General features: G+C 46.7%; 4 protein-coding genes across 14 annotated transcripts; 2 read left to right on the forward strand and 2 right to left on the reverse strand.

Annotated features, from left to right (window-relative positions):
* Nucleotides 1–858: 858 nt before the first annotated feature.
* On the reverse strand, nucleotides 859–69,322 carry BFSP1 (beaded filament structural protein 1). 2 transcript variants are annotated; one of them, XM_072736462.1, is made up of 8 exons: nucleotides 69,033–69,322; nucleotides 32,214–32,274; nucleotides 22,416–22,511; nucleotides 19,851–19,943; nucleotides 15,363–15,470; nucleotides 6,010–6,230; nucleotides 3,983–4,068; nucleotides 859–1,991 (listed from the first exon to the last, which is right to left on the reverse strand). In XM_072736462.1, the coding sequence occupies exons 2-8, from the start codon at nucleotides 32,232–32,234 to the stop codon at nucleotides 1,036–1,038; spliced, it is 1,581 nt and encodes a 526-aa protein (XP_072592563.1). In that variant the 5' UTR covers nucleotides 32,235–32,274; nucleotides 69,033–69,322; the 3' UTR covers nucleotides 859–1,035. The 2 variants fall into 2 exon arrangements, with proteins under 2 accessions (XP_072592563.1, XP_072592562.1); XM_072736461.1 differs by lacking the exon at nucleotides 69,033–69,322 and adding an exon at nucleotides 37,202–37,575.
* Nucleotides 68,634–106,075, forward strand: DSTN (destrin, actin depolymerizing factor). 3 transcript variants are annotated; one of them, XM_072736463.1, is made up of 4 exons: nucleotides 68,634–68,850; nucleotides 98,515–98,822; nucleotides 102,363–102,439; nucleotides 104,830–106,075. In XM_072736463.1, exons 1-4 carry the CDS (start codon nucleotides 68,770–68,772, stop codon nucleotides 104,937–104,939), a joined length of 576 nt encoding a protein of 191 aa, XP_072592564.1. In that variant the 5' UTR covers nucleotides 68,634–68,769; the 3' UTR covers nucleotides 104,940–106,075. The 3 variants fall into 3 exon arrangements, with proteins under 3 accessions (XP_072592564.1, XP_025858162.1, XP_072592565.1); XM_026002377.2 differs by lacking the exon at nucleotides 68,634–68,850 and adding an exon at nucleotides 69,404–69,565; XM_072736464.1 differs by lacking the exon at nucleotides 68,634–68,850 and adding an exon at nucleotides 69,857–70,126.
* A 4,295-nt stretch (nucleotides 106,076–110,370) lies between these two features.
* On the reverse strand, nucleotides 110,371–174,723 carry RRBP1 (ribosome binding protein 1). Of its 8 annotated transcripts, none has more exons than XM_072736459.1 (24): nucleotides 174,464–174,695; nucleotides 148,505–150,534; nucleotides 135,134–135,282; nucleotides 133,895–134,017; nucleotides 130,179–130,331; nucleotides 129,222–129,340; nucleotides 126,626–126,779; nucleotides 124,757–124,895; nucleotides 122,694–122,872; nucleotides 122,524–122,549; nucleotides 119,458–119,548; nucleotides 118,555–118,647; nucleotides 116,563–116,655; nucleotides 116,399–116,482; nucleotides 116,151–116,240; nucleotides 115,422–115,514; nucleotides 114,952–115,023; nucleotides 114,283–114,378; nucleotides 113,612–113,695; nucleotides 113,017–113,124; nucleotides 112,252–112,359; nucleotides 111,951–112,049; nucleotides 111,363–111,506; nucleotides 110,371–110,934 (listed from the first exon to the last, which is right to left on the reverse strand). In XM_072736459.1, the coding sequence occupies exons 2-24, from the start codon at nucleotides 150,510–150,512 to the stop codon at nucleotides 110,899–110,901; spliced, it is 4,341 nt and encodes a 1,446-aa protein (XP_072592560.1). In that variant the 5' UTR covers nucleotides 150,513–150,534; nucleotides 174,464–174,695; the 3' UTR covers nucleotides 110,371–110,898. The 8 variants fall into 8 exon arrangements, with proteins under 8 accessions (XP_072592560.1, XP_072592557.1, XP_072592554.1 ...); XM_072736456.1 differs by having other exon boundaries at nucleotides 111,363–111,443; nucleotides 112,252–112,335; nucleotides 174,464–174,679; XM_072736453.1 differs by having other exon boundaries at nucleotides 112,252–112,335; nucleotides 174,464–174,679.
* A 47,626-nt stretch (nucleotides 174,724–222,349) lies between these two features.
* Nucleotides 222,350–231,413, forward strand: BANF2 (BANF family member 2). The gene is made up of 2 exons (XM_026002291.2): nucleotides 222,350–222,475; nucleotides 230,527–231,413. The coding sequence occupies exons 1-2, from the start codon at nucleotides 222,350–222,352 to the stop codon at nucleotides 230,671–230,673; spliced, it is 273 nt and encodes a 90-aa protein (XP_025858076.1). The 3' UTR covers nucleotides 230,674–231,413.
* The last annotated feature ends 56,945 nt before the right edge of the window (nucleotides 231,414–288,358 follow it).

Raw genomic sequence — 288,358 nt, forward strand, 5'->3', positions numbered from 1 at the left:
TAAATGCTGGCTGGACTAATCAATTGAATAACTCCTGTATTAGGAACCACGCAGTGACATTTGATTTTGCTTTTTGAAACCTGACCAAGGATTTGGCAATTTCTGAGTGATACCATTTTCAGTAACTCAGACAAAAGGACGCTGGGGACATATGCTGTGGCAGATGGCACTGGCGGCCCCACTTAGATCCTCACGACCCTTTACCATTGCCAAGTATCTCCATGCCTAAGGTCCAAACACCTGCACCTGTACTTCTGCGCCACAGGTTTTCTTCACCCCCAAAATTAGCACCCTGGGCACAGTCCTCCCCACTGGCTGACAGGAGTTGGTAGATGGACACCCCAGCTCCCTCACCAACTCTGAGGCCCGTGTTCTACTCTGTCTCCCAGGATCCCTTGGGGTGACTGAGCTGCAAGTGTCCTCCATGCTGAGACGGTAGCACACCTCTTGTTGGCTGCCTTGCCATCCCTACCTCCCTGTTGCGTCCCCTCCTGGCACCTCCTGGGATCACACCCCAAATAAACTACATTTGGATCCTTGCTTTGGGATCACCTTCTCAGCAAACCTGAACTAAGGCAGATGCTTTCATCACATACCTCTAGCAAAACACTCCTGCACATGAGCAGGTGTTCATGCCTGAAATGCAATAAAAAGGCACTGATGCATCAACTAGCACACTTCTGGGTGAAGTCCACCCACTCCCTGACTCTCTACCTAGTCTCTCAATGACCCATGATGACAAGCTTGTCTCTTTCCTTAAAGGAGCAGGGCTTGATGGCCCTTGAACATGGCATCCCTGTCCTAAGCGTGGCTGACCCATCTACACTCCCAAGGCCCCTGTTAATTAGACAAAGGGTGTGCGAGCAAAGAAAACTTTTTAATGAAGGCTTCATTGGCAATGTCAGACGAGCCAGCTATGGTCTAATCCAAACAAGGAACCCTCACCTCACTCTTTTTTATCATTTGTTCTAAAATATCAAAGCACTTCTCCTGCAGGGGCCCCAAAGACATTGTAGCCCATTGAGCCCGGACACTTTAAGAGCTCTTTTCTCCCGATTTCTTCTTGTTTGCCTTTGTCTTCCCAATCATGGTCTCTACAATGACAGCTGTTTCTTCATATGTCTGAATGCTCTCAGTTGAAAATTTCTCAATGGACTCCATCACTTCCACCTTCTCATATGCCAAAGTCCTGGGGGGACTTCTCTCCTGTGGGCTGCTGCTCCTAACCCCGTGCCCCTCAGATCCACTTGGACTGACCCCAGATCTTTGAGATTGCGGTGTAGACGGTCCCTCCGGACCAGGGGTGACCACGGGACAGGGTCCCCTGGACTCCTCATCCTCCTTCTGGTCATCCTGTTTCTCCCCGGGCCCTTTTAATGCTTCAGCATTAATCCCATTCTCCTTGTCAGCAGTATGCTGGTTGGATGGGTGTCCACCTTCTTTCCCCTGAAGATCTTCCTGTCCATTCTCCAGTGGCGGCCCGGGCTGCTCAGGAGAGGGCTCGGCAGGGCTGTCACGATGCAGAGAGTCCTCCTCAATGGAAATAATCACTCCCCCTTTGGCTGGGATGGAGGATGAGCAGAACCCAGGATCCACATAACTGGCATCCCCAGAGACCAGCACGTACCGCCCTTTGGTGTAGAGGTCAGCGGGGGGCTCGGGTTCTTTGGGGCTTTTCACTTTTTCCTTGACCTTCTTAAATAGTTTCCCAAAGGCTTTGCTTATCTGCCCTCCATCTGGCACGTCCTCTGGAGCCCCTTCTGGGGTTAGGGGACTTGCTTCATCACCTCGTGAGTCAAGCTTAGATTCACCTTCTTCTTTAGGTACCACCTGCACCAGCTTTGTGTCTTCTGGACCTTGCAGGGGTATGTCTTCCAGATTCTCATCAGCTTTGTCTTTAGCTATAATCTCCTTTTTCCTTGGAATGTTCTTGGGGACACCTTTTTGTCTTGGTTTTGCTGTTGTTATATCCTGCACAGCCCTAGCGAGATCTAAAAAGAAAAAAAGCAGGGGGAGGTAGGGAGGCAGTATAAGTCAAGTCTGTCAATGAAAGAGGAAGAGAATGTATTTGTTGGAAAACAAGCTGTCTTGGAGACCAGTGCCTAGCAGTGGGGTAGAGTTTACCATACCTAGGGAAAAAGGAAACCGGAAAGATGCCTGGGTCTGACCTATAGCACCCATGACCCACATTAAGTTCCTAATGCAACCAGCTGTGTGACTTTGCACAGGTTGCTTGATGCCTCTGGGCTTACAGAGGGGAGGGAAGGTGCCGCCTGTTCTGACATTCACAGTTCCCATCACACTGGGTACAACTTACTGAGACATTCTAAGCCAATAACACTCGGTGTCCCCACCCCAACCTCTGCTCAGCTCATGATGAGTACTTGGAGCCACAGACTAGTCAATGGAATTCATTCCAGAGTAGTCCTCACCTTGGACTTTTCTAAAGAGAGACAACAGAGCTGCCTGGGTGTCCAATGTGTTCTGAATGGCTTTGGGTGAGGGAATCAAATTGACCTCCCTTACTCCATGTGCATTGCAACCTAAATAAATAAAACACCCCTCAAGCAGCATCCCCTTCCCTGTGGGCAAAAAGAGGAGGCAATTATTAAATTCAGAAATAACAGGAATCTTGAGATGCCTGGGTGGCTCACATCACGAAATCAGGGTCATGGTATGGAGCCCTGCATTAGGCTCAGTGCAGAGTCTGCTTGAAGATTCTCCCTCTGTCCCTACCCTCACTGTCTCTCTCCCTTTCTCTTTCTTTCTCTCTAAAATAAATAAATAAAATATTTAAAAAGAAAGAAAAAAAGAACAAACAAACAGGAATCCCCTGTTCCCAAAGCCATCGGCATTTCTTCAGACTAGCCAAAAGAAAAAACGGAAAGTTCAAGAAAACATACATAATCTCACCTCACCTTGTCCATGAGGCTTTTCAACCTAACCCAAATGTTGATTTTTCTGTTGTTGTTGATTTTTTTTTAACTTTTACATCTCAAGGGTCTTCTCCATGCCCTCACTCCATGAACGAGAGGAGTGACAGACAAAACAAAGGCATCTAGCATGGGTTGACTCAGAGAGCTGAGTGAACAGGGAGTGGCAGAAATGAGCCATGAAGCCATAAGGAAGGAAGGGTTGCAGAGAGGGTCATGTCCAAGCCTGCTGGGGGCAGGTATGAGGACAGGGGTTGCTTGAAGGAGCTGCTATGGAATTTCAGGGACCAGTGCAAGAAGAAAAGGCAGGGCCCCTATTCAGAATCATTAAGGATTTCAAGACAGGGACAGCAGAGCACTAAGGCAAGTGTGGGGACCCTTGTGCATACAGGGCCCTGGGTGTGGCTACATGCTTCTAGAGCCAGCTCTGAGACTGCTGCCCTTTCTACCACGTTCTAACTTGGAAACCCCATATCGACAAACCCCTCTGAGATTTCTGAAGGACATGGATTTGAAGGCACTATAGGTATGAGCAATCAACAATAGCATCTTCTCTTCTCCCAAACACTGCAGTGCATCTCACAGGTATGTGAAACCATCCCCAGAGGCCCAAATGTTGACGGAAGCCATGCTTGCCAACCAAGCTAGTTCTACTCTGTTTTGAATGGAAGAGAAATGAGCAGAGCAGTAAATTAACGTCTACTCTGCCCCTAGACACTAGATTAAGCACTTTTGCCCAGCAGAGCTCACTTCATTTGCTGAAGTGAATACTGAATTTACTGAATTATATTTTCTCCACAATTAAATGCTTCAAGTCTGAGGATGACATCCCCAAGGTGGGAATGTCTGATTTTTCTCCTTGTAAACTTTCTGGCTTAGTCACTCAGCACCTGTGGGGGTGGATCAGAGAGGAACAGAGGATCTCACATAAAAGCATTTAATTTCCAGATGGATCAGAAGGAAGTATGAATGCTAAGTTCAGGAAGAAAGCCATTTGATTTTTTTTCCTGCTTTTCCATGACGGAAAATAGCAGAAGCCAGGGCATTACCTTTCCCACCAAGCCGAGAGCTGATAGAGGTTCCATGGCTTGGGGTGAACAGAGTAACAGGAGTTTCAATGAAGGCAGAGCTAAGCCTGGAGAAAGAACCAGAAAGAGGATGGTCACCATCTTTAATTCATCAAACCACACAGACAGTCAGGGGTAAGAATGACTCTCTAATGTGAGCAAAAATGAGGAAAGCTTTCTGTAGATCAGACTATTCATGAATCATGTATATACTTATGCACTAGATGAGGATAGGAAGGATTTCTTTGAGCTCAAGTCATAAACTGTGAAACACATACTAATGCTAAACATTTGAGCACTTGCAGCCAAGACAGAGCATTCAGAGAGAAGGAAAGAACTACTTCTGGTGGGGTAATCCTGAGTGCTTCTCTTTTATTAAACCCCCCAAATCAGTAAGACTAAATAAAAAATCACAACTTAGTAGAGAGTGAGAGTCCTTCTATGAGGTTAATTTCTACAAGTCCCCAAACTGTTCTCTGGATGATATCTACAGATATGGACATGAACATAGACACGAATATACACGATGTAGCAGTAGATATATGTAATACAGATGCAGAGAGAGATAGAGATGCACATGTACATGACACAGGCGTGCATGAAGATGACGTCAGTGCAGGTGTAAGTGTGCACATACTTAAAGATGATGTAGATCTAGATGATATAGGTATAGATGAGGTTTAGAAGTAGTTCTAGATGATAAAGATGTAGATTATGTAGATGTAGATGGTGTAGATATAGATGATGTAGATGATAATGATATAGATGGAGGTAGAGATGGTGTAGATGTAGGTGTAGACGGTGTAGATGTAGGTGTCGATGGCGTAGACATAGGTACAGATGGTGTAGATGATGTAGATGATGATGATGTAGATGATGATGATGTAGATGTAGGTAGAGATGGTGTAGATGTAGGTGTAGATGGTGTAGACATAGGTATGAATGGTGTAGATGAGGTAGATGTAGATGATGTAGATGGTGTACATACAGATGATGTATCTGTAGATGATGTAGGTGGAAGTGTGCATGGTGTACATAAGTGATGTAAGTGTAGGGATAGGTGTAGATGTAGAAGTTATAGGTATAGATGTAGTTAATGATGGCATAGATGCGGAAGATATAGAAGTAGATGACATAGATAATGTAGCTTTAAGTGTAGAAGTACATGTTCATACGGATGATGTAGATGCAGATGTAAGTGTAGGTGTCAGTACATACAGATGATGTAGAGTAATGATGAAGACTGTAGGTGTAAATGATGTAGAGATAGAGAGACTGAGATAGGGATAGAGGATAGGGTTAGGGAATAGGGGATAGGGAGAGGGGGATAGGAGATAGGGATATGAGTCAGGGGTCAGAAATAAGGATAGGGGTGGGGGCCAGGGATATGGGATAGGGGATGGGGATAGGGATAGAGATAACTTCCCAGTTCTCCTGAAGTTAACAGAGCTCAAGTCACAGCTTCATTATGAACAAGACCACTCAGTACATCAACAACCACACTACTGACCCAACCAGGCAATAAAAACAATGACAGTAGCAGCAATAATAGTAACAACACTTCCAAGCACTTGTTGAGTGCCAGGCACTGTGACAGGCACTTCACCTGCAGCATTTCATTAAATACTCCTGGTCATCTTACCTGCTAAGACATTTATATCCCTAGAAGCTTGCAGAGTCAAATGCAACTTTCTCTGTGAGGTCTTCTGTGACCACCCTACTTAAAATTTCAAACACCCCCACCACGGCCCTGCTGCCATTCCATCTCTCCCATCACAACTGACTCCATGGTGCTTGTTATCTGTTATACAGTCATCCATTAGCTGCCTCCCTGACTAGGATTCCAGCTCCACAAGGTCATGGAGTTGTGTTTCCTCCCTGCCTCATCCCCACTGCCTAAAACTGTGCCTGGCACACAGGAAGCACTCAACAAGGATCCGTGGAATAGGCAAGTGGGCAGGTTGGGGAGAAAAGGGCAGTCCCTGGGCCGTGCCCGTGTGTGACCACACCTGTTGCCTTCATTCTCAATGATCCGATGGTACCGCTCCAGCTCATTCTTCAGCGTTTGCTGGGCAACCACCAGCTGCCGGCAGTCATAGGAAGACCTCTCTAGGCTCCTCTCGGCCTCCTCAATCTCCTTCCGCAGGTTTTCAATCTGTTCGTTATAGAGCTGAATCTCATCATCATAACACTCGTGGGCATCTTTAATACTCTGCTCCAGGGCTGCTGTCTGGAGGCAAAGAAACAGCTGTAAGGAAACCTATCCCTATCCTCTCCCTAAGACACAGGCGTGGCAGGGTACCTAGGCTCAGGTACCCAGTTTTATTTGCCTTGCTTATTTGTTTCTCTGCCAGTTTCCGTGTCAGCAATGAATCACTTGGGAATCCTGGAGCCAGAAAGGAACCTATGCACTAGTACCAGGCCCCTCTGAAATCAGCCCTTAACGGAGCCCTCCCCAAAGACAGTCTGAGGATGGTAAACCCAGAAAACAATAAAACTGCTGTCCATGGACTAAAATGTACAATTTGAATAAAGTATGCTATTCATATTCTGAGTTAGCATAAATCTGACAGCCAAAAAAAAAAAAAAAGATAAAAAGAAGCAAGCACAGCAGGGATCAGATATTAGTTTTACCAAAATAATGAAGTGTGTGGGAGGGTGTTCCCCGTTCTTATTTAATCACAATGACACTTTAAGTTTTTCCTGATTTCTGATTAGTAGAGTTACATATATGTTTTGGTAGCTAAAGTGTGAGTGTGTGCTTGGTATATACACAAAACAACTTCAGGATCACACTCTTTACCCTAATGCAGGGCAAGTCAAAATTAAGGTAGGAAAATAAAAATATGATAGAATATAAAGTGGACTTATATTCACTTTAAGAGCTTCTAATAATGCACAAAGAGCCATCTGTGTACCTATTTACAAGCTTAGTATTTGTGTAGTCATGACTGTTTTGCAATCTCATTTTTCCAAGTAGGAGAGAATTCACCATGCATTATCAGTCCTCAAACATAAATGGAACAAACCAAAAAAAACCCACTGCTACCTAGAACAGCACATCCCAAAATTCAATGTGAACCACCTAAGGATGTTGTTGAGCTGCAGGTCCTGACTCAGCAGGTCTGGGTGAGGCCAGAGGTTGTATAATTCTAACCATTTCCCACATGATGCTAATAGTGCAAGTCTCTGGACCATATGGGAGTCATGGGGGGGCTAGACAATATTTGAGCTCAACTTCACATATGTCTGCTTCTAGGCATTTCATGCGTGTAGCTGAGTGTGCATACTGGACAATCCAGAGGATGCTTATTCCCAGGACACCTGATTCCTCACTTTATATACAGATGTGGCCTTGGAATAGTGAGGTTTCCTATGTGATGACACTTGAAAACAGCTAACAAAGGTTTTCGGGAAGGTGTTTATAGTATCAGGAAGGAAGGAAGGAGGGTGAGACAGAAGGAAGGAAGAAAGGATGGTGAGGGAGGGGAGGAAGATGGGAAGGACAGCGGGAGAGAAGGGGTACGTACACTCAACACTTTGGGAAGTTGTCTGTCAGCCCACGTCATCCCCCTTGTCTGCTGCCTGTGCCACCTCACTCAGAGAGCGGTCCCAGCAGCAGTGTGACCCCACTCTCCCGACCAGAGCTACAGAACCAGGGCTGGGGCAGACACAGACGGGCCTATCACATGCTTCCTCTCCGGGGAATCTGGAAAAGGATCTCAGAAACAGCAGCAAACTGGTGGCAGGCTCACAGAACCCTGGGGCCGCCATCTTGGAGCGGCCATCTTTCATAATATGCATGAAGAAATTGAGAAAGGCGATTCTTCAGAGAGGCAGAGAGATGAAGCCAAATGGCAAAGACAAACAGAAATGAGAGCGTTTGTGGGAGAGGAAAGAGACAGAGAGTGAGCAGCTGCCTCAGATCCAAGTTCCTGGTTCCTGCCCCATACTCTGCTCTCAAATCTCATAAACTACCTTTTATATCTTGCTCCTTTTGGGGGGTGGAGGGGATAGTATCTTTCCAGTGAAGAAACCCGATTGACACCACCTTAACCAAGTTACATCATCAATGGGAAGAGATGCCCACATGACACTCCCCTGATGAGAAGCCAGAGAAGGACATTCGCTTCTGTGGGTTCCAGCCACCAACGCACGGTCTCATCCTAATCCTGAAAAAACATCTGGGAGCCCAAAAGGAGGGACATTCCACAAAATAACTGGCCATTAAGGTTATGAAAGACAAAGAAAGGCAGGAACTGTCCCAGAGAGGAGTAGACGGAGACACAATGCCTAAATGCAAGGACAATCCAGGACCAGAAAAAAATGTTGATGGGGTAATGTGTGAAATTTTTGTCAAGTCCATTCCAAGAATGGTATCATGGTTAATTTCCAGGTTTCAATCACTACACTCTGGTTATTAACTAAGGGGGTGATAACATTTGGGGAAGCTGGGTGAAGAGTATAGGAGAAAGCCGTGTGCTATTTTTGCAGCTTTTGAGAAGTCTAAAATTATTTCAAAATAAAATTAAAGTTTACCCTTTCTTGCTTATGCTTGTTTGATCAAGTTTCTGTTCCTCCTAAAAAAATGAGTGTTTTAAATTCAGTTCCCTGTAATGTCAAATACCAAAGCATGCCACTAATTCCTGGTGCAGCCACATGCTCCTACCTACACCTAGAGTGTTCACACACTCTAGGAAAATGCTTCCAAGAAATAAGGAATTTAGAAGACCCTTTGAGGCTCGAATCTCAGAGACAAGAAGCCATCCAGGAATGGAAGAATCCAGAAGTCAAACGTTCCTTTTCTACACAGCAGTCCTGAGAACAAGCCTGGGGGACTCTGGCCTCGAAGGCCAGAGATCCTGGTTCAGCTGGGTAGCAGGGAGGGGGTGGCAGGTAAACACACTGCGTTTTATCAAAGCTTACTTTTCTCCCATGGACACAGGAAAGAGCTGGTGCCCACAGCCCCCAGACTGTAAAAGTATGCATATTCCACAAACAAATATCAAGGGGAAAAAAAGAGATGACAGGGAACTGACAGGATAAAAGACATAGAAACCAACTATGATGTGTGGACCTTATTTGGATCCCAATCCAAGCAAATGCTGAAGAATGAATTGTGGGAAAGACTCCCTACTGGCTGATTCCATTTATAGGACAATCTGGCAAAGACAAAACCAGATGGACAGAAAACCATTCAGTCGTTGCCAGGGGTTGTAGGGTGAGGTGGGGAGAGGCTGACCACAGAGGGGCAACTCCAGGGAATTTCAGGGCAAGAGGACTTTCCTATATCTTGACTGTGGGTGTGGGTACAGCACTGCATGCATTTGCCAAACAGATGTAACTGAAAAGGGTGTACTGAAAAGGGTGACATTTGCTGTATGCAGACAGCACCTCAGTTAATTATGAGACAATCAAATCTGATCCCTAACTGGACATTTGGTGAAACTAAAGAATTATTGTTAATTATTAAAAGTGGACTCACATTCTATTAAAAAAAAAAAGCCCTCATCTTTTGGAGACACCTGTTCAAACACTGCTGGATCAGATGATTTGGTGCCAGGAACTCCTTCAGAAACACCTGGGGGTGTGTAAGGGTGTAGGTGACATAAGAGGAACTCATGAGACTATTCTTTCGCTTTTATGTATGTTTGAAGTGTTCCAAAATAGAGTAAAAACAAGCAAAGATTATGTGTAAAGCAAATCTGTACAGCCTTTGGGTATGGATTCCCCAGCCCAGGGCAGGAAATACGATTTGTGAGGACAAGTTCTCACTTGGAGCAAGCCGTTGGCCTCGCCACAACCTCCTGGGGGAGGGGCCATTATTACTCCCAATTTAGAGATGAGGAAACAGACACAGAGGCAAAATGACTTGCCAATAAATACAGGATTCAGAGCCACCTGTGCAGGTCCTGAAGCCATGCGTCCTCCCATGTCAGCCTCCCCTCACCTACAGGAGAGCAGTATACACACGCACACACGCACACACACACACTCCAGGTCCTCGGAAAAACCCCCATTCCCACATATCTGCAGGTAAACAGGACCAGTGTGTTCTCACTGGAGACCTATAGGGGGATTCAGGGTGATCCACACACAGACCTCTCCTTCCCTGAACACAACCACTTGGCAAACTTTTAAATGGTAATTAGGACAGCAAGCATTGGCACAAACTGGGAAATTAGACACGAGACGCTTTCGACCTCACAGGGCAAGTATGATTTTTTTTACAACTCATGAGTTAGTTGGCGTTTGCTGGTGGGAGTGGTCCGGTGGTTGGTTGGTGGCTGTCCCCGGATGGAAGCCGTGGGAGGAAGGCCTGGCCCGGGAGGAGGCTCCAGGGGCAACCGAAAGGTGGCTTCCGATCTCTGACAGGCACCGGTGGCCCTCAGGATTCTGCCTCCATCAACCAAGAATCCATGGTGTCCAGCAAAGTGCTGACTGGGTTTGTAAAACTGGACTTACGCCTACGTCACTGTGATTTTCACAGCTCAATAATTTAAACCATTCATCAGGAGGAGGGTTGTTCAAAAAAATAAGAGCCCCACCTTCACCAGCTCGTTGTGGTTTTGATTTACATTTCCCTGATGATCAGTGATGCTGAGCATCTGTTCATCTGTTGGTCACCTGTATGTCTTCTTTGGAAAAATGTCTATTCGGGTTCTCTGTCCATGTTTAGTTGGATTAGTTATTTTTTGGTGTTGAGTTGTGTCAGTTCTTTATATACTTTGGGTATTAACCCATTATCAGATATGTCATTTGCAACTCTCTTCTACCATTCAGTAGGTGGATGGATAAAGATGAGTGGAATATTACTCAGCCATAAAAAAGGACTGAAATCTTGCCATTTTCAGCAAAGGGATGGAGCCAGAGGGTATAATGTTAAGTGAAATAAGCCAGTCAGAGAAAGACAAGTGCCATATGATTTCACTCATATGTGGAATTTAAGAAACAAATGAACAAACAAAACAAAACAAAAAAACCAGACAAGCACAGAAAACAGACTCTTACCGACAGAGAACAAGCTGGTGGTTATCAGAGGGGAGGTGGGGGGCGATGGCTAAAACAGATAAAGGGGATTAAGACCACACTTGATGAGCACTGATGCACTGAACCATTGCATCGTTACACTGTACTCATGAAATTAACATACACTGCATATTAATTATGCTTCAATTTTTAAAAAAGAAAACAAGTTTTTAAAAAAGGAAATGGGGGCGGCCCCGGTAGCGCAGCGGTTTGGCGCTGCCTGCGGTCCAGGGTGTGGTCCTGGGGTCCCGGGATCGAGTCCCGCGTCGGGCTCCCTGCATGGAGCCTGCTTCTCCCTCTGCCTGTGTCTCTGCCTCTCTCTCTATCTCTCTCTCTCTGTGTGTCTCTAATGAATAAATAAATGAATCTTAAAAAAATAAATAAAAATAAAAAAGGAAATGGAAGAAATCAAGTGTCCTCCACTGATCACACGCTCTTACCAAAATCGACCACTAGATGGTGCTAGGCAACTGCAGTGAGAAATTCCCGGGGAGGTTCACGCCTTCCAAAACAGGACCTTTTCCCTTTGCTGTCACAGAAGCGCTCAGTCAGCGCAATTTCGGAGGCCAGAAGTGCCTGTCCCTCCACTTCCACCTCTAAGAAGTGCCATCCCAGGGGTCTTATACAGGGGCTATATTCAGCTTCAAAGCAGGGGCTGCCAGCTCTAACGAGGAGGCTGTTCCTTCCATCCTGTGGACTCGTGTTCTCAAACTTGAGCCTGCAAAATCACCTGAGGAGGACTTGTAAAAACAGATGGCTGGGCCCCACCACAAAGTTCCTGACTCAGGAGGTCTGGCATGGGCCTGTGAATCTGCATTTCTGACAAGCTCCCAGGTGATGCAGATGCTAGTTTAGGGACCTCACCCTGAGGGCCATGCTATGGAGGGTTTTGGAAGCATCAGACACTCTGACCAGAGACAGAGCCAGATGCTGGGGTGCTGCCAGCTGGGAGCCCTCGGCTACAAGTAATTTGCCCTCTCCCAGCCCCGTCCCTTGTCCCTAGTCATTGCATTGGCCCTGCTGAGGGGCTAAGCCACCAAATCTCCCTTGGAGCCCTCAGCTTAGCTATTTCTTGGGAAGCCTCCATAACCTTTCAAAATCAGCAAAAAGCCAGCCATAAGCAACTCCCGAATAGGCTGTGGAAGGCCCAAGCCAGGGACTCCGGTGGACTGATGTAGAACATTCTGACCCAACCTGGAGCCCACCCCTATACCAGTGTTCTCAACATCTGGTTCCTCAACCAGAAACACCATCACCTGGAAATTCAGAAACCCAAATTCCTAGGTCACACCCCAGCATGACTGAGTCAGAAACTCTTGGGTGGGCCCAGCCATATCTGTGTTTTAATAAGAGCTGATAAGGCAGGCTTTCGGTCCCCCTGACCTTTGCCCCTTAGCTTTCTGCCCATGAGTATGTTCTGTTACACGGCAAAAGGGACTTTGCAGATGTGATCAAGGTTCTTAATCAGACGTCCTTAAAAGATAGGGAGATTATTATAGATTATTCCCGATCATATGAGCCCTTAGGAGCAGAAGTCCGAGAGATGAGGTGTCCGAGAGAGAGTCCATGCACTGTTGCTGGATTTGAAGGTAGAAGGGGCCATATGCCTGGGGATGTGGGCAGCCTTGAGAACAACTCCTGGCCGACAGCCAGCAAAGACATGGGGTCCTCGATCCTACCTGCACACAGAATTGAATCCTGCCAATGACTTGAATGAGACTGGAAGATTCTCCGCTGAGAGACTCCAGATAAGAAGGCCAGCCAACTTATATCAGCCTTGTGAGACCCAGAGCAGATAAACCAACTAAGCCTGCCCAGACTTCTAACCCAGGGAAGTGGAGGATAAAGGACTGCTCTTTCAAGCCCTTGCATGTGTAGTAATTCATGAGAGCAGCAAGAGAAAACTAATACAACCTGTGTTTCACTAGACTCACCCCTAGATTTATTTAATAAAAGTACATGTTACTATATAGAAAATGGTAGTATTTTGATAACTATTTCAATGTAATTGGTTTCCTTTTAATGATACATATTTTTATTATATGCCCTTAACATCTTTCTGAGAACTGTTCCCCAGGCTTCACCAGATTGCCGGGCAGGTGGGTGCATCAGAAGTAAAGATCCCTGATTTAGAGAGACAACAACATCAGAGCAAGACCAGTAAATCTTCCTGCAGTGACTATAGGTGGGGACAGGCAGCCAAGCAGACAAGCTTATTTCATATTCTCAGAAACTAGATTAATCCATTAAGAAAGGTCTTACTTGGGGATCCCTGGGTGGCGCAGAGGTTTGGCGCCTGCCTTTGGCCCAGGGCGCGATCCTGGAGACCCAGGATCGAATCCCACATCGGGCTCCCGGTGCATGGAGCCTGCTTCTCCCTCTGCCTATGTCTCTGCCTCTCTCTCTCTCTCTCTGTGACTATCATAAATAAATAAAAATTAAAAAAAAAAAAGAAAGGTCTTACTTTTACATTCAACAAATGCATAGACATAGAGACAGAAATTTTTTTTGTCCTGGAACTTGAATTTACCATGTCAGGCTGGGTTCTTTCATCTTCTCATTATCTAGGGCAGGGTTTTCAACTTTGTCACCACAGCCACAGGAGGAGCCACATTTTACATCACAGACCATATACATCACACAACTATGTGCGTGTGTGTGTGTGTGTGTGTTTGAATATATATCTAAATATGCAAACATATATATTTAAAACACAGGTTTCACAAAACAAATCCCACCATTAGTAGCCATGCACTCTATTATTCCTTATTCTAGCTTAGTCTGGTGTTGTCAATTTCTTCTTTTTTAATGCCAATTGCTAGTGCTGAATTGAGTTTACCACTCAGTGATGAATTGTAAACAGTGGTTTGGAAAACACTGGTCTCCAATCTCTCATTCATACACACGTACTTAATACACACACATGCACATACACACAGATACACAAACATATACATATTCAAATACACACATATATATGTACATAACAAACACATATACACCCATATACACACAAACACCTATACACACACAGACGTACACACACACACACACACACACACACACCACACACTCACACTTGTTCCATTCTTCCAAGGCCTCAGAGGAACCACAAAAGACCAAGGCATCAAAATGGTGCATCAGGTCCCTGAGCCATGGTTTTCATGAGAAGGGTGAGTTTAAGGACAGTCTCAATTTTTCAAGCTGTGATCTTTCCCTTGGGAGATAATCACCAGATCCCAGTTTGTGTTCAGTGGCCCCTGAGAGCAGGTAGTGACAGGTTTGTGCAGTGTGCAGTGGGACAGAAATGAAGATTCTGGAACCTCATGGTTCCCAAATGAGATCCTGGGCAGATCTGGAGAGCACTGAACAGCTACAAAAGCACCAGATCCACTGTGGCTTCAACTTTTGATTTTACAGGCATTGGAGGCATAGGGGCAGAGTAACATGTAAATGTTCCAGGTTTCCTAAATAGTCCAATTTTTCAAACTTTCTGTTCTCTTGTCCTTCATGTGTACTTGTCAAACCAAATGTCAATTTATTTTTAGATTTAGGAAACACAGATGCACAGTACTTTAACCCAATGGGCCCCATCAGAATGGTATAGTAACGAGAGACAAAAAAGTAGACAGAATCAGGGGGACGAGCCACAAAGTTCATTAACTGAGAATGGAGGCCACAGAAAGAAGAGTGAGTTTTTCTGGTGACTTTAGTTTTCAAATGAAACTTCACCAAAAAAAGGGGGAGAGGGAGTGGCAGTGGGAGCTTCACGCTAACAAATTCTGAGCAGAGGCAAACATTGACACAACCACCCTTTCCCAAGCCTGTTATCAAATTCCAAAGGAGAGATTTTTAGGTCATGAAAAGAGAAACAGGAAGCATAGATTTGACCAAGTGGAAGATAAAAATTCCAATATGTATGCATCTCTTCTTATTTTTAAGAGCAGGGTTAAACTGGGCATATCGATGGTGCGGAAGTCAGGAGAGCCTCAGAGAGGAGCGGCAGGAGGAGAACCTCTGAGGCTCCTGGAATTAGCAGGCCCATTATCCCCACTTACCCAGGACTCTGCTGGTCTGGGCATGAAAGTCCTCCGTCCTGGGAAACCCTCAAAGCAGGACAGCTGGTCACACTACTTAGAAAGGCCAATTTCTGGCTCTGAGCACTGGACACATGGGTGTGTTGAGTGTGTGAGAACACCCCCCCCCCCATTGGATACTTGTACACTTTTCTGCATGCACAGGACACCTGAATAAAACGTGCTGTAAAACCCAATTAACATGTGTGGTGTGAACACCCAGTGGCGAGCAGTGGACAGAGGGTGCAGAGTCGTACCTGGGCCTGCAGCTCCGTTCTCTGTGCCTGCAGGAGGGACACCACCTCCCGGCCCTCTTCCAGCTGACTCTGCAGGGCAGCAGCTTCCCGTTCTGTAAGGAGCTTTTCCTGCATGAAAAAGCCAGATATAGCACTCACATGTGCCTGATATGTGAGGAAATCCAAAGGCAAAGGGTACAAAGAAGCTTCTTCCTGCTTCATCCTGCTTATGTCCCTTTGCCCAGATTCATAGGCTGAAGTCCTGCCCCTCAATAGGATGGTAGTAGGAGTTGGGGTCTTCAGGAGGGGACTGGGCCTAGATGAGGTCATGAGGATGGAGCACTCATAGTTGGGGTGGTGTCTTCATGGGAAGAGGAGGAGACACCCAAGTGCTTACTCTCTCTCTCTCTCTCTCTCTCTCTCTCTCTGTCTCCACGATGCACCAAGGAAAATCCATGTGAGGACACAGCAAGAAGGCAGCTGTCTACAAATCAGGAAGCAGGCCCTCACAAGAACTGAATCTGCCAGCACCTTGATCTTTGACCTCCAGCCTTCCCAGAATGGTGAGAAACAAATGTCTGTTGTTTGTGTGGCACCATCTGTGCTGTTAGTTACAGCAGCCCAAGCTAAGACAGGTCCAATGGTGGCCACCCTTTATTAGCACCTTTCCACTTTGGCTTCAGAGTCTGAACCATAAATGCTATGAGTGTAAAATCACAGGAGAGCTATATTTTAGACCTGGCTGTGCCGTAACCTGGCTAAGAGACTCTGGACAAGGCACGTCTTTTCCTTCTATGAAAAGGAAAGTTGGGAATGCAGACTCTTGCTGGGCTCTGCTGTCTGTCCATGCAGATGGCATGGTCAGTCTGAGCCCTGGCCTTTCAACTGGGCTGAGATGTCACTGTTGCACCAGGCAGGAGCTGTCGGGCTCCAAGGGACTAAAGGGAAGTAAGGGCCCCGTCTTATCAACATTCCACAGGGCAACATGGGAGAAGACCTGCCTCAATTTCACCACACAACCAAGTGGCCGCCATTCTCCACCCAGCCCCTCCACTGCCTGTTCAAAAACATCCAAATCAGGGGCACCTGTGGGGCTCAGTGGTCGAGCATCTGCCTTTGGCTCAGGGTGTGATCCCAGGGTCCTGGGATCAAGTCCCACATCAAACTCCCCACAGGGAGCCTGCGTCTCCCTCTGCCTATGTCTCTGCCTCTCTTTCTGTGTCTCTTATGAATAAATAAAATATTTTTTAAAAAAACAAAACAAAACATCCAAATCACTTGCAAAAATCCTGACTGCTCAAGAGGAGTGCTGACACAAAGCACAGCATGCTGCCCCACCGCCAGGCAAAAATAAAAAACCAAGCATGAGCCCAGTGCTCCCCTGTCCAAAGCCACACCTGTACAGCAGCCACTGCTTTCCATCACTTTGCATAGTGGCTGGAACAACAGCAGAAGCAGAGAAAGCTACAGCAAGACAAACGTGCAGAAAGGGAGGAAGCGTGATCCAGGTCCCCAAGTACTAGCACGTGGAAGGTGTGCATACATGCGACACTTTGCAAATTCTAGCTCTGCAGTGTCAGGAGAGAGGCAGACCCGGTACACATACATTGCCCCACCCCACTGCTAGGGCCCTGCCTGCTTGCCTGGCCCTGTCTCTCCTCACTGCCCAGCTCCTATTCATCTTACACCCCTCCTCATGCCTGCCCCCAGTGTCCACAGTAGACCCTGGGATTTTCATTGAAGAGGAAGGAAGACAGCCTAGCCACTGTCAGCTGGTAGCAGCACTAATCACCAGGTCGTGATGCTCCCTACTTATAAATGACCCCCACCCCTGCACCCAACATCTGAATATGTCACACTGGGACCATGGGGGAATGAGCCAGAAATAAGACTGCCCTGTGTCTGAGCACCCACAAAAATGACCAAATGGGACATTTGGTCCTCCCCACCAACACAAGTGATGCTCCTTAATCACCAAGTACCAAGTATGTGGATGCTCAGTCATAGGACCAGCCCTCTCCTGAGGGCACCCAATTAAGAGCAGGTCCCTCCCCCAGATCACCTAACAGGCCAGTGAAAAATACACTCAGTTTATGTGACCATAGATGTTCCCCAGTGGCTAGAGGGCACCAGCTTTTCAGCTTTTTTTTTTTTTTTTTTTTTTTTTTTTTTATGATAGTCACACAGAGAGAGAGAGAGAGGCAGAGACACAGGCAGAGGGAGAAGCAGGCTCCATGCACCGGGAGCCTGACATGGGATTCGATCCCGGGTCTCCAGGATCGCGCCCTGGGCCAAAGGCAGGCGCCAAACCGCTGCGCCACCCAGGGATCCCGAGGGCACCAGCTTTATGCTTTACTGACTTGTTAAGGGGTGACCTGTGTTCCTAAGCAACAACACTAATTATAACCTCATTGTGCAAAGGCGACTTACACATTTTCCAGGTAACAAGAGTCAATGAAACAAAGCTGAAAGGGACCGTCTAGTTCATATATAGAATTTTTAAGTGACAATAAGTAAAGAATGTGATGCTTCCTGGATCTGTGCCTCTCCTAGGGGGGGTCCTACTAAAAGACAGGTTCTGTGGATCTGTGCTCAGGCTGGAGATTCTGCATTTCTAACTGGCTCCTAAATGAAGCTAAGATCACTGATGATCTCTGATGCTCTCAGACCAAGTCCAGACAGTCCACATATTCTTACAACTCAGAAGAATTTTGTTATAAAGAAACAGATGATATGATTTTAAAAGTGTGCTTTGGTGTAAAACACCTTTGAATCAAGGGAAAAATGAGTATGCACAATAAAAATAAGATATCTGGAAAGAAATCTCTAACAAAGAAAATTAAGGCGTCAGGAAAAGGTCTTTTAGGTCTTTGCAGATCCTTGGTTATACCAATTATGGAGGGCGGGCACCCGAAATGGTGATTGGCGGGCAATCCGGATGAGAATATCCCCAAGAACAAGCAACCTCCTACCTCGGGGATGTTACTTGGCAGAGTTTTAAAGTGTCTTCTAGAGGTGCCTGGATGGTGCAGTCATTTAAGCGACCAACTCTTGGTTTCAGATCAGGTCATGATCTCAGGGTAGTGAGATCAAGTCCCGCATTGGGCTCCATGCTAGGGGTGGAGCCTGCTTAAGATTCTCTCCCTCTGCTCCACCCCCGACTCCTCCACATGTGTGCTCTCTATATATAAATAAATAAATCTTTAAAAAAAAAATAAAGTGTCTTCTAAAAGCAAATGTTGGGGTTTCTTCAGCTTTGATATAAAAAAGTTAAAAAAAAAAAGAAAAGGACCCAAGCAGCCAGCAGCCCTGGCCCACAGGCTCTGCAGCTTATCTGCATCCTGCTTGGGAGCTTCTAAATGAGGGAATCAGGACTCTACCTGCCAGGCAACTGATTAATTGACTTGGGGTGTGGTCTAGGCAGACGTGCAGACAAATCCAAGTGTCACTGGGGTTAAACACCACTGTCCTAAGTCATCCTTAAAAAATATCCAGAATCTCAACCAGTTGACCAGTCCATCAAACCCGTAGAGTTTGGTAGAGCCTACCACAGCCTCTGCAGAAGGGACACTGGGACATTTTTGTTTTAATCTGCATTACTGTCAGCTTATTTTTACAAGTCTCATGTTAAGCATCACAAAATCGACTAAACCACATTAAGAAAAAACTATACCAGCAGCTAGAGAGCTCAAAAAAGAAGGAACGTGGAACATTATATCAGAAATAAGGTTTTTACATCCAAATTCACATTTTTAAAAATTGGCTTCTGTAATCTCTATTTTTTCCTAGTAGTTTTCGTCCCACAAACTCACACAATCATTAACAGAGACCATCCTTGAAAACACAATCATGAATTCTCAGGGCCCCTCTGTATTCAAAATTTATGGTCAAGTTGATAAGGAGAATAAGAAAACAGACTATTTTTAAAAATGGGCAAGAGATTTGATCAGATACTGCAACAAAGAAGCTACATGAATGGCAGATAAGCCCACAAAAAGATGCTCAGCATCCTTAGCCCTTAGGGAATGCAGTTAAAAGCACGGTGAGGTATCCAACATACCTATTAGAAGAACAAAAAGCTAAAACAAAATAAAAACCTGACATACCCAGTGCTGGCAAGCATGCAAAGCAACTGAAACTCTCATACATTCATCGCCGATGGGCCGCAACAATGCAAACCACTTTGGGAAACAGTCTGGCAGTTTCTTATGAAGTACACAGGGAAGGACAGCCCAGAATTCTCAGGGGCAAATGCCTAAGATGATGGTCAAGGACGCAATTTCTGTCCTCAGCTGCTTAAATACCAGTGTTCCCAGTCTGAGTAAAAGAACAGAAAGGTAAACTTCCAACGTGAATGCAGAGTGAGCGTGGTGCCAGTGAACCCACTGCAGCTCAGCGCCCGGTCTGACCTGATTCCTTGTGTGGGCCTCTGTTTGCAAGGCCCTTGGCAGAGTAAGAGTCATCCCCAAATATGCTTTCCCTGCAGCCTGGGCTCCGTCCGACTCTTACCTCTCTCATCCCACTTGTGATGGCAGATGCTTGAGGGGTGGTCTGGACAATCTGCTGCAGGATGGTGACATACGTCTGAATTTCCAAGAGATTCTGTTGGGGGAAGGAAAACATTCTCATTAAAACTTGAGCTGCTTGAGATTTTGCCTCTAGGACCAGAAGATACCATGGATGAATGTTTTCACATGTTCACCATCACAGACAAGACAGGCAGTGACCTGAGCAGTGGACACTTTAACCTTCACGAGAACAAGGGGGCAGATGAAGAAACTGAGGCTTGGTTTATCTTGCCATTTCCTTTCAGTGACATGGACACTTTGCTGCTGGTCTTCCTAGTGCCCACGATGGCAGAGCTATGAGAGAAAAGCAGGGATAGGGCACCAAGAGACCCCGCAGGGTACAAAGGACCCTTTCTGTCCCCAGAACAGGGCAGTGCTTCTAAGGATGGCCAGTCAACCCCAGAGTAACTCACTTACTAGCTGGATGTGGCCTCGAATAAGTGATTTAAAGTCCTAAAATGCAGATTTTTTTTCCATAGAAGAGGACTAACAATCTGGAGAGGGTATCTGACCCCCTTTCCCAGCAGAACACCTGCCCAGCTCTGTGTGTGAAAGCCAATGGCAGAGCACAGAGAACGGCCCTCAGCCAGACAACGGCCAATCCCCACAATGCCACCTCACCCTGACCCAAACCAATGACCCTTTGGCACAGAAGTAAAGAAGGCCAGCCTGTGGCCTCAATTAGGTCCAACCTTATAGAGCATTCCATCCTCCAGCACCCCCCATGGATCAGGGAAAAAGGCCAGACTCCAGCTAAGCCCACACCCTTGCTCAGCTCCCACCCCTGTACCCTGTTTGCCCTCCTTTCCTCCTGAGAGTGCACCACTAATACAGCAGTCGCACAAAAATCACACCTTGGGCTCTACAGAAGCTTTGCTGTGTGAACTCTCACTATTATCGGGTTCTAAATGGCCTCGAAGAATGCTTTCAGCATAAAGATGGCCCTAGGCACCATTCCTGCAAAATACAGTGTGGGCAAGGCAGCGGATGGGGAGGAGGAAACAGGCCAGGCCCGGAGAAAAGGCAGAGAAATGCTACAGGGAGGGGGGCCCCTTCAGTGTGAGCAACACTGAGGCAGGAATAGAGTATAATGTTACTGAGCACACACCAAGCTGCTCCAGGCTGTACCAGGTGTCTCACCTATACTCACATGCTGCCTCAGTTTCCCCAGAAGCAGATGGTTAGAGATGAAATGTTGTGACCCTGTCACACATGGAAGCCCTAGCCCCAAGGGGTTGGGGTGTGGAGGTGGGGGCCTTTGGGAAGTAAGGAGATTTAGATGCAGTCTGAGGGTGGGGCCGCAGGATGGGATTAGTACCCTCAGAAGAAATGACACCAAAGAGGTGGCATAAGGAATGCCCAGGTGAACACACAGTGAGGAGGCAGATGTCTGCAAGCCAGGAAGAGGGCCCTCACCGGACCTTGACCATGCCAGCACCCCAATCTCAGTGTTACAGCCTCCAGAACCGTAGGAAACAAATGTCCGTTGCATATAAGCCACCCAGTTGGTGGTACTTTGTTACAGCAGCCTAAGCGAGCTAAGATACAGGCCCTAAGAGAAGGGTCTGAGTGCAAATAGTTTATTTGGGTGACGATACCAGTAAACATTATTGGAGGAAGTGAGACAGGAAAGGAAGGGCCAATAAGGAGTGTGTTACAGGTAAGTTACCACTGTGACCATCTGGTGCTCAAGCCCTGTGGGGATCCCCGGGAGCCACACAGGACAGCAGGAGAGAGGGAGCTGGGGCATGAATCCACCAACATGCATCAATCACTGGCTGAGGCTGCTCCCCAACACTCCCCCACTGCCTGGACAGCATCCAGAGGTACAGCTGCAGATACTGGCAGCTGGAGGGAGCCCACAGGCCACCAGAGAGGTCAGCCCCCAGGACCACGGCCAGACTCACAGGTCCACTACAGTTACCCCTGTGCAGGAGAGTCTGCCATTTGCATTTTGAAGATGCAGCTCAGAGTGGGAAGGCTACCTGCCCAGGCTACAACAGCTCCAGGATTTGATTTTTCCAGTACACCACGGCCCCCCAGAGTCAGGCCTGTGAGAAGCTAGTGGGGGTGGGAGGCAGAGCAGAGCACTACATGACAGGAAGTTCCTGAGTGCCAGCTAACTGGTTAGAGGCAGAGCTAATATATATATATATATTGCATTTTCTGTGTTTCTGCATTTTCTGAGCCAAAACAACTGACAGGTCCTAGCTTACTCAGGATGACCTATGTAAAATTGTTTTGTGGATTGTAACGTACTCAACAGACATTAGTTCCCAAGCCCTGCCCCCAACACACACGCAATTAATTACCTCCTCTTCTGTACACATCTGACTCACTGAGTGCCCTCTAGCAACCAACCCCTCAGCCACTTGGTTCAGGGGCAAAACACACAGAAGGAACCCAGTAGAGCAGGCTCCTGTGTCAGCCACAAGTACCCTGGTCTTGCCTGGCCAAACCCAAACTGGATTATCTGGGGGAAGGACTTCAGAAGGTTCCTGGTTACCTTTTTGTACCTGTCCTTTGCTGCACTGATATCATCCTGTAGAAACTGGGCTTCGATCTGAAGGCGCAGGTTATGCAGTAAGGCTTCATCAGCTTCCTGCAACAAGAAAATGAGTCACACAACCAAGTCAAAGGGGCCACACAGTGGAGGTATGGGCACAAGGGTGTGAAACCAGCCAGGAGTATGGGCACATGGACCTGCTGGGGGTCTTACTAAAAGGTAGATTCTTGTTCAGTAGGTCCGGGAGAGTGTCTGAGATTCCACATCTCTAGTAAGGCACTGGACCTGGTCTAGAACAGTTCTCAACAGAGACTGATTTTGCCCCCAAGGGGACATTTGATAATATCTGGAGACATTTCAAATTGTTACCACTTGGGTGGTAGGGTGTGACGGCTGGCATCTAGTGAGCAGAGGCCATGGATGCTGCTAAATATCCTACAATACACAGGACAGCCCCACACAACAAAGAATGCTCCAGTCCAAAATGTCAGTCGTGCCAGGGTTGCAAAACCTTGATCCAGAAATATCAGGGAGAAAATCAGGATATAGTTATATACCAACAGCCTTAAAACTTAAGTAATATCTATATCTGTTCTGTATCTCATCATCAGGAAGTTGAGTTTCTAAGATCAGGAAAGAGTCTTCTGTAAATACTGAAACTTTCGCTTTAATAGTTTTCTCCCAAGGACTGCTGACACTTACCCGGATGCAAAATGCATTTTTTTAAATGACTGCTGTGGTGAACAGTGTTTATTCCTTTAAAGCTGGAAATGACACTTAGGACACAAGGCTGAGTGTTCTCGTCCAACATTCTGATAGTTCCCTGACTTTCATCTCATTGCTCTTGTTTAGGTGAACCAAAAAGGCTAAAATCCTATGCTCTTAATAAGATAGTGCAGTGATGGCTGGAACCGCCTGAATACTACAGCAGTCCAGTGTGACATTACCAGCGAGCATTATTTGGGTTCCTTGGGATTGTCACTCTCTCGAGATACCTCTGTCACGCACAACTGCCAGTACTTGAGCCCTTGCCAAATGAATTTTTTACTGACTTGTTAAAAAGCATGATGAATGGGAGCCATGGGCTTTCATTAATAAAGGTGGATATGTGGTTGGCTAACGTATTTAAGACATTCTCCATCCTTGAGAATGAGGATGGAGAGTTAAAACAGTCAGGCATGAGGACTGGCCAAGGTATTTTGAGACATCCCCGCTTACACTACTAGGATTTAGATTCCAGGGAGGCCTTCTGCTTGCATTCCTCAGAAAGGCACTTGATTCCTTAATCATTCCTATAAAAGATGACTGATGTGGGAAGATTTTGATTGTCAGACGCTGATTATAAGGATATCAGAATTCCAACTCCAATGGACCACCTGCCTTGAATGAGCTTTTCATGCAAAGTGCTGCCTCAGCACCTACCACATCAGAGAGCTGGGACTTTATGAGACTAGAGAACAGGCTGTATGAACTTTGGGGGCCTGCATCAGAAGAAATGCTTAATTAAGAAATACATGCCTGTCTGAACTTAGTCTGGACCTTGAGCAAAACTGTAGAGGGACAGCTAATCCCCACCCAACTCAAACTTGAGGCTATTTTATCTACCAAAAAGAACTTTGAATTTATCTTTTAAGATTTTATTTATTTATTTGAGAGAGAGAGAGAGAGAGAGAGAGAGAGAGAGAATGCAAGGAGGAGGAGCAGAGGGAGAGGGACAAGCAGACTCTGTGCTGAGCATGGAGCCTGATTCAGGGTTCAATCCCACCACCCTGAGATCATGACCTGAGCCAAAATCCAGAGTTGGCCACTATCTGACTGAGTCACCCAGGTACCACGAAGTTTATCTTTAAAGAACTTTGAAGTTCTACAAAATCAACTAGGTCAATTGGCAACTGCCAGGAATTATCTTAAAGCATCACTTTTTGCATAGGCTTATGCAAATAAAAATGAAATAAGCTATCTTAATACAGCACTATCCAAGTCTCAGGCATATTTTTAAATTTTCTGGTAGCTCATTAAATAAAATGAAAAGAAACAGGTGAAAATAATTTTAAAAATATATTTTACTGCACCCAATATACCTAAAATATTATCCTTTCACCATGGAATCAATATTTTTAAAGTTATTAATGAGATATTTTACTTTCTTTTTTTTTCAGGCAAGGTCTTTGAAACCTGGTGTGCATTTTACACTTAAAACACATCATGATTTGAACTTCCTGTGCTTCCATCGCTCCCCAGAGCATATAGCTGATGGCTCTCAAGTGGGACAATGCAATTCTACAGGATTAATTTGGGGCACAAAGGAGCATACATACCGCTCTTCCTCAGTGTCTCCTCCAGGTTTCTGTCCGACGGGGAACATCCCCAGTTTCTCTCATTTCTGGTTACAAAATCCTTCCCTCTAAAGATTCTGAATCCCTTTACAGGTACCAGGGAGGCTAACACTAAGCAACCAAGTAGGGAACCCTTAGACAGAAGGAGAGAAGTACACCAACCTGGAGCTGGTTCCCTGCCCACTGCCTCTGGACTCTTCTCTGCTTTCCCCAACCTGAAACTGGGCCTCTGCTACCCACTGGGAGATGCAAGAGCATAGTGGAAAATTGCACCCTTTGAAAGACGCACATAGGGTCTGAAGTCTGTTTTTTAATTCGAAGTAAGAGAAAGAACCAAATTACAAAACAGGGATGCATGGCTCCAGGAACTGGGCTCTGAAGTGTCAGAACTAAATTAATGTGAAAACTAACTATAGGCGTTCAGTTTCTGGGCTCATTCTCTTGATTAATGAATGACTCAGTCACTGACTTTCGATGAGCTCTGCCCTCAGGATTTAATGATGGGTCCTCAAATCCTGGGTCACAGGGATAGTAATGCAGAGTCCAGTGAATCCTCAACAGCATTGTTCCTTCTTTCAGAAGACGTAGGCTGCCCACCCCTGGAAGCTCCATGGATGCACCTGTATGATCAAGGGTTAATTACCCCATGAATGAAGTGACCATGTCCCCCAGAATTCCTGGTGACTGGCTCTCTGCATTACCCAGAACTGTCACATCAGCCTGGTGAAGCCCCTTCATGAGAGAAATGGTAATGCAAAGAAAGCCCAGGTGTCGGGCACCTTGGTGGCTCAGTGGTTGAGCATCTGGCTTCAGCTCAGGTGGTGATCCCTGGGTCCTGGGATCAAGTCCCACATTAGGCTCCCCATGGGGAGCCTGCTTCTGTCTCTGCCTCTCTCTCTTCGTCTCTCATGAATAAATAAATAAAATCTTTAAAAAAAAAAAAAGCAAGGAAGCCCAGGTGTCTTTCCAGCAAGGGGAAAGAGCTGAGGAAGCAGAAAGAGCTGGGATAATTTATAGATCCCAAAGGAAAGGGCAGCCATGTCTCAAAAAGAATTGAAAACAGGGCAGGCCCAGGACTTGAGCGGCAGTAGGTAATGGCTGCAAATGAATTGGTTACTGGGTCTCCTGAGTCACATTTCTGGGAGAGACTTCTGGCTGTGATGGCCAACATGGGTCACGTGACCATCCTCTTGACTGATGGTCCTACCAGGACCCCAGTGATGGGAGGGACAATCAAAGTGTGCAGGGATGCAGCTCCACTCCCTTCAGGGACACCGGATTGTTGTGGAGGTGATCCTCTACCCTGGGGACAGGGATACCCCTTGGAGGCGCATGGCTCAATATGGGGCATAATTGGTTGAAGACCTTGAGCTGGTCCTTCTAGATATCCTTCTACCCTCCCTACACCCCACTCTTATCCCCACCCTCCCACCACACCCCTCTTAAGACTGCTGAGGATGAAGCAAGGCAGAGAATTCTCAAACATCTTCATTTTAACCAAAAATCTGTCCATGACTGACCCACAATCCCCAGAGCCGAGGAATTGGAAATAGTTTCAAATTGGAAATAGTTTCAAGGACGCTTTGTGTCATTACTTCTAAAGAGATCAAACACTCGCAGTGTTAGAAACAGAAGGAACCCTAGAGGTCATTGGTCCTCAAATGTTTTTTGAATCACATGTGTCATCTTTCAATCAAAATATCCCAGGATGCCAATGTATAGAGGCAAAGCAGAGGCATGCTTCTGGAAGGACATGATCACAGTACAGTAGGGGGGCAGGCTCCCCCACCCCCAGCAGCCCTCTATCCTCAGAGGTCCCTCTGCAGCTCCAAGGACCTGCAGGCTCTGTCAAACATAGCTCAGAATCTAGCGTCTCTGCTTACAGATGGACAGGCTGGGGCCAGACTGACCAGTGGGTCATGCAGCTAGTTAATGGAAAATAATGGGAAACAACAGGACTGGAATCTATCTTGGGCTTCTCTCTACTAGTCAAGATTGAGTGCTGAACTCCCTTTCTTCTTCAATCTTCCTGTGAGGATCACACCCAAACAACCACTCTCTGCTCCCATCAGCCAAGCCTTTAAAACTACCCAGGGTGATCATAAAGTCCAGCTGATATTTATCCTTAAAATAGGGATTACCCAGATGCTTCTGCAGCACATTCTCTTGCTTTGAGGACAATCATCTGATAAACTGCCTCCAACACTCGCAAAGGTGAGTAGGTGCCACTGGAATGTGCAGTTGCTGGTGTGTTGAGGAGAATTCATTTGGAAGTACTCTCTTTTGTTTGCACCAGAACTCAGAAATGTGTGGACGCTTGTGTTTTCATTATGCTTTGGATGCTGTCTGCTGCATTTTCAAAAGCTCCACCAGCAGAAACCTCTAGATTTTTTTTTTTCCAAATGTAGACTCTGGGTCAATAGTCTAATTTTAGAAAACATTCCAACCCTGATATGGTATGTGTTTGAGATCTAGGCCAGTGGTTCTCAAAGTGTGGTTAATGATGACGAGGGATAATGAGAAATGTAAAATGATTCAGAAATGTAAAATATCTGGCCAGTGGGTCAGAATTTCTGGGGTCAGGACCCAGAAAGCTGTATTTTAATATGCCCTCCAGGTGTTGCTGGTCCACACAGAATCACTGATCTAAACCATTTTTTGAGAAAGGGACTAGAGGGGGTGCCTGGGTGGCTCAGTCACTTAAGTGTCTGTCTTTAGCTCAGGTCCTGATCCCCTCATCCAGTGCCCTGTTCAGTGGGCAGCCTGCTTCTCCCTCTCCCTCTGCCTGCCACTCTCCCTGCTTGTCTGCTCTCTCGCACACTCTCTGATAAATAAATAAATAAATAAATAAATAAATAAATAAATAAATAAATAAATTCTTTCAAAAAGAGAGACTAGAGTAGTTAGAGTCCAATGTGCCCTTGAAGAATCCACCTGCCAATCCATTTACAGAGATGCTAGAAATTCCACTAAAAACCCAACTGTCTATATCTTTACCTAGTCTTAAATCCAGCATCCAAGCAGCTGCTCAGGAATGGGTATTCAAGTTCATTGAGATTTCTAGTTAGTTAGGGTTTAACTAAAAAAAAAAACACGTCAACCTTGGATGTCAAAAACCTTCCCCAAAATTGTATGTTTGCTTTCTTTCCTTCCCAATGCTAAGGCTGGCCTGAGGGTGATGCTGAGTCTGCTCTACAACTCTGCTCCCTGTCTTCCCACTGCCTCATCCTCTCTCCCTCTGTACTCCTGGCTCCTCCTCTGCCCTTCTGTTCTTCAGCCTCCCTATCTCCAGCCTCCTCCTGAACTCACCTTCCCAGTTCCCTCCCATCCTCTGCTCTGGAAGTTCCTCTCCAGCCCCAGAGTTGCTCTCAGGCAAAAGAAGCCTTGTAGCCCTGAAGGTGAAGGCTTCCCACCCCACCTTGTGTTTCCCCAATCACCCTAGTTTCTTGCCCTTTCCTGGATACATTGAAGATATACCAATTGCATGGAAAAGCACATATGGCAGCTTTAGGTTCTTCTTTAAAAGCTGTTTTTAAGTGAAAACATTTGACAACAACTTACATCATTTAAAATTTGGAGTATTTTCAAGGAAAAAGGAGAAAAACTTTAAAGCCTCCTTAGTGTTCTTGAGATAAGCAACACTGGGCATTATTGGGACCAATAACCATATATATATACATAGAGAGACAATAAGTCCTAGAGGTTAGCCAAATGCAGATATTTAAAAGTCATCAAGAATTCTTATTCCATCAAAAGTCTTAAAATCTCCATAACTGTGACTATAGCATGTACTTGGTATGTTGAGGAATTTATTTCAAAGTAACTAGCAAAGAGTGGCTGGCTTTAGCTTATTTTGGCTGTTAAAAATACAACAGCTCTGTTCTGGAGATGTAATGACATGGGCAGTATAAACAGATGGATGACAGTTTGGTGAAAGCAACAGCAATCTGTCTTGTCAGCATATATTGTGATATTTTCAGAGCACGCTTCAGACTGGGTCAATGGTTTCTCCAGGACCCCATTTTCCACGGCCACATCTAGGGATGACTCCCTTCTACAAGACCAAAAGAAAGGGGCGCTGATACTGAGCTGACAGTCAAAACCATGTTGATCTGACATGAGGTAGACACTCAAAGATTTGTCAACTCAAATCACTGATATGACCAGCCAACAAGACGTGAATGTGCTCTTCCATTTCTACCTTCTCATGTGACCATCTCGATGGACAGAGAACAGGAAGGTCCAGCCTTCCCCTGGCCAACCCCTTGAGCGCCCCTGAGGCAAGGACTGGGTACATGTTGTTTACTCCAAGAAGCCCTGGAAGGGAGGAAGTGATCCAGGGAAAGGAACAAAGGCAATAAAGGTGTATAATGGACAAATCACCACTGTGCACAACCACGCCTCAGTAGTGCTAAGGACCCCTGAGACTGTGGCACTCACCTCTGAACCCTTGCTACGAGATGCGGGGCAGCTGGGGAACTCATCCACCTACCCCCACCCCTCAGCAGCTGAGGGCTGCTCCTGGGGTGCTAACACCCACACTTCTGGACTGGGCCTCCTGCAGATCAGGCAAATCTGTACAGCTTCAGACGTGGAGGAAGCTGCCAGTGTGTTCAGCATGTCTGTGGGATAGCCCAGGGGATAAGGATGGAGCACCATAAGCGTGAAGGGGACATTTTTACCCAGAGACCCTGGCTTTGTGTCTGTCTCCTGAGATTCCCTGACTGTCCTTGGGAGGCAGAGAAAGAGCCAAGTACACAAAATATTCCTGACTACACCTGCCAAGGATGGGCTGTGGGGCTCCAAGGTCATCGAACCTCACCAAGGGTGAGCCTCCTCACTGACAATGGAGGGGCTGGACTGGGTTGTCCCTGAGGGTAGAATGGATGACCATAAAACTGTATAAGGCCCCAAGCTACTGCACGGATGCAGCCACCTCCCTGCGTCATGTATGTTGTGCTCATGATTTCTGCTACATCCAGGTACCACCTGTACTATTAGTCACTCCCTATTTTTCTTCAAATTGATTCATTTTTACTTACATGAATTCAAAAAGGAACTTCTTGGGGTCACCTGCTATCGAGAAGGGGTAAACATAAAAACAAATTCACAGCTATTAGACAATTATTCCTCCATGCGCCATCTAAAATCACCTAAAATCACCTCCTACTCCACCAGAGTCATGAATCCCACACTCTGGGGAAACTAAGCTGGCATCCATCACATCAAGTACTCTGTAATAATAATTGTGACAGGCAAGTCACATACACTATTATGTGACTTCATTCTTGCTATGCACATTGACAGACATCCACTCCATGATGGTGGCAATTATTATTGCTCCTACTTCAGAGATGAAGAAGCTCAGAGAGATGAGGCAGTTCACCCAAAGTTTCATAGATACTCAAGAGTGGCAGTCCTATTATCAGGCTGCTTTCCTTGTCTGGACCGTACAGCTCCCTTGTGGGCAGAAGTGTGTTTCCCTGGACCCAGGGAATAGACATGCTGATGCCCTGTGCTTGCTCTGGCCCGAGTTGCTGGTAGTAGCATCTTTCCCCAGAACTTCCCCAGTAACATTCTCATGGGACTGATGCTTCAGTTGTCCACATTCTCATCACAATATATATAAAGGCGTTACAGCTGTGTTCTCTGGGGGAGAAAATTGTGGGAGGCCTTTCCTTTACCGAGCATTATCCCCAATACCTTATTCTTCTACTGAGAATATGTATTGCTTTTGTAATAAGAGAACAACAACAGAAGGCTGGAGCTTGTTCTTAAATCCAGTGTTACTTTCCACCAACACTAAAAAGAGGGATTCTTTCTCCCTCTTCTATGAAGAGTGCACATGATGGCACTGCATGAGTGGCCAACCTTAGGAGTTTAAGGCCAGAGGGGACCCTGCTTGCAGTGAGGACAAATACTCACAAAGTAAAATGTGGTGGTTCTGGAGAGGGGCTGAAACTGGCAACTGAGTGAAGGGTGTCAGGCACCTATGTCCCTGGAAACTGTGATCCATGGCAGCCCCATCCGGCAGCCTGGGATCAACCACCAAACACAGGAATGGGGATGAGCTATAAGTATCAGCAAAACAGCTGGATGATATCTGATGCTAATAATACCCAAATCCTAGCTCAACCTTTAATAGGCTTGGGGCCATCTAGGTCCAACTCAATATAAGACCAATCATTGAGCCTGGGCACTGAGGGCTCTTCTAAGCACACTCACCTCCACCTTTGTGCTTATATCTGGGGTACTCACACAGTGGCTGGCCTGAGACAATCTGTTTTTATTAACTGACCTTGCTAATTACTGACAGCACACAGTGTCCTAGTTTGGACAATACATTATATCCTCACGCAGGGAAGAGCACAAAAGCATCATGTAGTAGGTAACATACACAAAGCAAAATTCAGTTTCCCTAGATTGTTGTTTTAACTTTCCCAGCAGTTAGCAGACTCATCCCAGACAAGAGAGGTCGGACAAAGCCAGGGACTGGCAAATATCCTGAGTTAAACTCTGACAATCTGAAGTGGTTACCTGGAGTGCCACGTGGAGAAGAATCCTAAGGCCATATCTGGGCACAGCAGGGAAAGGTGCTGTGTTTTATCAGTAGTTCTGATGAGGAATTACAGGTATAGAATGGAGGGGAAGGGGGCAAGCAGCCATGTGCCCTAAATAAGCAATCCTTCAATGAAACAGTCTCTATGGGTCTTTCTGCTCGGATATTTGACCTCTGAAATGACAACTATTTGCCATCCCTGGTTGTGGCCAATCTCTGAGATCCAGGATTATTCCATTTGGTAGTCAAGTTCCCCTGGCTAGAGCAAAAAAGCCAGTTAGGATGATGTTGGAGGATCTGATGAAGGAAACACCCTGCAAAGGAAAACCCTGCAGTACTCTGCAGTGGGGTCTCCAACAAGAAGCTAAGAATTCCTGGTGCCCCCCACATGACTACTCTCCAGATTCCCAGAGGGGAGAGCTTCAAGGGAAATGGCAATTTCTTCCTCTCTGAAACTTCTTTCTGTTTCTCTCTGTTCTCTGGGAGTTCTCTTGCAGAAGAGCAATCTCAAGACTCTCAGCCAACGGAGTAGAGAAGACATCTTTGCATCCCAATAATCACTGGTCAAAGCAAGTTCTCTAAGTTTGGTGTATTTGGGACCAGAACATCTGAATGACACAACCATAGCTGGTCACTGTAATGCTGCCATATTTGGATAGCCTAGAGCAACCCATAAGCTTAATAGCCTAGGGTTCTCTCCAGAGACGGGGAGTGTTGAGGGAGAGGAGTGTGTGTCTTGTGTGTGTGTGAGTTCACACAAAGACTTAGTTGAAGCTAGGAATCAAGAAAGAGAGTGACGGCAAAAGAAATAGGTGAATCCTAAAAGGACACAGAGAGAAGGTGTGTGACAGTCATTTCAGTTACTAAGTTCCGTTCTCAAACTCAGGTTCATGCTCAGCTCACCTTGTTAAGCCGTTCCAGCATTTCTTTTAGGAGCAGTTGACATTCACATTCATTTTCATACCTGCAAATGCGACACAAAAGCAAAAGTTGGACAGCTTCCATGATTCCATACGTGATGATCACACAATCAGTGTTAAGTTTCATCTGAGATGTGTGCTATGCCAGCTCTTCAAGGAGAGGTCCCTAAGGTTAAGATAGAGGCTAATACTGCATTGTGGAGCCTGCCACTCCCTGACCTCTTCCACAGCATGGTGTGTGCAGAGTGGTGCCATGGCCACCACACATGGGGGTAACTAGGAGTGGTGAATGGACCAGGAGTCCCCATCCTGGAGGCCCATCCCCCCACCCAGCCACCCCAAGGAGGAAGGAGTCATATCTCCAAACACCCCTAATTCAAGCACAGTAGTGCCACAGAGACTGGGGCCTGCCCTCCATGACCTACAACAAACACCATTAACCTGACCTTGTTTGGTTTACCTACACTATTGTATTAACCCACATGTGTGAGTTTTTCTGGATTATGCCATTTAATCCTTACAAAACCCTGGAAGAGAGCTGTTATCATTGTTCCCCATGTGAAAGATAACGAAACTGAGGCTGAGAAACTGCCCATGATCTTGGGCAGCTGCTTTGCACACCTCACCCTCAATCTCTGCCCTCACCCCTGCACACCAAAGGCCTCCTCTGAGGCAGCCCTCAACCTCTGACATAAATACCTCAGCTCCCTCACCCTCAGCTGGGACAACTGAAGTAGTTCTCTATCTGGCAGGTGAGCTCCAGATGCCCACAATGTTAACTTGCTGGATAATGCACTCAGTATTTTCTGCCTTCCCCTCCTGTCTCACTTCCTCGCTCCCCAACCTTGCTCCTTAAGGACCTTCCAAATAAGCTACTTGCCCTTAAACCCCTTGATCAGGCTCGGCTTCAGGAAGATTCCAAACTAAAAAAAGGGGTGGAGTCAGGACTCACACTTGAATCTGACACCAAAAACTATGCCCTAATTTTCACACCACACTGCCTGGGTCAAGAAGGGATGTAAATATACAGAAACTGATAAAGCAGCAGGTATTAGGAATGGAAGTAATTTTTCCTTCTAGTCATCTTCTTCCCTGGACTCGTAGAACATGATAGGAATCAAGGAGCCAGAGAGACCCCAGAAATCATTCTGTTCAGAAAGAGTTTCCTTCTAGGGGGAATTTCATCCCCTTAAGAAAGAAAGAAGGCCCCTTGTTCCCTGTAAGTGGCCCCCAATATCCAGCCTCGTTTTCTTCCAGGAATCAGGGCCCTTGATGTTTGGAGGGCACAGGCTGCCCAGAGGGAAGACTACATTTCCCAGCCTTCCTTGCAGCCAGGTGTGACCATGTAACTAAGTCCCGACCAGTGGGATGTAAACCTAAGTCTGTGGCAGCCTCCAAATATCTTTGGTAAGAAATGATGTGGATGTGTCCTTCTGCATCCTCTCCTCCATCCTGCACCTGAAACATAGATGCTGATTCCCTGAAGGAAAGGCAGAGACTTCTGAGCCTCAAACACCATACAGTGGCATGTTGAACTGCTTCCTAGGCCAGACCTTACACAAGACAGACACAAACTTCCATCCTGGATAAGCCAAAGTCACTTTGGAGTTTATGCCATTTGTGGTTGAAACTAATCCTAATTAGCACTCAGCCCAACCCACAAAGCATAGCTGTCAGGGCCCTCGTACACCCACGCCATAGGCACAAGTCAAGTATCAAAAGAAGTGCTAGAAAACCATGCTGCTGTGTCCTCAGAATTAAAAGAGTCCTGACTACAGGGAAGAACGATTAGGAATATGTGCCCTGTGCACAATCCCAGTTCTAAGGCTACCTAAGAAGCTCAGCTATAACCAGAAAGCAAAATATGTTTGTACAAGTTTTACGTTTCCCACCAGGATGTCACATTTAGCAATTTCTTTTGTGTGTGGCTCTAACGGAGCCAGAAATTATTATTTAACGGCTAGTCACCCATTAAATGGCTAGCTTTGAGAATAAAACTATTAACAAAATCCAAATTTTCTCATTGCTCTTTCCTGCTAGAAACATCTAGGAATTTCTGTAGCTTAAAAACATGTTTGATGAGTAATGAAATAACCTGTTTCCGTGGGTAATTTTCATGCTATCTAGATATCAAAGACAAGTGATTTCATAATAAAGAGTTCATGATAAATTCATATATATATTCACATAATTGAATATATAAATGAATTCATAAAGTAAAAAAAACATTTTGGCTTCTATCATCTGATTGTTTTTACATAATTATTTTTGGTTTGTAGCAATCTGGACAATTGACTGTATTCATCAATGTATTTTGGTAGTTTTATTCGTTTTTATTTCATTCTTGCTTTATTTTGTCTTCATCCGGTGTGCTGAAAACCTGATTTTGAAATTATTCAACTGTCCAAGTAGAGAATATGCCTACCAAGGCTGCATATATCTTCCCACTTGTGCACTATTTTCACCTGGCTTCCACTAGCCATCAACTCACCTCTGGGAATGTAAAACCAAACTTGGTGTGTGTATACCCATGCACATGGATGAGCTATCATTTTCACAATAATTTTTAAATCCCAATACCTCAGTTGGAATATCAAAGTATCTTCAAGGTGGCAATGGGAAGGAATAAATTAAGAGGAATCACTAAATAAATCACAGAGCCTGAAGGGACAGCTCCATGATGGACGTCTAATTCAGAACCAAGTGAAATCAGGAAAAGATCAGGAAAACTCAACATGGCCATTCCTTCAATGAGGGGCTTAAAGGGTCCTGCTCACCCAGCCAAATCACAGTAGCCTGGGGCCTAATGACTAGGTGCAGATCATCTGGGGGGCACCTGGGGGGCTCAGTGGTTGAGCGTCTGCCTTTGACTCAGGTCGTGATCTTGCTTCTTTCTCTGCCTATGTCTCTGCCTCTCTCTCTCTTGATGTCTCTCATGAATTAATAAGTAAATAAATCTTTAAAAATATATAAAGACCCCCGGGGATGTGGGGTTTCCTGCTGGCCCATGGAGCTGCCCTGGGTGTCTGAACCAGGGTACACTTCCCTTTGCTTCAGAAAACATGAGCTTCATTTGAATGAGATCCTACCCCTGGGTCTCACTCCACAGAAATCCAAGAATGGATCCAAGAAAGTGGAGGGTAAGAAAAACCAAGTTCAAGACCTGCCACCTACAGGCCCTCCCCAAGCCTCAGTTTTCCCACTAAGTGCTATAACAACAGGTGGATTTCCCTATCCCTTCTTCCAGCTCCAAATCTGTTTCTATGGATCAAACCCAGAAACAGAAGGACTGGTGAGGATGAAAGCAATGCGTATGATCTGATAAACATGGTCAATACACTTTGTTGAATAACCTGCCCAGGATTCAGATTAAGGACATAAAACTCAAACATAGAGCATGTTTGGAGAAGACTCTCTGGCTACCCTAAACCAGGGGTCCCCAAACCTGGCTGTTCACTGGAATTACCCATGGAGCTCATAAAACTTAAAATTTCTCGGCTGCACCTGAGGTCCAGGGTGGGGCCTGGACATCTGGATTTTTAAGTTAATGTATATAACTTTTAAATGAATGAATCTCTTATGTGGTTAGACAAATATTTTAATTACATTAAAAACAAGTTCCATTAAAAGTTTCCACTGCTCCCATTGCCCTGTTCCTACTCCCCTCTTCGTACGTAACCAGTGTCATTGGGTTTTTGAGTATGTCTGCTTCTGTTCTTTTTCCTTATGCAAGCAAAAATTCTACTCTTCTCCCCTTTCCCTTTAAAGTAAATGATAGCAATGCACTATTCCCTGTTGTACAACTGCATAGCATTTCACTGCGTAAATGAAGCCCAATTTGTGAACCTGTCTCCTAGGACTAGGCATTTAGGTTTGTTCCAGGCTATTGCAGACTACACTGTGATGTGGACATGCCATTTTACACCTGCTGGAGCACCAAAGAATAAATCCACTGAAGTGGCCCCTGCAGAGTAAAAGAGCACATGCATTTATAAGGTGGTGGTGGCAAATTGCTGAGCATCCTTTTTTTTCTTTTTAATAGTTCTTCAGGTGACCTTATTTCTTCTTCAGTCTATGGAAAGAGGGGACCAGACTCTGGACCAGGGCTTCTGAAACTTCAAGCTTAACTCCATTTCCAACCAGCTCCTGGGTAATGGCAGTGCTGCTGGTCCACAGACCGCACATCAAGTAGCAAGCCCCTAGAGGGCACACCTTGAAATAATTTCCAGGTATCATCTATGACGCGGTAAAGACGATTAGACTCAGCGTGCCCAAGACTTGAATTCCATCCCAGGGCAGGGATACACTAGCTAAGTGACCTTGCCCCAAATCTTGACACTGTCAAAGCCTTACTTTCCTCATCTGCAAAACAGAGGCAGGATCATCTATTACACGATAAGGCTGTGTGAGGATCCAACAACGTGGATCCATCTCTAAAACACTGCGCTGAGCAAAAGGAAGCCAGACGTATAAGAGCACGTGCGGATTTCATCTTTGTGAAATTCCAGAACACGCAAAATTAATCTAGGTGACAGAAATCAGTACAGCCGGCGCCTCCGGGGATTCCTGCGGAGGAGGGGTGCAGACTGCCTGGGAGGGGACGGGAGGGCACATTCTGGGGTGGTGGATACCCTGCTTGTTTTAGGTAGTTACAGGGGTGCAAGCATTGTCAAAACTCATCGAACTATGCCCTTAAAACCTGTGCTTTTGTTTAAGATTCTATGTTTAAGTAATCTCTACACCCCAGGCGGGGCTCGCACTTCACCCCACGGATCAAGAGTGGCCTGCTCTAGCACGCAGCCAGCCGGGCGCCCCCAAACCCGTGCGTCTCGCTGCATGTACCCTACACCGAAACTCGGCAGCACAAGTCAGCGGTGCCCCTTGGCGCAACCCGGGAGCGCCCGCGCGACGGAGAGGCCCCGGGCCGGCCCGCGCCCGCGCCCGCGCCCGCGCCCGCCCAGCCCCGCGTACTTGCTGCGGAACTCGTCGAGCGCGCGCTGCGCCTCCGCCCCCTGCCGCTCCAGCCGCGTGCGCTCGGCCGCCAGGTCCCGGGCGCGCTGGCGGTTGCCCTCGACGTGGCGGGCGAGGGCGTCCTCGGGGCCGGCCAGCTCGCCCAGGCGCTGGAAGGCGTCCAGCTGCCGCCGGAGGACGGCGTGGCGCTGCTCGAGCGCGCGGGCCCGCTGGACGTGGGCGGCCACGCGCTCCCCGAGGCCCTGCAGCGCCGCCAGGCTGGGCGCCGCCGCCCGGCCCTCCACCAGGCTGTCGGGCTCGGCGGCGCGCGGCGCCTCCTCGGCGCGCTCGTACTGCTCCTTGCGGGTCTGGAAGACGTAGCTGCGCCGGTACATGGCTCCTGTGCGGCGGCCGCGCGCGACGCCGGCTCCCGGAGGCCGTGAGCCCGGGGGGGCCGCTAAATAAACGCCGGGGCCCGGCCTGCCCCCCGCCCCCCGCCCCCGCCCCCGCCCCCCGCGCCCCGCGCCCCGCGCCCGCGCCCGCGCCCGCGCCCCGCGCCGCTGGGAAGTTCCAGAGCTGGTCAGCTGGCGAGCTCCACGCTGCGCCCAGCCTCCCGGAGAATAAAAGAGCAGCGGGTCCGCTTTTGTGCGCCGGATTAGCGGACCATACAGCCCCGGGGTTGGAAGGTTAAACTGGGCAATGGGGATTTTGTTCTCAGATTGTTAAAGCCTGTTGCTCTGTGATTGAATGGAGGGTCAGGAGGACGAGAGAGGCCTGACTGCTTCCTCTGGGAATTGTGAAGGAAGCCCAAGGCAGCTTGTTCAACTTGGACTAGCTCAAGAGGCCGAGGACCCCTCGCTTTGTCTCCTCTCTTTCCTCAACCTCTCAATTATAGACCTTTTCAACACCAGTTTTTTTTTTTTCCTGATTACTTAAGCAGCTCTTTTGCATAATTACAGCGTGACAGTAGGAACCCTCCTTATGTTAGGGGTTCTTAACCACGGATGCAAAATAAATGGCCCATCTCTAAACACTGTGATGTGTGCTGCCAGCAAGTTCTTTCTAACACTTATGCATATTTATGGGAAAACGTTCTTGGTACAATAACTTAAGAAACAGATGCATGGTTATCATGATAACCATGCATATAATATTATCCTTGTTCTTGTGGATTCTGACATCCTTTCTGGAGCAGGACAAATGAGTAGAACTCCACCAGGGCATTGGCATAACTGATTCTTTGAACTAAAGAAAAAATCCTTGCAGCCTAAAAGATTTAACAAAATTGGCCAACTCTCAATTACAGAATATGAAAGAATTTTTGCCACTATGTTTCATTTTATTTTGTATTTTGGAAATAACAAAGCCAGGCTTTAACAAATTTAAAACTAAGTTGTGGGTGTTGAAAGAAACTAATAACTGTTGATGAAAATGTTCCTAAATATAAATATTTTGTAATATCTCCAGTTTAAAAAATCATTACAAAAGGGCGGTCTTCCTAAAAATAAGGATTAGCAATACTGTATAACGACTGTATAGATTGCACATAAGTATGTAGTTATACTACCAATTAAAGTTGGTAGTTATACTACCAACTAAAGATAGTTATCACAGATCAAGAAATGACACAGATCTTTGATGAGTTTATTATTTCTCTAGAAAGACTATAAGATAATGGAATGAATTCAGTCTAGGATGAATCTAAGGTAAGGTCGAGAGTTGTGGTGGTGGTGCGGTTATTGTTCTGTTTTCTTAAGCCATTTAAAAATAAGTTTTATAATCAAATCAGGGAGAGCCACATGAGTATTTTTTTGTAGATACACATATATTATGCTGATGGTATGGTAAATTGGTTTCAGGCTTCCTAGAGAGCAAACCCAACACAGAACAACGGCTACAAAAGCATTCATTCCCTTTGACAAGGTGTATCAGTCAGCCATTGCTACAGAACAAACTGACCCCAAAACTAGTGGGATACAAGAAGAAATATTTAACACTACACTCCCAGGTCTTCAGGTCAGCTGGATAACTCTCCTTCGAGCTGCAGATCTTCCAGTCAGCTGGGGCAACTCTGCTCCGAATGTCTTTCGCCCTCCTAGAACTAGCAATGACAGAAGGACAAGAGAGAGCCCAGCCACACAGTCTCATTCCAAGCCTTTGTTTGCAGCTTGCTCGCTAACATCCCATTTGTCAAAGCAAATCACATGGCCATGGCCAAAGTCAAGACACAGGGAAGAGGCATGGTCCACCCGGAGGCCATGGCAAGGGTGTGGGTGTGTAACTATTACATTGGCGTGAAGAATTGGGACCAGCAACCCAGTCTACCACACATAGTAATCCCATTTGAAAAACAGATATCCCAAAAGCAAACAAAGGAAAAAATATTATTTCAACTTAATCCAGTAGAATAAACAGTTAGGAAATATTTACTCACAAAGCACAGTCTCAGGGAGATAAATATTGAACAAAGTCAAGTCCCTACCTCAAGGAGCAGGGAGACAAATTCCTACCCAACTAAATTAAAACACACAGAAATCTGGAATAAGTTCTGAAATAGAGATCTTACCAAAATGCTGTGGATTTTGTACCTAAAAAGCAGCAGTAAGTAGTGTGTAGGGTAGATAGAGAAGTTAGAATGACAGACAGAACAGCCTAAACAAGGTGTGAGAACAACTGATGTGAGGTGCAGTGGAGTGAGCCATGTGCTCCCTGAATATGGAGAGTCTGAACTGAGGAGAGCCTGGCAAGAAGGGTCCCAAAAAGGAAAGTTTGAAGAAAGGGCTGGGCTTCCCATTAGTTGCAATGGCTTGAATGGAAGCATCATCTCCACTCCTTCTCCCAAGCCCTACCAAAAATGGCAGCAAAGAATTTATTTTTAGATTAAAACTCCACAAAAGTAAGGAAGAAAAGATCACAGCGGACAAGATGTACCAACAAATTTTCAGAAGGCTGAACAGAGAGATTGGTGGCAACTGACACAGCAGAGTGGAGAAAGTTGAAATCTACATGCCACAGAGGAGGCTGGGAAAGAAAAATTAGCTGGTTTATACCAGAGACTCTCAGAAAAGCTTAGGGACTGGATGTACCAGATACAATAGAAGGTGGAGGCGAAGAGTAGAGTTGGAAACCAGAGCGTTAACCCAAGGCTTAGGAGCACGTAGACTTTCAGGTCTCCTACCTCATTCCTGCACAGCAGGCAACTACCCCACCCCCCATCATTGACAGGAGATAAGAAGTTATTCTCTGATGAAATTGAACAAGAGAGGTCATGAGTTCAAGGTCACCGGGCACAGCTAAGGACAGGATGAAAGCATACTGAAACAAAGGAGTTAAGGGAGCAGATGCATCACGAAGGATGTGCTCTATAATCCCCATTTCCATTTACCCCTTCACTTCCAGGATGCTGGTCACCAGGCATATATTTCCCCAAGCAGGTTTTGGGATTATTCTCTGGAGAAACTGAGTGACTTCAGAGAAAAAGATCACCAGCTATTGAATTTGGAGTGTTGACTAACAGTTGGCTTTTGGTTTGAACATGGGACATGGTTGTATGGTCCAAGGTTATTCAAACCCAAGCCGTTGATCATCAGACTAAGACCCATTTTATAATTAAGTTTTACTTAATACAGAATAGAATTTTTAAGTCTCTCTCGGTTCGATTTTTGTTTTTGAAAGTTAGTATTTTTCTCCAAAGGTATAGATTCTCTAGATTTGTATAATTTGCATTGTCCTTTAGTAGGACAATGGTACTATCATGATATCTTGCTCCCATCTATTGTTGCTCCCATCTACTGATGCTGTTAAAAATGTAAATATTTCTGGGGCACCTGGGTAGCTCAGTTATTTAAGTGTCTGCCTTTAGCTCAGGTTGTGATCCCAGGGTCTTGGTATTGAGCTCTGCTGAGCAGGGAGCCTGCTTCTTCTTCTCCCTATGTTGCTCCCCCTGCTTGTGCATTCACACTCACACTCTCTCTGTCAAATAAATAAACAAAATATTTTTAATGTAAATATTTCTTATTGGAATTTTACTATAATTAGTAGGGTTTTCTTATGAGAAAAGATGGTATAGTTAGCTGCTTCTGTGGGACATTTGGCTGGTTTATGACTTCGGAACCTGCTGTTGAGTTTTTTAAGTGGCTGTAAAATATGACAACCACAGCTGGATTTCCCCTCTACTTGGTTATTTTAGTTTGGGTTCTCCCAAAGCACAGCTTGAAAAGAGTTAAAGTGCAAGTAGTTTATTTGGAAGGTGATTCCAGGAAGCACTTGTAGGGCAGTAAGAGGGAGATAGGGAAGGCAAAACAGAGTTGGTGATACTAAGCAGGTCTCCATGATGGGGAAATGCAGTTTAGTCATGCTGGAGACCTTGAGAGACAGCTCAGAACAGGTACCTTAGGGCAGCCCGAGTGGCTCAGCCGTTTAGTGCCGCCTTCAGCCCAGGGCATGATCCTGGAGACCCAGGATCGAGTCCCACGTAGGGCTCCCTGCATGGAGCCTGCTTTTCCCTCTGCCGGTGTCTCTGCCTCTCTCTCTCTCTCTCCCACTCTCTCTCTCTCTCTCTCTCTCTGTCTCTCATGAATGAATAAAATCTTAAAAAAAAAAAAAAAAAAAAAAAAAAAGAACAGGTACCTTAGAGCTACCCCACCCAACAGTGAATGAGATGGAGATTTACCCACCACTCCCATGGCTGATCACAGGGCACTTCTGGCCTTGCCACAGGACAGCCCAAGTAGGTTCCATATGGGCTGGGCTGGTTTGATGATGCCCTGTGGGGAAAAGGCCCCAACTGCTGGCAGTGGGAAGATGTACCAGAAAGAACAGAAGCGGTTGAGTGCTCAGGGGTGTAGTCAGGACATCCACAGCAGTTCCACCCTAGTTCCCCTTTAGGTGAATAGCACTGCTCATTGCTCTTGCCAGACCCTGTATGGTTCCTATATTTCCTGGACTCACTTTTTCCTGTCGAAGCAGATAGAAAAAAGACAGAAACAGGCAGGAATCTGTTTCTTCTATGAAGCTTGTGGAAGCATATACGGGTAATTTGTTTCTTCTATGTGTGGAAGCTTCATAGAAGAAACAAATTACCCGTATATGCTAATATTTTCCTACTTGTTAAAATTAATAAAAACTAAATATCTATTATATTCATTCTGCTTTTGTTTTACAAACATTTTGGGGATATTTTGTACTAATTTGCCTTTTGATCAATATCATAAATACCATCTTTTATAGGCTCAACTTATTTTAATTAAGCATAATCTTCACTCTATTTATTTTATGTGGATGTTATTCCAGCATGGTCAGTGGAAGTCCCGCTGACTAACTTCTTTGTCCTTCCAGCACTGCCCTACTGCTCTTGAAAGCATCCTTGCTTTTTAGAAATGAGATATTCTAGAGATAGTCTGTTCTTTTCATGCTCCAACATGGAATGAACTTCCATCAAGGGAGTTCTGTTTTCTTTAGCTGAAGAAGTGACTTTGAGGGCAATATCTGGGCACTAGGGATGCATATACAAGTTGGTGGTAGGTAAGAGTCCTGCTGCTCTTGCTGCGGTGCAGCCACTTTTAAAAGAGATGGAGAGCTGGGGCACCTGGATGGCTCAGCCAGTTAGGCATCTGACTCTTGATCTCAGCTCAGGTCTTGGTCTCAGGTTCATGAGTTTGAGCCCTGCATTGAGCTCTATACTGAGTGTGGAACCTATTTAAAATTTAAAAAAAGGGGGATCCCTGGGTGGCTCAGTGGTTTAGCACCTGCCTTCTGCCCAGGGTGTGAACCTGGAGTCCCGGGATCGAGTCCCACGTTGGGCTCCCTGCATGGAGCCTGCTTCTCTCCCTGCCTGTGTCTCTGCCTCTCTCTCTCTGTGCCTCTCATGAATAAATATTTAAAAAAAAAGAATATTTAAAAACAGAGATGGAGAGTAAAGCTTGAGAGTTCTCATCACAAAGAAAAAAACAGGGATCCCTGGGTGGCGCAGCGGTTTGGCACCTGCCTTTGGCCCAGGGCGCGATCCTGGAGACCTGGGATCGAATCCCACGTCGGGCTCCCGGTGCATGGAGCCTGCTTCTCTCTCTGCCTATGTCTCTGCCTCTCTATCTTTCTCTCTCTGTGTGTGACTATCATAAATAAATAAAAATTTAAAAAAAAAAAACAAAGAAAAAAACACTTTTTTTGTATCAATATGAGATGATGGATGTTAACTAAACTTACAGTAATTATTTCACAATGTACGTAAGTCAGGTTGTTATGCTGTCCACTTTAACTTACACAGTGTTGTATGTCAATTATATCTCACTAAAAATTATATATCACTGGAAAAAATTGTTTAAAAATAAAATAGATGGAACTAGTATATATATGAATTCATGCCTGTTATTGAAATTTATCTATTTACTATATTCTACTTTTCTTGTAGTATGTGGCTTCATTGGCTACTAAGATTTTCTTCTAGTCTAAGTCTCTAAGGAAAAAAATGAAACTGACAAATTAACGGATGCATTTTAACATGTAGAAATGAGTTTTGTAGGAAGCTATGTATTTCTCTTAGAAAGCTTGAGGAGATTAATGACAAGTGCCTAGACAAATAAGCAAACAAAAAGCAAAGCAATTAGTAACTACAGGAAAAACAAAAAATTGTGGACGGAACGCAATATAAGTATCCTATTTGACTTGGTGGAAAAACCATATATACATGGTCCTACTGATGAAACACATTGATTTTTCTAAAAATGCTGATATAAATAATTAGAAGAATGAGGTTGGTAGTAAGAAGGGTATATGTGTAAAAAAATTCATCTTTTGGGATGCCTGGGTGGCTCAGTGGTTTAGCATCTGCCTTCAGCTCAGGGAGTGATCCCAGGATCCAGGATCGAGTCCCACATCAGGGTCTCTGTGAGGAGCCTGCTTCTCCCTCTGCCTATGTCTCTGATTGTCTCTCTCTCTCTGTGTTTCTCATGAATAAATGAATAAATCTTTTTTTAAAAATTTTTATTTTATTATTTATGATAGTCACAGAGAGAGAGAGAGAGGCAGAGACATAGGCGGAGGGAGAAGCAGGCTCCATGCACCGGGAGCCCGACGTGGGATTCGATCCAGGGTCTCCAGGATCGCGCCCTGGGCCAAAGGCAGGCGCCAAACCACTGCGCCACCCAGGGATCCCATAAATGAATAAATCTTTAAAAAAAAAAATTCATCTTTCATGGGGGAAAATAAGACATAAAATCTACAATTGATAAACCAAGAAATAACAGTATTAGCTTATTATAGAACACAAAGTTATAGAGTATTTAATATAGATAAATGCCAAGGGTTAAAAATGTATATAACTTGAATACATAACTTATCATTTTGTACTTGGGGCTTATCCTCATAGTCTCAGCTCAAGTCTTTCTCTCCCACTAGTATGTGAGCTACTTAAGAGCAGGTGTCCTGTGTGAGTTATCTATCTCCCAGCACTTGTTTAGTGCCTGGAACATAATAGGGGTTCAGAGCGTTTCAATGAATTTAATGGGGGAGTGCAGAGGGATAGAGTAGAGCAGAGAGGGGAGGGACAGCACAGAAGGCAACTCTTTTTCATTATAAAATTAAACTTTGCAGTATTACTAGACTTTAAAAATATTTTTATATACTAGTTTGGTTAAAAATACTAAAATTAAAAACATAAGGCAAGTTCGTGACTCATTCTATATAGTCTGCTTTCTGTTGCAATAACAAATAATCTCCCCATCTAAGGGGCTTAAAACAGTGTTTGTCACCTGTGATACATATCTATCCAAAGAAGGTCTACTTGGAACCTCTACTTCCTATCATTTCTCTCCAGCATACAGGCTGTCAGAGCTGCCACCACCTGAAACATTGCTGGTCATCATAGAGGAAAAGTGAGAGCATACTCTGGCTTATAAAGTATCCACCCCATCCCATCACACTGGCAAAAGCAAGTCACACAGCCCCACCTAACTTCCAGTATTCTAAGAAATGCAGTCCTTCCATGTGCCTGGAAGGAGCAAGAATGGGCATATTTGTCAACAATCCTCATGACTACTCACTAGTGAAAGATTTTCCGGTAGGAATGGAGATCATATGCATGAAGAAGAAATCGTTGCTGAATGAATTTGTTAATTCAAGAGATTGTTGGGATAGATTCCACAGGGTTTAAAGAATGTTCAGATATGGAAGAGGTACACTAAATGCAGCTGAATGGCACTAGTTTGGGGGTGGGCCTGGGAAATGGGTGTTGTTAGAGTTAGAAAGCCATGAGGTTAGGTTCTGGTCCCGCCTCTTTGGCAAGTGACTTAACCAATCGAGTTTCTACAGGCACATTGTAAAATGCATATTTGCATCTCTTACGTGAAGAGGGTCATCATACATCATACATTCCAGCTGATGAAGAGAGTCATCAGCTTACCTGAGATGATCCACGTTTACGCCTTTATCCCAGTGTAAGTATAGGCAGCACCCTCTTTGACTCCAGAGTTTCTTGGTTTGTCTGGGGATATGGCCAGACAATATGGGGACATTGTCTTATTCTGGCCCACTTAACCTGAATATCTAGTCTGACTCTAAACATAAGGAAACATCTATACAAACCCAAAGTAAGAAACATTTTATTAATAAAAATAGAAGGGGATTATATTCTTCCAAGATGTTAATATCATAAAAGAAAAAGGGAGACTAGAGAAATGTTTAAGACTAAAGGAAACTAAGGAGATATGACATCTGCATGCAATACCATCCTGCATTGGAAGAGAAGGACATGATATAAAAGTCATCACTAAATCACTTGACAAAATTGGAATATGGACACTCAATTAAGATAAAATAATTTTATCAATGTTAAATTTATTGAAGTTTATGACTATACCACAGTCAAATAAAATGATATCTTTATTCTTAGAAAATACATTCTGAAGGGGTAAAACACATGATGTACACAACTTATTCTCAAAAGATTCTGAAAAGCATGACATGTATAAATATAAACTGAAACATAAATAAATGTATGGAGAAAGAGAGAGAAAGGAAATGCGGCAAGATAGTAACAACCAGTCATTTTTATAAAGGACATATGGGTATTGTACTATTGCAATTTTTCTGAGGAAGTTTGAACTGACTTTCAAAAACATTTGTGAAAAGTTATATGTTAAACATTTTGTAGTTAAACATTTTGTAGTGTAGGCATTTAATAAATATTACATGCTTTACTTTATAGCCATATCAATGTATGACAGCAAAGAGAGAGAGGAACAGACAGGAAGATGGTTTACCTAACTGTGCAATAACAACAGGAGAAAATGTATAACCATTGAACAATTTAATCATGTGGAAGATGTAATGATATAAATGAAAATGTCTGTAGCAAACACAAAGGGGAGCAGGAAGACAAAAGACCAGATATTTCGTGATTACCATCATAAAAATATAGATATGTATATAATCAGGTGTTAGTGTCTGTACCAGGTTTTATGTTCATTGCATCTTATTTCCATTTAAAGTTTTTTAAATATATAATGCTTCTTAAATTTTTTAATTTACATTTTTATCATGGAACAACTCTTTTAAAAACCTGACTAAAGGGGATCCCTGGGTGGCTCAGTGGTTTGGCGCCTGCCTTTGGCCCAGGGTGCGATCCTGGAGTCCTGGGATTGAGTCCCGTGTTGGGCTCCCGGCATGGAGCCTGCTTCTCCCTTAGAGACACAGAGTGTCTCCCTCAGAGACACAGGAGTGTCTCTGCCTCTCTCTCTCTCTATGTGTGTGTGTGTGTGTGTGTGTGTGTGTGTGTTCTATCATGAATAATAAATAAATAAATCTTTTTAAAAAATAAATAAAAAATAAAAAGCCTGAGTAAAATAGGCATCGATTCTGGCCTTTTAGTCAATTTCATACTATACAGTTTTGAGCTTTCTCTTTCAGTTTAGACACATTTTCAGTTTGCTTTGGCCTTTTTCCAGACACAAAGGGGTAGTGGAGAGAATTCTGTAAATGCTGGATCTCTGCCGTTTTCAAGTTGCATGGCCTTGAACAATTCAGTTAACTTGTTTTCTAAAATGATAGGTTTGAGCAAAAGAATCTCTAAGATCTTTCTACCTGTTAGGGGCTGAACTGTGTTCTCTGAAATTCATGTTTGAATTTCAACGTGTTTGGAATGAAACTATATTTGGAGATAAGGACTTTAAAAGAGGTAAATAAGGTAAAATGAGGTCATATGAGTGGGCCTGAATCCAGCATAACTGGTGTCCTAACAGGAAGAGTAGATTAGGACACAGACACACAGAGGGAAGACATCTGAGGACACAGGGAGAACGTGGCCATCTGCAAGACAAGGAGAGAGGCCTCAGAAGAAATCACCTCTGCCAACACCTTGATCTCAGACTTCTAGACTCTAGGACTGTGAGAAAATAAATCTCTGCTGCTTAAGCCACCCAGTCTATGTTACTTTGTTATGGCAGCCCCAGCAAACTGATACAAGGCTCTAACATTCTTATTCCTCCTCTTGCTTTCCTTTTATAGGACATACTTTCCCCAGGATATATAAATGTCTGCCACAAGAGGGCCATGCTGCCCTAAGAGTGAACACTCTGCCCACCCCCCCAACCACCCCCAGCCCTGCCCCCAGGTTGATTGCAGATCACAGAGGGGGCAGATGGATGCGCAGATGCACAGATTGAGGCCTTTCCACAAAACTGGATAGACATAGACTCAAAAAAAAAAAAAAAATGAGCCATCACGGTTCATTTTGAGTAGAGTGGCCAGCAACCCCAAGTGAAAGGGCAGACTCTTGGATCCCCAGCCTCTGCTCCCTGATATTGGCCTCCCCCATCAGGCCTCGGTGTCTAATGTATGCTTAGCTGTAACAGAAGTGATGAGTCCGTATGAAGTGTGACTATAGATGAAGAAACACTTAGAAGCAAGGCTCCCTCTCCAACTGCACACGTGGTTGACTCTGAAGACTTTTGAGAAAGTAAAGCCATAGATTCAAACACTATTAAAGGCAGGAGGGCACTAAGCACCAACCTGCTTTCCCAGTGCCTAATATAGAAACTTGAAGCAAGTATCCACAAATCCAAATTTGTTGAACAACAGATGTATTCCTTGTATTTCCCGACCAATAGGCACCAACACAAGGCATGATAACTAAACGCGATGCATAATCCTGGACAGGATTCTAGACTAGGGGAAAAAGAAGCTATAAAGGAATATTATTCTGACAATTAATGAAATTTGGGTATGGAATATGAATTAGAGGGGCGCCTGGGATGGCTCAGGTTGTGATCTTGGAGTCCTGGGATTGAGCCCCGCATGGAGCTCCCTGCTCAGCGAGGAGTATGCTTCTCCCTCTCCCCTTCCCCCCTGCTTGTGTTCTCTCACACTCTTGCTCTCTCTCTCAAATAAATAAATAAATAAATAAAATCTTTTTTTAAAAAGGAATTTGAATTAGATAATATTATAAGTGTTAAAATGCCTGCTTTTTATGGCCTCGTTCTTAGGAAATGCATGCTAGTTTAAGAAATAATGAGGCACGATGTCCAGTTTACCTTCATCTGGTCAGAAAATAAACAGTATACATGCATATATTATAACATATATATAAAGACAGGATAAGGGATCCCTGGGTGGCGCAGCGGTTTAGCGCCTGCCTTTGGCCCAGGGCGTGATCCTGGAGACCCAGGATTGAATCCCACATCGGGCTCCCGGTGCATGGAGCCTGCCTCTCCCTCTGCCTGTGTCTCTGCCTCTCTCTCTCTCTCTCTCTCTCTCTCTCTCTGTGACTATCATAAATAAATAAATAAATAAATAAATTTAAAAAAAAATAAAAAATAAAGACAGGATAATAAAGCAAATGAAGAAAAATGTAAATAATTGGTGGGTTTGGGTAAAGGATATATGGGAGTACTCTGTACTCTTCCTGCAACATTTCTATAAATTTGAAATTATAACAAAAGAACACCCCCCCCCCAAAAAATCCTAAACACCTTTGGGAAAACTGTGCTGAGAATAGATGTTTCTTAATGATAGCAAGAAAATGCAAAAATGCTCCTTTGATTTACCAGATGATCTCAGTAACCAGGATTTCACTGATGATTATGGTAGGAGCTTAACACCGATAATAATGAAGGGCTTTTGAAATGTATCTAGACTTACTTTCTCTGAACACCAGACAATGGGGCACAACCTTGGCATGTCTCTGAGACATTGTTATACCTACTCATTCATCATCACTCTGGTTATACGTGAAAAGTGACCATACTCACGACCTCAGGGATACAGAAATGAGTCATTACCATAGCAGGCACCATCTCAGGAGCAAGTTTGAAGAAGTCTCTTTCACATTCTAATTTCCTTTTTCTTTTTTCTTTTAGATTTTATTCATTTGACAGAGAGAGAGAGCACAAGCAGTGAGAGTGGCAGGTAGAGGGAGAGGGAGAAGTAGGCTCCTCACTGAGCAGGGAGCCCAATGAGGGGCTCCATCTCAGGACCCTAGGATCATGACCTGAGCCAAAGGCAGACACTCAACCAACTGAGCCACCCAGGCGCCCCTACAGTTATAATTTCTTGTGGATTTAAATCTAGCCATGCTATTCATATTTCTCCTCGGTACTTCTCTGTAAGATATCATTAAACACCACCACTTTTAAGTTGGGCCAGCCTACATCTGAACCACAGCTCCTTTTCTTCTGGGAATAAATTGTCAAGTGGTTTGATGTACCAGCTGGCATGCCCACTTTGCCCTTAAAGGAGGATGTTCCAACCCTGATTTGTACCACTCAGGAAATGAATCCCAAGGAATTAGGCATACATATCTATGGAGGCATTTATGATAGGAATACACACTCACAGGTTTAAGCATACATCTGATATATCATGTTTATAAGGCCATATCCACTTAGCTATAGATATCAAGAGGAACTGATTAAACTATTTCATAAATGTTCTTTTTTTAAGATAGTATTTATTTATTTGAATGAGCGAAAAAGAGCACAAGCTGGTGGAGGGGCAGATGGAGAGGGAAAGAGCAGACTCCCCACTGAGTGGGGACCCTCCAAAATGGGACTCCATCCCAGGACTCTGGGATCGTGACCCGAGCCGAAGATAGATGCTTAACTGACTGAGCCACCCAGGCACTCCATCATAAGAGAAGAAATTCTGTCTTCCCAAGTTCACCAACTTCTTAGCTTGGAGCTGAAATTGGGAGGGATGAAATTCGAAGCTATTTTATCCACGATTTTCAGATTCTGCACAAAGTTTAATTGTACAGCAGGGGACTCTAAGACTGTACATTTTAAGCTCTAACCTTCAACTTGCAGACTTAAACTCCATGTGAAGTTTTCCAACAAAATGTGTAGCAATGGTTGGTTTGAATAAGATTACTGTGGCTTGTCAGGCATATGAGTCTGACCATAGAACTACCTATTCCAACCATTTGACTTGTTAGTTCATTTGGAAAAGGACTATAATGATACTTTATCCTATTCACCTTCTACCACCTGCTCATGGTTGACACCTACTGACTCCACCCCTTCATTTATCTAATATTTTTATCATCTGACTTTTCTTCTCACCCAGCAGATACCATCCTTTTCTTCCTTTGCCTGTGTCCCTTGGTTTGGATACCAATATCATCCTTATTCCTTGCACCCCTACCCATCAGCTCATGCATATTAATCTATGAAGATGACCATTGAGAGACATCTGCTGTTCCACACACCTGAATCTCCATAGGCTTAGCCAAGATGCCTCCTGGCTAAGGCTCCAACCTCTCCACTACTCCAGCAGCCCAGCTGATATGGTTGCTCTAATTAGCCTGGAGCTTTCTGAAAGCAGGGCAGATGCCAATGCAGTTCATTCTGCCAGGGGCCACCCTCCACCAAAGGATCATTCCAGAGATCCATCCTCCATCCTTCCCCAGGCTGCTGGACACCCTAAAAGTCTAGCCTTCCAGATTACATCATCTGTCTCCTGTGCCTCTGGCTTCCTGTAGGGTTTTGCAAATGGGGGTCACTGGCAGGAGATCAGAGAGATTCCCTTTCTGCTTCCCTCTCCCCTCTAGGCAAAATCGCCCCTTCATGGCATCACTTGTTCCTTTTGGCCTGGGGTTGTAAGAACTTCCTGCTGTCGCTAGTTCTGGGCTCTTCACCATGCTTTGCTGATTCCCTTACCTTGCTCACAACTCTGGAAGTTGTCCCCTTGTTAAAGTATCTTCTGTTAAACTCTGTTTAGACCATTTATTTCCAGCTAGATATAGGAGAACCCTGACAGGTACAATATCTCATTCCTTAACTGGTAAAGCTTTTGAAACAGCGTAGGTAGAAATTTGAAATCAAGATAAAGTTTCGTGTTTTAATTTTTTAAATTTAAATTCAATTAATTGATATAGAGTGTATTTTTAGTTTTAGAAGTAGAGTTTAGTGATTCATCAGTATTATGTAATACCTGTTGCTCATTACATCACCTACCCTTCCTAGTGTCCATCACCCAGTTACCCTATTCCCCACCCTGTCACCCTCCCCTCCAGCAACCTTCAATTTGTTTCCTATGACTAAGAGCCTCTTGGGATGCCTGGGTGGCTCAGCGCCTGGGTTGAGCATCTACCTTTGGCTTAGGGCATGATCCCCAAGTCCCGGGATCAAGTCCCACATTGGGCTCCCTGAATGGAGCCTGCTTCTCCCTCTGCCTGTGTCTCTGCCTCTCTCTGGGTCTCTCATGAATAAATAAAGAAAATCTTTAAAGAAAAAAAAAAGAGCCTCTTCCCTTATGGTTTGTCTTCCTCTCTGATTTCAAGACAAAGTTTTTGGATGTTGGGAAGTTCATCTTGAAACTTTCAAGCTGGGTATTGCTTGGCCAAAGATGAAGCGTGAAGCTCTTACCAATAGTTGTACCAGAGGCCTGGCACTCTCACTCCACATGTTTGCTGACTGGGCTGTTTCAAAGGGCATGGTCAAACTTTGCAACAGCCCTAAATTGAAATTTGCTTTGCTCTCCACTGCAATAGCTGGATTTATATTGTCCTCCATCATTAAATGAAATATAGAAGGACAGGACCAAAATACATTCATTAAGAAGGAAAACAGTGCACCAGTCAGCAGAGTGGGTATACTTACAAGACACAATAAAAAGAAAAAATTAATTCCTTAGAAAAGAGCTTTCTATTTTAAGAAGAAAAAAAAGAAGGGATGTTCTCAAGTGATAGATAATGAAGACATTTCCCAGGCATCCTCCAACGCTGTGGCTTTTTAGATGTAAACCTGAAACGAAATCTATTACAAAGGGTGGCATCCAAGTTGGATTCTGGCTGCTTATTTTGTTCTGTGGTCAGCCTTTGCTGAACATAGCAGTTTCAACAAACCACAGAGCTGTGAGTGGCCCCTGTCTCTAAAATGCCTTTTGGATTATCCTCAATGACCCTCATTGTATGACTTAGAATCTGCAAGGATGACAATTAAACATGACATTTGGCATCAAATTCTCCCAGGTACATTATTTTTTTCAAGGTAACCTGAATTTTTTGGGTAACGCACACCCTGGATCTGAAAATGCCACTTTGTCAGGATTTGCTACATGATATCCTAGTGACCTTAAGACCAATTCCAGGTCATCAAACCAGTGTTCCCAAGCCTGCGTTTGGGGCACTATTTGGCTGAGTCACTTACAGTATCATTCTTGAGCTGCCTCTTAGGAGCTCATAAGCTCCAATTGTTAAATTTCCAGGAATTTTGGGAACTGGTTAGAACCTCATTGATAGCTTAAAATCAGCCGTGGTCGGAATATTTACACTACAGGAGTTGACAAACACTCTAAAGACACCTTGGGACATTTCTCCTCTTGAAACTCAGTTGTTCAACATTTACTGGAGTCACATCAACTACGAAATAATATGGATCCATCTCCCAGTGGCTGAAATTGATGGAGAGAAACTTGATGTCCTTTCTTCAATCTCTGCAAGTTCAAAGAAGAGAATCAGTCTTCCCATGTATGTCGTTTAAAATGGCACCCTGAATTTAAATGCTCAGTTTTAAAAAATAAGAGTGGAATTAGAATCTACAGTCTGAGAAAATGGTTTGTTTTGATTAAAAGTTGGCTCAAGAAGTTTCTGAAAATCAATTTATGATAATTGCCTTATAAAGTTAAAATGCCTTCCAAAATTTTATGGGGCCATTTCAAAAACTGGGGAAGTCAGCCAGTAAATTAAAACATATCTCTATAAAGAGAGAAAAAGATTTATCTCAAAACTAGTTTAGGCTCAGCTGGAAGACTTGGTCTCTGTACCACTGGAAGGGAAGATAGCAATCTCTAGCAAAGCTCAAGATTTTTTTTTTCCCTGAAATAATGGCTGACCATTGCCTCTGTTGTTTTTGGCCAACTTTTCTACCAAAACAAGAATTTTGCAACTGGAATGACCTAACTTGGGAAACAATTTTATAACATTTTCTAGGAACCACAAAATATTTGTTTTATTCTTTTTGAATACCAGCAGTGGGACCAGAAGAAGAGCATAATATTTTGCCAGGTAACAAAGAAAAAACTTGATAAGGCCAGGGACTGGAAGAATATTTCAGTTCAAATAAGGGTCATCCAGAGCCCATGAAACGTTGTCTTTCAAACCACTAAGAAACATTCCTTGCACAGCATCACAACCAGCTAAAATCCTGGATCCATTCAACTGGCTATTAGGGCATAAATACTGGCCTTTATCATACAATAAATTGTAACCTGGGCAGCTAGTTTTGACAAAAACACCAGGAACAGTAGTTAGCTGCAAAAGCAGACTCACATGTTAGAAAAGTCAGGAGAAAACTTCTTGACGTGCTTAGAAACAAAATAGAAGCTTCTTGCAGTGACTTGGATTTCAGCTAGGAGAGTGCAGACAATCCAAGTCAGGCAACAGTATTATTGCTGGAGACTGCAAAAATATTGATCAGCTCAACTATCAGCAAAATGCCCTCCCAAAGCCTATTAAATATGTACCATGAAGTTTTCTGAGGTAAGCTGATATACTGTGTCATAGGATGCATGGATTAAAATACTGGACACTTGCGTTCCATACTCTAGATTTAAATCCTTTGTGACCCATTAGCTACTTAATTTCTCTAAGCCTCACATGTCCCATCTATAAATGGGGAGTGATAATAGTTCCCAAAAGATGTCATGAGGGCTAAATGATATGTTTAGAATGGTAGGCAGCATGCATTAAGTGCTTAATAAATATTAGACATTATTTTTTGCATGCAGGCTGGCAGGCTTTAAGCATTTGTCTTGGTCTGGAATTCCCCAGATGCAGCCCCTAAACACAAGTGGTATATCTAGGAGAGGATCGTCTCACACCAGTAGGTGAATGAGAGAAGTGAGGCAGGGGGGGAAGAGGCCAATCATAGGGGTGTCATCACAATTGCCTCTGTGCTCAACTGGAGGTTACTGCATCAGGGGACTCTAGGAGACAGAACAGGACACCCTACAGAACTATCCCACCCAAGGGGTGTTTATCCATGAGCTTCCCGTCCATCTTTGGTTGAGACCTGCTCCCAGGGGCATTAACACTCTAGGACCTGGGACAGAAAATCAGAAAATGGCAGGTAGTTCAGAGTAAGCAGCCTTCTCACATTGGGGAGCATAAGGGGCATAGGAGGGGAGCTAGAGGCCCACCATCACTGTTTTTAGATCACTGAAATGAAGTTCCTCTATATATTTATTTTAATGGGGTCAACTCGTGACTATAATACAACAAAACAAAACAAAAAAACTGTGTTCATTCTATGTTGGTTGTCTTGGAGGTATTGAGACAAGAAATAAATTATGTAGCTTTAAAATATTTGTGTGTCAGTTCCCACCAAATCAACATGATGTTGAGAATAATATATGGAGTTTCAACCCTAATTCTGCTTTGAAAGACTTACCTCTCCCCCAATATTCATTACCTAAAACTAGGGAGGTATCCAACAATTTTCACAGTGCTGTGCAATAGCTAAACCCTCATGGAAAAGAAAAACTCTCTCTTTTTCCAAGAATCACCAAACTTTTAGCAGCCGCAATGACAGGCTTCTTCAGTAAATGAAACCATTTGAGTTTTAAGGAAAAATAATATATTAAGACTTTCTTACACATCCAGAGGTTCAAATACTGAAATGATAATTAACACCATAAACTCCATCCCTACATTTAAAAATGTATCTGTTGCATAATTTGATTGTGTCTTTTTCATGTGAAAAGGAGGAGAGTCTGTATATTTGGCCAATGTTTCTAAAAATAAATAACTGCCTCAAAGGAAAAGACTGGAAAGTTTGCCCATCTAAAATATAAACTATTTTAAAAATAAATAAATAAACTATTTTGTGTTACAAAAACAACAATAGCAACCCTAATGTTAAAAGCTAATAAAAAAAATAGGGCAGTTTCCATATTAGATAAAAGAGCACTATGTAAAGAAAATTACAAATCAATAACAAAAAGGCAAACATCCAGTAGAAAAGCAAAGAAAAGGCAAGATCAGCTGAGAATTTTATCTGTTTCAGAGTCTGATCATTTGTCGTATTTTCTTTTTTTTTTTTTCAGTTGTCGTATTTTCAAATGAAAAAGAACCATATGTAAATGGCCCAAGTTTCTAAAGCAAACAATTAGAGTTTGGTATGATATATTCAAGTTTACAGAAGGCACATGGTCAAAAAAAATAAAAAGATGTCCAACTTCACTACTTTTCAAAATATGGCAACATATCAAAATACACATCAAGATACACCTCAGAACACACACACACACACACACACACACTCATATATCTCAGGGGTGGTGGTGTTATTTTAAGGAATTGGCTTATGCAATGGCGGGGACTGGCAATTCAGGTAAGAGGTGAGGTGGCAATCTTGAGTTTGGAATCTGCAAGGCAGGTTAGCAGGCTGGAAATTCAGGGACGATTTCTTTTTTTTTTTTTTTTTTTTATTAATTTTTATTGGTGTTCAATTTACCAACATACAGAAAAACACCCAGTGCTCATCCCGTCAAGTGTCCACCTCAGTGCCCATCACCCATTCCCCTCCAACACCCGCCCTCCTCCCCCCTTCCACCACCCCTAGTTTCAGGGACGATTTCTATTGTTACAGATTTAGCTCTTCGGGCCTTCAATTGAATAGATGAGGCTCATTCACATCATGGAAGGTAATCTGACATACTTACTCCGTGTCTACTAATATGTCAATCACATCGACGAAATAACCTCACAACAAGGTCTTGACTAGCATTGGACCATGCAATCAGGCACCAAAGCCTAACCAACTTAACACATAAAATGAACAACCAAGGATGGTCATGCCTGATACTTCACAGAGAAAATAGAGTCCTCAGAAAGATGCTTTCTCAACTTCAAGTTCTCAGTTCAATGCCCCATCTCCTCTCTCAGGACTGCTCACTAATATTTGAGTCTGCTGACTACATCCTCCTTCTTTTTTTTTTTTTAATTTTTTATTTATTTATGATAGTCACAGAGAGAGAGAGAGAGGCAGAGACACAGGTGGAGGGAGAAGCAGGCTCCATGCACCGGGAGCCTGATGTGGGATTCGATCCCGGGTCTCCAGGATTGCGCCCTGGGCCAAAGGCAGGCGCCAAACCGCTGCGCCACCCAGGGATCCCCCTACATCCTCCTTCTTGAAGGACCCTTTCTTGGATCCATGTTTCTACCTGCCTCTGGATTTTCCATTTCTTGGAAGCCTCTTGTAAGGATCCTCTTCAGCTTCCATCTTTGAATTACTAGGGTTCCTGCGGGTTCTGACCCAAGCCCTGTCCTTTCACCCTTGGAATATTCTCAACTTTTCTGGACCATTGACTGGTATCACCTAGGACTGCACACACCTAACAATAGCAGGCACCCAACAATATTTTAACCAAATAAGGTCTGCTTTTTGTCTTAGAACAGGGAGTCTAGAGGTAAGCAATTCAGGACTGGTATGGTAGACCCCTCTTCACTCTGCTGTCCTCAGCATATGGCTTTGATCCTCATGTTCAAAGATGGCCACTGCTATAAGTAGGTGCAGCACCGACACCTGCCATGTCTCTGCACCAACTCTTTGGAATCCTACTCATTTACTTATTCAACAAATACTAAATTTCACAACTTACTATGTGCCAACACTCTTCTAGGCACTGGGAATACAGAAATGAAAAGATAGATTACAATCCCTGTTCTTGTGGAATTTACATTCAAATGGTGGGGGGTGGGGAATACAAAGTAAATAAGATAATAGAAAATAAATAATAGACAGTAAACAAGTGAAAAATCTGGTATGTTAGATGGTGATGAGCACTATGGAGAGACAGAAAGCAGAGAAGGGACCTAGAAGCTTAGGAGTGTGGAGTAATCTTAGGGTAGTCAGGGGAGGCCTCACTGAAGAGGTGACATCAGTTCTGCACTGAATTGAGAGACGTGTTGGAGCAAACCATTTGGTTGCTTTCTAAACACAGGGAAGCAAGTTGATAATGAAATATACTGTTAACATTTTTTGAAAATTACAGAAATATGAAACAGTCTATACTGATCCATCAATCATGTGTGTGCATATGTGTAAGTGTATGGCATGGAGTTATAGGTACAGAACAAACAGCAAGGACACAATCCAAACCAATAATAGGGTTTAATTTTGGTGAGGTGCAAAGAATTGCAGGGGAGTCAAGGTGAAGGTTTTTTTTTTTTTTTTAATCAGGAGAAGACATTCTTAGAAAATTTATATAATTAAAATTCATTTAAATTCTTTTTAATTATTAGGCAAAAAGACGATGGGGCAACAAACACTTATGTTCTTTCTCATATATTTCCAGAGTTGTTTTTTTGTTTCCTAACAAACTTGCAATTTTTTTAATAACCAGGAAAAAAAATGCAACAAAGCAATTTCCATTCTGTAATTATTTTTACTGCTCTTTGGCTCAACCAGCAGAATGACCCAGGGCCCATCTGTGTCATGGCTCAGGGCCCAGGGGGCTCCCTCTCCCTTGGCAGGCAGCAAGATGAGCCATCCCCACCACTGCTGCATCTGTGGCTGCCAGCATCACCTTGGCTACCTGCAGAGACACTCCTGCCTTGGCCCCTCGGGTGGGGAGAGCTCCCTCCCCATCAGGTTGCAAGGCCTATTAATATAAGATGAGCAGAGAAGCAAAGGGAGGAAGAATACATAGGGCCAGGCCTTCCAAAGGGGAAGTCCTGTTTCTTCAGTATTGACACCAGGCCGCATGGCGCATCTCCCTGATTAATCTGGCTCCCACAGTTTCTCTCTCTGGAGAAACTTGAGATAAGTTTCCCAGCAGCTGGGGCAAAGGGCAGTTAGATGCAGTGTCTTATTGCACAACCTTCCCATCGCACTCGTGTTCCAGATCATGGCGGCCACCTTGTTTCTCTCCTACCTCGTGGTGGAGTTTCTACAAGAGATTATGGAATGGCCTTTAACTACTTCTCTGCCCTCCCAACATCCTCTGCAACATGTTCTAGAGTCTTGGTTCTAGGTGTCCACATCTATCCCAATGTGGTCTCCTCTTCCCCAAGGGAAGGATGAATGCCTGTGATTGGTTGTAGGAGAGTCATTGGCATCAACTGGCAGATTTACCAGAACACCAACAGTCTCTTTGGCTACTTTATTTGAAGCATAGAATTATGGACTGAGTCTTTTTCCCCTTTCTTTATGAATCTACCTCACCCTTTTATTTATCATGACTCCAGCCTGTAAAGTGTGTGTGTGTATGTTTTGGGATAGCCAATTCTAAAGAAACTACAAATAATGCTGCTCTGTTAACAAGCCTACAACAGTTACACAGGATGAACCTGCTCGCAGAAAGACAGATTCATGGTGCTTATTACTAGGTTTGGTAAGTTCTGACACTAGCCTTTTCATCGGATATGAATATTTACATTTTTTAAAAAGATTTTTATTTATTTATTCATGAGAGACACAGGGAGAGAGAGAGAGGCAGAGACACAGGCAGAGGGAGAAGCAGGCTCCATGCAGGGAGCTGACACGGGACTCAATCCCGGGTCTCCAGGATCACACCCTGGGCCGAAGGCAGCGCTAAACCATTGAGCCACCCGGGCTGCCCAAATATTTATATTTTCTTTAGGAGATAAAAATCAGCTGATGGGAAGTTAAGGCAATGCTGACTTTGTTTTGTGAGAAATAAAAACTACTCAGGAGGAGCCGAACCATACTGAAGGCTCATAATTTCTAAATATTCCCTGAAACAAGTTGATAGTCTGGGTTTTTCACATCTTTGTGGAATGCCTAGTTTCGTCTCCACACAGAGATAGAGGAACTTCTACTCAGGAAGGAAAATATTTATTTTCTTTTTTTTCCCCATTTCTGAGGGGAAAATATTTCCAACTTCACCCTCATTATTTTTTATGGTTGCTGAAGTATTTTCATTATATTATCTAAAAGAATCCTGGACTAAATAAAGTAGAAAACCAAAGGCATATGAAATGGTTTCCTGGCCAGGAAGATACTGCAACCATCTCAGGAAAGTTTCTGTCCTCAAGAAAAACAAATGAAATCATGGCCTGCCAAGCCACCTCATGGAATGCAGAAAATACTTTCTGCTCTTTTTTCCTCTGAAAGCTTGGACATGGAGTCACAGTTTATTTGTTGAACACACTCTTCTTGTTTCTTGTAACCATAGACTCTGGTCTAGTGGAGTGTTTCTTGTGTCAGGCTACTGCTGAGCCAATATTTATCATTTTAGAAATTTCCATGAGTCATAAAATAAACCTGCAACCGGCAGTACCTTCTATGGGTGTTTCTTTCCTAGTGTTTTTTTAAATAAAAGGAAAAACACTGAATTTGGAATCCAGTGCCCGGCATTTATCATACCACATAGATATTTTCTCCTGAGTGGAGGATCCTCCTGATATTCCAAAGCCATTCCAGGTGTGTTGCCTGCTGCCTGAAGAACCTTCCTGCCCAACAGCCCGGACCCCTTGTCCAGAGGGCCAGGCCAGGGCTGGAAAGGAAGCTATAGAGGTTTAAAGGGTGGAAATGACTCACTGACTCAAGGGGTGGGAGGAAACGGTTTCCATGGGAGTAAGAATATAAATGAGCAAGTAATTCCTTCCACCTCTAGTGTGGAAAATCTTGTGAGGGGTCCTAAATTTACTGACCAAATGGAAAAAAAAAAAAAAAAAAGATTGCAAGATGTGATGTGTGGCCCTCATTTATATGTAAAAATGTGTTACACTAGTGCTTACTCCCTCTATGCTGATCAGCCTCTTTTCCCCAGATGTGGACCAGCTGAGAGAACACCAGCTGGACAATTATAGCAACTTCCTGATTTTGCTGTAAAAACAGGCCCTGTGTCAAGAGCCCAAGGCCTAGAGTTTATAAATCAGAATTCAGAGGTCTGCCTTAGCGTTACTAGGATATTCTACTAATTGCAAATATGGTACTAGATACTCAATAACTCTTCTGTATAGTGCAGGCATTATATTTTAGGATCAAAGGGGTTAACCTCATTAACATCTTCACTTTGCAGGTGAGGACAAGGAGGTCCAGAGAGGCGTACCTCCTAAGAGGTCAGACAGCAGTCAAGCGCAGAACTTGTGCCAATGCTATCAAATACCTTCTTGGAAGACTAGTGATAGAAATACTGGAGTCTTAGTGATAAAAGCAAAACCAGTTATACTAACAGGCACTCCAGTTTCACACGATGGCCATTGTCCCTCAGCTGTTTCCAATGGAGCTGCTCTTGAATATGCTCCAAGTTTCTTCACTGGGTAAAGCTGGGGTTTTTTGGCTGAAGAACCCTTTGACATCCTTCTTCCCACTCCCAGAAGGGAAGACTGGAAAGCAAGCCATAACACGCCCCAAAGCAAAAAAACAAAACAAAGCAACAACAAAACTCCTGCACCTACATCTCTCTCAGTATCTTGGTCCATGTAGTCGTTGGTAGAAACATTAGATGTTTTCCTTCTCCAATCATCAGTCTCTGAATTGGCCCCCTAGCCATCTCTTCATGCTCATATTCATCAACCTAAGTGAGAAATCATGTCGGTAGTAACAAATGTTCACTTCCTTCCTTTCCAGATGCCTCACTAAGATCTGGTAACACCTCCCTGGTATGATCTCCCCCCATTAGTAGGATCCTGAGAATTCCCACAGGGACCTGGGCCAAGTTTATCTTGGCATTGATCTGTTTTCACTCATGATCTCCTTGTGGCAGGGCCCATGACTTATTTATCTTTGTATTCCTGGTAGCTAATGTGGCCATGGCTGGCACACAGTAGGACCCAGTAAACACCTGTCAAATCTAACTGAAAACTTTTCAGAGTGGCCTCCCATGTAAACAAAACACTTGCTTTGCCTCCCAAACATAAACTTTTTTTCTTTTTCAACACAAGAAATTGTGGGGAGAAACTCAAGTGGTGATAGTAGATGACAGGATGATGCAAACATCTTTTAAAAAGGCCAGGCTGCTTGGATTCCTACTGGTTAGAGTATATTAGATTGAATCATAAGAATGTCCTACTTTGGGGGAACCTGGTTGGCTCAGTTGGTTAGAGCATTCAACTCTTGATCTCAGAGCCATGAGTTCAAACCCCATGTTGGGTGTGGAGCCTACTCAAAGAAAAAAAAGAATATCCTGATTTTGTAGGTCAAAGATAGCTGAATATCATCCATTTCTTAGGTTTAGCCTAATATAACTGAAAATAACATAATTATAAATACATTACTTTATACAGGGGCTATAAATTCATTTTTTTCATTCATCCACCCTGACCTCTTTACCATGATCTACATGGTCCTATGTCATTTGATTATTAGTTATACTTTCAGTCTTGTTTGGGTCCACCCATCCGGGCTCTCCTGGCTCCAGTCACACTGTCTTTCTTCTGTTTTTAGTGACCTCATCCCATCTGCTTGGGATGCTCCCCACTCCTATTATCACACGGTGTTGGTCCTTCTCGGCATTTAAGCCTCAGCTTCAATTCTGCCTCTTTCGATGAGACTTCTCTGAGCACTGATTTAAGTGTGTCCTTCCTGTTCCCAGTTACCCTCGGTCATATCACCCAGTTTTATGGTCAATAAAGTACTTTTTTGCTTAGTTGTGTATTTGCCTAGGATTTAAGCTCCAGGACTGCACAGGAGCCTTGTTTGCCTTATGCTCTGAAGAGCTGAAAGGTTGTAGGCCTAATCTGAATGCTGAAATGATGGATTCACTAACTTTAAAAATGCAGCAGAACTCCAGAAACCAACATTGCACTGTATGTTAACTACAATTTAAATTTTAAAAAAATGCAGCAGAACTAGTTTTCAAGTATTTTCTTCCCTTGGTTTGCTGATTTCATCATCTAGATACTTTGTACAGTTAGATACTGGCCCTTTCCTCTAACCTTCTCTCTGAAAGTCTTTTCATCTTCCTTTTTTAAAGGTTTATTTATTCATGAGAGACACATTGAGAGAGAGAGAGAGAGAGAGAGAGAGGCAGAGACATAGGCAGAGAGAGAAGAAGGCTCCTTGAAGGGAGCCCAGTGTGGGACTTGATCCTAGGATCCTGGGATCACACCCTGAGCCAAAGACAGACGCTCCAACCACTGAGCCACTCAGGTGCCCCTCTTTGCATCATCTTTACCCTTTCTTGATACATTGAGACAGTGAACTACTCGACCTCATCTTCTCACATCCTTGTTATTTACATATATCCAATCTATTGTCCACCCCATCCACTGATTCTTTTAGTTCAAGAATATTTTATATTCTTAATGTTTGCAACTTTTCCATGACTGCTCATTTTTGCTTTTGGACTCCCAGTGTCTTTCCTTGAGAATATTTACTATTCACATTTTGATTTCTCGTCCTTCTTCTGCTTGAAATTGTTCAGCTTGTTGTCTTTCTTTCATAATGCTGAGATTCCTCCTCTATGAGCTTTACCTATGAACTTAGGGTTTTCGTTGGGCTGGGTTTGTACAGAATACCTGGGGCAGGACTTGAGAATGGGCGCCAGTCCTGGAGGGTTTGCGGGGGAAGACAGGTGGAGATGTACCAAGCTGGGAAACTTCTAAAGTTGCCCCCTGGGCACCCCCTCCCAACCTCAACCAGGAGGCTGTGCCCTTCCAGATGACTTCTGAGTACCCTCTCCTTTCCACAGTATAACTATTTAGTCCCCAGAGGCAGCAGAGGTGAGAAAGGAGTGAAGGAAAGCTCTGAGCATGGACAATCCATTTGTGTGTATTGGCACCATCTTTACACACCCCCTCAGAGCTGCCTGGACATTACTCAGTAGGCTTGGCGGTGGGCACTCCACTGGTAATGAGGTTTTCTAGTCCTCCAATAGTTATAGGATAAGCTAAATGACTTCAAGCTTTCCAGCTTTTAAGAGAAACCCTCTTATTTTCATAATTTGCTCCAGAATTTCTAGTCACTTCATTCCTACTCTTCATGATTTTAACTTGTGATCACATTCAATCCTTGCGCTTCTTTACATTCTGGAAAGTTTGAAGTCATTTAGTCTACCCTTAAATCAAATACTGGATTCCTTTATTTGCCCCTTTCTGATTTTTTTGTGGCTCCTTTTTTCCTCCAAGAGTGTAGGAACCTGATCAGAACCGAAGAGAGTACACCATTACTTCTGAAAAATGGGAAGACGATATGGATAGATCCCCAAGATACGTGCTGAATGAGTGAATAAAAACAAGCTGCAGTCCTACATGCATTGTGAAGGCCATCTGTGTTTTTATAAATGGTCTAGACTGTAAGGTCTGGAAGGTTTCATGCTGCACTGAGAACCAGTGTAGCAGCAAACCAATCTTGGCATATAGATTGTGGGGGAGGAACTGCAGGACTGTTCATTCATCCCTACCTTGAGTTTCCTTTTTAGAGTTTTTCTCAAACTTTTCCTGAAACATTCAGTTTAACGGATGGGCTTCAGGACAGTCCACAAACTCCCTGAAAATGTACGCCATGCTTTGTGAGGAGGAGCAAACATCGACTTTTCTAGAGAAAGGGTCTATACTTTTCACTGGAACCTCAAAGGGAACATATGGCCCAAGAGTGGTAAATAATCACTGGTCAAGAGTGTTGTGCTTCTTTCTGCTCCATTTTCTTATGGTCTAATTCAAGTAGTACACTAGTAACTAAAAACATGTATTGATTATTCAATTTTTAATGTTATAAAATAGCAGTATATGACTTTTACTGTACCATGAAGACTAATAGAGAAATCAATAGTGTTACCATGTGGTACTGCATCATTCTCATGAATGTACTTAAATATATTTAGCCCTTTCCTAAAATAGAGGTCTAGGCCCTTGGGGAAGCCATTCCAAGAGGACCCAGCTATGATAAAGGAATGTCCAGAATGTATTTTTGACAGCTTCCATTTACTTTGTTTTATATAAACCCCCTCTGTGGTGTTAAGGAAGCAACAAGAGGTACCTCAACTCTTTTGTTCAGCAACATGTATGACTGATGTGTCAGGCGGTCTGGTAGTAAAGGTCCTGGGCTTGGGATCAGATCACTTACTCCTCTGCGTTCCTAAGGAACATTTCTTCACCTTGCCTCATCTGTAGAATGGGAGTAAATAATATCTCCCCACGGGCAGTCGCTGCTGGTTATCTCTCTATACCCACTTTCCCCTTCTTCCCTGGTAGAGGAACTCCACAATTTCTAAGCTGAGCACATTGTGGCTCAGAGAACAGACCACATTTCCCAGTCTCCCTTGCAGCCACATACTACATTTGGGTCAATGAGATAAAAGTGGAAGCCCTGGCTGGCACTTCTGGGAAGTTTCTTTGAAAGGAAAGGGGTAGGGTGACCTGGGTGGCTCAGCGGTTGAGCATTTGCCTTTGGCTTGGGCCGTGATCCTGGGGTCCTGGGATTGAGTCCTGCATGGGGCTCCCCGCAGGGAGCCGGCTTCTTCCTCTGCCTGTGTCTCTGCCTCTCTGTGTCTCTCATGAATAAAAATAAACAAAATCTTTGAAAAAAAAAAAAATAAAATAAAAGGAAAGGAGTAGACTTCAGGTTTACCCATCCTGCATGTAAAGAGCTTAGAAGCTGCCACTTTCTCCTAACAAGTAAAAAGCTAAACAGACAACTCTTCTTGGATCCGTAAGAGAGGCGAATTGCTGTGCCCCAAACTGTTGACAAGACAGGCCAATACAGGGAATTGTGGCTTACCAGAGCAGAGACTCACAAGTAGAAACCACCAGCCCTGGTAGGAAAAGTTGAATTGTAACTGACAAATTGCTGGAGGCTCAATGTGGACAAGTCTGGAGTTAGGAAGCTGGGGAGAGTCAGTCATAGGGCCGCCCCCACCCCCCACGCCAGGCCACACGTCTGTTTCACCTCCTGAAGCCTGACCAGCTTCCCACAGTAAATGTCAAATAAAAACCCCCTCTTGCTTTCAGAATTCCAGAATGGGGAGGGGAGGAGGAAGGAACCATTTTGAATACACAGAGCCCGGTGTACTAACAAGGTCTACCCTGAGGAGAAACTAGTTACCAAAACCTAAGTGATTGGGGAAAGAAGACACTCACCTGGAGCCCACTCTAACTATCCTGTCCCACTGAAGGGCAGGGTTTGGTGTGAAGAGGATGGGGGGGTGGGGTGGGGGCTATTTCTAAGAAACACTTGTGAAGTTCACAGTCCGGGGGCAGAGGCTCAGTAAAAATGAGACCAAATCATAGCACTGTAGAATGCCTCCCCCTTCTCCACCTCACCACATCACTAAAGGACTACTTACTGCTGTTCCTTTCATCCAGTGCATGATGTCCAGCTACCAAGAAAAAACTGGAAAGCATACCAAAAGGCAAAACAAACAAGACCCACAGAAATCAAGAATGCCTATTAGTAGACGGCACGGAGGAGAAAAGAATTTCTGAGCTGGAAGATACATCTACAGAATCCTCAAAACCAAAAAGCAAAGACAACAAAGACTGAAACAAACAAACAAACAAATCCCAGAACAGAGTATCCAAGGAATGTAGGACCACTACAAAAGCTGTAAGATACACAAAATGGGATTACTAGAAGGGAGAAAAGAGTCAGACTTTCACCACATTATTATTGTCATACATCAAACCAAACCAGACCCAGAAAAGTCAAGGGCACACCAAGCAGGATGAACACAACACGAAACAAAACACAGCACCTAGGCATATCATTTGCAGATTCACAGAAAATCAAGGATTTTTTTAAAATTCTGAAAGAAGAGGAAAAAAACAATATTACCTAGAGGAACACACAATTAGTGACTCCTCAGAGGACTGAACTGGGACTATGAGATTAGGCCGTAAGGGTGCTCAAGGGGAGAGGGAACAGGTGAATTTACAGGAAGGCAGGTGAGAAATTACAAATAGTTTTCCTACACTGTTTACTGACAGGGTCATGTCCTCTTGGGGCTGGGGAGCGGGGTGTATTTTTTCCAGGTTATTAACATACATCTCTCTTCAAACTCCTCATTAATATGATTGACTCTTCCTTGCCACTCATATTGTTGGTTTTTTCCTTCTTTTTAAAAAGATTTCTTTGGAAGAGAGAGCACAAGAATCTCAACCAGAAGCACACAAGAGAGCACGAGAATCTCAACCAGATACCCTGCTGAGTGCAGAGCCGATTGTAGGATTCCATCTCATGACTCTGAGATCAGGACCTGAGCTGAAACCAAGGGTTGGTCACCCAACTGACTGAGCCACCCAGGCACCCTTCATATTATTGGTTTTAAATGAAAGTGCCTATATGTTCATACCAAATGTGGAAAAATGTTCTAACTTTTTTTTTTTTAAATGTTCTAACTTTGACATGGAATAGATCCATCTCATATTTAGGAGAACTTTTGGTAAAACCTTTCCCTCTGTGGCATGAGGAAGGATAGAAAGATCTAGAAAAGTTATGTGTAAAGGCAGAGGTTAAAGTATATTGGCCTCTTAAAAATGGAGGCTCATTGTAGGTTACAGTGAAGTGATATAGAAGTTTGCTTTCTATATTGTAAAACATTTTAGATATTGGTTCATTTACTGAACATGTATTAAACACCTATTATACATCAGGGACTATGAAAATCCATTTAAGGTACATCCTAAACAGCCCCTGTCCTTGAAGAACTCTCAGTCTAAACTGGCTGTGGTGGCAACTGTTATATAAACAATTACAGAGCTACATTAACATAGGGAAAATCCTAATACCTCACTACTCAAAGTATGGGTTGAGGACCAGACCAAGCCTCTAAAGCCCCTGAATTTGCATTTTAACAAGGTCCTCAGGTGATCTGGGTGCTCATCAGGATTTGAGAAGCAATGAACTGTAGGATTATAGACGAAACCACTAATGATCCCTTGAGAAGTGGTGAGAGGTCTTCAGAATGGAGGGGTAATAGGAACGTTCCTGGCTGAAACACTAACAGGTCCGTAATTATGGGAGCTAGAAAGAGTAATAAGGGTTCTGGAATGAGAAGTTTAGTCTGAAAGAAGACTGAGCACTTTGGGAGATGTGGGAGACGGAGCAGAAGAGGTCTGAGGCCAGAGGCAGAAGGGCCAGAATGGCCTGCTTAGGAAGACTTAGAAAATTTTAAGCAGGAAAAGTGACAAGATCAGATTCTTATATCAGGATATAACATGGTGGTAGGGTGAAGGATGAAATGCAGGGGAGAGGTGAAAGCCGGCAGATTTTTATCCTTTAATGAGCAGGCGCCAACTTTGCACTAGAAGTCTTTGAGGACTTTAGAAGTGGAGGGGCCGCTGAGTCCCTTGGAGAGAAACAAAAAGTTCCAGCTGCAGTTGTATACAGATGGGTTCTTTCTTCTCAAAGTGCGATGCCCAACAGCTTTATTATATTAGCATTATCTGGAAATTATTAGAAATGCAAATTATTGCGTCTTAACTCAGATATACTGTCAGAAACTCTGGGGCCAGGACACCCAAATCTTTACCAAGTTCTTCTTCAATCTTTTTTTTTTTTTTTTAAGTTCTTCTTCAATCTTGAGAGCACTGCTCTAGTCTGCAAAAATCTCATAGCAGGTGGTAAAGGCTTAGAATCGCCACAAACTTACTTCCTTTCTAGAAAAGAATTAAAAAAGAAAAAAAAGGAGGAGGGTAATGAGAAATAAGTTTCTATGTTGAATCGGCAGAACAAAAGCCACACAATAGTCTAGATTTCATATAGTGCCCAGAAAAAAAAAAGATAAAAACACCCACACACAAAACCGTCTTGTCCCAAAGCCTCACATTTGGAGAAATAAAATAATTTTGGTAGAGACCGTGATGTTCTCGGTAGCCTAAATTAAGTAAAACTTAAACTAAGTAATCATCCCAGTTGTAAATTCTTTGTTCCCTTCGCTGCCCACAAAAACGGCCTCAGGAAAAACACTGGGATTCCTTCTGGCCCTCTCAAAACTGTGCTTCTGATGGAACCGTCTATTAAAAAAAAAATTCAACCCTAAATTAAAAGCCCCCAAAACGGAGCGGCGGGGCTGGCGCCGTCGTCCCCGGAACACGCCACCGTTTCCCAGCCACACCCCTGCGGACCGCCGCGCCTCCTTCCCCGGCTGTTCCCAAAGATAAATAAATCACTCCTTGTTTTTTCCAGACCTGAAATTAGCGGTGACTCACAGAGTACTCTGCATGGCCACAGTCGCCTGGGGAAGAAGGAAAAATGTGCAGATTTTTCCCTCACGCGAGGGCCCGCCGTGCCGGGCTGGGCCAATCAGGGGAGGACGGCGGGAATCGCACCAAAGTAGGTAAAAAATGCGGGACGTGCTCCCGGCGCCGCGGCCTGCGCCCGGGCTCCCCCGGGTCCTCCCTCGGTCTCCCGCTCCGGGGAAGCGGCCCCCCTCGTCTTCCCCCTTCCTCCCCCCTCGCGCCCCCATGCCCCCTCCGCCCGCGTCCTCCCAGGCCCCGCCCCAGCGCGGCGCACACCTGGCCAGGTGGCTACTTCCATGTTAGGGCAGCGGCAGCGCAGTGGGCGGGGCGCGACGCGACTCCGCCCCCCCCGGCGGGTTGAGGGTGCCCGGTCCTCGCCGGCAGGTGCCATCCCTGTCTCTGCCGCCTCGTCCCGAGCAGATGAGGGAGGCCCCACCCCACAGGCCTGAGCCGGTGAGAGCGGCTCGCGGCCCCCAGTCCCCGGAACACGAGGCAGAGCCCTCCGCCCGCTCTCCGCGCGGGGCGCTGCCTGGCCGCCGGTTGCGTGGCAACGGCCGGCAGCGCGTGACGTGCGCAGCCGCGTTGGGGCTCGGGGCTCGGGGCGCGCACCCGCGCCCGCGCCCGCGCCCCGCCCCGCCCCGCCCCGCCCCGCCCCGCCCCGCCCCGCCCCGCCCCCCGGCAGGCTCGCGCCGCGCGTCGCCTGCTCGCTGGGTCTGTCGCTGGCTCTGCGGTGCGGAGGTCGCTCTGCAAACTCGGCGCCGGCCGGCTCCCCTTCCGCGTCCCTGCGACCGACCGCTGCGGCGAAGATGGTGAGTGGGAGGGAGCCTGAGACGCGGGCTGAGGCGGCCGGGGCGGCGCGGCGTGCGGTCGGGGCTGGGGCGCGGGGGACCGAGCCCGGCTGCAGCCCCCGGGCGCCGGAGGGCGTCTGGGCTTCGCCGCTCGGGCGGCTCCGGGCCGCTGCGTCGCTCGCCTGCGCTGCGCTGCGCGGCGGCCGGCGGAGCATCGCGCCCGCGGCTCCCCCCGCCCGGGCCTGGGGACGACCTGCCGGGACCGCGCACCGCCCCCCCGCGGTGACGCCCCCGGAGTCCGCCGGCCGCGGCGGGGGCGTCGGGATGCGGCGCGGGGCTGGTGGGCGCCGGGCGGCCGGGGGCTCGTGCGAGCTTCGGCGCGTCCCCTACGGAACATCAGGCCTTTCCTGAACGCCCTAGAGGGCGGCCTGAGCGCCGCGAGCTCGACCGCGGCAGCATTGGAACGGGCGGCCTCGCGGCGCTTCGTCGGTCCTATCGGGCCATCAGCTCCCGCGGCGCTCCCGCGGCGCTCGTCGGGCTGGGCGGCTGCTCCCTTAACCCCTCCCTGCCCGGTCTCTCCGCGTAAGCTTAGACATTTTCTTTTACCAAAGCGAACAGTTCGGCTGTGCCAGAACTTCGGGTGCGAGCAGTGGGCATGATGCTGGGATGCTAGTAAGAGCGAACGGAACAGCCTTTGGAAGGCGCGTTGAATTATCCTAGTCACTGAAAAGTAAATATGCTCTTACAGGGGATGGACGCTTGGCTTAACTCACTTATTTTCCACTCTAAACTGTCTGTCTAAAACAGTATTCTTACCCGCACCATCAAGTAGAACATTTTGTCGTTTTCTTTAGTCTGCGCTCGCCGTTACCATTTTTGGTCAATGATTTGCAGGCAAAGGCTTACCAGACTTTGCTAGAAATATTACGCTGTTACTGCCTCTGTCTGCCTGGAAGCAGTTGGTACCCGTTTACTGGCATACAGAATGTTTTCGCTGAATGGCAATTTTGGTTTTCTTAAGGTAGTGCAAGGAAGAAAAAGAGATTGACCAGTAGTTTCTTGACTAAGGAGATGTAGTAGGAATTTAATAGTGTTGAGTTTTCTGTTCTTCTTTGGTTTAATTCTGTAAGCTACAAAGAGGAGCAGCGTCTTAAGACTTTTTTAGATCTCTGTAAGATTACACTGTATATGCTACTTTATATTGAAAGAGTTAATCTAAGGGTTTTGATTTAATTTAAGGGTCTCATAAATTTAAGACCATCCACTCTAATGAAACTGCCTTGAAGTGGGTTGGAGCCTGCTTTAGGTTCTTTTGATTTGACTTTTTTTTTTTTTTTTTGAGTTTTTATAATACAGACTTTATCTTCTATTTGAAAACAAGACCGGGCATTTTAACTTTAGTTAAATCCTTAAATTTTAGTTCAAGCTTAACTTTCACATTTCTGTGCACGCAAATAAAATGAAGAAAGGGTCTGTTTTATTTATGGTTTCTGCAAGAGGAAGAGAACTAAAATCAAGATGAGTGGGTTTTAGGGGGCACCTGGTGGCTCAGTGGTTGAGCATCTGCCTGCAGCTCAGGTCGTGATCCCCCCACTCCCTCTCCTGGGATTGAGTCCCACGTTGGGTTCCCTACAGGGAGCCTGCTTCTCCCTCTGCCTGTGTCTCTGCCTTTCTCTGTGTGTGTCTCATGAATAAATAAATAAAATCTTAAACAAACAAACAAACATAAGTGGGTTTTAGATACATAACAAACTTACTGGCCTTAGGCAGGTCAAGAAGACCTTACAAGCTCCTGTTTGGATGCTTGCAAATAGAGTTCAGAATACAGACGGACCATTTGTAAGGGTTACTTTTGTTAGCCTTATGAGCACAGAACATCTCCTTTCAGTGTTGGCCAGTAGAGGGTATTATGAAGATTGAAAGTTCTTTTATCTTTTATTCTAGATTTTAGCACTCTACCTCTGTATTTGAAACTGAGGTTCCAAGTTTCTAAAGTTTTTGGTTGTTGTTGTTACGGTTAAATTTTAGGGGTTGACCAGTCGTTTAAGCATCCACGTCTTGATTTCCGCTCAGATCATCTTAGGGTTGTGAGATCCAGTCCTCGGTTGGGCTCAAAGCTGGGTGTGAGCATACTTAAGATTCTCTTCCTCTCCCTCTGCCCTTCCCCAACCCCTACTTGAGTTTTCTCTGAAGGGGGGGTGGGGTGGGTGGAATTCTTTTTAGCTGCTGATAGGTTTGTTCTGCATTAACAAAATCACTTCTGGTACTCACCAAGCTTTCTGGAAGCACTTGGGAATAAAAGCAATTTGAAACCCAACTCAAAAGATCACTTTTGGGCACTTTCAGATGAGATTTCATGTTTTCAGAATCTCACTTTACCGTGCCAAAAAAAAAAAAAAAAAAAAAAAAAGCCTGCCTACACAGGAACCACATCTACCCATCTACCCACTCCAGACAAAACTTTGGAGTGTGTGTGCGCACACGCGCGCTGAACATGCCGGTGTCCTCCTAAAAAGATTATTTACTAGTCTACCATTAAGTTCCTAGGTTTATCTGCTCAGTAGTTCTTTTGTTGGGTAAGGATCAAGACATTACACATAGACTTGCCTAGTGCCTCTTGTAACCAATGGCATATGACGTTTATAACATACTCTCTATAGCTCTCTGGGAGTAGGAGTATAATGTTGACCTTGAAATAGTAAAAGTCTGTATGATAATTCAGCCTTGCTGAAATCAGTGATGGTTAAGAAATCCACTTCCATCATTTTGCGTTTTGGGAAACTGCTGTAACAAACTGAGCTAATTGGCTCAGGATGAATTACAAATGCATTCTACCACTATGATTAGGAAAAATACCTTTACTTACAGTAATGTAGTGGAATAGGTTGGGCGTGTGTTCATGTGCCTATTTAACATGAAAAACAGACTGTAAGGGATTGATTGACTTGTGACCTTTTTTGACTCCACATCAAGTTTTAACATAATTTGCAAATTAATTTTGAAGCATGTTAAGCAGAGTACGCAGAAATAACAAGTCTTTTTGTATGAAAAATGAAAATATTTTTTTTTGTTGTATTTCAGGTTTCTATGTTACCATTACAGCTAAATCTGCATCTTCTTCTGCATCCCATTCTCTTCCCGCCCCAGAGATAACCATTCCTGTGTCAAAGACGTAATGTACTGGTCAATTAAGGAGATGACTTTTTTAAGGCTATTGCAATTGGGAGAACATTAGTTAATAAGGAATGTCTCAAAAAAAAAAAAAAAAAAAGACAAGGACCTGGGGCAAGTAAAACAGGGAGTCTTGAGGAACCACACAGGTCTTATCACAATAAACAAGGGCAGGATCTTTTTCTTACCAGTTTCCCAAAACGCAAAATGATGGAAGTGGATTTCTTAACCATCACTGATTTCCAGGAGCGCAAGGCTCAGGTGAACTTTAACATAATCAACTGAAATTAAAATATTTCGTTCTCATTGATATTTCCAGATCTTTAGCTATGTATGTTTGCAGCCAAAATAATATATACTGTTTTGATGTGTTCTTAAATTTCGTATAAATGTTATATGCTTTAGGTATCCTTTTGCAACTTGGCGAGTTTTTTGGGGGGAGGGAGATGATTTTTGGTTTTAACTGTAGCTATGGTTCTTTATATTAACCGCTAAATAGTTTCCATATTGTGACTATGTAAGTTTATCCATTCCCCTATTGATGAACATTTCCCCAGTTTTTCATCGTTTTATCTTTCGTTTGTCTATGTAAACAGTTTTGCAATTGACAGTTTCCATATTTTATGTTACTTATGTTGCCCCAGTGAGTGTGTTCTTGGTATAGACCCAAAAGTGGAAGCCCTGGATTGGAGGGTGTGTGTTTATATTTTTTACTCTAAGTAGTTCTAGTTTGCATCCCAGCTACATTTATCAGCCTGTTTCTCCATTTCTTTTCACCACTTGGTATTATGAATCTTAAAACCTTTGCCAATCTGATGGGTGTGAAAATAACTTTTAATTTGTATTTCAGTTTTTTTTAAAATTTGTATTTCTCTTCATTAGTACTAAAGTATCTTTTTATGTTTATCGCAGCCTGTGTTTTTACATGCATGTCCGTCTGGTGAACCTGACATTATGTACTCATCATGTCTTCATCTAGGCTTATTTGTGGAGTCATAAAGTAAATCCAGTGTTAAAATCCTTAAGAATGTGATTGTCAATGTCAGAACTGCATACTGAGGGCTGATATCTTTCTCTAGAACCTCCATTTTTTGCATGCCTCTTAAGCTGCTAAGTAAGAGAAGTTAAATACCCTTCATTCTAGCCACTTGACATTGTCAGGCCCTGGTAGTGGTGGAATGCAGAATGATCCAGGATAGAGTTCCATCTTTGAGAGAGGCCATGGAGATTAACGTCCTCTACTTAATCTCTTTCTTTTTCTTGGGTAATTCATCCAGCCAGATGTTAAAAACAAACAAGCACAGGGGAATATATGGAAAAATCTCAGTGCTTTCCACTCAATTTGTGTGTGAACTTAAAATGTCCCTAAAAAAAGAAAGTCTACTAAAAAAGAAACAAAACAAATAATTATGACTATTTTTCATCAGTAGAATTGGTTTAAATCGAGCTGATGTTTAACTTACTATCCAGGAAGACTCCAGACTTTTTCATTTTTATGTTAATGTAACTTTATTTCAGTAATAACTAAGTTCTTTGCCATGAACACCATATTTGAAATTAGAAAAAAGTCTCAAAACTTGAAAAACTGTGGATTTAACACATATAAGGTGCTTTTATCTACAGAGCGAAAAGTAACTAGGCATAGTCTCTTTAGTGCTTGCAATTTACATACCAAAACCACAAAACCTACTAAAGGAGTAGAAGATTGTTATTCACAAATTTGAGCTTCCTTCCCTTGTAGTATATCCCTCTCTACATTGTCCATGAAAGACACACTCAAAAGATTTACACTTAACACTTCAGAAATATTTTAATCACAGTTTTTTATCTTTCCCTGCCTCCTTGTCTTGATGTTGGAAGTGAGTTGTCACTTGGCATTGTTGTGTTGCTGTTTATTTTTCTTGAAATTTTACTTTGGGAGAAGTATAGCAAAATAAACATCAGATTGGTTCATTTCAGTAATACTTTGACAAACGAGTTACTTAATTCATCTTGGGGTCTTCTGTATAAAGATCCTCCATGGCATTGAGTAGTTTTTAGTCTAGAGTGATTCTTAACTCTTTAAAAACTCTTCTGGTAGTTGGCATCGTAATGCTTATGTGTTTTACCCTATTCCTTGATTTGCTTTGGTATGTTAAAATTGAAGAATCAGTTTTTTGTGTAAATCTTTAAAAAACAGTTGACTTAAATAAAAATGTGATTAAAACTCACCTTTTTTTTTTTTTAATTTTTATTTATTTATGATAGTCATACAGAGAGAGAGACACAGGCAGAGGGAGAAGCAGGCTCCATGCACCGGGAGCCTGATGTGGGATTCGATCCTGGGTCTCCAGGATCGCGCCCTGGGCCAAAGGCAGGCGCCAAACCGCTGCGCCACCCAGGGATCCCAAAAACTCACCTTTTAATTTGTAGTTGAAAGTATGAAAAGGCAGAGAAAAAGCTGAGATTTTGGTTTTAGCATGAGAGAGGAGTGTCAGAGAATTCTTGTTCTGTTGTAACTGGGCATAGGATGAGCACTTCAAAGACAAACTCAGTGTATAAGATAGCAGGAACCCTACATTTGAAATTAATTTGTCATGTGTTCTTTTGGATTACATCAAAGAAAGACTATGTACTCTTTTCCATATTTTTGTGTTACTTTATAGGTTATTACTCCTGTTTGCCTTCTTACAGAAAAGAAAGATGAGTTTCCTACCCGTATTCTTGTATTAGCATGTTTTCAGAAAAAAAAATCATCCACCTGTAACAAATTGGTGTTTATTGTAAAATGGTTTCATGTGGTACATTTTTATGGTGGTGGAATTTTTGTGTACTGATAGAGCTAAAACTAAAGTGCAGGCAAATACAGGTAAGACTCCTTCAGTTTGCTAGGAAAGAATCTGTTACGTCAGTTTTTTTGAAGCTCTAGAGCTCTGAGGATTTCTCAAATCATTGAAACCTTGTTTTAAGAATGTTGTAAGTGGGTGCCTGAGTGGTGCAGACAGTTAAGCAGCTGACTCTTGATTTCCGCTCAGGTCATGATGTCAGGGTTCTGGATCAAGCTCCACATTGGGCTCCACAGTGTGGAGTCTGCTTGAGATTCTCTGTCTCTCCCTCTCCCACCTCCTTTGCCCCCTCCCACTTGTGCTCTCTCTCTCTCTCTCTCTCAAATTTTATTTATTTATTTAAAGATTTTATGACAGGGAGAGAGAGAGAGAGAGAGAGAGAGAGAGAGAGGCAGAGACACAGGCAGATGGAGAAGCAGGCTCCATGCAGTGAGCCTGATGTGGGACTCAGTCCCAGGACCCCAGGATCACGCCCTGGGCCGAAGACAGGCGCTAAACCACCGAGCCATCCAGGGATCCCTCAAATTTTAAAAAAATTTTACAAAAATGTTGTAAGTAATCTTGAAACCATTGTTATTGAATAGAAATAAAATGCAAGCTAAAAAAAAGGACATAAAAGGCAAGTTACATGTGTACTTACTTATAAATCTTCTAATAGCCCCACTAAAAAAGTACCAAAAAAGGTGAAATTTCTGTAACCCAATATATCATGTCCACATTTAATCAATATAAAATTTTGACATTTCACATTTTTTCATATAAATTATTTGAAATCTAGTATATATTTTACAGTTACAGCACATCTCAATTCAAATGCTCAATTTTCATTGGAAATATTTGATAGGTATCTAGATATATATCTTACACTTGAAAAGTAGATTCACATGCCTGAGTTGCTCAGAGCATGCTTAAAAGTTTTCTAGTAATGGAATTGATAATCAACTTAAAATTTCACTTAATTGGGATGCCAGGGTTGCTCAGTGGTTTGACACCTGCCTTCAGCCCAGGGCATGATCCTGGGGTTTCAGTATCGAGTCCCACATCAGGCTTCCTGCATGGAGCCTGTTTCTCTCTCTGCCTGTGTCTCTGCCTCTCTCTCTGTGTGTGTCTCTAATGACTAAATAAATAAAATATTTTTTTAAAAAAATAAGATTTCAGTTATTTAAAATATAATTTAAACATACAGTTCCTCAGTCACACTAGCGATATTTAATGGACTCACTAAACCACATGTAGTTAGTGGCAACTTTAATGAACCAGCCTCACACTTTGTGGATTAGCCTATTTAATTTGTAAAGGGAAGTTAACATGGGTACCAACACTGTGTTAGTCCTCTGCATTTCTGCATGAGTCTACGAAGGAGTACTAAGATAGCATATGAATTCCTTTTATGGTACTTATTAAGATACCTTGTAGAACTAAGCTATTGATCTCCTTAAGACAGGGTTTATGTATTTCAGTAGCAAGATGCCTCTCTCATGGTAGGCCCACAACATATGTTCCTGAAAGAGCATGAATGGGTGATTGAGAGGGCATTTGTAATTATAACAGGGACAGGTTCTCATGGATATGAATTTCTTTAATTTTTATACTTTCTATTCCCACATACTTTTTAATACAATGGAATTGAGTTTTAAGTACTAAACTAATTGAATATACCTCCCCTTTGTATACTGCATTACAATTTGATTTGAGTATTACAGTGAAAATCCTTTAAGATAAGACATATTATTAGAGTAGTACCTTTAAAATAATTCTGGCATACAGACAAACCTCTCAGTAAATGCCAGTGCCCTTCTTCCCTTAAGAATGAAACTGAATGGGGGCACCTGGGTGACTCGGTTGATTAAACATCCTACTCTTGATTTTGGCTCAGGCTATCATATCATGGGTCATCAGATCAAGTCCAGAGTTGGGCTCCATGTTGGGTGTGGACTTTTCTTAAGATTCTTTCTCTCCCTCTTCCCCTCCCCCCTAAAAAAATGAAAACTGAATGGTATTTGGTGCTCATTGAGACATCCTGAACCATGGAAAAGCACTTGAAAGCCTAACAAATGAAGGAAAGAGTAAGAATTAATGCCTTAGAGAACTTCTAAATATTTATTATGTGTCAGGCATTGTGTTATACCTTCTCTCTTTCAATCCTTATAGCAACCGATGAGGTAGATACTGTTATCATTTCTGTTAAACTATACCGAGAAGTGGTTAAGCGCATGGGCTCAGAGTGGGGCTGCCTAGGGTTTTTGAATTTTGGCTCTGCCACCTATTAACTATGGCCTTAGATAAGTTACTGATTATTCTGTGCCTCAGTTTCATCATTCCTCCAAATGGGTGTAACTACTGTCATGACAGTTTGGGTGATGCACGCAAATAGTTTAAAAGCAATGCTTCCTATATACTAAAGTGCTTATCAGTATTGGATGAAATTACATTAAACAACTTTAGATCCTAATTAGATTAACAGTCTTTTTTCTTAATATTCTGGTAACACCATCACATGCTTTAGCAATTGTAGATAAAATGAAAAGGGTGGAAGGAGTGCATTAGAACGTATTTCCAGTTGTTTTATTATTTCTTTAAACTAATGTTATTTTATTTGGATTATATATGATCAACTTCTTTTTACAATTGCCTTTTAAATTTTATTTTTCAGGTGACTTAAAAAATTGTAGTATAGCTGACATACAACATTATGTTATTGGTTTTGAGATATATAAGGCGTATAATGAAAGGTTTGGCAATTATGTACATTATGAAATGCTCACTATAAGTGGTTACTGTCATCATACATTATTGACTGTATTCCCTATGCTGTGCTTTACATATCTGTCCTTACGTATTTTATAATTGGAAGCTTGTGCCTCTTAATCACCTTCACCTATTTCACCCATCTCCTCTCTTTTCCCCTCTGGCAGCCGTCAGTTTGTTTTTTGTATTTATGACTCAATTTCTGTTGTTTGTTTTTTTGTTTTTGTTTTTTTTTTAGATTCCACATGTAAGTGAAATCATATGGTATTTGTCTTTTCCTGTCTGACTTATTTCACTTAGGATAATACCCACTGGAACCATCTATGTTGTCAGGAATAGCGAGATTTCATTCTTTTCCATGGTGGAGTAATATTTCGTATATACCATATCTTTTTTATCCATCTATCCATCAGTGGATACTTAGGTTGTTTCCATATCTTGGCTATTATAAATAATGTTGCAATAAGCATAGAAATGTATGTATCTTTTTGAATTAGTATTTTTGTTTCCTTCTAGTAAATACCCAGAAGTGGAATTACTGGGTTGTATATTTACTTTTTTGAGGAATCTCCATACTGTTTTCCATAGTGGCTGCACCAATTTACATTCCCACCAACAGTGCATGAGTGTTCCTTTTTCTCCACATCCTCACCAACACTTGTTATTCCTTGTCTTTTTGATATTAGTCATTCTGACTGGTGTGAGGTGATATCTCAGGTGATTTAATTCTTAATGTAAAAATATCTTGTCTTCCACTTAGTATTGTTCCTGGAGAAATTAATGTAGAATCAAACATTTCTTCATTGCTCTCAAGGTTTAGAATAGTACTCAATTTTTTTTTAATAAATAGGTGAGAAATTATTATATGCCAAGAACTGATCCAGGTTTTAGGGGGATATAGTTCTAAAAAAGTCCTTTCCTTCCTTCTATCCTAATATGGTAGAGAGAGAGAGAGAGAGAGAGAGATAAAACCAAAGAAAATGGCAAGATGGTGTCAGAATTGTTAAGAGGTATGCAGGAAATAGTGTAATCAATAGGGAGTACCAGAAGAGTTGGCTTCTTTTAGCCAAATTGTTAGAGAAGGCCATTGAGCTTGTAGAAAGGCCTTGAGAAGAGAATGAGCTTGACGTGCTGGGGACAAAAAAGGCTTGTGTAGCTGGAATTCAGTAAAGGGGGGATAGAAAAGCAGGAAATGGATTGTAGGCAAGAGCTGGAACAGGAAGAGTCTATAGGCCAAGGTGAGGAATTTGAATTTTATTTTGATTGCACTAAGAAGCTATTGGGTGTGTGATGGTGGGACAGAGTTAAGGTGTTAAGTAGTAGAATGAGATATGATTTATTCCTGTGGAGATGGGCAGGTGGGGACAAAACCTGACTTGAGACTATTGCTGTTATTCATCCAGTTGATGGTGGTAGCTTGGATTAGGATTGTTAGAAGTGGGATAATGAGGAGTGATTAGGTTGAATATGTATTTTGGAGGTAGACCTGACAGGACTTACTGATAATTTGGGTGTGTGACATAAGAGAAAGATATCAAGGATAACTCTTAAGATTTAGACCTGAGGTATCAGGTAGTTAAACTGAAAATGCAATTATTTGGCAAAAACTGAGGTTCTTAGAACTTTGAGGAATAACAAATTCATCCAAAGGTACCATACATTTTTAAAATACCTTAATTTTGTATCTGATTATGATATAAGGTATGTACATTGTAGAACATGAAGAAAAATTTAGTTGTAATGGCAGTTTCAACCAAAGTATTAACCTTCAGCGCATTCTCTTCTAGATCGCATTAAATATATGCTTATTCTTTCAGTAAATAATTATTTGGTGCCTCCTAGGAATGAGGCACTGTGGTAGGCTTTGGAGATTCAACAGTATACAAGACAAAGTCCCTGTCCTTATACATTCTAATGGGGGAGATAGGTAAGAAATAAGTAAACAAATGAATAAGATGACTGCAGATTGTAATGAGTCTATAACAGAAGTGAGGGAGAAAGTGAATATCCAGAGACTACCAGCATAGATTTTTCTTACACAGTTGAGTTCATCTGTAACAATTTTATATCCTTTTTTTTCTCATATCCCAATGTGATAGGGGTGCCAGGCTAATTCAGTGGGGGCGGCGGCGGGGGGGGATAGTGTCTTAAACAAGTGGTGCTTGCACAATTGGATATCCACATGTAAGAGGATGGATTTGGATCCCTGTTTCACACTATATACAAAATGTAACCCAAAATGGCTCCTAGACCTAAATGTAAAAGCTAAAGCTGTATAACTCCTAAAAAGAAAACATAGGCATAAATCTTTGTGAGTTTGGGTTAGGGAAATTTTTTGGAGGAGTGGTTTGGACAAATTTTTTAGCATTTGTAGGCAAAAGCACAAGTGACAAAAATAGATCAGTTGGACTCTATTAGAATTACAGACTTTTTTACATCAAAGAACACCATTAAGGAAGTGAGAAGACAACCCATGGAATGGGAGAAAATATTTGCAAATCATGTCTAACAAGGAACTTGTATCCAGAATATATTAAGGACTATTGCAACTCAGCAGTAAAAATGCAATTCAATCATGGACAAAGGCTTTCAGCAGACATTTCCTTAAGGAAGATATACAAATAGTTAATAAGCACATGAAAACATGCTCAAAATCATTAGCCATTGGGGAAATGCAAATCAAAACCACAGTGAGGTACTACTATATACCTACTAGGATGGCTATAATAAAAAAGACAATAATAATGTCGGCAAGGCTGTGGAAAAGGAAAAACCCCTATATGTTGTTGGTGGGAATGTAAAACGGTATAGCCACTTTTGGAAAATGTTTTAGCAGTTCCTTAAGAAGTTAAACTTGGGAATTGCCATTCACCCAGCGCTTTCACTCTTAAGTTATATACCAAGTGAAATAAAAAGACCTGTCTACATAAAAATTTGTACATGAATGTACATAATAGCATTATCCATAGTAGACCCCAAGTGTACACAACCCAGATTTCCATCAGCTGATGGTCAGATAGATAAAATGTAGTATATCCATACAATAGAATATTATTTGTCAATAGAAAGAAATGCAGTACCAATTCATGCTACAACATGGATGAACCTTGAAAACATGCTGAGTAAAAGAAACCAGTCAGAAAAAGACTCATATTGTAGAATTCCATTTATATACAATATCCAGGATCGATCTCAAGAGACAGGAAATAAAATAATGGTTGGTTAGGTCTGAGGTGGGTGAGAGTGGGAAAGAAGAGCGATCACTCAGTACACAGTTTCTTTTTGGGATGTTCAAAATGTTCCAGATTAGATTGTGGTGGATGTACAATTTTGTGAATATACTAAAACCCACTGAATTTATACTTTTAAATGGGTAAGTTTTCTGGCATATTAAATATATCTATAAAAACTTTGTATTTTTAATGGTATCATCCATGTACAGTGATGGCATTAAATCATCCCCCTATTTAATTTAAATCCATGATTGTAACTAATGCCTTTTTTTCCTTCCCCAAACAAAAGGTGTCACCTATTGCTGAACCAGCCTACCAGTGCAGAAGCATAATAACAGAGAAAAATCATTTCCCCCATAAAACATGCCCATTGTTGGGCACCTGGGTGACTCAATAGGTTAAGTATCTGCCTTTGGCTCAGGTCATGATCCCAGAGTCCTGGGATCAAGCCTTGTATCAAGCTCCCTGCCTGGAGGGGAATCTCTTTGTCCCTCTCCCAACTTGTGCATGCGTGCACTCTCTCACATTCTCTCTCAAATAAGATCTTAAAAAAAAAAAAACAAAAAACCTACTCAGGTAGTAGTGATGTTTACAGAGTGATAGGATATGAGCATGTGACTTTCATGCATTACAAGTATGTGTGCCATCTCATGTGAGTGTCCTTTACAGACCCAGCTTGGTTCTTCTCCAGTGCCTCCTCTTGGAGTTGTACCTGAATTCATTACCAGTTTTCATCTGAATCTGCTGGGGAATGGGACGATTCTGCTTTTGTTTCTTGGCCATGAATTGCTTGATCCTGAAAGTCTTGTGAGAAGACATTGCTTGGAATAGTCAACCACACATACCACGATGGCAGAGAAAAGGAGAGAGAATACTGTCATTTTTGCGCATAAATCTTTTAATTTGCATTATTTTTCAAAATACAGTTCTAGTTATGCAGTCACTGAATCAAAAAGTTTGTGTATGTGTATATATATTTCTAACTTTAAAAATATGTTCATAGAAAATGTGGAAAATACAGAAGACTAAAGAGAAGATAAAATTCACTTATATTTCCACTGATGGAGATAAAATTCCTTTCCTTTTCTCTATACTGTTTTACATAGTTGAGAAACACTGTGCATAAAACTTTATATTTACTTTATTTTTTCACCTCAAGTAATGTTTCTTCCATGTCTTTATAAACTTTCCATAAGCATGATTTTGATAGCTACATCAACTATCTTGGAGGTGTACTGTACCTTTCTTTGTAATTCTCCTATTTTTGCTTATTTGGCTTTTGATATTATGCATATTATTCCTCCAGAATAAATTCCTTGAAGTGGGCTTACTGAGTTAGTGTGTCAAAGGGGGACATCTGGGTGGCTCAGTGGTTGAGTGTCTGCCTTTGGCTCAGGGTGTGATCCCAGGTCTGGGGATTGAGTCCTGCATTCGGCTCCCTGCGAAGAGCCTGCTTCTCCCTCTATGTCTGTGCTTCTTTCTCTGTGTTTCTCATGAATAAATGAATAAAGTCTTTGGAAAAAAAAAAACTGTCAGAGGATTTGGAGTATTTTAAGGCTCTTAATGTAAATGGCCACATTGCTCTCTGAAAGGTATGAGTAAAACAGTTGCCTATGGTGGAAGACGAAGCTGGAAAAGTAGGTTGGTTCAGATAAGAAAGGGCCTTCTGTGCTCTGTTAATGAATATGAACTTTATCTAGAGGTGCTTTGGAATTGGTCAATATTTTTAATATTGGGAGTGATAGGAGATGTTAAGAGTAGATGAGAAGTTGAGATATGAAATATACATTTAAGGAAGAGTTGATAGGACTTAGAAATTGAGTGTGAAAAAAAAAAAAAAAAAGAAATTGAGTGTGACCAGGGAACAAAAGTAGGTTAACCAACCACATTTATTCTCTTAGGTTCCTTGACATACTAGCTGATTATCCAGAGAGAAACCAAATTGTTAAACCAAAGAAAAATCTTTTGTCTTTAGCTTATTATGTGTTCAAAATGATCTTCCTCAAATGGAAGTAGAATATTTTTAATGTTGTTGTTGAAGTAAAGACTAGAAATAATGTATAATTTTTCCATGCAGTATAATTTACATGAAGTAAAATTTACCATGTTTAGTGTAAGTTCTGCAATTTTTGCAAATATACAGTTGTGTAACTACCATGACAAAATATAGAATAGTTCCTTTACTCCAGAAAGTTTCCTTATGTTAATCCTTTTTCCCACCCCTAACTACTGGTCTGTTCTTTGTCCCTATAATTTCACCTTTGCAAGAGTATCCTATAAATGAAATTATCCAATCAGACACTTTCAGTCCAGCTTCTTTTCACTTACCATAAAGCATTTGTGCATCAGCAGTTTGTTCCTTTTATTGTGAGTAGTATTCCCCATTGGAGGAATAGAGTCCTTTTTTAATTATTTCCTTTGAAGGGTGAGACAGAATACTGTAGAGATCTTTTTTCTTTTCCTGTACCGATAAATGCTTGAAACAGTCATTCTCTCCATCTTGTTGTAACTACTGATAGATAGATCTTATTATTACCCAGTGCTCTAGGGCACCTGGGTGGCTCAGTCGGTTGAGTGTCTGACTCTTGATCTCAGCTTGGTTCTTGATCTCGGGGTCATGAATTTGGGTCCCATGTTGGGCTCTGTGCTGAGAGTGGAGCTTACTTAAAGAAAAAAAAATAGTGCTCTTATATTTTCAGTTGTGGAATCAAACAACTATTTAATAGGCATGTAGATTGTACAACTTTTGAAATGTGTATTTTTTATGGGATATTGATTTCTTAAACGTTCTACTCTTTGCATGTTGATTATTATATACATTAAGGTCTCCGTCATTTATTCTGAAATTAAGTGAAACTTATATATCAGGCATTGTTTTAAAAAACAGTATATTTGTGACTTTTAAAACAATACTAAGTAGAGATCTTATATAGATTAAGTAAACATTTAATAAGCAGCTTCACAGTTTTAACTAGATTGGAGGTTGCATGTGTTAGGGGGAATTGATAAAGATACTAAGATTTAAGGTGATACCTCATTGTGGTATTGATTTGCATTTCTGTGATGATTAGTGATGTTGAACACTTTCATCTATCTGTTGGCCATCTGTATGTCTTTAGAAAAATGTCTGTTTAGATCCTCTGCCCATTTTTAAATTGGGTTGTTTGCTTTTTTGCTATTGAGTTATCTAAATTCTTCATATGTTTTGAATATTGACCCCTTATCAGATATATGATTTGCCAATATTTTCTTCCATTTGGTAGTTTGCCTTTTTATTTTGTTGCTGGTTTTCTTTGTTGTGCAGAAGCATTTTAGTTTGATGTAGTCCCCCTTATTTATTTTTGCTTTTGTTGCCTTTCCATTTGCTATTAAACTAAAAAATCATCACCAAGACCTACATTAAGGAGCTTACCTCCTGTTTTTTCTTTTAGTTATGATTTCAGGTGTTACATTGAAGTCTTTAATTCATTTTGAGTTAATTTCTGTGAATGGTGTAAGACAGTGGTCTAGTTTCATTCTTTTGTATGTGGCTGGCCAGTTTTAAAACACTATTTTTTGAGGAGACTGTCCTTTCCCCCAACGTATGTTCTTGGCTTCATTGTTGTAAATGAATTGACTAAATATGCACTGAATGGCTATTATCAAAAAGACAAGAACTAGCAAGTGTTGGTGAAGATGTGGAGGAAAGGGAACCCTGTGCACTATTGGTGGGAATGTAAATTGGCACAGCTATTATTGAAAACAATATGGAGGTTCCTCAAAAAATTGAAAAAGGACCTACCGTATGATCCAGTAACTCCACTTTTGGATTTATCCAAAGGAATCAAAAACTCAAAAAGATGAATGTACCCCATGTTCATTGCAGCATTACTTGCAGTAGCCAAGGCATGGAAACAACCCAAATGTCCGTGGATGGATGATGGATAAGAAAATGTGGCATGTGCATGTGGGCTATAAAAAAGATTTTGTCATTTGCAACAATATGAAGGGACCTTGAAGGCATTATGCTTTGTGAAATAAGACAGAAAGACAAATACTGGATAATCTCACTTATATGTGGAATCTAAAACAAAATCCACCGCCCCCCCCCCCCCCCCCCCCCCGCCCTTAACTCATAGATACAGAGAATAGGCTGTGCTGTCCCTGTATGCTTCTGGCTGCACCACTCGTATTGTCATGGACTCTGGGGATGGTGTCACCCACACTGTGGCCACCTATGAAGGGTATGCCCTGTCTCACACCATCCTGTGTCTGGACCTGGCTGCCTGGGACCTGACAGACTACCTCATGAAGATCCTCATGGACTAGTACAGAGGACAGATTGGTGATTGCCAGAGATGGTCAAAAATGGTTGAATGTGGTCAAAAGATAAAAACTTCCAGTTACAAAATAAATAAGCATGGGGATGTAATGTATAGCCTGGCAGCTATAGTTAATAATGCTGTATTATATGAAAACTGCTAAGAGGGCAGCCCCCGTGGCGCAGCAGTTTAGCGCTGCCTGCAGCCCGAGGTGTGATCCTGGAGACCCAGGATCGAGTCCCACGTTGGGCCCCCTGCATGGAGCCTGCTTCTCCCTCTGCCAGTGTCTCTGCCTCTCTCTCTCTCTCTCTCTCTCTCTCTCTGTGTGTGTCTCTATGAATAAATAAATAAAATCTTAAAAAAAAAAGAAAAAAAAAGAAAACATTCATGTTTCCCTGATATGATAGGTAATGAATTGTTACTGATGAAATCAAATTGTGTAAAATTTTTCTATCTTTACAAGTTTTTTCTTGTCAATCCGTTATGAGGAGTCTGAAAAAGTAGGAACATTATACATTTATGTAAACAGTATTTTAGAGGACTAAAGTTCTACATCTTTAAGAAAAAGACAATAATAATAGCTAATCTCATCAGGGCCAAAATATTCCAGCAGAAATCAATAAAAATAACTTAGAAGATTTTTTTGCTTTATTTTTTCCTGAAAATACTGAAGTTTTGAAATGAATGATTTTCCTTGCTGTAAACTGGAGAATTGAACTATAAAAAGAATGAGAAAAAATATATCAAAGGCAATAGTGCATTTCATAAATATTTTATGGGATAATCATTTTTCAAAACTTGATAAAGTAGATGATCGTTCTGAGGTTGAAGAAAAAGGTACTGAGTTCTTGCACTTAAGGAGCACAGTCTAAGTGAGCACAGTAGTAGATAGTACTATGATAGAAATAATTGCATTCTGTGTTAATACATAGAAGAATCCTATAACTTAGATTAGAGATGGTAATTGAGGGACCAACTAAGAGATATCTTCCCAGAAGGGGAGATGCCTGAGCTGAGACCCTGAAGGATTTGACTAGCTGAAGAGGACAGTAAAACATCTGAAAAGAACATGGTGTATCCAGAGAATCATAGAGTTATACATGGCAGGATTAAGGGGAACGTGTTGAGAAAAAGTGGGAAAAGAGGCTGCAGAAATAGTCCATAGAGGGCTTGACCCGGCATGAATTTTATCCTGAAGAAAATTTGAACCTTGAAAGAAAACAGTAAAAGTGTAGGACTGTTTGCCAATGTGCTTACTATCCCTAGCTTGCCCCCTTCCCATTTTTCTGTCTAGTTTTTTTGTGGGGAGAAGTGAGGAATATTATTTTCTCTATCAGGCTTATAAAACTTGTTGCCACTATTCCTGCCCTCTGAACTTTCTGACTTCTGCTTCCCAGTTGGCGGTGGTGAGAGAGGAGTGGGTATATCTGTTAACAAATCTGATCAGGATTGCCAAAAGATTGCTTGCAATCTGAATGAAATGGATTATTTTTAGCAGCTGGGCATTATTGTCTAATCCACTTTCACTGTTGAGATGACTTTCTGTAAGGTTTTTTGTTTTTTTTTTTTTTTTTCTTGTGGAGGTATGGGTGGTGGTTCATAGAGTTTAGGTTACTTTTCCCACTAAGGTGTAACTATTGTTTTAGTGGAACTCTAAAATTAACATAGAGCTAATAGAATGCTATTTGGTCTGCATGGGCTATCAAGGACACTGTGCTTTGCTAGGAGGTGAATGAAGGACTTTTATAATTGGAAATTGTTTTCGGGAATGAATGTATTAAGGCAGAGAGTTAATGTGGAACATTTTCTAGATCACTGATAGCTTATGTAGTAACTTTGTGCAAATTACAAAGCAATGGTTCCTTTCGTGATGTTGCCTCAGGAGACAAGCAGATGGCATTCCTCGGATAGTTGAAGCCCTATAGACACATCCCTTGGCTAGTGGAACATGAACTTGAATGTAGCTCTATCTTGCACTCTTAAGCAAGGCAGAATCTGTAACTATTCAGCAGCTCCAGACATTTTGAACTTGCCAAGGGATTGAGGATTTGCTGTACACTGAAGTGTACAGGGTAGGGACAAACTTTAGAACAAGCCTATTAGCTTGCCCTGTAGACCCTGGTTGTCATCATTGTAGATTTTGACTTATGGGTATAAGTGATAGTTGTGCCTAGAATGTTAAGTGGTAGTGTAACTGAATCTTGACTGTGTTAGAGAAGACTGTTAAGCAATTTGCTCTTGCATGTCTTTGCTGTGCAACCATTCAATGGTTATGGGATGAAAGAAGAGATATATATCGAAAGTCAGTATGGTTTTTTAATTTGTAGTTCTGGGTATCAGGATGGAAATTACTGTTTCAAATAGAAGTTCCATACCCAAAGGCTTCATTAACAATCAGCCACATTGGTAACTAGGAGTTAAAGAAGCTTTGACCAGGTTTTCTGGTTCATAATAATATGAGTCTTCAATCACTGAATGGTACCATCGACAGGCACTATATATTTAGGTGATCTATTTATGTTATCAGTCTTCTTGAGTTAGGATGATCAAAACTCAAATTTTACAGATGATGAGACTGAGGTTTAGAGAAGTTAAGTAACTTGTTCATATTATAAGATTTGAGTAAGATAGATTCACTATGCTTTTTCCTCTAAAAAGTCTTCTAAGATTAAATGTTCCAAATTCTGTGTATAAGAAAGAGAAACAGCAAATTGAAAAAAAACTACATACCTGATTTTATTAGTTTATTTAAAACATGCATTCCCCATTAATTATAAAATTCTTCTGGTGCCTCTGTGGCTCAGTCAGTTGAGTGTCTGACTCTTGATTTTGGCTCAGGTCATGATCTCAGGGTGATGGGATCAAGCCCGGCTCAGGCTCCACACTCTGTGGAGTCTGCTTCTCTCCCTTCCCCTACTAACTCTCTCTCTCTCTCACTCAAAAAATAAAATCCTAAAAAAAAAAAAAAAAAGTAAAAACTTTGTTATGTGATCTGTGTGAATTAAAATGTTTGCTTAAGTCAGGCCTTCTTGTCCAAAGCTCTGTGACTGTTCTTCATTTTGGTTGTTTTGATTCTTCCAAATCAACACTCAGGATATTCCAACAAACAAAAAGTCTTATCTGTATTTCCCTTCAAGATTGCTTCCTTTCCCCCAGAAATATTTGACCATAATTATTAGTTAACTAGAATTGAGATCTTTGCCCTGTCACTGTATAGAATAACTAAGGTTCCTGATGGCACGAATCATCCAAAAGCTAAATAATATGCTGTTTTTCTAAGACAGAAAACTATGTAATATGTCTTATAAATTTACCTAAAATATACTATTAAAAGTTAATTTCATATAGCATTTTAAGTTAAATTATTTAAAATAATAAAAATTTATTTCCTCAGTTGCGTTAGCCTCATTTCATGTGCTCAACAGCCATGTGTGGTAGTGGCTACCATATTGGAAAGTGCAGATACAGAACATTTGCATTATCACAGAAAATTTTGTTGGGCAGCATGGCTCTCTGAAACAGTGGGACTAAGGATTTCATAGATCAGCCAGACTTCAAGGCACCAGTGGTGGAGTATCTTAGCATTCATTTACATATGGTCACCGATTTTTCCTGTTTTCAATATAATAACTAAGCTAGAAAGTTCTGTTGTTTACCTTCTCCAGAGAATAAACTCCAGAAGTCCACAGATTGGTGGCAGGGTGGAATTCAAGGAGGGATTTAGGGACCTAAGTGCGTCTCTGACTAATATCCCTCATTCTTCCTATTTTGAACTTCCATATTTCTTCTGTTCTTTTGTCTTTATGGGTTAATGTTTTTTTTCCCTTCTTTTTTTAATCCTCTTTTTGTGCTTCATTAGAGTTTCCGTAGAGAGATGGATGTATGTATTGAGCCCTCACAGCAGGACCTGTGAGGCTCTTAACATTTTTATGTAGAAATGTGCCAGAAGCACTTGTCACTCTTTTCAGTTGTTGTCTCAGTATTATTGCTCAGAAGCATCAGTAGTAGTAGCCAAAAGCCCAAATATTTTGTAGTCTGTCATTTTTATTTTGGCTGTTGTACAAGGCATGGTATAAATAAAGGAGAATCATGAAGCCATTGTTAAACTCTCCAACTCTTTTGATTATGCTTATCTTGGGTGTTTAAGAGGTAGGTAGGTTGAGGAAGGAACTAATGCCTGATTTCTGCCAGGTGTTTATAAATTTTAGGTTGTATTTGCTATGCATTATCCTACTTTCAAATATTCCAGACTCTTCTTAGCTCAGAAAAATAATTTTAAAAGAATTAATACTTTCTTGAAGTAGGAAATGAACTTTCATTCCTGTTTTCTTCAGTGAGGATTGTGTAGTTGGCAAAGTCAAATATCCTACTTCAGTTAGTAGTATAGAAATAGACCGTTTATGGTATCCTGGTTTAGGATGGACTGCTGTAAATCATTAGTTTTGGGGCTGATTGTTTACAAAAATTTAACTGGAAAACTTGATGCTCCTTTAAAAAATTATGGCCTTTGTGCTAGAATTGTTGAGAAAATTGTTGTTTTAAGTGTGTTCTGCCATTTGCAGTTACTAAAATACCTAGTGTTACATGTTCTCTATAGCATTTACTTCACCTTCTGTTTGGGAGTAGTAACTTAATTTAAGAAGTGCACACTGAGTGAATCTTGAGCATTAAGGCGGTGCCTCAGATGCATTCATTTAATCCCTGCATCAGTGTTTTCCAAAAGCTCTGAGAGGAGAGACTCGGGTTTGAGATCTGTTATATTTCATGAACACATTAAACACTGGTAGTCTAGTGAGATAAAATAGAGTGAAGTAATTACTTAATAGCAACTGTTTTGACATGAGGGTGGAGTTCTAAGAGCAAACTGTTATTTTCCAGTGGCCACTGGTACAGATCACACAGAAACTGAAGTTGTAGATTGCATACTAAGGCTAATCACCATGCTCTTGTGGTGATCTATTTTCTCCAGATTTTCCTTCCCACCTGTGCAGCAATTTTGGTGCTATGTTTTGAATATCCTTTAACGGTCTTTATTGTTAAAACTTTGCACTTGAACATAGTAACTTCAAATAAATTTAAAATCAAAACTGAATTTGATTTTCTTTTTTAAAATAGACTTTCAATTTCTTGACAGCTAAGCAGTTAATATTTTAGTAATCTAACATTTTAGAAATACTGAAAAATGAGATTTATGGGAGAGGTCCTTTTCTATTAGGAAAAGTACATTGTAGAAAACAGATGAGGGCAGCCTCCTGGGTGGCTCAGCAGTTTAGCACCGGCTTCAGCCCAGGGTGTGATCCTGGAGACCCGGGATAGAGTCCTACATCAGGCTCTCTGCATGGCGCCTGCTTCTCCCTCTGCCTGTGTCTCTGCCTCTCTGTTTCTCTCTGTGTCTCTCATGAATAAATAAATAAATAAACTCTTAAAAAAAAAAAAAAAGAAAACATGATTCTGTAGATCAGTTTTACATTTGTTTTTAAGGTTTGCTGTAATGTGTCTTACTGGTAACAAATCACTGAAATTAATAACTTTCACAGGAGTGCTTAACCATCATCCTAGATGAACTGTTTTCAATATAATTGGCTTCTTTTATAATGATAGGTATTTTACTTGAAACATCCTTTTGAGAAAGGACCCATAGGCTTCACCGGGGGTCCGTGGCACAAAAAAATGCTTTGACTTTGGGCCCATTTTTATTATTTTATTATTTATTTATTATTTATTTATTTATTTTGGGGCCCATTTTTATAAGGTGATCTTACCACTACTGCTTCATTATAATATTTAGACCTGTGGGCAAAGAAGTAAAAAAAACGATGAGCTAAGATTTAATTATAGTTCTTGAAATTTTATTTTATTTTTTTCTTGAAATTTTAGAACTACAGTTTAGCGATCTTCACCTGGAGCTTGTTACTGGAAATGTAGAACTTCAGATTCCAGCCCAGATATTTGGAATCAGAATCTATAAAATCTGCATTTTAACAAGATCCCCAGGAGACTCCTGTGTACTTTAAAGTTAAATAACTCATCTAGTGCACCCCCCTAAATAAATTTGTTGAGGGAACTGGTGTACTTCAGAGATGTTCAGTGACACACCCAGGGTAACAGTCAGTGCAAAAGCTTGGATACAGCTAGTGCTCTCATAATTCTGGTGCTTTCATTTCAAGTGGTCTCCTTTTGGCCTCTAAGATGTTAATAAACTGTAGTTACTTAAGGATTATTGCATATTTGCCCTCCTACAAATCTTTACCCCAACTTTCCAATGCATCAAGGAGCTCCCAGCTTGTTGAAAGGAGCTGTGCTGGATTAGATTAGAGGTTAGGAAGGGAGGGGTCCTGGGACAGTGTTGGGCCAGCCATAAGACCTGAATTCCTTGCTTTCTCTGCCCTCATGGTTTTAGTTTTACATTATAAAAATTAAGAACCTAGGGCTAGTTGTTTAGTCATCCATATCAGTGCTCTTTCAAGGGTATACTAGGTAAATCAAGGTGTAACAAACTTAAGCATATAGATTTATTACAATTTAATAGTATACAATAGTATTAGCAGTATACACATCACCTGGTGAGTTTTTCATTATTTTCATGAATAGTATTATAGTATCATAATACTAACAGAATTTAATTTCATAACACTACTAGTGGTAGAGGACCATATTTCTTTAATATCAAAGCTTCTAAAGCCGCCCTATGGAAAAAGGTGAGAAAGTAAGCATTTGATGAAATCCTAAGCACTGAACTATACACTTTATTCTGACTCCTTCCTTTCCACCTTCCCTCTTCCAGCCAGTTGTTGTTAAGTACAGTTATTTGTACCTTTACAGTATTGGCATCTAGCCCTCCTCCTCTTTACTGTTCCCACTACCTTGATGAATGCCTTGATCATGTCTTGCCTTGCCTATTGAATTAGTCTTTTAGGTTAATTCAGTCATCTTATTTTTCTTTTTAAAAATATCAAGGGTCTCCAAACTCAGCCTTCCATTCTTGCCTCTTCCACCCAAAGCCAGTCCACATCTCCATTTCTTCCTCCCTTACCCTCTTCTCATAGTGTATGTACCAGGCTTGCTTTTTCAGAAATTATCTTCATCCTCCCTTCAGTCTTCCTATTTTGGAGAGCTTTAAGTCAGCTTACATGTGAAATCCTCCCTGACCCCTGCATCCCCCCTGACCCCTCATTTAATCTCTGCCTTCTTTAAATTCCCAGCAGAGTTTATCAAGGAATAATAAAAGTTTTTACCAAATATTGGAGCTTTATGAATGCTATTTTTATCTTCTCCATTAGTCAAATAAACTTCCTTGGGGTCTTGGGAAATCTTTGATTTCCTCAGAGGAATGCAGTAGTGAAAAAAGCAGACATGGTCTGTCCTAAGTAACTTACAGCCTATTTGGAGAGACAGTCATTAATTAAATAATCTTAAAGAGAGAACACTGAGGGTATTTATCCAAAAAATACAAAAGTACTAATTCAAAGGAATACCTGCCCCCTGTGTTTATTGTGGCATTATTTATAATAGCCAGATTATGGAAGCAGCCTAAATGTCTTTCTATAGATGAATGGATAAAGAAGTGTGTAAATGTATGTGTGTATACACACACAATGGGCTATTATCCAGCCATATAAAGAAATGAAATATTGCCATTTGCAACAACATGGATGGAGCTAGAGAGTATAATGCTAAGTGAAATAAGTCAGTCCTAGAGGGGAGGTGGGTAGGGGAATGGATGCAGTAGGTGATGAGGATTAAAGAGTACACTTATGATGAGTGCTTAGTGATGTGTAGAATTGTTAAATCACTAATTGTATACCTGAAGCTAATAGAACATTGTATCTTAATTATACTGGAATTAAAATAAACTTAATTTAAAAATAAACAGAACGTTGAAACTGTGGTAAATGCTATGATGTAGAGATTCATGGTGTCCTGGGAGCAGGTTATAGTGGTTTTGACCCAGACAGAATTTTTGCAAAGTAAGAATTAAGATGAGATCTGAATAGTGAATTAAGTAAAGGATAGGGAAGTGCTGTCCAGGCAGGGTGTACAGTATGAGAGAAGGTGGGAGAGAGCAAGACCAGTGTAAACCACTAAGAGAAGGCCAGGGTAACGAGATTACAGAGCTTGTGTGATATAAAATAAGCCTGGAGAGGTGGGTAGGACTCAGGTATCTTAAAGAATTATTACTGTTTATTCCCTTAGATCAGTGGAAAGCCATTGAAATATTTTAAGCATGGGATTGAATTTTGTTTCGGATCTCTGGCTGCAATGTAGAAGCTGAATTGGAGGGTGGAGGGGATCAGCAGTGGGCATGGGCAGTCTATTGTATTTGAATAACTGTGGTGTAGTGCATTAAACCTAAAATCTTAGTGGCTTAACACAGAAAAGACTTCTATCATGTAGAGTTGAGGAGAGTCGGCAGCCCTCTTCTATCTTAAAGTATGTCCACCAAGGTCCTCGAAGACAGAGCTTGAAGATCATTTTTGAAGAGCCAGGACTGGAAGTTGTTTGTATCACTGTGCTCACCTCTTGCTGAGTAGGACTCTGGGGCCCCAGCTGAATTTACAAGGAAGGCTGGGGAATGTAGTCTTCCTATGTGGCCACAAAGAGGAACCAATGTGGTGTACACATACCTTGATCTCTCTCCCTTGCAGCCACTTGGGGGTTTATTTTAACAGTTCAGATAACAGAAAGTGGTAGCTTGGGCTGGGGGAGAGGTGACAGAGATGGAGAGAGCTGAATGTCTTGGGAAAATATTTGAAAAGCCAGAGAGCCAGGTGAGGTGAGGGAGAAGGCACTGTTGAGGGTATCTCTTAGGTTTGGAATCTGTGTAACCAGAATGATGGTATGTACTGAGAAATGAAAGACTGGCTAAAGGGGACTTTGGACAGGCTAAGCGTCCGATCTCTTTTGACACATCCAGTTGGAGATGTTAGGAAATTGAATATAAAGCAGTTCAGAAAAGCAGATCTGAACAATATGCAAGTCATTTGGATTAGATGATTGAAATTTTAAGCATGGATAAAGTCTCCTAGGGAGAATGCCGAGTCCTTCCTTTCCATCTAACTGCCATCAACACCCATGTACTGCCATGCCAGATTGTTCTCCTGCCAGCCTTTCTGCCATCAGCTGAACCTTCAGAGGTCCTTAAAGCCCCTTTGCTTGTCCTCAGTTGATTCCCTTTGGAACTCCCCATAACAGCTGTTCTGAATCTTTACCTAATATTCCCTCAAACCCCTGCTCTACTTCTGGTTTATATTTCACAGAGAAAATGGAGGTTTTCTAGTTTTTAGCAGTGTATCTTCCTTTTCTGTTACCCCCTCTTTTTTTTTTTTTTTTTAAGATTTTATTTATTTGTTCATGAGAGACCCAGAGAGAGAGAGAGAGAGAGAGAGAGAGAGGCAGAGACACCGGCAGAGGGAGAAGCAGGCTCCATTCAGGGAGCCCGATGTGGGACAGGATCCTGGGACTCCAGGACCACGCCCTGGGCCAAAGGCAGGCGCTAAACCGTTGAGCCACTCTGGGATCTCCTCCCTTACCCTCCCTTTTCTTATTTTAGAGGAAAAAGGTATAGGTTTCTACCACTATCCAAAAGTAGAGCAAGCCTGTGAAACCTTTCATAAGCTAGAATGGTGTAGTGATTACCATTAATTTATATGGAAAAAATTCTGAGCATTTCCAGACCCAAACATAACCTTTCTTGGGCTCTTTTGATACCTTAGGACACATCTTGGTTACTGCTGAACAAAATAAATTGAGATATATCACAGATGCTCATAGACAAGAGTTTAAAGCTGTGGTGGCTTGATGTGGAGATGCTGAGTTGTAGATCTGGGGAGGGAGGTTGGTGGCGCCACCACTCTCACTGCTTGGGGTCCACACTGCACTGCCTCCATACCAATGCTGAATGCTATATTGGCTTTTTGTATTTTTTTTGTAAACAGGAATATCGTTAGATTTCTATTGGTCTGTGAAAACAGGTACTAATGCAGGTCTTTTGTAAAAGCAAATTGGTATAACTTGAACTTTTGAAAATTGAGGAATATTTGTATATTCTTTTTTTTTTGTTTTTAAAGATTTTATTTATGAGAGACAGAGAGGGGCAGAGACACAGGCAGAGGGAGAAGCAGGCTCCATATAGGGAGCCCAATGTGGGACTTCATTTTATACATTTACTACCTCATGAATGTCTATGAACAAAGTATGGATTAATTAGATAGGATTGAAGTAGAGTATGATTAAATGTGGATTAGATTAGATAGAAATGAAGTTTATTACAGTTCTTTTAATAAATGAAATGATTAAATGGCCCAATTACCTGAATATTAAGTAAATGCTAGGATCTCAGTGCATTTTAACCCCCAGAATTCTTTTTTTTCTTTTTTTAAAGATTTTATTCATGAGAGACAGAGGCAGAGAGAGAGGCAGGCTCCTTTAAGGGGAGCCCAGTGTGGGACTGCATTCCAGGACCCCAGGATCATGATTTGAGCCAAAGGCAGATGCTCAGCCACTGAGTCACTCAGGTGCCCCAACCCCCAGAATTCTTACGTGTGTTTTTAAGTAACGGCTTTAGTAAGTAAGCTATATTATTCACATATCATAAAGTATGATTCAGTGGTTTCCAGTATTTCCGGAGTCGTACATCCGTCACCACTGTCAAATCCCAGAGCATTCATCACACCACAGAGAAACCCGATGCCGATTAGTGGTCAGTCCCACTCTTTTTTTCCCTTAAGCTCCTAGAAACCATTGATCTACTTCCTGCCCATGGATTTGCCTATTTTGAACATTTCATAGAAATGGAATCATGCAATATGTGGCCTTTTGTATCTTGCTTTTTTTCACTTAGCATAATGTTTTTCAAGGTTTATCCATGTTATAACATATAATATTACTTTTTAATGGCTGAATAATATTCCATATGTGGATAGTACCACATTCTGTTTATCCATTCAGTTGATAAATATTCTTTCTTCCACTTTTTAGCTATTACGAATCATGCTGCTCTGAGCATTTGAATACAAGCTTTTATATGGACATATGTTTTCATTTCTCTTGTGTGTATACCTAGGAGTGGTATTGATAGGTATGAACTCTACGTTTAGCTTTTTGAGAAGCTGCCAAACTGTTTCCTGAAGCAGCTGCACTGTTTCACAGTTCTGTCTGCAACGTGGAAGGGTCCAGTGTCTCAACAGCCTCACCAACATTTGTTACTGCTCTCTCGGCAATTATAGTCATCCTAGTGGGTGTAAAATAGTGGTTTTGATCCTTGATCTTTGTGGTTTTGATACGTAGTTCCCTAATGGCTAATGATGTTGACCACTTTTTCCAAGTGCTTACTGACCATTTTTATATCTTTTTGGAGGAAATGTCTATTCTGATCTATTCTGATCTTTATGCATTTTTAATTTGGGTCATCTTTTTTATTTTTGAGTTATTTGGAGTCTTTATTCTGGATACGAGTTCTTACTGCTAATATGATTTGCAAATGTTTTCTCATATGTGGGCTGTCCTCTCTTTTTTTTTTTTAAGATAATTATTTTAGAGAGAAAGAGCAGTGGAGAGGGGCAGTGGGAGGAGGAGAGAGAATCTCTAGCAGGCTCCTCACTGAGTGTGGAGCATGACACAGAATTTGATCTCATAACCCTGAGTTGAAACCAAGAGTTGGATACTTAACTGACTAAGCCATCCAGGTGCCCCTGTCCTTTCATTTATAGTTCTTGCTTTAGAAAAGCTAACATGCAAACCACCATAGTTGATGAAACATCGAAAATTATGGCTTAAGTAAAGTTAATGCAAAAAGAACACTCCTTAAAGAAGATAAAGATTAAAAACTCAATTGAGACCTTTTGCTGTCAGGGTCACATTTTAGAATAATGAGTGTAACCTGGTAAAAGGGTAGTTTTTCTGATCAGTACGATCATAAATTAAACTCTTCTTTTTATGGCAGTAAGCATTTTCTTATCCTTTTTAAAACTGAGATACCATAGACTAACGTTGTGTAAGCTGAAGATGTACAAGGTGTTGATTGCGTTGTTGCATTTCTGTACTGCAGTATGCTAATTACCGTAATGCCTCCGTCATGTCACATAATTATCGTGTCTTTTTTGTGGTTAAAACAATTAAGATCTGGTGATCTTAATTTAAAACTTGGAGATTTTATAAGTGAAATTTTAAAGGCATAGGATTAATATGTTACTAAATATTAATCACATAATTTCGAAATATGCATAGAACAAAGGCCTTTTAATTCATTAGAGAAAGATACAATGGTGGGATGGAATTTTCCCAACACAGCCACTCTATCCATGTGCTGTGCATTGATTTTTGGGTATTAGTAATATCCAAACTGGGGAGGTGACTACTCCCAGCCAGGGTTCTGAGCAATCTCTTTAAGAGGGAAGAATCTAGCACCTTAGGAAGAAGCACCTTTTTCTAGGCTAATTTAGGGTGGAGGGTCTGCTTTATTAGCTCAGTCATCCCGTAGTCCTGCACAATAGTGATGAATACTTTATATATGTAATCTTTTAAAAGTTTAGTGACTGAAACTAGCAATTGCAGCTTAGATTTTGTTTTTCTGTTAATGAGTATACCTTAAAAATTGAAGTGTATGTCAATCTATAAAAAAAGTTACATAGTGTTTTTATATTTGGTATGATAAAAGCGATAACCCTCCTTCTGACTTTTTTTCCTCCTTATAGGCCTCAGGAGTGCAAGTTGCAGATGAAGTATGTCGCATTTTTTATGACATGAAAGTTCGGAAGTGCTCCACACCAGAAGAAATCAAGAAAAGAAAGAAGGCCGTCATTTTTTGTCTCAGTGCAGACAAAAAGTGCATCATTGTAGAAGAAGGGAAAGAGATCTTGGTTGGAGATGTTGGTGTAACCATAACTGATCCTTTCAAGCATTTTGTGGGAATGCTTCCTGAAAAAGATTGTCGCTATGCTTTGTATGATGCAAGCTTTGAAACCAAGGAATCCAGAAAAGAGGAATTGATGTTTTTTTTGTGGTAAGCATTAGAGAAACATTGAGCCTCTGTATAACTCAGAGTTAATCTTATTGTTAGCACTTGGAGAACCAGTTCCTAGAGTCAAAAGGATTTTCAGCTAAGTTGTCTGCAGTCGTTGTCATTTAATTTTTATTTACAAGGTTCCATAATGTCTTAGCTGGATTAATGTTTGTAGGACCAAACTAAATTTTAACTATTCTTTGTGTACTTGAAAGAACATGACTTTTAGTAGTTGATTTTTTTTCTTGGGGGTAGGGCTGGGAGCTAGTTTTTATGCATTCTCTGAACTCACTTCTTACAAGCTAAAATTTCTCTAAAAATTCTTCTAGGATCCTGAGAAGAAAGTTTACCCCACCAAAATCCTTCTCCAATAAGCCTTGGCAGGAACCAGCCTTTCACTTTTTAAGAAACCCATCCTTTACTTGTTCCTCTGTGGTTTGCTTTTTTTTTTTTTTTTCTTTAATAATTTACTTATTGGGTGCATGGGTGGCTCAGTCGGTTAAGCGTCAGCCTTTGGCTCAGGTCATGAACCCAGGGTCCTGGGATCAAGCATCTGGCTCCTCTACCCCTCCCCTTGCTTATCCTTGCTCTCTTCCTCTCTCTCTGAAATAAATAAAATCTTTGTAAAAAAAAGTATTTGAGAGAGAGTGAATGGGGGGTAAGGCAGAGGTAGAGTGGGAGAGAATCTCAAGCAGACTCCCTGCTGAGCATAGGGACTCAGTCTCAGGACCCTGAGATCATGACCTGAGCCAAAACCAAGAATTGCAGGCTTAACCAACTGAGGCACACAGGCACCCCTGTGGTTTGCTACTTTGGAAGTTGGCACTATCATTGCAACTATAATTAGGACAGTAGGATAACCACTAGCCACTATGGCTATTTAAAATAATTAAATACGTTTTAAGATTCATTTTCTTAGTTGAATTGCCACATTTCAGATGCTCAGGAGCCACATGTGACTAGTGACCACTTTATTGGGTAGCACAGACAGGTTATTTCCATCACTGCAGAAAGCCCTTTTGGACAGCATTGTTCTAAATAGTGAAAAAGTGTTACAAGGTGATTTACATGGCATTTTTTGAAAAGGCTGCTTAACTTCGTTATTCTTTTCAACTAAGTTTGAGATTAAGCTTGAGTCAAAAGTCACACATGTATGTCTTATTTAGTTGTAGTATACTACTTTCCTTGATAAATTCTTACATAGGTGGAGATTCCTGGGTGGCTCAGTGGTTTAGCGCCTGCCTTGGTCCCAGGCCGTGATCCTGGAGTCCCGGGATCAAGTCCCACATCGGGCTCCCTGCATGGAGCCTGCTTCTCTCTCTGCCTGTGTCTCTGCCCCTCTCTCTCTGTCTGTCATGAATGAATAAATACAATCTTTAAAAACATTAAAAAAAAAAAAAAGCCATCTCAGGTGTAGACGAGCAAGAAGGGCCCCTTTAAAGGTCAAAAGAGAAAAAAAAAAAGGTCAAAAGAATTTTTGTTTAAAGGAAGGTAACTGTAGCTCATACCTCAGTTACATTTCAGCAAGCCTTTATTAAATTTGATTAAACCAAGATGCTGTGTGGGATATAAATGTGGGGTCAGGGTGCTTGTTTGGGGGCAGTTCACTGTTCTGCAAGCCTGAGAGCCACGAACTTATATACATACATAAGGTTAGTAGCTAATGAGACTTCAGAAGAGCACATTCCTGATTTGAACCTTTATTTCTACCACATTCCAGGTATTGTGTTAAAGCCTGGGATAACAGCTGTAACAAATGAAGCGCCTGCCCTTCTGAGATTTACAGCTGAGTGGTAGATATAGCAGCTAAAGGTTTAGGCTTTTAAATTGGTGATTGTTTACTTCATTTGCACTATTTTTCTGTTTTTTATACTCCCCTCCCCACACACTGTGAAAATAATACATCATTATTAAAGAATATTTGGAAAATAGTAGTAGAAAGAAGAAAAGGAAATTCAGTGTTAATGCGGTGTTTTGTTTTGCATTGTTGCTTTAAGAAAATGTGAAATCTTATAGGAGTTTCCCATAACAGGCTCTGTCTAGGACTCTGGGAATGGCTCTTACTTAAGGTGCTTTTAAAATTTGGTTAGATTAAAATCAGAACAGCTAACGCTTTTTCCTGTCCCTGACCTATTTTGTGTAAAGAAAGTACCCACTTAACTTTGCAGCTCAAGCAATTTCTAGACCTCAGGTGGTGGTTATGGCTCTGCCTCCCTCTTTGGAACTTCAGGTTGGGACAAATAAGCATCTGAGAGACATGGAGGTTGCTGTTCCTGGTTCCTAGGAATAGAACTGCCCTCTGTGGGTGGAGTAGACTAGATGAGGTCCACACTAGCCATTGGTGCTAATAACTGTGGAATGGTCTAGAAATATGGCAGATAATGCAAGCTTTAGGTGTTTAAAAGTATTTAACTACACTCCATGTAGGAGTGTATCAAAATAGTATGGAGCAGAGGCAGGCCTGGGGTTTGGTGGCGTAGTGGGAAATGATCCATTCATGGACCAGCAGTTTGAATAGGATGAGATTTTTCTGACCATTGTTAATATGTCGGTTGTTTTTCAATATTGCTGGTGAAGAAAGTGATGAGGAGCTTTCAGTGCTTCCAGTATTCATTCAGGAGGAGGGAGACACTACAATTTGTATAGATACAAGATAATAGTAATATTGGCAAGGCATAATTGCTGAATGGCTTGAGCTTATAAAGCATCCTTGTGACATGTTCTGTTATATTAGACTAAGATGGAAAGCAAGTACTCATGTGGTCAGAATTTGCTGTTTGTCTATTGGAATAGACATAAATGGTGAGGATTAAGAAGGGGACTTCTACTTTGTTTTCTAAAAAAGAATATATTATAAATAATCTGAAGCTCAAATGCTAAAATTGCTAGCATTACTTAATTCAGGGTGGCAGATACTTGATTTACAGATTACTCTGTACTTTCTGAAACTTTTTTCTAAACAAAAAGCATTTTAAAAACAAGATGATTGTTATTAATCTGAACACAAGCTTTTGTTGATAAAAATGGGTAAATTTAAAGAAAACAAATTGAGTAATACAGTCAATTGTCCAGTGTTGTTTTATTATGGCCCTGTTAATCTGATCTTCAGTTGGTGGTTCTCTAATTTTTTCCCCCTTAGTCAACCTGAGCCATTCTGTGTTTGCTTGTCCTTGAAAGTCTCCAAGGAGGTGGAGAAATAGAAAAATTATGTAGTTAGAAAAACACTGTCAGGAGGGGTACCTGAGTGTTTCAGTTGATTAAGCATCTGTCTTAGCTCAGGTCATGATCCTGGAGTCTGGAGATTGAGCCCCATCCACATCAGGCTCACTGCTCAGCAAGGAGTCTGCTTCTTCCTCTCCCTCTGTTCCTCCCCCCACTCATGCTTGCTCGTGCTCTCCCTCTCTCTCTCCCTCTCAAATAAATAAATAAAAACTCTCAGGAGATTCTGAGGACTCTCCCCCACCATGGATGCAAATGTTTAACAGTGTAATTGTACTTCTTCTAAATCTTTTTTTTCATTTTTGGCATATCTTTATTCAGGGCACCAGAACTAGCTCCTCTGAAAAGTAAAATGATCTATGCAAGCTCCAAGGATGCAATCAAAAAGAAATTTCAAGGTATGGATTAGATTTACTTCCAAATATTTAGAGGTGTGGAGAACCCCTGGAATGGGGGGCTACATCTTTTCTAAGAAGCACCTTATTTCCTTTGAAGAGCCTTGGTAACAAAGAAGGCAAGTGCTGCCTGTTTTGAGGAAAACCTGGAAGGTTGAACCTAGCTTTTAGCATGTCTTCTGCCTTGTGCTGGTCACCCTGGAACTGAACTACCTGTCTAAAAACCTTATTCTCTGGGCTGTGTGTGTAGAGGGGTGGAGACAAAAAAAAAAAAAAAAAAAAAAAAAATCCTTATTCTCTAGACAATTGCATGCATATCACTGTATCACTTGTTTAGGCTGGTTTTAAATTAGTTTGGTATGCTGCCGAGTTTCTCACATAGCATATGGAGATTAATTGGTTTACATTGGCCATACTACATAATGAATTTATTATTGCCTGTGAATGTGTTGACAAAACAAAGTTGCAAAAAGGAAACATTCATAAATGGGAAAGGATACTCTTTATCTCTAGCTTTACTTTGGAATGGTGTGATTTTAGGTAACTGACTCATACCCTCACCCCTTGAATTGGCCACTTACCTTTGACTTGCCATGGGGTGATTGGGATCCTGTTGAGATGGCCTGACCATACACTTACTGCCTCCACCCAGGAGGAAGTGTTGGTATGATGGGAAGAGCATGAGGCAAATGCCCCAAGGCCTGCACTAAGGGCTAAGCTTGTCACCTAACTGCTGTGTGGCCCTGGCCCAAAGCGCTTAACCTCCTTGGGCCCTGATTCTCTCCTCTATAGAATGGGAGGCTTCATCTGGATTGTGTGAACTCAGTTTAAGAGGTTGCCCCACCACTTTCCTTGCCATGGCTTGCTCCAAACCAGCTACTGAGCAAGCCAGGATCAGAGGGCTTGGCCCAGTGTAGTTTTTGTTTTTTACTGCGGCTGGTTTTTATATTCCTGTAGTAGAACAGGTTTGCTCTTGCTTGTTTTACTTTAGGAAAACAAAAATTCTCACTTCTTTCCTTCAAGCCTGCTTCTAAGATGAGGCCTGTCAGAATCTACATGCATTTGGGTTGACGCTGGGCAGCGCCCCCTCCCAATCCCCCGCCAGAAGTGTGTTCACCAGTTGGTTAACTGATGTCTTAACAGGACTCCCCAGCATGCCACAGCGCAAATGAGAAAGGTTGGCGGTGGATCCCTCACCATCCTTCTGTGTTGCCTTTCAGTAAAGGAAAGGGAATTGCTATGTAAACTTGACCTGATGACATAAAAGAGGGTCACCTTGCTGCTTTTTTTCCCCTAGAGAAACTGTCACTAGCTTTCTCCAGTCCAAAAACTGTGGTCCAAAAACTGATGTGCTGTACTTTCTGCGGCTTAAGAAATGGTCTTAAAATTATGGAGGATCAGAAACATTGCAGCTGTTTAAAAAATAGCAGCTGTTTACAGAGAAGCTAGTGTATGTCATTCCCTAAATGAGCTCATTCTGCAGTGAGGTAATGTAATTTTTCTGAGAAAACCATCAGGAACACATTTTACATCATTTTCATTGTGATAGATTTCTTAAATATGTAGTATAATACCACTGGAGAGCTAGCTTTTCTAGAGCAAAGGAGATGCCAGTTGTAAATACTCTTATTCTTCAATACATTGACTAAAATCAACTGTTCAATCAAAACATTGAATTTTACATTTTTTACTTCTATTTTAAAAACCAAGAAAATGACTAGACTTAGTTTTTTAACTTTTTAATGAACCAAGGAATAGGGGAATCCCTGGGTGGCTCAGCAGTTTAGAGCCTGCCTTTGGCCCAGGGCGCGATTCTGGAGTCCCGGGATCGAGTCCCACGTCGGGCTCCGAGCATGGAGCCTGCTTCTCCCTCCTCCTGTGTCTCTGCCTCTCTCTCTCTCTCTCTATGTCTTTAATAAATAAATAAATAAATCTTAAAAAAAAAAATGAAGCAAGGATTAGAAATGTGTGCATCATAAATTTTTTGTAGAAGTCAGTGTTCACAAACTGAACAAAATTGTGGTTTCTTGATTTAACAACCAGTACTCCAGAAGTCTCTTCTCCTGCCCCTCTATCTTCTCTTGGTCCTTCCACAGGGGAACCAGCACCCTGGCTTCTAGCAGCATAAAATAGCTTTGGCTGCTTTTCTGTTATACAAATAGAATCATTCAGACTATGCTTTTATGAAGTTTGGCTTCTTTTAGTCAGTGTTCTGTTAGTCATTCATTTTGATGCATGTAGTTACAGATTATTTATTCTCCTTACTGTGTAGTATGTTCCTCAGCTGTTCAATCCATATTAGAACTGGTGTTTTAAAATAGTTTCCTGTCATAGAGAAATAGGTTGCATTACTGCTATAATTCTTAAACAGAATTGTTGTTTTTCCTCCCTAGGCATAAAACACGAATGTCAAGCAAATGGGCCAGAAGACCTCAATCGGGCTTGTATTGCTGAAAAACTAGGTGGATCCTTAATTGTAGCTTTTGAAGGATGCCCTGTGTAGACCATCATTCAGTGCCACAAATCGAAAGCTTCCATGTGTAATGTTATCCTCTTGCTATATAAGTAAAGCAACTATGTTTAGGCCAGGGTCTCACTGAGGGGGAGCTGTCTTGTCATCTGTTAAAGTAAACTAAATATTCTAAAACATGTGCAGATGGCCCTAAATAAATCTAAAATATAAAGTGTTACTGGTGTGAAATTAAATTCTTATTGGCCAAATACCTGTTTTGATGAGTTGCTTGTAAAGGTTTTTGTTAAACTCATGATTTTTAATAGTGCAGTTCACCAAACAGTACAAGGGCCATATGAAGAGAATTATTGCATCTTTGTAACCTCAGCAGTTACTTTGTTTCTTTTGCTTAGAGAATTGGTCATACTCTGGTTATATTTTGGCCCAGATTCTTTATTCTCTCTTGAGCTAAACTGCATAATGGAAAACAAATCTCCTTACCACGTGTAACAGCACTAATATACTAACTACAGTAAGACTAAGTCAGGCAGTCTTTTAATTCTAGCATATGTGTGATGGAGACTGTCTCAGAGCTGTGCACACTTCTAACCAGCGCTGATCTTGCAAAGCACTATTTTGAGCACGCAGTTGGAGTACAGGAAGCAGCTCCCTGCACCTGCAGTGAGCACTCCACTTGGTAGCTGGGAGACTGTTTGGAGAGTGACCTTGCATCTTGGACATAAAATCATGGTGTGTCCTCAGGAGAATGTGCAATACCTTTGTTATTATAATGCAGATTAGGGCTCCACTGTGATCACAACACTTCGTTAATGAAGATGATAAAATGGCTTAGTGACCAGCTGGGGCACCTCACCTGCAGCATCTCTGACTGTCTCCTTCAGAGTCATGTGCTTCTGGCACAGGAAAGTGTGGAAGAACCTTGAGTCTATGTCTACACCGGGGCCTGGGAGAACTTGCTCATTCCCTAGAACAGGTTGTTGAATGTCTGTGGAACAGGGAGCAGGGATTGTGGATGACACCCACAGGAAGCCACTACCTGATGACACTTGGAAGTGATTGTCTTTAACATCACAGGCATGACACTTTGAACGATATAGAGAGGCACGCAGTTGAACTTAGAAGTAGCAGTATTGGCTTTATGTAATAAAGGAAGCATTTTTAACTTACCTCTTGTGTAATTATTCACATGGGAATTGGGGATGGAAGGACTTTGCCTTCCATAAATGAGATGAGGTCTGGAGGTTTGGGTATTTCAGACGATTAGAGTTAAGGTCACAGTTCCTTCTTCCTCTTTTTGAATGAGGAAGTTGGTATAAAAAGGTTGGGAATCTTTTCCTTGCTCCAAATTTGTATCCACATTCCAGGCTTTTATCTCCTGATTTATTTGGGAGGCAGAAAAGTTATACTTTATCAAAATACTTCTCTTAAAATTGTCTAGAAGACAGTGTTGGCTGTTGGCTTACTGATAGGCTGCTGTCATTCTTTCATCCTGAATTTTTGATTTTCTCTACTGCAAAGCAGTGCTTTCAGCAACAGTGTATATTAAGAGGCCTCCCAAGAAGTGTTGCAGGCCGAGGCTGCCTTACTCAAGAATCAGCCATGTAGATAGAGCCATGTATTTGGTCAAGGAGTTCTAGAAGGAGGAAGTCATCTTCTGTGACATGTGGCACTACTTGTATAACCACCACTCCCTGCTGGTGTGTGTGCATTTGCATGTGTGTGGAGGGGCGTGCTGGGGATGATGAGAAGTGGGAGGTGGGAGAAGGATGCATGCTATGGGGAGGATTTCAAACAGGGTACAATGGTGTAAGAGAATCTAAACATCTCCCACCACTCTGCTCTTACACCAGAAACTGGGAAGATGCTAATAGTTACTTGTATCTCTACCTAGGGGAACTTTTGAGACAGTCTTACTGGATTCCTGAGGTTGGGGCCTAAGAATCCTGCTAACAAGGATGCCAGGTAATCCTGATGCAAAATCAGAGCCTCAGCTAACACTGGTGACGAATAAAACTGCAGGTTATACTCTTTCAGCAAACATGTTTACAGTTTTACAAGTGCAGACACAGTACAAAAAAGCATGTCTGCGGAAGGCTGAGTGAAGGTTTGTCTACTGATACTCTTGCCCTGGGAAAGAAGCAAATAAAGCCACTGCTAACAAATTCAGAGCTTGACCATGAAGTTTGTTATTTCAGGTAATATTAATTCCCGAGAAAACAGCACAGTGACTCAGATAATAGAATTAGGCTCAGTCGAGTGGTTTCCTTTTTTTTTTTTTTCAGAACTGCCCAGAGTGCTGGCTGGTACACACATAGGAAGTGCAGTCTCTGTGTCTTGGCTGGTTTTTTGCCGTTTGGAGTGTCAGACTGGATATGCCTAGGGACACATCACTTTCTCATGATTTGGGCATTTCAGAAATATAGTTTATAGTCTCCAGACCAAGTTCCAGTGGGGCTGCAGCTCCAAGAAGGGTCATGATAGTTGATCCCTGGGATCCACACAGGGTTAAACTGTGTGGGTCCATTTATAATATGTGGACTTTTTTTTTAATAGTGCAGGACTAGATATGTATTTCCCTCATGATTTTAACATTTTCTTTAGCTGTATTTTAAGAAAACCGTGTATAATACACATAACACAAAGATGCATTGATCTGTTTGTTACTGGTGAGGCTTCAGGTCACTAGTAGCCTATTCGTTTATGGGAGAGTCAAAAGTAACAGACTTTTCACTGTGCAGGGTGGGGGCACTCGTACCCCTAACCTCTTGGTTGCTCAAAGATCACCCACCCTTGCATTGTGGCTGTGAGAGGGTGAAATTCCAGTTAATGGGCTGTGTGTGGCTGGCCGTCTGTCCGGGGGCCCGCCTGGGAGATTTACAAGCCTGTAGCCATTGCCCTTGGCGGGCAGTACAGAGAAGGAAGTTGCCTAAGGTCACACAACTTGTAAGCGGCGGGACTGGGACCACAGCTTGGGTCTCTCTTGTTGCGGCCCTTAGCTATTCCCATTATACTCCAGGGTTCTTTGTTTCTAACATCTGGAATTCTAAGGTTAGGTCTTGTTCAATGCCAAGGATGAGGCTGGAACTGGGGCAGGAGAGGAAACCGTTCTTTTGGGCTTCTAATCCTGTGAGTGAATCTCAGAGAGAAGGCATTTATGGAGGGTGTCTAGTGGTTTCTAAACTCTTGTGTTTTTGCTGCCTACAGGCCAGGCATCCTGGTGTTTGTACATTTTACTGAGTATCATGCAGATGACCAGTGAAGCTGTCAAAATAGCTGCTGCTGGCGTGATGGGGTTACCAGGTCTGGAGATGCTATTCATGGGCTGCGTGACCCTGGAGCTTCGGGTCAAGTCCAGGAGCCTCTGAAGGGCAGGGTAGAGACTAGATGTTCTCAGAATTCTCCCAGCTGCACTGTTGGGGGGTGTTGGGGGCAGGGGCCTCTGTAAAGCCAGGCCTAGGGGAGACCGGGGCCTGTCCGTTGACAAGTATTCTAGCCCAGCCGGAGCGATTCTTGCTTCCACGCTGAACTTCAAAGCAAGGGACTGCAGGAATGGCCAGGCCAATGAGCCAGGCATCTGTGCCACGTTGAGGAACACCAGAGGGGCCTATCGACCCCCTGTTCTAGCACCTTCTGAGGGCTCTGTCTTCCCCAGCCTGACCATGGAACCTTCCCAGGAACGGCAGCAAGGGAAGCTGCTTAGCAGACTTGGGTTCCCTCTGCCGAGCCTTGAGGCTGTGTGGCACCTGCTGGGGCAGGTGGGGCAGACGGATGATGGGCTCTTAAGAGCTTGAGCTGCAGGTCATCTCCAAGGTGGCATTTCTGGAGCCCCACGTCAGCCTCCTGAGGTCCCACAGCCTGCGTCGTGCTGGCCTTTACCTCCTGACAGGTATACCCCAGCTGGTCTCTGCCATGTAGTCCGGGGAATGGGGCTGGAGCCAGGACCTGGGGAGCAGCTGTCACCGTGTAGCACCCAAAGGCAGCAGCTCGGTACCCCCAGGCCTCTCCCCTGCCTTTCTTGCCCCAAGGCACCCTTCTTCCTGTGCCTTCAGTTCTCAATTCTGTGGTCACCGTGGCAGGGGGAGAGGAGCGGACTAGAAATGTCAGCTCACAGGGCTGCGGTGACGCTTCTGATGCAGGTGTCTGGTACACCCTGACCAGAGCCCCGTACCACTGGCCTTGATGGGAGAAGGCGTTGTGACCCCCTCCACCCCCACTAAGGCCAGTCCTTCCACACGGAGTCCATGTTCCTCATGCTTGGAGCACATGGAAGACACAGTAAGGGGGCCACAGGTCGGGGGGACTTGGCCACTGTTCGTGGAGTCCATGGACTCCAAAACTCTTCCCCTCTGGCTGACCCCCAAGGCTGAGTGATGCCTGGACACAAATGTTGGAGGTGGGTTTGAAACCTGCCTTGTCTTGTACTAGGTGAGCTTTCACTTTCATGGGGATTCTTTGGGGGGAGGGGGAGCAGGGTGTACCTCTTGTGGGGACCAGAAGGTGTCATGTGAGAACCCAGCACAAGGCTAGGCACTTGGCCGGCATCCAGTATCGTCACTTACTCCCGTTAAGTCTCCTGCGTCCCAAGTCCTGTGGGCCTCCCCTCTCCACTTGAGCCCCTCCAGAGTTCTGGAACAGGTATGATGGTCTCCTCTCGCTTAAATATCTCATGGCTCCTACTGCCTCACCTGTCCAGATGCCTTGTCCTTTGTAACCTGGCTCCACAGGGCCTGCTTGCCCTCCCCCCCCATCCCCACACCTGCTTTCCCCTGGGTCTAGAGCCCTCTCCTCTCCTGACAAATGCCTCCTGCTCTGGGGAACTCCAGCTTAAGCTCATTTCCTGGGGAGCCTCCCCAAAATTCCCGGCACCCTGATCCCAATACTGTTGCAGCACGGGCGCCACACAGCATGGTTGGGTGGTCCACAGATGAGGCACTCCCCAGAAGCCGAGACCAGGTCTTGCTCATGCAGATTCACGGGCTGGAGGCTAAGAACACGCTGCCTGGGTCTCCAAGACCCCCATGCCCCCAGCCCAAGAAGCACACTGCTCGGGCCCCCACAGGCACAGTGGATGTGAGGGTCGTGGCACCTGTGAGCCGGCTGCTCCAGCTCCGGACCATCCTCTTGAGGCACAGATGAGCATCTGAACCCCAGCCAGGGCACAGATGCCTTGTCTGTTCACAGAGCTCACCTCACATGACCACCTAGGTCACCCATGGCCTGCTCAGGTAACCTCAGATGCTCAAGGGTGGGGGCATGGACACCTGGCCACCAGGTGCCACGGCCAGATGTGCTAGGGAGAGCCCAGAAGCCACGAGCCTCAGAGCCCAGGACAGCTGCTGATCTCTTGCCTTCAGGGAAGCCAAGCAGCACACTTGTTCCTTCCCCGAGGAGCCTCCTTCCCGTGTTCCTCGGGCCCCGCGGCAAGGTGGGGGAGCACCAGCGATCAGACTAGACGAAAAGCGCCGGGCAACAATGTTGGTTTTAATGGCATTAGCATCCAGGAAGTCACACATCAGTTCTTGCTGGCAACTTCCCCCGGGGGTGAGGGGCTGCTGCCTCCCCGGCTGGGCTGGGCCCCTCCAGTCTGCTCCACAGCCCTGGAGACTCACCACCAGGCCGCTCACCTCCTGACCCCCAACCCAGGGAAGAAAACAATTGCACTGATTGACATACAGATACCCAGCGTCCCGGCCTCCCCAGCACATACCCTGGGGTCTGTCACAGAGCTGGTAAGGGCTTTGGCGTCTGCTCGGTGGTGGTCCAGGGCTGGTCCTGGGGAATAGTGTTTATCAAATGTGACAAAGGTTCTTTTACAAACAGGGGGTCTGGAAGGTCTATTTCTGTGATTCTAAGAGTCTCTCATGGCTTCTCTCAGAGCTACTGGAGGTTGGGCCTGGATAACGGTGTGTTGGTTGGTTTATTTATTTGTAAGGAATGTGTAAGGCATTTTGGTAAGTTGAATGGTAACTTCTTTTCCCGAAGAGCAGACTCAGACAGAAGTGCCCTCCTTTGAGCTGCTGTCATCCTGTGAACAAAGGTGGGCAGAGGGAGGGAGAGGCTGAGGCCAAGGAGCAGAGGCAAGCGCTCACCCCTGACTCCTGGGGACCTCCAGTCCCGAGAACACCCAGCATGGCCAGCCGGAGAACCAGAGTGGAGCAGAGGACACAGGAGAAGAGGGAGGTCCCTGAGCTTGGGGAGGACCCTGGCACTGACAGATGGCTGTCAGTGGGGCAGGGAGGTGTCAGAGATGCACCCCTCACCCAAGGGAGCTGTGGAAGGGTGGATGCTGGGCCCAGAAGGCTGTGTGTCCTGCTCCCGGCTTTCAGGAGTCTGTCCCCAATACCTCCCGCCCCCAGGCCTAGTCTCCTGTCTGCCCTGCACCCCAGGAGTCCTGGGACCCCCACCCCAGGGTCATGGGGGAGCCAAGGCTGTGGGCAGGGCCAGGGCACTCACTGTTTTGTCCAACTGCTCCTGCAACTTCTTCACTGTGTCTCTCTCCTTTGCCAGCTGCTCCTGGGTGGTCTTCAAAAGCTCCTGCAATTTGGTGGCAGCATGTCCCAGGTCACTGGTTAGTTTCTTCTCTTTTTCTAGTCTCTCCTGGGGATCAGAGGGGTCCAAGGGGATGAGTCACCATGTGGCACACAGCAAGAAGACCACCTGGCTGTGCCTGTGAGGCCTTGGTGCCTGGGAACTGGGCGTCCTCCAAAGGTGTGAGGATGTGGTGCCCTGCTGCCCCAGAGAGGGGTCTGTGCTGCGGCTACCAGCTCAGCCAGGAGCATTGCCTGTGACACCACGGACGTCCTACGGTGCACTGAGGCTAGTGTGACAGAGCCACACTGACTAGTGGCTGCCATGTGTGACACTGGAGTTTAGGGAGCCTGCCCCCCCCATCAAGGGGCCTCAAGATGGCTCCTCCCCCTCCCACGCCAGACAGCAACCTAGGAAGCTGGGGCTGCGCAGCTGGTGGTGAGCCCAGGGGTGGGGCGTGCGTGTTGGCCCCCCTTTCCTGACCCCACTCTGGAGCAGGAGCCCCACTTCTACCTTCAGCTGTGTGGCCTCCTCTGCTGCTGAAGATTCCAGGGGCCCTGTGCTGCGGAGCTTCTCCAGCTCGGCCTGGAGCCGGCACGCGGAGCTCTGAGCCTTGGGGGGGAGGGCAGAAGGGTGTGGGCAGGATGCCAGACGCCCCGCAGGGAGAGGCGCGGGTTCAAGGCTGGGTGGGGGGGCAAGCGGGGGCCGCACGCACAGACGCCAGATGACCCACAGTGTAGCCACGGATGGCCCAGCAGACCCCCCCACCCGCACCCCCATGGCCCTGATGCTGACGGCACTGACAGGGCCTGACCTCCTGGAACTCGGCCGTGAGCTTCCTCCGCAGCGCCTGCTCGTCCTCCAGGGTGGCCTCTGTCCGCTCCAGCTGCGTCTTCAGCTGCATGGGAACACCACCCCCAGACTGTGGGAGGCCACGGGGTGGGAGGGGGGCGGGGGGCTGGGGACCTTGGCTCCCGCACGATCTACCTGCTAGCTCTAACTAGAAGCCTCTCCCTGCCTCTGGCTGGCTGGGGAACCCGTGTCTGCCCACCTGCAGGTGACTGTCGCTCCCCAAGCCCCACAGTGGGGAGATGGTGCCTTGGCCCTGGGGATAGAGCTGGGGATGGAACACATGCTGCTAGGACCTCTGTGGCCCCCAGGCACCTTTAGCGAGGGCCACAGGATGAGGCTGCCCCAGAGCTCCATCTCCACCGCTGTGCTGACAGCCCTGGCTCCCGCAGAGGGCTCTCAACCACGTCCCTTGGCTCGAGAGTCTGGAGAGCCAGCACCCTGCCAGCACCCTCCCCGACACGGCTTCCTAACCGCAGGCCTGGCCACCCACTCCCCGTCACCCCTCCCACACATGCTGTTAGGATCCAGCGGCTGATACCTCTCTACCGGTTGCTTCCCTTGCTCTGTTCTGGGGCTCCCTCCGGACCCAGGGTGGGGGTGGGGGGCAGGAGTGGGCGCTGCCTAGCTGGGCGGAGTGGGGGGGGAGGCCTGCACCTCCCTCCCAGGTGGGAGGGGGCCACACAGGCTGTTAGTGACAAACATCTGGGGCCCGGCTCACCGCCCTAACCTCGACAGGGTCCTGCTCTGCTGGGGGGGCTTCTGGGGGGGCAGCTGGGGACCCAGCTACGTCACCATCCTCTACGTGGCTCTTCATCTCACTCAACTGCTGCCTGACCTGAAACAGGAAGGGGTCGGGGTTTGTGCCAATCACAGCTGGACACACGTGCGCACACACAGATCCCCCTCAGGAGGACGGCAGGTGCTCTATGGGGGACCTGGTTTGGCAACCGTGACCTGTGTCAGAGTCCCCATGCAGGTTCCCTGGGGCGGGGGGCCGGCACCATGACCCCTCACTTGGGCCACCCCTGTGCTCTGCCCTGGGTGCCCTGGAGGGGGAGGCCGGACGAGCCGCAGGGCTCACAGGGAGCTGGACTGGCCTGAGCCTGGGCCCCGAGCTCCCATTGCCCCGGGGGATCCAGGAAGGGAAGCATGAGCACTGGGCCTGGCAGCTGCGCACCCAGCTGGGAGCCCCCTCAGCATGGCCGTCGAAGCCTGCCCCAAACACCGAATCGGTGCACACCTCCCCCCATCATGCTGCGTTACCTCTGACAGGGTGGAGGAGCACCACTGGCCAAACCCCCCCACCCCCACCACTTACTCACCAGGGCGAGCTCATTGCTTTGTTTCTGGGCTTCACTCTTGGCTGCATCCAGCTGAGACTGAGACTCTAATAAAAGTTGCCTCAACTTGGAGAGGAAATGGACCCAGGCGATGAGGAAAAGGAGAAAACCAGTTCCTATGAGTTAGCACCCAACAGACAAGCTAACAAGACACATCCAGTCACCCACCACCCAAGAACACGACCGAGCAGAGCAGGCCAGGCAGGGGCTCCTAGGCCTCTCAGAAAGTTTGTTTTTTTTTTTTTGAAGACTTAGGGAAGACAGAGTTCACTATGTGCCAGGCTTGGATCTTTCTTTACAGACTGTCTTGTAAAACAAGCCAAAAGTGTGAGATCAAACCAGCATGGGCCGGGGGGAGGGGGGGGTTGGGGGGAGTGTAGGTCAGTGCTTTCTGCTTCTGACCAGTCAAAGCACAGTGTCTGATTGAAACCCTGGGTGTCCCCAGGCTGGGGAGAGAATTCCCATTGTCAGGCTGACCTGGCTTCATGCCAGCCTGTCTGCGGGGCTGTCGCTCTGCAATCTGCCCCGTGCCATACACATCCTCCGCCCAGCTGGCCCAAGGCCTGAGAACCCAGACTCTAAGCTCACGTTAGCCAGAGCCAGGGGAGGACGAGAGACTCAGGGCGGTCAGAGACCCCACCAGGCAGACTCACCCCCGCCACCTCCTTGGCGTAGCTCTGGCACTCAGCGCTGGCAGCTGCCATGTGCTTCTCCAGCTCTGCTTCCAGATGTGAGGTGTGCTCCCTCACCTGGACACACACATGTACATGTCAGAGGCCTCGAGCGGGGCCAGCAGGAGTCAATGACCATGGGCCACAGGGTGACGGGGCGACAAGTCTGGCTGCCCTGGGGTAAGGGCTGGGAGACCACCCGTGGCCTGTCGCCTGCAGGCCAACCAAGGACAGGCAGAGACAAGTCCCTGGCAGCAAAGCACCTTCCCAAACTCCAGCTCTCTCCTGGGCCAGACGTGTTCTCATGCTTCACAGTGGATGAGAGGAGAGCTTTTCAATTTCCTTGCTGGCCAGGGGCACCCTCTAGGAAGCCAGGGCTGATAGGGTGTCTGCAGGGAGCACTGGGGCCACCTCGTACCCATCCCACAACATGGCCACTACAGAAGCCACAAAGCCCCAGGGTTGGGCACATTCCACACAGGCCCACGGCTGCCTCAGGCCCTCCGAGCCTGTCAGTGGCTCTCACAAAGGAAAAGCAGGACTGACAAGACCCCTTCACGCCTCTCAAGACACGCGGTCCACGAAGGAAAAATAACTCCAGGAGCCCCTGTAATGAGGAGAGCAGCCCTGGGAGCAGAGCCCCGCACCTACCTGCTCTGAACTTTCAAGTTCTCCTTTTAGCTTCTCTACAATGTCTTCGAGATGTTTCACTGTGACCCGTGACTGCCAAGCAATGGGAAGGCCCCATCAAACACCAGCCCCTGGAAGGGGACGGTCCCCAGACCCAAGTGGGATGGGCCCCCTCCCAGGAAGCCCAGTGGTGCCCGCCCACCTCAGGTGTGAGGTGGTCTTCCTTGGGGTGTAGGGGGGCTCTTAGGGCAGAAGACTCAGCTGTCCTCCATGGTCGCACTTTAGGCGGCATCACCAAAACCTAGCAGAGTCACCTCCTGTCTCCCAGAGACCCATGTGACTACCTCATCAGCTTTCCCCCTGGTTCTGATGAATTCTGACCTCACTGTAAGTCACTGGTAAGTTGTATTTGAACTCCTGGGGAAGGGGGAGCCCCCAGAGTGACACCTGTGTCCTTGATCTGGGGCAGGGTCTCAGGGCCCTTCAGGTACCTTCTGAAGCTCCTCCTCTGTGGCGCTCACTTTGGCCTTCCACACCTGCTCCTCCTCCTCCACACTCTTCTGCAGGTCTTTGAGCATGCCCTCCTGGAGGAATGGGACACTGAGGCGGGGCCCTCTCCTGGACACCTCGCCCCTCATGAACACAACTGCAGCCACCTGTCCCTTGGCTTCTATGGGATGGCTGCCTGGCTGCCCAGCTCAGATTCTGTCACAGTGTCATGTGGGGAGAAAGGTGGGCCTGTCCTGGAGGTGGGGGCTCGGGCCAGTGTGCAAAGACTATGGGCCATGCCAGGGAATGAGGTCTGTGACCCAAGAGGCCATTAGGACTCTGTCTCCACTGGATTTGCCACCAGCATGGCTCCTGAAGTCACAGAGATAGTAGCTTCCAGCTGGCCAGCAACCAAATGCTCACCTCTTCTTTTCCCAGTCTGTTTCATGTCATCACTGTCTTTGCACCTCCAGCCCCAACCCCGCAGCCCAGGACTCTCCTCAGCTCAGAAGCAGTGAAGGTCTGAGCACCTCACTCAGCCCAAGAAATAGGGCCCTGGGGGGCAATGACTTGGCCAAAGTCACATGGAGCCAGCATCTAAGCCCAGAGCTCTTTCCCCAAGGGCCCCTGGCCTGCCTCCTGCCTGCAGGCTCTGGAAACTCTTTCCCAGCAGCCCCCCTGAAGGATACCCAGCTCAGAGCCTGGGTGAGGCCCCGCCCCTCACGCCCTACCGTCTCTGCCAGGATGGTGCGGTACTGGTCACACTCGGCCTGCAGATTGTTCTGGGTCTCCTCAGCCTCCCTCAGCTTGGAAGCCAGGTCCTAAGGGCAGAATGGGGCTCCGGTCGGCCAAGCACAAAGGTTTTGCCCAGCTGCCCAGTAAGACAACTTTGGGCACCCTCTCCTCCTGGGACAAGGGGAGGGGAGCAAATGCGACAGCGGGGACCTCGGCAAGGGTGTGTGTCGCCACCCGTGCTTACCGAGGACGGATCTGTGTCAGCCGGCCGCTGCTTCAGCAGCTCCGGGCCCTTCTCTCGGAGTTCCTGCAGCCACTCGGTGTAACTCTGCAACAACATGTGCAAAGTGGGGCCCACAGACATTCCCCATGGGTAGCAGGGCCCCCGGGAGCCGCCTCGCCTCCTACCTGGGGGGCTGAGCTGGAGAGAGCCGGCAACAGGGCCAGCAGGGCCTCCTTGGTCTGGGCCTCCGTCAGGCTGAGCTGCTTCTCGGATTCCTCCTGCAGGCACGGGGAGGGCGGCAGTCAGCATGGTTTAGGGCTACCAGGGGAGCGGTGGTGGAGATGCCTGTCCCCACCTCAGCTCTTAGGGGAGGGACAGGATCAAGAAGCTGGTGGCTGCCTGGGGCTGGTGGGTTGGGGGAGGGCTCAAGCTCAGTGGCAGTTTCTGGTCTCCTTGGCCTGCCTGGGTCAGCTTTGAGAGCTCTCGGCTCTGCTGGATGGAGATGGCAAGCTGGCCCATGTGGCCGGTGCAGGCTCCTGACACCCGCCGCCGGACCCCACCCACAATCAGTTCCCAGTGTTAGAGCTCTCCACGCAAGTATGCGCCCATGCATGCGTGCAGACCGCCAAGCTGCTGTGGGGGCCACGGAGGCAACAGAGGGGGAGGTGCTTTAGGAGCCACCACACAGGGGCTCCCGCCAGCCAAAAGGGGCAAGGATCAGCAACCCTGCTCTGCGAAGGGAGGAACCAACCCAGAGGGGTAAGGGGGCACGTCTCCTCTGAGGCCTGACTTGCCCTGGCTGGGCTGTGCCAGTCAGACCCCAGCCATCCTCCTCAGGGCTCCCATGCAAGGGACTGAAGAAGGACTCAAAGGGCAATAAAGCGAAGCCTAGCACAGCACATGTGTCCCTCAGGGCACACAAAACCCCTTCCACAGACCCCGGGGAGGCTTCCGGCTAAAACAAAGTCTCATCTCATAACCCAGCCCTGGCCCTGCTGCTGCCCCACCACGATCGTGCCACGGCCAGAGACCCGAGGGTGACATCATAGCTCCGACTGGATTAGAGCCTTCGAGTGGTGTTCTGGAATGTGCATGACAAACAGACGCCCAGCCTGACCACAGCACCTACTTGACCTGGACTCAAGTCTCCGAAGAGAACCCTTCTCGGCTCACCCAGGGATGCACACAATGCTGGTGGCCAATGTGGGCAGCCTGCTGTGGATCCCTGACCTCATGACCCCTGTCAGGCCCCCCGATCTTGGGAATCCAAGGCAAGGGCCAGAGGACCTGGAGGGCAGCTCTTATCTGGCTGCAGGGCTGGGAGCAGTCAGGTGACATCTCCTGTCACACGTCTGCATTGGTCACAAGCCAACAGGCTCCCGGGTCACCTCCGAGGAGTCTCGGTACAGCTACCACAGCGGGACCCGAGGCCAGCCCTGCACCTCCTGCCCCAACTTGGGGCCTCATCTGATACAACCCTCAGGCTTCCTGGGAGGCTCACGAAAGCCCCTGTAAAGCTCACGATAACAGGACGGACATTCCTTCTGCATGAGTGAGGCTGAGAGGGGAAGGCTGGCCCCTTGGGGCCTTTCATCAAGGTCGGAAACATGTGCTGAGAGCGGTTGGGCGAGGCGTGTGCTGGCCGCCACCGCTGCTGAGGCCACGTCCCCCGCCAGAGCTAGCTCGGTGCTGGCTCCTGGCCCAGGACTCCAGAGACAGCGTGGGGCCCCCAGACACGGAGTCCCCCCACACTCCCCACTCGGCATGGAGCGCAGGACCAATCAGGCCCCAGGGCCCAAGTGCCTGCTGCTAAAGCCAGCCTGCCTTCCAGGGCGACTGCAGGGATGGATCAGGAAAGCTACGGGGCTAGGACCCGGGAGGCCCTGAGACAGCAGCAGGATGGCCCGACCTCGGACTCGCTCACCATCTCTGCGCCCTGATGGCAAAGGGCTCAGCCAGGGCCCAGCGGAGAAACAAAGCCCAGGACAGGGAGAGAGGAAGGGGCGAGGGGGAAGGAGCGGCAGCACAGGGCACATCACCTGCTGGCCCCGGGGCCTGGCAGGCACTGCCGAGGCCCGGGGCCAAGGCTGCTCTGCACGCAGCTGGTGCGTTGTGTGCTTGCCACAAACCACATGGTCTTCACCAACCTCAGGTGAGTCTGAGCAGGGGACTCTGACCTTGGCCTGGGTTAAGGAACGGAGCTTCTCCTCGCAGGCTCTCTCGGCCGAGGCCAGAGCCTCCATGGCCTTCCAGTTCTTCTCTCGGAGGTCCTGGCGGGGGGGGGGGGGGGGGGGGGGGGGACATGGGAAAGTGAGCGGCTAGGTGGGGCAGCCGCTGACACATCCCCCCCAAAGCTGCCTGGCCAGGCTCAGCAGGGCAGGAACCTGCCCCCTCACTCTGCTTGGGACTCCGCAGGGAGACAGCAAGGGACAAAATGCCCTCTCTTTCAGCCCGTGTCTGCGGGGCCCCTCAGGGGCAGCCCGCTGCGGAATGGCTAGGGCAGCAGGGCAAGAGGAGGCACAGGAGGTGACAAGAGAGGTCAGCCCGGCTACTCAGAGAGAAGAGGCTTCCGCCACCACTGACCGTCGGCTGGCTCTAGCCACGGGGGCACAGGGAGGTCTAGGTGGGGCCCCCCAGAGAAGAGCAGGTGGGGAAGCCAGGGAGCCTGGGCTGTGTGAGGTGCCATGAGGGGCAGCCCCACGGGGAGGAGGCAGCAGAGGCCCCTCTGCACCCCTGCAGAGCTATGGGACCTCTCTGTGCCCTGTTCCTGACACCAGCCTCCCTGCTCCAAGGCAACCATGTGGCCCAGACCAGACCATAGGGTACATTCCAACCCCATCATGGGCTGGGAGTGGGGGAGGGGGCTCCACGCTTGGCCATGTGACCCAGGCCCGTCCAGTGGGCATCAGCCCTGGGAATCTGAGGGACCCAAGGGGAGAGGAAGCCCCCAGAAGTAGGCAGGCTTCTAGCCACATAGCATGATGGGACACAAAGAGGCAGCCAAGCCCCTTCCCCTTCCTGAATGGCCAGGGGTGGGTTTCACACAAGCCCAGCCTCTCAGCCACGCCCCTCACACTTACGTTGTTCTTCACTTTCTGCTGCTCAACAGCCTCCTTGAGCTCGGTGGCCTCCTTCTCCAGGCACCACACCTGGGACTCTAGCTCCTTGAGGCTAGAGGGAGATGGTGACGTCACTGCTGGGCTCCAAGGGCCCACAGTGTCCCCAGGCCGTCTCAGGATGCCCCTTCTGCTGCCCGGACACTTACCCAGAGCCACTCAGCTGGGGCCAATCCCCTCCCCTGCCCTCAACCTCCTCACAGGGCACAAGCTGTCGGGAACCGCCCTTGCCCCATATTCTCCACTCATTCCAAGGACCAGGGGCCTGGGTGCAGACCCAAAAGGCCACCAGAGTTCTACCTGTGACGCTGGCTGTTGGGACTGCAGAGGTCAGAGCAGCCACAGTGGCCAGGGCAGGGATGTACCCCAGACAGTTAGCACTCAGGTTTTGGGGATGCTTTTTCTTCCAGTGAACTGAACCCTGTCACCTGTTCAACCTGGTCCTGCTCTGTGCTCACAGACCATGTCAGCTGACATGACTCCCTGTGGCCACACTGGGTCCTCCACAGACATGGTCTGGGCCTTCTCAGAGGACTACTGAGCTGGACAACTCATGTGGCGCTGTCATCTGCACACCCAACAAAACTCTGGATGCCACTGCCCTCAGCAGCTCATGACAGGCCACTGGCTCTCCACTGTGGGTACAGCAGAACCATCCTTCATCCAAATCTAACTCTATTATGACCCAAAGGCCCCTCCCTCAGGTCTCTGCCCAGGTTCTGGGGAATCAGACCCACATGACCCCCCAGACATCATGGCATGGGAGAGAGCTCAGTCCCATCTTTTTTGTGTTTCTCTCCACATTCAAGAGCCTGGTGCGTGGCTTCAATCATCCTCATCATCCAGAAAGTGAGAGGTTGACACTCTTAGAGCTGGACTAGCCATTCTGAGGAACACATTCCAAATAGACGCTTTAATATGTTAGGTTCTGCATTAAACTTTAGGACAGGGAAGGTCCCAGGAACTCGTGCAATCTAAAGTGATTAACTTAGACTTGAAATCAGGAAAGAAGTCCCTGCCCAAGGATGTGCCCACGAGGTGGGGCTGCCTCAGGGAGTCACTAACAGCCAGATAAAGACCTGCAGATCTGTTTGTTTTCATGGGCCAGCCATGGTCGAAAATGTTTTGAAATCCACAATTCTAACACATCCTGGGGCTGAACAAAAAAAAAAAAAAAAAAAAAAAAAAAATTTAAGTGCAGGTTGAGCATGCCAGCTGCCCCACGCACCCTTACTTGGGAGTGGCCTGCCACCATGGCACTGTCTCGCCTTGTTATTCCAAAACCAGCTTTCGTAAAGGCCTTGAATCAGGGATCCCTGGGTGGCACAGCGGTTTAGCGCCTGCCTTTGGCCCAGGGCACGATCCTGGAGACCCGGGATCGAATCCCACGTCGGGCTCCCAGTGCATGGAGCCTGCTTCTCCCTCTGCCTGTCTCTGCCTCTCTCTCTCTCTATCATAAATAAATAAAAATTAAAAAATTATTAAAAAAAAAAAAAAGGCCTTGAATCAGTTGTTGACTCCTTGGGTGTTGGTTTCAGGGCCAAGGAACCTTGACCCCACCCTTAAAGCTGTGCTGGGATCCCTCACAACTTTGCCCGCAAGCCTCCCGCACCACGAAGAGCCTGTGGTAAACCAGCCCATGAGCAAACACAAAACAAGATTCTGAGGAGGAAGAGGAAGAAGCAGGCAGATGGCAAGGACATGCTTACCATCACCCCCTTGGTGGCCACTGCCTGAGTTCTAGAACATCTGGGTTGGATCACTCATCTCCACCCAGAATAGGATGGCCAGACCTTGACACAATTTTCTGATAAATTCAGAAGGACATTTCAAAAACCAATTTGTGCCAAACACATCTGCATGGTGCAAAAAATTAGAATTAACCATATTTGCAATGTGACTTAAGTACTCTACATGTCTGCTGTGTGGTCCAAAAATCTGATCTCAAAATACAGGAGCAGAAACAAAAAACCCACAAAAAATGAAAAACCCTAATCAAACACATTCTCTCCACTCCAACAAATACCACGAGAAACGAAGTCCACCTGAGCTTTTTGCAAAGCACCATGCAGGAGAAGGGACAAGGAGGGTTTGGTTCTGGGTCTCCCACAAGGCATCTTAGGCTCTCTGGCTTCTTTCCTCTGCCCCCAAATGCAGAGCCTGAGGCTAAGAAAGAAACTCGGGCCATGGCCTGAGGAGGCACAGGGGAGGTGACTCACTGGCAGCAGCCAAGAGAACTGGCCAGAACAAGGGAAACTTGTGAGCTGACGGTCTGGGACATGTATGACCACTGCATGGGGATGAAGGGCGCCCTTCACGCCTCCCGGCCACGTGGCTACCCTGCGGAGCCCTGGCCACGGCAGCTGGGAGCCACTTCCCAAGTCTGCGAAAATCTGCTCATGGGTGCACGTTCCAGAGGTGAAGGCCCAAGGACTCAGAGCCCCCTAACCCAAGCCAGCCTGCCCAGGTGTCAGCCCCAGTCTTAGCAACAGCAAAACAACAGTCCCCCGAGCACAGCCTGGTGGTGAGCCACCAACACCGAGAAAACATGGTCTGCCAGCAGTGAAGCTACCTCATGGACAATCCTGTGACTTAGCTCTGGATTGCACAGACCTCACCAATCTGTGTTAAAAAAAAATAGTGACCCCGCCAGGTTCTCCATCTGGATGTGTAACCATGGCTGCTACTTGATTTATGACCCCAGTGCCTAAAAACCCTTGCCTGGGAGACTCTCTTGACTAGCTAGTCCTTCATCTGAGACATGAATGGAGGGACAGACAGGGGGAGGTAGGTCCAGAACCCCCGGCTGAGGCATCCGCCACTCTCAACACAGATAAGTCTCGCTCCTCAGGAGGAGGCATGGAGCTCTTTGCAAGGATGCCTTCTTTGCTGCCCAGGTCTGTTCCCTGGCCTCAGAGCCACTGGAGGGAGCAGGGAAATGTAAGGGCCTCTACCGGGTCTGCGTGCCCCGTGGAAAGCCCTAGCCTGGGGTCCTGGCTGCCCTGTGCTCAGGGTTCCGTTTCCTCTTACCGGGCCTGATGCTCCGCTCGGCTGGCCTGAAACGAGAGACAGACAGCGCCATGGTCACCATAAGACTGGCCCCTTGTGGCAACTAGTCAGGACAGGGCCCATCCACTCTCAGCCCTCTTAATCGGCAGGATAGACTCCGTGGTCTTCCCCCACCCCGTCTGCAGGCTGACCTGGGCATCCTGGGTGTCCCGGGCCTGGCCCGCCTCCAGCAGGGCCTCGATGGACCGGATTCTCTCCATGAGCTGTGAGTTCTCGGCCCTGGCCTCCTTGAGCTGCCCATGGAGACCACTCAGCTCCTCAGACTTGCTTTTCACCTCCGCCTCGGAGGACTGAAGTTTGCTGTGCAGCTCTGAGGAAACAGGCACCAAGGGTGGGTAGGGGCAGGTCACACTAGGATGGACACCCCCACCACCTCCTCTCAGCACGCAGCACCCAGGGCTCCCTCCCCTGCCTCCCATGTGCCTAGGCTGGTAAGACATACTTGTGACCATGGGGGCATCTTACTAGCTGATAGACAAAGTCATGCTGGCTTTGCTCTCCAGGACACATTAGGGTAGAATGAGATGCCTTCAGATCCCTCATGGGAGAATACTGGAAATCCAAAAAGGATTCCAGCTGCAGTTGCTAAACATCTGTTCTCTGGGGTGCGGGCCTGTACCAGCTGAGTTCTGCCTAGGCAAATGGAAGCCAGCACACTCGCCAACCACCCCAGGCTCCTGGTCTGGCTGCTCCACTCCCCCGACACCCCCACTTGCCACAGGCCAACCAGGCCGACAGATTCCACATCTACCAGCACCCCTGTGGCCAGCACCCCTGTGGCCACTTGGGCCCAGCCTGTTGCCTTTAGACAGAATGACAGCTAAAGCTTCAGCCCTGGCTCCCAGGCCACTCCTGCTCCTCTGGTCCCTTCTCCACCCAGCACCAAAGCATCCAGAAGTCTAGTGGGCTCATGCCATCCCCGTCCTAGATGCCCTGAGTACTCCCACCACACACACACAGCACCCCAACCTCACAGAGAGGGTGACCTGGGCCCTGCCCATCTGGTCCCACACTGGCCAACTGCCTTCTTGTTCTAGTCATGCTTGTTGACTTTATGCATCTGTGTCTTATACAGGCCAAGTTCAAATTCATTCCCATTCTCAGGGGCATTGTGCTGGCCATCTCTTCCTCTTTCTGGTCTTTATGAGAACAGCACCTTCCCGTCATCCAGACTTGGCTTGAACATTCCCTCTGCCTTGGAGAGGCCTTCCTGACCACTCAATCTAAAGCCACACCTGGCCTATTAGAGCAGAGGGTAGCAAACTAGGACCAAGGCCCACCCCTGGCCCCACTATCTGTTTCCCTAAGTAAAGCTTTACTGGAACACGGCCAGGTGTGTTTGTTTATACATCGTCTAGGGCTGCTTTCGCTTTAGGGCAGCAGAGCTGAGCAGTTATGAGAGAGCCCATGCACAGCTCTTCAGAGAAACCGCAATGAGCCCTGCTTTAGGTTATGCTGGCTATTCGAAGCCTGTAGAACACAAAGCTACATGACTAGTTGATGCACAGCCATCTACATATGTCTGTCTCTCCTGCTGCCACAGCTTCACTCCTGGCCAAGCACTGGGTGCCACGGCCGTGCTCAGCCTGTGGCAGTCACTTAGAAAATATTTGTGAGCAAGTGACTATGGAGCTGTCGCTAGCCCTGTCTGCCCTATTTCTCCAGGGGCCCTTGACACGCCCCTACTTCGCCACGCTCTTCTGATTGTGAAGGTGACCTGTAGGCCTAGGGAGGCCACAGGCCCCCCCTTTGGAACTTGGCCTCTTAGGCCCGGCTGAGTGAGCCAGAAAAGCCAGAAAGGTCCAGAAGGAGTCCCAAAGGCCTCTGGGGTGCTGAAGCTCACCCAGAACCACTCCAGGTTGGGCTCCACAGCAAGGGTGGCTCCAGCTGGTGGCACCTTCCATACCCTAACGCCCAAGCCCAGCCCGCAAATTCTGCCCCTTGCATCCATCCTCATAAACTCCACCCTGGCACCTAGTCCTGGTGACTCTGCCCCCACCCGTGTCCAGGCTTCACCTGGCCGGGTGTGATCCCCACCTCCCGACTCCGTGAGGGGCAGAGTCAGGGATGCCATGCTGCCCTCACTCACCAACAGGGCTGGCCTGTTTTATAGGCTCTGGCCTGGCAGCAGGAGCAGGGTGCTGTGTAGACCCATGTCTGGCACACACCCGCGGGCCCTCTGGGAGCCCCTTACCAGCCATCTGCTGCTGCTGCTCCTGGGCCTTCTCGGCATCCGCCCGCAGGCTGGCATGGCTGGTCTGGGAGCGGCATAGCTCCCGGCTGACCTCGTCCAGGCGCTTCTGCAGGGCCTCCTCACTCTCCTTATGAGATGCCTGGGGACCGGGCAGAGGCAAGAGGGCCGTGAGGAGCCTGGAGGGAGGCCGGACCCTCAGCTGGCTCTGAGGTCACAGACACAGAGAGCTCTTCACATCCTGCCACCTGCCCCCCAACAACTGTTATAAAACGCCCCTGGATTTCTGAAATCAGTTCACCCACAGCAAAACTCCAGGAGGCCACACCCACCCTGGCCCCTGAAAAGGGAGTTCTCGGGCAGGGGCCTCAAGTGAAGAAGCCAGGTTGCTAAAAAGCAGCAGCCCCCTTTTGAATTCAGTGTGACACAGAGATACTTCCCACAACCTAAACTTCCAGTCTAACTCAGACTTCCTACATGGGCCCTTTTAAGGTTCACATTTGTTGAGCTTTTTCCGTGCAGAGCCCTATTCTAGGCATCGTGTGGGCATCGGAATGGTTAATGCCCAGCCAGGCCATGACTCGGGTACTATGGTCACGGCCATGTGATGGACGGGGACACTGAGGCTCTGAAATCCCCAGCAGACACCAGAGGAAGCAGCCACATGCCCTGCCTTCCCTCACCACCTGTGGGTGGCTACTCCCAGAAGCTCTGGCATCAGAGGGGAGACAGGACTCTCAGTGGCCCCAGGCTGGGATGGGAGCCCAAGGCCTATGAGGACTGGAGATGCTCAGAATTTGGGGTTTACTGGTGAGAGCCCCGGTCCTTAGAAATGGCACAACATAATGGTCAAAGCTGGGGGCCAGAGTGGAGGTCCCAGCCCCAGAAGCAGCAGAAATACCCAAAAACCTTTGAAACATAATATGGCCAGGCCCAGGCCAGTGGTTCTGATCTCACTGGTATGGGCAGACCTGCTTCACATGAAAGTCAGTACATACCAAATTATCCCTCTCAGTTCCACCCAAACAATCCAAACTGTGTTCCTTTTTGATCCCCTGCAAAACTCAAACATCACTCTCCATATCTGCCATGTGCTACCTTCTGTAAGATAGCCCACTGCCCCACGCACTGCAGCCTAACCTCAGTGACTGAGCTGAAAAGAGCCCTGAAGACCCCCAGCATTCCTAAATGCCCAGCAGGCATGACATCAAGGCTCCCCACTCCCAGGCATCCTGCCCCCAAACTGGCCAGCTGGGGGATCTGGAAGCCATGAGGCCAACAGGCAGCAGAGCCCTGAGGCTGAGGCCATTCTGGTTGTCACTCAGGGTACGACAGGGGAGAACGGCCAGTCTCCTGGGAAGGTTGAGAGCTTCCAGACCACATCCAGAGGCCGAAAAGGAAGAACATCTGCCCAGCCTTGAGGCCAGAGACTGTGGTACCCCAGGTGGTGGCAAACGTGGGAGGTGAAACAGCTCTGGGGCTAGACCCAAGGGCTCACTTCCCGCCTCCATGTGAACTTCAGACTAGTTAACCTCTCTGAGCCTCAGGTTTCCTTACGGGTAACTATAGACAGTAACAGCACCCACCTGACTGGGTGACAATAAGAATTAGCTGAGTTAATGTTTGCAAAGCACTGAGGACGATGCTTACCACACTGAAAGCACCCATCCCACGTGAACTGTCCATCACTGTTACTAAGGAGGTCCAGGCTGAAGGTTCCAGCCCCAGCAGGCCCACGTGACCTGCTGTCAAAATTTTGGCTGGTAAGGACGACCCCAGGTGGCCGAGCAAGCTCTGCTCTGTCCCTGCTCTGCAAAGGGGCTTGGTGGGTGGAGTGAATGGGGCACCTACGTGGCGACTACCCTGACTCACTTGCAGCTGTAGGACCTGCTTCTCGAAGGCGGCTGTTTTGGTCTCCAGGGCCTTTCGCTGCTGCTCCTCCTGCCGTGCAGCCTCTGACTTCTCCACCAGCTCCTTGCTGATCTTGCTGAGCTCCTGCCGGAGCTTGGCCAGCTCAGTGTTCTGCCTGCAAGACAGTCACCAGCCCCCAACTGACAGACTGAAGCAGCCTCGCGTCAGCTCTCACCAGCTACAACAGCTGCCCCTGGGTGATGGGGAATGGTGGTCAAGCCTTCCCTCCAGGGCACCTACTCTTTCACAAGTGGTTGCCCAAGCCCTGAAGTCTCTTGAACTGTCAGTCATGTTGAGCTCTATGCGTGTTGGTGAAGATGTTCTTTTATCAGCATGGTATACACACCATATAGAGCCAGAGCAAAATGTGCACTACAGTGTCCCCTGGGAGCCCTGCCCAGAAACAGCTGGAAATTCAGAGAAAAGGCAAGACACCTTTTTCCTCCCTGCTGATCTAGGACCAGACATGCTCCAGATGCAAGCTGACTTGGCCATGGTATCCCTGCGGGTACCCTCTAGGTGTGGGGCAGGGAAGGGGGTCAGCAGCCAGCTGGATCCATGCACCCCAGTTCTCCGGATGACTGCACCACAGCTAGGGCAAGAGGCCACCGGAAGTGGGGGGATTGAGGCACTTTACAAAATGGACCGTTCAACACTGCGCAAAAACTGGATCTCAGGATCCGGTAACAAGTCCGGAAGTGAAGGAAGAAAACGTGATAAAAAAGTGATAAAAAGAAAAAGACAGATAAGTGAAAAGCTGCCTTCCCCAGGGTGAGGAGCTGGTTGGCACACCAGCCCCCTTCACTAGGACTCAGGACACCTCTACAAGGCAGGACTGCCAAGGGACAGTATGAGGCAAGACAGAGGGGACAGACAAGACTGCCCACAGCCCCGCAAGGTGGCAGCAGACCAGGTGGAGGCAAGAAACCCAGCCAAGGGCAGCTGTGCTCTGCTGGCTGAGGGGGTAGGTGGGCCCTACCTCTCTGTACTCGGCTTTTCCTGGCTGCACCAGGGTGGCCATCCCAAAGCCCTCTGCAGGGTAGGTAGCTCAAGCTCCAGAAGGCCAAGATTCAAGATTGGAGGGCTTCCATGAAAGGCTGGACTCCAGCACCGTGGGACGGAGGTGGGAGGCTAGGTGGGTGGCTCCTTGGGACTGCTCTAGAGCCCTGGGAACGCCAGCCCTGGCCTGGGAACGCCACCCCACGGGGGTGGGGGTGGGGGTGTGGGGGTGGGCAGAGCTTCCACAAAGGGAGCCAGAGGCTGCCACCTTAGGGTCACAGGTCTAAAGGCTTTACCGCTTTCCCCAGGAGGCTGCAGTGGATTCCACATGAGAGGGGAAGCCAAAGTGTTCCTCCCACCCCCATGTTCACCTTCTGCTTGTAGCTGCTAAGGAGACCACAGCTACCAAACCCCTAGTCTGCTGACAGACCAGGCTGGGGATGAAGATGTGCACTTACACACACCCAGGGAGGATCTCCAGACAGAAAAGACCAGCCTGGGAGAGGAGGCCTTTAGATCACACTCTGCCCTGGGGGGAGCCCCCGCCCCCCGCAAAACCAGACACAGGGACACAGACTCCCCTTCCTGGTCCAGCTCCTGGGCTGACGACACTCTCTCCCCACCTGACGTGCAGCTAAAGGACAGAGGATACCAGCATCCTCTCCCTTTGTCAGTGTTCTTGGCCAAAAAGGGTGCTCTGGGCATGATACGGAAGCCCACAAAGTCCTTTCAGGATGCTTCAGGCCCAGAAGGCAAGAAAGTGTGAATCAAAAGGAAACACAGTGGGGCTTCATCTGGGCTGGCCTGTTGTGATTGTAATGCTCAAGTCAGGAAGTCAGAGGAAAGCTGCCCCGCCCTTTACTCAGTGAGGTCACTGCAGCCTTCTGGGGTCAGCCCACTCCCTGGACTCCACTGAACAGGTCAGGCTGTGTGCTGTAATGCAGTACTTAATACCAGTGCATCCGAGGACAAACGTCCCTTCCAGCACAGAGACCCCGTCCCCAAGGGAGAATCCAAGGGCTCAGGCTACAGCGGGTCCCTGCATCACCATCAAACTCTGAACCTGGACAATCTGCAAGACGCTGATATTCTGGGCTACCTTCAGAAGTTTTTAAAAGCCTCATATCAGGATGTGGTGAGGATGGACGTGGAAAAAGTATGTGCTCCCCAGGAGGGCCAGATGCCAGCACCAGCCAGCACCCAAGGGGCGTGTGGACAAGTGGGCACTGGGCCCGGGCAGGCCAGGGCTCACCAGCTCTCCCTGGGGCCTTGACCACATGTGAGGATGTCAGCTGTGCATCGGAAGGCTTGGCTACTCAGAAGCACACGGCAGCGGGGAGTGTCGGGCCACAGCCCTCAGTGGGGACAGAATGCAAATGCACAGCCAGCTCCACGCGCTCACCTGTGGGGCCCATGCCAGGCTGCCACGCCAGCCCCACATCTCATAAGAAACTAGAATGCACCTTCAAAGCCTCAAGGGAGGCTAGGGGACCCCTCCTGAGCTCCAGAGCCCCAACAAGGTGCCCTCGTGGTGTCTGAATGGGGCTGCTGAGCTTACTTGCTCTCCACCTGGCTCGTGGCCTGGTTCAAGGCATCCCTCAGGATGGAGTTTTCCTGCTGCAGACGGGCCAGCTGTGTGTTGGGGCCGTTCTCCAACTGCTCCTGAAGGGTCCGGATCTGAAAAGTCAGTGAAGGGCCATCAGAGCGCCACTCGGCCTCACAGGGAGCTGGCTTCGGAAGTGAGGCCAGTGAGGTCCCAGCCCACAAACAAACGCGCCAAGGGCATTACCCTCTCCACACAGGGTAAGGAGGACACCCCTTAGAAAGGCACAGCTCCAGCATCAGAGGCAGGGTGACCTCCCCCACCCCTGAGCCTCGCTGTTTACAGCCTCCAGGCAGCAAGCGCTTGGCCTGAGCCGCAGACCCACTCCATGCATTCTGCCTCTGATGTCACCAGGTTAACTGCTCTGACACTGAGCATGCAGCCACAAGCCACAGCCTACAACTGCCCCGAGGAAGGCTGGCTTCCTGCCCTCAGATTTCCTGTGGTGCGTCCTGAGCCACACAGTGGGGAGGAGGCCATGGCCCAGCACAAGCAGAGCACCACTCAGGGGACAAGGCCCAGTGGCTCCAGGTGGCCCCACTGGCCTCGGGCAGCTCAGGCCGCTGGTTCTACAGGTTCCTCCCAGCCTCAAGCAGAGAAAGCAGAGCCAGCTGGCATGACCATGGAGTCACATGGAGGCTGGGAACTGACTCGCCAGCAACCAGGAGACAGGACGTGGTGCTGCCCACTTGGGACCAGGATGTTTTCGAAAAGCGCTCTTTAGAGTCTATTTTATAGCTTTCTGGTTGTTGACCTTTAAACACACCCATGGTCGTCTGGCTGGCAACATCTGGCCAGATGAAAGGGCCCCTCCCTCTAAACCAAACCAGACTCTGAACACAACCCCCTGCCCCATGGGCACCCACACACACACCCCAGGCCCTATGACAGTGCTCCCCACTGGCAGCTTACCTTGCCCTGCAGCTGCTGCACCTCCTTCACATGCTCCCGGTAGCTGGCCTGCATGCGCGCCTGCACGGCTGTGATCTCCTGCTCCCGGGCCACCAGCTGCTTCTTCACCTTGGCCTCCCCCGCTGCTGCCTTAGCCTTTTCTGCTGCCAGCTCCTAGGAGAAAATGAAGGCAGGACCAACGTCATCACATCCCAGATGTCACCTGGGGCTGGGAGCTTAAGACCCCTTCTCCTGACTGAGTTCCCAGAGAGACCAAGCTAGCCATGGCAGAGAATCAGCATGAGACAGGGGTCCCCAGAAAAGCCTACTGGCCTGACCAGTAGGGGCCTCCATGGCAGGCCTTAACCATGTGGAGATAGCAGACACAGAAGGAACCAAGTAAACATGTCACTGTCTTGTGCTCTCCTGCATCCCTGACTCAGCCCTGCTAGAGTTACAACACCATGGTGAGGCTGGGGCCCTGACATCCAGGCCCTGGGATACCCTACTTGAGAATCTGTATCAGGACAGCAGAGGCTGTGAGCCTTGATGACTGGGGTGGGGACACAGACAATGCCCATCCCAGCATGACTAGGGGGTTGGCCCCACTCCTGGAGGGGCTGGGTCTCTGGCACACCTGCTCTGGTCCTCCCTGCAGTCTAGGGAACATCTGCTCTGGTCAGTATCAGATGCCCACGATGAACACAAGATGCTGGGTCTGGGAACCTGATCCAGGCAAAGGCAGATCATAGGGTGGGAAGAGCTGTCAAGGGAGAGGGACTGGCTGGGGTCTGTGTCATTCCTGAAAGATGGCAATGGCTGGAAGCCACAGGAAGCAGAGAGTGACACCTGGAAGGATGATGCAAAGAGGCTCCTGGGGTGGGGGTGCTCTCTGCCCAGAGGGCCTCTGTCCCAGACTGGCAACTGGTGTGGGCCGAGCTGGCCTGTGTGACCACAATGACCAAGTGTCTCACAAGATTCCAGGCCCTGTCCCATCCCTATCCTGGGCAGGAGACTAGAGAATTGGGAAATTCTCTTGCTCTCCAAGACAAGGCTGCCAGGGAGACCTATCCCAAAGAGCCAGTGTATCCCCCCTGGCTGGGACAGAAGCAATCAGAGAGTATGAGAGAAGCTAGGCTGATGAGGGGGGGGGCTCTGGGTACCAGAGTTGCTGTGTGTGCTTGGCCTTCCCTGAGACCACCCGGGACCCACTGGCCTCACCATTCACACCATCATCTTCCAGGCTCCACTCAGGGTGAGAGCCCACAGGAGTATGAGGGCCACACTAAGGGACACACTTCATTGATAATCTATAGGAACGAGAGAGGTGGCCAACAGTGTGCATCCACTCTGACACAAGCGGGCATCTCTCAATTCTCTTGGTAAGATGAGGGTCATGATCCCTATTTTAAAGCAGACCTCACTGATCCATGGGGGAGACACATCGTCCAAGGCTGGGAAGGCTTCCTCTGAACTGTGCTGGCCCTGGGCCTCAGCGGCCACTCATGAACAAGCAGCCTGCTGGGCCGAGCCAAGCAAGGTGGCCAGAATCACAGGGGACAGAATCACAAGGACACATGATTGCAGTGATGACCTCCGTGGCGCAGGGAGAAGAAAGCGGGGCTCTGGAAGGTTTCTCGAAGGAGGGAGGCCAAAGGAGTCTTCAAGCATAAGGAGAAAATGTCAGCCAGCTATGCAGGGAACAGGAGGCGAGGCCCAGGGATGGCAATGAAGGGCCAGCGTGTTGAGGGAGCTGAGGGGTGCAGACTCCAGTCTAAGGATTAGGAGCTACTGGCATTGCTTACAGAGGGCCTTCACAGGACCACGTTAGCACCTGGGAGCCCAAGAGGGCCTCCTCAGGCTGCAGGGAGGAGGGTGTGGTCAGGGGAGGGGGGCCTGGATGCCTCGGAGTGAGATGGGTAATGCACACCAAGGGTGTGTCCCTGTGTGTCTCACAGAGCCCTGCAGCTTGCAGATAGGGAGACACTACCAGGCGAGAGCTGGAACGCATCTGGACGTGGGGAGGGCATCTGTAGGTGGGCTGCCAATGTGGTTTTGGAAATCTTGTCAAGGGGCCACCACTGAGCAAGAGCCCTAAGTGTCCAGCATGAGGGGCAGCATCCAAGGGGCCTCCTGCAGGGTCTGCTCCCCCCAGGCCCCTGGTGCCCTGCCCACAGTGGTCGCAGACCCCAGCAATGGAGAAGACACAGGCCACCGGGACTGGCAGAGGCTGCACTCACTCATCACACCTCCAGCCCACCCTAAATTCATGGGGGCAGGTACAAGCAACTAGCCAGACAGCCGCATGGCCTGGCAGCTGTGGGAATACTCGCTCCCACTTCCTCTCACTGGAACTTTATTTGGGGCGGGGTGGGGATAAGGGGAGGTCAATGAATCTCACAGGGATTTTTCAGTTTGTCTGGAAACAGGGTACAGAAGGATGGCTCCCCAAAACCACAGACTTAACCAACGGTGTGCTGGCTGGCTGGCCCTCAGGGTGGGAGGGCTGGGATTTCCGTGGTATAAACACTCATGGCCCAGGGCACGCTACCAGCCCAGGCAGAGAGGCTGCACAGCCAGCTCCTGGGAGCAGGGCGAGTGGCTCCAGCTATCCTGCATTTACCCAACAAAGGAAGAAGGCTACACATGGACAGTCTTGACAGAGATGATTGATGGGGTCCACTGGGCAGAAGGTTCCCGAGCTCTAAGGAAGGCCACAGAGACCTGCCTTTTTCTTTTCTCCTGGGTAGAGCATTAACCAGGAGTTACCATCCAAAGGCCCATCTTCTGCTCTTGCCATTTCCACCACACAAACTTCACTATTTGGCTCGGGGCCGCATCCCTCCAACTGAGGTTAGTAACTCAGGCTACCTGGTTTCTGACTATTCTCAAACAAGCAGACAGAGGTGGCCCAAGGAAGGGCTGTAGCCCAGACCTCGTGGGACACCCCCAGTCCTAGGTCATCTCCCTGGGCCTGCTGCCTGGACAGAAGAGGCAGGTAAGCAGAGGGAGGGTGAGAGCAAGCCACAGAATTTTGCTGAAAAAGACAGCTTTCAAATTGGGTATAACCAGCCCCATAGTGCTCTCCCCAGGAGAGAGGGAAGGGAAAAGGCCAGGGAGTTCTGACAGGGGTGGTGGTGGGAAGGGGGAGGGGGGCCTTTGTGCCATGTATCCTGACACATGCCCCCCAGCCCACTGTGGCAGCTTGGACCCGTGACTATCATTTATGAAGTGCAAATGTTACGTGGACAGCAAGCCTTCAGCTGATATGAAGGAGCCAGCCGTTTCCTTGCAGGTCTGCTCCACAGACATCAGAGAAGGGAGAAAAGCAGCTCCTCCACTGCCCTCCCCTGCCTTCCCCTCCCCATGAAGTTTTGCTCCAATTCTCAACAAATCTACCTTGGATCCACAGGGCCCAACCTCCTACATACCCTAAAACGATGGCCCATCACCAACTGAAGGCCCCAATCCCCAAGTTCATATCCCCGTGTTCTTAGGTAGTCATGGGAGGGAGTCCCCACCCCCTAGAGCTCTACAGGGGCCACTAAAGGCGAACCAGTCCCAGGTCGGCAGCTCCCAGACAGCGAGGCCTTCCACAGCCACAGACATACCACCGTGAAAGCCAGGTACAAGCCCGCAGGCCCGACTGAGCAAGGAGCCCAGGCAGGAAGGCCAGCCCATGATCCTGGGGCAGCACTGGCACGGCCCGCTCATGGCCGGGCAGGCACACAGCCTACCTTATTCACCTCCCTCAGCTTGCTCTTCGCAACAGCCGCGTCCTCCTGCTCTGTGGCCAGCTGCTTCTCCTTCTCTTCTAGCTGGCGCTTCAGAATCGCCACGGGGTCACCCTTCTGAGTAGCCTAGGAGGGCCCACAGAGCAGTGTTAACAGCTTGCTCCAGAAACCAGACCCAGACACATGACCAGACAGCAGTGAGGCAGGGCTTCTAGATGACTCCACACACTTCTGGGGAAAGGCACCCCTGCTCAGCCACCGTCTCCTCCAAGGAGACAGGCCCAGACTCACCGCAGGCCGCCATCCCCAGAGTAGACCTCCCCTCCCAAGATCTCCACACTTCAGCTTGCAGCCTGCAGGCTTCTCACAGCAGCTAAGGGGTGGGCACCGAGCTGGAAATGATGACTACTTGCCCATCAGTGGGGTAGGAAGGGGCCCTGGCCGCCATTGGTCCAAGTTAGTGGGAAACACCATGCTCTTAAAAACTACCCCAGATATCCAAAGCTTTTGGTCTAAACAGTTCCCGTGTACAGTGGGCCTAGAGGCATGGCAGCCCGGGTGACTGTATGACGTGCCACACCTCAGCGAGGGCCAGGACGGAAGTAAACCCCACTGGCCTCAGGGCAGGAGTCACTGGCCTGGCTCTCAGGACACCTGCCAACATCATCACTGACCACAAGGGTGCCACAAAACTCTTCAGCAAAATTACCTACAGTTCTGACTCTGGATAAGGAACAAGCATGTGCCATGCAGCATCTCCTAGGGACAGCTCTTTCACCATACGCACCAGAGGACAGGTGCCAGCCTCTGAACTGGCACCCAGTGGCAGGGACATCAGAGAAAGGTGCTCCCGAGACTGTCACAGGGCTCCCTACCATGAGCATGTCCCTACAACCTTCTGTCCTGCACACAAGCCAGCTGGACCTCAGCTCCCACGTTCACCCTCAGGCTCATGTGACATAAAGCGCAGCCCTGGCCTGTAATGGCCTTCCTGCTTCTGGGTCTGAGGCAGAGGTTGAGGCTGAGGCATATGGAGGGTGATTCACGCAGCCTGTGCCTGAGAGGGGCTGACAGGGTTCTGCCCAGAGAGGCAAGTGGAGGCTGTTATATGAACTCTGTGTGGCTTGGCAAGCTGTTCATGGCCAGCCCAACAGGATCACTCAGGGGTGACTGGGGGCCCAGGACCACGTAAGTACTGCAACTCACTGGCCCCAAGGGGAAAGCAGGAAGGGTTGGGCCCACCTTATGCCAGGTGTCTTGAATGACACCAGCCTTCTCGGACAGGATCTCAATGAGCCGCTGGGCCTCACCCTCGTTGAATACCATGCTTCCAACTGTGGAGACCAGCGTCTTGTAGGGGAGGTAGAGAGGGCTGTCAGAGTCTGGAGGCCCTGTGCAGGGAGAGAGAAGGAGCAGGGACTTAGCCTCAGATCCCAGCAACCAAGTGGGTCATGTCTCGAAGCAGCGGGGACCAGGCCGAGTCGAGGACCGTCCAGCTGTCTGGGCTATGCAGGCCAAGTGCACAGCCTGCCTGGGTACCCTGGGCTCTTTCAGAGTGCTGAGAAATGGACAGATGACAGATCCCTGCACAACCCTCCCAACTGCCCAAAGAGAGCAGAGGAGGCAAGGTCCCCGAAAATAAAGAAAGGCTATTTTCCTGGGTTGGAGGAGGTGTACCCTCCCCTCCTTGTATCATCAAAATGAGAACTAAGCAAGGCACACTTTCCCCAAAGGTGCTTTTCTCTTTCCTTCTTTTTCCAGCAAAGTGTTTGGTCCAGTTCTCACCCTGCATGGTCCAGCAAGTTTCACCGCCTGCCATGACCAAGCCCTACGGCCCCAGGGCCCTGCATGAACACAGACCTCACAGCCGCAACCCCATGGTCATGAGAGAAGGATGGAAAGCAAAGACTCGCATCTCTCAGGCTGCAACTCAGTGGTCCCAGGGACCAAAGGCTCTTCCCACACATCTGAGCTCAAACATAATTTTTTTGGCTTCTCGAAGCCTCAGGCCAGTTTTAGGAGGGGAGGCTGGGCTGGGTTCTTTCACAATGGGCCTGCCCGATTGTCCGTCCGTGAGTGACCTCCTGAAGGGCACAGAGTCAGGTACCAACAGCCACCTGTCACTTTTGCAGTGCTCCTGATGCCCCCTTGCCCTGCCCCCCCCACACACACACACACTCACACAGGGCACTCACACTCACTGTGCAGGCTCTCCTGCAGCCTTGAGGACAGGACAAGGGGAACCGAGGGGCCCCAGCTGGCAACAAATACCCCTGAAATGCCCAGGGAATTCCTCGTGTTGAGGCCCAGCTTTTCCCCATGGCCCAGTGACTGGGAGGAGGGGGAGGGGGGTGGGATGGGTGAGGGGGTGGGCAGAGACAAGCAACAGAAGGGCAACAGGCCTGCCTGCCCAGGCACCTCCAGCAACACCAACCTCCCAGAGGACAATGAATGGGGGAGGTTTCCATGGCAACCCTAAAGTCTCTGGCCTGTCACAATATTTTCACTGACTAGTCACAATATTTTCATCGCAAGTCAAAGCACTTAGCATGATACCTTAATGGGGGAATGTGGGACGTGGGCGAGTGGGTTGCTATGAGCACCTTCCCTGGAGAATTCCTTACCTTGGTGAAGCCAGGGAGAGTAAAAACCACCACCTTGAAAGTCCTAAGAGCTCAAGGGTGTCATGAAAGTGAAGTGGAGGTGGGTCCACGCTCCCTTCTGCCTTTCCTCTTTTCACTGAGATACATATGTAAAATGATTTTAATGGCAAACTTAAATGCACCAGGAAAAGCATTCTGAGTACAGCTGAGCCAAAAACAAATCAAAAACCCACTGTTGAGTTCACTACTGGAAGAAAACCCCACCGTTGACAGGCCCCCTGCTTCTCCCCCTCAGCCTGTTAGATGCTCACTTTTCCAGAAGAGGCACGTTCACTCTTTCAAAGATATAGCCAGAGTAGGACTGGGCAGGACAGCCTCTCTGAAGCCGACCACCACACAGTCTCCCCTCCTGACTTGGGCAAGGTGTACTGCGTGCCCCGATATGCGGGCCACCAGCCACGCATGGCTCCGGGCACTTGAAATGCAGCTAGCACGAACCCACGTGTACGACAGGTACGAGTAAACCCCAGATTTTGAAGGTTCGGTGTGGAAAAAATAAAAACTAGAATGTAAACTGTAATAATTTTCTGTATTGACTGCATGTTGAAATAATACTTGGGGTAAATTGGGTTAAAAAAATACATCACTAAAATGAATTCTCTTGTTTGCCTTTTCTCGTGTGGCCATTAGGAAAGTCTCAATTACATATATAGCTCACACATGCGGCTCACACTGTATTTTCCCCCCCCAAAGCAGGCCCCCCTGAACCCCTGTTGGCCATGTCCTTACAGAGGCCTCACACTGATCATGGGCTCAGGCCTCTCTTGAAGTCCCACCTAGAAGGATGGTCCATAATTCCTTTCTTCTAGGTCCCAATAGTCCCTACTGCACCACTGGGCAGGAGAGGGGACATCTAAATAATGGAGCTACATTTTCTTTGGAGCTGTTTCCTCACAGATGTACCCAGTGGTCTCGACAGACTGCATGCCCTCCTGGAGGGCCAGGGAGACCGACCCTAACACACTCTGTCTGTAGAATGTTTCCAAGAGTATCCTGTGCCATTCACCTTTATGCAAACTTTCTAATTATATTAAATGTCATTAGATATTTTAGTGAACCAAGTAAGGAAAACTTGAACAAGTGGAACAATCTAAAATTACATACAGCAAAATTGAACTCCCACCCCCCTGCTCAATCTCCCCACAGAAACTTCCATGGCCTTCTCTGTGTTCATATGAACACCATCTTTTAAATTTTATTTAGAGAGCCACAACTTTATAACTTTTAATTAGCTCTTTTAGGAAGAATGGGGCTGTCTTTATTCTCCCCCAAATCAGGGGAAGTAAAAATGAAAGAAAAAAGTACTCAGAAGTATAAACCAGAACTTCTGGACCCCACGTGAATTGCATTTACTTCTGCGTTTCAAGATCCTCTCACCAAACCAGTGGCACTAAGTTTACTTCGATGCCTGTTCCTGGGAGATGGACACGCTGACTCCAACCAATAAGTACCATGCCCACAGGAGCTAACACGTGCTGGCATGTTACACATCTTCAGCAAATACTCGAAGATGAGAAATAATCCTTGGTATTGTTAAACCTTAAGGCACTAAAATGAATTTGTCAAAGACCAACATCTCATCTGTTAAGCCACCGACTTGATAAAGACCACGAGGCAGTGAATTCTAGGGAGGTCAGCTCACTGGCAGCCTGCTCCCACAGACTGTGCTTTGCCCAACTTGGTGAGTCCAAAATACCAGGAACGGGTGAGCAGGAAGGCTTGGAGGAAGAAGGATGTAGCAGGAAAGCAGACAGTGGAGAGACAGGACCAGGGTTTCAGTGCTCTGGAGTAATCCTGACCTGTCTGGCAGGGGACCCAGTGAACACCCCCAGGGGCTGGGCCCTGCAAGGCTGCACAGGTCTGCCTGGCGGGGGGGGGGGGGGGGCCCGCCTCCTTGGAGTGTTCCTTCACTTCTAGGGGACAGCTCCCATGGGGTCTGGGCCAGAACTCTCAGAGGTGTAGACTTGCCAGGGGGAGCCGGAAATAAGATTTTTATGTGTCATCTCCTGACCTTTAGTGCTGACAGTGAATTCAATGAAAAATAAATAAATCAAACCACTGTGGGCTTGAACAAACACACATGTGGGCCATGTCTGACCTGCAGGTCACCTCTGTCCTTGGGCAATGGGGCACTAAGGTCAGAACAAGGCCCCTGAGCCAGGTGGCCTGGGCTCAATTTCCAGCTCAGCACCTGCCTACCTGGGCATCCTTGGCCTCGGTTTCCTCATCTATGAAATGGGGGTAATAATCAATTGTTCCTCTCTCACAGCTTCACTGGAAAGATGAAATCCCAACATGCCTGGAACAATGCCTGGCACAAAAAGCACCGCAGAGTCAACCAACAGAGCCACCTTCAAGCCCCAGTCACAGGAGGGGCTCATGGGGGCTAAAACGACTCTGCCCTTCCTCCCATTCCCATCAAAGGAACAGGGAAGTCACACAAAGGTGGTGTCAGCCCTGCAGATAGAGCAGCACAGCCCACAGATGCTGCCTTGCACCCTGGTCTGCACCCTGTCATGAGGCTGAAGGGGCAACATGTCTGTAAAGCACGGACATACTGTGATGGGAGATGGCCCTCTGCTCCCAGGGCCCCCAGCCAAGGAGCATGCAGCACTGGATAATGTGCTTAATGCCTCATATTCCAAAACCAGGTGCCTTTCTGTGACCATGGTGGGAGGTCCAGTCACCTAAAATTAAACTCATCTTGCAAAAAGGCACTTAGGAATTCCTTTCTCACTGTCAACTTTGGAGTCCTCTGGGGAGAGTTTTCTCTTTGCCTAACTACCAGCACCCCCAGCAGCCAGGTCTCAGTGTTGGGACCCAGTGCTATTGGCAGCAGCCCCTCCGCTCTCCCCATTACTGGGACGCTCCCGCACAGCTCACATCTTGCCAACTTGACCAATAGGGTGGTGCCAACAGCTGCTCATCAATGGGAGGCGATTATGGCTGTCCCTGCGACAGCCCATCACAGGGATCCCGCTTAACGCCAGGAGCTGGTGCATGCAGGTGCCCAGTGGCCTGGCCCAGGGCAGGCAGGTCCCAACGGCCTCCATCTACAAAGTAGCTCACGCTGGGTATCTGGCAGTCAGTCCCTGGAAAGGTAAGTTGGAGGTGGAACTGCCAGCTAAGAGGCAGAGGAGACGTGGGCTGCATGGTAACCATGCAGCAGATCCATACAAAGGGAACCTGCGGAGGGCATGCTGCCAAGGAAGCAACCGTGGCAGCAGTGCCAAGAAAAGATTTCAAAGCAAGGGATGCTTCAGCCAGGCACTGCTGGGTAAGGAGAAAGAGAGGGTGGGGGGGAAAGGAGGGCAGCGAGGACAGGCAGTGAGGCTTGGAAGGGCCTCACTATTCCAAGCAGAGGGAAGCAAGACTAGAGTTAAGTCCATGTCTTCACACGCCCCAGGGATCTGGATTCTATCTCACAGGCAAGGAGCAACGCCAGTAGGAGAAAGGTCTGCAACTGGAGAATGCTATTTCAGGACACCTGGGGACAAGACTGGAGACAGAGGCAGATGAGGGAAGAGCCCAGGGACAAGCACCAGGCCTAACGGCGCCAAGAAAGCTGAGCTGGGGGCAGAGGCCCGGGTGTCAATCCAGGGACTCTGGCAGTGGAGCCTGCTACAGGCATGAGGTCTTGGGGGCTGGGGGAGAACTCCAATAGCAAAGGCACTTATTTGTTCAGGAAACATCCTAACCAGTTCTTCAAGCTTGTCTCAGACACACAGAGGCAGGCCCAAAGGCTGCTGCATCCTGACCCTGCATGAGTGCCATCCCAACAGTGGAGGCCAGGGGTCCCTGTGTGGCTCCCACAAGAGGAAGCCAGACCCCAACCAGGGAGACTTCCAGGCCCTGACATCCTCAGTCACCTGAGCCAAACTTGGGTCGAAGGCCCCAGGGTCCAGAGAGGGCTCCCCTGTGCCTCCTTGAAGGCTACCACTGCATAAGCAATCATCTGATTTAGAGAGGAGCCCGACTCCTGCTGGCCCCAAGCCCAGAAGGCACCTCCACCACCGCCCCCCCTTCCCTGCCCCACCACAATCAGAGAAGCCAGCAGGCATATCTGTCTCTCGAGACATAGAACTAGCCAGTATCTCTGCCAGACTCCCCACTGGCTTCACACTGGGGGAAAGAGGCCATAGAGGATCCTCCTGAGTTTGCGGGAAAGCAGCCTCCCATGGCCCTGGATGTGTGATTCCCTGAATGCATCAGAGGTGGCAGCTGCAGCTCACAAGCAGCTCGCACACAGCCAACCTAAGCTCAGCTCAGGCTGCAAAGCCTGCCACTGCCCAGGGGCTGCTGTGCCCTTCCGATCCGATAAAAGCCCTGGAGGAGCAGCCACACGGGACCCCTGAGTGCCACAGACATGAACATCTGGTGTTTTAACTGCATGGAGCAAAGTACAAATAATATTAAGAGCAGCTCGATTTGGAGCCTTTGAATCAGGCCTTCTCCTTTGGAGAAAAAAGTAATCTGTCAGCAAATCGGGACGTTGTGCATTTCATAACATTAGTCTCATGAATTTAAAAATCCATAATAGATTAAAGGACTTTTTCTCATGATAACTTTTCCCCCCAAATTTTAACAAAATCAAGTTTATATCTAGAAAGAAAAAAAAAAGAAAAAAAGAAAAGCATCACAGTATTTCTTAAAGAAAGACAACCACTGTAGGACCTCCAGGCAAGATCCTTCTGTAGGCTTCCTCAGGCATGTAGCTGGTCCAAGGAGAACATGCCTTACTTAAATGACAATCAAGATTTTAGCTTGTGCCTGCAGAAAAGACAAGATCTGTGCACCTGTGGGTTTCCTGACCACAGCTGCCTGCGGCCAGCAACAGGAGGCCCAATGCCACCATGTTTTTAAGATGACTGAATGGAGAGTTCTGGAAGAATGTCATCCAGCAGCTTCTCTAAGACATGCAGTGCCATACTGATTTGGCTCCTTCCCTAGGGGATGCCTCTGTTCTTTCAAAAAAGAAAAATTGAGTTTGAAGAACTTATACAGAAAGTGAATAAAGGCTCAAATGCCCTACAGAGATTTCAGAGTTTGAAACCTGGAAAAATGAAATTTGAAAGAAAAGAGCATCAAACCTAATCTCACAATACACACCTGTCTGTTCCTCAGCTCTAAGCGGCTGAAGAGCAGCTGCTGAGGTGGGCTGGGCCTAGCCTGAGAGGGGCTGTGGTTGGAGGGACCAAGGCTTGAGGTGCTGGTCCCTGACACTACCTGCTGTCCGTGTGACTTCTGGGAAGTCTGTTTCAAAACAGAGCTGGGCTTTGGTTTCTGCTTTTGCAAAAGCAGGTAAACATACAAATCCACATTACAGACCTATGAGGGAATAAATGCATGGAAAGGAGCTTCATAAACCACACGCCTAATAAAACGTCTGGTTGAGAATAGTGTCACATTCCTAGTAATGGCCCAGCAAGCATACAGTGCAAGAAGGTCAATGTGGGGCGATGGGGTGGTATGAAGGAAGGGGTGTCACTGTTGTCAAGTCACATGGTTTCAGATTAGGGCCCCTGCTAAACTACAGACCCCTTCAGCAAAGTTTCCCTAAGTCTGAAAATTCTTCCCTATCTTCCCTGACCTCTGGTGATCCCTGCTTCATTATTTTACAGAACACGATCCTGTTTGTGCATTTTCACCTGCTCTGGCAGAAGGAGTGGTGGTGCAGGGGGCCTTGCACCATATGAAGCTGAGTGGCCCCCCAGGATCCTGGCAGGTTCACAGATGTGGGAGCTACTAACTTTCCATCTCAGCTCAGTTCGTGACCACACACTGGGCAACCAAGGGCTGGGATGTGCCTGAGAAGAACTGGCCACAGTCCTCCTTGAGTCAGTCCCCCTAAAGGAGCAGGCACTCCTTTCTGCTGCTCAGAGGAAGCTCAGGGGACCAATGGCCAGGGCTGCGCTGCCTCACAACGCATTCCACTTTGGTACAATGACTGCCTGTTTGACTCAGAGACAAATAATGGAGTTTTTTTTTCTTTTCCACTTAAAAAATACATGTTACCAAAAAACTGGAAAATGCAGAAAGGCCAAGGAAAGACATGAAAATTTGCCCATCATTCTGTCTCTCCAGAGGGCCTTTCTCCCACAGAGACTTGTGTGTATCAAAGTCATTGTGGGGTGTCTGGAAGCGTTTTCTACCTCCTGCAGGTTGGGTGGGATCCCTTGAGCCCTGACTCGATGGCCTTCCGACCATGGAGCAAACAGGCCACAGGCAATTATGGGGGTCTGGTGTGAAGCCAGTGCAAGGAAAAAGGGCCACGCTCGGTGGCAATGGTGTGCATGCCAAGCTTTAGCAGAAGCACAATGGTCTGGAGCATGTGCAAATGGGCCTCCCACATTTCCCAACTCTGTCCTTGGTTTATCTGGAGGCCAGGCTGCACTGTGCTAATGTGGACTCACTTTCAGGTGCTGGGACAAAAGGGCTCTCCTACACGTGTAACCTCACACAACCATTAACGCATGGGCAGCACAGGGCAGGTGGCTGACACAACTGCGCCAGCAAACACAGAGCCTGAGCACAAGAGATTTTCAAGAAACCACCATCGTGTACACAGCATGCTTCCTGTAAGAGGGATGAGGCTTATCCTAATGACCACCATGCACAGGAATGAGCAAGCATAGGCCTGCAGCCAGGCCGCACATGCTCCGGAGCTTTAGTTCTGGGGACATTTCCACTTCTCTTCAGTTCCCTGAGTTCCCTTTTCTGCAAACAAGGAGATAAGAATCCGTGCCTTCTGTTTCATGAACAAGTGTCTTCTCCTTATTCCACACCTGGGATTATCATGCTCCCCTGAAGCGATCACTATTCACTCCTACAGCACCACGGGAGCAGTTAAGTCAGGTGCAAGGCTCTGGAAAACCCATGTGTGGGCCTCTCAACACTCTTCGAGAACAGGAAATCGTGAAATGTCTTTGGGGAGCGATGCAGCACTGTCCTCCTAAACTAAAAATGTACCTGCCTTTCCACTTAGCAATGACATATCTATGGAGATGCTCACACTGTAATACACATTACAGTGTCAATTTTAGCAGCAAAAAAACTGCACACTATCAGGGTGCCTCAGTTGGTTAAGTGCCTGACTCTTGGCTTTGGCTCAGGTCAGGATCTCAGAGGTTGTGAGATCCAGCCCCGCATCTTGGGCTCCACACTCAGCGGGCAGTCTGCTGAAGATTCTCCCCCTGCCCCTCCCCCCACTCACTATCATTTTTTTAAAAAATTCATCTTTGGGGCACCTGGGTGGCTCAGTGGTTGAGCATCTGCCTTCAGCTCAGGTCAGGATCCTGGGATCGAGTCCCACATTGGACTCTCCACAGGGAGCCTGCTTCTCACTCTGCCTGTGTCTCTGCCTCTGTGTTTCTCATGAATAAATACATCTTTAAAAAAAATCTTTAAAAAAACCTGCACACTATTTATTGTCGTTTAAATAAATAAATGAGACATTCACGCGCTAGAGTAGGATGTAGCTGGAAGCCACGGAGGTACAGTATGGAATGTCACCAATACTCTGGTCAGCAAAGCAAGCTCGAAAGCTGTGTGCACCACAAGTCCCATCTGTGTTTGCCAATGTGAAGCGTGTATCTCCCAGGCTCCCCCAGGAATGGGTGGTAAAAGGCATGAAGTGGAAAGACCCGGTTTTTCAACCTCCGTGCTTCTATATTGTTAGTATTTGTTTGCTGGAAGGACATTATTTATACAATAATAGATTTTTAAGGCATGGATTAGGAAGGCAGGTGTTCACTGTCAAATCTGGCCATGGACAAGTGGTAAAAACCTGCCACATGGCCCTGATTTGTTCTTGTAAGGAAAAACAGATCAGAAATTCTGGATGAGTTCCAAGTTGGGCCTGCAGAAGCATGTCCCGAGCCCACCTCCACACCTGCCTGGTCTCTCTCTAGGGCGCTGGTCAGCGAGGACCCCGCTAGACCCACGTGGTGACAAGTGAGGGCACAAGCCTGTCTGTGGTGTGCCTCAGCTCTGGGGCAGGTTTTGCTGTTGATCCGTCATGTGTCATGGACCGGCCACAGCCTCCATGACCTCACTTGTCATGTCATACAAGGGTATGGAGGCCAATGAGGAGCTTACTCCCACTCCATCCAGGATGCAGGCAGAGAGAATAAAGCATGAGATGAGCCGCATGGTACCAACATAAAGCTGCAGAGATGTGCTCATTATCACAGGCTGCCCCCCGCCTTGGTGGCTCTGCTTTAGAACAGCACTGTCCAACAGAACCTACTGTGCCAATGGAGATGTTCTTCACCACACTGTCCAAGGTAGGCCCCAGGTGACTACTGAGCACTTACTGACAGGACAGAGTGTCAAGTCAATGGCGGCCGGGGGGTGGGGGGAGGATGAAACATTCTGATCTTGGGCAACATGTTCAAGATTTGGGAGAGTCTGCTTAAAGGGACCCCTTTAAAACTGTCAGGTCTGGATGAATTCAATTTAATCTAAAAAGAAATCAAACCCTAGGAAATTTCAAACAACAGCCAAAATTAATATTGATTAGTCCGGGTGGCGAGACACCTTACCGGGTGGTGGGACACTTTACATCACTCCAATGTCACAATGAGAAAACTGCAAAGGCCAATATGGGGCACTGGCCATAAAAGCAGCCACATGGGATTGTCAGATCCAGAATGAAAACCCAGCCATGCCGGGTATCATGTGTAGCTGGGAGGATACCTGAGAGGTAAATTTCTCTATTCTTCAGGGGGTCTGAGGGTCTAGAGACATGGGGAAAAAAACAGTCTTGTACTTTATTTTTCATGTCCCTGAGTGTGCACGCTGTGGGGCCTCAGCCTTGTGTTCCTGTGGCTAGGGTATAAAGCCATCCTCGAGCCCCATCCCCGGGAGGCTGCAGGTCACTCTTGGCACCAACAACATGAGGATCCTGAAATACTCTGTGTGCCCAGAAATAGTGGAAATTTCCCCCAGTGCAGTGCTTTTCCAACTCTACCATGCAGATGAATCACCTGGGGAACTGGTAACAGAGAGTCTGACTCATTAGTTCTGGGTGGAGCCTGAGACTCGGCATTTCTAACCAGCTCCCAGGAGATGCCAATGCTGTTGGTTCCAGAACCATCCCCTGCAGGGGTGGGGGGTGGGGTGGGGATAGTAAGGGCCCCATATCACTGCCAGGGCGGCGTGAAGGGCAAGATGATGGGTATCCATAGCCTGGCTTCCAGGAGCTTTGCAGCTCTTGTCTGTAAAGTTCCGTAAGCTTGAGGGTGGAGTGAGTGAAGTGTGTACTTTCTTCCTCAGTTTGGCAGTTGGGGGTTCCCAAATACAGACATGCAATTCAGGGCTTGCTCTGAAGATGCACTCTGAGGTCAGAGGTCAGTAATGAGCCATCAAGGCCTTCTCCATTCGGGGAGCCTTCAGTCCTTAGCAGTGATATTCCCACCTTTCCAGCAAACCCAATTTCCATGTTTCCAATTAGCCAGAAGCTGTGGAGATTGAGGGTCTAAGGAACAAGTCCATGCACTGCATGGATTTTCCCAGTGGCTTGTGGAATAGGGTTCACCCTTCTATTGAGATGACATCTCATCCATGGAGTTTCATGTTCCAGAATTAATCCGAAACATATTTAGCATCCATGGCTCTGATCTTGTGGCCATGAACGTGTTGCTGAATGGGAAGCAGGCCACATTCTTTTCATGCAGTTATACTCCCTTTGCTCAAGAGGCTGCAGTCAACTCTGGCTGTCTGCCTTTCACCCCTTGCCTGCTAGCAGTTGAGCTTCTGTGTGTCTGTCCAGGGTCCTATGCCTGTTCACCCTCAGTTTCTCCAGGGTCCTGTGCACTCAACTTGAGGGTAAAACTCAGGCTGCGCTGGCTGACCCTGAGCATCCAGGAACTCAGGGTCTGGAGATGTGAGTAGCCTTGGCAGGAGTGGGGGGAGATCCTGCCTGATGACTAGGAGGAGATGCTTGAGAGCAGGTTGTAGATCACTGGTGTGGAGAAGGAGTTCCTTCTTCAAATAAAGAAGACCTTGACTTGGGTCAAGGAGGGCTCCAGGGCCATGAAGTTTGAACTGTGGGTACCAGAGAGCTAATATAGGGCTGGTCAATGGGGCTACCTAAGGTAGTACTCAAAACAATCAAGTCAGTCAAATACCAGGTGCACTTGCACTAGCCACATCCCATAATATTTAATCTTTCTTATCCTGGCCTATGGTATTTCTTTTCTCTGTTCAAATTCTCTTATGCCAACAAGCTGTCGTGTAGGCTCACACAGGTGAGAAAGTTAAGTCTTCCTCTGAACAAGGTTCTCTATCACCTGGAAATCAGTACCACTTGCCTCCCTCCCTAAAGCATCATCACATTTCTGGCTATAGGACGAACGCTATAGGACACAGGCAGGTCTATTCTAAACACACTTGATGCTTTACAGAAAACAGGCTGGTTCTCAGTTCCATTCCTGTCTGCTGTCTCAAATACTCTGTCCCCAAGTCAAGTGGAATATCACCTTGAAGACAAGGCTGTGTGCCCTCCCCGCAGCCTTGGAGGTAGACGGAAGCTCAACATTTCAGAGAGCTTTGAGAGGCTGAACTGCCCCGTGCGGCTGATCCTTGACCCTCAGCAGGAGCCTGAAGCTGCTCACATAGCACAGGGTCCCCTCACAAGGAGCAGGGTGCTGCCTGGGCAAATGCCAGGGCCCGCAAAAGCTGGGAGAGGAGGAAACTCAAAAAAAGTTAATGTAGCTGCACAAAGGTGGTAAGAAAAAGAAAACCCAGCTAAAAACACAGAGCCTTATGCTACCCTGCACAGATCTACACATTTCAGACCCCTCAAGAGACCTCATTAAGACAAGTGCAATTAATTTTCCAAATCAACTAATGACTAAAGATGTTTTTTTTTCTTTTAAAGTAAGTCCCATGCCCAACGTGGGGCTTGAACTCATGACACTGAGATCAAGAGTCACATGTTCTACCAACTGAGACAGCCAGGTGCCCCCAGAGAGAGAGAGAGAGAGAGAGAGAGAGAGAGGAAGGAAACAAAATGTAAGACTACCGTATCAAATGAGTGATGAACATGAAACGGGAACTCACTGGCTCGCAGCTATTAAGGGTTCATTTGTTCAACGATTAAAGTCCTACGTGATCTGAGTTCAGACTGGAGTAATTTCTATAGTAATATGCACTAAAACGATAACAGAAAATTAATGTTCTGTAGTATCTTACATGTATATAAAATGGTCCATTAAATAACTGGGGTAGGGAAGAGGAAACACTGGGGTTGGGGTGGAGGTAGATGCCACTGCTCCTTAAAAATACCCTACGATTATTCATTTAACAAACATAAATGATTACCAGGTGAGCTAAGCAACAGAACAGGTTGGAAGAATGCGCCAGACATCTAAGACAGATCTGCCAAGACACAGAAGTGTTCCAGACTGAGTGGTGGATGGAATTACTATTCCTAATTTTCCACCTCTCCTCACCCCTCCTCACACCTTTCCCAACGACTCTTGGCAGTCCCTCGCACTGGAGACAGTGGGCTTCCTGCCCCTTGACTTTGGCTCACATGACTTGCTCTGGCCAACAGGATGCCGGTTTGAAATGTGTCCTTTTAGAGCTCTGCCATCACCAAAACGAGGGCCTCTGGGGCCCGCTAGAATCTCTAAAGCCTCAGCCTGGGCCCCAGAATCAACACATGTGCAGCAGACCTAGGCTTGACCCGCGGCAAGGAGCCAAACCCAGTTAAATGGCAGCATGAAGCAGAGCCACTCACCTAAGACAACCCAGATCAGTCAACCTTCAGCCAATTCAACAAAAGCATGACCAAGAGTAAATGACTGCCAATGTAAGCCACTGAATTCTGATACGTTTGTTACACAGTTGTTGTGGCAACAGCTAACTGATACATAGGGCTCCTCATAAGCCACTGAAAGATAGCTCTTCCCTCCAAGTTCACAGAGAAATCACAACTACTTACCAGGCTCACCTTTCTTCTTTGAACCAGATTTCTTCTTTGCAGGAGCCTCTTGCTTCGGTGCCTCTTGGCTCTGGACCATATCTGCATTTTTGCCTTGGATAGGAGCTGACTCTGCCCTTTTACTCTGATTGGCAGACGCATCCACCTTTTTGCCCTGGTTGGGAGATCCTTCTGACTTTTTGCCCTGGTTTGGGGTTCCCTCTGCCTTTTTGCCTTGATTGGGGCCCCCCTCTGCTTTTTTCCCCTGGCCTGCAACACCCTCTGCCTTTGTGCCTTGATTAGCAACCAAATCTGCCTTTTTACCCTGGTTGGGAGCCCCCTCTGCCTTTTTGCCCTGATTCTGGGCCCCCTCTGCCTTTTTGCCCTGGTTAGGAGCCCCCTCTGCCTTTTTGCCCTGGTTGGGAGCCCCCTCTGCCTTTTTGCCCTGGTTGGGAGCCCCCTCTGCCTTTTTGCCCTGGTTGGGAGCCCCCTCTGCCTTTTTGCCCTGGTTGGGAGCCCCCTCTGCCTTTTTGCTCTGGTTGGGAGCCCCCTCTGCCTTTTTGCCCTGGTTCTGAGCCCCCTCTGCCTTTTTGCCCTGGTTGGGAGCCCCCTCTGCCTTTTTGCCCTGGTTCTGAGCCCCCTCTGCCTTTTTACCCTGGTTGGGGGCCCCCTCTGCCTTTTTGCCCTGGTTCTGAGCCCCCTCTACCTTTTTACCCTGGTTGGGGGCCCCCTCTGCCTTTTTGCCCTGGTTCTGAGCCCCATCCACCTTTTTGCCTTGGTTGGAGGCACCTTCTGCCTTTTTGCCCTGGTTCTGAGCCCCCTCTGTTTTTTTGCCCTGGTTGGGGGCTCCCTCTACCTTTTTGCTCTGGTTCTGAACCACTTCTACCTTTTTGCCCTGATTGGGGCTCCCCTCTGCCTTTCTGCCCTGGTTTGGGGTCCCCTCCTCTTTTCTACCCTGGCTGGAGGTCCCTTCTGCCTTTTTGCCCTGATTCTGTGCCCCTTCGGCTTTTTTGCCCTGATTCTGCACCCCCTCTACCTTTTTGCCTTGATTCTGGGCCCCCTCTACTTTTTTGCCCTGGTTTGGAGCTCCTTCTGACTTTTTGCCCTGGTTGGGAGCCCCATCTGTCTTTTTGCCTTGGTTGGGGGCCCCTTCTGCCTTTTTGCCCTGGTTTGGGGTTCCTTCTGCCTTTTTGCCCTGATTCTGGGCCCCTTCTACCTTTTTGCCCTGATTCTGGCCCCCCTCTGCCTTTTTGCCCTGATTCTGACCCCCGTCTGCCTTTTTGCCTTGGTTTGGGGCCACTTCTACCTTTTTGCCCTGATTCTGGGCCCCCTCTGCCTTTTTGCCTTGGTTGAGGGCCCCCTCTGCCTTTTTGCCCTGGTTGGGGGCTCCCTCTGCCTTTCTGCTCTGGTTCTGGGCTCCCTCTGTCTTTTTGCCCTGTGCAGTGCTGGTGCCTGGGGTACCAGCCTTGGCACCCACTGGGGGCACAACCACCATAGGCACCTCCTTGGGAGCAGTTTCTAAGATGGCAGCCTTGGAGGCAAGAACTTGGACGGAATTCACTACAGAACTGACTGCTGGTTCCACCTTTGCCACTTTTTTCTCCTTTTTCTTTTTGTCCTTAGGGGAAGGGGCCAACTTCTCTTGGGGCATGGCTGGTACTGTGGCTACAGGGGCAATGACCACAGGAGGCTGGACTGGGGTTGGAGCCACGGGCACTGCGGGTGCCCTCACTGGGTCTTTGAGAAGGATGGTCACATTGGGGGCTGGCTCATGGTCAGGTATCTTCCCGTTAGGTTTCTCTTCCTTTTTCTTGGTTTTTCCTTTCTTCTCCACTGTTTTCTCCTTCTTTTTCTTCTCTACTTTCTGGTGGTGAGTTTTTGCCATCTCCTTGCGCTGGTTGGCTAGGGCTTCTTCATATGACGTCTCCTTCATGGAAAAGGTTGACACCAGGAAGATGCCGATGGCAGAAACGACCATGAATCCACCGAATACCATAACCCCCAAGGTCTGAGTGTCGTAAATATCCATCCTGGCTTGCTTTCCCTTTAACCTGCCAAATATATACACGTAGGTTACTTTTTGCAGAAAGAGGCATTTGACAGTTTTCATCCTCAACCCTACCCCCAAACTTAAGCTTTCACTAGTTCTTCAGACTGATAATTTCAAAGAAGAAACAAATTCCGGCAATCTCTGACGTCATACATTCCTTCCTGCCCCTCTTTGGAAGTGAGGTTTTTTTCTTTTAAGATTTACTTATTTGAGAGAGAGAGAGAGAGAGAGAGAGAACATTCATGCTCATGGAGGAAGGAGCAAAGAGAAACTTAAGTAGACTCCACACAGAATGTAGAGCCCAACACGGGGCTCAAGCTCAAGACCCTGAAGCCTAATCTGGGGCTTGATCTCAAGACTCTGAGATCACGACCAGAGTCGAAACCAAGAGTCAAACACTTAGGCAACTGTACCACCCCATAAGTGAGTTTTTATGTAAGCTATGAGCAGCCCCTATTAGTACTAAGGTAGGAAGCAACAGAGGAATGGTAGAGTACAGTTCTGGACACATAATACCCTGGAGACTCAGAAGCCACAATCACAATCCAAGAGATTCTCTGCTTCAGGGGTCAAAGATACACATAAGCATAAGCACGGGCCAGGGGCGAGACAACAGGGAGTGGTGAGGACTGTGACAAGAATGCTCCAGTAAATTAGGGGGGAATGTGTCACCCAGCCATAGCCGATTGTTGTAGAAATGTGCGTGCCATATTGAGAGATCTTTTGCTTTTTCGCATTAGGCTAGAAATCTTTTTTTCTAAAGTGAAATCAAATGATTAAAAAAAAAAAAAAGAAGAAAAACCATGTAAACCAAACCAAGTTATTTCTGCAGGCTTTCAGCTGCATGCATTCTGGCCAGCAGACCTCTGGCATGCCATCTCTACTCTGTTGTCTCTCTTCCCCAGTGCTGATAATAAACATGACAGCCCAGGGTCAGAGATAAACCTTCAGAATCCTGTGAAATGATAATACTTGTTGAGAAAAAAACTGGCCTTCAAGACAGCTCCTAAAAAGCTGAAGAACTTGTGAGGAGCCTGGGGGCTCAGTCAGTTGAGCACAGGACTCTTGATTTATGCTCAGGTCATGATCTCAGGGTTGCGAGACTGAGCCCTGTGTCCAGCTCAGTGCTGGGCATGGAACCTGCTTATGATTTTCTCTTCCTCTCCTTCTCCCTCTCGAGCCCCTTCAAAAAGAAAAAACAAAACAAAAAAAAGTTGCAGAACTTGCAACTTGCATGTGAGGAAACAGGAAGTCTTACAAAGTACACCAAATAAAAGACCCCAAGTTTGGAATTTCATGTCTGCAGGTTGCAAAGAAGGAGGGAAAACCGTGTCACCAGACCCAATCCTCAACCCAGGGAGGGAGCCCTTTGCCTGCTGACACTCTCCAAACCAAGAGGATGAGCCAACTCTTCTCACTGCCCTTGTTCCAGAGTCCATGGCTTCCTGGCTGCCAGCCCAGGCTGGGTCTGACTTTGGTGAGGAACCCCAGGAGGCTTACTGATTCGGATGCACTCATCTAGTATCAACGAATTTTGATGCTACTATTACATTCCCAGTCCCCTGAACAGATCCTAGGCCCCCTAAAGGGAGGCAGCAATGGAATTAGTAAATAGAATGCAAGTCTAAGTAGGCGGGTAAGGGAAGGTGGAAAGAGGGAGGAGGGAGCAGAAGGAGAGAGGTCAACAGGCCCCATCACCTGGCATGACCTCCACACCCCAATCTCTAGACCTTGGGGTAGGCCAGGTCCAGGCTTGTCAGTTGATATTCCTCCCCTGGAGGGCAAGAGGGTGGGAATTTCTCAAAAATCACAAAATCAAAAAAAAAAAAATCACAAAATCCAAATTGTGATACTAGGGCATTTTAAAGAAGGGACTGAGAAGAGATGGTGTTAAATGTCTCAGCATTAGGTTCAAAGAAGCAGCATTTCCATCACATAAAACACACACACACACACACACACACACACACACACACAAAATTTCACCGTGGCTTTCTAAACAAGCCCCTTGCAGGAACAGGGTTTAAGGGACTCATGATAAAAACACCACAGCATGTGCTCCCCCAGCGGTAACCCCACCAGCTGTGGCTGGGACATTTACTTCTCCCGGACTATCACCCTGGGTCTCAAATACCAGGGGAACCTCTTTATCACAGCCACAATCTCCACAGGTGAAGTGTAAGGTGGGCTCATGGAGCCTTCAAATCCTGGGCAAGTGGATTCTGATCTCTGGGCGTGGGTTGAGGCAGTGTGAGCCACAGCCAGGCACCCTCAAGAGAGGCTGTCCCTAATTAGCCTTTCCAGGGACACACTCACAAATGAGGTACCAGAAAGGCAACTGCACCCTGCTTACCCCTGGAGGGAATCCAGTGGACAGGAGGGAAGGGACAAGAAGGCCTGGAAGGTACTACGGTCAACTTCCATTTCTTGGTGGGCCATCCACCAGCTAAAACTCTGAGTGCTCACAAGAACCTCTCAAAACTTGGCCAACAGGGATATATCCCATTACAAAAACTACACTATAATCACTGTATTAACCTATTCAGATGACAAAAATCCTCTGACACATTCCCCTTCTCTCGAGGCAGTGTGATGCCTGGGTCACTCCAGAAGCCCCAAGTGGCTTGTCAGCAATTGTACATTGCAAGGGCCGTCTCCCATGGAGCTGCAGCAGGGTCACCATGCCAACACAGTCACCAGGCTCCCACAAAGAAGGGTCTGGTTCCCGTGGAGCACTGTGGGATCAGTGAGGCCTTGTGGTGGAAGCAGAAAAGCCACACCTGAAAAAGCTGCCTTGAATGGTACTCAAGTTAGGCAAATATGGGATACAAAAATATATCCTCTGTTGGGAGCACACACATGAGAAAAGCTAGCTTGGGAGAATATTTTTCTTCTGCCGCACACACAAATGTATGTTTGATGGCAGCACAAAATGTGTCTTCCAAGTTTTGCAGAACGGGCTGCTCTAAAAAGAAATTATATCCCTGCCACTAATTCCTGAGTTAGAATTTCTCTAAAAGAAATTGTTCACAAGAAAATGAAAAGCCCTAGTCTTCAGAAAGAATACATTGGAACATTTACGGCTAAGGCCGTATCGCCACAAACAGCAAAGAAATCGAAGTGAAAGCTGGCTATCCTGCCTCTGCAGTTGGCGTGGGTGCAGCAGAAACATCACTGAGATCCCAGACTCACAGGGGTGGGAAAGCCAGTGAGGCCTCCCAAGTGTGCTCTCAAGACCAGCATTTTTTTTTTTTAAGACTACTTATTTATTGGGATCCCTGGGTGGCGCAGCGGTTTGGCGCCTGCCTTTGGCCCAGAGCGCGATCCTGGAGACCCGGGATCGAATCCCACGTCGGGCTCCCAGTGCATGGAGCCTGCTTCTCCCTCTGCCTCTCTCTCTCTCTCTCTCTGTGTGTGTGACTATCATAAATAAATAAAAATTAAAAAAAAAACTACTTATTTATTCATGAGACACACAGAGACTGAGGCAGAGACATAGGCAGAGGGAGACACAGGATTCCTGCGTGAAGCCCGATGCAAGATTCAATCCCAGGACCCCGGGAACACACCGTGAGCCGAAGGTAGACGCTCAACCACTGAGCCACCCAGGTGTCCCCAAAAAAGATACGTTCTCTCACTTCGGGAAACATTTATGAAATATGTGCTTTTACTTATTATTACTAGCACACTTAAGAGTGTGGAGCAGAAAGGCAGAGGCTCTGGGAGGAAAGGAAGCAGGAGGCCACCCAGAGGCTCGGGGACCACTCCCAGGCTCGGCAGGCTCAAACTCAATGAGCCACCTTGAGGCTTGTAGAGAATGGCTTCTCTTCTGTTCCTAGGCGGTAAAGATTCAAGGAGCAAAAGTGAATGGAAGCCCTCAGTTCTTTAGACATGGAAAACATCTGCTAACTCGTGTGGTCCGATCTACCCAGTCCAAATTGGCCAGTTCAGGCCAACAAGCGATCAGGATTTGGTGAAGTTCTGTGAAGAGACCTCAACAGCCGGGTCTCATCACATGCCATGGAGAAGTGTGGGGCGTGGGGTATGCTGGGCGGGTACCCAAGAGGGCAAGTGTCTGGATGTACTCTCTGGACACCAGGTGACCAGCCAGGAAGGCACAGAACTAAAACAGAATGACAATAAATCAGAGACCCTGGCAGATACAACCACATCAGGACTAGCATCTTCTAAGGTTGTGTTTTGTTTTGTTTTTAAGTGACTAGAGGGCGGGGGGGGGGGGGGGCAAAGGAAGGGGGAGGGAGAATCTTAAGCACGGTCCATGCCCACGGTGAAGTCGGATGCAGGGCTCCATCTCACAACCCTGAGATTGTGACCTGAGACTAAGTCAAGAGTTAGATGCTTAACTGACTGAGCCCCCAGGCACCCCCATCTCCTAAGGTTTTTAAATATTGTGAAAAATATTGTGACCATCCATTTCTTACCACCTCAGCTCGTTTCACAGGACTCTGAAGCTGCATTGATCAGGGTCGGAACGGAGCTTACTGGACGACTCATCTCTAAGTTTCCACCTCTATCAGATGCCATGTTGACCACAGGTTTTTTGGGAAAAACATTTTATCAGGTTCAGCTATCTTGTATTCCTAGTTACCTTTCTTTTCTTCTTTTTAAGCAATTGGATACTGAACGTTAGCAAATGCTTTTTATCACTTGACATTTTCTCTAATCTGAAATGGGTTGAATCACAATAATATATATTCTAATGTTAACTCACAGATGGTTCGTATGGTATAAACGCTTCTTGACGTTGGGCCTTTTCTTTTTTAATGTATCACTAGATTTGGTTTGTTCACTTTTTTTTTTAATGTGAGATTTGCATGTATGCTTGTGAGAAAAATCAGGGGTCATTCTCATGACCCCGTCCCTATGGAATCTCAGTAGCAAGGTCACTTGCAGCCCATAAAACTAAGGATGGTCACTTTCCCCTTGTTCTTTGTAGGTTTGGTAGAACCTGCCTGTAAAACTCTCAAGATCTGGTGTTTCCAGATCTGTTCTTGGCAGTGGAAGGAGGGGTTAGAAGCTGATTTTTAAGTGCTAATTTCATTTTCCCACTCAGTTTTATTGAACTAGAATGGACATATACAGAACTGTGTAAGCTTAAGGAGTAGAGCACAATGCCATGACTTTTGCACACACACAGAGTGAGATGATTACTATGCTAACTAACTTCAGTTAACATCCATCATCTCATACAGAGACAAAAATAAGAGAAAAAAAAAAGGAAAACAATTTTTTTCCTTGTGAGGAGAACTCTCACTCTCTTAACTTTCAGACATAAGCATACAGCAATGTTAGCTTAGTCATCAAACTGTCTGGTATGTCCCTAGCACACACTTATGTTGTAACTGGGAATCTGTGCCTTCTGACCCCTTGCTGCAATTCCCTCTCCCCCTGCTCATGGTAACCACACATCATCTCTCTTTCTAGGAGATGGTTTTGGGTTTTTTTGTTTTGTTTTGTTTTTTTAGATTTCACATACACGTGAGATCATATGAACTCATCTTCCTCTGATTTGTTTCACTTGGCATAACGCCCTCAAGATCCATCTATGTTGTCACAAATGGTAAGGTTTCCTTTATGGCTGAGAAATATTCCATCATGTGTGTACACATATGTGCTTGTGCATGGGGGGGGGGGGCACAACTTCTTTACCAACTCATCTGTCAATGGACACTTAGGTTGGTTCCATGTCTTGGCTGTTATACATCGTTGATTCAATTTCAATGATGATTCCAGAATCAGCTTTTGGGTCTGTGATCCAGTATATGTAATTAATTTTCATTACTCCTTCTTCTAATTTCCATTGGTTTATTCTGTTCTTTTTAACTTCCTGACATGGACATTTACTATTTTCAGGCCTTTTTTTTTTTCTTGTAGCCAAGTATTTAAGGCAATAAATTTCCCTCTAATTACTGTTCTAGCTTCATCCTACAAGCTGCAGCACACACAATTTTCACGATTGTTCAGTTTTATCTTCCAATTCCCATATCATCTCTTAGACTCGTGAGGTGGCAGTGTCCTTAACTTCCCTAACACATGGGGGCTTTGAATTATTATTGATAATTGCTCATTTAACTCTGCTGTCATTAGAAAATCTGTTCTGTGTGATATAGATTTTTAACCAGGATCTAGACATATTAAGAATTTTTTACATGACCCAGGACACAGAAGCATACACACTAGCCAATGTGCATATATACAATGCATAAATAACAGAACTTTCATGAAATAGCTCAATACTAGTACATGTGATGCATCAGGATTTCCTACACCATTAAAACATTTGGAAAGGCTTTTTGTAATCAATTAAATTGATTTTGAGGCTCAACATACTGATTTAGATTATGGTATTTGGTTAATTTTGTTAGATTGTGGTCAATTTTTATAAATACATGTGTACTCTATGGAGTGAAAGATTCTATGTGTATCCTTAGTTTGAGCTTAATAACCTTCTATAGAATCATGTTTTGCCAGCTCAATCTATAGCTATTGAGAGCTTTTAACATTTCCCACCATGATCATGGACTTACCAGTTTCTGCTGGGAAGCTGTCAATCTGGGCTTTATTTGAAGGCCATCTCATTAGGTGAACATCAGATTAGCATTGTTACATCTTCCTGATATTTCCCCATTATACAGTGACCTTCTTTATCCCTAATAATAAACTTTTTTTCCCCATGAAAGTCTAGTTTGTCTATTTAAAAAGTTATACTCAACTTTTGAGAGGTTAATATTGGCCTAGAATCCTGGTCTATTCTTTACTTTCAACCTATCTGTGTTCGTATATTTTACGTAGAACTCTTAAAAATAGCATAAAGCTGGATTTTATTTTAAGACTAGTGTAGTAATTTGTCTTTTTAACTGGTAGGTTTAATTCATCAACGCCTATTGTGATTTCCTACATAATTGGAGTCATTTAAACCTTTATTTTGTCATTCCTATTTATAATCCTCCTTCTTTGCTTATTCTCCCCCACCCCCTTTATTTCTGCACCCTATTGGACTATTTAGGTTTTTATCTCCTTTTTCTCTGTGGTGTTTGAAGTTATACAATTTTTTTTTTTAGTGAGTACTGAACTTAAAATTTTAAAAAATATTTATTTGAGGAAGAGAGAAAGTGAGAGAGAGCATGTACATGAGTAAGGGAAAGAGGCAGAAGAAATGCAGACTTCCCACTGAGCAGGGAGCCCAATGCACGACTTGATCCCAGGACCCTGGGATGGCGACCTGAGCTGAAGGCAGATGTTTAACCGACTGAGCCACCCAGGCATCCCTAATAAAAATGTTTTTGATCCTTCCATTTCCCTAACATACATACTTGACCTGATTTCACCAATGCCTCCAGCCGCTTCGCCAATAGTGGCAGAACTGTTAGAATGCCTGAAGTCTGGTGCCCCTTCCAATTCACATAAGCCCCTCTTCCAACTTGGTACACCCCCTTCTCCATCACACACCCCAGAACAACTCCTCGTCTCAGAGAACTCACATTTGCATTCCCTAAATGTTTACCAATTTATTTGCCTGCCACTGCTTTTTGCATCTCACTCCCTTCTTTCTGGGTCTTTCCATAGTATATCTTGACCAGCTCTTTCAGCAAGGCTCAATTCTGGATCAACTTTCTCAAGTCCTCACAGACCTGCAATAATGTCTGTATTCCACCCGCACTCTTCATGAATGGATTAACTGAGTACACAAAATTCCATGCTGGCAGTTCTTTTCTCTCACCACTTTGAAGACATTATTTTATCTGTCTTCCTGTCTTCTGGCTTTTTTTGGTGGGGGAGGAAGAGTTATTATTGAGAAACACGCTACTGCTTTGTTGTTTCTTTATAACACCTTCAAAAAAATCTCTCATGACTTTTTTTTTTTTTTTTTAAAGATTATGTTAGAGAGAGAGAAAGAACGAGCAGTAGGGAGGAACAGTGGGAGAGGGAGTAGAGTCCCTGCTTGAGCAGGGAGCCAACCTGGGACTCGATCCCAGGACCCCAGGATCATGAACTGAGCTGAAGGCAGACACTTAACCTACCAAGCCACCCAGGCAACCTTCTCATAACTTTCAAGATTCGTCTTAAACAAAATGTTTTAGGTGTGTATCCTGACCTCGCTCAGGCTCATGGCGCGTTCTGAGCTTGAGGGCTCACGTTTTTCATAAATTCTGGCAGAATTCCTAATTAGACCTCTGTGCCGCCAGTCAGCAAAACTCCAGACGTATTCCCCGTCACCAAGAGTGTCTTCAGCTGAATCTAACCAGCTCTATGATTAGTCCTTTGACTTAATCTATTTGTTTTCAAGCTGGCCTGTTTTTGTTCCTGTATTATTTTTTTCCATTAATGTTCTTCATTGTCTACTTTTATATACCTTTAATAGTGAGTTGGTGTCACACCTTTGGTGGCACTTGATGAGAGGCAAAGGTGTCTTGGCTGAGTTGTGGGCTCATCTCAGAACAGTTTAATCTTTGCTTCAATCAGGCCCTCAGAAAGCAGCACCCACAGACTGAATTTTACACAAGGCATGGGCTTCCTGTAACAGATTCTCTGGGAGCCTGTGGCCTTCTCTTCCCTGGGACAAAACAGATAAGCCCCTGGTCACCTCCCCTGGCCACTAGTCTGCCCTTCCATTGAGGGTGTGGCCCTTCAAGGGCACAGGCTTCACATGAGGGGTGAGGGGGGCGGACTCAGGCCCCATTCCCCACCTCAATGAACCCCTCTTCCCACAAGGACGTGACAGCCAGAGACCCAGGTGACTCTAGAGACAAGACCTCACCCACACCCAGGGTCAGCTTACTTCCAGGCCCTAGTCATTCCCTTCACCCTCAGTTTACAGCTTCTGGCGATCTCTCTTACTACTACTTTATAAGCTCAGCTATGATTTGTAGAGAATGTTCACTGACTTTAACATTTCTAAATGTCTGGAGAAGAGGGTTTTCAGACACCTCATCTAAATAATAAGTGTAATCTCTGATTTTTTTTTTAACCCAGAAAAACGAAGAGAAAATTCAGTTGCTAAACAATATATTCTGAAATTATTTATTTCATGTTTTAAGAAAATGGAAACTGACTTCCCACTTTAAAAATAAAAACAATGCTACTCATCTTAAAGAAAGATGAAACACCAAAAATAGAAATGTACTCTATTATAAGCCTTTGCTTACTCATCGGCTATTTCAGATTCAATTTCTATGCCTAAGGAAAAAAATAAAGATTTGACATGTTTTTGTGTTTCTCCAAAATAATAGTCTTTGGAAAAGTAGGCATTTCAAAAGGCCTAAATCTTTCTAAAGCTTACAGGAAGCCTAGAGGCTTCACCCCATCAATGAAGACAACATGCCTCCGAGGTAGGAATCCAGAATCCTGACTTCTCTGGACACCTGGGTGGCTCAGTGATTGAGCATCTGCCTTCAGCTTAGATCGTGATCTCCAGTCCCACATCGGGCTCCCTGCAGGGAACCTGCTTCTCCTTCTCCCTATGTCTCTGCCTCTCTCTCTGTCTCTCATGAATAAATAAATAAAATCTTAACAACAACAAAAACCGGAATCCTGACTTCTCAAAATGACGACAGTTAAGATGTGCTAGCTGGCCCACAACAGAATTCTTAGTGGGGCAGACATGAAGCTCCCAGAACCCAGGGAGCAGGCTCTCCTGCACTGTATCCAAGCAAACCCTAGCACATCCACACTCCCAAATGCTTGTTGAATGAAGGCTCTACTAAATAGCCCATTGAGATAGGAGTTGTGCATTTGTAAGGCTGTAAGGACCACATCCAAACACAAGAACACAGGGATCCTGGTAGAGGAAAATAATGCACACTGTGGGGACTTACAAGCTTTTGGAGTTCTCTCTTGGTTCTTCAGACTTTCCCACTATTGCAAATGTGGTCTGTTTCATTTTGTTTGTTGCCGATATCCAGAAATATAATAGATTTCTGTGGGGTGACTCCTCCCTCACCCTCCCCACCCCAGCAACCCTGCCTAATTCTAGGGACACATCCTTAGATTTTTAAAAATATTTTCTATGTAAATAAGCATCCTGCCTCCGGATTCCGGTTTTGTTCCTTTCTCCTCAATTTTCCTATCTCTGGCTTCACTTTTCCTTGAATTTTTCCTCCAACACAGTGCTCAACAAAGACAGCAGCCATCCTGTTTTCCCTTATCTCAAAGGAAAAGACTGAAGTGTCCCGCTGGTTAGCGTGATGTTTGCTTTTGGTAGATATCTTTTTTCCCCCAGGGGTTCTTGGTTCTCTTATTGGCTTAATGTGGATAAGTTATATTTCCTAGAAATTCATTTATATGGTCAGAACTTTGTGAAATTCTTCCCATGTAGAGATGTAAAAAGAAGGGGTCTTATGTGTATAATGTGTGGTAGAGCCCCCTTCTCGGATCCTTCAGATATTTTTAATAAACATCTATGACATCTACACCATTTATTTTTATTTAGCACAAGTCACTGGTCTAACCACTTATCTTTTTGATGTCTACATCTGTAGTAAAGTCCCATTTTACATTCTTGAGAGGATTTGTGCCTTTTTCTTCATAAATTTTGCTTGATATTGGTCAACATTACTCATATTTTCTGAGACTGAAATCTTGGCTTTGTTGGATTCACCTATGTACACTGGTTTCAGTCTCATTCATTCCTTCTCATCCATACTTTCTTCTGACTGGTTTCAGTTTATTTTGTCCTTCATAACTTCTGAAAAAAGATGCTTACTCAACAGCTCACTAATTTTCATCTTTTCTTTTATGATGTGTGTATTTAAGGGTACACATTTCCCTGTAAATAATACTTTAGCTACATCCTACAAGGTTTGACATGTAGTATTTTCATTACTACTCTATTTCCCCTTTTATTGAACTACAAATAAATGCTAAAAGCATATTTTTACAAGATCCCCAAATACGTGATCGTTTTCTATTTCTTTTTATTCAAATTCCAGCTTAACTAAACTGTGGTCAGGCTACCTGTTCTACATAATCTTAATCCTTTGAGACTTAGTTTAAGGCCCCCGGTAGGACCAATCTTTGAAAATTTGAAGTCAAACGTTTATTAGTTGGCTGTGGTGTTTTATTTATATACAGTCATAGACCACATTAATTTTGTTCAAAGTTCTAATCATTAGAACTTTCCTCTACCAGGATCCCTGTGTTCTTGTGTTTGGATGTGGTCCTCACAGCTGTACAAATGCATGACTCCTATCCTAGATTTTTGTCTGCTTAGCTGTCAATTACTGACCAGATGTGCTAAAAAGTCTTTACACCATGATCATAAATTTGACCACTTCTTGTACTTTTGTCAATTTTTGTTTTATGTATTTTGTGATTAAGTTAGTAATATGCAAAATTAAAACTGCCATTATCTTTAAGCCAAGTTAAATTCTGATCATTATGATGTGCCCTTTCTCTTGATAATACTTTGTGTGTGTGTCAAAGCTTCTTTTATATACCAATAATACAACACCAGTTTTCTTTTTTATATATATTAAGTAATCGTTATGCCCAATGCAGGCCTCAAACTCATGACCCTGAGATCAAGAGTCACATGCTCCACTGACTGAGTCAGCCAGGTGTCCCCATACCAGTTTTCCTTTTCTTTATTTTTTAAAGATTTTTTATTTATGTATTGGTTTGTTTGAGAGAGAATGTGCACCAGAGAGCACAAGTGGTACAGAGGGAGAAGCAGGCTGCCCATTAAGCAAGGAGCCCAATGCAGGGCTAGATCCCAGAACTCTGGTATCATGACCTGAGCTGAAGGCAGATGCTTAACCAACTGAGCCACCCAGGCATCCCACCAGTTTTCTTTTTAATAGAATTTCTATACTACATCTTCTATCCCTTTATTTTTGACCTGGCTCCTATATACAGCACAAGGGTGGATTTTTAAAATCCAGAATGATATCTTTATGTTTTAACTGCAGTATTTAACAAATTTATATTAAATATGAATGTTGACATATGAGTTTAATTCTATAACACTATTTTGTGCTATTTTCCCATCTGTCCTTTCTTACCTCTCTTCTTTTTTAAATCATCCATTCTCTCCCCTCTACTTTTACAGAATACACTGTTTCTGTTCTTTAGTAATTACCTTTAAAAAAGAACATGTAGGGTTTGCCAAGTTCAAAGTTAAAGGAGTCTACCCCTTCCCCTAATTCCATTACCTTTTCTTCCTTCAGTGTAACTGTTTTCATGTATTAAATCCTACCTTTTTATAGCCACCACCCTCACGCCAAACATTACTATTACTCTTTTACGTTTGTTCAGAGTAAACCAAATATTCACCACCTTCTTTATTCCCTGCTTGTATAGCTTACTCCTTCCATTCACCATTACTTGCCCTCCAAAAACATCCTCCAGAATTTCCTGTAGCAAGGGTCTGTCACTAATTACCTGTCTTGATTTTTGCCTTAAAAGTGATCTTGGTTTTTTGGATTCTTGATTTTTCCCCCACTTTAGTTCCTATATATCACTACACTGTCTACATATGAATGTTTTTTCAATTTTTGGATGGGTGCCTCATCCATTCTGTCAAACCCTCAGGCGTTATCTCGTCCGATACTGGCTCTGGCCCACGATCTCTCTCCTCTCGAACCCCAATTAGACAGGCTTCTCAGCCTATCCTCCCTTGTTCTTAATTGGTCTCAGAAATTATTCATCTCTTTGATTCTCTAAGATGAAATCTGTGCATTTTATTCTGCTCCATCTTTTAGTTCACTTACTCTCTTCAACCTGCTGGGTTTTTAATTACAATTATCGAGCTGCTCATATCTAGAAGTTGTCCCTGGTTCCTTTTTAAAATTTGCTAGATCATTTCACAGTTTCCTTTCCTTGTATGTATTTTTGATCTTGTCTATTACTTTAAGTATAGTAAGAAGCAGTGTTTAATATCAGAGTCAATCCCTCTGCTGTCTGGTATTTTCACAGACCTGTTCTTGCTGGTCCTCATTCATGGCGCTCTGCGTAAAAAAAGGGTTTACTTACTCTTACCTGCAGACTGCTCACTTCCCTGTGGAAACTACACATGGGGATTCACTAAGCCTGGAATAAAGGGGCGGTCCTTCAAAGATCTGCTCATCCACTCACTTGAAGGATGGCCCAGGAGCACTATCTGTCCAGGTCAAGTCTAAAATAAAGAATTTTAAAATTGGCTGGAGAACATCCTTCCACTGAGGTCATGGCATCTGCAAGAGGTACAGCTTGTGAGTACAAGCTCTCGGGAGGGGAATGGGCTTATTTCTGGGTCACCTTCATCCTGGAGATGCAGGTAGCAGTCTTCTGCGGTTCCAGCTCCAAGGGAGCAGGGTCTTCCATTATACTGCCCCCCTGTGCCCAGAGATGCCATCAGAAATCAGTTTGCCCTGTGTGGAAAATGCCCTAAGGGTTGGGCTCACTGTCCACGTCACTCCTTTCACTGAGGTTTTGGCCTCCTCAGTATCTTCCAAGAGAAAACAACCTAAGTGTCCATCGTTAGATGAATGGACAAAAAAAGAGATGGTATACTTTATACACACACGCTCATACCGGAATATTACTCAGGCAAAGTAAAGAGTGAAATCTTGTCAGTTGCAACATGGACACACCTTGAGAATATTATGCTGAATGAGATAAGCCAGACAGGGAAGGTCAAGTACCATGTGATTTCACTTATGTCATAATCTAAAACCCAAAAAACAACTGATCCAAATCGAACCAAATCCAGATTCAGTTACAAAGAACAATGTGGTGGTTACCAGAGGGGAGGGAGGTTGCAAGTGGGGGGGAGGTGAAATAGGTGAAGAGAATCAAGAGGCCCAAACTCCAGTTATAAAATAAATTATGTCATGGGGATGTAATATACACCATGGGGAATAAAGTCCATAATACTCTATCAACTTTGCTCAGTGATAAAAGGGAAATAAATCTACTGTGTGATCAGTTCTCAATGTATACAAATCACTGTTGTACACATGAAGTGTAATATTATATATCAATTACAGCTCGTAAAAAAGGAAAATAACTTCCATGCCATTCCATGCTTTTGAGGTGCTTTTTATCTGTTTTCTACCTGCCCTACCCCAGTCAGAAGGCTGTTCCAGACCACCCAATCACAGGAACACACTGGATCCTCACTTCTTGGGGCTACTGGCATTTGGCACTACTAAGCCAAGAGACACTGATATTTGGCATCTCTAGCTGAAAGAAATCCCAGCCAGCAGAGCTCTTAAAAGAAAAAGGTGATCATCCCTGCTATGTGACATAAGGTTGGTTGTACTAGGTAGACTTGCAAATCCAGACTTGGATAGACATCCATCCCAAGAAGCAGGCAGTCTGCAGGGTGCCCCTGCACTACCTACCTGGGCTCTACACAAGGATTCCAGGAGGTGGGAGGATTGTCAGATTAGAAATGTGTGGGGAAGGGCTCAATGATACCTGGTCCTCAACTGCTGGCTCCTTTGTTTTTAAGAAATCTACTTAATACTCCAACAGTCATTACTTTAACCTGGGGATGGGGATCTGAAAACTTAGGCCCCAGATCAAGGCTCTCCCTTCAGTTAACGAAGGGGAGCTGCGAAAAGGAGCTGCCTTTCCACTTGAATTTGCGGTGAAGAGGTATCCTTTGCTCATCGACAACAACACCTGACCCTCTTTCACGGACTTCTTGCAAAGGCCAATCTCAGATTAATGAATTCCATGGTCAAATGTTCCCATCTCTGTGACAAAGGAGAAGTATGATATGAGTGAGTTTTCTTATTAATAGCGATGGTAACTCAAACTTCATTCTCATTCCTTCTTATTATTTTTTTAAGATTTTATTTATTCATGAGAGACAGAGAGAAAGAGAGGAAGAGACACAGGCAGAGGGAGAGGGAGAGGCTGGCTCCTCGAAGGGAGCTCAATGCAGGACTCGATCCCAGGACTCTGGGATCACGACCTGAGCCAAAGGCAAATGCTCAACCACTGAGCCACTCAAGCACCCCTCTGGTTACTTTTTAAAATCAGCCACTGCAGAATATATTCCAAACCCTCCCATCCTGCTGGTGGTATAAATAAATAATAAATCCTGCACCTTGGGGAAAAATCTGGCCTCTCTTCTAAAGCTGAGCATATGCTTCCTTGAGGCTTGTAATCCCACTCCTAGGAATAGGCCCGACAGCTATGTGGATAAGTGGTCACACGGTGAGGGGCAGGACTTTATATTTTATAATGTAATTCCTACCCTATTATAATATGAGCCCCCGATTAGAAACTGCCCAAGTACCCATGCAGAGTGACAGGGGCACTGGTGACAGATTCACAAGCCAGAGTAGCACATGACAATGACAAGCCCAACAGCACAGATGACTCCCATCAGCACACCCAATGAAAGGCCCAAGAGAGCATAAGCCGTGTGATACCATTCACGTCAAGCTCAAACCCAGTGGGGCCGATCTGCACCAGGTACCAGCAGAGCAGCTACCCTTGGGGCTGGGCAGCAGCTGGAGGGGGGGAGAAGAGGAACTGGGTGCAGGGTAATATTCTTTGATGTGCTGGATAAAATAGGGTGATCAGTTTGTGGAAGTTTAAAACTGGGCTGTAGACTATTGACAGAGCTCTTTGCTGCTTATGTATTTTACTTTACTAGAGAGTTTGGGGCACCTGGGTGGCTCAATGGTTGAGCATCTGACTTCAGCTCAGGGTGTGATCCTGGGGTTCCAGGATCGAGTCCCACATCAAGCTCCCAGAGAAAGGAGCCTGCTTCTCCCTCTGCCTGTGTCTCTACCTCTCTCTCTTTATCTCTCATGATTAAACAAATAAAAATATGTTTTAAAGCTTAAAAATATACATGCCCACTCTGATAGGAAGCTACAGCTTGTGGGACCTGGAGGAGGAGCATCTTCAGTGCCTGGGGCGTCTGGGGCACCAGCCCTCTCTTGGGCACTATGGTGTAGCCAGGGGCAAGAAGTACAGTCATCTCCCGCCTTCACATGGCCACACCCACCCACTATGCAGTCCCCCAAACCGAATTCCAAAAATCCAACTGTTCAGATTAAATCTCCAACTCAATAAACTCCCAACTTAGAAGGGAAGCCAGCTAACACAGAACACGGGCGCTGGGCTTCAGAGTCGTGGCTAAAGTGACCTTTTCATTGTCCTTGACACACCACCATAAGTCTTCCTTAAGGGTGTCAATAATTCAGGGTGCCTGGGTGGTTCTGTAGGTTAAGTGTCTGCTTTGGCTCAGGTCATGATCCCAGGGTCCTAGGATGGAGCCCCAAGTCGGGCTCCCTGCTCAGCGGGGAGTCTGCTTCTCCCTCTTCCCCTGCTGTTCCCCCTGCCTGTGCTCTCTGGTTCTCTCTCTTATCAAATAAATAAATAAAATCTTTTTTAAAAAAGGGGGTATCAATAATTCATCTACTCTTTAGCACTGACTCCTTCTTTTCCTCAATCACTGTGACTACTACTAAATTCTGGAAATTACTATTTCTTTTCTGACTTTTACAAATAACTAGAACTCAGAAAGAAAGTGTATTCAGGGGGAACCCTGGGTGGCTCAGTGGTTTAGTGCCTGCCTTCGGCCCAGGGCGTGATCCTGGAGTCCTGGGATCGAGTCCCACATCGGGCTCCCTGCATGGAGCCTGCTTCTCCCACTGCCTGTGTCTCTCATGCACTCTCGCTCTCGCTCTGTCTCTCATGAATAAATAAATAAAATCTTAAGAAAAAAAAGAAAAAAAGAAAGTGTATTCAACAGAAATAAGGCTATATCTAATTCCTACTCCAGAGGAGTCTCAACTGAAAAGGAAACAGTTCAGATGTCATCGAGAGGTACACTTTAATACTGAATGAGAAGTTCCAGAGAAACATACCACCTGGCAGAACAAGTGCCTTCACCCTTCCAGGTAAAATGAGGAGGACAGATGCTCCCATCACCAAAAATGAGAAACCAGGACTAACTTTTCATTTTTTTTGCCCAAAAGCAAAAGCAGGAAGAGTGGAGAAGAAACAAAAGAAGGGGGGTAGACCTGGAATGGACTCTTACCACCTACCAGACCACCTGCCTCAACCATCTTCTCCCACCTCCCTGACTTCCGGGACCAAGTCCTCCGAGGACAGTGAACTCCGTGCGGGAGGCAGGAGGTTAATCTCATCAATTCCTGTGCTCCTCAAAGTCTGACTAAAAGAGAGAAGAAAATGCCAACTACAAGAAAAGAATTTTCCTCCTCCTACAAAGGAACACTCTTGCTCACTGAACACAAAAATCCACCTCTTCTCAGAGAGAGCCAACACATTGTTCAAAGCAAAAATAACATTTTCTTTCCTGGTGAGCGTGTTGTCGCTGATCTACACTCAGTTACTCTCCAAGCCTCACCTAATGCTCATCAGCCTTGGGAGGAAATCAAGGGAGCTTGCTGGGTGCTCTCCTCCCAGAAGCACGAGCAGCAGGGAAGGGCCTAGCCCTGGCGAGAGGCACCCTGACCCGGGCAGTGGGCTGTGGAGAACGAGGCCCACAGAGATTCACAGAACTAGCCTGGAGCTTAGGGAACCTGGGGGAGAGCCAATGCCCAGGCCTCCCACTAAGGGTCACTTCAAACCCCGGGGCTCCGTGGGCAGAGCAGGATCATCCCCATATGACAGCATTCCTCCATGAATGTTACTGTCAACCTCTCAACTGGAGCCAGGCTGGAGGGAATCCAAAATTCACTTGGCTTCATAATATGTTTTTTTGTGTTTATATCTGATGCTCTAGGAATCCTGACTACTTTAGGCTACACAATAATATACTCTCATAGAACATGAACACTAGAAAATCCTCTCCCCATTAGCTCAGCAAGGATGGGCATCCACTGTGTGCCAGTCACTGTTCCAGGCATTAGGGATACCTCAGGGAAATACAACAGACACACCCCTGCACCGGCAGACAGTCACATATGCAACATGTCAGACTGGTAAGAATGAAGAGAAAGCTATACAGAGAGGTGGGACAGGGAGCAGGGATGAGGGTGGAGGATCGCTAGGCAGGGGAGTCAAGGAGGTGCCACTTCACAGACCTGAAAAGATGGGGGAGAAAGCCAGGTGGCCATCTAAGAAACAGCATGCTAGGGATAGCAAGAGCAGGTGTAAAGGCCCCAGGCAAAAAAAAAGAAAAAGAAAAAAGCATGCCTGAGGAACAGAGAAGGCCAGTGGTGACTGGAGCAGAGGACACGATGACAGGAGTGAAGCCAATGCATTGTGAAAGCAAGACTCTTGGAGGCCACTGTAAAGACTCTGGCCAAGGAGGGTCTTGAACAGAGAAGTGATACGCCCTGCTCTGGGAACAGACCAGAAAGTAGAGGGTGAGGGCAAAAACAGGGACACCTCCTCAGAGCCAATGAAGTAACCCGCAAAAGTTTGGACTTGGGGGGACAGTGGGGGTATCAGTGGAAGTGGTGAGAACAGTTGCACTCTTGCTCTACTTTGAAGGTGGAGGTTTGCTGTTGTACAGGATACAAAAAGGAGAAAGCAAGGAATTAAGGATAAACCAAATTTTGTGGCCTGTAAAAGGGGGCAACTGGCCTACTTTCATTTTACATGAAAAGGAAACTCAAACCCAGGAAGGCTAAGTCAGGTCCAAGCTCACATCACTTATTTCTGGGACAAGAATCACAACCAGTGCTTCTCTCTCTGTCCCTAACCTGCAGCTCAGCAGGAGACAGTGGTGACCACTCAAGTCATACCTGGACGCCCTCCAACTCCTCTCTGCTCTCAGATCCTGGCGTAGACAGTGCCCTCTCAGGCACTGCCAATACCAAGCACTAATGTAAACCAGGGTAGGGTGCTGGTGAGTGAGAACCACAGGCCCTGCCCAGAGAGGATGACCAAGTCCATGTCTGCCATACAAGAAAGCCGACCAGCTGTGCTCAGACATTTCCATTCTCCCCAAAAGAACCCCCAAATCTAGATTTTAACAAAACAAATCTCCTTTAAAAGGTGGCTTAGTTGTTTAATAACATAAGGCTGGCCAAACAAATCTCACATACAGGCCAAGTTCAGTCCACGCAGGGCATCATCCTGGAACCAGTCTCAAGACAGCCTAAAAGATAGACCTGGTTCACTCACCCCTTGACCAGGGTTAGGGCATGGAATTAAAGGTTTTAGTTTAAAAAGGTCTTTTATTCCAACTTTTCAGCCAGCAGATGACATTCATTATCACTGTAAATAGCTGATAACTTCCAGAACAATCTTAGTGAACTCCTCTCCAACCAAAATGAGAGTAAGTGGCTACCCATCATTCCGGGTTCTGTGCTAACTTTGGTTTTACCTTATTCTACATGGAGGACTAAGATAAGCCCACTATTACAACCAAGAATTCAAAAAAGCTTCCCAAATATCATCCGATGATCCTTTCAAAGTTGTATAGAGCATAACAGAGCCCTGCAAATGACCCAGGAAACAACTTATGTCAGCCAAGTAGGAAAACACCAATATACGGCTATGTTTAAGGACCAGCAGCAGATGTTCCAATCTTGCCAAAATAATCAAATTTAAAAATTACAAAACTTTCCTCATAAGTCAAAGTTTCTTCCCATTGCTAGACTTTGGGATACACATGTCACTCGCTGCACTTAAGGGAAACACATTAAATGTGTCTGGTTTTTATCTTTTTTTTTTTAAGATTTTATTTATTTGAGAGAGAGCAAGCAAGCATGTGCACACGCATTCACAAGGAGAGGGAGAAGCAGACTTCCCACTGAGCAGGAAGCCCAACACTAAGGCTTGATCCCAGGACCCTGAGATCATGACCTGAGCCAAAGTTAGATGCTTAACCGACTAAGTCACCCAGGCGCCCCAGATGTGTCTGTTTTTTATTTTTTTAATTTTTTAAAAAGATTTTATTTATTTATTCATGAGGGACACACAGAGAGAGGTAGAGACACAGGCAGAGGGAGAAGCAGGCTCCATGCAGGGAGCCGGATGTGGGACTTGATCCCAGGACCCTGGGATCATGCTCTGAGCCAAAGGCAGATGCTCAACTGCTGAGCCACCCAGTCGTCCCGTGTCTGTTTTTTAGATGTGGGGGCTGGGTTGCTGGTTTCAAGAGACTCATCAGAATCTGTCTGCCTAAGAAAACAGCCTCCTAGGAAGTCCCGAGTTAATTTTCTATACTGCTAGATGGCCTTCCTGCCCAGGCTCTCACACAGAATTAAATATTAACTTTCCCTACAAGCCATATGCTGTCTGCACAATACCTATTTGGCTTGGTACAGCTGACCATTTTGATGCTGCTGATACGAGGTTAAGAATTTCCCCCAGGGTAGGGCCACTATCTGTGCTGCTCACCCCCACCCCACTTTTTTTCTTAGTATGCAATTTACAACGCACACAAAGAGGCAGAAATCAATGTTTTCTAAAGGTGATCTCTTATTAGGGCAAAGCCCAGGAACTGCCACTAGTCAACTGTTTCTGACCTATTAAATGGGCATATTATATGGTTCAACATGATAATATTCCTAAATCAAGAAGAGAGACTTGGGTGTTTAAAGAATTCCAGCTACCTTAAACTCGAAAGAAAGAAAGGAAGAAAGGAAAGAAAGAAAGAAAGAAAGGAAAGAAAGAAAAGAAAGAAAGGAAAAAAAGAAAGAAAGAAAAGAATTCCAGCTATCTCTAGATCAGCACTATCCAGAAATTTCTATGATAATGGAATGATCTAAATCTGCACAGCTCTATGTGGCTACTGTATTAGACAACATAGTTTTAGAGGATAGTTTCTTCACACAAGAAACAGGTCTCACTCACTTATATTTATAGTTTTGACGGCCCAGCATACAGGAGACATTTGATAAAGAAATGAAAAATATATTCTTGCACTGCACACATTTTCAATCAGCTGTCTACCTTTCTTCCTCTGAAGCTCTTAATTCTGATCTTCTAGTGCTACATCCTCCCTTGGGTAGATACTATTCCAGCAAATGTGGAATTACTGGGCCCTGAGGGTGAACATTCAGAAGGCCACGCCCACAATGCCCAGCAGCTGGGCAACAGGAACTGGCCTGACCATCACCTGACCTGCTAGGCCTCCATGTTCCCATCCACAGAAAGGGAACAACCACACCTCTTCTACAGAATGGGGCTACCACAATGCCTAGATATGTGTCCAAATTGTGGACTCCGATTCTCAACAGTAAACCTTAGAAACCAAGCTGAGCTCAACTTGAGATGTCCAATGAAGCAGCTGGCTAACTAAGGAGAATATTAACACCTATGGCAGTCTACCTCACTTGGTTAACATTTATCATGCTACAGGCCAAGCCTTACCTTCTGTAAACCCTGGATGTACAGCTGGATAGCACAGTCTCTGCCTTCCTAATTCTGACCGACCGTTATTTCTTCCCCTCCAGAAACAAGATTTTAGAGAACAAAAATCTGCTATCTCAAAAGAACTTTTGGGTCCCTGTCATTCATTAAAGTCCCCAGAGATAAAAGAACAAGTAAGAATCTGGAGTCCTGACTTTTAAAAGGCGTCCCTGTTACATAACAAACCAATATTCCAATTGAATCGTTTCCATTCAATTACTTAGGCAGAATTTGGTACTAATTATTGCAACCTGTTGACTTAGGGTTCACTTCAGCAAAGAGCTTCATTGCTTAAATGTGATTTAATGATTCAGGATTTATCTAAAAATCGCCCATCACCAAAAAATATTCATGCATCAAGGTACCACTCTAACTTATCTCTTTAGAGATGTTCAGAGGCTGATTCCTAACTACGAAAGAATCCTGTTACAGCATGGTGCCTATGGCTCTACCCACTGGACATCCACTGTTCCCAAACCCCAAGACAGCTTTCTTGTTCCTGTCTCAGCTGCCCTGCAAACCACATGTGCATTGCTCCGGGTAAGGGAAAACAGTCTCCTAGGAGGGATGCCCCCACTTTTCCTCCTTTGTGTTAATAGAGAGGAAAGTGGCATCTCCAGGACCTCATCATAACTGGAAGGTTCTTTCTGGAAAGGAAACCGGTTGGCAGCCCATAGTGGGGCTGACCTTTGGAAACACTTCATAAAGTAATTGAGACATCAGCACCATAAGCAGCATGCTGCAGGATCACCAAGACTTCTCTGATATCACATTAAGAGGATGTTAAAAAGAGCAAGCACAGAAGGAACACGTAGGGAGGGAGGTAGAGTCAACAGAGAACATTCCCCAACTGTGTAGGGCTGGTGTAAAATGTGCAGCTGTCCCTCCCGGGAGTGCTGGAAAGAAGACCTGGGTCTCCAGGAACCTTCAGCAGCCAGAGCTCTAAAGAGGAGATCTCTAGCCTAGGATATTCAGGCCATAGTGGGCCCACTGCCCCAAACTCCAAAAAGGACCATCCAGATGCCCCCACCCTGCAGGTTCCAGCACAGTAAGCAAATAGTGAGGTGGGAGGCTCCCAAGCACCCTTCAAAGTTTCATTTCCTTGGTGCTTCCCAGTCTCTGCTGCTGACCTCTGACCTCCAGGAGTTATTGCCAAACTGCCTTCTGTTTGCACAAGGACCCGGTTTTTCCCAGCACTTGCTGGGGAGGCTGCCCTGACCCTACTGTGAGTGGGTGGTATATCTCCGGGCCACAGATAAGGAAACCCGGGTTCAGAGAGGTTAAGGGACGTGCGCAGAGGGTCCGTAGGGTGAGGGCTGCGAGTGGAATCCAGACCTTGGGACTTATGTGAGTCCTGGGCCTGCGACAGGCAGGCTGGAGGCTGAACCAGACTCCGCCTCCCTCTCCGGCCCGCAAGCCCCTAAAGACCATTCCAGCAGTAACAGGCCACACTTGTTGGCTACTCCGTGCGCGTGCTGGGTCTTCGCAGCTTTTCTCTCGAGCGTAGAAGCCACCGGCAGCTCCGTTTTCAAGATGGGAAAGCAGACACCGGAGTCGAGACAGCTCGGTCCAGGTCAGCCTCAAAGCTGCCGGGACCTCGGGAGCCCACTCCCTCATCCGTTACACCGCGACGAGCTACCATTTATGATCTGTCACGCGGGGAAGGGTCCGGGGCGCTTCCCAGACTCTTGCTGGAAGCGCGCACCCCGCCGTCCTTCCTCACCCCGGGGCGCGGGCCGGGGGTGCCCGCTTCCGCCTGGGCCTGGTCCCGCCGGCCCATTCATCGTGGCGCGGGCGGGGCGGACCGGGCAGGGCGCGAGTGGCCCCGTCGGCCCGCCGGGCGCCTCGCGCCGAGCTGCGCGCTGCCCGGCCGGGGAAACGGTGCCGCGGCCCCGCCGCCAGGGGGAGCAGGGAGCCGCCGCCCGCGCTCCGGGAAGTTGCCACCGCGGCCGCCCTGGCGTCCGAACCCCGGACGGCCCCGGCCCTCGCGCGGCGCCCCCCGCGGCCCCCGCCCGCCCTGTCGGGGCCGCCCGCACCCCCGAAGCGCCCCCAGGCCGCAGCCCGCAGCCCGCAGGCGGCCGTGCTCGGCCCGCGGGCCCCCCACTCAATCCCGCCCTCCCCCCCGGCCGGCCCCCGCCGCCTTCCGCCCGCCCCCCCACCCCTCCAGCCCGGACTCCAGCCCGGCAACGTCATCCGCCGCTTCCCGAAACTTAACCCCTTCCTCCGCCAGCCGCGCGCCCCGCCCCGCCCCGCCCGCCGCCAACTTTCTTCGCCCAACTTCGGCGCGTGCCGGCCAGCCCGACGGCCCGCAGCGAGGGAGGGGCCGCCACGTCGCGCCGCCGGCCCGCAGTGCCCCCGGCGGCGAGGGGCGTGAGGTCCACGCCGCGGGCGCGCTCGGCCGCCGCCCCTGCACGGGGCTCGCCCGCACACGCCCCCCGGGGCCCGACCCGACCCCAGGTCTGCGGCCGCAGCGACGGCTGGCAGCGGGCGGCGGCGGCGGCGGCGGCGGCGGCGGCGGGGAGGGGCCGCCAAGGAGACGTGTCACTCGCCGTGCGGCCACCCCGGCCCCGGCGCCCCGACGGCCCGGCCCGCGCGCCGCCGCCGCCGCCGCAGGGCCCGGCCAAGTTTCTTACCTGCAGCCGGAGACGCGGGAGGGAGAGCGAAAGGGCAGGAGCCGCCGCCGCCGCCGCCGCGGAGCCGGGAGAGAGGAGCCGGCCGAGCCTCCGCCGAGAAGCCGCCCCGAGCAGCTGCAGGCGCCGCGACCCCACCGCCGTCCGCCCCGTCCGCCGTCCGCTCCGGCCGCTCGCTGGCTGCGTGCGCGCGTGTGGAGTCGTGGCACTTTCTGCCTCGGAGCTGGCGAACGGCCCCCTCCGCCGGGATCGCCGCCTCCTGCCTTCCCCGCCCGGGCCAGCCATTCATCGAGCCGCCTCTCCCCATTGGTCCGCGCCCCGCCACTCTGCGGGCCGCCGGCCAATCAGCGCTCAGACGGCCGAGCCGCGGCGGCGGCCATTGGCCGGAGAGGAGGGTCTCCGCCTCGGCCAATGGGAGAGGGGAGGAGCTGCGGGGAGCCGGGGGGGCGGGGCCGGGAGGGGCGGGGTCGCGCGGTGCGGCGCTCGGCCCAGCGCGGGGGCGGGGCGGGGCCGAAACGCCCCGCCGAAGGGGGAGGGGGCGCCCGTCGGCCCCGCCCACTCCAGGCCCGGGGCGCCTCTGGCCGCGGCTTCCCCGGGGCCGGCCCCGGCCGGGCGGGCTTGCGGAAGGTTCGAATCCCGGCGATGCGGCGCCTGCGCCCCTGGCGCCCGGCGGGCCGAAGCGGCGGTGGGTGTCACCCTGGGCGCGGTTGCGCAACCCGCCGACCGCCGGGAGGAATGCCTCGTTTAAACCCACTAACTTCCCCCAAGCAGCGGTGCCTCGGCACTCAGGGTGTGGGGACAAGTTCGGCTGGGGGTCAACGCCAAGAGGACAAACTCTAATCCTCAAAGAGATGGCGTTCGGTACCAGAAAGGATTTTCTTGAGCAAATGGAGGAATTGGGACTGAAAGGCCAGAAGGTGCAGGAGGAGTCGAGGGTGGATGTGATTGCACCCATTTTTAGGGGTGGTACAACTGAGTACTAGTCTATTTGAGCTACTCGTACAAAGCACAGCTGGCGGAGCCATAAATACAATCCACCCTATGGCATTATACTCCGTGCAAGGAAGAGGCTGAGAGGGTCTGACCCAAGCAAACTCACGCATTTCCCGGAAAACTGAGCAAATAGTACTTCATTATATGATTTCCTCCCCTCGATATATACCAATACTGTCTCTTCATAACCAAATAAGTCTTTCAATTAAGATAATTTTAGGCCTGGTTTTTAACCATTATATCAGGGTCTTCTGAGGCCAATGCTTTGAACTTGAGCCAAAGCCAGCTTCTTTCAAATTAAGGCTTCCAAAAAGCCAAAAGGGCTGCTGCAGCCTAATCTGCTCCACACCACTCCCCTGGCCCCTGTGGCTGCGGAATCCTGTTCCTAATATCTGTTTATTGGACAATTTCACATTCCCCTATGCCCCACCATCACTGGTACTGTGCTTTCTAACTGTTGTTAGAAAGGTGTGGAAAATACAAGCTGTGGTGAGGGAATAGAGGGGCTGAGTTGAAATTAAACCATTCATTCCTATTTTTAATCTTAGCAGTTCCTTAACGCATTAATGATTAATCAATGGGAATTAACCTGGATTAACTTTCAACACCCAGTCTTTTTCCAGTGGTGAGCTTTCACTTGAAATAAAAATCAAGAGTCTCAGCTTTTGGCTGGCATATCAACTAGTTCTAATTGACCATGGGTAAACCAGCTAACTTCTCTGAACATGAGTGTACCCCTCTAGGACAATCTGGATTTTAGAGAGGAAATTCATTTGTTTTTCATTCATTCATTCATTCATCAGTATGGTATTGGTATGCAGGCTGGGCAAGCAGCCTAGAGTGATAATGCAGACCCAGTAAAGACCTCAACTGCCCTTGAGGACCTTGCTACGGGCAGAGACCTTCATCTTATTCACTGTTTTGGTTTTCCCAGAAACAGATTGTTGGATTCAAGTGACTCATTTGAGGGTGATCAAAGGACACGTTGGTAGAGAAGTAGAATGGGAAGCAGCTGTAGCAGGCAAATAACACAATATCAAGTTAGTGATGGTGTGGACAACCAGAGCTCAGTATGTGGAACACATCCCAGAGATGTCCTACCTGAGGGGTGAGGAGGTGGGTTGTTATCCGTCACTGCCACTCCTCATTGAGTGAGAGCTGCTTCTGAGAGGACTTTAACTGGTCCCATGCCCTGTCAGCCAGAGAAAGCTTTCTGGCAGAGAAAAGCAGCTGCTTGCAACAAGAAGCCCTTGGCAGAAGAATGTGTGCCTGGAGAGTCAGAGTGTGGGGGGGGGGGGGGGGGGCGGGGGGGGATTGGGCAGCATGTCACAGTCATATCTTCTATGCTACTGTGACCCAGAGCTTGACACAGCACCTACACAGAGTGGAGGCTCAGTAAATGCATGTTCTGTAAATATGTTAAATGAATTACAGGATTGCAGTGTTCCTGGTCATGAGGGGTACTTACCAAAAACAGGTTCTCTGTTCCCTCCCATAATCTAACATTTGGTTTGGCCTCAGCACAATGTATGTTTCAGTATGGAGAGTTGGCCTGACCTGAGCCTTTGCTTTTCCTCCCCTGCCTGCTTCTTGTCCTCCCTCCACCAGGCTCTGCTAGGGCCAGAGCAGCCTCTCTGCCCCCACCCCCCTGCTGCCTGGCCTGGCCTGACCTGACTCTTAACAGCCACTGCTGTGCCCATGGACCCCCATCCTTGGTCCCGCTCAGCCTCATCAATGTGTTTTGGCCTCCCAAGGTGTGTCTGGAAAAAAACAGGAACCTCCCTAGGATTAGGTGGACAGGGTGCCTGTGAGGAGATGGAGGGGCATCCCCCAGGCTCAAAGCCCCTGGCCCTGCTGTATCTTCTGTCATGGGCCTGTATCTGCCAAATCACACAGACTCTCATGGCAGCAGAGACCTCGTGGTACAGTGCACCTCCAGGGCCTGTCTGCTCAGTGCCCACCATCAGGCTAGAGCCTGGGAAACAGGTCCCTGCCATCTCCCTGAGTGACGGTCCAATGAGGGGCTGTCACATGTAAAAGAGCTGGAGAGAGAGGCCCAAGGTGATGGAGGCCCCTCTGGCAAGGGCATTGACCTAGACTGCGGAGAGCAGAGGGGGTGACAACAGAAGCTTGAAAGAGAAGTGGGAGTCACCTAGGTCAGAAAGCGGGTGAAGCTGGACTTGGTGAGGGAAGAATTAGAACAAAGGCCTGGTGATCAAAGATAGCATGATGCATGAGGGGTAATTCTGAGTTATTTTGCTTTGCCACAGCCTGAAGACTGCAGAAAATGGGGGTACCTGAGTGGCTCAGTGGTTGAGCACCTACCTTTGGCTCAGGTCATGGTCCCAGAGTCCTGGGATCGAGTCCCACATCAGGCTCCCTGCTACTTCTCCCTTTGCCTGTGTCTCTGTCTCTGTGTGACTCTCATGAATAAATGAATAAAATCTTAAAAAAAAAAAAAAACTACGCAGAAGATGGTAAGCAGAGATGAGTCTCAAAAGGTGATCGTAATGAGCACCAAGGAACAATTTGGGGTGATGTCAATGGTCCATATTTTGGTGACTGAGATGATCACATGATCCAATTAAATACTTTTGAAAAATGTGAGTTCAGTTTGTAAGCAAATTGTGTTTTCAATTAACCTGACTCAGGGGATCCCTGGGTGGCACAGCGGTTTGGCGCCTGCCTTTGGCCCAGGGCGCGATCCTGGAGACCCGGGATCGAATCCCACATCGGGCTCCCGGTGCATGGAGCCTGCTTCTCCCTCTGCCTGTGTCTCTGCCTCTCTCTCTCTCTCTCTCTCTTTGACTATCGCAAATAAATAAAAATTAAAAAAAAAAATTTTAACCTGACTCAGAAAAAGGGTGTAGCAGGTTTTAGTTGTGTGTTAAAAACAAATAGAATGTTCCTCCTAGAAAACCCTAAATACATAAGAATAATCACCTAGTATATGGTCCATTCACTCATGATGGTGCTTTGCTTTCAATTACTAAATTGCAGATATTATTTTAAAAGAGTAGACAGAAAGATGAGAATATCCAGGGTAAAAAGAGCTTTTGCTTTATCAATAACTATGAAAGGGTGATAAATGACACACAGAATAGAATGCCACGTGGAAACAAAGCCACTGTGACAATATATAATGTTTTTACATCTTGTCACACATCAGGCACTATTTGAGTGCCCTACATGTAGGTATAATTATTTAACTCTCAGAACAACTCAGTACAGGGGCAACAGTTATTTTCTCCATTTTAAGGATGAGGAAACTGAGGCACAGAGAGGTTGAGAAACCTGCCCAACGTTACAAGGCTAGTCAGAGGAGAGTGTTGGGCTTCAGCATCTGCACACAGAACCTCTGCACTTGGTGCCAGATACTGGAAGGCATACTGTAGCTACATGTGTGTGGGGAGGGGGAGGGGGACTTCAAGCAAGGAGAAATTTGTGATCCATGAAGGCTGATATCACTCCCTTAGCACTCTCTGGTGGTAGTGATGCTTGTCTTGGTTGGGGGCCCACTAGGTAGGGAAATCATTTTAATAGCTCCAGTGATGAGGGCTTGCAACAAATGGGGCAGTGGCAGGAGAGGGAGGTGCAATGATACTTCATAAGGGGCAATTAGGAGGTGAAGTAGGTGAGGTTTGGTGACCATGGAGTGTGCGGGATAGGGATCTGCCACCCCTGAGCCCTTGCTCCTGGCCTGAGTGACACCACTGGGGCAGGACCCACAGGGGAATGAAAAATAGGGGACAGGAATTGGGGAGGATGTTGCACGTTTGTTGACACATGGAATTTGAGGAGCCTGAGGGAAATCCAGGTGGAGATACTGTTTCTGTGAAGCTCAGGTGCTGAGGCCAGCAAGGGTAACACAGACTGAAAAGCTAAGCACAGGAGTGAGGGTTTGAGCCTTAAGAATGGGGATAATCACACACAGCATATAGAGCTGGGAGCTGCATGTAGGTGGGGACAAGAGAAAGCCTGTATTAGAGTCCCAGACAGAGAAAGGAAAACCCAAAAAAAGGAATCTGCATCGATCAGCTATTGCTGCATAATAAACCACTCCAAAACTCAGTGGCTTAAAACAAGGCTTGAGACTTGGCTGATCTTGGCTGGCTCATGCATGGGTTTTTTGTAGGCTGGGGTTCATGTCTAGTTTGGGCTTGATTGGGACTTCTTAGAAGTTCTGCTCCACATGGCTCACTCTCTTCCCTTGGATCAGAGAGGTAGAGGAGATATTTGCCTCTCAGTTATGGGTGAAGCATAGGAAAACAAGCAGAAATACACAAGGTCTCCGGGAGGCTTATAACTGTGTCACTTCCACCACATTCTATTGGCCAAAGCATGTCAGGTGGACAAGCCTAGATTCAACAGGAGTTGAAATATGGGCAGGGTTAAAGAAATGACACTACTGATACAATCTACCTTGAATCCAAGAAAAACAGGAAGAGTAAATCCAGAAAGTAGGGGGGTTCATAGCAGGGAGAGAGTTTCAAGAAGTGAAAAGAGGTAAGCACTGTTAAATGTAGCCTGGAAATCCAGCAAGACAAAGACTAGATTATGTGTTAAATGTGGCAACTCAGGAGTCACCAGGGACCTTGGGGAAATAGTTTTAGAGGAGGGGTAGGTTTAGATAAGGTGGCCACCAAATTGTGGAGGGGTCAGAGATAAATGAGAGAGAGGAGAGTGGAAGCCATGTGCATCCATCCATCCATCCATCCATCCATCCAATAGATGAATCCAACTCAGTACTACTCTGTGTCAGTCACTGTTCTCGGTGATGGAGACAGCCAGGAAAAAAGAAAAGGGTTTCCTCTGATGGAGCTCACATTCTAGCTGGAGAAAAAAGTAGATAAGTCAACTGATAAATAAACAAGATGAATTAAAATGGTGCCAAGGGCTCAAGGAAGAGAACGGCCTCTAGCGATGGAGAGGGCAGGGATCTGGGAACGGGGAGGGCAATGGATGTAAAGAACATGATCAGAGGAAACCTCTCTGGGGAGGTGATGGTTGAGTTGACACCTGAACAGGAGAAGAAGTTGATCTTGTCCTGGAAAGAAGGATAAGAAGAATAAGAAAAAAAAAATCCTGTGGTGGGGAGGAGCTTAGCAGGTGGTTCAGGGAACAGGAAGAAGGCTGTGTGGCTGGAGCTCACGGAGGGCAGGAGGCAAAGGCAAGGGATGAGCAAGGCAGGAAGATACCTAGGTCCCACATTCTTAGGAGGTATTGGGAAGCCAATGGGAGTGGGGAGCTTTAAACAGGAAAGTCTTACAATATGATCTACATTTTTAAAAGATCACATTGGCATTAGTTAAGATAGCGGATTTGGATCTCATGTGGATCCCCAAACCAGCTGGGAGGCTTTTGCAAGATTCCAGGCAAGATAAGATGCTGGTAAATATTTAACATCTGGCTCTGGAGGTAGGGGGTAGAGAGGGTATTCCTAATTTGCAGCAATTGCCAATTTCCATCCTGTCAATACTCCCATCAAAGCTGATTTCAAGCTGCTGAATCACTGAACACAAAGGGGGGGAAGAAATTGCAGTAATACACCATTATATGCCACAGAGATAATCTCACAAATAATCTTAAGGGCATGTGTAATAGTAAAATGTAGTGAAATAATTGGAAAAGAGATGATGTTGAATATTTATTACCTTTGTTTTTCATACAATCTATTTTATTGTAAGTTTACATCATTACATTTTTAATAGAATGGCTGTGTTTGATGATCTGCTTGAAAAATTCTTTTAAAAAATATTTTATTTATTTATTCATGAGAGACAGAGAGAGAGAGGCAGAGACACAGGCAGAAGGAGAAGCAGGCTCCATGCAGGAAGCCCAATGTGGGACTCGATCCTGGACCTCCGGGATCATGCTCTGAGCCAAAGGCAGACGTTCAACCGCTGAGCCACTCAGGCGTCCCTGCTTGAAAAATTCTTAAAAATGTAACAATCAGCTGTCATGAGCCAGCTGGCTCCTCCGCACCACTGAATATAATAGTCACCTGCACCAGAGTGGAGGGTGTGTGTGTGTGAGAAAGAGAGAGAGAGACCCAACAGGATTTGAAATTGTACACATTCATGTCAGCGTTTCTGCACACATCTCATTCTTTGTCTGAACCTCAGACTCGTTGGGGTTGGTAGCTCAGTCTGATGCACCATCATGTTCCCTTGAAAACCTAGCCCACTGCCTTGATTTGGGTAAAAACTCCCCTGAGACTGGGTCTCCTCAGAAGAAGACATTGAGGAGAAGGTTCAAGTGAAGACAGTTTATTTGGAAGGTGATCCCAGAATCACCAGGAAGGGTGCAGAGAAGGGAGACCGGAAGAGAAGACAGCTGATGAGCAGTGCGTCCTCAGCAAGTTTCCTCTCTAGGCAGCTGGCACCCCATTCCATGAAGGAACTCTGGGAGACAGTGTGGAGTATGTCTCAGCATCACCCGAACTGGGCAGCCAGGAAGGCTGGGCACTCATTCACTGACACCTCTGTGTCACAGGTTGGAGGCTGCTTCTGGTATTTCTAGCCCACACCACAAGGCCCTGAGGAAGAAGATTGTGGTTGAAATGCCCAGGAATGGTGGACTAGATGTCAACAGGCCGCCAATGATGTTGGTGTGAAACTCACAACCATTTCTTGAATGAATGGACAAACGAATGAATGAATGTAGGGCCCTTTGAGGTGCTTTAAACACAAATTTAAGATCTAAAAGTTTTAAAAGAGAATGCAGCTCCTTCCACTCCACAGGCAGCACATTTATACTTTTGCAAAATCTAAAGCAGAAGTCTTATGATATCCCAAACGGTTTAAGTTTTGCAGTAGCACTACATAAAATCAGAGTAATTTTATTATACACTTGAAGAAAAATCCCTATAGACAGGCTCTAATAAGTGTCAGAAGAAAATAATATTTACACAAAGAAATTGGATGGTCAGCAAGAACCCAATTTACCAATTTTTATGGTTGCTGGTGATAGTAATGAGCAACTTGGGTAAGAACGTTTGGTTTTGTGTGGGTGACATTGGAAGTGAGCTCGGAGTTAGGAATCTTGCACAAATGAGGACTGACCCAGTGGTTGGCTGTGAGTCCCCAAAGAAAGCAAGGGGAAACAAAAAACAGATGGATGATGTATATCTGGCACTTTTACTATTTCTAAAGTGCTTTGGAGATGATCCTTACTAGACGCACAAGAGGGAAGTATTATTGTGCCCTCAGTAGCAGATGAGGCAGGTGACTTCGGAGAAATGCAGTAACTTGCTCAAGATTTCACACTTACGACAACGTTAGATAAGCCTCAGAGACTCCAAAAATGGCATCTTTCCTTAATACACCCTTCTGGGTTCTGGAATCACACTCCCCTGTCTCAGATGGGAGGTACCAGTCATGAGTAACGTTTTGCAGCCCTGAGGTCAGTTTGGCAGGGCCTGGGACATCCTGGGACAAGGTCTGAGAGCCACTGAGTCAGAAGCCTCAGTAATGCGGCTTCATTTTCCTAGCCTCAAGCAGCAAGCATCCCTCAGTAGCCTAGCTAGTTAGACATCCTGGCTCTTCTCGGTGATTACCACCGATGAAGAACTCAGGACTCTAGAACTTTGTCCCCCATTCCTGATTTACTTCTTTCACTCAATAAATATTTATGGAGCATTACTGCATGCTAGAGCCTCTGCTGGGTGCTAAGAATTCAGCAGAGAACCAGCCCATAGGACCCTACGCTCTATGAGCTTACAGTTTAGTAGAGATGGGGGCGGGCAATCAATAATTCATTAGACCAACATTCAGCTTGTGGTAAGTGCTCTGAAGTAAACAGAGTGAAATTGTATACAGGAACTGTGAAAGACCTCAAGGTCTTTTTTCACTCTTTCTCCTTCCAATCTGTCCTGCTCACTTTTAGCAAACTTAACTTTCCCGAAAGACTACTCCCAGCCTGGCTTGCCTCCCCCTCAGGAGCCTGCAATGGTTCCCACCAAATCCAGTCTGCATCTCTCTGCCCGACTTCTGTGGAATTCCACAGGCCAGTGCCCCCGCCCTTCGCCCAGCTCCACCTTTCCCCATCTGGGCCCACCCTGTGCCTCTGACCAAATCTAATTTTTCTGCAGTGCACATTTTACTGTGAATCCATAGATTCTTGATGAGTTTAGGTGCTATCTGTGATGGTGGTGGTTGTGGTGGTGGTATGGTGTGTGTGTGTGAGGGAAAGAGAGAGAGGGACAGAAAGCAAGAACTTGGACTAATGACCAAAGCAGGCTCTCCCCAGTTTGGATCCTTCCCTTCCACTCCACCTTTCAGGAGCTGCCTTTGGTCATTCATTCCAGAATTGGGTTCTCAGTTTGCCCGCTTTCCCTCTGCCCTTGTAGAGCTCACAGAACTGTGTCCTCCACAGAACATTTCCCCCCCTTACCAGCTCCATGTAGAGGCTGCTCTGGTATGATTGGACACCAGAGGTGACCGGCAGAATGTGTGCAGGGGGCACCTGGGTGGCTCAGCGGCTGAACACCTGCCTTTGGCTCAGGTTGTGTTCCCGGGGTCCCAGGATAGAGTCCCACATCGGGCTTTCCACGGGGAGCTTGCTTTTCCCTTTGCCTGTGTCTCTGCCTCTCTCTGTGTCTCTCATGAATAAATGAACAAAAAATCTTAAAAAAAAAAAAAAAAAGGTAATCTGTGTACAGGAATTACGACTCTTCAACAATGATAAAAACTTAGGAAAAACTTACCAAAAAGCTACCTGCATCCCATGTTTTTCCTTCTGAATTCCCTGTGATTTTGAAAGTCCTTTCTTCTAAAATCACTCCTACCTCACTGCGTACGTATTTCTTAAAGCCTTACTCTTCCTGGCTCTGGGACAGAGCTGAGGCACCCGCTCACTGCCTGGTGTCTGCTAAGTGTTCAGAGAGTGTATGTCAGTTGATTAGTAAGTGCCTGGCACTTAAAAATCATTATTCTATACCCTCCTCCGGGTTCTTTCCTCCAGACTTAAAGAGTGCAGCTCCTTCAACCTTTCTTCCACATCTTTTTCCAACCACTTAATCATTACGTGGCTCTTCTCAAACTGTTAATCAGCTTTTTTTTTTTTTTTAAATCATTAGTGAGAGTTTTGAAGAAGGTGTTTAACCAGAAGCAAAAAAAGAAAGTAGAATAAAATTCTGAAAGAGCCTGCTAGGGTGGTTGGATTCAGCGCTCTACTTTGGCTTGGCAGGCCCTCCAACCAGCTCATCGATCAAGCCTCCTGGCGTGGCCCCGCACAACTGCCCAGGCTTGGATCTGACTGTGCACTGCAGAAAAATTAGATTTGGTGGGATGAGAACGTTGCCCATGGCCCCACTGACACAGTTCTTCAGACTATTAATCAGAAAATTCCAGAAATTTTCTGGTCAGAAAATTCCAGGCCTGGTCAGAAATTTGTGAGCTGGTTTAATTCAGACTTTTATTTCTTCTGCTTCTACGGTCATTTTACTGTGAGTCCATAGATTCTTGCTGAGTTTAGGTGCCATCTGTGATGGTGGTGGTTGTGGTGGTGGTATGGTGTGTGTGTGTGAGGGAAAGAGAGAGAGGGACAGAAAGCAAGAACTTGGACTAATTCACACTAAAGTTTTACTGATTTACCATGCAATGTCTCTTCAACATTTGCACCTGACCTGCCTTCTAAAGACAAGAGAGAGTGAAGGTGGCTATTGTGGATGGGGGGCTCTGGGCTCTAAACCATCTAAATCAGGAAGGCATTTGGGTTTATATTAATAATCCATGTAATTTTTGCATTCTTCTCCAAATATATTCCCAAGGATAGATTTTCTAAAAATGGAAATCATTTTATTGTTTTTTATCATATATATATATATATATAAACACTGTACATGATGCAGATAATATAGGAAAAAGTATCACGGAAAATACAAAATATCCCTTGAAGTCCCAACCTCATAAAGTAACATTTTTTACTTTTTTCCTTCTACACTATTTTCTATTTACAAATATACATTGTTTGTTTTAATATAAGCTTTTAGGCGACCCCTGGGTGGTTCAGTGGTTGAGCGTCTGCCTTTGGCTCAGGGCGTGATCCTGGAGTCCCGGGATCGAGTCCCGCGTCGGGCTCCCTGCACGGAGCCTGCTTCTTCTCCCCCTGCCTGTGTCTCTGCCTCTCTCTGTGTCTCTCATGGATAAATGAACACAGTCTTCATGTACATGTGCATTTAGATCATCACCACTGCGTAAAGACTCTGGCTATTTATGTGGTGGCATCGGGTCCAGGCGCCGGGCACAACCCGCCCGTTTCCCGGTTTGCCAGGCAGGACCTCAGGGCCCCCCCAGGATCCGCGCACACTGCAGAAGGGGAGGGGGCAGGAGCGCTTTCTGGAAATGTCCGGGCGGCGCCTTCAGGGGCCGCGGGGCTGCCTTTCTGCCTGAGCCTCCCAGGCCCCGGGCGGCCTCCGCTGTGGGCAACCCCGGGGGTGCTCGCGGGCCCACGGGGCGGGGGCGGGGCCGGGGCCGGGGCGGGGCCGGGTCTCCCCCAAGGACCCTCCTACAAGCCCACAGTGAAGGTCCTCGCGGGCAGGCCCGGCCGCCCTCCGCGGACGCTCCGCGCCCGGCCTGTGGAGAGCTGCGCCCCTCTCGGCAGGAGAACGGCGGAGGCTCCACGGTGGCGCTGGCGGCGCTCGGGCAGCAGCAGGCCTCGAAGGAACCGCGCGTTCAGGGCCCCGACCCACGGAGGAGGCCCGACCCACGGAGGAGGCCCCGACCCACGGAGGAGGCCCACAGAGGAGGCCCCGACCCACGGAGGAGGCCCCGACCCACGGAGGAGGCCCACAGAGGAGGCCCCGACCCACAGAGGAGGCCCCGACCCACGGAGGAGGCCCGACCCACAGAGGAGGCCCCGACCCACGGAGGAGGCCCACAGAGGAGGCCCCGACCCACGGAGGAGGCCCGACCCACAGAGGAGGCCCCGACCCACAGAGGAGGCCCGACCCACGGAGGAGGCCCACAGAGGAGGCCCCGACCCACGGAGGAGGCCCCGACCCACGGAGGAGGCCCGACCCACAGAGGAGGCCCCGACCCACGGAGGAGGCCCCGACCCACGGAGGAGGCCCGACCCACAGAGGAGGCCCCGACCCACAGAGGAGGCCCCGACCCACGGAGGAGGCCCGACCCACAGAGGAGGCCCCGACCCACGGAGGAGGCCCACAGAGGAGGCCCCGACCCACGGAGGAGGCCCGACCCACAGAGGAGGCCCCGACCCACAGAGGAGGCCCCGACCCACGGAGGAGGCCCGACCCACAGAGGAGGCCCCGACCCACGGAGGAGGCCCCGACCCACGGAGGAGGCCCACAGAGGAGGCCCCGACCCACGGAGGAGGCCCACAGAGGAGGCCCCGACCCACGGAGGAGGCCCGACCCACAGAGGAGGCCCCGACCCACAGAGGAGGCCCCGACCCACGGAGGAGGCCCACAGAGGAGGCCCCGACCCACGGAGGAGGCCCGACCCACGGAGGAGGCCCCGACCCACGGAGGAGGCCCCGACCCACAGAGGAGGCCCCGACCCACGGAGGAGGCCCGACCCACGGAGGAGGCCCCGACCCACGGAGGAGGCCCCGACCCACAGAGGAGGCCCCGACCCACGGAGGAGGCCCGACCCACGGAGGAGGCCCCGACCCACAGAGGAGGCCCGACCCACGGAGGGGCCCGACCCACGGAGGAGGCCCCGACCCACAGAGGGGCCCGACCCACGGAGGAGGCCCCGACCCACAGAGGAGGCCCCGACCCACGGAGGAGGCCCCGACCCACGGAGGAGGCCCACAGAGGAGGCCCCGACCCACGGAGGAGGCCCCGACCCACGGAGGAGGCCCGACCCACAGAGGAGGCCCCGACCCACGGAGGAGGCCCACAGAGGAGGCCCCGACCCACGGAGGAGGCCCCGACCCACGGAGGAGGCCCGACCCACAGAGGAGGCCCCGACCCACGGAGGAGGCCCCGACCCACGGAGGAGGCCCGACCCACAGAGGAGGCCCCGACCCACAGAGGAGGCCCCGACCCACGGAGGAGGCCCGACCCACAGAGGAGGCCCCGACCCACGGAGGAGGCCCACAGAGGAGGCCCCGACCCACGGAGGAGGCCCGACCCACAGAGGAGGCCCCGACCCACAGAGGAGGCCCCGACCCACGGAGGAGGCCCGACCCACAGAGGAGGCCCCGACCCACAGAGGAGGCCCCGACCCACGGAGGAGGCCCACAGAGGAGGCCCCGACCCACGGAGGAGGCCCGACCCACAGAGGGGCCCGACCCACGGAGGAGGCCCCGACCCACGGAGGAGGCCCCGACCCACAGAGGAGGCCCGACCCACAGAGGAGGCCCGACCCACGGAGGAGGCCCCGACCCACGGAGGAGGCCCCGACCCACGGAGGAGGCCCGACCCACAGAGGGGCCCGACCCACAGAGGAGGCCCGACCCACGGAGGAGGCCCGACCCACGGAGGAGGCCCCGACCCACGGAGGAGGCCCGACCCACGGAGGAGGCCCGACCCACGGAGGAGGCCCGACCCACAGAGGGGCCCGACCCACGGAGGAGGCCCGACCCACGGAGGAGGCCCCGACCCACAGAGGAGGCCCCGACCCACGGAGGAGGCCCGACCCACAGAGGAGGCCCCGACCCACGGAGGAGGCCCGACCCACAGAGGAGGCCCCGACCCACGGAGGAGGCCCGACCCACGGAGGAGGCCCGACCCACAGAGGGGCCCGACCCACGGAGGAGGCCCCGACCCACGGAGGAGGCCCGACCCACGGAGGAGGCCCCGACCCACAGAGGAGGCCCCGACCCACGGAGGAGGCCCACAGAGGAGGCCCCGACCCACGGAGGAGGCCCGACCCACAGAGGAGGCCCCGACCCACAGAGGAGGCCCCGACCCACGGAGGAGGCCCGACCCACAGAGGAGGCCCCGACCCACAGAGGAGGCCCCGACCCACGGAGGAGGCCCACAGAGGAGGCCCCGACCCACGGAGGAGGCCCACAGAGGAGGCCCCGACCCACGGAGGAGGCCCGACCCACAGAGGAGGCCCCGACCCACAGAGGAGGCCCCGACCCACGGAGGAGGCCCACAGAGGAGGCCCCGACCCACGGAGGAGGCCCGACCCACGGAGGAGGCCCCGACCCACGGAGGAGGCCCCGACCCACAGAGGAGGCCCCGACCCACGGAGGAGGCCCGACCCACGGAGGAGGCCCCGACCCACGGAGGAGGCCCGACCCACGGAGGAGGCCCCGACCCACAGAGGAGGCCCGACCCACGGAGGGGCCCGACCCACGGAGGAGGCCCCGACCCACAGAGGGGCCCGACCCACGGAGGAGGCCCCGACCCACAGAGGAGGCCCCGACCCACGGAGGAGGCCCCGACCCACGGAGGAGGCCCACAGAGGAGGCCCCGACCCACGGAGGAGGCCCGACCCACGGAGGAGGCCCCGACCCACGGAGGAGGCCCCGACCCACAGAGGAGGCCCCGACCCACGGAGGAGGCCCGACCCACGGAGGAGGCCCGACCCACGGAGGAGGCCCCGACCCACAGAGGAGGCCCCGACCCACGGAGGGGCCCGACCCACGGAGGAGGCCCCGACCCACAGAGGGGCCCGACCCACGGAGGAGGCCCCGACCCACAGAGGAGGCCCCGACCCACGGAGGAGGCCCCGACCCACGGAGGAGGCCCACAGAGGAGGCCCCGACCCACGGAGGAGGCCCGACCCACGGAGGAGGCCCCGACCCACGGAGGAGGCCCCGACCCACAGAGGAGGCCCCGACCCACGGAGGAGGCCCGACCCACGGAGGAGGCCCGACCCACGGAGGAGGCCCCGACCCACAGAGGAGGCCCCGACCCACGGAGGAGGCCCGACCCACGGAGGAGGCCCCGACCCACAGAGGAGGCCCGACCCACGGAGGAGGCCCCGACCCACGGAGGAGGCCCGACCCACAGAGGGGCCCGACCCACGGAGGAGGCCCCGACCCACGGAGGAGGCCCCGACCCACAGAGGGGCCCGACCCACGGAGGAGGCCCCGACCCACGGAGGAGGCCCGACCCACAGAGGGGCCCGACCCACGGAGGAGGCCCCGACCCACGGAGGAGGCCCCGACCCACAGAGGGGCCCGACCCACGGAGGAGGCCCCGACCCACAGAGGAGGCCCCGACCCACGGAGGAGGCCCCGACCCACGGAGGAGGCCCGACCCACAGAGGGGCCCGACCCACGGAGGAGGCCCCGACCCACGGAGGAGGCCCCGACCCACAGAGGAGGCCCGACCCACAGAGGAGGCCCGACCCACGGAGGAGGCCCCGACCCACGGAGGAGGCCCGACCCACAGAGGGGCCCGACCCACAGAGGAGGCCCCGACCCACAGAGGAGGCCCGACCCACAGAGGAGGCCCGACCCACGGAGGAGGCCCCGACCCACGGAGGAGGCCCGACCCACGGAGGAGGCCCGACCCACGGAGGAGGCCCGACCCACAGAGGGGCCCGACCCACGGAGGAGGCCCCGACCCACAGAGGAGGCCCCGACCCACGGAGGAGGCCCGACCCACAGAGGAGGCCCCGACCCACGGAGGAGGCCCCGACCCACGGAGGAGGCCCCGACCCACGGAGGAGGCCCGACCCACAGAGGGGCCCGACCCACGGAGGAGGCCCCGACCCACAGAGGAGGCCCCGACCCACGGAGGAGGCCCCGACCCACGGAGGAGGCCCGACCCACAGAGGGGCCCGACCCACAGAGGGGCCCGACCCACGGAGGAGGCCCCGACCCACAGAGGAGGCCCCGACCCACGGAGGAGGCCCCGACCCACGGAGGAGGCCCGACCCACGGAGGAGGCCCCGACCCACGGAGGAGGCCCCGACCCACGGAGGAGGCCCCGACCCACGGAGGGGGCCCCGACCCACGGAGGAGGCCCCGACCCACGGAGCGGGCCCCGACCCACGGAGGAGGCCCCCACCCACGGAGGAGGCCCGACCCACAGAGGAGGCCCCGACCCACGGAGGAGGCCCCGACCCACGGAGGAGGCCCCGACCCACGGAGGAGGCCCACAGAGGAGGCCCCGACCCACGGAGGAGGCCCCGACCCACAGAGGAGGCCCCGACCCACGGAGGAGGCCCCGACCCACGGAGGAGGCCCCGACCCACGGAGGGGGCCCCGACCCACGGAGGAGGCCCCGACCCACGGAGCGGGCCCCGACCCACGGAGGAGGCCCCGACCCACGGAGGAGGCCCGACCCACGGAGGAGGCCCCGACCCACGGAGGAGGCCCGACCCACGGAGGGGGCCCCGACCCACGGAGGGGGCCCCGACCCACGGAGGAGGCCCCGACCCACGGAGGAGGCCCGACCCACGGAGGAGGCCCGACCCACAGAGGGGGGCCGATGCGCTGTCCTCGCTCCTAGTCGGGGAAGGACAAGACTGAGTCCCTGGGGGTGTGTGGGTCGCAGGGGCCACGGCCCGGCCCCGCCTCCTTACTCCCCAGGCCGCGTCCTGCTTCCCGTCCTCATGGCGCGGGGTGGGACCGGGGCCTTGCGCGGCCCAGCAGCCCGTCAGCCCGGCGGCCCAGCAGCCCAGCGTCGGGGCCAGACGTTCAGACCCGAGCGAGGCCCGAGGCCGCCGGCGGCCCATCCTTCAGCACCGCGGTGGGTTCCCGCCCTCAGCACAGGGGGGAACAAGCCGCGTTTGCCTCGCTGTCTCCTGTTGTGGGGAAACAGCTGGCACACTGAGCTGAGTAAACACAGCACGTCGCCTGCTTACCAACAAGTATTTGTTCATTCAGTCAGCAAATGGGTTTTGAGCACCTACCCCATTCACGGGCTGGGGGTACGCGGGAACAAAACAGACGTAGACCCTCTACACACGAAGGTTTGGGACGGGAGGTGGACAATCAGAATTAAACAAATAAAATAACTTCAGATATTCATAACACGGGGTGGCGAGATAGAAAATGACAGTGGGGAGGAGTCTATTTTAGGATGCTTAGGTAGAGCCTCAAGGGACACTGCAACCAAAATCTGGATCACTCAAAGAGACCAGCTGCCAGAGGACATCGGTGCAAAAGTCTTCTGGGGAGCGAGAACAGCATGTGCAAAGGCCCTGAGGCAGGAACATGTTTCGCAATTTCAGGGAATTGAGGAAAAGCTGATGAGGAAGTGATGGTAATGAGTAAAGTGTAAAGGCAGGGACCAGATTTATTTTGAGAATCATCACATATATAACATGGTAGACTGTGTTATAGTTCGCACAGGGTTTTGAACACACACTATCTCAATTCAATCATCCCGACATTCCTATGGACTTCCTCCGGGTCACAAAACTAGGAAATGGCAGACAGGGCCTCCGACCAAGAACTCTGCACAACTCCAGAGAGCACACTATCCACGCAGCAGGGGGAGCCATTTGTATCATTGCTTGGAGTTTGTGCAGTGCACAGCCTGAGCCACTGTCCATAGCGGCCCTGTGCTAGCTCAAGTCTATTTTCTCCAAATTTCTATGCTTTTTCTGTGCTAGGGACTGTTGGGAATACAAAGAATAAAGATATTATTCTAGCCCTTGGTGAGCACATGATGTGGTTAAAAAGAAACAATATATGAAGAGATATGCATGATATAAGACAGTTTTTGTTTCTGACAAGGATATTATGAATAATTTAGTAGGGGGTGCAAGATTTGTAATTGGCTTGAAGATTTAGATTGGTGGACAGACAGAGAAATCCATAGGAGTCATCACATACACAATAAAAACCTAGTGTGTTTATAGACTACCATAAATGCTTGCCTCCAGCAACTTGAGAAAAAAAAAGGACATTTATTATCCTATCATATAAAGGACAGGACCATATAGGTAAAATTTTGGTAAATCTAAGGCAAGAAAAAGAAATCATCTATAAACTCATTAGTGGTGGGCAGCCTGGGTGGCTCAGCAGTTTAGCGCTGCCTTTGGCCCAGGGTGTGCTCCTGGAGACCCGGGATTGAGTCCCGTGTCAGGTTCCCCGCAGGGAGCCTGCTTTTCCCTCTGCCTGTGTCTCTGCCTCTCTCTCTCTCTCTGTCTCTCATGAATAAATAAATAAAATCTTTTTTTAAAAAAAAGAAAATGAAAACTCATTAGTGAAGCACATTTTAGTGTATTACCTTCTGGTTTTTCCTCCTCAAAAAGCAGTGCATGTGTGTGTATTTATATGACATGTATATGAATGTACAGATATGTCATACATGTCATATAGACACATACCACAAACACATATTACCTTATCGAGGTATAATTTACATGCTTTAAAATCCATGTGTTTTAACTGTGCAGGTGAACGAGTTCTGGCAAATACAAGCACCTGAGTAATCACCACTATGCTAAAGATCTAGAACATTTCTTTATCCCACAACTTCCCTTACCCCATTAGTCACTCCCTCACCCCACCCCACCCTCTCCTCCAGGAAGTCACTAAACTTACTTCTGCAACCTTAGACTAGTTTTGCCTGTTCCAGAACTTTATGGAGTCAAGTGTGTATTCTTCTCTGGCCTCTGTTGTTCACTGTCTCTGAGTTTTATCATGTTCGTTCGAACAGTTTTATCTGTTCATTGCTGACTAATATTCATTACAAGAATATATATATATATGAATTTGTTTATTCATTTACCTGTTAATGAACATTTGAGTTGATTCTCATTTGGGGACATCACAAATAAAGCAGCTATGAACATCCTGTACATCTGTGGAGGCGTTTTCATTTCTCTTGAGTAAATACCTGGAAGTGGATGTGCTGGGTCATTTAGTAGATCTGTATGTTTAAAGAAAACTACCAAGTGCTTCTCCAGAGGGGTTGTACCATTTTACAATGTATAGGAATTCAGCTTATTCTGCACTTTTTTTTTTAAGGTCTTTCTTTCTTTCTTTCTTTCTTTCTTTCTTTCTTTCTTTCTTTCTTTCTTTTTTTTTTTTTTTTTAGAGAGAGAGAGAGAGTGAATGAGCAATGGGGAAGGGCACAAGGAGAGGGAGAAGCAGACTCCCCACTGGGCAGGGAGCCCAATGTGGGATTCCATCCCAGGACTCTGAGACCATGACCTGAGCCAAAGGCAGATGCCTAACTGACCGAGCCACCTGGGCACCCCAGGTTATTCCACATTGGTTTTTTTTTTTTTTAGATTATTTATTTATTCATGAGAGACAGAGAGAGAGAGGCAGAGACATAGGCAGAGGGAGAAGCAGGCTCCATGCAGGGAGCCTGATGCAGAACTCGATCCTGGGACCCCAGGATCACGCCCTGGGTGGAAGGCAGGCGGTCAACCACTGAGCCACCCAGGGATCCCCTTTATTCCACATTCTTACCAACGCTTCGTATTGCTATTCTTTTTTACTATAGCTACTCTTATGAGTGTGGGGGAGTTTTAAGTTGCATTTCCCTGATCACTAATGTTGAGCATTTTTTCACAGGCAAGTGTTTCCATAGTTGTATTTCTCTGTAGCCTCTGCTTCTTAAGTTTACATTTAAAATGACCATTCTCTGTCATCTTAATGACCATTATGTTAATGGTTCCTAATGCTTCAACAAGAGGATTGTCTACAATGTATTCAATCATTTCTATTAGACATTTAAATGATTTCCAATTTCCCACATTTCTAAATAACACTGAAACCAACATGTGAATGTATATATTCCCCACATATTTTAGATGATTTCCTTTAAATTAATCACAAAAACAAAAGGATCAGGCCAAAGGCATTTTTGTGGCCTTGGGAGTCTAAAATAGGAGGTAGACGTTGAAAATGCTGTCTTTGAAGGTACCAGCTGAGCCCGTTTTCATCTCTTAGCTGTGTGATGAGGTCCCGGGATCGGGCCCCTTCATGTATGTGATCCTTTTGTCTAGAGACAGGGCTAATAGTTGTTTGGTAGCCACTATTTTTTGAGTCCTGGGCAATGCTGGAAAGATTAATGCTATCCTCGACACAATGCCCCGGTACTATGCTTCGCACTCCCTCAAGCCAAGTTGAATTGTGGAGAAAGAAGAACTCTGGGGTGCCTGGTAGATGCCCAGCCGACTGGTGACTGAGGCCATTCCCTAATTTCTGTACATGAAGTCCCGACTGACGGGGCCAGGAACTTGGTTTGAAGAGTGTTTCGATGCCATGTGGAGTGTGTTCATTTGGATTGTATATTTGTATGATCCAAATATTCGTACGGGGGCGGGGGTCCCTGGAGGGCTGAGGTGGATGATGCGGAGGGGTACGTGGGAGGATTCCGGGGATCGCACCCACCGCAAGGGGCAAGGGAGGAGTTGGATCAACCCTGCTACAGCTCAGATGTGAGGCAGACACAGGCATGGCAGGGGGGTGGGCACCTAGAAAAGTATATTAATCCTGTCAGGCCAGCAGAGACCCTTATCAATCCCTCTCCAAGTATCCGACAGTGCCCAGCAAACCTAACAAGAGCCATATTTTATATGGTTCCAGGTCTACCTCCATATTCGTCTTTCAGGAGAAATTGTACAGGGAAAGGGAAGCAAGAGGAATTTGCATAGCAAATCAGTCCCCTGTAGGGATGCCATTCAGGCCTGCCTACGTGGAAGAAAACCTTTGGGCGAGTTGCCAGACTCCTTCATGGCAGACATAGTCTCATGGTCTCCCCCCTGAGATGTCCTCTGAGCTCCCCCATTTCCTCCAGGCAGAGGCACCCTTGATGACACTCCAAAGGGCAACCAGTAGAAGGTCTCCATCTGCCTGGAGACCTGACACTCACCAGCAATGCCCAGAAATTCCTGATTGTACTAAAGCCACAAGAGTGTCCTTCTCCCACTAAACGGGAACTTACTAAGGGCAAAAGCCATTCCTCATTCATGGTGTCTTAGCCTGTGTTCCCCCAGAAGCAGACCTTGAAAGGAGGATCCAAGGGCAAGTGGTTTCCTTAGAGGCTCTGGGAGGCAGCAAGATAAGGTGTATTATCAAGCCAGTTACCACTGTGGGCAACAGAGGCTCAGTCCTGTGGAAGCCTATGGAAGATGGCACAGAGCAGACCTCCAAGCTACTTCACCTACATGGGAAGGAGCTGGGGTGTTTATCCACCAACCACTAACAGTCATTGGTTGAGGAGGTTCCTGGGAAGACTTCAATTCCTCGGCTCACACCTGCACTGCCTGCATGCAGGATGGGCTCCAGCAGCTGGGGAAAGCCCCCAAAGAGACATAAGTGTTGGCGGCTGGAAGCCAGGCTACCTCCGTGCACAGGAGTGATAAAGCCAGGAAGCCATGGGCAGGGTGCAGACATGAGCTGTGCCTCCCTGACGTGGCTCAGCACTGGCAATGAACAGATCCTCAATAAAGCAGGTAGGTTGAACTCAGAGGGCTCAGCTAGCTTTGGCCCCAAAGCTATAGCTTCCTTTTGTTCTCCAGCAACCCCTGAATACTGCCACCAGCTGGCAGCGTTATTTTAGGATCAAACCCAGAAGACTAGCACCATTACATTACACAAGCAATGCTTTTTAAAGTGTACTCCCTGGACCAGCAGCAGCAACGGTACCTGGAAACTGGTCAGAAATGCAGAGTCTTGAGTTCTACACCAGACTTACCAAAGTCAGGAATTCTGGGGAGGGAGTCTGTAGTTTAACAAGCCCTCCAGATGTTTCAAATGTACCCTAACGCTTGAAAACCAGTTTTCTCTAAAATTTAGGATAGTCTCTAAGGCAAGGCCATGTGCTTTTTGGTTAGAATGCTTCCTACTCCCAACCTCAAGCACCGGAGAAGTAAGGGGATGGAACTTCTAGAAACCTTTCAGACTCTGGCCCCTCTTGTGGGTTTTCCCTTTCTATAAGGGAAATTAAATGGAAATTGTACCGAATTACCAATCACCTGCAGAGGAAAGCGGTGCAAGCATACAAAGCTACAGAAGCTGCCCTGAGAGGCATCTGTGTTGGGTTTGACCAAAGAGAGTGGGCGGGGGAGATGCACGTTTTCCTGTTTGTTTTCTGAGCTAATATTTAAATTCTTCTACTTGCCTCTGAACACACCAGGTGGGCAGTGGGGGAAAAGTCATGGGTCTGCCCCGGATTTTGATTTTAAATCAATCATAGAAAATGTGCAAAGGAAGAGTTAAGGGTTGGGGGTGGATTTGTGTGGGAAAAATTAAAGGAGGCACTTGGTTTACTTTGTGTGGACCCAAACCAGGCGGGGTAGGGGACACACGGCACTGGGGTCATGGTGTCTCCCAAGCTGATAGCCTCTAGCAGAGCAGTTGGTTTTTCAACAGTGCCAGCCAGAACAGCAGCCAGATGTATTATTCCTTCAGAAGAGACTCTCAGCCCCCTGATACAAGCAGTGACAGCAGACCTTGTTGGGGACCCCAGTGGTGTGACATCACAATGTAGCCCCATTCAGGATCTCAGGACTGACTGGCCCATGAGCCCAGTATATAAGCTTACCCTCCTAGGGCTGACCTGCACTTACAGGGCCACCGCAACCCAGACCAGCTGACCTGGGGCGCTGGCCTGCCGGGCACTCTTGGTGAGTATTCAGACTTTCTGAGAACCACGAAAAGAAACCCAGCTGATGGCTGGCTGGCCTTGGGGTCCCAGACTCACAGCAGCAGGTCCAATCTGGTGTCCAGGAGTGTGCCAAGACAAACCTGAGCCCTTCCTGGGGAAGCTGCCTCCCCTGGTACAGACACCCCTTTCCTGACCGTGTTGTGCGGGGTTGCCATCTGCAGAAACTGATATTCTAATCACCTCCTAGGCCCAGTCTGCCACCTGCCCTGGCTCCCTGGGCAAAGGTCATCTGGGTGCCTGATAGAGACTCTGGGGCAGGGAGGCCAGGCTCTCAGATAGCATAGCCACTAGAGCAGCGCTCTGAGTCCCAGCTCAGGACAAAGGCAGCCATTGGCCCCGTGATACCCTCACAGCAGTGTGAGCAGGTGCAGCTTCTCTGGCAGAGAGAGGGATGTGGAGACCACCTCCCCTCTGACTGTGCATAATGGCCTTCCTCTCTGTACACTTTGCCTTTTCTCTTTGGCTCGGAGGGGTACATGGGAGGATTCCGGAAAAAGCTGGAAAGCTTTTAAATCCAACCCCCAGCAATGCCCAGTGTATTAAATCCCTTCTGTCCCTCTTGGGACAGTGGGAGAGATTTGAGACCATCATGGGAAGTGGGTAGATGGGTTAGAACACTGGAAGAGTAGGAAACAGGGGAGAATGTGGGGGATAAGGGCAAGATGCTGGCTTTTCCCAGCTAAGTCACCAGCAGTGGCTTGAGGGGGTCTTAGGCCCAAAGGCCTTTAACAGCCAACAGTGGGGATGGGCACAGGCGGCCCCAGGAGGCAGAGCCAGCCTCCTCTACTGCCCTGTCTGTCCACTGGCTTCCCACATCCGCCTGGACCATTCACCATCCGTAGGAACCAACAGGTGTGCACAGGCACAGAACAATGCACGCACAGGGGTGGTTTTTTGGGGGCACACGATTTCGAGCATGCTCTTGGCTTTACCTGAATGCATAAAGCAGAGAATGAGGCAATTGGAGAAATCTTCTGCCCCCAGGCTTTATCATCCTTTCTTTGTCTTGTTAGGACAGCTGACTGCCAGCCTCTCCATACATATGAAAGTCCAAGTTGTAGTGATCCACCAAGCCTGCTGGGAACATCGTAGCTCCATCCCAGGCCCCGCCAAGAGAAAAGAAGTCTAGAGGTTGGAGCCAGAGGGATCCATAGTCCTCCACCTGCAACAGCCCTCATTAGGGGACGCAAGGAACAAACATTAAGTACCTACTAAGTATCAGATCCACTATCCCTGTCGTTGCTCTTGATTCCTGCCACCAAGAAGGTAAAGTAGGTATTTTTGTGCTCATTTTATAGATATGGAAACTGAGAACTATGTTCTGTGCTGGGTGCCGCGTTTTTAGAGGGACATTAACCTAGAATTTCTATACACTCCATATACAGACAAGCATATCCATAGATTAGAGCACTCTGAAAATAGAATGGACTTCTTTGGGAGGCAGTGAGAGTGCCTTTGGACGCATCCGGGCAAACTGGGTGCCTTCCGTTAGCAGGGCTGGGACAGGACCCTTGTGATCAGCGGGGAGCTGAACCAAAAGATCTTTAAAAGCTGTTCCAAATCCCAGATTGCAGGAACTGGGTCTCAAAACCTTGCTAACCTTCCATGTTTGAACCCAAATGGGTCAGGCCTTCCAGGGTGGCTGCCAACTTTGTTAGTGAGGAAAGCTTGGAAGGAACCATAGAGACCAGTTCTACCAACCTGCTGGGCCCCAGGTAGAAAGCAGGTGGCCAGGCAGGTTTTGGGGGGTGATCCAAGGCCACAGAGTCAATTCCCAACATGAGTATTTGTTGAATAAATGAATGAAGGGGTGACAGTGCCAGCACTGGAGTCAGCCTGAATGCTGACCAAACATCCCTTAGCCCATCTCTCTTCTCCTAAAACTCTTTCCTATGAAGATTATGACTCAGCAACACTTACTGAGCACTTACTGCCTGCAAGTGTGTTTATAGCGATTATTTCATGTAATCTGCCCCTCACCCGTCAGGTAGATGTGTCATGGTCCGAATTTCTCAGATGAGGGTTGTTGGGTAACTGCCCCAAGGAGTCAGGGACTCGTGGCACCGCCACAAACAATAATGACAATGCAGGTCTCACCAACTCCAAGGACAGTATGCACCTCCACCTACCACCTCCCAGCCTGTGCCAGGAAGCACTTTCCTATTTATCCCTCCTAAGGACAAACTGCTGGTGGCTTGCCCAGCTCCTCAGGGGCTATTTTACCTCCTCTTCGACTCTGTCCTGGCTGTTGTTGGGCTCCCCCAGGCCTGCCCCCTTCACTGCCTGTGCCACTCGCCCTGATGGGAAAAGACAGAGCGACTTTCCACACCAACAGATGTTATGCGCCAAGGAAGAAAATATGCTAATCAAAATCAGCTTTGGCTAATTGTAGCAATTTCCCTTCTGCGCACTGCCCTGAAATAGTAGCCACGCTCTGTTCTTTTTTTCACATCAGGGAGCCCCAAATTGGCAGCTTAAATGAGGTTGCAAAGAAGTCAGTTAAACAAGCCTTTTTGCTGCCAGTTACCATGGATGAAGCCTTGAACATGCTCTCCTGGTAAGACCCTAGTTCAACTGTTCGTGGACTTGGCATCTTGCTGCGGCTAATTCATACCCACTGTTAAACTGTGAGAACCTCATTTAATCCTGGGGAAAAGCAGAACCTCAAGAGATTTAATGAAGTGCCAAGCTCGAGAGCACATGGTCTGACCTTGAACCCTGGTTTACTCCTGATTTCTTCTATAGCCAGCACTGGCCAGTAGAACTTTCCCCATTGAGGGAGATATTCTCATCTGTGCTGTCCCATATGGTAGCCAGGAGCCATGAGTACCATGGCCAAGAGCCATGAGTGTGGCTCTTGAGTACTTGAAAAGTAGCTAATGGAACTGAGAAACCAAATTATCAATTTTAATTTTAATGTCAGTTTGGCCTAAATACCTTGTGTGGCTAGGACAGGGTACCCGGGCAGGGTAGCTATAGCCCTGCTAACTTTTGTGATTTCATCTCTTGACCTCATTCCCTCCTCTCCCCCAAGACACCTCCTCCCCACCCCATTCACCAACCAAACCATCATTTTAAGCCTCCAATAAGCCAAATAGTTCCCTTGGGGCTTTGGCAGCATCGCCCTTCCCTCTGGTCATTTTACAGTTTGCTCCTGTCCAACTTCACTGCCTCAGATCAAGAGTGTCTGCTTAGAGCACCCTTCCCTATGTTGTCTTATAGTGTCCCCAGCTCCACTCTAAACTGCTACTAATTTCTCCAAAATTATTGTGCATCTTAGTTCAGACTGCTATAAAAAGCACTACTGACTGGCTTACAAACAACAAACATATCTCATAGTTCTGGAGGCCAAAGTCTGAGATCTGAGGCCAGCATGGACAGGTTCTGGCGAGCATTCGCTTTGGAGTTATGGGCAGCCTTTTTCTGGTTGTTGCCTCATGTGGTGGAAAGAGAGCTTTCTGGGCTTCCTTTTGTAAGGGCACTAATCCCACTCATGAATGTTTCATCCTAATCACCTACTGACCTAACCACCTCCCAAAGACCCCACCTCCTATTATGTCACTCTAGGGGTTAGGGTGATATATGAATGCCGGGGGTGGGGGGCACAAACATTCCACTGTTGCATTGTGCTTCAGTATTGTCCTGTCTGCTACCATCTTCCTGGATAAGAACTTCAGTCAGGCAAGAGCAGGGGTGCTATGTCTCATGATCACTCCACCCTGGACCTGGAACAGTGCCTGGAATAGCACCTGGCAGGTGGAAAGTGCTCAGCATAGTGTCTACAGCCAGTGAACACCCTGCAGGAGGAAAGACAGGCACTGCCTCAGTAGGCTTTTGCTGTGTAACTCAAAATGTAGTGGTTTAATACAGCAATGGTCAACTAGGTCTCCCAATGCCCTGGGTCAGAAATTTGGGTAGGGCTCAGCTCACATGGCACCGGGAGGGTCATTCCCTCACCCTTTTGGAGCTCACACGGCCTCCAGATGGCATCTCCATGTGGTTAGCATGGAGGTCTCTAGTCAGACTTTATGACAGCTGGCTTCTGAGAGAGGATACAGAGCTGCCAGGCTTCTTGAGGGCAAAGCACAGTCTTGGCACCACTGCCTCACCACATTCTGTTGGTCTAAGCAAATCCTCGCAAGCCCAGATAAAGGGAGTGGAGGAGACTGTCCACCTCCTGGTGGGCAGGGCATATAGGAGGGAAGGACCTCATGATGGCCACCTGTGCATGCTCCCGCAGTCACTGCCAATAACCCAATCACATCGCTTCTCAAACTGGATTGAATACACATACCACTTGGCACCTTGTTAAAATGAAGATCCTGCTATTAGCAAGTCTGAGGTGTGGCCTGAGATTCTGCATTCCTAACAAGCTCCCAGGAGATGCCAAGCCTTGAGTCCATGACCACCAGAACCACAGGAAAGCCTGTATTAGAGGGCATCCTGCCAGGGCTGGTCTATGTTTAGGTTTGATCCCAATACAACCCCTGGTGCATCATTCCACTGGGTTAAGCATTGCTCATTATTACCAAGGTTCATGTGATCAGTCCCTTCTCCCCTGGTCCCCAGGCTTGTGTCCACACAACACCACGAGAATCATCCCACTCCATCCCCCAGATGCTTCCCACACATTGTTTCTCCAAGCTCTATAGCTCCTTCCTCCTTCTCTCCAATATTGGATGCCCACCACACCTCTTGTAAAATTGGTGGGGTGGGGCTCTTTCAGTTACAGTTTAGAATCAAACTCAAAATAACTTAATGGTAAAGGATTGATGGGCATGCTGTGGTTTCAGGAATGGCTGGGCCCAGTCCCTCAGTGATATTGTCAGAAAATTGTCATCGTCATCAGCTTTGCCTCCCCCTGGAGATCTCTCTGGAAGGCTCTCCCAAAGTGAAGGAAGAGAGGATCCCCTGCTTTGCAACCACACCAGGAAGAAGGCACCATTTCTTTCCTAATCTTTCTAGCAAAAGTGCCAGAGTTCTCTCTGCTTGGTCCCACTGGAGTCCCATGCCCACAATGAGCCAATCATGGTGGCCAGGAGGTTGTGTTACCTCAACGGCCAGGCCTAGGTCATAGGTATGCTCCTGGAGCCAGGTGATGAGGCCAGTCCCACCCAGGCCAGGCCACACAGAATGGGGTCAGGAAAGGTGCAAAAATCAGAAAAGGGAGAACAGCTCTTGAGAAGCCAAGAACTCACCACAGTTGGCCATGAGAACAGATGTTCTGTGATGGCTGGGGAAGCAGAGGGACTTTATCAATTCCAGGGAGCCCGCAGCCAACCAGGCCTCTTGGCCCCTAGCACAGACTCAAAGGGGATGAACCCTTTAGTACCAGAAAAGACTTGAAAATTAGCCAAGGCATGTCCCCCAGAACACTGGCCCAAGGGATGTTGAGTGATGTTACTTAAAAGGCTATGTGGTTCAGGAAGCTTAGGAGACAGTGGATTAGGCCAAAACAGAGCAGTTCCCTTGCCACACAGGACTTGCCAGAGACTTGAATAAGATGGCCTACACTGAATTCTCAAGAGTGGGGGTGGGGGGGTAATGAAGGCTATTGTTCTTTTGAGCACACTTTAGAAAATTATCAACCTAACCCCACTTCACCCATTTTATAGATGAAACAACTGAGGCCAAGAAAGGGAAAGTGATTCAGGCAAGTTAAGGTAACTAGTTAGTATGGAGTGTCTCCTCAACTGCTGTGACAGTGGCAAATCTGACGCCACATGGAAGCATTGCATTGTAGCTCAGGGAGGCCTGTGCCCCAGGGCTGCTTGTTTCCTTCCCCCTGTTCTCCTGTCTCCCAGATATTCCCTGCAGGGGCTCTTCCGTGGCACAGCCCTTGGGAGGGGCTCCAGGGTCCCCAAGTGCTGACCCCAGCCTGGGACCTGCCCCTCGCCACTGGCAGAGCCACTGACCTGGCAGGAAGGCCTGTGGGTTGAACAGAGAAACACAGCCATCCGCCCAGCAAGATGGCAGCACTGTGAGGTTGAAGAGGCTCCAAGGTTGGCCAGACATGGAAGGTTCCAGACATGGAAGAGTAGGGGCAGCCAGGACATCGGGAGTGCCAGGCAGGGGGGGCCAGAGGAGAGAAGGTGCCTGGGGCTAAGCGGGCACCATAAGTCCAGACAGATGCTTACGTCAGAGGGATGTGACGTGGTGGTTATCACAACAGCGTCTCTGAGGACCGCTCTGGTCGGAGCACTTCACATGTGGTGCTTCCGAGCCACTCAACGGCCCACATTTATAAACTGTAGAAAGTGGCCATTGGTTGGTTGGCAGAACTTATGAGTATTAGTTCAACACGAGAGATTCAAGCTCCTCTCTGCCAAGCAACACTCGTGGATGCGCTGTTAACCTCGGTAAGCTTCAGTTTTCTGATCTGTTCGATGGGGCTAAATGTCCTGCCTCACAGCTCTCTTGGGAGGATTTTACACATGCATGTGTTCTGAGGATTCAACATGCCTTGCCTATCCATAGTGAGGACTTCTGACGTGATGGTGTGTGATGGTGTGTGATGGTGGTAATGGAGAAGTGGGCTCAGGTCCAGGTCCCTGGCTAGTTGGAAGCAAAGCCAAGATCAAACGCAGGTCCAGCCAGAGCCCTGGCTTGGCTCTCTTCTGTCTCTGCACTGCCACTCGGAGAAGCAGCACGGCGCAGATGGCAATGGCTCAGAGTCCAGGAAGCGCAAAGGGCTTTTCAGGTTTCCCTCTGTATGAGAGGGGGGTGGCATCTGTGTCTCTTTGGTCACTTCCAGATGACTCTATTCAAAGACTAGGTGGAGCAGTGATGTCATGAGTGGGGGTTGGCCCATGAGAGCAGAGCCAGTGCCCAGCATGACGGGGGTGGTGAGGGGCACCTGCCATCAGCAATCAAGGCCCAGAAGGGAAGAGATGAGGGACCACACCCTAGTGTTGTCAGCCAGGTTTACATGTAGTAGAAACCATGTCTCCACCAGTGGATACTTCTCCCCCTCCTTAAAGGTATTTAAAATTGAGATACCATTGACATATACCATTATACTGGTTTCAGGTGTACAACATAATGACTTGATATTTGTATATATTGCAAAGTGATCATCACAATAAGTCTAGTTAGCCTCCAATACCATACATAGTTACAAATTTTTAAGAACTTCTCAGATCTACTCTCCAAGCAACTTTCAAATACACAATACAGTTTTATTAATTAAGGTCACTAAGCTGTATGTTCCATCCCTGTGACTTTTTTATAGCTGGAAGTTTGTGCCTTTTGACTCTCTTCTCCCATTTTACTGACCCCCACCCCCTACCTCCGGCAACGACCAATCTGTTCTCTGTATCTATGAGCTCAGTGTACTTTTGTTTTTTTGTGCTTTAGATGCCACATATAAGTGGGATCATACAGTATTTGTCTTTCTCTAAGCTATTTCACTTAGCTTAATGCCCTCAAGTTTCATTTGTGTTGTTGGAAAGATTTTCTTCTTTCTTATGGCTGGTAATATTCCATTTTATGTATATGCCACATTTTCTTTATCCACTCATCTATCAGTAGGCACTCCGGTTGTTTCTATGTCTTGACTGTTGTAAATAATGCTGCAATGAACATGTGGGTGCAGTTATCTTTTCGAATTAGTGTTTTCATTTTCTTTTTTTGTGTGTGTGAAGATTTTATTTATTTATTCATGAGAGACACAGAGGGAAAGGCAGAGACATAGGCAGAGGGAGAAGCAGGCTCCCTGTGGGGAACCTGATGTGGGGCTTGATCCCAGGACCCCAGGATCATGACCTGAGCTGAAGGCAGATGCTCAACCACTGAGCCACCCAGGTGCCCCAGTGTTTTCATTTTTTCTTTGAATGAATAGCCAGAAGTGGAATTGCTGGGTCATGTGGTAGTTCTATTTCAGAACTTCCATACTGTTCCCCTATTTCGGAACCTCCATATTGTTTTCCATAGTGGCTGCACCACTTTGCTTTCCCACCAACAGTGCACAAGGGTTATCTTTTTTCCACATCCTTGTCAACAGCTGTCATGTCCAGTCTTTTTGACCCTAGCCATTTTAACAGGTGCAAATTGATATCTTATTGTGGTTTCGATTTGCATCTTCCTGATGATTGTATGCTTTTGAGATGAAAATCCCAGTTGGGACTTGCAGGAAGATGCTGGGAGTACTAAGTGTCTGGTTACTGAGTGGGAAGATGGGAAGTGGAGGTGAGAATGCTGGTTGCCAGTTTGTAGATGACCTTCATGGGGAAAGTCAGAACATGTCCTCAGGAAACCACATCCAAGTTTAAGGATGAGAACCACTTGCCCCAGATGAAGGTTTCATATGAGTTGGAACTTGAATGCAAAGGTTCATAACCTGGGGCCCCTGGTCCACAGATTTCTGACATTTGATGTCAAATATGTGCAAGCTGGACATTTTTCTGGAAAGAAAAATCTACAGCAGGAGAGGCAAACTGGTGGAATGGCTTTGGTTGGGTCTACATTGTGTTACCAATATTTGAATTATTGTCCAACATTTTAAAAATGGGAGCTTGTGCACTAAAAAATCCAAATTTTTTAGATTCTTTTGAAATAATGCATAAAAGGGACACCTACGTGGCTCAGTGGTTGAGTGTCTGCTTTGGCTTAGGTTGTGATCCTGGGGTCCTGGAATTGAGTACTGCATTGGGTTTCCCACAGTGAGCCTGCTTCTCTCTCTGCCTGTGTTTCTGCCTCTCTCTGTGTGTCTCTCATGAATAAATAAATAAATTAAATCTTTAAAAAAGGAAGAAAGAAAGCAAGCACAAGATCTGGCCACCTGGGACCCAATTTCCTGAGAGGGGACCAAACTCAGCCACAGCCCATACCTTTTGTGACCTCCCTGGTGAATGCCAAAGGTCAGTTCTTGTTTATCTTTGCCCTCACACTGTTTTTCCTCATTAATTTATTTTTCACTTATCTGGACCCTTTGGATTTATGTTTGTCACCCCTCATCTGAACTTTAATAAATTATCAAAAGGATATCTGATTTCAAAAGGGTCATTAAGACTAATCCAAGGCTGAGACTGATCCTTAGTAGGAGAGGAACACTGTCCAGCCCAGGCCAGGGGACTCAGTCTCTTCCTCCCAAGGAATGTGGTTATGCTCCATGTACAAGAATGTGTTTACAGATGGGCAGGCTTATCTTTTTGATGGCTACAAAACACCAAAAGGTCTCCAAAAATTACCGAAACTGCTTTGTATAATCTCTGCAAAAGTCCTATTGGCAACACAAATAATTCATTATCTGTTCATATAAATAATGCAATAAATGAAGTCAATGGCAATCTTTGGGAAATCCTTTCTTTATGGCCTTGAGAACCTGGTTTTGAATGGAAACAATTCAGAAATAGAAGAATACAACTCTCTGGCTGAGGCTCCCTTTCTGAAGTCAGAACCAAGAAAGCTAGTGATTTTTTTGGAGAGTCTTAAGTAGATCTTTGCACTTAGGAAGATTGAGTAAGTCAGTAGGGCCAATTTCTGAACTAAAACTCACAGAACATAGACACATACCCTCACAAGCAGAGATCTGCAGAACAGGAGAGATCTTTAGAAGGTACTGGAACTGCTATGCTGAGGACCAGCAGACAAGGGCAGGTACATAAAAAGTGAGCAAAAGGAATAAGGGAAAAGTCAAATCTGGGACGAAGTACTCTGTCTGCCAAAGAACAAGCAGAAGACACTTAGGGGGTGAGCTCACATATCTTAGGATGGAGTCAATGCAGTGCTTACAATACTGCAAAATTGTACAGTTCCACCTAGACCACAAGATGTCCCCTTGCTGGCTGATGGCCAGCTGTCCCAGTTTGTATTTGCACCCAAGTAAAGGAATTCAGTCCAGCGCTGGAAAAAAAAGAAGAATATTGCCCAGAAATGGCAGCGGAAGCCTCTCCTGATGACTCAGTGCTTGGGAATGCAGAGATCAGTCTGAGGTTCATTTGGGTTTGAGGCCCGGGAGTGCCTTGGGTCCCTGAACATATCTTCTCTGTAAAATGGGGATCATTACAGAATGCACCTCCTCACATGGCAGGTGAAATGAGGTAATATGTGAGAAAGAGCTTCACACAGGGCCCTGGGGGCCTGGGGAGGCACTAACTGCTCTCTGAGCCTGGCTTTCCCCATCACCAACCCTGAGAATCTCATTTATGTGCAAGCACTTAATTTGAGAGGGGTCCAGGTCATGCAAGTAGGAGGGCGAGGAGGCAAAACAGGAAGGGAGGGTGGCTGCGAACTCTGTTCACAAGCAGGTTGCCACCAAGGGCCCTGGGGATTCGATCCCTCTGGGGACATCTGGGAAGTGTCTCACCTGAGCCACACCAGCACTGGGCATTTATCCATCTACTCTCACCTGCCACTGCCAGGAGAGCCACAGGTGCTGGCGGAGGGAACGGGAGCCCCGAGAGGATGTGGGCAGGCAGGGACTGCACCTGCTAACATTGCTGCTGTTGCTCTTCCAATTTCCATCCTGGACAGGGAAGAGCATGGGCTTTGGAGGCACCCAGACCTGCACTTACACCCCAACATTACCATTTACTAGATATGTGATCCTCCTTGCCCCTCTGGGCCTCAGTCTCTCCATCTCTCAAAACAGGAACAATTTTCTGGTGCTGCCAAATGAATTTTGAGGATTATGTGGGACCGTGGCCATACATTCTGGGCACGTGCTAGGTGCTCGACAAACGTGAGCCCCCTTTGGTTTCATTTCTCCCACTTGCTCGCAACCCGGTTGTGAGCCCTGCTGGCACCAGATGTTCTTTCCAGTTGAGCAGGGGCACCCTGACATCCTAACTAGTGTTTGCCGCAGAGGCCACTTCTGAGTGACATGTTGTCCCATAGCAATTCTCTCTCTAGCCACTTATTATCATGCTGTGTCCCCTTTAGCTGTGAGCTTTGTGAGTTTGCAGCTTTCAAGATCCAGAGAAGGAGGCTGAAGTAAAGTAAGATCTAGAAAGGAAATCCCCACAGGAAGGATTTCTGACTCCTGTAGCTCACCTGCTAGCCCACGTTGGGGAGTGTGGGCAGATGTAAGAGGCTTCTGCTGAGACAGAGATGGAGGAGAGAGCTGCCAGAAAAAATGCAGGATGCCCAGTGAAATTTAAATTTCGGTTAATCAACAAGTAACTTCTTTGGTATGTCTGTACGTCAGTCTTTTGAAATACCTAGATCGTGCTTACACTAATAATTTATTTATTGCTTATCTGAAATTCAAACTGAACTGGGCATTTTGTATTTTTATTTCCTCAGTCTGGCCCCCCTATCTATTCTGGGGGAAAAACCCTCAGGACAGAGAGACTCGAAAGCAGGGGCTAAGCAAGACCGTGGGGCCAGCTGGAGTCAACATCCACCTGACCCCATGAACATTCTGAAGCAGGATTGGTGCCAGAGAGTTGGTCTAACTTTGAGACAAGGGGATCGGGTTTTTCTACTTTGGGGTTAGAGGTCACTGACACCCTCAGGTCACTGACACCCTGGGCCTTTCTAACCTCCCAGGTGTCTCGGGGTGTGGTGGCTTCCATTGCTGAGATAATGCAGTGGGAAGAGCCATCCCTGGGAGCTTTAGCAGCAGCATTAGCAGCTGGGGAATGGGTCTTCCCTCCCCGCCCCCCGCCCCCCCACTAATCTGTCTTTTCAGTTGCAAATTGTAAAGAGCGTTACAAAGTGTGTCTCCTTAGGGACCACTGGGCCCTTCTCTGCCTTCCCTAAGGAGCTTTGTGGCCTGTGGAGGTGGGGAGAGGTGTATGTGGGTCCTTATGGCAGTGGGGGAAAGGGGCTTGGAATACTCTGGGGATCTGCCGGACAGTGGCCTGATCTCGTGGCAGTGTGGCTTCTCTGGGCCACACAGGTCATTAGCCCTTCTGGACTTCTAAGGGTGTCTTGGCACCCACTTCTGGAGTCTATGGCTTGGGTCTTTATGCTGGTTGTAAGGCCCCCACTCATGGGGCCTCTTCATTCTGACCCCTGGCTTCAGCTCACCCATCAGCCCCCCACAGCATCTTCAGCCCTGTGTTCAGGCTGTGGTATCTAGCCATTGTCTGCAGTGCTGCCACCAATGCTTAGGAAGTGCCTCTTCCTGTTGCCTTATCTCATGGTAAGCCTGAGGAAGCAAGCCACTAGGTCTCCGGCACTATTTCCACAGCCCAGCCAGCATTCTAGACATTACTCTGGAATCTAGCATGTCTGCTGACTTTGGGATTTTGTCTCAGAGAGGGAAGGTGAAGTCCCAGGCCCCTATTACCTACTTGGCAGACATTGTGTTCTCTCTTGTGGAGCAAGCTTTCTCATTCCTCTTCTAGAAGCCTTGGGCCAGATGCGATAGACACTACCTTCCTTTGTCCTTTCTCTGGGGAAAATCCTCCTCTTTCCCAAGACTTATTGCTTTCCCCCTCTCTCTAGGGCTATGACAGCAGAGAGAGGCAGAATCAAACAGCTCTACCCCTGAAGGAATGTGAATCAAGAAGTTTAAAAATGTACGTTAGATTATACCCATATATTGATAGCCAAATTACCCACAAGAGCCAAAAGGTGGAAGCGACCCAAATGTCCATCAATGAATGAATGATGGTTAAAATTAATGTGTCTTCACAATGGAATATTTTTCAGCCTTGAAAGGAAAATTCTTGACACATGATACAAGGTGGATGAACCTTGAGGACATTAATCTAAGAGAGATAAGCCAGTCACAAACAGATAAATGCTATAGGATTCTACTTATATGAGGTACCTAGAGTTGTCAAATTTACAGGAACAGAAAGTAGAATGGTGGTTGCCAGGGGCTGGGGGAGTGGGGAATGGGGGAGCTAATGTTCAATGGGTATGAGAAAGTTCTGGAGATTGCTTGCACAACTATAAGAATATACCTAACACTATGAAATGTACACTTAAGAATTATTGAGATGGTAAATTTTGTGCGACATTTGACCACAATTAAAAATAAGTGAAAAATCTGTTAAAAATAACAGATGCCTTGTCCATGGAGGGGAATTAAAACACTCATCCATCCATTCCTTAGATGACTTATTTCATTAGCTCAGTGCCTGGTCATTTGCAGAGAATGAGGCCCCAAAGGAGAGGAAATGTTTTCATGAAGCAAAGATGCAACCAGCAATAGTCCCAGTTAAAACCATTACCCAGACAGAGGATACCCAGCACAGATAGGAGAAAGGGACAACTCTATTTGGGGAGAGAGGGTTAGTGACAGGGACAGAGCCTTAGTGACATGAACAAGAAAAGTGGAGTGTGGACAAGCTGGGGAAACAAATGTCTTCTACTGGAGACTGTTGTAGGGTGTCTTGGCTGCAGGCATAGTGATCTTAGCATAAGTCTATAAAACCTTATTCTAAAGCTCTAGGGCTAGAAGTTTTGGAAAATTCAGATTTTTTCTGAATTTTAGAAAGGCAATATGGTGTCCATTCTATGTATTATAGAACATTCCTGGTGGAGTCTGGCTCAGCACACTGTAAATAAAAAACCCATTAATATTCCTGTGGTGAAATGTATAAATATTCACACTAAGTGGGATAATAAAGGCTATAAATAGCTTTGTGTTGGTCTAGGCCAAGTTTTGCTGCCAAATAAGTTTTAAAAAAATATTTTGGTTTTCAGAGCTTTTTGGAAATGAAAATGGCAGAATAGGGATTGTGAACCTGTATGAATTTTGTACTATCTGAAGACTAAGTTAACAAAGACACATGGTATTGGGAGGGACCAGAACAATGAGATCCAGCTAATTCAACATTCTGACTTAATACACATGAAATGGAAATGACTTGCCCAACATCATACTGCTGGTCATGGGCAGAGCAGACTCAGGTCTCCTACCCTCAAGCTGGCATACCCCACAGGGCTCTGGTAGACCCACAATGACCTTTGGAGTCTAGAATCATCCCTTTCCTTTATGGTTTACTGAAGAGGTGACCTCTTGCCTCTGCGAACATCCTCCCCTCCACTCCTATCACTGAGTTTTTCTCTGACAGGAACCTGCAGAAGTCTTTGTCCTCTAGATTTAACTCAAGGTCTTGTAAGAGACAATCAATGCTCAGTAAAGTTCTGAAAAATTGTGTTTATTTGGGTATTTGTCACACGCATCAGGAGAAAGATTTACGTTAAAAGGTGATGTGTAAGACAGCCACCAAGTGGCAGAGGAATCTTGTTTGCCATTGTAGAATTGGAATTAAGGGTAAGGAAGGCAAATATTCCTTTAATTGTGAATTATGAGCACTAATGGTCATTGAAAAATTATTTTTCTATCCCTGATGCCTGCCCGTGGGACTAATCCTGTCATAGGCTTCTCGGTAGAATAAATATGCTTTTGTGCCTTGCATTGTGCTTAGTGCTTGGAGGCATACTACAAACACTTGATTGAGTGAGTGAGTGAGTGAGTGAATATGGGGGGTGGATTAGTTAGGACTCTTTGTTACAGATTGCACAATTCCAACTTAAACTTAATTAAACAAAAGTGAGAAATATTGCCTGATACAATGGAAAAGTCCAGGGGTAGGTGCCTTCAGGCATGGCTAGATCCAGGCCTGCAAGTGAGTCCTGGGAATGTCTCTTTCCTTCTCACAGATCTGCTTTCCTACATGTTGCTTCCTTCCCAGGCAGGTTCTCAGGGACAGGTAGTGATGGAGGTGGTCATGGGAGTTCTGTACTCACATACTACTAGGAAATACATCAATTTCTGAACCAATCGCTGTGGCCAAAATGATGCACAAGTTTCATTGGCCAGGCCTGAACATGGTTACCCCCTGGAGTCAGGGGGTTAGGAAAATAGAGATTGAGTTTTGGGGAAGAGTGAGTCCCCAAAGGGAAGTAGAGGTGCTGGTCCCAGAGGTAGAGAGGGCCAGTGCTAAGCAGGGGTAGACAATAGGCAACCCTTATGGGGGTCGATGGCAAAAGGTCTTTCCATGGTGTGTGAAGGACACACAGGCTCATGTTTTAGAAGACAGTGCTCACTCATCATCAGGGAAATACAAGTCAAAACTACAATGAGGTATCACCTCACCCCTGTCAGAGTGGCTAAAATTAACAACACAGAAAACAACAGATGTTAGTGAAGATGTGGAGAAAAGGGAACCATTTTACACTGTTGGTGGGAATGCAAGCTAGTACAGTCACTCTGGAAAACAGTGTAGAGGTTCCTCAAAAAGTTAAAAATAGAATGACCCTATGACCCAGTAATTACATTAGCAGGTATTTATCCAAAGGATACTAAAGTGATGATTTATATGGATACATGCATCCCAATGTTTATAGCAGCATTATCAACAATAGCCAAACTATGGAAAGAGCCCAGATGTCCATTGACTGATGAATGAATAAAGAAAGTATGGTGTGGTGTATGTGTGGGGAGGTGGGGGGTGGGAGGTGGGGGTGCATGTATAAGGGAATATTAGCCATAAGAAGAATGAAATCTTGCCATTTGCAACAGCATAGATAGATCTAGAGAGTATAATGCTAAATGAAATAAGTCAGTCAGAGAAAGACAAATACCATGTGATTTCACTCATATGTGGAATTTAAGAAACAAAACAGATGAACAAAACAATGGGGGGAAGAGAGGCAAACTGTAAAACAGACTCTTAACTGTAGAGAACAAACCGAGGGTTGCTGGAAGGGAGGTGGGCAGGGGATAGGCTAGACAGGTGATGGGAATTAGGGAGGGCACTTGTTTTTTGTTCTTGTTTTTGTATACTTTTTTATTGGAGTTCGATTTGCCAACATATAGCATAACACCCAGTGCTCATCCCATCACGTGATCTAAGGAGGGCACTTGTGATGAGCACTGGGTGTTGTATGTAAATGAAAATCACTAAATCCTACACCTGAAACTAATATTACACTGCATGTTAACTAACTGGAATTTAAATAAAAACTCGAAATTAAAAAAAAAGAAGATAGTGCTTATACGCAACAGAAATCAACTTGACTGTATAACCACAGAGATTTGCGAAGGGTTGGGAAATCATGATGAGATACAATCCCAGTGAACTGGCTCACTTGCAGAAGGGCTTACTTCCAGAGAGAGTACTGCTCGTTTGACATTCAGTTAACTCTTCTGAGCTGCACAACCATCCTGTGGGTGGGTGACATTCGTTATGCCCACCTTACAGATGAGGAAATTGAGCCTTTGTTCAGAAATCCTCTCATTTTCTCCCAGCTAGTAAGTGAAGGGGCAGATATTTGCATCCAATTATCTCTGACTCCCTAGCTTGGGCATTTCTTCTGCCCATCTGCATTGCTCTCAGATCGGCTTTTCTCCGCCTTGCTTCCTTCTCAGGCAGGATCTCCATATGTGCTGGCAAAGATGGCCCCGCCAACACAGGTGGAGCTCACCAGCTGAGCAATCCTCCTGGAGAAAGCCATTCATAGGTGAACCAGGATATGGCCTGAGGAGGTGAGGTGTGGCCACAGGCCAGCCCCAGGACACTGGGATGGGCATGGTAGGCCCTGCAAAGTAACTCCTGAGTTAACTGTACAAACTAGAGTCTGATGCCTTTAGGCCATGAGCTCCTGTCCAGAAAGGGAGACAACCTTACAGTGTAACAGCTGGAGAGGGAGAGAGCTCCTCAGAGTCAGACCTCATTGTCATAGGAACATTACTACTCTTCTTTTTTTCTTAATCTAGGAATGACTGGGAGGGAGAGGCAGACCAGGTTATTTGAAGGGAGAAGAGATAGCTTTGAGCAGCAGGGGAGAGGTGTATGGAGGCAAGAGTGGTATTTGACAGACAACATTGCTTTGGCTACTGAGGGGTGACAAATGCGTATTGTCCTCATTCCCTCCAGGTCCAACTCCATTGTCTTGCCATCCGCGCCCTGGAAGCCAAGGGCCTCCATAGGGACAATCCTGAGATTATTCTCACCCTCATTCTCTTGCCTTCCCTTGGTGCTACAAGGCTGCAGGGGTGTGAGGCCACAGGGATGGACCTTTGAATTTTTCCATAAATCAGCTTAGTTTAGGAACTGTTTTTATTCTCCAGATCTTTGAGGCTTTGAGCACATAGTAAAGCAGTATAATTTGAAAAGTGTGTGAGTACTCTGAGTACATGAATTTAAGTTTGAAAGTAAAAGTAGAAAGAAAATGAGGACACTGAGCAGAAGAAGCAGATATGATAACCAGGAAGGGAGAGAAGTTTTAACCATGCTAGTTTCTCAGTGTGGCCATTAGATTTAAGTCAAAGCTTCCTAGTAGGCTGAGTAAAAAGAGAAATATGCTTACAAATTCTTTTCCTCATAAAGATAGAAATATCCCAATTTTTAAAGGTATACTTTTTTCTTCACATTAAAAAAAGATTCACCATGGAGAGTATTTCCTAGAATACCTTGTTGGTAGCAGCACTCTTAATGATGTTAAGATGTTAATGATGTCACCTATGCAGATTCCTGGCCTGTATCCCTTCAATAGAAGGTGAAAGAAAAACATGAAGTTTAAGTAGTATTAACATCTTAGTTCCCTGGAGTATGCAGTACCACTTATGCCCAAATACAAAGCAAATAGAAAAATAAGATAACCTCTCATTTGCTCAATTAGAATACCCTTCCAAAAATGCTTTTTTTTGGCCATTTGAATGTGTAACTCTTAGGGATGTAGATAAAACAATTTGCTTATACCTTTTCATTTCATAATTTAATTATACACATTTAAAAGCACATATTATGCAAAGTAATATATTTAGAAGTACTATACTTTTCCACTTAGATTTCAAGAAAACTATAGTATTCTAGCTATGTTCATGTATAATATTCTAATTATGTTCATGTATGGTCCACACCAGTGTCTCCATCATTGGGGTCATCCCTAGAGTCATCTTATTTGGGCTCCAGAGAAAAATGACTTCATGTTCAGCTAATGGTTGTTGAGAAATACCAGTTTTTGAATTTGTGTAAATGTCTCCACTGGAAATTGTATCCCTAGCCCCAAATACACATTTGTATGGCATTAGAGCAGCCCCCTCAAGCCCCCACTCCATTTATCTGATGAGGTGTGTTTGTGATTGCCTCTTTACAAAGACTTATTGTAGAGATTTTCAAACAATCTTTAAAGGATGTCAAACATTTGCAACTAGAAGGCCATTCCTTTGGGAATTGTGATTAAATTTCGTTGACCCTTTATTCCTTATTTAAACAGGTGAGTGACTTCTCTTAGCCTCTAAAACCAGACTTGGTTGAAGTCATTTCCTGCCAATGTATCCTCTCCAAACAGTACTTTGCGGTTCAAAATGATGTAATTAAAAGAACAGCCTGTAACAAGACTCTTATATGGGGCAGGACTATGTCAAGGCATTTGTGATGGTTTTGTCATGTGGTGGCTGAGCACTTGATCTGACCATAACAGAGCCCACCCTGAAGCCCACCCTGGAAATGCCCCGTGACTCAGAAAGAGTGCTCCTCTGGGAAACAGAGTCAACCGTGTTTTGCTAGGTGCAGGATCTTGAGCAGGTCACTTAAATTCTGGGGTCTTGGTTTTCTTATGGGTGAAATGAAGGGTTTAGGCTGAATCACACAGAGGTTTAAAGGGGACACAAGAAGGACCATGGCTTCATATATCCAGAGGAGGCTCTAGTACCCTCCCCTCATTGGCAAGTCAACAATTATTCTGCTTTGATCTATTTTATATAAAGGGATTCCAGGTAAAATTTCCTTTGAAGTAAAGATCCCTTTTTTTAATTAAAAAAAAAAAAAGAAAGAAAGAAAAAGGAGTAGGCCATTACTGAGGCCTATCCGCTCTGAAGTTCTCTGACTTCAAAGCCATCAGGGGTCATAGTTAAGTCTTCCTATCGATGGCTAATGAGGATATGATGTGCCTGGGAAAGTGGGGACAGACACTGCCTGCTAGTTGGTGAACATAAGCCATCTGCCCACACAGACATTAGGCAACCGACTATACAGTCCCACTTAGTTGGAATCCCATCATCCTAGAAAACCTGCTCCTAATTTTATGAGAAGTGAATGGCAAGGAAACAGTGGTTCTCAAACTCGACAGCGTGTTGGATTTACCTGGGGAGTTTTTGAAAATTCTGATGTCTGGGCCACACCTCATGCTGATTAAGTCAAGTGCTAGAGGAGGGACCCAAGCATTGGTTATTTGTGTTTCCCAGCGTGAGTCTAATGTGTGCTAAAGTTGAAGAATACATAGCATTTGTGTAGCCACTATGGAAAACTGTACCATGGTTACCCCAAAGATTAAACATGGAATTACCATGTAGTCCAGGATTCCACTCAGTCCAAAAGAATCTGGAAGCAGGATCTGGAAGAGATATTTGCACACCTGTATTTATAGCAGCATTGTTCACTGTAGCCAAAAGTTAGAAGGAAGCCAAGTGTCCACTAATGGATGTATGAATGAACAAGATGTGGTATATACATACAGTGGAATATTACTCATTCTTCAAAAGGAAGAAGATTCTGACCCATGATACAGCATGGTTGAACCTTGAAGACATTAGGCTAAGTGAAATGAGTCAGTCACAGAAAGACAAATACTTAATAATTTTACTTAAATGAGGAATCTGGAGTAGTCAGATTCATAGAAACAGAATAGATGGTAATTGCCAAGGCTCTGGAGGGAAGTTAGGGTGAAGAGTTGCTATTTAATGAGTTTAGAGTTTCAACTTCCCAAGATGAAGAGTTCTGGAGGTTGGTTGCACAACAGTGTGAATATACTTAGCACTACCTAACTAGACACTTAGGAATGGTTAAGATCAGGTAGTGGGGGTACCTGGGTGGCTCAGTCGGTTAAACGTTTGCCTTTGGCTCAGGTCATGATCCCAGGGTCCTGGGATTGAGCCCTGTGTCAGGGTCCCTGCTCAATGGGGAATCTGCTTCTCCCTCTCCCCCTGCCTCTCTCCCCTGTTCATGTTCTCTCTGTCTCAAATGAATAAATTTTTAAAAATATTTTTAAAAAGAATGCTTTAGATGGTAAATTTTATGCTATGTATGTTTTGCTACAATTAAATATAAAACATAAAAAGAAAAAATGGCATCATGTAATGCCTTGCTACTCAAAGTGTGATCTGTGGATTCCTGGCATGGACATCTTCTTAGGATCTGGTTAGGAACCCACATTTTTAAACAGGATCCCAACCCAAGTGGTCTGTACACACATTATACTTTCAGAAGTGCTCATTGTAATGGCCTGAACATTTGACCAGGTTGGAAGACAACGCAGACTCAGTCATTTGCTACCCTAGCATCCACCTTCCCCAGAACCCGGCATTCTCTGAGGCTGCCCGTATCCACACCCCCATGCAGACCATTCCCTGGCCAGTGACTGGTTTCCAGGTGGGCATGTTGCCTGGTTCTGGCCAATAAAACTAAGTCAAGTTCTACTGAAGAGGTTCTGGGAACACCCGAGAAGAAATGGCCTGTGCTTTCTTTGAAAGTGTTCATGTCTGGATGAGATCCAAGCAAAATCTATATGCATATTGGGATCTTGGGCGTAGCTAGCCTAATCCTTGCTGCACACACATGCACACACACGGCCACTGACTGACGAGATCCTGGGGTCCACCTCACTGATGGATTTCTGATTATATGAGATTAGAAAAGTGTTTTTTGAAACCATTTGAGTCCAGTTTTCTGTTACTCTTAGCTGAGGGTTTCTCAACCTTGAAGCTATCGACATTTGGTGCCAGGTAATTCTTTGTTGTGGGAGGGCTGTTGTGTGTATTACAGGATGTTTGGCAGTAACCTTGACTCCTATCCCTTAGATGTTAATAGTACTTCCCCTCGCCTTCAGCTTTGACAACCCAAAGTGTCTCCAGACAGATCGCCAACTGTTTGGGGTTCAGGGAGGAGAGACAATTTGCCCCCAGTTGAGAACCACTGTCACAGACAAAGGCATCCTAATGGATATGAAGCTATTCAGTGGCTCCTCAGGAGGATAAAAATTGCTGCTGCCTATATGCTCCAGAGTGTTCCAAGGATCAAAGTGAGATCAGGTGTGTGAGAAAAGCAAATACACACAAGGTGTTGCTAATCATTACCTGTCTTTGATGCTGCTGCTGCATTGATAGCAATGTTGTAGTTTCCATTTATTCTTTAAATGGGCAGAGATGTTTAACTTAACAGATGGCCAATGTGGATAGTGAATTGAATTTTCTCCCGGCAAAGTTGGTGAACCCTGCCAGAACTCTCTGGGGCTCTTCCTCTGCTCAGAAACCCTGATCTCTGGCAGCCTGGCCCTGAGCTGGACCCCTAAACCCAACTCGTTGTCCCAGGAGGTGATGGGGGCTGCAGAACTCACCCTTTAGCAGATTTTCACAGATTAAGAGAGATATTCATATTTAGCTGCTAGAAAGATAGATGCCATCCATACAATAGTGTGTTCCCAGCTCACACATCTGTGTACTTGAGACCCGCAGTGTCAGGGGCCCCTGGACAAACCCCTTCCTCCAATTGGCTGACACATCAAGACCTCTTTCGTTAGACATCTCCCGACTCCCATGATCAGTGCCTTCAGATTCATCATTTTTTGGAGAGTTTATGTCCCTAAGTGTCCCAAAATGTCCCCTGGGAAGGTGTATGAGGGGAGCTAGACTTTAGGTGCAGAGTATTTGAGAGTGTGGGAATAGGTGAGGGGACCAGTGCTGAAGGCATCTGAAAGCAATGATGGATAGGTTACTTCCATGCCAATGCTTACCATGTGCCAAGCACTGGGGGTGGGGAGCAAAGGGCATTAGGAGGCAGTTGCAGCCCACACGATCTACTGGGGGATATGTAGTAGATGCTGGATTGCCCTCCTGATCTTATCCTGTATCATGGTATAGGACAGCTACCCCCACTAACATAGCAACTACTCCAATCTTGTGCTCTTTCCCCATCCTCTGCAGCCTAGGTGATTTGTAGGTCACTGACTTGCCTACTGAACCAGAGATAGGACACATATCAGGGCTTGGCATATGATTTGGACTGGAGAAGGCATTTATTGGAGGCTTCTAGGAAAAAGCAGTTCTCCTTTGAGGGAGGGGGCCATGCCTTGCAAAAGTGATGCCGAGTCGGGCTATATCCTGATTATTTTCATGAAGGAGTCAAGCTGAGGATTGAACCAATATATAAAGGAAGGCTGAGCCAAGAGAGTTTCAGGGAACTCAAGCTGGAGCCTTGATCCAGCATGTGATCCACCTCTGGACTTTTTGGTGGCAGATGTTAATAAAACCTTTTTACTGTGTGAGCCAGTTTGAACTGGATTTTTCTGTTACTTGAATTACAAACTGTCCAGACTGACCCAGAGTTTGGTACCAAGAAGGGGTTGCTACAATAAGCAAACCTCAAACGTAGATCGGCTGAGAAGAGGTGTTCATCCATAGAGCAGCAGGATGTCTTTACCTGAGTTAGGAGGACGGTGATCCCAGTTTAAGAAAACGACTGGTTCTCCCTGTTTCACCCTGGGATACAGACCCTACGTGTGGGGAGATAGGACATTTGGAGACATCTGGTGGGAAATACTCAGGATGTTGGCTGCCTCTGGCAGTCCTTGTTAAGGTCCTAGGAGACACAAATTTAGGAGGAGGGTAGCCTATTTGAAAATGGGGAGGAAAAAAACACAGCTCTGCTAAGAGAGGGCCTTTCTGCCTGTGGCCTGCAATCTGAAGTGACTGGACTTTGATGAGCAAGCCCCGCTGGGTTGGAAAAGCTGATGTAACTGGCTAAAGTTAGAACACAGGCAGAAAATCAGGTGGCTTAGCAAGAGAAAAGATTAGGACCCTGGGAAAATGGTGCCCCCAAGTCCCAGGTCTCTATGGAACATCTTGTCTTAGGTACTTCAAGTTTGATAAATGGAACAATTCACTCACTGTGGACATGCAGCTAAAACAGCTGGGGGGTAGGGAGCCGACATGGGATAATTTCATGTCAGAGATGAAGGAAGATGCCACTAATCTGGGGAGCAGGGCAGTGAGCAAGGCACAGAGCCCATTTGCCAGCTCAAGGATTCTGACCTGAGATCAAATCCGGACTTGAATAGAAAAAAAGCCAGTAGATTCTTTTTTTTTTTTTTTGTAAAGATTTTATTTATTCATGCATGAGAAACACGGAGAGAGAGAGAGAGAGAGAGAGAGAGGCAGAGACACAGGCAGAGGGAGAAGCAGGCTCCCTGCAGGGAGCCCAACGTGGGACTCGATCCTGGGTCTCCAGGATCACGCCCTGAGCCAAAGGCAGGCGCTAAACCGCTGAGCCACCAGGGATCCCCAAGCCAGTAGATTCTTAAGGGTGTTGACTTGCCAAAGAAAGGGGCCAACTAACACCTGAAATTGCCCATTCCTCAGGGCAATCCCTGAACTTGTACCCACCAGAAGTGTGTTCTTAAAGCAGTGACTCTCCTTGTAAGACACATGCCCACCCAGTTGTTAGCAAGGCAGCAGATGGGGCAGCTACATGCAAACCCAGAACTGGGGCCACCATCTCAGCTGACAGAGAAACTTGCTTTACCACCATGGCTTCCCCAATATTTTCTCAAGACTGCACATATTACTGGCCAATGACACTTGAATGTGTTTCCCATGGTCTTCTTCTTCAAATGGAGAATTCTTCTGGAAATTCTTATTGCAGATATACTGGATTCCGTCCCACCCCCCTCCCCAGTATTGACTATGTTGATAGTGGAGAAGTTCAGAATTTAGTTCATAGGCTACCATCCCATGAGTTGCTACTTCCAGACATGATGGAGAGTATGATGCATCTTCCAGAAAATATGAACTCGAATCTGAATCCAGTAACTGGATGAGTCATGGGGTTTCACCCATTAGGGGAGGAGGTGAGTCTACATTAGCCAAGTGTGTATATTTCTAATGATTATATAGGAAAAGGAGAATGTACAGATGTTGGTTCACCAAAGGGGTGGACTATAGTGGGATATTAGGGTTACTGTTTAACACACATCTCCCCTTCTCAGGATAATAATCCTGATTCTGTTCCAGTAATTCAACTTGATCTCATCGCTTGTATGGTTTAGAGAAAGCTAACTCCCCTCCCAAATCTAGGACCAGAGTGTACTGCCAACACCAAGCTCATACCAGTGACCCTGTGTAGACCTTCAAGTCTGGATGGGGATCTGCTTGAAACTCCTTAGAGACACGTTCTCTCTCCTTCCTTCTTCTTCTGGGATAGAATGTGGACGAATATGAGTCCTGAAGCAGCCGTTTCACTGTCATGAGGGAAACCAATTGAGACTAAAGCCAACACAAGGAGGAAAAGTTGAAAGAATTAGAGAACATGGAGCTGTGGCCCTGATCGCACCATACTCATCCTCATCCTTAGGCTTTTGAGTTACATGATGTCCTCTTTGATATTTGATCCAGAAAACTCAAGTTTTCTGCTATGTGTCACTAAACAACCAACTATTGGGGCACTGGGTGGCTCATTCTCTTAAGTATCTGCCTTCAGCCCAGGATCCTGGGATTGAGCCCCACCAGGCTCTCTGTTCAACAGAGAGCCTGCTGCTCCCTCTCTATCTGCCGGTCACTTCCCCTGCTTGTTCTGTCTCTCTCTCTCTCTCATTCTCTGCCAAATAAATAAAATCCTTCAAAAATAAAATAAACAACCAATTATTACAGAGTGTGGTAAACGCTAAAATAAAATTATGAAAAAGTATTGGTAGCAAAGAAAGAAGGTGGGCTAATTAGCTAAGAGGAGAAATATTTCTTTTTTTTTCTTTAAGACAAATTTATTGAGATATCTTTGACTTACAGAAGTTGTTTATATTGAGGTGTATGATATGATTGACATATACACACACTGAAAAGATCACCACGACCAAGTTCAACAACTTATCCCTCAGTTCCATATGGGTATCCTTTTGTGTATGTGTGCGTGGTGGGGATATAATTTAAGATCTACCCTCTTAGAAATTTTCAAGTAAAAAAAAAAGACAATTAATTTTAAAAAATAATAAAAAAAATTAAAAAAGAAATTTTCAAGTATACATTATTGTTAACTGTTATTATCATGCTGTATATTAGATGTCCAGAATTAATCCATTCCACATAACTAAAGCTTTGCATCTTTTGACCAATATATCCTCATTTCTCCAACCACAATTCTACTCTCAAGAAGCACTTGTTTCTTTAAGCACTGCGGGTGGAGAGATTAGCAGAGAGAAACTCATGCAGTTGTTAGCATTAAACGCACTCCTTTGGTGGAATTTACTGGACTCATCCGAGCCATCACTATATATCTCTTCAGTCCATCCAGGTGGGAGTGGCTGTATTGAGGCCTTTAGTGTAGGGCACTGCCCTCTGACATCTCAAAGTCCCTAATAAATATTGAGTGATGGAAGGAGACCTGCCATCTGTTGCCCCCATCCCTTGGCAGGGCAGTCCCCCGGTGCCCCCTCTCCCATGAGCAGCCAGCCACCTCCTAACCCTGTTCCTCCCTCTGCTGTTACAGAAGATGGATCACATGTCTCCTAGGCTGAGAGCCTTCCTCTCTGAACCCATCGGAGAAAAGGATGTTGCCTGGGTAGACGGGATCAGCCATGAGCTTGCCATCAATTTAGTCACCAAAGGTTTCAACAAGGTAATTCATTTTTTTCTTATTGCCCCAAATTCACTCCCAGACCTCTGTTCCTCTAGTCCTGCCAGATGGCAGTTGCTGCTACATGTCCCTGCAAGGGGCCGTCAGAGAGCAAAGCCACCACTTGGCAGAGCGCCACTTGCTTCAGCGCCACTGACCCCTCATGCTTGGGCAGCCTCGAGGGCCAGTAGATGATGGGCAAATTGAATGGCTTTGGCTCAGAGCAGCTGGACCGGGCATGACTCACTTGGTGTTCAAACACGCAGAGGTCGACAGAAGTGAGCCAGCCGCCGAATCTGGGGCTGAGCTCTCAGGATGGATGATTTGGATGCACTTTCCACCTCCACGAAGAGACTCATGGGGCTCGTTTGCCCCACCAGGGCACCAGCTTGGCAACGCCAGGTGGAGTTACAGCAGGGTAACGGTAACGGCAGGTGCGGTCTACACCAGAGTAAGAGGATGTGAGTTGTTCTCAGATGTCACTCACAGCCCAAGAATGACCTCAAGGGTATCCAGTGGAATCTAAACATTTTTTTCTATGTAGTTATTTGTTTCTATGATGCAGCGAAAGCTGCTTGGAGCTTTAGGAGTTCGATTCGGAAGAGGACCTAAAGAGAGCCAGCACATACAGAAGTGGATGGAAATGCACTCCAAGTGTTTCACACTCAGTTGAGAGGTTTCGTGCACTACTATCCATACCACTGCGCAGGAAGATGTTACAGAGACACCAGCGAGGCAGGGAACGCTTGCATGCAGGGCTGATAATCAGTTTGGTGTGTGCCTACACAGTGCGTGGCTGTTGCCAGGGGGCTTCTGAACCACTGGGCCTCTGGTTTTCGAATTGACATGCTGTTCATACCAGTTGTTAAATATTCTGAACATCAACTCAATCTACTGGCCTATTTAAGATCCAATAGATGGTATTGTTAGGCAGTTGGAGGTCCGTGATTGAGGTAGGTTTGATTCTTTCCTCCCCAGATAAAGGAGATGGGACCATCCCCCAGCAGGTAGTGAAGTAAGCAATCTGGCTAGGGAAGAATTTTTTTTTTAAGATTTTATTTATTTATTCATGAGAGACACAGAGAGAGAGAGAGAGACAGAGACAGAGACACAGGCAGAGGGAGAAGTGGGCTCCATGCAGGGAGCCTGACGTGGGACTCAATCTCTGGTCTCCAGGTTCATGCCCTGGGCTGAAGGCAGCACTACACTGCTGAGCCACCTGGGCTGCCCCTAGGGAAGACATTTTAAATTAAAAATTCCTTTTTGAAAGATATGATTGCCCCTTTTTCTTTTCTATTGTGGTGTAACTAACGCACCTACATTGATGTGAAGTGTTCAGCTCAGTGAATTTTTATATATATATGCTCATGGAGCCACTCCTCAGATCCAGTGATTGGATACCTCCAGAATCCCAGATGACCCCCTTGTGTCTCTCCCCGCTTGATGCCATCCCCCATTCTCAGTGGTTCCCATTATTCTGGCTTCTACTACCTTTGATTTAATGTTTTTTTGCTGTTGTTCAGCCATACTCAGCATTTAAAAAATATTTTTATTCATATACAGTGAATTTCACCCTTTTTAGTACATAGTTCTGCAAGGTTTGACAAATGGATGCAGTCATGAGGCCACTACCACAATCAAGGCATAGAACATTCCTCTGTGCCCTTCATACTCCCCACCCTCAGTCCCTGGCAACCACTCATTTGTTTTCTGTCCCTGTGGTTTTGTCTTTTCTAGCCTGTGTTTTTAATGAGGATTACAGGTAAAGCGATAGGCATGTTTAAGATAAAGAAATGAATGAATAATGGGAAAATTTTAGGCATCCCAGAACTTGCTACACAGAGTCAGGGCTGTAGAGAAGAAATTATGCCTCTGTGTGGCCAGGTCCCTCTTATGTTCAAGACCTGGTGAGCACAGCGACCAGCACACCGCTTTTAGGCCCTCTTCATTCCTAGGGTCACTAATTCCAAACACTAACATAGGAGATTTCACCTTTCTCCTTTGCTTTGAGCCCCTCACTCACCTGTGGATGAGATGAGGGTCTGTATCTCCACTTTACAAAAAAGAAGACAGAAGAAGAGTTAGTGCTTTGATCAAGGTCCCAAGTGAGGATGAGAATGGCTGTGGATAGTGTTGTCACAAACCATGCAGGAAGATCTGGATCCTGGTGGTTACCATCAGCAGGGAGGGGGCTTACCCTGGGATTCAGCGATGAGACTCCGTATCAGGCTAGAGCCTGGCTGAGCCTGTAAAAGGTTCCAGGAGACACGATGTGGCACCTACGATGGTGAACAAATGCTTCTGAGTGAGGACCAGTCAGCAGAAAGGGCCAGCAGGAAGAGCCTCCAGGGCAGGCAGATCCTGCAGGGCAGGTGTCTCAGATTTAGCATATAAAAATGCATGCTCCTATTTTTTTTTTTTAGACTTTTAGTTTTAGAGCAGTTTTAGGTTCACAGCAAAATTGAGCAGAAGATGCAGAGATTTTTCCCAGGTATCCCTTGCCCCCCTCTACATATACACTTCTCTCATGAGCCCCACCCCAACCAGAGTGGTCCATCAGTACCCGTCAAAGAATTTACGTTGACACATCGTAATCACCCAGGGTCCATAGCTAATATCAGGGTTCACTGGCAGAGTTTCTATGGGTTTGTACAAATGTGTAATGACACATATCCACGGTTATAGTAACAGAAAGAGCTGTTTCACTGCCCCCAGAATCCGCTGAGCTCCAGGACTTTTATACCCTGTCTGCAGGAGACCTTAGGGAGAGACACCTTTCTGGGTCTCATGCTATCCTTTGTCTTTGCTGGCCTCTGCTGAGATATAGTTGTCCCCTCCCCCACCCATGGCCTGACTTTGAAAACTATCGATTCTTCTATGGCTTCACCCAAGTCTCTTCAGGACCTCCAGTTATTTTGCACCTGCCCTCTCTCAGGCAGTCAGCCTTGGCAGTTCTAGATCTCTGAGAATCTAGATCTCTGCTGTCTGAGTGGCCACTGTGGCCACAGAGGCCACTGGCCATTTATACCTATCGAGCATTTGTCTGAATAGAGATGTTTTATGTATATGAAGTACACACTGTGATTTTTATAGATTTAGGATTTTAAAGTACCCCTCCCAATGCAAAGTGTCTCATCAATAGTTTTTTTTTTATTGATTACATGTTGAAATGATAATGTTTTTGAAATATGGGAGGAAATAAAGCATATTATCAGAACTAATTTCACCTGTTTCATCCTCCCCCCCCTTTTTTCCTGTGGCTACTAGAATATTAAAAATTATTATTATTATTAAGATTTTATTTATTTATTCATGAGTGACACACACACAGAGAGAGAGAGAGAGAGAGAGAGAGAGAGAGAGGCAGAGAAACAGGCAGAGGGAGAAGCAGGCTCCAGGCAAGGAGCCTGACGTAGGACTCGATCCTGGGACTCCAGGACCACACCCTGGGCCAAAGGCAGGAGCTAAACCGCTGAGCCATCCAGGGATCCCCAGAATACTAAAAATTACATATGTGGCTGGCTCACATTAAATTTCTACTGGACAGCACTGGTCTAGATTTAACGACAGAAGGGCTATGAGGGACAAAGGAATGATCGTGAAGGGAAAATACATTGGTGCACAAGATGTCAAAAGGCTTTCCGTGGCCTGGCTCTAGCTCTGTCTTATATTACCCATCCCTACCCACTCCATACCCAAGCCGGTCTGTCCATGAATCACGAACACATACAGGATACCCACCTGCAGGCCTCCCTTGAAATGGACATTCACTCCCTTCCCCACTCCATTCACAACCGACCTTCTCTGGGAAGAATGCCTTCCTTCTGCCTGCCCACCCCACCCTAACATGCTTGTGTTTCTGAACACTGAGTATTCAGTAGGACCCCTTGCTGTGACATCTGTACTGTTGACTATTTTTTCCACATGTGGCCTGAGAACCCACACTCATTAGCTAGAGAGGCACAGCTTGCCTTTGGGGCTCTCCCATGTGAAGCACAGGATGCTTCTACGATCTTTGTACTCCTCTTTCTCCCTGTGAAAACCCTGCCCACGGATGAGTGAATTTCCAAGCACTCAGTAAATTCAGAGACTTTGAGCAGTGCCTTATGGGAGCAGGTGCATTACCGTGGGGATAACCCTGAAGTTATCTAACAGCGAGGAGGTTAAGTTTACCACCCCAGAGAATCTGGTTTGATTCAGTGCTCTTTGAAGACATTGTAAAGTCATCCCTGAGCCTAAATCTTCCTCCTGAAAGATACTTGGAAGATCAGGGAGGGATATATGGACTACCTGTTCCCTAAGGCTCTCCTAGTAGCAGAACTTGTGTATGATGTTCACTCCATGTCAGGCACTGTCCTCGGTGTATTACTTACATCTTACTGAGTCATCAAAATATCCTATAAGGTATACTATTTCACCTTCCTTTTACTGATGGGGAAACAGAGGCACATAATAGTCACATGACTTACTCAAAGTCACTCGGGGTGAGAAAGGCAAAATTCAAATCTGGGCAGACAGTCCCTGGGGGGGGGTGGGAGGTAGTAATGCAGAGGCCCCCACAGCCTGATGTCTGGGCCCTGCAAGGAGTCAGTCTCAAAGATTGGGGTTACCCCGCATAGGGTTGCCAGATAAAATTCAGGAACCCACTCCATTAAAACTGAATTTTAGTTAAACAAATAATTTTTTTAGTATATCTCAGTGAGACATGAATCAGAAAGAAGAAGGGGCAAGCCCTGCAATGGATCGAGCATTCACACTAGAGACAAGGAGATTTAAACCAGAAATTCCCCAGAGGTACTGAATTTTCAAGATTGTCCCGGGCTACCGGCAGCCACGAAGGCTGAAGAGAGAGCCAACATCTGGCTACAGAACGTTATTGTTCATTCTACAATGAAGTCTTTTTTTTTAAAAGATATTATTTATTTATTCATGAGACACAGAGAGAGAAAAAGAGAGAGAGGCAGAGACACAGGCAGGGGAGAAGCAGACTCCATGCAGGGAGCCCAATGTGGGACTCGATCCCGGGTCTCCAGGATCAGGCCCTGAGCTGAAGACGGCACTAAACCACTGAGCCACCAGGCTGCCCACCACAACAAAGTCTTGTGGCCACGTGAGTACATTCACTCTAGTCTCCAAGGAGCTAGCAATCTGGGCAGAGGCATCAGAGAGGCCTGAGAATCAGAGAGGGCCAAGACCACAGATCTCCGTTTGAAAAGGCCAGGTGACGGTCTGTAGGTACACTTGTGGGGAGCATTGCATAATGTGCAGGGTGTCAAATCACGATGTTGTACACCTGGAACGAAAGTGTGTCAACTTTCCTCAAATAAAAAAAATGTTAACAAAAGAAAAGAAAAGGCCAGGTGCCACGGTGAAGATGGAAAATTTAGATTGGCATGGGCCAGGACCAGCACCTAGCACTAACTGAAGATATGAGGTCCCTGGTTCTCATGTAACTGAGGACTTCAAGAAACAGTCGCAGCGCAGCCTTAAACCAAGGGGGCCTCTGTCGACTGAGGTGAGGCCCTTCTTCCTGCAGCGTTCCTGGAAAATTTGCCTCTGGGCCTACATATCATGCACTCCCTGGCTGCTGAGGCTGGTGCAGATGGGGAGGCGCTGATCACCTCCAGCAGCTGATGCCAAGCAGTGGGGCCTCCAAAAGGGCCAAGGCTGACATAGGTGCCAGGCCTGATGCCGACCAGTGGGATATGCAAGGTCAGGGCTCAGGAAAGCAAGAATCAACCTCTCAGATTCTCAGTGATTCCATCTGGAGAACGGAACTGGGTTAAAAATGTGCCAGGGGTCTGGAGCCCACTGAAAGCATTCAAGCGCCACTTACTATTATCATTACCGTTACTATTATTTATCAGTATCACTAATGTTCTCTCTCCCTGACCAGAGTTCCTTGTTCCCTGACCTCGTTATTCACCTCTGCACCCCCCACACCCACTGCACAAATGGCTCACTTTCAATAAATGTTCATTTTTTTCAAAATGTTGAATTAAAAAACATCTCCAAAAAATCACCACTGAAAAGATGAGGATGCTGATAAAGTAAAACGAGATCCTTCTAAGCAACAATATGGCTTTTCTAAAAAGATGATTCAAGTAGCAGTTTAAAATGACAGTGACATCCTGGCTGTTTTTTTTTAATCTTTTCAACAACTGGACTATGACTAAAAATAAGAAACCTCAAGCGCCAACAGCTTGGGTACATTTTACAACTGCCATTCAGCTTTTATTTAATTTCTTTTAAAAAAAATATATGTTCCCTTTGGTTAAGATGAAGTTTGCTTTGTTTTATGTAATTGAAGGTAAACAGACAGCAGCAGGTTTTCCTGGAGAGGGCCCAGGACTGTGGGCGTGGACACTGGTTCTCGTTCATTCCACGCTGGAGAGCCTCCAAACCAGCCTCAAGAGATGGCTGTTTATATGTCACCTTAAATCTCCAGGCTTCATCATTTAGTGGCTCAATCTGTGGCCACGCAATCTCGGGTGTCTTTTCTCCGTGTAGTCTTGCTCCTTGTCAATAACCATGTGCTAAAATTAAAGAGATAAATTAAAAGCTGTAGGGCAGTAGTTAGAAAGTTAGAAAATGAGAGAACAACTTATCAGCCCTGGTGTACTTAATATCAATTCCGTGCATTTTTCATGCACACCGACTCTTCAGAAAGGAAAGATGGGCAAAGTTTATCGTGCTTTACATTCTGTGCTTCTTCCATAGGCGAAGCATTCTAGGACAAATAAGGAATTTGCATTTTCCTAATGTTCTCACATTGAATCCACTTAATTCAACTTGCAAGGGGGGGACAGGTCATGTGGTGTGGCTTCAGGTGATGCAGAAACTGAGCCCAATTCTTGGAGTTCTCACCTGAGGTTAAGTGAGTTGCCTGAGGTCACACAGCTGGTTTGCAAGAATAAATTGGTGTTAAGATGTCCTTCATCTACCCATCCCACGAACAGTGGTTCTTGGTTGAGGGAGAATTCATCCCCAAGGGGATATGTGGCAGTGTCTGGAGACACTTTGATTGTCACAATTTGGGGAGCTAGGGACAGCTACTGGCATCTAGTGGGTAGAAAGTGGGGATGCTGCTAAACTTGCTGCAATGCACAGGACAGTTCCCACCCACTCCAACAGCACAAAATTATCCACAATGTCAACAGTGATGAGAGTTAGAAACTCTGTAAGATCTACTAAGAAAGTGATGGGGTGGGGAGCATCTCTGATTCCTCCTTATGTGTGTATGCATGCACGTATGTATGTGTGTGTTTGTGTGTGTGTGTCTGTGTTAAAAAGAAATACTAGGGGCTCCTGGCTGACTCAGTTGCTGGTGCATGCAACTCTTGATCTCAACGTTGTAAGTTTGAGCTCCACATTGGGTGGAGAGATTACTTAAAATCTTTTTAAAAAGAGAGAGAGAAACACTAGATCAGAGGCCAGAAGGGAACATCAGAGGCCAGTAGGCTCTTGCTACTCAAAATGCTGTGCCTGGACCAGCATCTGCTGGAGCATGTTCAAAATGCAGACTTTCAGGCTCTACTCCAGATTTAATGAGTCAGAACATCCCTTTTAACAAGGTCTCAAGTAATTTATGGCATCATTAAACTTGAGAAAGACAGATCTGGTTTACCCCAGGCTGGACAGACCCCTACCCCAACCTGAGAGAGTGGAAAAGTGAGCATGTATGAGTGTGTACAAGCCAGGGGAGGGGGCAGAGGGAGAAGTAGACTCCCCGATGAGGCGGGAGCCTGATGTGGGGCTCGATCCCACCATCCCGGGATCATGACCAGAGCTGAAGGCAAACGCTTAACCAATCAAGCCACTCGGGCATCCTTGAGAAATGCCATTTAACTTGGCCTCACATCTCGCCAAAGGCCAGTCGCAGCATCCCCACTGCCCCAGCCAGGGTTTCAGGGCCTGCTATTATCCTCCCTCAAACCTGACCTGTGCCCCTTCCTCTGATTTTCACTCAAGTCCTGGTGTCAGAGAAGAGCACCTCTGGGCCAATTTATTATAACGTTTCCCATTTTTCTCCCTGCCTCACCCCCTCCTCACAGGCCTACATCCTGTTGGGACAGTTCCTTCTGATGCACAAGAATGAAGCTGAATTTCAGAAGTGGCTCATTTGTTGTTGTGGTGCCACCGAGAGTGAGGCCCAGGAGAGTTCTCACTGTCTGAAGGAGTGGTGCTCCTGCTTCCTCTAGACACACACCTCCTTGCCCTAATGCCTGGGTAAATGGCACACTCTGCACTGGCACCCAGGCTTGGGGTCATTATTTTTGTGTTTAACTTTAAGGATACACGTTCATCATACAGAGTAGTTCAAGAATATAAGAGGACAAACAAAAGACAAATGATCCCCAAATTCACTATCTCAAAACAACTGTCATTCACCTTACATGAATATCATGCCAAATATCTTGGCGTAAATTTTTATAAAAGAATCTTTTATTTTTAAATGGGGTTTAAGTTTTAAGTCAGTGTATTGGTTATCTATTGCTGCATAGCAAATGAACCCAAAGCATAGCAGCTTAAAACAATTTTATCTTACACAGTTTCTTAAGGGTCAGGAAATGAGAGTTACTCAGCTGGGTGGTTCTGGCTCTGGGTCTCCCATGAGGTTGAAAACTGCCAGCTGGGCAGCAGTCATCTGAAGGCTTGACTGGGGCTGGAGGATCCACTTGTAAGTGGTTGAGCACACATGGCTGTTGACTGGAGGCTTCAGCTGCTCTTGGCATGGGCCTCTCCATAGGGCTACACATGGCATAGCATGTAGCTTCCCCCAAAGCAGCTGACCCAAGAGAGAGTAAGAGAGTAAGCAGGAAGCCACAGTGCCTTTTACGACCTCGTCTCTGACTCATACTAAATCACTTCTGCCTTGTTCTATTTTTAGAAACAAGTCATTAAGTCCTTAAGAGAAGAAAATTAAACTTTCTTGAAACAGCAACCAAGATGGTGGACATATTTTTAAGAGCATCATAGTCAGGTTTCTGATATATAACTTATATTCAGTAAAACTTGCCCTTTTTAGGTGTGTAGTTCTATGACTTTTGACAAATGCACTTTCATTGCCCCAAAGAGTTCCATAATGCTCTCCGATAGTCATCCTATGCCCCTCCACAGTCCTTGCCAACCAATGATCTGGTTTTGTCCTATAGTTTGGACATTTCCAGAAAGCCAAAAAAATGTAATCACACAATATGTAACCTTTTAAGAGTACCTTCTTCCATTTAGCAAAATTCAGTTGAGATAAATTCACTATTTGGCCTTTATAAATTCAGGAGAATTTTGGCAGATGTTGTTGGTGTCTGGCCCCATATCCTGTTTGCATTCGCTTTTCTAGTAGGGTCCAGTAACTTCCCTCAGCAAGCACCTGCCAGCAGAGATCTCGAGTTGCAAGAGTGGGCATCCACCCATGCACAGGGCAGGAAGGCAGTGCTGGGGAGTTAACACCCACTAGTGGGTGGAAGTTGATGGGTAAATGCCTCAGCTTCCTCGTATTTTGGGTGGGACAGCTCTGAGGTGGTATCTCCCAGCTCCCCAGCAGGGTTGAACCCAGCTTCCCACAGTGGCCCCCTGCCCTCTTAACACCTCCATGCATTTGCTTTCTTCCCTTCCCACTCTAGTATCAGGGTTTTCTGGGATTATCCCTCAATGGAATATTTAATCTTAGGCTCCGTCTGGTTTGAGAAGAACCCCACTTAAGGCAAAAGTGTTAGAATTTAATTTTATTTCAACAGAAGAAGAGAAGTGGAACTGAAAGAATTATCAAACTTCCTTGAATTTTTTTCTTCATTACTAGATAAGTCTTTTCTAAATCAATTTATTTCAAGTATAAAGAATAATATGGGGAAAAGTGTAAGAGAGATTAATATCATTAGGTATATATTTTAAAGTGTTTTTAAATATTAGATGGTATGAATTCCCACTTTATAAAAAGAAAAGTAAAAAGAAGGTAGCACTCTTAATTCTCATTTTTAAAAATTGGTTTTAGTATTATTCTTAACTTGTCAAGGTTTATAGCATTTACACATTCCCTGTAAGCATAATCCCTGCAGTTGTTCAGTCTTAGTTGTATATTTAAGAGTTTATCATCAATTCTTGTTGGTATAATTATTTTAAAAACCATAGCTTTGTCACTCCTGAATTTTTTGTTTTGATACATCTTCCTGTTGGTTGAGTTGGATGATTATATTAGTCAGAATAGGTCAGATTATGCGGCTGTAACAAACAATCCCCTAATGCTTAGTGATTTAGCCAACAAATGTTCATTTCTCTGTTAAGCTTCATATCTAATATATGCCATCAGGAGAGCTGTATCTGTTGTAATCTTTCTGAGAGTGAGTTAGATAGAAATTCTCTTTCAGTACATGCTTGGGTTGCCTGGCTGACTCAGTCGAAAGAGCATGCAACTCTTGATCTCAGGGTCATGAGTTTGAGCCCCATGTTGGGTATAGAGACTACTCAAATAAATTTTTTAAAAAATGCTTCCATGAGCCTCGGTGTCCATCGAAAGATGAATGGATAAAGAAGATGTGATTTATGTATACAATGGAATATTACTCAGCCATTAGAAACGACAAATACCCACCATTTGTTTCGACGTGGATGGAACTGGAGGGTATTATGCTGACTGAAATAAGTCAATCGGAGAAAGACAAACATTATATGGTCTCATTCATTTGGGGAATATAAAAAATAGTGAAAGGGAATAAAGGGGAAGGGAAAAAAATGAGTGGGAATATCAGAAAGGGAGACGGAACATGAGAGACTCCTAACTCTGGGAAACGAACTAGGGGTGGTAGAGGGGGAGGTGGGCGGGGGGTGGGGGTGGCTGGGTGACGGGCACTGAGGGGGGCACTTGATGAGATGAGCACTAGGTGTTATTCTATATGGAGGCAAATTGAACACCAATAAAAAAATAAATTTATTTTTAAAAATGCTTCCATGGGTACCACAGCAGTGGCAAGGTGCCCTGGTGAATTACACACTATATTTCAAAGCCTCTACCCAGACTGATATATTCTACTTATGTTCACATTTCATTGTAAATGAAACAACAAAGCAAATCACATGGTCATATTTAAGTTCAAAGGGTCAAGGACTCTTCTGAATTCAGAAGCAGCAGAAATGTCTGGTGACAGCACTAATCAATACCACAATCATCAATCTGGTTCAATAATTTTTCCCTGGGTGCCTCACAGGTGTTACATTTCCTAAGTTCATAATGTGATTAGGATATTTCCATTGGGATCTGTTTAACTCTTTCTAGCTCTCTTCTTTAGCTGTTCCCGAAGAGAGTCTAAGAAGAAGAATTCCAGGTGAGCCATCTGACTGGCCCAAAGATTTAAACAGCTCCATCTCTTGAGATATCAGGTTCTGGCCACCCAGAACCCTTCCCTGCTCCCTCCTGTCTAGCACACACTTGGATTAACCCTCTACTGAAATAGTCATGGGATTTAGAAGTCACTCTTTTTTTTTTTTTTAAGATAAATTTATTTGTTTGTTTGTTTTAGAGAGAGAGCACTCACATGCACATGCAAGTGGGGGGTGGGGTGGGCAGAGGGAGAAGGACATTGAATTTGATGCAGACTCCACACTGATTATGGAGCCCGGCAAGGGGCTCGATCTCATGATCCTGAGATCATGGCCTGAACTGAAACCAGGAGTCAGATTCTTAACCGACTGAGCCAGTCAGGTGCCCCACAGTCACTCATTTTTTTAAGACAAGAGCTAGTTGGCTCTAGGGAAAGGAGAATGGGAAGTAGTCCTGTCCCTCACTCTATTTCCACATACCTCCCATATTGCTGAAATTCATCCCTTTAATCAGGTTGATGTCTAGGATCATGTAGGAAGATAACAGAGCTGAGAAACTTGGGAGGAGATGGGCTTCCAAGATTAAGGAGCCTCTACAGACATTGAAAACCAGAATAGATGTTCCTTGTGTAGTGTAACTGGTGAGACACTGAGGATGAACCCTGTTCACTCATGATTTACTTTACAGACAATAAGAATGCTCCCCATCAGCCATTTATTCATGTGTATTGATTTTAGTCTTTCTCATAAATAAAATTATTGGCTTCAAATTCTTCACCTTCTCCCTGTATTTTCCACCTTTGTCAGGGGTTTTGTAGTTCCTCCCTCTAGAGGCAGATTAACTCCCAGTCCCTTGACTTAGACTTGGCCATGTGACTTGCTTTGGCAAAAAGTATGAGTCTGAAATGAAAGCATGCCAGTTCTGAGCTTCACTGTGTATTTCTACTTGCTCTCTCATGTCTCTATCAACATCGAGAGAAGAACTAGATCCTTGGATAACTGCTGCCCCTTCAGGGTCCTAGAATGAAACCCAGTGAAACTGATCTGAGCCCAACATGCAGCAAGGACCCGAGGCCAGGCAGACCTGAAGTTTGATGAAAAGCTGCCAAGCAGAGCCCACCCTGGTCAGCCAACTCTCAGCCAACTCACAGATGCATGAGCAGGAATAAAGGATTGCTATACAAAGCCACTAATGTTTGGGACAGTTTGCTACGCAGTGATATCTAACTGATACACTCCTCCTAGTCTAACATGTCCTTACCCCACCAAATGGTGCTGCATTAAAGCCCAACCAAACCTTTCAATGGAGCAGCAGTCCAGAGTGTGTGAAAGAATATTGCCTCTGAAGGCAGCCAGGCACAGGTATGAATTCCAGCTGTGCCAATGCATTGGCACATTATCCTGGTGAGCTACTTGATCTCACTGAGCCTCAGTTTCTTCATCCATAAAATGGGGGCAGGAAGGTAATTACCCTGCCTTGAAGGCTAGATTAATTGAAATAGTATATGTTAATGACATGGTTCATAGTAGAAGCTCTGTCTTTGTTCTAAAGGCTCTCCTCTGAATCTGACCCCCTGAGTGCTTGGTTATGTCTTGATACTTGGGAGAGAATTCATAGCTGTCAGTTGGAAGGGAACCCAGCTATCAGCCTACCCAGTTCTGTTCCAGTATACGAGTACAGAACACTCTACACTCTTTAGGGACCACACATTCTTTAATGAGTGGGTAAGAAAGGACAACGAGTACAAATCAGATTTTGACTCGGATCTTACAGGGCCACGTCAGCCCACTGATCCCCAAAGGCATTTTCAAGGACACTTAAGAGGGGTGACCATGTACATGTGTCCTCAGCCAGGTCAAAGGCTCATCTACTTGGCAGGACAGTTTTAATGATTTGGGAAAGGATTGGTGCCTGAGAACATTTACCAATCATTATGGATTTAAGCAGCATGTTAAACAGAAGCCAAACCATGTGGAAGGAAGAGGGGTCAAGTATTGACTCTTAGCCCAATATGTGTAGTTCGGAGTATCTGTGAATCAATAAATGATTCCAGTTAGTATTTATGGAGAGTCCAAGGCTCTGAGCATGGTTAGGTGCTAGGGGAAAGGCAACGGGGATAAGAACAAGTTTCTCTGGTTTCAAGCTTAATAATACATTAAGCTTAATAAGATGATTGGGAGAAGGGAGGGAAGAGCAGCCAACGTGTTAGGAGGTAGATATATTTTAGCTTGCACCATCCCAGAAGTATACCTCAAGACAAAGTCCTGAAGGAAAGCTTCCTTTTCAAGGAATCTCCCAGGAAATTCCATTATGGGAGTGGGCAGTGTGGCAGGAAGGAGAAAGCAACCAATAAAGATCTTCCATCTCTGGCACCATGGACAACTGGACCACATCCCACCCAGGGAACTCTGGGAGCCAGTGTAGATCATGCATTCAGTCACCTCACCCTGGGGTAGCTAAATACCTGCTCTTATTAGTCATTTGTTGAGGACTGCTCCCACAGGAAATTAATCCCTTAGCTCTTGAACCTGCCACATGGGGAAAGTGAACCTCACCGAGAAGGAGGTCAGGCACTGGCAGCTGGAGGTCGGTCCAGCCGCATGCACTGAAGTGGTAAAGGTGAGGGCACACAGGGTGTGGGGCACCCATAGCTCCTGGTACAGGCTGGGTTTTGGAGTAGGACAGGTCTGGCTTTGAAAGCAACCCATCCCTCACCAGTGGAGCGGTGGTAAGCCTTTTTGGAAAGTCACCCTGTTGGCCTCACTACTTATCTGTAAAAGGGTGATGATGATAGTATCTTTACTCAAGCCCTGGGAAGATGAACATTCCTGGCACTTAAGAGCTTCATGAATAGTAGCTCTAAAAGCCTAAGTATTGGGATGCCTGGGTGGCTCAGTGGTTGAGCGTGTGGCCTTTGGCTCAGGATGTGATCCCAGGGTCCTCGGATCGAGTCCTGCATTGGGCTCCCCACTGGGATTCTACTTCTCCCTTCACCTATGTCTCTGCCTCTCTCTGTGTCTCTCATGAATAAATAAATAAAAATTTTTTTAAAGCCTAAGTCTTAAAATGTGTAGCACTGATGGTATATTGTTATTTATAGAAAGGAGAGGTAGGGTTGGATGAGAGTAGTCAGGAAAGGCTTCTAGGAGGAGGTGACATTTGAGCTTGGTGTTAAAGGGGGAGGTCAGGATTGAATAAAGGGGGAAGAAGAAGGGAGTGGGAAAAGGAGCTATGAGGGGACACAAAACCAACAGGCCCAGAGAGAGTGAGTTGAAGGAACCTATTGCAGGCTCTCTGTCCTAGCAAGGTTAGTGCTCAGCAGCAGTGAGTGGGGACAGGGACCTCATCGATGCTGATGACCCAGAATAGGTTATAGGAGTCTTGCTCCCTGCACCTGAGAAATCCTGTAGTAGCTGGTTACTACAACCAACAACCCTTTACTCTTCCTTGTATCCACACCCTTTACACAACTTTGCAGCTCCTCCTGCCAAGAGGCAGAGTCTACCTCTCTTCCTATTGATTCTGGACTAACCTCGTGACTTGCTTTGGCCAAAAGAATATGGTGGGTATGACACTGTGACAGTTGTGAGCCTAGGCTTCTGCTTGCTCTCTTGTACCCCTGTGACACCCACACAAACAAGCCTGTGCTAGCTCGCTGGAGAATGAGAGACACATGGGCCACTTGTCTCCATTGCCTCATCCAACAGCCAACCGACAGCCAGCCATCAGAGTGAGGTCATCCTAGACCAGCCAACCCATCAGCTGAAACTCAGATGCATGAGTGAGTCTAGCTGAGATCAGCCATGCCTGGCCTAGAGCTGGAAAACCACCCAACTAACCTACAAACTCATGTAAAGAAACCCTATTTTTTAAACCACTGTATTTTGGTGGTAGTTTGCTATGCGGCTAGAGCTAACTGCTAGAATTCCCATGTGAGGCTTCAGAGTGTGCAGCATCCCAGGTGTAAGATGGAAAGCTTCCACTTCTTTTTTAGAGGGTACCCAGACTAATATTGTAATAAATGGTGATAATGGGAGGGATCCCATGGCTCATACACAGAAGCCAAGCAACCATGGTGGGGTGGGAAAACCATGGAAGCTAAGCTTTGAACCAAGTATTTTATAAAGAGCATGGCTCAGAGTGGAAGAAGGCAGGATGAAACTGTGATTATCTAAGAGGGGAAGACAAGAATTATCAATGGTGTGACCAGTTGTGGAAGACAGGTGAATAAATAATGAATAAATGAATAAAATATTTTTTAAAAGCCTAAGTCTTTAAATGTGTAGCACTGATGGTATATTGTTATTTATAGAAAGGAGAGGTGGGGATGGATGAGAGTAGTCAGGGAAGGCTTCTAGGAGGAGGTGACATTTGAGGGTGATTAGTCTTGGGAATTTCTGAAAGAATACTGACTCATGAAGGTAAACCTTTTAGCAAGTGTTTCTGGAAATATGTGTGTGTGTATGTATGTGTGTGTATGCCTATATATGTGTGTGTAGAGATATATATATATACACATATACATGTATATATTGTGTATATGCATATATGTGTATATATGTTTCTACATACATGCATGTATATATGAGTATGTATATGGGTGTGCATATGTAGATATACAATTTTTAAATGTTTCCTGCTCTAAATACAGAAATGTGGAAATAGAAATGGTTGAACCCACACTGCAACAGGCACTTTGCTAGCACCCCAAATTCTCCCAGGGTGAGTGGAGGCACTTTTCTCTATCTTATAGATGAGAAAACTGAGGACCAAAAAAGTCAAGGGCCATGGCCACACTAATCTTATGATTTTCTTCAAACCGGGTCTGCCTGGCATTAAAGCAGTGCCTGCTGCCTGCAGAGCCACCCTTGATGGTGGAGAGGGGGGCATATCTGGCAATTCAGATGTGTTCTCAGTGACACATACATAGCACCTACCAGGGACATATGGGCATTAGAGGGGATAAGGGAGGCCCATTCAAATGGCCATGGGAAGATGACCTACAAGAGACTACGCCTTAGTCCTTGGGATGTATTCTGTGTGGCCAACCACCACCCCCGGATCCTCCCATGTCACTGGTCTCACATCATGAGCTGTTGCTCTAGGCAGAGGGGAAAGCTCCTCTTGAAATTATTTGGCTTGGAGACTTAGGGACCCCCTCCTTACTCCCCCCCCCCACTTTCTAGTTCTCCCCTTTCTTTCCTAAGATTAAGGTCACTTTAGAGAAATGGAAGTCACTAGTTATCTTTACAGACTCATCCTTGCCTATTTCTACCAGATGCTGCTTTGCTGTTGTTTGGTTTTCTCTCTATAGTCAATTCTCTGGTTTATGATTGAGCAAACTATGCTATTGTATTGCTTAACCTGGCCCAGTGACTGGATCTTTTGGACCAGAGTGAGGAGCTACTGGATAGTGCCACCGAGTGGGCCTGGGAGCCATGGACAAATCACTTGACTTGTCTGTGTAATGAGGAGAATATCTGATTCTCATGTCTCCCAGCTTGGCTTTGAAGAGAGCTCAAAAATAAACATAAAGACATTTTAAACATAAAAGGAGATAGGGTGGCTGACAGCAGTGTGAGGGGTAGTTACTGCCCTGTTTCGTTCTGGACAACAACTACAGATGACTAATGGCAGTGGCACCTCTTCAGATCTCACCATTTACACACATTAGTTGGTACCAGCTAGGTTGTGCTGTGACAAAAAAAAAAAAAAAAAAAACACAAAGACCCCACAGAGCTTTTTGTCCTACTCACGTCACATGCCCATCTCAGGTCTCCTGGCTCCAGTCTGTGTTGCCATGACTCTAGGACCCAGGCTGACACAGCAGCCCCATCCTGAACATTTGAAGTTTACCTCAGCAGAAAGAGCCCTAGGGATGGCTCACACAGGCAATTATGTACTCTGGCTCAGAAGTTACATGTCACTCTCACTAACAAATCATTGGCCAGAGCTAGTCATGTAGTCCCACCCAGCCCCAATGGGACCAGGCAGTACTGTCTGCTGGAAGAGGGGAGAATGGAAAATTAGGGCAAACATCACAAATCACTGCCAAATCACTTTTTGGAGGAGGTGGGTGATATTCACAGAAAGTCCCCAAGAAGGTTCCGTTCCATGCCATACTTGTCATTTTGCAAATTTGCCACCATCACTGAAATATAGGAGAAAATTGATAACTCCTCCTCCACCAAAAACTACCATCCGATTTTTTAAAAAATTTTTTATTTATTCATGAGAGACACAGAGAGAGAGAGAGAGAGAGGCAGAGACACAGGCAGAGGGAGAAGCAGGCTCCATGCCGGGAGCCTGATGTGGGACTCGATCCCAGGACTCCAGGATCACGCTCCGGGCTGAAGGCAGGCACCAAACCACCGAGCGACCCAGGGATCCCCTACCATCCAATATTTAATTGAATTTCTTTTCAGTCTCTCTTCAATGGCATGGTTATACATTCATTAATAATAGCTTTATTGAAATATATTTCATACAGCATAAAATTCACCCTTTAAAAGTGTACAGTTCAGGGGTTTTTAGTATATTCACAGAAATTGTGCAAACAATCACCACTATTTAATTTCAGAATATTTTTATCACCCCTGAAAGAAAACCTGTTAGTAATTGGCAGTGGCCCCCCAACCCTCCCACCCAGCCCCTGGCAGCCACTCATCAACTTTGTCTCTGTGGATATGCCTATTCTGGACCTTCCATGTCAATGGAATCACACAGTACATAGTCTTTGGTGACTGGCTTCTTGCACCGAACATCAAGGCCCATCCGTGGTGTAGTATGTACATGTGTCCATGTTTACCGTGTACGTATGTACATTTTAAAAAACATATCTGGATCCTATTAAACATCAGTTATCCTCTTCCTTTTATGTTTTGTTTTCTCTCATGAGTCAATCTTTGAAAAACAGTTTTTACCATTTTTATAGCAATTCATTAGACTTATGTGCAGTACTATGTGTTGAATTGTGCCCCTAGTTTTGGACTCTTAGGTGTTTGCGGCTTATTTTTAGCATTATAAACAAAGCTTTTATGAGTAGCTGTACATTTCTTATTGAATGAATGAATGAAGCCATAAATATAAATATGTATAACATTTCTCATTCTTCCCTTAAGGAAGATGCTAAAAATGAGTCTAAATGAGTGAATAAACAGGAACATTTTTAAGGCTTTTGATTTTTAAAAAAGATTTCTTTATTTGAGAGGGGGGAGGGACAGAGAGAGAGGGAGAGAGAATCCCAAGCAGACTCCCCACTGAATGCAGAGCTCAATCTGCAATGTGGGGCTCAATCTCAGGACCCAGAGACCATGACCTGAGCCAAGATCAAGAGCCGGCCACTTAACTGACTGAGCCACCCAGGCACCCCTAAGGCTTTTGATTGTTAATGCTAATGCTTTTCTAGGAAGCTAAGCCAATTTGCTAAACGTGGTTTTGAGTTAATTCAACCACATCTTGCTCAGAGTTAACCCAAATTCCTTACCGTGGCCCAGGAGGCCCTGGACAATCTGGGTACACTACTTCTCTGGCTGCCTCTTCTCTGCCCCACCTGCTCTCCTGCTCCAGCCGCTGGCCTCTGTTGGCCCTTAACCACCCGGGCCTACTCTCCAGCAGGGAGCTCAGGGGCTGCACAATGGCTGTTCCCTGTGCCTGGAATACCCTTCGCTGGTCTCCCTATAACTCATTCACTTACTTCACCATCAGAGCTGGCCTGGTGCTGGGCCTGGGGGAGGCACTCAATAAATCTGTGTTGAATTGTGCTAATGGCTAGCACTCAGAGCCTTCCTTATAAAACCAGTGGCCCACTCAACCCATCTCCCTAGATGGCAGTGGAAGCTCTGGTTTTTAAACAAGTCCTCGTCAGTGGTTCCTTCCTGACTCAGCTCTGGAACAAACTAGACAGGTGGCTACCTCCAGAACTGTTTGTTCCACCAAACAGTGAAACCTGGAAGGGGTGAACCCTGACAGAGAAGCCACCTTCTCTGGTGACTGGGGTTACAAAGATTTGTTTCTGAAAGGAGAGCAACTTACCAGGGCCCCCACAGCAAAGAGCCCACCAGGGGCCCAGCCAGCCTCCAGCCCCTAAACTGCTTCTGGGACAGACCCCCAGGTAGTGAAATCTCACCAGCACTTCCCAAGGAGCAGGCTCCCCATGCCCAAAGAGGGACATAGCCCATAGGCCTCCACAGAGTGGCTGATTTCCTGCATAGCCTGTGCTGTCCCACAGGCAAGGGTCCGGAGAGGAAACTCATGGGAAGCTGGGGAATCCCTTCTTTCTCCCAGTCTGCAGGGAACCCCTCAGGAGCCTCCCATTGTGGGACATTTCCGGCCAGGCTCCTGGGGTTTCCACTGCAGACAGAAGATCAAAATTCCAAGCCCATACAGCAGTGTTTTTAAAGGGTCTGTAATTCAATGGGCAAAACATGTCTCATAATAAATAACTTCAGAGTTAGGCCTGCATCAAGGAAGCCAATTCAGAACCAGTCGAGATCCCAGAGTAGTTCCCAAGTCACCTCCACCAGCAAGCAGGGCCAAAGAGCTTTCGCTCCTAATTTGCCCTACCCAGGCCCCTTGGGACCCAGCCACTGGGTGGGGGTGGCTCCCATTACTGGCTCAGAGCATTCTGGAATTCCTCCATTAGAATGGCCACTAGTACCCAAAATGTTTTCTTAAGTATTCTCAACATGGCAAATCTCTGTCTTCTGAAAATCCATTTGAATTTTGGGAAGAATGGAGTTAATTAGAGCAAAATTATAGAAATATGATGGGTAATCAAGTTATAGAGCACGATCTCTTAAAAAAATGTTTTGTTCAAGTGTAACAGACACACCAAGAGAATTTTCAGAAACGGAATACCACCAGGTGACCACTATCCAGATCAAGAACAGAATATTACCAATAGCTCAGAGGCCCTTCATGCCCCTTTCAGACAGGTTTACCTCCCCTATGTCTGTTGTACTCACATCTAGCAGCAGAGATTGTGTAGACTGTTCTTGAGCTTGATATAGTGCAATATGTACACTTCTGTGTCCAGCTCTATCCATGTTACATGGGATTTATTATGGTATTCATGTACAATATTCATGTATAATATTGCAGACAGCAATGGCTGTATGCTATTTCATTGTATGAATAGACTAATTTGCTTATTGACTATTGCAAATGATGCTATTGAGAACATTCTTGTATGTGTCTTTTGGTGGAATGTATGCACTCATTTATCTTGAGCATATGCCTCAAAGTGGAATTGCTAGCTAGTGGGCTATGTGGGGCTAAGATAGTAACTGAAGCAGCTGGGTGTCATATAATAGGGAATGGTGGGGAGTGTGGCAAACTGGAGCATCTCTACCTCTTGAAAGAGAGCAGCTGACACTGAGCTCCCAGCTGGTGGTGGCTATATTGTGATCTCCTTCAGTTTTTCAGGAGTTGCCAGAAACCCAGATTTTCATGTGAGGCTTCCCAACTTTTTAATGTTGTAACAAATTCAAAAAGTTTGAAAAATATTGTACAGGGCAAAACATGTGGATAATTGTAATCTGCCTCATAGCCAGGAATTTGCTACCTCTGGCAAGCTAAACAAAGATATGGTCAGGGACCCCAGGGACCTCAACCTAGTTGTGGTCAGAGGGTGGGGGAAGTGGAGAGAGCTTTCTGAGAGGTTTGATCCCTGAGTGGGGTCTTGAGAAGGAGAAATGAGGGCAGGAAGGTGGGGAAAGAAGAGGGAGGGAATGTCTAGCACAGGAAGAGATAACAATCTGACCCATGCATGGGGAATGATAAGAGAACCTTGGAATTTTGAGAGATGGTGTACCTGCAGTGCAGGATACATGTGGGGATGGAGACTTCTCCATAAAGACGAGAGTGTAGGGATCCCTGGGTGGCGCAGTGGTTTGGCGCCTGCCTTTGGCCCAGGGCGTGATCCTGGAGACCCGGGATCGAGTCCCACGTCGGGCTCCCGGTGCATGGAGCCTGCTTCTCCCTCCACCTGTGTCTCTGCCTCTCTCTCTATCTTTCTGTGACTATCATAAATAAATAAATAAATAAAAATTAAAAAAAAAAAAAAGACGAGAGTGTCAGTAATAGTTTACCATATGCCAGGCATTGTATTAAGCATTCCTGTGCATTTTTCATTGCATTGTCATTAGTAGAAGTTAGAAGCATTGCTTTTTTTGTAATGGAGAGAATAAGACACAGAGAGGTTACGTTTTTTTGCCCAAAGTCATATACCCAGTAAGTGAAGAAACCTAGACGCAATTGGAACCTTATTGCAGCTAGGTGGGGTGGGACCAAATCAATCAACATCTCATGTGTCATTCCCAGATCTTTAAATTTTGTCCTATGATGGGAGACACTGGAGGGTTTAAGCAGGGAGGGTCATGTCGCTATGAACACAGCATGGAGAAGGCAGGGGGAGGGAAAGTAGAATCAGAGATGATTGCAGGAATCTGGGTAAGAAATGGCAAAGTCCCAGATAGGACAGTGTTAGGGCATAAAATTGGGAGAGATTTAGGAGATATTCTGTTAACTACTGTCCTTCCCAGACTTGGGGACTGATTGGAAGTGGCAGGGGTGGAAAAGAGCAAGAAACACGTCTGTAGGAGACACTGATAAGTTCTCTTTTGGACACATTCAACTGGAGGTGTCTGTGTAGTGTGAGGACCAAAGTCTTATAAGCAGATGGCCCACTGGTTCTGAAGTCAGGGAGAAGAGGGAGAGGGCAAGAGATGAGTTTTGGTGGTCACCAGAGCACAAGTTGAAGATACAGGTAGAAAAGAGGCTAGTGGGAAGAGGAGTGGAGGTAGGACAGATTTGGGGGATCGGGCTCCCTATTGGAAGCCTGCTTCTCCCTCTGCCTGTGTCTCTGCCTCTCTCTGTGTGTCTCTCATAAATAAATAAAATCTTTCTTTTTTAAAAAAAAAAAAAAAGGACAGATTTGGGGGGGCTGCAAGGTTCAGGGCAAGATGGTGTAGATGGACACACTTGGACATCAAGAAGGAGCAGTCAGAGTTGTGGCAGGGACTCTGCAAGAGAGTGGTTCCATGGGCCATCCAGTGAGGAGAGAGTTTCCAAATGGCAGCATCAATTATTCAGAGGCTGAGCAAGAAAATAACCAAAAAGTCCATGAGGTTTGGCAACAAGGATGCCACTAGTAACCTTAGTGGGGCTCCTCTGGTGGGGACACTGGCAGATTGGGGTGCACAAGGTGGGGGAGAGGAGGTAAGGGGAAGGGAAATGATTAGGAAGCACAGGGACCAGAAGCCTGCTTCACCCAGGGCCCCTCAGGAGGCTTTGACGCTGAAGGCCTTTCAGCTTTCAGATCAATGCCATGTTTAATGGCTGGTTTTTTTTTTTTTTTTTTTTTTTAATACATGTATATTTGTGTGTCAATCTCCATTATTTGACTAGCTTTTGGGAGGAAGCCTCTCCATTCCTTTATCATCTTCTTGAAGAGTGCTTGCTTCTGCTTATAATGCTTATGTTCATGCACACCATTTCTTGATCCAATTTCAGGCTCATGTTCTTATGATGGTTCTAAACCCTTATGGTAGAGGTTGGGGGTGAACAGATCCATACTTTTCAACTTTCACATCACATGAAGTGATCTAGAATGGCATGTCCACATCCAGACTGGGAGAGCTATGACATGTTGCACTGCTCATGTCCGCTCCAGCATCTGCCATCAGTGGCTTGACAAGGAAGTCAAGGTGTTAGAAAATTCAATGCAGTGACTCACGTCCTCACTGATTTGTTAATATGGGCCAGAGGAGCAAGAGGTAGAGCAGGCAATAGGAAGGAGCCTCTAATTGAGTTGGCATGGAGTTAAAAATGCATTTATCTAAATGCCATCCTTTGGAGAAATTTCTCAGTATTGGCTTTGGCTTTGATGGCTGATACATAAGAACAACCACCTAGGCATGCCCTAATATAGATTCATTCATAGTTTTTTTTAATGGCTACAAATTATTTTACATTCCTCCCATCAAAAAACCAGGTATAGAGTCCCATTTAACTGCTTTGACCAATAGAATACCCTGGAGGCTCTGCTTTGTGACTTCTGAAGCATGAAGCTCTAGCCCAGTTCACTGAAAGGCTAAACCACCATATAAAGAATCTGATGACCCTGAGATCACCTGGCTAAGCATCCATCCAACATTCTTAGCTCAGCCCCACCTCCCAACCATTCCAAGTCCAGGCACCAGCTTTGTGACTGAGGAAGACCTCTTGGAAGTGGGTTCTCTAGGCCCAACCCAGCCCTTTGAGATACCCCTAACCACTCCAGTCTGCCCAGCTGAGGCCCCAGACATTGTGACAGAAATAAGCTATTCCTGTTGGGTCCTGTCTGAATCTGTGGGCATAATTAAGTGGTATTGTTTTATGTCTCTAGGTTTGGGAAGTCCATTGTGCATAATAGATAAGAATTATCTTGGATAAGAACCTATTATGTATTAGGTGCTATTCCAAGCACTGCAGATAAGCAATAAGCAAGATAGGCAAAGTCCCATGTGGGGCTAGCACTCCATCTGGGGAAGACAGATAATGTAAACAAACACTGAGTTGGTAACTCGATTCAGAAAAATAAAACCAGGGAATGTAGCAGTGACTGTCAGGCTACATTGGGGGGGGGGTGGTGACAGGTCCAGGGAAAATCTATCAGAGGAGGTAATATTTGAGCTGAAAGTTCAATGACAACAGGAGGACTGGGGAACAGCAAGTACAAAGGTGCTATGGCTACTGAAAGAGCGGATAGAAGCCAGTGAGAGTGGTTAAGGGAGGGCATGAGTAGAGAAGAGACAGGTTGGGTCAATCCGGCCAGACCTTGTGGGCCATGATGAGGAGGCTGGATGATATCCTAAGAGCAATGGCAAGTAACACGACCTGTAACATGTAAAGAGGTGACTCTGGCTGCTGTACAAGGAATGAATTGCAGAGGAACAAGAGAGGAAGTAGGAACACCAGTGAGGAGCCTTGGTTAGTAATCCAGGTCAGAGAGGATGGTGGCTTGGACAAGGAGGTCATAGTGGAGATGGTGAGAAGCAGACGAAATGAAGCTATGTTCTAGAAGTGTGACAGACAGCTCTCATAAGTGGGTTGATTATAGAAAGCAAGACACAGGGAAGAATCAAGGACAACACCTAGATTTCCCTATCTCCATTTTGGATACTGTTCTAGATATTATGGATGCTATTTTGTGGAGACTCTGGATTCTGTTATATTCCTCTGAAGAATATTGATGCTTACTTGACTGTTTACTTGTTTTCTAAAGCAGTAAACTTGGCTACACTCAAACTGCAGACTCAGCCTTTTGGGAAATTTGAACTGAGTTCAAATCTCAGTTCAGTTCTCCTCACCTGGCTGGGCTGTTGGAAGCCTTTCCCACACATGCATGGTTCAGGGGTCAGCCAGAGACTTGAACAGAGTTAATACACAGAATATGGGGCTGATCCTCACTTTTCTAGGGTTCTCCAACCCTTCTTAACAGTTGTAGTCACCCATACTCTGTCCTCTGGTTCTTTCAGCCAGAAAAAACTGTAAATTTTCTATTGGAGTTTTAGTTACCCTACATAGTTCAAGCTTGGAGCTGCCCTCAAAACATAGAAATATAAAACGGGAAACTCTGCCTATGCCATTTCTTTACTTCCAAGTATAGAGGCTCCTCCTCTTTCTGCCTGCTTTTGTTCACTCTCCAGTGTGTTCAGGCAGGTTTTTTAAAACTTAAACTTCATGTTTTGAGATAATTATAAATTCATATCTAATTGTAAGAAATAACAGAGATATCCTTTGGGTGCCTTACTCAGTTTCCCCCAGGGGCAGCATCTTGCAAAACTATGGTACAATGCACAGGCAAGATATTGACATTGAGATAGTCAAGATACATAACATTTCCATCACTACAAGGGTCCCTCATCATTGCCCTTGTATAGCCATACCCACTGTCCTCCCACCTACACCCCTTCCTTAGCTCCTGGTCGCCACTGGTCTCTTGTTCATTTCTAAAATTTTGTCATTTCAAAAATATTATATAAATGGAATCATAGAGTATACAACCTTTGGGGGATCTTTGTGTTTGTTTTTGTCTTATTTTGTTTTTGCCTAACATGATTTCCTAGAGATTCCTCCAAATTGCATGTATCAATAGTTCACCCCTTTATTCCATGACATGGATGTATCTTAGTTGTTTTGTTTTGTTTTTGACCATTTACCTGTTGCAGCACACTTGGGCTGATTCCAGCTTTTGGCTATTTCAAATAAAGTTGCTATGAACATTTATCTATAGGCTTTTATGTGGACAGAAGTATTCATTTCCCAGGGATAAATGCTTAGGAGTGCGTTGCTGGGATGTATAGTAGTTGCATGTTTAGCTTTTAAAAGAAACTGCTAAACTCCTGTCTGACGTGGCTGTACCATAATACATCCCACTGGCCGTGAATGAGGGACCCAGTTTCTCTACATCCTTATTTGGCACCATTACCATTTTTTATTTTAGACATTCTGATAGGTATATAATGATATCTCATTGTGACTTAATATGCATTTCCCTAATGACTAAAGATATTTAGCATCTTTTCATGTGTTTATTTGCCATCTGTATATCCTCTTTGGTTAAATGTCTGTTCATTTCGGAGCTTTGTCTTTTGGAAAGCAAAGCAACACATGTAATTCTAATATCTGTGTTCCCTGCAAGGCTCCATATTTGCAGGTGCCCCATCTTCCACCAGCTGAGGCTGTCGTAGGCAGGGCATTGTTGCTCTAGGGTTCAGGAGATGATCATGGGTGTAATCACCCGTCAGATCAGGGAGGAGGTTGGATAGAGAGGAGGAAGAAAGTCAACTTCGTGGTATCTTTAAACAGGAGCTGGGCATGGGATTCCTTCTCTCTCTTTCTCCACCTGTCTTTTTTTTTTGAACCAGAGCAGAGGCTCCTGATTCATTTCTCAGAATATTGTTCCTTCTATATCTTCCTGAGGCATCCCTTCCCCACAGCCTCTATCAAAGCCACCAAAAGCTGACCACACTGTGTTGCACCTAGTTCTTGCTCCATAAATATTGGGGCTTGGTGGATTTGGTCTCATTGGAATCTCTGATTTGCAGATTAAAGAAATCCAGTTAGAGTTTGCCTGACCCAGAGCAGGAGTTTGTTGGAAGGAATCATTTCTGAGATATAATGAGTTAGTGTGGGAAGGGCGGGAGCAAGCCTGGGTCTCTGGCATCCATAATCCAATCCCATCACTACTCTCCCTCTGGCTCTCATTTCTGTCTCTGTCTCTGTCTCTGTCTCTCTCTGCCTAGCAGCTTTATTCCCTCTGAGCAGACTTCAACTTCCATAGTGCCCCCAGCCCTGGAGCCTCATACCCATGGCACCCAGAAACACAAGGTAGTTTTAAAAGTCCTGGGGGAAGGGGATCCCTGGGTGGTTCGGCGGTTTAGTGCCTGCTTTTGGCCCAGGGCGTGATCCTGGAGTCCCAGGATCAAGTCCTGCATCTGGCTCCCTGCAGGGACCCTGCTTCTCCCTCTACCTGTGTCTCTGCCCCCCTGTGTGTGTGTGTGTGTGTGTGTGTGTGTCTCATGAATAAACAAATAAAATATTAAAGAACGAAAAAGTCCTGGAGGAAAGTGATGGTGGACTCAGTGGGGGCCAGGGGTGGGCCACCGTGGCTGGCAGTAGAAGAGGGATATTTCCTCAAAGTGGGAGGACCTTGTCAATCTAACCATTAGATGTCCTCTCCAAATTTACTGCCAGCTTTGGGGGTTCAGATGAGACCATTAGAAGGCACACGAAGCTCATGCTTTCCTTCCAGCCTGGAACATCTGCTGGACTCCAACCCAAATGCCACCCAAGCTTGGGAGCCTGAATAGGTTAGCTTCCTCTGTGAACTCCTTCCTGGAGTTACTCTAACCTTTGATGACTTCTTCTATGAATTAGGGTAATGCTGGCTGCTGTAACAAATAAGTCTCTGCATCACAGTGGGTTGCACAAATTTTTTTCTGGCTCCCTTAAAAGTGCAATATGGGGATCCCTGGGTGGCGCAGCGGTTTGGCGCCTGCCTTTGGCCCAGGGCGCGATCCTGGAGACCCGGGATCGAATCCCACATCAGGCTCCCGGTGCATGGAGCCTGCTTCTCCCTCTGCCTGTGTCTCTGCCTCTCTCTCTCTCTCTCTGTGACTATCATAAATAAATAAAAAAATTAAAAAAAAAAGTGCAATATGTGTATTTGAAGTTGAGGTTGCATTACACATGTTAATTCAGGGATCTAAATCCTCCTTCCATCTTGTGGCTCCACCTTTCCCTGCCTCAGGGTCCTCTGCATTCATCCAAAAAGATGGGAAAAGACAGAATGGGGAGAATATGCCTACTTCTTAACCACCTCACATCTATTCACATTCTCATTGGTGGGAACTGGTCACATGATCCTTCCAGACTATAAACTATTTTGAGAAATGTAGTTTCTGGCTGGATAACTGCTTCTCAGCCACGACTTTATACTATGTAAGGAAGAACATGCAAGCATACCTCAGAGATAGTGCTGGTTTGGTTCCAGAGCACTGCAATACAATGAATGTCACAATGAAGGGAGTCAAATGAATTTTAGGGTTTCCCAGTATATATAAAAGTTCTATTTATACCATACTGTAGTCTATTATGTGTGCAATAGCATTATGTCTAAAAAAATGTACATACCTTAATTAAAAAATGCTTTATTGGGCAGCCCCGATGGCCCAGCGGTTTGGCGCTGCCTTCAGCCCGGGGTATGATCCTGGAGACCCGGGATCGAGTCCCATGTCAGGCTTCCTACATTCCTGCTTCTCCCTCTGCCTGTGTCTCTACCTCTGTGTGTGTGTGTGTGTGTGTGTGTGTGTGTGATGAATAAATAAATAAAATCTTAAAAAAATACTTTATTACTAAAAATGCTAACCATCATCTGAGCTTTCAGTGAGTTATAATCACTGGTGACAAATCACCATAACAAATACAATAATGATGAAAGTGTTTGAAATATTGTGAGAATTACTAAAATGTAACACAGAGACATGAAGTGAACAAATGCTTTTGGACAAATAATACCATAAGACTTGCTAGATGCAGGTTGTCACAGACCTTCAGTTTATAAAAATTGACAATATCTGTGAAGCACAATAAAATAAGGTATGTGTATGTTTTGGCAGACTGTTGGTTATCTTGCCACCCTTCCCCCAACTGTGCAAGCAGCCACCCACAGATACAAGTGCCTCATTGTCCTCTGTTTCCTGTCTGCTAATCATAATGTCCACAACACCTGGAGTCCTTGTCTCTTGTCACTCCCAGAGACCCAGCAGGCTAATGGATTCATGAAAGAAGATGGTCAGCCTCACCCAATGATTTTTAAAAGAAAATTGGCAAGCTGTGGTCTGCAGGCCAGCTGTCTGGTTGTATAAATGAGGTTTTATTGGAACCAGGTCAGGGAGTAGGGACAGGTGAGTGAGACAGGGTCAGGCAAGTGCAGGATTAGGTCCCATCTTCATTTGAAATTTTGACATTTTGTTCATCATCAATTTTTGGAGTTACTTTTGACTTTTAAAAATAGCATGTTAAAATATAAAATATTTTTTATTCTGATTACTGAGTCTCCTGGAACTCCTTGAAATTCACTCCCTGAAATGTTGCACCCAAGGCAAGTGCCTCACTTGTCTACCTGTCATGGTTGTCCCGCTCTGAAGAGCCTGGCATCTGGATATGTGCCCAGACCAGGATGAGACTGGCACAGAAAAAGGAGGACGAGGGCCTGTTGCTGGGTCCTGGAAAAGTATTCCATATTCTTTTCCCTCCACCAGCTCTGTAGCCCTGAGAGGCTTCTGGGGCCAGAGGGTCACTGCACGTGGTGGGAAGGTCCTGGTTAGTCCCCAGAAGGCCTCCTGCCACCAAAGCTCCTGATGCCTCTGAAGATGGCCCTGGGGCCCTGCTTATTTCATTTCCCTGGCGCCATTTTGAGCTGAGTCCTGTAAGCTTTCAAATTGAAGCCATATCTCACAACAATTTAGTAGAAAGACAAAATTGTCACCAATTTGAAGCTGTAGACTTTTCCAGAACTATTTGGTTTCACTTCCCAGCCCCCAGGTTTTTTTTTCCTTTTTGCTTCGCAGCTGATTCTCTCCTCTCTCTCTTTGTCTCTCCCTCTCTCTCTGTCTTTCTCTCTCCCCCCTTCCTTCTCCTCACTTTCCCTCTTCTTCTTTGGCTATATCTTTCCCTATCACTGTGACCTCCATCCCCTCCAGCCTCGCTGTCTGGGGCTGGGTTGGGAGAAAGAAAGAATGCTTCCTGTGGGATTGGGCTCTGGCAGTTTCTTTGGAGGTCATGGGGGAGAGGTGGGGTGGAATGTGACAGCTTCCTTTAAAATGAAAATGAGACTGTTTCCCAACCAAATCAACCATTTTGCATCAAACAAGAGAAATACCAAAGCCTTAGACAACCATGTTCCCCCATCCCCCCCACCCTCCCCACCCCTGCAAGAAAACAAACCAGTTTCTATGAATTAATAGAAGCTGACCTGCTACACACATTCATTGCATGGCCCTGCAGTTCCCTCCCAAATGCTGAAAAGAAAAGAAAGAGCCATATTCAAGAAGGTTCACAGAGACATGAGCCATAATCACCCCAAATTAGAAACTACCCAAATGTCTATCAATAGTAAAATGGATAAATAAATTGAATAAATAATAATCAGTAATAATCATACAAAGCAGGTGGATAAACAAATAAATGCCACCCAATGGAATAGTCTACAACAGCAAGAATAAACAACCTATAAACGATATACATAGACACCATGTTGAGCAAAAGAAGCTAAACACAAAGCCCATGTTGGATGATTCCAAGTATGTAAGCACAAAAAGGCAAAATGAATCTCTGCTTTCTGATGATGGTGGTTGCCTTGCAAGGTACAGGCTAGAAGGGCACTCAGGGGCTCTGTGACTGGTATTGTAATGGCTCTTGGTCTGGGGCTGTTCGGTTTGTGAAAACGTGGCAAGCTGCACACTTATGCCACATGTATTATTCTATATATCTGTTATTTTAAAATAACTCAAAGGCCAAAAGCAAGCTGTTGAACTTTATGAGTGGTGGAGATATGAGAAGAAAGGAGGGCAAATGCCCTGCAGGCCTCCTGAATGCCCCTCTGTGAGGGGACAGCCCTCAAATTGGCTTACCTCCTACACCTGTTCCACCCCAAGATAATCAAGTGGGGCTGGCCACATAGGCTGGGACACCACTCCTGCCCCAGAACTCAATTCCCCAGCTTCCAGTCTAGCTAAGGCACATGCTCAGTCCAAGCTTAGTGCAGTCCCATCAGTGCAGGGTGAGCCCTGTCTCTCCACAGAAGAGGACATGAGCCTTCCTAAAGCAGAGCTAGGACAGGGCTGGCTTTCATCTGCCTGCCAGGGCCACCATGCTCCAAAGCCAATGGCACCCTTCAGACTAGTTCAGCTCAGCCCCTGGGATCACACTGTATTCCTTACAGCCTGGAGAGAAGCTAGCAGATTTGTGGGGCAGCTTTCATTGGCATAGTCAGCAAGTGGTTTTCAAGCACCTACTATGTGTCAGGCACTGTACTAGATGCTAGCAACCCACTCTTGTCCCCAAAGCCCTGACAGATAAAAAAGCAAATACAAAATAAACAAAGTGATTGCCAGTTATGACAGTAGAGAGCAGACCCACCCCTAATATTCATGGACCCCAGATAAGAGTTCAAGTGGAGGCCCCTGGCCTACAGTCCACTCTCTTGTCTTCCTGCTCTAAGCTCTATCCTGCTTATTTTTAAAAAATATTTATTTATTTATTTGAGAGAAAGAGAGTGTGTGTGAGCAGGGGTAGGGGCAGAGGGAGAGAGAGAATCTCAAGAAGACTCCCCACTGAGGGCAGAGCTCAATCAGGGTCCTGACAGGAGGCCCGATCCCATGATCCTGAGATCATGACCTGAGCCGAACTTAAAAGTCAGAGGCTTAACAGACTGAGTCACCCAGGCACCCTTCTATACTGCTGTGAAGGGGCCTTCACACATGTGAACACCCCAGGGGCACAGCCACATTCTACCCCATCCTCTCCACAGATGCAAGAGAAGACACTCAGAGGAGAGACCCCAGTGCAGCTATGTCAACAAAGGAGGGCTGTCAGAGTTATATATACCTCTGGACCCTGGATGAGTGCCTTCCTTTGGCCCCATCTACTTCTTGCCCTTCAGGAGGGGCATGGATAGGGGAGGGTAAGATCAAGGTTGAGGGCAAAGCTCTTGTTCACCTGGTTCAAATGGCAAAACTGATCATATTAACTGGGGTAGGAGTTACTTAGAGGACAAGAGGGGCCTCTATATGTGGGTTCCAGCTATAAAAAGACCTAGGGAAGAGCATTGTGGGAAGAGGCAGGATGGAGCTTACAGGAAGAAGGCCAATGACCCTGGAGCAGAGGGAAATGAGCAGGGCAGACCATGCAGAGAAATGAGGGCTTTATTCTTAGGGTCATGGAACCCACTGGAGGGATTTTTATTTTCCATATTGAAGTACAATGGACACACAATAAAACAACAAAATGCCCCATCTAAAGTGTACAGGTCAGTAAATTTTAATATGCATCCCTTTATGAAAACACCATCAGAGCAAGACTTAGAATATTTCTGGTGTCCTAAAGTGCTCCCTTGTGCCCCCTGTTGCTCAATAGCCCCCCTCAAAGATAACCACTGTTCTGGCTTACATCACCAAAGACTACTTGCCTAATTTTGATCTTCAGATAAATTGGAACTGTATGGCTATGTGCTCATTTATGTCTGACTTCTTTCAGTATTCTATCTCTGAGATGCTCCCATTTGTCCACATGTAGTGGCAGGTCATACTTGTTTGTTGCTGTGTACTATTCTACTGCCTAAATGTACCATAATATGTTTATCCATTCTCTTATGGATGGACAGTTGAGCTGTTCCAATTGCGAGCTGTTATGAAGAAAGCCGCTATAATAACTCTTGGCTAAGTCCTGCAGTGGTCCTAGGTGCCCATCCCTGTTGGGTGTATGCTCAGGAGTGGAACTGCTGGGTCACTTCTTCAAAGTGGCTTAAGAGTTGGGTATACAGGGCTTCAAATTGGTGCCTGCACAACCTGAGGTATATTAATAAAAGAGCAGGTCAGCTGCTGTGCAGCAAAGAGCTCTAAGAGGTCAGAGTGGAAGTGAGGAGCCCAGTTAGGGGATGAAGGGGTGATCCAGGTCAGCAAGAACGAGATGCAGGTGTCATTGGTAGCAATGGAAATGAGGAAGACACCATCCCATTTCAACAAGAAGGACATGGTGGGCTCACTGCCCAAAACCATAAATAGCAGAGCACAGAATCAATTCTTGAACCCAGGGATTCCAATTCAGCCCAGCAGAGTTCTCTCTCAGCTCAGGGCCCTGTCCTCTCTCCAGAACTCTTTGAACTGTGCCAACTGTGTTAGCCCCAAGTGCTAACAAAGCTGGTACAGGAACTGTCAGAGAAAAAATAGATAGACCTGCTGGGGACAACTAGCTTTCCCTCCCAACCTGGACGTCACTTGAAATCACATTGTTTTCACACATTTCTTTATGGCCCCTGTCCAGCCTCCCAAACACCCCCTCTCCTTGGCCATTCCCTGGGCTCTTTCTGGGGTTGGAACCCCAGTAGCAAATACCCGAGCTTTCTCAAGCCTTGTTCACACTCTACTCCAGGGACACATGCTGCAGACTGGAAAGCTCACTTACTTGGCATCTTTGGTCAGCCAGTGCTTGCTGTTAGTGTTGCACCCATACTTGGCCAGCATGGAGTATGGGGCATGGCAGGCCTCCTCCACCTACAAAAATCAGAGCCAGGATATGCTACCATGCATGGGCCTCCTATAGGGACTGGTGAAAATTCTTCTACTCTCTGGACAACAGGCTAATTGGAAATGAATCACCTTTATTACTCACTAGGTAGGGGTGATGACTCTCTGCATGGCTTTGGGCCCTCTGGGGGGTGTCAATGAAAGATATCACTAGGACTCTTTGAGATAGACACAGAAATCCAATTCCAACTAGTTTTAACAGCAACACAAACTCATTGATTTATGCACCTAAGAAGTCTAGAGATATTGTCTTCAGGAATAGCAGATTCCAGGTGCTCAAAAATATAATAAGGCTCCTACTCTCTTCATTTTTTATCTTTGCTTTTCTCTCTGTTGGCTATACTTTCAAGCTAGCTCTTTCCATGTCATGTGATAGAAAAACATGGCCACCAAAAGAATAAGCATATGTCCTGTTTATTAATCTCAGCCAAAAAAGAAGGTCTCTTTACCATTGTAGTTTGCAGGTTTGGCTTTTTTTAGGCTAACCTGGATCAGGTGTTCAACTTGAACGAATCACTGTGGCCAAGAGCATTGATGTGCTGATTGGCCACCCTGGGGTCAGAGGGTGCAGAGACGGAAGGAGAGGGTCCCTGACAGAAAAGTGGGTGGTGTTTACAGAAAAAGGGAAAGTAGATGATGAACAACTTGAAAAGGCAGATTTTAAAATTGTGTCTGGTTGCTTCAAATGCCTACACTCAGGAAAGTTGCTGATAAATTCATTCCAGGTATCCTGAAAAGAGTGGGTGGATGGATGGAGAGATGGATGGATGGATAGATAAACAAATGCACACCAGAACAAATATTTACTGTTCTCAAGATTGTAAGCTACTTGAGAGCAAAAATCTAGCTGAGTACCTAGAACATAGTAGTAGGTCAAGGGCGGCAAATGTTAAGAGATGACTGTTATCTTTCCTGTTGAGCCCAAGCAGGCTTCAGAATCCTAATCCTTGGGATGCAAGGGCACCTGCAGGCTTGTCAGGTAGCAGATGAGGGTGAAAGAGGGTGGCAATAAGACCATTTCAAGTCCTCTTGAGACTTGCCCCCTTCCTGACCCTCACCATTGTCCCTCAACTTCCACCGGGAAGAGTCAAAGGTGAATGCCAAGGAGGAATATGTGCCCAAGCCAGAGAAATAGCAAGAGAGCTCATCTGGAACCCCAGTAGCAAATACCCAAGCTTTCTCAAGCCTTGTTCACACTCTACTCCAGGGACACATGCTGCAGACTGGAAAGCTCACTTACTTGGCATCTTTGGTCAGCCAGTGCTTGCTGTTAGTGTTGCACCCATACTTGGCCAGCATGGAGTATGGGGCATGGCAGGCCTCCTCCACCTACAAAAATCAGAGCCAGGATATGCTACCATGCATGGGCCTCCTATAGGGACTGGTGAAAATTCTTCTACTCTCTGGACAACAGGCTAATTGGAAATGAATCACCTTTATTACTCACTAGGTAGGGGTGATGACTCTCTGCATGGCTTTGGGCCCTCTGGGGGGTGTCAATGAAAGATATCACTAGGATATGACAGTTGCATCGCATGAATTATTGCCCTGGTGGGGAAGTGGAGGTGAAGCTTTTGGGAGTGGAGAGCTGTTGATGGTACCTCACTTACAACCTGAAAACAACTACTGTCTTAGCTGCTTACAAGGTCATTCTTGCTACTACCCTCAGTCAGAGGCTTGCACAAAAGGACATTTGAGTTCAATCCAAACAATGCTCCAACTTTGTCCCAGGCCCGTGAGTCTCAGGTATACAGATCTTGTTCCAGATCAGACTGATTCATTGGGGCTTTTTCAAATGGGGGTGGAGAGGGGCGGATGAGTAACTAACTGCAAGTTAGAAGCCGTGGGAAAACCACTGGCAGCTCACAGCTCTCTGGTTCTTCTGACTCCAGTGCATCTGGAGGTCTCCCAGTCTGGATGCCAAGGAGGCAGCCCCTTGGAGGGAGGGCAGTGGGTTCCTGCCCTCCTGATGACGTGGTGGTCCACAATCAGCATCTAGGAGGTCAACTTGGGTTTTGTGGCTCTTGCAGCATTTATTTAAAAGATGTGGAGATCCGTTGCCAATACTTATCAACTGGGAGGTTTTCCATAAAAATCTCTTGGAGACCAACCCAATAGCTTTCCAACATAGCCTCATGCATGGCAAGCTGTGGCCTCGAGCCTCCATCTCTCCCAGGGAGCCAGTGATGGAGGGATGTTAGTGGAATAAATACCCCAGCTTTCTCTGCCCTCAGGTGGGCAACTCTGTCCCATGCAAGCTTCCCGGCCCTTGGGTGGCCTGAGCCCCAGCTGTACCTGCCCAAGTACACCCTGCCTGGGCTTCCTTCTCATGCCTCTCTCTCCCTTCTCCATTCCTCTCCTCCTCCTTCCAGGAATCGTCTTGCAAATCATCTGCTTGCACTCAATCCTTTTCTGGTGCGGGAGAAGTCAATCCAAGACTTGTTCCACCAACTCTCAGCCCAGTCCTCAGAGTTTATCAGCCTCTAGCCCCACCAGGCCAATTCCTCGGAGCACCCCCATGACCCAATCATTGTGCAAGGACAGCTTGCCTCAGAGATTAAAGTGGCCTCTGCATTCGGGAAAATATTGGGTCAAATAGCATGTCATTTCAGAAAAGCTCTCAAGTACAGCATTCCCTGAGCTCTGCAATTACAGCCTCTTTCTCTGCTTGCTTTAAATGCCCATGCAAGCAGCTATTTACTCTCTGGTCCGGGGCACCACTAAAGGGCTCATTCTAAATATATCACGACAAACTCACAACCCTCCCTCGACCCAGATGCATATTTGTGAGTCGCCCCAGCCTGCCCGTGGTTGAGTGCCTCCAAGTAAAACCCAGGGCGATGTGAGGTTCAAAGAACACCAGAGACCTCTTCCCAGCCCTCCCTTCTCCCCACCCACCCTCCGACAAGCCGGTGGGGGGGGAGGAATTTCTATGCAAAAGCAAAAGTGGCAAGGCGTTGAGATTCATTGTCAGACTGGCTCCAAGGGCAAGAGAGTCGTAGGGTTTAACAATACATCTGAAGCTTAAAATACGCACCAATAAATATTTGGCAAATACATTCTGAAGCCATATAGGCAGCTGGATTGCTTTTCCTTCTTTCCTTCCCTTGCTTCCCCCCTCCTCCCTGCCTCCCTCCCTCTCTCCTCCCTCCCTGCCTTCTTCTCTTCCTTCTTTCCTGCCTTCCTTCTCTTTCTCTAGGCAAGAGGCACACACGCACACACGGATAGGCAAGGACTGGAACCCACCTTTGCGTCTACGGGTGCGGTAGGGTTAATTCTGTTATGTTCTCTCCACCTAATGGAATACTCCATGGCCTTTTCAGAGGGAGCTTAATGCTCTGAGCTGGAAGTACCTCCAAGAGAAGAGTGTGCATCGTGTACTACCACTTGTGAAAAAACGGGGGGAAAAGGTTTATAAATGCAGGCAATGTCTCTGGAAGAATAAACAAGAACTGGTCAGCCGGGATTGCCTCTGGGGAGAAGGAGAACACGGCGGACAGAGGTGAAAAAGAAACTTCACTTTACATGACACATATATGTGTGTGTACATACATATACATATACGTACACACACACATATATTTAAGGCAACATCAATAAAAACCAAGAGAAAGGAGCCCTGTTCTCTAGTCTGAATCTGCTAGCCATGGTGTGCAGTTTCATGATGGGTTTCAGAATCCTATGTCGGCTCCCTGCCCAGTGTCTGGCTCAAAGAAAATAAAGCCAATGATCCTACGTGTGGCCCCCGCCTCTCTAAATAAGACAGCTAACTTTGCTTCCTCCAGGCAGAAGCAACAAAAATCAGGAAAAAAGGAACCTAACAAGAACACAGCAGACAGGGCATCCAGGTGGCTCAGCCAGTTAAGTGTCTCTGCCTTCAGCTCAGGTCATGATCCCAGAGTCCTGGGATTGAGCCTCACATCAGGCTCCCTGCTCAGTGGAGAGCCTGCTTCTACCTCTCCCCCCTGCTCATGTTCTCTCTCACTATCTCAAATAAACAAATACTTAAAAAAAAAAAAAAGAAAGAAAGAAAGAAAGAAAGAAAAGAAAAAAGAACACAGCAGACATGCCTTCATTCATTCAGGGCCTATTCACCTGTGGTGTGCCAGGCAGTGTCTGAGACTCCGGGGTTACAGCAGAACAAGATAGAAAGAAATCTCCACCCTCACAAGACTTGTATTCTAACCTCGGAGGAGAGGGGATAGATGATCCACAAGTTGAATAAGTAACAGAGGCAGTGTGGTCTAAGGAGGGGGGATGGCAGAAAAGTGGATAGGAGGTAGGTAGTTGCAGTTTTAGGATGTCAGGGAAGTCCTCGCTGAGGTCAAGGCCTGAGAAGGGGAGGAAATGGGCTCTACAATATATGGGGGGGAAAGCCAGAGAGGCAGCAGGTGCACAGACTCCACCTGGCTCAAGAGGGATAAACCTGTGTGATGGTCTGTATGAGCCCCTGGGAAGCCCCTACCACCACCCCACCACCCCACCACCCCACCACCCCCCGCCCAAGGCCTGGTTCCATCCTCCCCTGGTTTATATACATATGATTGGAGTGGAAATGGACAATTCAACTCCTATACTCAGAGTTGGGCAGAACCAAAAGCCAGACAGGATGGAAGGCTGTGGCTGGTGCTCCCTCATGGCCTTCCCAAGAGAGACAGATACCCCACCGGGACTGACCTCTGCCTCAGGCCCAGATTTGGGGAAAACAAGCTCTGAGGACCAAAACAAATATAAATATTCCAAGAATACTGCATCCTGAATATCCCTTTAGACAGACTTCCCCAGTGTAGGGTCTTCAAGTCACTCATCCTGAAAAATAATCCAATGGAGAAAAGGGGTGGGAGGGGGTGATTTTGGAGATTCACCTACAGAAGAGAACCTGCCTCAGTTTGTTCAGTGGGGAGAAGCATCTGAGCTCACCAGACAGGCAAGGGCTCTGGTGTCAGAGCAACCGCCCCTCTGTGGGAGTCCATTCAGTGGAAGGATGTCCCTCCTCCCTTTGCCCTGAAAATCTTTCTCTTTGCTGAAGGATGGGGGAGGGGGAAGCACAGGTGCAAGGGGACTTCCTAAAAATGCTGCCTGCACACTCTATGCCTGGGGAAATGCCCAGCAGAAATGAGCGGTTACATCATGTATGAGCACCTGAAGGTGTGTGCGAGAATATTCATAACAGTGCTGCTCACAATAGCCCCAAACTGGAACCAAACTCCCACCAGCAGGAGGATATATAAATAACATGCGTATGCTCACACAACAGAACACAACTCGGTAGGAAAAAGAATAAACTACCGTAACGTACAGGAGTGTGGTTGAACCTGAGACACAAATGTTGACCAAATGACTTCATTTGCATGCAGGTGAACAGCAGGCCAACTGATGGTGACAGAGGTCAGAGTGGCAGCTAATTTGGGGGGTGACTTACTTAAAGGAACAGGAGGGAAGCCCTGGGATCTGGGGTGCTGCATACTTGGGTCTGGACCATACCGCCATGTACACGTGTAACATCCAGCAAGCCTATACTGTCTTCGATTCCTATACTTACTGTCTAGAGGTTATATGCCAATAAAAAAAGCCAACAACAAAACGAAGAGTAAAAACATAAAAATAAAAGTGGGAAGAGAGGAAAGAAGCCCAGAGCTGCCTGCTTTTCTTGTCCAGGTCGGGACTCCCTCAAAGCCTCTAGGAGGTGAGGGTCCTTTACTCTCCCATCAGCCCGGCCCAGCCCAGCCACAACTACCTCCAGCCCCCAGTGGGTCCCTCCACTGTCCCTCTGGCACCTTCTCCTCCCACTGTTTACATGGCCATCAGAGATCACACGTGACCTACTTAAGGACCTGAAATGGGCTCTGTAGGAGAGAGGGAGATGGGGTGTAGGGATCGTGGAGTGTCTTTCCTAGGCAGGCCACTCTGTGGTTGACTCTCCTCAATGATTGCCCTTGTCCTCAGGATGCAATCCCAACTCCTTACTGTGGTTTACGGGTCCTTCCAGGTCCAGCCGTAGCCCCCTCCTCCTATCCCACCTCTCTCTCCCCAGCAGAACCCATGTCAGGTCCCTAACTGGGTCGTGTGAGCCCTCTCTCTCACCTTCCCAGTGCCCCATCAGCCTCAGCAACTGCCTGGGTGCTCTTCTGCTCATCCTGCAGTCTTCAGATGGCACCTCTCTTCCTCTGAGGAGTCCTCCTGTGCTCACAGCATTTGTTCCTTATGGTATTCACTGCACCACGTGTTCAGGGGGCTCTATCTCCTGCCCAATTGAGTCCCAGTTAGGGTGGGGACCCACCTCGAAGGACTGCCATGGGGATTATCGTGATGCATGGGAAACACCTAGTGAGTACCAGGCACTCAATAAATGCTGATTTCCCTTCCCTGGATCAGGGGGTGGAGAGGAGGGGGTGGGGAAGGTCTGAGGATATAGGGACTCCCTCTAGGGATCTGGGAAGGGCCTTGGAGGCTGGGGCCAGAGCCAAGCAGGCTTTCACGATGGGCTAGAAGTCTCCCTCCCTTTGGGTTCTCACCCACTTTGACTTCTCTCCTTGTCCCAGGGAAGGGAGCAAAGGTCTAGAATGAGCCATTGGGGGGACCTTTGGGAGGACTCTTTATTTCTTTCTTTGCTGTGCTTAAAGCTCCCATAAGCCCCTTTGGGTGGTGGCCACTGGCCTTTAGCCTGTCTCCCACCCATACCACCGTACCAAATGCTGGCTCTGCCCCCTACTTGGGGCTCAGCACGTTGGGAGAAACGGCTGTGCTCCTGAGAGTCTTCTTATGGATTTGGCAAAAGATGACCTACTGGATGAGTTTCAGAGGCTGCCCCTTCCTCACGACATGCTGGGATGGGAGGTGCTGGTCTGTGGCCCCTGGCTCCTCTCCTCTCCTGGCCTCCTGTGGCCAAATAAGACAGGGAAAGAGGAGGTGAGGGATAGGGCAGCTGAGGAGGAGGCCAGGGCAGTCACTTTCCCATCCCCTTGGTGCCTTCCCTTCTGCTGACTCCTGTTTCTGCTCTGCTCCTCTCTTGTTTCCTCTCTCCCTGTCTGGGTTCTTGGATCCTCTTCTGAAAACACCAAGCCCAGTCAACTATCTTGGAATATCCTGACTCCAAGAAAACTGTGTTAAGGGGGTGGAAGAACTCCCAAGATGGTTGAGTTTCAAGTCGGATGAGCACCTGAAGAGGCTAAAGTCCCTAAGACACATGAGCCCCCGAGATGGTCAAGTCCTACGTGTTGGTCAAGACAACACAGGAGCCTGAAGTGGAGCTGGGCCGTAGGGGAAGCTCCTGCCACAACTGCCCCAGATGGGTACCCAGTCCATCTTCACATTCATGTCTCAGCCCAGCAGCCCCACTGGCAAACATGCAGCTGGAAGACCAGCACCACCATCCCCCTTGTCCCCAACACCCCCCACCCTCTCTGATCCCCGCGCCTCATTCCTTTCTTCATTCACTCATTCACCGTTTATTCCCAGCCACTAGCACTTGGTCTGAAACAAGTAGATGCCCACCAATATGTGATGGAGGGATGATTGAAGGGATGGACCTATCTGGAAGGGAGTTAGACAAACATGGATGCCTTGCCCATATTCGTAGGGCTTTACCAATTTCAGCTGCCAGTGTCTGTCTTTCTTTACCCAAAAGCTTTTACTGAAGCCTCAGAAGGCTGCCCTGCCCGTAAGCAGGGCAGGCTGGAAGGGTCAGGGGATTTAATCCCACACCCAACAACCCTCAGGCAATGGCTGGTGGGAATTGGTATACAAATACCACCCTTTCCTCCCTCCAGGAGGGTCATCCAAAGGACTATGGCACTATGAGGAGTGGGCACTATGCTGCCCCCCTGACCCCAGTTTCCCCACACTATTGAGCTCTGGCTGCCCACAGCAGTAACCTGCCCTGTGACATACCTATATTTACTCTTTCCCTTCCCTATCTGCTCCCCCAGGCATCCCGAGTGTCTCAAGGGGCACTTCCCAAATAAATGACTTACGTTTAAATCCTTGTTTCAGGCTCCAAGAGCAGGACTTCTAACAGATATACGGCATCCAACGCTGCATAAAGCTGAATCTGGGCCTCTACCACCGGGCCCTGGACCCGTGCCTGGACGTCCACAGAGCACACAGTGGGTGGGTGTCAGAAAGGACAGAGCCGGTGAGGATTCACAAACAGAAGAGCCGTGCCTGCCAAACTGAAAAAGGCAGCCAGGATTCCAGGGGTAAAGGAAAATATGAGGCCACGGGGACACAGTAAAGAGTGACAAAAGCAGAAATTAAGGTTGGAAATGAAAAGCCCTCTACGGAACTGTGCCAGATGCCTGGAGGGGGACTGGGTCCCCCTCCCTCTGTTCTGGCTTATGAAAAGAGCTGCAGTGGTAGGGGGAGGGAGGCTCACTGCTCAAACTTATGAAATGCAGCAGAAGCCTGTTCTCCACATCCTGTTCCAGCCCTGGAAGGCCCAAAAGCTCCATGATGACAAGCATAAAGCATGCACTCAAGTCTGGATGGTGCTAGGAGCTCTGTTTGACTTAGCAGGGATTCCTAAGGGATAAAGTGGAGTCTGAATGCACATTCCCAGGTCCCCTGCTGGGAAATCCATGCCTCTGACCACCTAGGGCCCACAGCTCTCTTTGAGGGTGTGACTGAGGTCCCTCGGTGGTCTTGAAATGGCACATCTGGGATCCCTAGTTAAAGGTGACTCCCTGGCTTCAGAGGAGAATGGGACTGGCACACCTGGTTGACAGGGATAATATGTGGACACCATGCAATGAGCAGTGGGTGCTGGGAAGGGAAGCTGGGAGTCTAGAAAGCACTGACCTTGCTATGCGAAGAGTGTGCCCCACACCCACACGACAGTTGGACTCAACCTCCACTAGGACTTGAGGAGGCCTGGGTGGGGTCTGTGCACTCCCTTTTGTGTTCCACATTGAGTCCTAATAGGCCAATCCTTCAGTGAGGCTTCCTGATATGTTCCTAAAATACTAACTACAGATCACTTCTAATTAAAAGGGTATTTACACTGGCTAGGATGCAAAAAGTAATGCCTGGCTGCAGGGTAGCAGTAGGCAGAGAAACTGTGTCAAGAACAGAACAAGGGTACCTAGAGCCTAAGATATGAAATCTGTATTTCGAGTTTACTCCTTGGGTTGCTGTTGACCGGACTTTGGCTTATCCCTATTTGCATGGCGGTATTGACTCCATCTATGCCTGCACCGTCCAATATGGTAGCCTCTACCCAAACATGCTGATCGAGTACTAGAAATGCAGCTAGTCTAGCTGACATATGCTGTTAGCATCAAGCATGCACTGATCTCAAGAAAAAGACTGATTTCAAGAAAAAAAGATAAAATATCTCATTAATAATATTTTATATTGATCACCTGTTTAAATGATAATGTTTTTATATATTGGGTTAAATAAAATATATTTTAAAATTAATCTCACTTTGTTATAGGTTTGTGTCCTGCCCCCAAAATGTGTTGGAGTCCTAACCACAGAACATTATCTTATTTGGAAATAGGGTTGCAGGGGTGCATGGGTGGCTCTGTCAGTTCAGCATCTGCCTTTGGTTCAGGTTCTGGGATCGAGTCCTGAATGAGGCTCCCTGATCAGTGGAAAGCCTTCTTCTCCCTCTCCCTCTGCCACTCCCCCTGATTGTGTTCTCTATCACATAAATAAAATCTTTAAAAAAAAAAAAAAGGAAATAGGGTTGTAGATATAAACAATTCAGATGATGTCGTACTGGAGCTGGGTGGTCCAATAATCCAATGTGATTGGTGTCCTTAAAAGAAGAGATGCAGTGATGTGTCTCCAACCCAAGGAACACCAAGGATTGCTAGCAAACACCACCAGCTAGAAGAGGCAAGGATCCTCCCCTACAAGTGTCAGAGGGAGCACGGCCCTGCCCACACCTTGATTTTGGACTTCTGGCCTCCAGAACTGTGGGACAATACATTTCTGTTGTTTTAAACCACAGTTTCTGGTACTTTGTTATAGCACCCATAGGAAACAAATGCATCTCTTTTTATTTATTTCCATGAGTTGACCAGAATCTTGTGAAGCAGGCATATTATTATTTCCATTTTCCAGATGAGAAAACTGAGGCCCAGAGGAGCCAAACACTGTGAGCAAAGTTGCCAGAGTGGACTTCAGACATGGACTTCAGATACCTGTCTGCAAACCCCAGTGCTCTCTCCAGGGCTGATCAGAGACACACATTTGTTCATCCGACACTGTTTATTGAGCACCTACAGTTTGCTGGACGGGGCTCTAGGCACTCAGTGGAAACACATTAAAGAACACAACAAAGGTCCCTGCCTCCTGTGCTTGCATCGTGACAGGGAGAGACAGGCATTAAATAATAAACATCACTAAAAAATAAATAAATAAATAAATAAATAAATAAATAAATAAATAAATAAATAAATAAAAAACATCATGAACACGAAAGCTATTTATTGTGTCGGAGTTAAATGCTATGAGGCAGTAAGTAGAACAGGGTATGGGGATGGTAGTGCCAGAGGGCGTAGGGTCAGTGTGCAGTATTAGGGGTGAGGATTGGCCTCACGAGACAGCAAGATTTCAGCAAAGACATGAAGGAGCAGAGAGAATAAGCCATGCTGATATCTACAGGAAGCGTGCCCCAGGCATTGGGACAGTGGGTACAAAACAGTCGCATTAAGACCTGAGACATATCAAGGGAAAATGAGGCACCTACCAGGTGGCTTCTTGGTACTTCTTCCGCTTGTTTTGAAAGTTTTCTTCTTGAGGCAACTGCGTGGCTCAGTCGGTTAAGCATCTGACTCTTGATTTGGGCTCAGGTCATGAGATTGAGCCCCATGTCAGACTCTGCACTGGGCATGGAACCCGCTTAAGATTCTCTCTCTCCCACCACCCCCACCATGCACACTCTTTCTTTCTCTTAAAAAAAAAAAAAAGAAAAGTGAATATTTTCTTCTCACTTCTTCAAGAGCCTTGACCACAAGGCTCCTCCAGGAGAAGAGCCCTTAGAAGGCTCATCTGGGGTTGCTCTGCACGGGTGGACAACTCAGCCACCGTGGAAAGCCTGGTACACAAGGAGGTCAGATGCCTCCCCACCAAGGACAGTACAAGGCAGCTGGTCCCACAGATTCTGGGAGTCCAGGGTGGACAAGCAGAAAACCACCTCCCCACTCCACCCACCCCACCTCCTACCCCCATTGAATGGGGTTAAATAGGCTGCTGCCTTTGAATCTGCAGGAGGGACAGGAACCAGAGACAGAGAGGGACTCTCTTTTTATTTGCCCAGAATGTACCACTTACATTTTACTCACCTGCAGGTATAATGACAACTGTGTCAGTGTCAGTAGTGGGGAGAAAATAGGTAAAAGTTATTTGTTTAAGGCAGCCTAGTCCCAGGTGTGTCAAGCATGGCATGGGGAGTATTTTTGGAACATATCCCAAGAAGAGTCTGAGATCAAGTTAAATATCTCTTCTCCAAGAACAGGGTGTGACTCTGATAGTCCCTGAGCCTCGGAGAGAATACTCCTGGATGTTGAATTGTATAGTGTCACCATTAATTATTTATTCCAGTAAGAACACCATCACTCTTACAAGATGCCCATACAGTGTATTAACCACACTTCCCTGGCCAAGACAAATAACAGAAAGCCAGAAAGCCCGGCGTCCCCACAGGCATCATCAGAGTGCTGTCATGTTGGCCACATGAAAGAAACATGATTTCTAGGGCTCCAGTCATCTTGGCCAGAAGGGGCAGGGCCAAGAGGCAGTTCCATTTCTTGGCAGAGAAGGCAGATATAGACTCTCCTCCCACTTGGCAGCCCATCCCCTCCCTGCTGTTTGCTGCTCACATCTGTCCCCCATTTAGACCAATATTTCTCAAGAAGATGGTGGCTCTGGAGGGGACCTTCCTCTTAGCTGGGACAGAGGGAAGAGAACTGAGCAAAGTGGCAGCCTTGGGGTGAAGAGCCAGCATCCTCACCCTTGCTCCATTTCCTACCAGGGTGCCCCTCATGCATCTATTTTAATTCAATTCCCATTATGCAGATGGGGAAATAGAGACCCATCGGAGGGGGCCAGATTCTGCCCAAGATGGTGCTGAGGTCAAGACAGAGCTGACTTCTAAGCCCAGGTCTCCCTCTTGTCCCATACTCCCTCTCTCGCTGAGGTCCACCTCCTTGGAACAATGGAAAACAACTCCCAGGAAGATAAAACCAATGGAGGCTTCTAAACTTGAGAGAGGCCAGAGAACAGATGTGTTCAACCAGGGGGTCTTCCAACTGTATTCCCAGGAGCTCTGGATGCCTCCTAAGGGCTTCCCAGGCTGGGACTCAGGGCCATGACTGCCCACCCTTCCCCCACCGTCCTGACTGCACCACTAGATCTCAGTTCTCATCTGTTCTATACTTTGAGTTCCCACACTGGACTTCATTTAAAGAATGCCTTATCTCAAACACAGACTTGCAATAGAAAAACAAAGTGTGGTGCACTCAATACAGCTCAGCATCACAAAGGCAAGAACTACTGACACTCACCAGCATGGATGTCTCTCAAGTGCATTACGCTGGCTGAAAGGGGCTGCATTCGAAAGGTTGCATACTATATGATTCCCCTTAAATGACATTCTAGAAAAGATAAAAGAGTGGGAACAGAAAACAGATCAATGACTAGGAGCTAGGGAAGGCAGGGCTGACTGTAGAGGGTCATAGGGGCTGGGGCTCATGGGAATGGTCCATGTCCTGCACAGTATACACATTTGTCAGAAGTCACACACCTGTACACTAAAAAGGATGAATTTTACTGTATGTAAACAATACCTCAAACAACCCGACTTTAAAAAAAAAAAAAAAAGCCAACTTGGAGATCCCTGCCCAAGAAATCTTTCATTCTAACGTTTTCATGAACAAAAAAAAAAAAAAAAAATTAAGCTAAAGGTAACAGCGTCTGAGTCTGAAGGATAATAAAGGGGATGACCGCCTCCACTGAGGGCCTTCTGTAAATTAGGTAATCTGCTAGTTGTTCCAGTTCACTTATTAAAATTCAAAATTGTATACATGTATTATCCTCACAATAATTCTATGGAGAAGCTAAAACTCAATGGGCTAATTGTGGCAGATTGCATTTTCCAGAACAGCAAGAGATCATGTAAAAAATAAATAAATAAAATAGTACAATGCTATGTTTTAAGCTACTTGGTTTAGGAGGTGATTTGCTATGCAGCAATAGATAATTGGAACATTGGGTAACCAGCCCAAGGCATCTCCACAGCCAGTGCTCATTGCCTGCATCCCAGATCTGCTGCCTCTCTGTTCAGCTTTGTTCCTGAATAAAGCATTGCAGGTCCCAGCCTCCAGACACAGCCACAGAAAGTAACTCTGAACACACTATTTTTTAGAGCAGCAGGACCCAGCTCTTCTCTGAAAGCGAGGTACCAAAGTGGTGCCTGACCCGTACATAGTAGGTGCTCAATAAATACCTAGCAAATAAAAGAATAGATTCCAGGCCCATTCTAGAAGCTGACATAACAATGAAAAATATGCAGTTCCTGCTCACACAGAGACTGCTCTTTAGGGAGGAGAAAAGAGTAATAAGAAGATGATTTTACACACTAAAGGACATGAAGAAAATGAGCAGGCTGTGTGACAGGGAGGGGACTGAATGTGATATGGAGGTCAAGGAAGCCCTCTCTAAACAGATGACACTTGGAGCCTGAAGGATAAAAAAGATGCCATCTTTGGGCAAGTGAGAAGGTATATTCCTGACAGAGGGAATGGCCAAATAAAATAGTGGAAAAAGACATATACACACACAAACAATTCTAAAAATAGAAAAGAAAGACTCAGGCTGGTAGAAGCCTCCCTTATTCTAGAGACAAACAACTAAAACAAATAGTAAATGGTAGCATGGAATACAGGGAAGGACATTGGCTAGGAGTCCAACTTTGCCACTAACACCTCACATGACCTTGAGAGGATCGTTTTCTCTCCTGGGCTATGAAATGAGGAGGTTGGACTAGAATTGGCATTAGGCTGGAGCCAGCTCACATCAGCTTGTGAGAGTACATTGTGCACATCTCTCCCTACCTCCACATTCAGTGGTATCACACGGGTAGGCTGAAAGTGGCCATTGAGAGAGTATCCACACCATGGAAGCTGGCACATCCTGTAAATGGAACTGTTTGCTGTTGTTGTTTTAGAGATGGTTGTTAAACACTTACACAAACAACCACTAAACTAAATAAGTGCTTCTCAAATATTTTGCTAAAGTCTCCTATTGTCAATTCAAAATTCACAATTTTACATTCTATACCCAAGTGTATATGTGCTTCCTGTTTCCTCTCACACTTGAAAATATGAAATTTTATCCTCCTAACTTCAGGAAGATGCATGTTAATAATCCTGTGGATTTTTTACATGACACACACACATGCACTTCTCCCTGGCTAAGTGCTGCCCTGTGGTCAAGGTAGGCATTATTCAGTCTGTAAATGTAAGGCCTCCCCCCTCATCATCTCTCTCCCTCCCTTTTCTGTTTTTCTTCCAAACCCAAGGCCTTCCCTGACTTGGATTTGAACTTGGGCACTGCGGAGGAGTAAGCCAACCCTGGCAACCCACTCACAAGTGTATTTGTGCCCTGAAGCTCAGCACAGAAGCTGGCCAGTGTCTGCTCTTGACACCGGGGCCCAGGCCTGGCCAAGCAGACATTCCCACCCTCTCATGACACTGAAGCTATGGGGCTCCTTGTGGCTGGCCCTACCAATGCTGCCAACATCCATGGGTTATTTCTCTACAGACAGAAAGGAATGAGAACTTCCTTTTCCTCCTCGTCCTCTGGAAGTGTGTGGGCTTAGCTCATCACACTGGGGCTAGGTCTGGGAGATCTGTTTTCTGTGTTTTAGACTCGAGGCTGCCGCAGGCTTCCTGGCTGACCTTGGACAGATGGTTATGTTTTGTCTGTGCCTATTTTTCCACTTACCTCACTGCTGGGGATGGCTGGGTGGATGTCTGAGGCAGCCTCAAAAAAGCAGACTACAATAGTTCCAAACACAGAGCTGGTACATGGACTATGGTTCTGTACCATCAAGACAGGGGTAGAAACCCTGGGGTGTCTGGAAAATTCCAGAAAAAAATGTTTATAAAGCAACACCATCTCCCAAAGGAGGTTAGAGAACTCTGTGGAGGGGAGAAGGCAGAATGTAGTGGGAATCGGGTGGGAATGGGGGAAGGGGACAGCTGGGTAGTGAAGGAATCGTCTCCTCCCTCTCCTCTAAACTCCTCAAAGCAGCGCTCACTGTCTCTGCTTCCTCAGTCCCCCAGGACCACCTCCCCACCGTGCCACCAAATTGGCACCAAGGATGTCAGTGCCTCTTCATTGCTAACCCAATGGCCAGTCTTCTTAGCTAATATCACTACCCACCTCATTTCATTTTGAACAGTCCTTCACTCTCTTTCTTAAAACTCTCTACTCTCCTGTCTTAGTTCAGGTTCAAAGTGAAATCCAAAACAAGGACTTGGATGCAAATAGTTTATTTGGGAGGTGGTCCCAGGAAGCAGAAGTGAGATGCAGGGAAAATGGGACAAGGAAAGAGCATGTTTTCTGAATCCTGCTATGGGCAGCTGGGACTCCATCCCTCCTGGGTCCTCTGAGCAACTTTACAGAATGCACCTTAAAATTGCTTCTGCCAAAGATGAAAGGCAGAAGCATTTAGCTGGGCTCTTGGTGCCCATGGGTTGAGGGTCACTCACCAAGAGCATTAACTCCCTCAGGCAAGAAAGCAGAGAGCCATGGTGGGTGCTTGATGTGGGGAGCCACCTGCATGCACAGGAACTGTCCACACTGCATGTAGCTCCACTCAGTGGTGGACTGAGGGATGATGTAGGGCACACTGATATCCCTCCTAGACTTGGCCTCCATGACATCTCTCTCCTGTGATTCTCCTCCTACCCTGTTACCATGCCCTCTCCATCTGTTTCCATAATCCTCTTCATTCTGTTCTCACAAGCTCCTTAACCAATTGTACTCCTCTGTTCATACCTGCCCTCTTGCCAGCCCTCTCCTCATCCAATGCCTATGGCTTATCTCCATTGATGCACTAAGCACACCTTTCAGTTTGTATTTCATCCTCCTCCAAGAAACTTCTTCAAGACAGGGACAGGATTTCTGGTGGTCTGTTGCCACACAGTACCACACAGTGTTGGGCACATAGTAGGGGCTCAAAAAAGTGTAGTTCCTCTCCCCTTCCCTGTACTAATGGTAATGTTATGGAATCATGTTGTGATTTCATGATAATGGTGATGTTATGGAATTTCCCAAGCCTTAAGATCTAATTTGAAAGTTACCTGCTAGTTTCTATTTTCTTTACTTTCTGGAGAAAGAGGGCTCCAGGATGGTGGGAGTTGCCAACCTGGTAGGTAGGATGCTGCCTCTCTGGGATGCTACCCTGAACGTCACCCAACCTAGAACTTCTCCATCCATCATGTCCCCTCCCTGTTTCACAAAGCTCAGTGAATTTAACAATTCTATGTGCCTTCCAGGCAATAGAGCTTATTATAAAGAAATGAAGGTTGGAGATTCCAATTAACCAGTAGATGAGCAGCCATTCCATGCACAGGACCAAGCCAGACATTAGGCTTCAAGAAGGAGAAAATGCATGAGGAAGAAGAAGGGAAGAAGTACAGGGCACCTCTGTCTTTAAGGAGTTTATAATCTAGGTGGTTGAGGCAAGGCTGAGAACACAGACTCCTCTGCCAAGAAATGCTGGTGTTGACACAATCAACTGGAAAAGAACAGGCTGTTTAGTAAATGGTGCTGGGTAAACAGATGAAGAAAAATGAAATTGGATCCCCACCTATCACTTCGCACAAAGATGAGCTCTAGCTGGGTTGAAGACCTAAAATAAGATGCTAACTGCGAAGAGAAGACATGGTAGGAGAACACCTTTATGGTCCAAAGGTAGAAAATTAAACACACCTTTAAATGCACAAACAATAAGACAAAATATTGGTGAATAGGCTTTATCAAAACTAAGGATCTCTATTCCACAAAGTTCACAGGCAGATAACAAAATGAGGGAAAATATTTGCAATGTCTCAAACAGACAAATTAGTATCCAAGCCTTGCAGACCCTTTTGCAAATTGAGGAAGAAAAAGCAAACCCAATAAAAAAAAATTAGCAAAGGACACGACCATGCAATCAACATAAGAGGAAACCTCAAAGCTAACAACTTAAAGAAATACTTAATGTTGCTAGTAATCACACAAATTGAAAATTAAAACAGTGAGATAAAGATTTGGAATAGAAGGACCTTCCACCTACTGGTGCACATGAGTGTGAACTGACATGGTCAACACACTTCTGGCTCTAAAAAGAAGTCATTCATCCTGTGACCCAGAAATTCTGCCCCTGAGTAAATCCCCAGATTTGCTCTTACAAATCTATAATTGGCTGAGGATAGAGCTATGCATCGTGGTGCTGGTGATAGTAGAAGCCAGAAAGAAAATGAATGTCCTCCGGTGGAGAAATTGTGCACACTACATGCAGCTCGGAGGCCCAGCCAACAGTTTGAAGCAACAAAACAGATAGCACTTATTTTGTATGGTGGGGAGCTTTATAAAAGTAATGAGTGGGGGGAAAAAGTAGAATGAGATCTACAACATGATATCATTTATATAAACTTAAAGGCATGCACCCAAAACAACAAAATATATTTTCAAGCAAAGAAATAGACTGAATGGTGCTATTCCAGTTACTATGGCTCAGTGACAGGTATCCCAAAACTTAGTGACTTAAAACAACCATTCTACACTATTGCGTGGATTCCAGAGGTCAGGACCTTAGACAGGTTTGCCAGGAGATGAGCTTCACATGGGCACTGACTGGGGTCACTAGGTGGTATCTGCGGGAAGCTGAGTGGTCTGCAGGGCTCAAGGCAGCTTGCTGACATGTCTGGCATTTTGGCAGGGGCTCAGCTGGGGCTGTCAACCAGAGTGCCTCTAGCATTAGCATGGTAGTCTCAGGGTAGTTGGGTTCTTACAGAGGCTCAGAGTACCAGCAAGCAAGGAGGAGGCTGTGTGGAAGTCACACGGCATCACTTTCACCACACTCTAATGGTGGAAGCAGTCACAAGCCCACTCAGATTCAAGGAGAGGGACATAGATTCTGGGGTCTTTATAGGAGAAGTTTCAAAGAATTTGCGGTCATTTAAAACCTCCTCTGTTGTCTGTGGTAAGGAAGGAGTACAGGAGAAGAGAATGAGGCTAAAATAAAATAAATGGGTAAGAAATTCTATGTTGAATGGTGGCTCCATTCAATATGTCCAACTTAATCTATGCATGTGGTCTTATTTGCATAACAAGGATGCAAGGAACAAGGATGTTCATCAAAGAAATTAACATAAGGATCTTAAAATGAAATCATCCTAGATTAAACAGGTAGACCCTAACTCCAATGCAGGTGACCTTATAAGAGGGAGGTAGGGGGAGATTAGGTGACAGGAGAGGAGAACACATGGGGGGCAGAGGCTACTGGAGGAAGAGGCAGAGATGGAGCTATGTAGCCACTAGCCAAGGAATGCCTGGAGAAGGACGGATTCTCGCATAGAGGCTCTGGAGGGAGCACAGCATTTAGCAACACCTTGATTTTGGACTTCCAACTGCAAGATTTCTGAAATAATATATTTCTGTTGTTTTAAGTCACCTGTTTGTGGCAATTTGTCACAACAGTTCCAGGAAACGAAGGCATACTGTGACAAAAAAATGTACCAGGATTTTTTAAAGGAACTCCTTCCATCTTCATTTCTCCTGAGGCCTAAAGGCCAAGAATGTGCAAATGAAGGGCGATCCCAGCATGCCAAAGGGAATTCAGGCCAGATTCCCAAAAGTGATGTCTGGAAACCAGGCATGTGACACTTAGTCTCTTGACCAACTCAAGGTTACAAAGGGTTGAACCCAACGTGACCAAAGAGTTCTCTGAAGGAAGTGGTTGGTGGCTGTGAGGCCCACCCTCCCAGGAATGGGGTGGGAATGCTGCTACCTCCCCTCAACCTGCTCAACCTGGAGCAAAGGAAATCAATGAGACCCTATAGTCTCCTAGTCCTAGGGCCTAGGAATCTGAAGGCCAGAGGTGTGGTCATCAGCCTGAGGTGGGGGTTGGGTGGCTGCCCTGGAGCCAGCCAGGCCCCCATGGATGGCAATGGCAGAGCAAGGGCACCTGTAGGCTTGTCAGGTAGCAGATGAGGGTGAAAGAGGGTGGCAATAAGACCATTTCAAGTCCTCTTGAGGCTTGCCCCTTTCCTGACCCTCACCATTGTCCCTCAACTTCCACCGGGAAGAGTCAAAGGTGAATGCCAAGGAGGAATATGTGCCCAAGCCAGAGAAATAGCAAGAGAGCTCATCCCACCCACTTGCCCATGGCTGCGGGAACACACCTGAGCTAGGCAGGACCGTCACATCCAGAGTTTGGGTGATTACACTGCACTGGGCAAATCAAGACTTAAACTGTTTGAGTCAAGTCTTCTATCTGAACGAGTGCTTGAGGACATTTTATCACCTAAAACTGAACAGATGAGAAGAGACAGCTGGTGGTTCCTTCCTGGGGTTGGGGAGGAACTGGCCTGGTGGTGTGCATGGGATGGGTCCAAGGAGACAAGAGCAGTGTTGGGATCACACTGATCCCAGTTGCGGAGACAGGAATATTGACAGCTACCAGCTGCCACACCATGACTTGCTGAGCCAGCACAACAGTACGGTGCTAGCATCTACCTGGGTAGTCTCTTTTTAAAATTTTTATTTTTTTAATTGAAGTGAAATTCACATAATATAAAATTAACCATTTTAAAGCCAGGGATGCCTGGGTGGCTCAGCAGTTAAGCATCTGCTTTCGGCTCAGGGTGTGATCCCAGGGGTCCTGGGATCGAGTCCCACATCAGGCTCCCTGCATGGAGCCTGCTTCTCCCTCTGCCTGTGTCTCTGTCTCTGTCTCTCTGTGTCTCTCATGAATAAATAAATAAAATCTTAAAAGAAAAAACATTTTAAAGCCAACAATTCTGGGGGTATCTGGGTGGCTCAGTCAGTTGATCATGTAACGCTTGATCAGGTCTCAGCTCAGGTCTTGATCTCAGGGTTGTGAATTCAAGTCCCACATTGGGCTCCACACTGGGCATGGAGCCAACTTCAAAAAAAAAAAAGTGAACAATTCAGTAGCATTTAGTACATTCACAGTGTATGCAACCAGCACCAATGATGATTCTGAAACATTTTCATCACCCCAGGAAGGAACCCCATATCCACCAAGCAGTCATTTCCCATTCCTCACCCATGCCCCCAGCCCCAGCCCCTGGAAACCACCAGTCTGCATTCTGTCTGCATAGATTTACCTACTTTGGATATTTTGTATGAATGGTGTCACACAATATGTGACCTTTTGTGTCTGGCTTATTTCATTTAACACAATGTTTTTGAGGTTCGTCCAGACTGCAGCATGTATCTACCGGTTCATTCTTTCTGTGGCTGAATAATATTCCATTGTATGGATAGGTCATAATTTATCTGTTTATCCACTGGTGGGCATTTGTGTTATTTCCACTTTCTGGCTATTGAAAATAGTGCTGCTATGAACACGTGTGTACATGTATGTGTTAGCTGGTTTTCAATTCTTTTGGATATGTACCTAGGAGTGGAATCACTGGGTCATCTGGCAATTCTTTCCCACTGAGGCTGAATCATTTTGCATTCCCGACAATAATCTCCAAGGAGTCCAATTTCTCCACATTCTTGCCAACACTTGTTATTTTGTTTTGTTTTTTATTATAGCCATTCTATGGGGTGTGAAGCTATATCTCATTGTGGTTTTGATTTCAATTTCCCCGATGACTAATGATGCTGAGCATCTTTTCATGTGCTTCTTGGCCATCTGGATGTCTTCGGAGACATATTCATTTGAGTCCTTTGCCCAAGTCCTTTCTTTAATGGTGCTGTCTTTTTGTTGTTGAGTTTTAAGATTATACACACACACACACACACACACACACACATATATTCTAGATACTAGATCCTTACCAGATATATGACTTGCAAGTACTTTCTCCCATTCAGTAGGCTGTCTTTTCACTTTCTTGTGAATACCCTTTGATGCACAAAAGTTTTTAATTCTGATAAAGCTCAATTTATCTAGTTTTTCTTTTGTTGCACATGCTTTTGGTGTCACATCTAAGAATCTGCTGCCAAATTTGAGGTCATAAAGATCTATCCTTGTCTTTTCTTGTCTTGTGGTTGGTCCATTTTGAGTAAATTTTGTGGACATGGTGCGAAATAGAGATCCAACTTCATTCTTTTGCCTGTCACTACACAGTTGTCTGGGTGCTCTATTTGACTCCTCATATTAACCTCAGGAGAGAAGCAGTGTTATCAACACCATTTTACGGATGGGGAAACTGAGGTTTTGAGAGGTGAAAAGTTATCCAAAGCCACACAGATCGCAAATGGCAGCACTGTGATATGATATGGGCCATATCTGAGAACTGGTACTTCTAACCATCGTAGTCAATGCCTCCAATGCCTAGGCCACCTCTCTTTAGTCCCTCTGATTTCAGAGTGGCCCTTCCTTGTCCTCCCAGGGGCTCCCCTGCCCCCCACCCCCCACCCCCAGGCATACCAGCAGAATCCTGATCCACCTCCTGGCTCCCAGCTCCTACCTCACCACTCTTTGAAGCTGCCATCTTCCTGCAACCTTCTGGGGATGGTGTAATTATGAGTTGGGAATCAGAGAGCCAGGCCCACCTTCACGGTTTAGGGTTGTCCAGATACTGTACCCATTGCCAACCCAGAGAGTCAGGCTGGCCGAGGGGGTCAAGATGAGAGGGTGTTTTTGTTTCTTTTTTTATCATGTAACATTTAATAATTGCAAATATATTTATTACAATTTACAGATTAAAGTTATATACACAAATATAATTTTAGCTATAAAATCCCAACAAATTGGTTACATTTAAGTCACTGGATCTGTAAAAGCCAATTTAGAGTCTTCTAGTCCTCTAAATTCACCTTCCTTAAATTATACAAAAATAAAATCTGATAGTTTTGATTTCAAGTTAAAGATGAAGAGGTGCTGTTATCACATTGGACACTCAGAAAAGGAAATTTTACCTGTCTATACAACGCCTTTCACATGCTACATTGATACTTAAAGCACCATTGCAAGACTTAAAATGTGTACAATGTTCAATCACAACTTCCAAGTTTAACTGTGTTCTAACAACTAGGATTGGGATGAAAGGACAAAATTTTTTTCTCCTTCAGTCCACTTAAAAACAGCCCTGTCTCTATCACTTCTTTTAAAGGAGGGTAGTAAATGGGAGAATCCTTCACCAAGCTTCTACTCATTTGGTGGTGAAGCTGGAATCCCAAGGGAACAAGTTTCTAAAATCCAGTAGATGTCAAACTATCCCATTATTTTCAAATATGCGGAGGTGCTAGATTTCAGACTAAGCCTGTGAAATAAAACAGTATATACTTCAGTCTGGTTTTAAAAGAATGAATATAATTTTTTTTTTGAAAAGCAGCCATGTCCCCAACATTGAATGGCTTCTTTTTCCAATTTTTTATTTATTAATTGAGAGAGAGTGAGAACGAGAGAGATCACAGAGGGCGAAGGAGAAGTAGACTCCCCAATGAACTCGAAGCCCAACCCTGGGCTCAATTCCATAACCCCGAGATCATGACCTGAACCAAAGGCAGATGCTTACCTGACTGAGCCCCCCAGGCACTTCTTCTTTTAAAAACCTGTTCTGTGTCTTCTTTTTTCCCCCCAGGTCTTGTTTTTTCCACCCTCCCTGACCCCCCTCTCCTCTCCTCACATGTGAAAATGCGTACACAAAACTGTATCCCCTTGTTACTCACACCCTGTAAGATGCTAGCTCTATAGTCTCAGGGATCACCTAAGATCATGCAGGGCATGCTGTTGGGGCCCAGTGAATGCATGTTGAATGAGCTGAACATGCATCACACAGCAGTTAGACACAGCAGTTCTCAGTCCTGGCTGACATCAGAATCATGTGAGCAGCCATAGAAAGATACCTAAGTCAGGCTCCCCTCCCCACCCCTCACCCTGAGAAAACCATGATTTGATTGGCCTGGGATCGGGATTGTTTTAATAATTCCAGAGGTGATTCCAACAGGTGTGCAACAATGCTCCCAGGGGATCAGCCCTGCCCAAGCTGGGCTATGAAGCTGTGGCCACTTGTTGCCCAGAGGCCTCGCCTCCCACCAACTGCCCCCAGCCCTTGACTGAGCATTGCATGAACTAGGGTGGCCCATTCCTGGGGGACACAGGGCTTTCTCATGAGCAACTTTGGCTCCAGGCCTCCCCAAAGGCCTTGCTGAACCTTTCTGAACCACATGGTCTAGGACACTCCCATCCAACCTTCCTTCCCACAGGTCTGCCAGGCTTATATAATTCCTCAGGAATTCTAGCCAACTTCTCCTTAATTAACTGAGGAGGTGGGTCCCTGGTCTATAATCTTGCACAGCAGCAAAGGAAACAAGTCCCACTACCCTCCCAAGTACTCATCTCCACACAGGGAGTGACCAGCCGTCTTAGGGCAGCTTCCCCAGTGCCAAAGATCTGGAACAAGCAATTTATTAAGGGAGTGTTTTCCAGGGAGAACTAGTACAGTGTGAGAGGGGCCGGATGGGGAAGAATGGGGAAGCCAGGCAGTGCCGGCCTACCACAGCACCCTGGCCATGTTGCCTATATCCAGACCAGGGGTGCAGAGGCTAGAAGCACAGCTAATCTGAATGTGGTGGTCAGAACAATGCCCTGCAAAATATCTGCATCCTAATCCATGGAATCTGTGACTATCCTCATTTCTTTGGTGAAGACGACTCTGCAGATGGGATTAAGTTAAGGATCTAGAGATGAGAAGGTTATCCTGGATTACCTGGGTTGGCCCAGCATAATCACAATTGTCCTCGTAAAAGGGAGAAAGATGTGAGGTCGAAGGCAGAAGTTGGGCTAGTGTGGCCAGGGCCACAAGCCAAGGGACCCAGGCCTCTAGAAACTGGCAGAGGGGAAAAGTGTGATTCTCCCCTATGCTTGCAGAAGGAGTGCAACCCAGCCACATCTTGGCTGTAGCCCAGAGAAGCCTACTTCAGACTTCGGGCCTCCAGAGCTGTACCATAAATTTGTATTGTTTAAGCCTCCCAGTTTGTGATGGATTACAACAGCAGCAGGAACGGAACTCACCGAGCATTAGAGGGACACCTGGATTGCCCTGGAGCAGGAGAGAGTGGGAGGCTGTCCCCACTCGCCTCTCTATCCACCTACAGGCTATCCTGAGGCAGCTTCTCCTCACCTCTGCGTGTCTGATGAGGGATGGGGTCTCCTGCCCTGCTCCTCTAAAGCTGCCACCTAGAACTGACCCCTCAGCAACGAGGTAACCTCAAGCCACCTTGTGGTCATCTGGTCTCGTTGCGTTAGTACCATCTTTTTTTGGTGTGTGAGACAAGGATCTGAAGAGCTGGCGCCTTTGGCTTATGCTTTCTTTCACTGTCTATGTGAATAATTAACTGTCTGAATCTAAAAGTGGATCGTCTGTGTTCATTAGCCCCATCAGTCAGGGCCTGGTGATGGCCTGACCTAAATGTGCATAAATCTGACTAAGTCCCAGCCTCAGGCCAACCCTCTGGGGAGCTGGGGCAGGAATTACACCTGGAGACAAAGGAGATGGGTTCTGTTCTCTGCCAAAAGTCATTGGCTACCAGCTGCCCCACAGGGAGACTTAGTCACCCAAGCACCTAGGCTCTTGATGTGACCAAAATGCTCCATGCCAGAGCAGGTTCCCAAAGGCCCTAGGTGTGAGCCACTAGCAGCCAAGCGCAGGGACTTTGGAAAAGGGATCCCAGCAGACCAGGGAGGGGAAGAAGAGAAGAGAGTGTAGACTTTGCTCTACATGAATCATGAATCATGATTCATGATTCTACAAGAATCATGTAAGACTCACTGGGTGATAGATTTTTGAGCCCATGGACAGAACACAGATACAGGAGCCCATCCTACGCAGCTAGGGGAGCAGCACCCAGGTCCCAGAGCCTGACTCAGCCTTCCAGGGTGGGAATTAACACTCCTGCCAACATCCAGGCACAGAGTGGTGGCTGTCCATGGACCAGAAAAAGGTGGTTGTTTCCCTTCAGGAAACAATACAAGAGCCCAAGCCTGTACTTTTCATGCCAAACTGCTCATGGAAGCCAGTGGGCAGCTGGCCATCCCTGGTTCTTGGAGCACAGAGCTACAGCAACTGGCTCGGCATCCAACCTGTATGCCAGGCAAGCTGACCAGAGTGGCCCTTCGGTGACAGCACAAAGAACACCCTTTGCCCCTCCTGTCTGGATACACCTTTATCTTTCCTTTTGCTAACCCCATCTCACCGCCCCTCTCCATTCACCCCACTGTAAGATTCTGTTCCCTATACCTTCCCACCAACATGTCTCCTTCTCTCCTGACTTAGGGATGACGAAGGCCCACAGGCACTTGGAATGTTGCTCGGCCATATACAGAACCCTCAGGGATAAAGAGGAACTTCACTCATGGAAGAAAAGATTGAAGGGAGAAGGAAAGACGTTCAAATCAGAGGCTGGTTGACTTTTTCTGTAGACGACGTCATAGCAAGTATTTTAGACTCTGCAGGCCACACAGTCTCCATCTCAACTACCCAATTTTGCCACCGTGGCACAAAAGCAGGCACAGACAATACACAAACAAGTGGACCTGGCTGTGTTCTAAGAGAACCTTTATCACACAAGCCAGCACTGGGCCAGGTTTGGCCTATAGGCATAGTTTGCTGACCTCTGGTTTACATATTCACTGACTCCAGTTATTTAAAATTAGAAGGAACTTTAGAGATCATCCTGTCCAGGAATGACAAATGGGTTTCAACCCACCTGCCAACTCTGCCTGCTTGGTAGTGGCTTCCTGGCTCATTGTGTTGAGAAGGGTTCTGAGGCCAATCCCTACCACAGTGCCATAAAGGAATAGCACCGTATGCCCTGGGCAGGGAGGGGCAGTGGCAGCACCAGTGCCTCATGTTGGCCACTTGATTAACTAAACTCCTTCATCTTCTATATGGATAGCTCAATTCCAGAGAGGTTAAGTGACTTGCCCAATGCCACACAGCTATAGCCAGGGAGCTTGTCAACCAGCTTCTTCATGTTACTGAGGCAAAATGGAAAGTTATTTATCCTATTGTCCCATTACCATGTCTAAGCCAAAGAGATCCTCATGCTCCCTTTGTGCCAAGTTTCTAGGCCTGGGATCTTGAGAGCAAAGCGACAGAGTCCAGGACCCCATCTAGTCCTTGATTTGTGAGAATTTACATTTTCGAGAGGCTTTCAAAACAACCCTGAAAACTTATATTATGGTGTCTGAAAAATGAGGCTGGCTCACAGGGAGTGCCGCCTGCCAGAACCTTGTTCATGGTGGGGCACAAAGTGGCTCCAGAGATAAGCTATGATTTCCCTTTGTAGCAGGAAATGCTTCACAAGCACCATGGCCCACTATCTCATGAACCCTGTAGGGCTACAGCCAATCTTGAGCCCACATCAACATTGTGAAGCATGAAGCTCTTACTATTTCTCACCTGCGGGCCTATTTCCTAAGTTTCAAAATGCTTATCACTATCAGATAATAACTGCCAGGGTCTTTATTAATACCAATTAATAACCAACTATAATAAACTTTCAAAACAGAATGCAGGTCAAACTTGTGGAAGAAACTTTTAAAACCCTGAACTCTGCAAATTAAGCCATTCTATTTTAAAAATCAGATTGTCTACTATTAGAGCATCTCTAGTACCAGAGCTTTGCAATTGTTTGAACCTCAGTGTCCTTAGCGAGCAAATGGAGTAGTCCTAACCTCACGGGTCCATTGCAACGGTCAAAGTGACAGATTGCAGCAGAGCCCACTTTGGAAGTCACTCGTAACCTCAGGGGACAGTTCTGGGCCAGGCTACAGGGTTCCTCCTTTGAGCATCCATGTCGCTCTGCCCGAGTGTCCTCTATCTCCCCTTCCTCGGCCCCGCCCCCAGCAAATCTGGCCAGAAATGCTGGGGGAGAGACTGTTCTCAGGAGCAGTGACCAAGCAAGGAGGGATGGTGCCAAGTGGTGTAAAGAACTCCTGCATCCTCATCCCCCTATGCACGATTCTGAGATATTGTTTGCAATGATAAAACTACACAAGCTCTCAAAAGGTCCCCAAGGGCACTTGAGTCCTATTTCCTCTTCTCATTAGCACACCCATTATTGGTATTCTTCTCTCGCTTGTGTTACTGACTCCCTCCCAGTGCATCTGGGGTCATTTCTCAAACTACCCATTTACCCAAATCCTGGCCTCAGGGGCAGCCCAAACTGAAATACATTTACCTTCAGGCGGGCCTGAGAAATTTTGTGCTTCCCATCTCCCCATGCCAGGGAAGCATATGAGAGGGTCACAACCTCTGGGCCCACTGGAGCTCTCACCATGAGGAGTAAGAAGCTGGGGTGGCCAGTGGCAGCCACAGGGCTTGTCCGTCGGGCACGCTTTCCTACTTTCCTTCTGCTGGTCGCCCTGGGGAGCTCCCACCCAGGACGCGGTCCTCGTGCGGCGGAGAACCGGGACCTCCAACCCCAACCTCACACCGCCGCGGGGTCATAGGACCCAGACCAGCCAATCAGAATAGCCCAACCTGCCAGACGCCGTGATTGGCTCGGGAGAGTCCAATCAGAGTCCTCCCTGAGGTTGCTCTGGGATCCCGGGAAGAAGCTGGAGAGGAGCCGCGCAAGCCCGGACTGGAAACTGGAAGGGTGCGTCTCAGCCTGGGAATGCCTGGGATTTCTGCCCTGTGCATAGGGCTTGTGTGCAGGCAAGGGAGTCTGGGAAATGCCACTCTCAGGGGTCCGGCCCCCTGGACCTGGACCAGAGTGCAGAGAACAGGAATGGAGCAAGAGCCAATGCTCCTCCCAGAGCAGGTGGAAGGTGCAGAGAGAACGTGAGGAAGGAAGGAAGGAAGGAAGGAAGGAAGGAAGGAAGGAAGGAAAGGAAAGGAAAGGAGGGAGGGAGGGAAGGAAGGAAGGAAGGAAGGAAGGAAGGAAGGAAGGAAAGGAAAGGAAAGGAGGGAGGGAGGGAAGGAAGGAAGGAAGGAAGGAAGGAAGGAAGAAAGGAAGGAAGGAAGGAAAGGAAAGGAGGGAGGGAAGGAAGGAAGGAAGGAAGGAAAGGAAAGGAGGGAGGGAGGGAAGGAAGGAAGGAAGGAAGGAAGGAAGAAAGGAAGGAAGGAAGGAAAGGAAAGGAGGGAGGGAAGGAAGGAAGGAAGGAAGGAAGGAAGGAAGGAAGGAAGGAAGGAAGGAAGGAGAGCCCATCCAACAGCCGGGCCCCGACAACTGCGAGAAGAGAGAAGGGAGACAGGGACAGAGGGAAGGCCGTCCTGCTCCTCTTCGGTACCGCGTCAGCAACAGTAAAAAATGGGGGTCCAGGTGTCTCGCAGGTCATTGGACAAATGTCTTATAAGGTCCCTTAAAGGCCCAGGACTCTCCGATTCCAATTAGGTTTTGTCCAACAAATTCACGATTCCGTGTCTTCGGTTGCGTGGTTTTATGCATTTGGCAGCGGTGTTGATTACGCGGACGTTGCCTTTGCACATCGATCTCCTTGGGAGCTGGGCTCCCAGCCTCTGAGTGCCACCGTCATCAATATTATCTCTAGGCTCCCGGGCTTCTGGGGGGCGGGGCGGGGGGCGGTATTTAAACTCCTCTCTGCTCTTGAAATGTGCCCAGGGTCTTAAAGGAAGGATCCCTTTCAGAAAATGGACAGCCACCAAAATAAATTATCCAGAAAAATAAAAGCTCTTTCTCTAGCACAGAAGAAATTTAAGAGCTCATTAGCCTTAGGAATAGAGTATTTTCTAATATGTGAGGCCAGTAGGCAAAACAATGAATATTCATGAGCATGCTCCCTACCTCTCCATCCTGAAATGAAGGTGTTGGAAACCATCTTTTTAGGTACTGCCATTTGGGGGAAAGGTATATTAACTATCAGTAGGTTTACTGACCCAAAATACTCTAAAAATGAGATTTCTGACATTTTCATTAAAGCTTGTACCATATTCTGCCACAAGTCAATTCCTGGGGAAGACAATGGAAAAAAACTGGCCAACCTACCAATTTCAGATCAAAAGTCTGGGGTCAACGATAATCCTGGCTAGTTTTATAAACTCTATTGGCCCTATCCCCACTTGGTTTCCCACCTTGGCTTCCATGTTGTTCCTATATTCTCCCACCATATGGGTAACTACAGGCAGAAGGTCCCATGGGAACCAAACCAACCCAGGTAAAAGGGGGAGCAGAGCCTCCTAAAAGCTGATGAGGATCCTCCCAACCTTCATGGATCAAGCCTTAGGCTCTTTCCCTTCCTGGGTCTTGTGTGTGTGTGTGTGTGTGTGTGTTTTCAAGGTTGAAGTAAGCCAATGGTTTTCAACCTTGTGCATTAGAATCACCTCCAGACCTTTTATTTTGTATTTTTTTAAAAAGAGTTTATTTATTCACAAGAGACACACACAGAGAGGCAGAAACATAGGCAGAGGGAGAAGCAGGCTTCTCACAGGGAACCAGATGCAGAACTCCATCCCAGGACCCCAGGATCACAGCCTGAGGCAAAGGTGGATGCTCAACTGCTGAGCCACCCAGGCATCCCACCTCCAGACCTTTTAAATATGATCACACCCATGCTGCAGACTACTAATCATGGCAGTCTCTGAGGTGTGCTCAGTACTCCGTGTTTTACCATGCAGGTGAAATTATGTGATTTTAACATACAGCCAAGAGGGCTGTAGTGGCTGCTCTCTGAGATGATTGATGCTACCATCAATCCTCACACTTCCTAACATAAATGCTGTTCTCCACAGAGAGGGGGAGCCTGTTCTTCCACTTCTTGAACCTGGGCAGAAATGATGAATGCCACTTCCAGTTTGGCTGATAAGAGAAGTGGCAGTCTCTGTTTTCTTCCTCGTGAAACATTTGTTCTTGGGATGTTCCCACTCAGAACCCAGCTGCCATGCCATGGGAAGCCCATACCACCTTGAGAGACCCAGTGAAGGTGGAGTCAAGTCAACAGCCCGGCCAGAACAGCTGAGAAGCCCTGGATCAAGGGGAGCCATCCACAGGTAGACAATCTCCTGAGGTACCTAATGTCCCCAGGGCATGGGGATACCAGGCACATCCACAGGGCTCAGCTCCTTCCTGTCTGAGTCTTGCCTCACCCCCACCCTGAGATAAGCCTGGTAAAAGCATGACAGCTTAGGGGGCAGGGCAGCAATGAGAGCAAAGGGGAATCCCTTCTGTTTAGGGAGAAGCTGACCATCAAGTATTCCCTTCTAGGGGAAAAGGGTCTTTGCTTTATTTTCAATTTTTCTGTTATTAATTTGTGTATAGTGTGTTATAATTCATAGATTTCCTGGTCCTCCTGGATGCTGGAAAGCAAATATGGTCAACAGTTCATTTTGCAAAAGAAGGACCAGAAAGTTCAGACAGGTTATGTGACTTTGCCCAGATGCCACAACCAGTAAAAATTGAAATTGGGATCAATTCTGATCAAGTCCAAGCCAGGGCTTTTTTTCCTGCTATATTCCACTGCCTGTCCATTTTGGGGAGCAAAAAGATCAGAGGGTGTGGGAGAAAATGCTGTATGCTACTTAATATCTACTCTCACTCTCTGACTTGGTAGCAGGACCCTGACTTTATTCAGGGAAGGGATATATTCAGCTAAACCTACATTTCCCAATCTTTCTTGTAGTGAGATGTGGACTAGTGGCTAAGTGGGATGTAAGCCTTAGCATTGATGGGGCTTCCAGGAAACCTGCTTCAGAGGCATCTGTCTCAACTGAGAGGAACACCCCTTTTGCCTTTCCTCCTTCCAGACTGCAGTTCATACAATGGCTGGAGCTCCAGTAGCCATATTACACCGTGAGGTTACTCTGAGGGTAGAAACTACTTACTGCAAGCAATAGAGCAGAAAGATGTAACAAGTATGGGTTCTGCCCCGGATTGCATACTTTTAAACTTCCTAATAAGGCAAAGAATAAATGCCTGGGGTTTTAAGTCACTATTTTTCAGGTCTCTGTTATAGCCAACAGCAATTTTAAATTCATTAGGTTTATGTAACTGACTATTCTAAAATTCTAATCAAAGTTACAATTTGATGGTGCAACTATCCATCAGGATACCAAAAGCCCATTTTCCATGCAAGGGGGACAGAGGCTGTAAACTAAGGCTGTGACTCCAGCAGGCATGTGTACCCCATAGGGGGGAATGGTGAATCTGCCATAAAGCAGCTATGCAATGGATATTTGTTGGATGGACAAAGACTTTTGTAGACACCAGTCATACCCATTTCTGGTTGCAATACCTCTGTTCCTTAGCATCCTTTCAAGGACTTGAGAAATACATCACACAAGAGTGACCTTTGTTAGTCTAGAAAGAGCAGAAGACTCAACTACATTTTCCAGGGAAGATCAGCCCCAGCCCTCAGTCCCCAGGGATTTTATCTCCTGTCTCCCCTGGTGACCTTCAGTTTACTTCTGCAGTTGATGTGATACTAGTGAAGAATTTAAAGATATTTGCATGATCTGCATTCCTGTGATTTGCCATACAAGAACCTGTCCGAGTTAGTTATTGTCCTTTGGCTTAGGCTCTGGAATGAAGTCAAATGGAGCATTCTGAACCCAACCAGAAGCCTACCCCAGCCAAGCCCAGGCAAGCCTACTCAAGATCAGCCAACTACAGCAGACCTCCTGCCTCAGGGGTATGAAATAAAGAGTTGGTTGTGGGATTGTGTTTTATGTAACATCATCACAAAAGTAACTGACTGATACACCAGTCATTCAGATAGCCATGCTAGAAACTTGAATGTCACCCTTTACTCTCATCTCTTCTTCATGCCTCACACTCCAACCCCAAGCCCCAAATATTCCTCAAAGCCATCTCATCCTGTCCAGCCTCTCTGTTTCTGCCTTACTACAGGCCTCATCTCTGGCTTAGAGTGACTTCCCAGTGGCCTTCCTGCCTTTAGATTGATCCACTCAAATCCACTCTCCAGGGTGAGTTTCCTGAAGTGTAAATCAGACCATAAACCTCCCTCACTTAAGACCCTTCCATGGGTTTTAATTAGGACCTTCTGTTTCTGTGTGCCATTCCTTCTCCTGGGGACACTCTCCACCTTGAATCTAACTCGGCTCCAACTCCTGCTGTTTCAAGCTGGTGACATCCCCTCAGACACTACCCCCACCCCCATCCCCCACAACCAGGCTCAGCGTCTTGCTGGGCACTGTCCAAGTTGCTGGGCTTTAGGACACTGTCAAAATTGCCTGTGTCTTGTCCAGCTCTTCCATAAACTCCATAAACTGTGAGCTCCCCAAGGGCAGGGCCTGAATACATTTCTCCTGAGTAAACTCTGTATATGTGTCCAGTGCACAACCTGAGCCACTGCTGACAGAGGAGCTGCTCCAGTGTCATCTCCTGCTGCAGGAGGGGCCAGCTCTCTGAGGCGGGAGCCCAGCTTTGCCAGAAGCAGTGGTCTGACTAGAAAATTCAAGGCGGAGGGGAAAGAATGCCAGGGAGTGGGGGTGGTGGGGGGGAAGAAAGGAGAGGGGAGGTGGGTCAAGGAGGAGAATAGGGAGAAGGCAGAGCTGAAGCTAACAGGCCGGGAGGCAAGGGGCAATGGGGAAG

This window comes from Vulpes vulpes, chromosome 14 (genome assembly GCF_048418805.1).
Source record: "Vulpes vulpes isolate BD-2025 chromosome 14, VulVul3, whole genome shotgun sequence".
In the NCBI taxonomy this organism is placed as follows: domain Eukaryota; kingdom Metazoa; phylum Chordata; class Mammalia; order Carnivora; family Canidae; genus Vulpes; species Vulpes vulpes.

Excerpts from the sequence above, each read along its gene's own strand:
- DSTN (XM_072736463.1), top strand. The coding sequence starts at position 68,770 with ATGTGCAGATTTTTCCCTCACGCGAGGGCCCGCCGTGCCGGGCTGGGC. Across the intron at positions 68,851-98,514 it reads ACGGCGGGAATCGCACCAAA|GCCTCAGGAGTGCAAGTTGC; the intron begins GTAGGTAAAAAA and ends TCCTCCTTATAG. Across the intron at positions 98,823-102,362 it reads GAATTGATGTTTTTTTTGTG|GGCACCAGAACTAGCTCCTC; the intron begins GTAAGCATTAGA and ends ATCTTTATTCAG.
- BANF2 (XM_026002291.2), top strand. The coding sequence starts at position 222,350 with ATGGATCACATGTCTCCTAGGCTGAGAGCCTTCCTCTCTGAACCCATC. Across the intron at positions 222,476-230,526 it reads TCACCAAAGGTTTCAACAAG|GCCTACATCCTGTTGGGACA; the intron begins GTAATTCATTTT and ends CCCTCCTCACAG.
- RRBP1 (XM_072736459.1), bottom strand. The coding sequence starts at position 150,512 with ATGGATATTTACGACACTCAGACCTTGGGGGTTATGGTATTCGGTGGA. Across the intron at positions 122,550-122,693 it reads GGGACACCCAGGATGCCCAG|GCCAGCCGAGCGGAGCATCA; the intron begins GTCAGCCTGCAG and ends CTCTCGTTTCAG. Across the intron at positions 115,024-115,421 it reads CAGAGGAGGAGCTTCAGAAG|TCACGGGTCACAGTGAAACA; the intron begins GTACCTGAAGGG and ends ATTGCTTGGCAG.
- BFSP1 (XM_072736461.1), bottom strand. The coding sequence starts at position 37,575 with ATGTACCGGCGCAGCTACGTCTTCCAGACCCGCAAGGAGCAGTACGAG. Across the intron at positions 15,471-19,850 it reads TCACAAGTGGGATGAGAGAG|GAAAAGCTCCTTACAGAACG; the intron begins GTAAGAGTCGGA and ends TTTTTCATGCAG. Across the intron at positions 4,069-6,009 it reads ATTGAGAATGAAGGCAACAG|GCTTAGCTCTGCCTTCATTG; the intron begins GTGTGGTCACAC and ends TTCTTTCTCCAG.